The sequence below is a fragment of the Hippopotamus amphibius genome, chromosome 9 (assembly GCF_030028045.1).
Source record: "Hippopotamus amphibius kiboko isolate mHipAmp2 chromosome 9, mHipAmp2.hap2, whole genome shotgun sequence".
In the NCBI taxonomy this organism is placed as follows: Eukaryota; Metazoa; Chordata; class Mammalia; order Artiodactyla; family Hippopotamidae; genus Hippopotamus; species Hippopotamus amphibius.
In genome coordinates, this window is record NC_080194.1 from 88,586,822 (window position 1) to 88,830,614 (window position 243,793).

At 40.4% G+C, this 243,793-nt stretch overlaps 3 protein-coding genes across 3 annotated transcripts; all 3 read right to left on the minus strand.

Moving 5' to 3' along the window:
- Window positions 1–588: 588 nt before the first annotated feature.
- SC5D (sterol-C5-desaturase) lies at window positions 589–14,082 on the minus strand. The gene is made up of 5 exons (XM_057750492.1): window positions 13,944–14,082; window positions 8,358–8,575; window positions 7,485–7,617; window positions 5,773–5,873; window positions 589–5,412 (listed from the first exon to the last, which is right to left on the minus strand). The coding sequence occupies exons 2-5, from the start codon at window positions 8,565–8,567 to the stop codon at window positions 4,957–4,959; spliced, it is 900 nt and encodes a 299-aa protein (XP_057606475.1). The 5' UTR covers window positions 8,568–8,575; window positions 13,944–14,082; the 3' UTR covers window positions 589–4,956.
- Window positions 14,083–92,528: 78,446 nt separating this feature from the next.
- TECTA (tectorin alpha) lies at window positions 92,529–161,131 on the minus strand. The gene is given in 24 exon segments (XM_057748918.1): window positions 92,529–92,985; window positions 93,549–93,665; window positions 93,973–94,060; window positions 95,578–95,740; window positions 100,839–101,087; window positions 101,508–101,671; window positions 102,625–102,827; window positions 104,249–104,359; window positions 106,831–107,119; window positions 107,121–107,130; window positions 108,676–108,962; window positions 110,904–111,287; window positions 115,458–115,657; window positions 124,205–124,766; window positions 130,424–131,025; window positions 135,731–136,304; window positions 137,609–138,201; window positions 140,112–140,682; window positions 146,216–146,628; window positions 150,618–150,783; window positions 151,125–151,262; window positions 154,880–155,167; window positions 157,745–157,878; window positions 161,068–161,131. Coding segments are annotated over 24 exon segments (6,471 nt in total). The 3' UTR covers window positions 92,529–92,884.
- An 11,300-nt stretch (window positions 161,132–172,431) lies between these two features.
- On the minus strand, window positions 172,432–242,063 carry TBCEL (tubulin folding cofactor E like). The gene is made up of 8 exons (XM_057748919.1): window positions 241,883–242,063; window positions 220,746–220,895; window positions 218,935–219,074; window positions 212,779–212,960; window positions 211,214–211,470; window positions 208,045–208,171; window positions 206,221–206,337; window positions 172,432–178,181 (listed from the first exon to the last, which is right to left on the minus strand). Exons 2-8 carry the CDS (start codon window positions 220,876–220,878, stop codon window positions 177,845–177,847), a joined length of 1,293 nt encoding a protein of 430 aa, XP_057604902.1. The 5' UTR covers window positions 220,879–220,895; window positions 241,883–242,063; the 3' UTR covers window positions 172,432–177,844.
- Window positions 242,064–243,793: the final 1,730 nt, after the last annotated feature.

Here is a 243,793-nt window from a genome sequence, read left to right on the forward strand (position 1 = left end):
GAAGACATAAAATGATACAAGAAGTATGAATATTTTAAAGTTGAGTGACTGTTGCTGTCACTGTGCTATTTTGTGTTTAAGTATGATTATGTATGAGTGTATCTGAACCATGAGTTGTAAAGGAGCTTAGAAAAACCCGTCCAGTACACGTCTGCCTTTTGTGGGGATGAATCAAACACATTAAATTCTCATCAAATGTTTAAGAGACTGTGATCAATCAAATGTGGAAATGCTGATAAACGTTTAGGAGAATTTGGTCAAATGTATGAGTTTGTTGTTACAGAAATGAAAATGTTATTTCTCTTATTTTTATACAAATTTTACTGTATTTATATTTTAATAAGATCAAGTTGAGCTAAGAGATTTTAAAAAAACTGTTTTAAATGTATTTGAATAAAGTTAATATTTATAAAAGACATTGATTAAAGCAATTATTTTAAGTAGCTTTCTTTCCATATCAAAATCGTGTTTTGACAGTAAAGCTCATAGACAATATGGTTCACACAACACTTCCTTCTTGTCTTTAATAAATTCAGTTTTTATGGAAGTTAAGTTTCTTCTACTTTATCTGAAAATCTTATAGATTGGCCTTATAGTTTATAGCAATGAATTTTAAAAATTATTTAGCAACAAAAAATTTAGAGATCTTACAACTCTCATAAAGAACATTTACAGTAGATAATTGATTTTCGTTGTACTTATGATTTTTCTCTGTAGCCCGCCACTAGTTCACCGCATGTCTTTTTTTTTTTTTTTAATAGATTTATTTTATTTATTAGCTGCGTTGGGTCTTCATTGCTGCACATAGGCTTTCTCTAGTTGCTGATAGCGGGGTCTATTCATTGTAGTGGCTTCTCTCGTTGCGGAACACAGGCTCTAGGTGCATAGGTTTCAATAGTTGTGTCACATGGGCTCAATAGTTGTGGCACACAGACTTAGTTGGTCTGCGGCATGTGGAATCTTCCCAGAGCAGGGCTCAAACCCGTGTCCCCTGCATTGACAGGCGGATTCTTAACCACTGCGCCACCTAGAAAGTCCCACTTCATGTCTTTTATCCTCCAATTTCATGGTCAAAATATGTAGGCTTTCTTCTCCATGCAACTGATTTCTACTGAGGGCTTATCCTAGGTATAATGACAATAACCATTGAACCTAGGAAGAAGAGGCGTTAAGCACAATTTACATGAATAATAGGCTCTGTTAACATTTAATTGAGTGTTTCTAACTCATTTAATGTTATTAGGTAGGCAGTAGTTTCATCAATTTACAGGTGGAGAAACCAAGGTCGTACCATCTGTAAATGGCAGAGATAGGACTCAAAATTGTTTCACTCTAAAGCGCTGAGCTTCTATAATTTCTCTGAGATGAATTACAGTCCAGCTGAATTTGATATCCTCCTAGGTTTGTCCTTTCTTGGTGTAATGAACCAATAATTTTTAGGTTCTTTTTTTGTATCCACACAGATTTTGTAATAACTCCACACAGGTTCATTCAACCCCCTGGTCAGTACATGTATTACTGATTCACGTACACTCAGAATCCAGGGTACCGGGGGGTTTTGTTTCCAGTGGAAGGTACAACTCTGAGTGAGAAAAAAAGGAGTGAGTCTATCCTTGATGTGGGGACCATCTTTGATTCCTCTTTGCTTCCCCACCTTTGACTCCCTCAAGGCACTCAGCAAATGTCAGCTAATGAATAAATGAGAAATGAGTGGTTGGCTAAAAGGACAGCATTTAAGATTCTGCAGATTAAATATTTGTACCTAGTGCAGAGTTTGGCATCTAGTAGGGGTTCATTAATTATTGAAGAGAATGACATTTCAACCATTTTATTAATTCATTCTGCAAAGTATTTATCAAATCTCAACTGTGTCTTGGGCATTCTGTAAGGACACATGGTTTAATACAAGGATGAATCACGTGAGGTCTCTACTTTGTAAGAATGTGGGTGGGGTCTAGAACAAATAGGATACATGTAATAATGACAGATGATAGAAAGCAGTAAATGCTGATATGACTACCAGTTTGAAGAAGTTAGGAAGACAAAGCAAGGAAGCTCTTTTTCCCTTAAACTGGTTTCCTCAGATACCATTTTTCATGCTCTCCTTGGCAACCTCAGGGTCTCAAACTTTTCTTCTTACTGGGTTAACCCCAAATCTCTTTGTTCTGATTTGCCTCCCTATTTCCATCTTCCTCTCAGACATTATCTCTATTGAAATAATCTGCCTGCACGTATCAAAAAAATCTTTGTTCTGATTTGCCTCCCTATTTCCATCTTCCTCTCAGAAATTATCTCTATTGAAATAATCTGCCTGCACATATCAAAAACTGCCTCCACATATCAAAAACTGAACTCATAATTCTCTGCCAATCTTTGCCTTCTCGAAGATGGGAGGAGAAAAAAAAATCATGATACAGGGCAATGAGTAGGGAATTGACAGCATTCAGAGACAGGGAGACTGGGACAGAGAGAACAAAGATGACGACTCAATAATGAAAAACCCAGACTTCCATCCATTCCCATTTCTTACCATAGAGGTGGAAAATGTAATCTTGATTTTTTCTTTCTATCCTCTAATGACAAAAGGTTTTAGAGTCAAGGGGGAAAGTCTTTCACCTGATACTCCCGTGGGAAACAACTTAGATCCTCACTTCTGTGAACGCTGTCTGAACTCCTCTAATGAAAAACAGGATGATGTGGTGATTGTGTACAAAAAAAAAAAGTGGTTGGACTACTAACATAATACTGCATAATAAGATTAGAACTTAAAAAAGAGGGAGGGCAGAGACTAGTTTGATTACTACTAAGACATTTGAGGAAGCTTCCCTCGCCCCATAAATTGTATCCTTTCTTTTCTCTTAGCTACACAGTATTAAGAATCTGAAGGAAACTTGAACACTCAGATAACTAAGACATTCAGTGCATGAATAACTTGAAATATTTTTGAACTCGTTCATCCCTTCTATACCTTTATTGGGACCCTCAAAAAGAGGGAAATAAATTATATGGGAAGGGCAAAATGGCTAGCTGGTCAAGCAACTGGTTACCCTGTCCTCCCAGGCACATAGCTGCACACATTTTCTAGAATCTCTTCCAGTTAGATGGGCCATAAGACTAGGTTTTGTCCAAAGGAACACGGGTAAGGGATATATACAACTAACTCCCAGGCCGGACCCATACAAATTTTCTACGTGCACTTTCCCCTCTTCCTCTACAGGCTCCTTCAACAAAGACTCTGTAAACCAGGAGAACAGCAGAGCCCCGAGACGGAAGGAGCCTGGGTCTCAGGTGACTGTGCAAAATTGTCCACTGATCAGAAACATCCACGCTGGACTTTACATGAGAGAGAAATAAATAACCTCAGAAATGTTACACAACTGGGTTCCAGTGTCCTTACATCAAGGACTTTTAACAGTGCCTGACCAAAAAGCTCAATAAATTATAACTTTCATTATTATGGGAAACAAAGTTTACTTCTTCATTTCCTTCTTTTTCTTGGGCAGAGTGGAGCACAGGGACCATGGGGATTAGTGAAAAGCACTTAGCAGAATTTACCAGTTACAAGATACTAACTGGTATACTGGTATGTTTAAGTAAAGCAACACTGTAACAGGAACTCAAACAGAAGAAAACATTTTCTTCTGGATTCCAAGCATTAAATTATATGACTGGTCTCTTGCTAAAACACTCAAATCTATAAAAGATGTGAAATATATCAATAAGAAGAAAGTGATACTCCCTTCTCTTTCTCCCCTTGATATCAAACATTTAGAGATATTCTAAAAGTTCTGATAACCCACATCATTTCTGTGGTTTCAGGTTGACATAAAATTTGTGCAAAGAATACTTTGTGCTCTAACAATATCTGACACATTTTAATAAGTCATAATCAACTTTTATTGATTTACATAAATAGCTTAGAGAATGCCTTTGCAAACCACATTTTCCCAACATATTTATGTTACAACACATGACATTTCCTTATGAAAGTGTTAAATTTTTGCAGAGGGAGTGGGGAAAAGTGAAGAAAGAGGAGGGGAAATAAGATTTCAAAGCTAATCTTCAGTGATAGGCCTAAATATATGGCAATTGTTTCCTTTTACAGAAAATCACAGGATTGTAACTTTGAAACATATCAAAAGTGCAGTGCATCACTTTAATTAAAAAATCAGTGGTGTCAAATATATTATTTGGGCATCAAATTTCGCTTTTTAAATACATTCAATCACATAATTTTACACTTATTAATAATGGTTGAAAACAATAACCATCAAAATATTTAAATAATCCCAGATCTGGATTAAATCATGGTAGTATCAATATTTTCTAAAATTCCAATTTATTTGTTCATCAGTAAAATGTAATAGTTGATAGTGTCTCCAGAGAATAAGTTTTCTATGTGTAGGAAGATGAGAACCCTGTAACACCTGCTATTAATCAGGTCACTGAGCTGCCAGTACATTATTTCATGATTTTTTCTCACACTGCTATTTCCATGTGAACAAAGTACTACAAGAAGTCATTATCATACCAATGCTGAATACTTCATCATTCCGGAAAGAAGAAACCATCTTCATATTAGTACTCCTTTGTTATGGTGTTTAGTCTTGATGTCATTAAGCACAATGAATTTTACTTAATGAATGTGGATGAATTAAGGCCAAAGGACATAACCTAGTCACCTCAAAATTTTATCCTCTACCTTTTAAAAAATTGTTGTTGAGGCTCTACAAAGCACAGATCTGCTGGCTAGAAAGACACAACTTGTGCCTTAGACCAACGTTCAGTATTTTGAGCATGACGTTAAAATCATGGTGTTCATGGCACTGTGGTCACTCGTCAGCTGTACCCACAATGCTGATTTTTCAAATGATACTGTTCACTTGCTATACCTCCTGGCTGTCTGTATGTAGATTATTTTCCTTGATTAAAAATGTTTAATAATCGGGCAATAGTCTACTCAGTCTTTGTAAACTCTCCATTGAGTAATTTTTCATTTTTACAACCATTTCCTGCATGGCTGTTGTGCTTTTCTTCTGCCATCTTCTTTACATAATTAAGTGGTCCATTGCCTTCAAAGGAGGAGGGATTTTTGAATGAGCCGCCAATTCTATCCCACAAGGTGAAATACTGTCCATAGTTATAGTCAAAAAGCATGTGGTGGTCTGTATGATGAGCTGAGCCATTAATAAATGGCTTTAAGATCTGGGGAACACGAAAATCCCCATCGTGAATGGAAATTGTCCAGATATTGACCAAGACGTACAAACCTAAATAAACTACCTTGTGTAAGGGGAAGATAAAAGGGTATATGTGGTAAGGTAGACTCTGAAGGAAGCCGTCCAGAGGGTGAAAGGCATGACTTGCAAATGGAGTCGGAATCTTCCAGACATGATGAGGTTTGTGTAAGCGCTACAGAAGAAAAGAGGACCACATTAACACCACAGGCTTTACCCAGCGCAACAGTTGACTGAACGTTCCATGCTCATGGTGTGGGAATGACCTAACTCAAAAACAAATCCCTGTGAGTTTAGCAATTTACTTGATAAAATTCCCTCCCTGCTTTACTCCAAGACAGTAAGATTTTAATACAGCCCCTCCAGACCTATGAAGCAGGACACAAACAACATGTGCTCGGTACCTGTCATGACTGAGGCTACTTAGGTATTTAATAAGCTAGATGAAGTCCTTGAAAATAGAGACAGGATTTATACTTATACGCTGCTGAAATGTGTATTGTCTCTTTCCCTACAAATGACTCTACCTTATTACCTTATATACAATTCTATGATGAAGGCCTCTGTGAATCCAGTATATCAGCATGTCAGTGAAAAAGAGGAAGGACAGTACACTGGCAATGAGTTGAAACCAGCCTACAAGAGACAACAGGATACGGCAGAATCAAGACTTGGTTCCCAGGGGCAGAGTTTACTTATGACATGTCCATCTAAGAAGACAAAATTTGATTCTAGACCCAAACACTGTAAACTATCTGCTTTGGTTAATTCAATATATCACAACCTCCATCTCCCTTGACTCTCTAGGACCTGCTCATTTCCCTCTCAAAAACTTGAAGTGTTCCACCTAAAATATTTCTTAAACTATGAGGATATTTATGAAACAGAAAGAGTATACCCCTATGGCATCTTTAGCATTTAAATGCTGGAGAATAATGCTATTTATTTTTCCTTCATATTAATCTTCATAAAACATATCTTTACATATTACCTCCCCTGCTCAGAATTTTATTTTCCCATGAAATACCATAAGCCTAGCATTTACTCAGTAACTCAACCCCTTCTGCTCTTTCCAACCTCATCTGCTCGTGTACTAACCAGGCTGGTTCACTCAACATGCTCCCAACATCTTCAAAGTCTTACCTCTGTACCTTTACTCAAACTACCTAAAAATGCCCACTGTCCTTTTATTTTTATTCATAATTCGAACTTTCCAAGGCCGAGCCAATTCAGCACCCTGGTGTGTAATTTTTGTTCCCTCCTTTAAGTAACTAACCTCTTACTTAGAGAGCAGGGGTGCTGATGCCAGCAAGCTTGGATTCCTGTCCCAGATCCACCACTTATTTGTTAAGTGAGCTCGGCAAGTTACTAAAACTCTCTGTGCACTTAATTTACTCACTTACTAAAGGAGTATAATAACAGTACCTACCTCACAGAATTAATAGAATAAAATGGATTGATAACACATGAAAAGCTTAGAACTGAAGCTGGTACATATTAACCATAAATGTCAACTATTATTCTTATTTTCTAATACTAGATTCTAGAAATGTACCTTGATGAAATAGTTCTAGAATTTCACAAAACTTTAGTTTAGTCACTGAGGTACTGTTTATAATAGAAAAACAAGAACAGTCTAACGGTCTAAAAATTATGGATCATTTAAATAAACTGTGGATGGCTTACAATGCAATACTATAATATACTGTAAAATGTCAATGTTTGTTGACATGAAAATATGGGCATAAACATTGCTAAGAGGAAAAAAATCAGAGTCCAAACCAGTATGCATAGTAAGGGTTTCAATTTTGTAATGTAAATAACGAAGTAGCACAGGCATAGAAAAGTGGAAGGGTATACATCAAAAGAGTCTGAGTTCCCAGGCAGCAGGATGATGGATTTTTAAAAAAATCTGTGCTTTCTGATTTTTATAAATATCATGTACTACTCGAGGTTTTTTTTTTTTTTGAATGTTTGAATGCAATAAAGATAATAAGAAACAAATTCAAGGCTCTAGTTCTGATCACGCCAGTCTTCCCCTGGGCATGATTTCATCTACAACGAAGACTTTGAAGCTGATAGATGAAATTAAAGAAACGCACACCTGTGGCAAGACATGAGTGCATAAAAGTAGCACACTGAAAACAACTGAACACTTTGTAATTATTTTAAAAGAAAAAAAAAAAGAGGCAGATTTGGTTCTTTAGAGAAACCCATCTGTGCCTAACATCTACACTATGTACTCACCATGTGGAAACTCTCCTATGCCGTCATACAGTTTGCTGTAACCTCTCACCTCTAGCAGGAACAGTGAGACCGTGGGGATGCTTATCCACGGCATTGACTGGACAGAATGCATAATCTCGCGATACACTTGATTCTGAAAATGAAGTTTCCAATACTTATGAATCACAAAACTAGCATAAAGTTGTTCTGGATTGGATTTTTAAAATCTCTTTTATATGAAGGAGCTTACCTCCAAAACTTGCTTCTACTAAAATGTTAGTATGTGGGCATGAGTGTAAGAAAAACACTCCTTTTGTACCAAGCAAATGCAACAAATATTTTAAATTCTGAAACTTCTTCTCCTTCCCACAAAATCTCTATTCCAAACTTCTATTTACAGAATAATCTTTTCTTTCATAATTAACTTTCATACTCAACCGTCTCTATTTTTTTTTCCAGTCCCTGTGGTGATGGACAAATACAAATAACTGAAATAGAAAAGTGACTGTAAACAAGTATAAATCTACTGAGTTTGGATTATCTGGTAAAAAAACATAGTAAAAGCGTATTTTAGTTTGTGAAAGTCAAATACGGAAACAATTACACAAAGGTACACATTTTTTTACCCATCACTATCAGCAAAGAAATTTTTGTCTATGTGTCTAGCAAGACCAGGCTTACAGTTTAAAAAAAAAAAAAAAAAGTACAGTTTATTTATCTGTTTAAATTAAAGAAAGGAGAAAGGGGATTAGCCCTTCCAAAAATATCTAACCCATTTGGGGCTAGTTTCAGAAACTCCAAAGGTTATAACCAGTTTAACCTGAAAATCTCACAAATACATATTGTTATTTTTACTGTCACAGTAGTTAAAGAATATGTAAGAAAATCACTTACCTTTAAAAATTGTGGATGTTTCATTAATAAGTGATCATAGACAAAATAGTAACTCAGTGTTGCAAAGGAGAAATAAAGGATATAAGCACCGAGATTTGTTATAATCAGGAGACTGAGAGCTTGTCGGAAGATGTTGTCCTCTGGCCATGTGGCTGGATATATGTACGGTGTAAAAAAATGATAATCTGCAGCATTGAGTACAAGATCCATCTTAGCCCCTAAAGGATAAACATGCGCAACAATTATTTACCCATGCTGACACTTCTCAAAGCAAAAGTTTTTCAGAAAAACTATATACAAAGTTCCTGCCTTCATAAGCATATGTAGTACAAGCCTGCTGCTACCAGAATCCCCTAAATGACATCTCTAGAGCCAGAAGGGATCTTCAATGTCATCTCTAGTCCAGTCTCTTCATATTATAATGGGGACACCTAAGCTCAGTTAGAGAAACTGAGGCCCACGAAGTTTCTTCTCCAAGGTCAAGCTGATAGGTGGCATAAGTCCAGATATAACTGCATCTTAGTGTTCTCTTCCACTATGTCCTATGGCAACATGACAAATAGTAAGACGTGGCACACAGAGCACGAGGTATTCAGGCAAATGGTTTACTTCTTCAGCTACAAGTTTTAGTGGCATCCTTCTCCCAAAAGGACTTGTATTTCAGAGATTTTTGCTTCAGTGTTGAGACTCAAGAAGAATTTCCTAAAAGGTATCTATGCTGGGACCACAACCATAGAAGTCAGGGACGGTCTGTTCCTGTGACAGAAGAAAAGGCCACTCCCACTGACAAAACAAAGAGAGATGTATTCTTGGCACTGAGAACTAGGATGCATTTATTCCTCACCCCTTCAACCAGGGGCTGGCAAACTGTGGCTGACAGGCCTAACCCAGGGCCTGTTGCTGTAAAGAAGCTTTGTTGGAACACAGCCATGTCCAGATGTTTCTATACTGTCTATGGCGGTGTCTCTTTGTGAGCCATGCTGTCTCTATCGCAATGAATCAACCTCTACAAAGTCAGGGTTGAGTCACTGCAGCAGGCTCACAAAGCCCAAAATGTTTATCATCTAGATGTTCAAAGGAAAAGTTTGCCAACTCCTGCTCCAGATGCCTAAACTTTGAAAAACTTTAGTCGATTCTACATTCATGATTCTGCATATAGTTCAGCAACTTCCTGATCAGCTTTTGGGAGCTGACCATTGACTCTACCATTTATGACCCATTTCCTCACTCTGCACTGCACTGCTTGTAGTGGGAAACATGTCCAGTATTCTAAACACCTCTCACCTATAATGAAAACTTTTGAACAACAGCAATAATAACAAAAAACCAGTCTGGAAATTGCCACTGGGTTTTTAGTCTCTTAAAATCAAATCCTAGGGACTTCCCTGGTGGTCCAGTGGTTAAGAATCTGCCTTCCAATGCAGGGGATGCAGGTTCGATCCCTGGTCAGGGAACCAAGATCCCACATGCCCCATGGCAACTAAGTCATTGTGCCAAAACTAGAGAGCCCACGTGACGCCACTACTGAGCCTGTACGCCCTGGAGCCCACGTGCCGCAACTAAGACCCAACGCCACCAAATAAATAAATAAATAAATAATTAAAAAACCCCAAATTCTAGAAGCTCTTTATTTATGAGGGCATTTAGCCCCTTGTTTGTGATATGAGTTGCAAGCATTTTTCTCACATTGACAAGGAAAGACAAGTTTAATCAGCTAATGCAGATGCCAGATATTGACATACATCTTTCATCATATATTGTTAATTCACTCAAACAACAATTAAGCATCAAGCACTACACTAGGTGATGAGCATACAAAGATTAAAAAGATATAGTCTAAATCCATCTTCAAGGTAAGGCAACTATAGTAACGAATAGTTACATCAATATGACAAGTGCTATAATAAAGGTATATACATGCGAACTGTATAAAGTTAGAAAAGACAGCACAACTACCTCAGCTTACAATAGAAGGCTGTATAGTGAAGTACTTTGATTTGGGCTTTGAAGGACATTACCAGAAAAGAAAAAAAAAAAGGTTAGGGATAGCTATTTCAAGTAGAGATAACAACTGCAAAGTCATGGAAAAGTCACGGTACATTCATGGCTCAGGGGATGTGGCTGGTGGATGCTGAGCAGTGTGACAGGGGGTGAGGCAGAGGGAAAAAGTGTTGGAGGATGAACCTGGTAAAAGGAAATTGGTGTTAGACTGCTGTTGTTATTGGATCTGCTGCCCTGCTAAGGAATTTGAACTTTCCCTCATACATGACTGGGGAGATACTAAGGACTTTTGATCAGGAAAGAGGTATAATCAGACCCATATTTCATAAAAACCATTGCATTAGGAATATACTGTACTGATGAGAAGCAGGGAGACTAGTTAGGTTGCTCCTGTGGTAGACTAACCTGGAGGAAGATGACCGCCTGACCTCAGGCAATAGCTGTGAGAACAGACACATTGATCAGAGACTTAGCAAGTAAGATAACCCAGGGGACTTGATAACTGATTAGATACTGGAGTGTGAAAGAAGAAGAAATCTAGAGGGAGTCTGGCACTAGCAGATGCAAACTATTATATACAGAATGGATAAACAACAAGGTCCTACTGTACAGTACAGGGAACTATATTCAACATCCTGTAATAAACCATAATGGAAAAGAACATGAAAAAGAATATATATAACTGAATCACTCTGCTGTACACCAGAAATTAACAAAACATTATAAATCAACTATACTTCAATTAAAAAAAAAAGAAAGAAAGAAAAACAAAATCTAGGTTGACTGTGAGATTTTACCTTGCCTGAATGCATGGTGATGTTCTGATAACCAAAACGGAATATTGTGGAGCTAGCAGATTTGCGGGCAACAGGGACTGTGGGGATGCAAGGAATGATGGGTTCAGTTTGGGTCTTAAGTCTAATTGCTGTGGCTCATTTAGGCTCCTAGACAGAAGCAGTGGACTACATGCAAATATGAATCTGAAGTTCAAAAGGGAGCCTAGTAGTATTGATAGTTGAAGCTGAAGTCATAAAGAACAGACCAGTAGATCAAGTACATTAATCCAGAAACACAAACACTGAAGAAGAACCTAACAGTTGAAAAGAATATTATCACACCACTAATGGTTGGTACGAGTTGGTGGACCAGTCTTGCATGTTATCTATATTGCCAAACATCCTTAATTCCATGTAGTACTGTGTAACCAAAATAAACTCAGACATTAACCATGAATCTTCTTTATTCAACCTTTAATATCCGATGTAAGTAAAAGCTTTAGTAAGATCTCAGTCCTTAACTATTAAAAAAAAAACTCTTTAATTTTGCTTTTAACTGAACACCATGCAAGTTGTGTTGATCTGCATATTCCCTGTACATAACTGCTGTAACAGTAAACCAGCACTTGGAAGGGAGGAGAAAATGTACCTCCGTCCATCTGGAGGCAGTTGAGATACTGTGAGATGAAACCTGTTTTTAAGTGTTTTCAGAATTTTGGTTTCAATTAATTCTATTTGTGGGATGTAGTAATTAGGTATTTACAAATATATTGCTGTATTTCTGACATCTAACATAAAAAAGTTTGAAATCACTAACATTTATGATCTCAAAACTGCAATTCAATTTTGAAGTTTACATTCAAACCCACATCTGTGAAATGGAGAATGCATTTCTACATTATAGAATTGTTCTAAGATTTAGAGACGAAGTACATAGAGATGGGGCGCTTTCTGACACCTGGAAGCTTGTCAGCCAACAGGAGCTATTATTACTACTGTTACAGGAACCAAAGCTGGGTCAAAGTTACTTTAACCTAAGGCAGAAAAAGATGTCATCTGATTAAAAAAAAAAGTTGTTCATATCTAATATCAATATTTACTATATACCAGGTACTGTATCTATTAACTCATTCAACTCTTTCAAGATATACCCTAAAAATCAGGTATTAGTATTATTCTTATCTTACAGGAAAGCTAGACACAGAAAATTCCCAGCATCATCAAGCAAACAAGTGCTGGAACTGGAATCTGATCACTCCCACTGGTTGCAAAATCCATGGGCTTTAACCAAGTTCTGCTGCTTCTTCATCACTATCTCTTCAGCGCCTTAAATTTTTAAACTTTCAGTGATTCTACAAGCTCACATACTTGTGCATATAATTTTAAGGGGTTTATATTCACCAAAATCAGCTCTATAGACCCTAAGTTAAGTACTGCTAACAAACAGAAACATATTAATTTACCTTGACTGAAACAAAGAAACCTTTTCTTAAAACATAATTATCAATAAAACACAATCAGGCTTAAAATGACTTGAGTCATTCTGCTTTACTTTACAAGAACAGATAATAACAGCTAACATGTCTTGAAAACCGGGTGTTACTTAAGAAGCACTGTTTTGTATCACCTCGCTTGATTCTCACAACCCTATGAGGCAGGTACTCCTATAATCCCCCTCTTATAGGTAGGGAAAAAGAAGGCAGGAATATTTAAATAAGTTGTTAAGTAATGTAACTAACAAATAAGTAACAGCTAGGATGTCTATTCCAGAGCCTGTTCTCTTAGCTACTACACTGTAATATTTTGGTGTAAACACGCAGACAGGGAATTCTGATAATCCCGTGTTAATTATATTACACAATAAATGGGAACGCATTCTTAAATGAGCAAGAATCATGCATTTATTTTTAGGTGCTTTTCATTACAAACTAAAAAGAAAAAGAAATCAATGGTGATATAAAGACAGGTAGTTTGGATACAACAAACCTCCCAGTTTGGAAACTATCTTCTATACCACCTCCAAATTCGCTCTGCTGTTACAAAGGGATGCTAGCAGATATGATTCTTCCTATTAGGATGCTAAAGTAATAGATCATTTCCCTATTCTTCTTGTCTTCTCAAACCGTGGACTGCCGTCCCTCCATCCTAATTACAATGAAGAAACTGGGGCTTGCACAGATAATGACCAGTCCTTCAGCTTAATTCCTTCGTCGCTTAAAAGAAAAGAAAAGAAAAAAATCCCCGCAAGAACAGAGAGAAACGGTCGCAGAATGCTTTTATTAGTGTTCAGTGGACACACTCGTCCTGGATAAGACATTCGCAAGAGCCAACAGCAAACATTTCATTTTCTTCAGGCCCACCCGCGTATCTGCTTCTTCCACGTCCAGGCCTCCCTGTGCCCTGAAATACCCCCTCTGGCCGGGCACAGGCCCGTAACCTGCAGGTCTCCGGCGGCAGCCCGCCTCCAGCCAGCCCCGGCCGGCGCGCGCGCCTCGCGCCCCACACTCGCCCCGTCACAGCCCCCGTCTAGCCGGCTGTTTCCAGGACACCCGGCTCCCCGCCCGCCTCTGCTACCGGCCAGCGCAGGAGTCCTCGGGCCAAGCGTCGCGGACACCCTAAAGCGTCTGCCCCGAGCCTTACGCCTAAGAGACCGTCAACTAACGCCCGCGGGAGGCTGGACGAGGCGGCAGACGCACTCTCAACTTCCCCTCCTGGGTCCTGCCGAAGTCTCTCCACCCTCCTCTTCCTCCCCGCCTCTCGCGTCCCGCTCAGGTGTGCTCTCCTTCCTCCGCCCCTCCGTCACCCCTACCTAGAGCGGGTCCGCCGCCGGCTCCCGGTTCGGTTCCTGCGGGTCCCCGGCTGCTCCGGCTAGCGAACCGCGTCGCTCAGCCAGTGGGCAAGGTCTGCAAGGGCGTAGCCTGACCCCACGCTCGGGGCGGCCGGCGCCGCCAGCCAATCAGAGGCCGGCGGCATAAGCTGATATGACGGCAGATCGCGCGACTTGGCCGCGCGCGGCTCTCAACGGTCACGTGGGTGCCGCGCGCTCGGACACGCCCCCCCTCGCCCCCAAGGAGTGAAGGGAGGCGGGACCTGATTTAGGTACGAAGCTGGCGGGGGGTGGAGTTTCAGGTTGTATTTGTTTCTTCGTTGTTGCGCTGGCGCAGGCTTGCGTAGCTCAGAGTCCCGTAGGGAGCAGGTTTACGCTATTTATGCCTACAAACCTTGCTCTACCTTGAGGGAACTAGGTGTCTCCTTTGACGTCGGGAGCGTTTTCTACGTAAGAGAAGGAGGCTCAAATATTTTTCAGACAACTTGCTAACACGTATTTCTCAGTGCCGAGCCTGGTCTTTTTCTATAACATTGAATGGCTAGAAATTGGCTGAACCGGTTTTCGGTAGGCGCTGACATGCCAGAAACCTTTTCGTAGTACAGATAAAGCAGATCGATGCAGACTGAAAGGGAATATATCTACAGATTCCTAGAGGTTTGCTTTTCCGCGCGAGTGTGTAGTTTTTACTTTTGTAGTTGTTAGCTTTTCTAGAGATGAATTGCAGTGGTCACCCTTGTAAATAGACCTTCCTGGAAGCCTCAGAGGAGTGGTTCTCAAAGTCCAACCAGTAGTGCTCAATCAGTTTAGTTTCCTGGGAATACAAATTCTTGGGAACCAACCCCAACCTGCTAGATCAGAAATTCTGGGAGGACCCCAGGAAGCTGGGTTCAACGAACCCTGGATTGATACCAATGTTTGATACAGTTTGGGAATCACTGCTGTAGTGAATTTGACCATCAGAAGAAAATGCGACTAGTTCTTTGATTTTGCTCCCTCCAAACTGATAAATACTGGAAAGAAGGGAGATGACTACAGAAGAAAATACTGGAAAGTGGGAGATGACTAAGTTTAGGAAAGAACATTTGTTTCCTTATAGGACCATCAGAATTGCTGCAGTGTAAGCGGAGAAATTATTAGACTCTAATCATGAAAAGCTTCTATATGAGTATTGTTTTAAATATCTGTGGCTTCCCTCCTGCTTTCTTTCTTTTTTTTAAAATTAGTATATATTAGTTTCAGATGTACAATATAATGGGTTGATATTTTATATATTGTAAAATTACCTCCTTTCTAATTCACATTTCTTCACTTTTGTTTCCTTTGTTATTATTCTTATTTCATCCTTTAATTTTTGAAATTAAGATTTTACGTTCATTTCTGGGGAAAATTAAAATGTGGTTTAAAGATGTTTACCTAGTACAAAGTTTCCAAATTTGTGATTGCTGTGGGATAAAGCTTGCCTATGTGATTGGTTAGTCTACAAGTATATTTATCCCCTTTACCTGAATTAATTTCAAATTTAAAAAATAATAGACTTCTCTTGAAAGATTGGGAAATCTGACACTGAAATTTTATTAAAAGCAAACTTCAAATATATATAATACCCTGAATAGCTAAAATTTTATCATTGAATATGTATTAGTAGTCTTTTATTCTTGGAACTTAAAGGTTCCCAAGGTTTGAGATTATGCCACCTGCTCTTGGCAACCCAAAGTGGTAATAAATTAACCCCAGGAGGTCTTTTGAAAAAAATTTTAAAAAATATGTCAATAGAGCATTTTAGGATGCAGCTTTTCCATATGCTTTCTCTGTCCAGAAACAATTTCAGGATAGTTTACTTATTCATTGTTTGCAAAGTTCCATACCAGCCACCCAGTGCCAAGGAATTCAGAGATAAGCTACAATTCCTGCCTACATTCCTGGTTGGGTCAAAAACACATGAACAAAGCATTCAGTCATTTATTCAATAAATAGTTATGGAATGGCTGATAAGTGCCAGACATGGTTCTATGCACATGAGATCTATTGGTTATTGAGAGAATAAAGTCCCCGCCCTCGTGCAGCTAATATAATAGTGAGGAAACAGAGAACAAGTAATAAATAGATGGATAGATGCTATGAAGAAAACAAAACAAAAGAGTAAAGGGACCAAAATTGGTAAGGGCTGTTCTCAGCAGCGTCAGAGTCAGCTTTTTAGAGGGGAGAGCATTTGACTTGAGTGGAATTAGGAGCCTCATTCACTTGGAAGATTCTAAACTGAGATTTGGAGTCTGAATATTGATGAATTGCTGGGGCCACTGGCTCACAGACATCTATTTGCATGAAGTTAATTTTTAGGGGGAAAGGAGCATACAAAAAAAAGGTAGAGGTAAATGTCCAAAAGCAGATCATAGGGAGAGAAAGTGTTTATTTCTCAACTGGGCCGCATGGATTAGATTTTAACTTTATAGTACATTTGTCAGAAATCCCTCTGAAAATTAGATGAATGCTATGATCTCTGTCCCCATTAAAGTACACCTGTACATACAGTAGAAGAAACTCTTCCTAACTGATGTCCACTTAACTAATGTTCTTAATTCCTTTCTGATCTGCCAACTGATCCCTGGAAAATACTGAAGACTCACAGCTAGTAGCCTTCTCTTTGGTTTGCTCCTACATATCTGCTTCCATCGCTTGAGTGGAATGCTTGCCAAGGGTCGATTATGTTTATTCCCCATTTATTTATTTCTTTTCCTTGTACTTATAATTATGTAATTAAATTACATAAATTGATAAAATTTGAGTCTGCAAAGAAAAAGAATTGTTGTTTCTATGAAAATTAAGAAGAATGCTTTGGAAAGACCAGATAAGGATGAATGCACATTGAATTGGGTGTAGGTCACATGGTTATAAAAGACTAGAGAAATTTTTAAAAGATATGTGTACTTTATTGCGTATTCATTTCCTTCTCAATTTTAGAAATGTCGTCGTCACATTATCCAGGCATGTTTAAGTTTTACATGAAGTGTATTTCTCTCTCCCTCCTCTATAAAATATTTGTTGGTTTTCTGATCACACTACTACTATTTCCTTTCTGACAGGGTAACCGTTCCAGAATGGTTTGTTGCTGAAACATTTAAAAAGTATCTCCCATGTAGGGGATTGAGAGATATAAACTATTACGTATAAGATAAAGTACAAGGATGTATTGTACAACACAAGGAATATAGCCAGTATTTATAACTGTAAATGGAATATAACCTTTAAAAATTGTGCATCACAATATTGTACATCTGTAACATATAATATTGTAAATCAACTATACATCAATTAAAAAATACAGTATATGCATAGAATCACATTAATTATAAGTAACCTAAAAGTGCTGAGAAGAAATTAATACGAAAATTAACTAAATTTAGACCTTAAAAAATTATCTCCCATAAAAGGAATTCTACTGCCTCATAACTTTTAGCATCATATATACAGAGCATATATCTTCTGTGTATCTGAAATATCTCTTCATACGAGGAAGACATTTCTTTTTTCTATTTTATTTTTATTTTATTATTTTTTTGTTTTTGTTGTGTTGGGGGTTTGTTTTTGCGCTTGAGCTTTCTCTAGTTGCGGTGAGTGGGGGCTACTCTTTGTTGCGGTGAGTGGGCTTCTCATTGCAGCAGCTTCTCTTGTTGCGGAGCACGGGCTCTAGGCTCGAGGGCTTCAGTAGTTGTGGCTTGTGGGCTCAGAAGTTGCAGCATGCAGGCTCAGTAGCTGTGGCGCACGGGCTTAGACCAGGGCTCGAACCCGTGTCCCCTGCATTGGCAGATGGATTCTTAAGCACTGCACCACCAGGGAAGCCCCAGGAAGACATTTCTCTTATTTTTTTTTTTTTTCCCTCTGACTTTTCTGTTGTCAGCAGTGGAGAGGATGCCTCAGTTTCGTTTTTTTACTTAAACGTTTTTGCCTAATTACGAACTGAAACTAGAGTTACTTATTGAATAAAACTTTTCCTCAGGTGTTATCTTCTCAGGTATTTATTGTCAAAAGCATGTCTTGCGTGCCTGCTGTGCAAAGACCTTGGTACTCAATGCTCTGTGAAGTGCTACTGCAGAGTATATTGAAAGCTCTAGAATGCTTAGGATAATATGTAGCGTGGCTTCTCATATTTCTGTACTGTGGTATGCCTTATGCCCAGAGGAAGGCGTGAAGGAAGAAAAACAGCAGCAACAGTAACAGTGATATCAGCAGCAATAAGCATATGTGTAGAATTGTTTAGTAAAAAATATAGAATGATTGAGGGGTAATGAAGTCAAGTCAGTGAGGTTAAGTTTGCTGTTGGTTGTGCATGCTTAGTTTTGATAAGATTTAATCATCCTAATCTAAGAGGAAAGGAGCCATTATTCCACTGAGAGCCTCCCTATGATGCCTTTTTCCCCTAGACCTTCTAGTGTTGTGATGTCCAATATGGTAGAGGCTAGCTATGTGTGGTTAAATTTAAATAAGTTAAAAAATAAAAAATTCAGTTCCACAGTTGCACGAGGCAGATTTCGAGTGCTCACTGGCCACTTGTGGCTCGTGGCTATCGCATTGGGTCCTGTAGGTTTGGAACATTTCCATCATCATAGAAAATTCCTTTGGGCATCACTGTTTATCTTCCATGTCTCCACCTTTCTTGTGTGTGTGTGTGTGATACAGTTATAAAAACTACTGTAATGTTCTTGTTTGCTAATTCTAACCCTTGAGTCAATTTCTTTTTAATTGAGGTGCAGTTGACTTACAACATGATAGTGGTTTACATTAACACTGCTGGTGTAGTGGTAACATGCAAGATCCCCAATATTATATTAGATTCAGGTGTACAACATGACGATTCAAAATTTTTATAGATTATACTCCATTTAAAGTTACGAAATATTGGCTATATTCCCTGTGCTGTACAATATATCCTTGTAACTTCTTTTTTTTTTTTTTTAGTATTTATTTATTTGGCCGACCCGGGTCTTAGTTGTTGCATTTTGGCTCTTAGTTGCTGCATATTGGCTCTTAGTTGCTGCATTTTGGCTCTTAGTTGCTGCATGCTGTGGGATCTAGTTCCCTGACCAGGGATTGAACCCGGGCCTCCTGCATTGGGAATGCAGAGTCTTAACCACTGGACCACCAGGGAAGTCCCTTTGCAGCTTCTTTATTTTGTACATACTAGTTTGTACCTCTTAATCCCATAGCCCTATCTTGCCCCTCCCTCTTTCTTCTTCCCATTGGTAACCACTAGTTTGTTCCCTATAATGGTCTGTTTCTTTTTTGTTATATCCACTAGTTTGTATTATTTTTTAGATTCCATATTTCAGTGATAACATACAGTATTTGTCTTTTTCTGACTTATTTCACTAAGCATAATACCCTTCAGGTCCATTCATGTTGTTACAAATGGGAAATTTTTCATTTTTTTTTTTTTATGGCTGAGCAGTATTCCTCTGTGTGTGTGTGTGTGTGTGTATCTCATATCTTCTTTATCCATTCATCTGTTGATGGACACTTAAGTTGCTTCCATATCTTGGCTGTTGTAAATAATGCTGCTATGAACACTGGGATGTATGTATCTTTTCAAATTAATCTTTTTGTTTTCTTCAGATTTATACCCAGGAGTGGAATTGCTGGATGGTATGGTGGTCCTATTTTTACTTGACTGAGGAAACTTCATATTGTTTTCCAAGTGGCTGCACCAATTAACATTCCCACCAGTAGTGCACAAGGGTCCCCTTTCTCTACATCCTTGCCAGCATTTGTTATTTGTGGTCTTTTTGATGATAGCCATTCTGACAGGCGTGAGATGATATCTCACTGTGGTTTTGATTTGCATTTCTCTGATGATTAGCAATGTTAAGCATCTTTTCATGTGCCTGTTGGCCATCTGTATACCTTTTTTGGATAAATGTCTATTCAGGGTTTTCTGTCTGTTTTTTAACCAGGTTGTTTTTTGATATTGAGTTGCATGAGCTGTATGTATGTTTTGCATATTAACCATTTATTGGTTGTATCATTTGCAAATATTTTCTCCCATTCAGTAGGTTTTATTTTCATTTTATTGATGGTTTCCTTCGCTGTGCAAAGTCTTTTAAGTTTAATTAGGTCCTATTTGTTTATTTCTCCTTTTGTTTCCTTTGCCTTAGGAGACAGATCCAAAAAAATATTGCTACGATTTGTGTGTTCTAACAATGTTCTCTTCTAGGAGTTTTATGGTTTCTGGTCTTACATTAATGGATTTAATCCATTTTGAGTTTATTTTTGTATATGGTATTAGAGAATGTTCTAATTTCATTCTTTTATGTGTAGCTGTCCAGTTTTCCCAACACCACTTATTGACGAGGTTGTTTTTCTTCCATCTAATGTTCTGTCCTCCTTTGTCCACTAGTGTGTGGGTTTATTATCTGGGCTCTCTATTCTGTCCCATTGATCTATGTGTTTTTGTGCCAGTACTATACAGTTTGGATTACTGTAGCTTGGTAGTATAGTTTGGCATCAAGGAGCATGATACCTCCAGCTTTGTTCATTCTTTCTCAAGATTATTTTGGCTATTTGCGGTCTTTCATGTTTCCATACAATTTTTAAAATTATTTGTTCTAGTTCTTTGAAAAATGCCATTAGTATTTTGATAGAGATTGCATTGAATTTGTTGATTGCCTTGAGTAGTATGGTCATTTTAACAATATTAATTCTTCTAATTCATGAACCTGGTATATCTTTCCATCTGTTTGTGTTGTCTTCAATTTCTTTCATCAGTGTCTTATAGTTTTCTTTTACCTCCTTAGTGAGATTTTTTTTCTTTTTGATGTTTTATTCTCTTTGATGCGGTTTTATTCTTTTTGATGCAGTTGTAAATGGGATTGTTTCCTTAATTTTTCTTTCTTATAGTTGTTGGTGTATAGAGAGGCAACAGATTTCTGTATATTAATTTTGTATTCTGCAACTTTATTGAATCTGTTGATGAGCAGACTAGAGAAGTATTGAAAAGTCCCCAAATCTGTTAGGAATCTGCATTCAATCTGCTTTGCAAGAGTCTTTATTTGTCTCCACTTTGAACAAAATGAAACTGGAAATCCAATACAAAGCACTAGAGGTATAATTTATACAAGAAAGACTACTCAGAACTCTAGTCAGAAGAACCATACTCAAAAGAAAGGCCTTAATGACTGGAGAGTAAATATTTAGGTTAAAAATAGAATTCTTAAGGTATACATATTGATAAGAATGTAAGCTAGGCTTCATGTGACAGACACCCAAAATATTAGTTGTTTACTCCCGAGAAAAGTTTATTTTACTTTTACATAAAGGTGTAAATTAGCATAGTTATCTGTGGTAGCAAATAAATCCTCAATTTGTAGTGACAAAAAAAATTGTAATGACGGAGACACAATGGAAATTTATTTTTCACTCATGTAACAGGTCAAGTGGATGATCCTGGTCAGTGGGTAGCCCTCCTCCACATGGTGATTCAGGGATCTAGGCTTTTCCATCTGGTAGCTCTATCATTATCATAACTTTCTGTGTATTAACTAGAGAAATAGGAAAAAGGGTATGAAGCATGCATAGCCACTTTTTTAAAGACTTGGTCTAAAAACTCCATGCATCACCTCTCACATTCTGTTGGCTACAACTCAGTCACATGCCCGCATCTAACTATTAGGGAGGCTGAGAAATGTAGTCTTTATTCTAGTAGTCTATTTGTTCAGCTAAAGTCAGAGTTTCCATTACTCCGTTAGCTATCTATTGCTTTGTAACAAATTATCCCAAAACATAAGGGCATAGAACAATAAACATTCGTCTCATGGTTTCTGTGGGTTGAGAATCTGGATGCAGCCTAGGCGGAGCCTCTGGCTCTGGATCTCTCAGAGGTTCCAGTCAAGGTATCAGCCAAGGCTGCAGCCATCTCAAGGTTGTATTTGGGAAGGATCCCTTCCAACCTCACTCAGTTGACTGTCATCAACCTCAAAAGTTCTGCTTCTAAGCTCATCCACAAGGCCATTGTAAATCCTCATTACAAATTGAAGGTTTATTTGCTACCACAGATAACTATGATAATGTACACCTTTATGTAAAAGGAAAATAAAATTTTCTCGGTCCTCATTGGCTATTGCCAGAGAGATTGGTTTCTTGCCCTGTAGGTGGTGAGTGAAGTTCTTTGTTTTTCTTTCTTTAAAAAAGAAACAACAGGCTCAAGGTGGAGTCACTTGCCCTAAAACTGCAAACCAGGAAGGAGCTGCTGTTGCAGCCCTTTCCCAGGAGTGGAGTTTTAAACCAACCAGTCTGGAATATCCTGGTCTGCACTGGTGAGGTGATCTGCCTATGACTCCCTTCCTTTCCCTGAGGGAAGGTTACCTTGCCTGAAATAACCCACCCTTCTAACTTCCTTGTCCCACCTTCTTTCTGTCTATAAAAACCTTCCATTTTGTTTTGTTGTTGTTGTTGTTTGTTTTGTGTGGGTTTTTTGGTGTTTTTTTTCAGTCCAGTGTTTATTTTATGTCATAGCAGGTATATTTGAATTTCAAAAATTTAAAACATGTATTGGGTTGGCCAAAAAGTGCCTTTGTTTTTTAAATAAAAATAAAAGACACATTTTTCATTTTCACCAAGAACTTCAACTTCATAATTCCATCTTCCCAAAACTTTTTATCTTTGTTCCAGGTGCCTTTTACAATATTCCAGGGAATTGAAAATTTTTCCGTTGAGAGAATTTTGTAAAGAGCTAAATAAATGGAAATCTGAAGGTGCAGTGTCTGGTGAATATGGCAGATGAATCAGAACTTCCTAGCCAACTGTAATAGTTTTTGCCTGGTCATCAAAGAAACATGCAGTCTTACGTTATCCTAGTGGAAGATTATGCATATTCTGTTGACTAATTTTGGTTGCTTTTCATCAAGTGCTGCTTTCAGTTGGTCTAATTGGGAGCAGCACTTGTTGGAATTAATCGTTTGGTTTTCTAGAAGGAGCTCATAATAGAGGACTCCCTTCCAATTCCACCATATACACAATATCACCTCTGGATAAAGACCAGCCTTTGGTGTGGTTGGTGGTGGTTCATTTCACTTGCCCCACAATCTCATCCTTTCCACGTTATTGTACAGTATCCACATCTCATCGCCTGTCACAATTGTTTTAAAAATGGAACATTTTCATTACATTTAAGTAGAGAATCACATGCGGAAATATGGTCAAGAAGGTTTTTTCCACTTAACTTATGCGGAACCTAAACATTAAAGCGATGAACATAACCAAGATGGTGCAAATGATTTTCAGTGCTTGATTTGGATATTTTGAGTGTGTTGGCTATCTCCCACTTGGTATAACATTGATTGTTCTCAATTAATGTCTCTGATTTGATTGCTATCAACTTCAATTGGTCTGTGCAACCATGGAGCATCATGGAACATCCTCCAGCATGAAATCTCCAGCATGACACTTTGCAAAACACTTTTGACGTGTTTGATCAGTCACAGCTGATCAAACTTCTCCATATACTGCACGAATCTTTTTTTGCATTTCAGTTGCTTTTTTACCTTTCTTGAAATAATAAAGCATAATGTGCCGAAAATGTTGCTTTTTTTCTTCCACCTTCACTATTAAAATGGCTACACAGAAATTCACCAATTTTGATAAGTTTTTTTTTTAAATGCACGCTGATATGACAGCTGTCATATACAATCTAACAAACTTGTTTTGAATGAAGTTAAAGACAACTTAGTGCTACTAGAGCCATCTTACAGAAAAAACTGAATGACCCTTTTGGCCAACCCAATAAAAAGTGATTAGGGACTGCTGACTTAAAAAAAATGCACAGCATGAGAGCTGTGAGTTAAGTTTTATTTGGGGCCAAATGAGAACTATAGCCTGGGATAGCTCTGAGAAACTGCTCCAAAGAGGTAGACAGGGAAGATCAGTATATATGTGATTTTGGTGCAGGGGGAGTACATGCAGTCAAGCACACATTTTTTACAGAAGGTTGCTGTAGTCTCTTGAAGGTTACTGCTAGTCAGGAGGAGTAGACGTGACCATGAAGGATTTTAGTGCATTTCTAGATATGAGGAGATACAAGAATTGAGCTCATAAAGTCATCTCCTGAAAATATCTAACCGTCTGAAGACCTGTTGTGCCAGTTTTTCCCAGAGCACAGAGTGCCTCATTTTTGCTCTCCACCCTGAAACTTCAAGGAGTGTTGAAAGTCAGCAGCTGCAGCAACACATGATTTAATCCTTGTAGAGGTAGATGGCAAGGGCCAATTTGTAGTTGACAGGACTAACATTTATATCAACAGTTGATAAATGTCCAAGATTGTTTATTATACAGCGGGGTACAATGGTAGGGCTAATGCCAACAGGGCACTGTGGAAATTAGTCTAAAAATTATCATTATCTTTATACAAGCACAATGCTTGCTGCTGTTTTAGAATTTTGGGCTATAGTCTGCTTCTAATGCTAAGCAGTCCTTTAACATTTTTAATGTTATACAGTGTTATAGTAATTAGTTTGGCAAATGTTTCAAAATAAAGTAGAAATATATTCATAACATCACAGAGATGCACATCCAGTTTTGTTTTCAATAAGAACCATAATAGGTACAGGTCAGAATTCTTCCCTATATGAAATAATTTACACACAGGAATGCTATAATATCCCTATCTAAAATAATCACTAAATCCAATTCTTTTTCACAAATAAACAAGCAAAGGAAAAACCTTGCATTTTGTACAACTCTGAGTATCTCTCAGCTGGCCAGATGAGATGCTGCCCCAATTCATGAATTGTTTAATAAGCCAGTTAGATCTTTAAATTTACCAGGTTGAATTTTGTTTTTTTTTAACAAGGTAGTAGCTGAAGGAGCAGTATCCGTAAAGATCCCTGTGAATGACAGGGAAGGGAAGCAGTGCTGCTTCAGAAGCAGGTGATAAAATGAGGCTGTGGAGAAGGAAGAGATTTTCCTCTATCCTTCTAGGTTCTTCTGGCTGGTCTAAGAATTAAATTGACATGAGACAGATTAACAGGGGAAAACCAGACCGAAGTTTAATAACATGTACACATGGGAGAGACCCAGGAAATCTGAATAACTCAGCAAAAAGGCTGAAGTCCTCTCTTTAAATACCATCCTCAGCTGAAGACAAAACATGTTAGAGGTAGTGGTTTTAGGACTTCAGAGGGGAGGAAGGCAATTCACATGGACATGGAAAAGCAAACGTTTGGTAAACAAACACCTGCTAAGGCCATGCCACAGCAGAACATAACGATCACACCCATACATTCCCAGAAATAACTAAGGGAGACTTTGGGTGAGATCTACGGGTAAAGGAGCAAATAATCTGTGACATCTGAACTATTCGTGTTGAGGTGTTGGCATTCATAACCGTGGACTGGTGGGGCCTGAGGAAATCTGAATAGTAAATACAGAATTTGACTAAAATAGAATCAGAGCACAGAGAGAATATTGACTTACTCTGTCTAAGGAACTCAAAGCAGCTTCACAGCTCAAGCTAAGACTTTAAGGAGAAATGGGAGTCACCTGCGTCAGGTGATGGATGTGAGCAGAAGGTCAAGGGAGCAGCTGCCTCTGCAATGGGTGACAAATCAAAGCGTGTAGCATGTTGTGGGATGAGAAAATGGGACTATAATGTAGCTAAAGCTGAGCGTCGTTTTATAAACGAGACAGAAGGAGGATGGGCTGCATGAGTTCTATTTGTTGGAATTCTTTGAGGTCTGAGATGAATTTCTCCATGGAGGAATTTAATTTGCTTCTGTCAGGCTTCTGGAAAGTCTACTAATCCAAGATCACTCTAATTTAAACTCTCGTTTTGAAGTGTTTAATACTACCAAGATGACAAGCATTTGGCCTGAGAGCTGGCTTTCAGTTCTAAATTCTCATCACTGATTTCCTCCCTTTGCTGTCACCTCTGTGTGAATGTATTTATGTACTTTGGAGTCCCCTGGGGCTGGAGGTGGGGGGTAGGGGGTGGGGAGAGATATTTTCATGAAAAAGTTTAGCCAGATACCTAAGTCACCAAATAATCAGAAACAGAATGAAAATCAGCTTTCTGATGAAAGAGACTTGCATTTTATTGACCGGCATTTTTCTCTGCTGAGTAAACCATTTCCAAATTTCTTTGCTTTATACAATGTTGGGTAAAGAACACAGAATGGCTGGTCCAAATGTCAGAGAGCTGGGCTTTTTCCCCCCAAACATCTTTTATTTACTCACCACTTTGCTTGTCACCGATGGACTTTAAATGCTACAGCTAAATTTTAGTCTGCTCTCTAGTTTAATGACATAGAACTTCCGTTGCCTCCTACGTAAGAAGAGCACACTGATGCATACTGTATTCATTTCCTATGGCCACCCTAACAAAGTACCACACATTGGGGGGCTTAAAACAATAGAAATTTATTATCTGACAATTCTGGAGGCTGGACGTCCCAAATCAAGGTGCCGGCAGGGCCCTGCGCCCTCTGAAACCTTTAGGGAGGAGACTTCCGTGCCTCTTCCTAGCTTCAGATGGTGGCCATCAATCCTGGGTTGCCTTGCAGCTGCCTCAGTCCACCATCTGCTGCTGGTATTACATGGTGTTCTTTCTTGTGTCTTCTTAAGGACATCAGTCATATAGAATTAAGGGCCCACCCTGCTCCAGCGTGACCTAATTTTATCCATAGTGGACATTTATCTACAACAACCCTGTTTCCAGATAAGGTCCCATTCTGAAGTACTAGGAGTTGAGTCCGACCTTTTTCTGGAACTCAGTTCAACTCATAACACCTGTGTTCCTCAGTACACATCATGCATATCTTATATACCTCAGTTATAGCACTGATCATTGCTTAAAATAAACTGTTGGGAATTCCCTGGTGATGCGGTGGTTAAGAATCCACCTGCCAATGCAGGGGACATGGGTTCGATCCCTGGTTGGGGAAGATCCTACATGCAGTGGAGCAACTAAGTTTGTGTGCCACAACTGCTGAGTCCACGGGCATAGAGCCCATGCTCCACAAGAAGAGAAGCCACCACACTGAGAAGCCCACGCACTGCAATGAAGAATAGCCCCTGCTCATGGCAACTAGAGAAAGCCTGTGCACAGCAACAAAGACCCAATGCAGCCAATAAACAAATAAATAAATAAACAAACAAACATTTAAAAAATAAACTGTTGTTGACACATAGCATACCTTCAGATGAAAACATACAAATTACAAATGTGCATCTTGAGAAACGATCACAAAATTAACACATATGTTATCATTACCCAGATGAAAAAGAGGACATTACCAGCACCCCAGATCCCTCCTCAGGCCGCCTCCGAGTTACAGTTCTTGCTAACCAAAGGTAGTCAGCATCCTGATTTCTAACTATAGATTTGTTTTGCCTGTGTTTGAAGTTTATATGATTAGAATAATTCCATTCATACTCTTTTGTCTTTTGTGTCATTTATTTGATAGTACATTTGTGGGTTAATGCACATTGTCAGTGTAGCAATCCTTTATTTTCTTTTCTGCATCGTAGTCCATGATAAATATATTTATTTATCCATACACCATTGATAAACATTTCGGTGGTTTTCAGTTTGCGCTCTTACCAATAATTTTCTCAAGGATTTCCTTACATATATCTTTGATACATGTAAGTGTGCATTTCTGTTTTGTAACCTGTAGGAGTGAAATAGCTGGATCTTAGGTTTTACGGATGTTTTAGCTTGAGTACGTTACTATCGAGTTTTCAATGTTTGTAGCAATTTACATTTCCTCCAGAGGTATACATTTGCCCATCCTTGTGCCAATAACAACAGCATATGAAAGTTTCAGTTGTTCCAGTTTCTTTGCAGTACCCAATGCAAGTGTATTATAAACTATTCTGTGAGTATGTAATGGTAGTTTACGCAGATACTGTTTTTAATTTAAACTGCCCCATTGACTAATGTTTTCATGTTCATTGGCCATTTCAATATCTTTCATGCACACATGAGAATTTTTTTTAATTTTGTTTTTATTTGTGTGTATGTATTTATATATATATATATATTTTTTGCGCACGGGCTTAGTTGTTCCGCAGCATGTGGGATCTTCCTGGAGCAGGGATCGAACCCATGTCCTCTGCATTGGCAGGCGGATTCTTATCCACTGCGCTAGGAAGCCCTGTGTGTGTGTATATTTGTGTTTAAGGGCCTCTCCTTGTAGTTTTTTGTTGTTCCCACTGTGCAGTATGCAGGATCTTAGTTCCTTGACTAGGGATTGAACCCATGCCCCCTGCAGTGGAAACGTAGAGTCTTAACCAATGGACCGCTAGGGAAGTCCTGAATATCTACTTTGTTGATGTGTATATACTGACATTTTGCCGCTATATTTGCCTACTGAGTTATCTACATTAAAAAAATTACTTTATAGCCAATCTTTATATATCCTGGATATATAATTTTTCAATTGTATGTATTGCAGATATCTTTTCCCAAACTGTAGCTTGAATTTTGTTTGTCTTAACGACATCTTCTGATATACATCTTTTGTTCAATTTATTCTTAGGTATTTGATGATTTTTATGCCATTTCAAATGATATGATTCTCAGTTTTTTTTAACTAATTAATTTATTTTTGGCTGCATTGGATCTTCATTGCTGCACATGGGCTTTCTCTAGTTACAGTAGCGGAGGCTACTCTTGCGGTGGCTTCTCTTGCTGTGGAGCACGAGCTCTAGGCACACAGGCTTCAGTAGTTGTGACTAGCAGGCTTAGTTGCTCCGAGGCATGTGGGATCTTCCTGGACCAGGGGTCAAACCCATGTACCCTGCATTGGCAGGCGAATTCTTAACTACTGCACCACCAGGGAAGTCTCTGATTCTTAGTTTTTTTTTTCTCTTTTTTTAAAATTGAAATATAGTTGATTTACAATGCTGTGTTACTTTCTAGTGCACAGCAAAGTGATTCAGTTTGCTGAATATATATAATACATATATTCTTTTTCATATTATTTTCCGTTATGGTTTATTACAGGATATTGAATATATAGTTCCCTGTGCTATACAGTAGGACTTTGTTGTTTATCCATTCTATATATAATAGTTTGCATCTGCTAACCCCAAACTCCCAATCCAACTCTGCCCCACTCCCTCTCCCCCTTGACAACCACAAGTCTGTTCTCTACGTCTCTGCATCTGTTTCTGTTTCATAGCTATGTTCATTTGTGTCATATTTTAGATTCCACATATAAGTGATATCATATTGTACTTGTCTTTCTCTTTCTGACTTACTTCTCTTAGTGTGATAATCTCTAGGTCCATCCATGAAGCTACAAATGGCATTATTTCATTCTTTTTTATGGCTGAGTAACATTCTAGTGTGTGTGTGTGTGTGTGTGTGTGTGTGTGTGTGTATGTGTGTTTATAACATCTTCTTGATCCATTCATCTGTCGATGGACATTTAGGTTGTTTCCATGTCTTGGCTATTGTATATAGCGCTGTTATGAACGTAAGGGTGCATGTATCTTTTCGACTTAGAGTTACATGTCTGGATATATGCCTAGGAGTGGGATTGCCGGAGCATATGGCAACTCTATTTTTAGTTTTTTGAGGATGATTCTCTGTTCTAATGCAGTCAAATTATCGATCTCTCAATTATATTTGGTGTTCTTTGGATTCTATTTAAGAAATCTTTGCCTGCCCCAAAGTCACAAAGACATTCTAAATTATCTTCTGAAAACATTGTCTTAGTTTTTGCATTTCTATCTACAGTTCACCTGAAATTAATTTTTATGTGTGGTATGATGTAAGAATCAAGACTCATTCTGGCCTTCCATGGCTATCCAATTAACCCAACACCATTTACTGAAAAAAATAAGTAAATAAAGTCTATTATACGTCGCTCTGTAGTGCCATCTTTGTCAACGCTCAAAGTATCCATATATATATAAGGTGTTTCTAGAATCTGTTTAATTTCTTTTTCTAACTATTCTTGCACTAATACCAAATTGTCTTCATTCCTAAAGGTGTATGATAAGACTTGACACCCAGTAGTATAAACCCTCCAACTTTGTTCTCTTTAAAGATCATCTTTTTGCATTTTCATGTAAATTTTATTATCAGATTGTCAATTTTATTATTATTATTAATTAATTTTTTTGGCCGTGCCGTGCGGCTTGTGGGATCTTAGTTCCCTGACCAGGGATCAAACCTGGGCCACGGCAGTGAGAGCTCTGAGTCTTAACCAGTGGTCCACCAGGGAATTCCCTAGATTGTAACTTTTAACAAAAAAAATCCTCTGGCATTTCGATTGTGATTGCCTTGGGTGTGTAGATTGATATGGGGTGCCTTGATTCTTTCACAACATTGAGTCTTTCGACTCATGAACATGGTATGACCTTCCATTGTTTAAAGGTGTCCTTTAATTTCTTTCAATAATGTTAAATTTTTTTTTGTAGAAATCTTGCAGCTTTCATTAGATTCCTTCCTGGATGATTGATGACTCTGAAGCTATTAAAATTTTTTTGCTTTTTTTAAAAACTTTTTTTTAAGAGCTGTTTTAGATTTGTAGCAAAATTAAGAGAAAGATACAGTGATTCCCCTCATACACCCTGCCCCTAAGTATGCACAACCTCCTGCGTTATCAACATCCTCCGTGGGAGTGGTATATTTCTTAGAACTGATGAACCTACACATCATAATCACCCAAAGTCCATAGTTTACACTAGGGTTCACTCTTGGTGTTGTACATTCTGTGGGTTTGGACAAATGTATAATGACATGTATCCACCATTATAGTATCATACAGAGTATTTTCACTGCCACCTGTTCCAAATCCTCTGTGCTCACCTATGCATCTCTTTCCACTCTATTCCCTCCATCCCCAGCCCCTGGCAACCACTGATTTTTTTTTTTTTTTTTTACTGTCTTCATAGTATTTCCTTTGCCAGAATGTAATAGGTTAGATCCCTTCTCAGATTGACTTCTTTCACTTAATAATATGCATTTAAAGTTCCCCCATGTCTTTTTATGGCTTGATAACTCATTTGTTTTTAGTGCCGAATAATATTCCATTGTCTGTATGTACCACGGTTTATCCATTCACCTACTGAAGGATATCTTGGTTGCTTCCACATTTTGTCAGTTATAAATAAAGCTGCTATAAACATCTGTGCGCAGATTTTTGTATGAATATATTTTCAACTCCTTTGGATAAAATACCAAGGGCAAATTGTATTACTCTATTTAAAATTTTTTATTTTCTAATTGGTTATTAATGTATAGAAATACAATTTATTGTTGTATACTCATATCCATCAGTCTTGCTAAATTTGTTCATTAGTTCTAGTAGCTTTCCAGAGACCTGTTGGCTTTCCATATGTGGTCCTTGTCATATATAAATAATAATGTTCACATTTCCAATTCGCTTATTTCTTGTCTTTCCTTATTATATTGGCTGGGGCCTCTGGTATAATATTGAATAGAATTGTTAACAGTGAATAGCTATCTCTGTCTTGTTCCTGTTCTCAGAGTTAAGCTTCTAGTCTTTTGCCTCAAATCCCATGTTTGCTATAAATTTTTGTAGACACCTATGATCAGGGACATTCCTTTCTATTCCTGATTTGCTAAGATATTTTATTATGAAATAATTTTGATAATTTTATCAAATCCTTTTTTTGCATCTATTGAGATAGCCACATGATTTTTCACCTTTTTTCTGTTAATGTAGTGAATTTCCATTGACTGCATTAAAATATTAAACCAACTTTGCATTCTTGAAATAAATCTAACTGGGCCTTGATATAGTCTTTTATATCTGGCTAAGATAATCTTTGCTAATATTTGTTTAGGGTTTTTTTTTTTGTCTATGTATTTGGGTGAGATTAGCTTGTAATTTTCCTTTCTTAGAATATTTCTGACAGATTTGAGTATGAAGCTTATGCTAGCCTCATAAAATGAGTTGAAAAACGTTATTTCTTTTACTAGTCTTCAAAGAGTTTTTATAAGATTGGTATTGTTTCTTTCCCTAAATAGTTTGAAGACTTCACTAACGAGGCCATCTGTGTCTGGAAGATTTTATTGTTAACCTTTTATTTCGGAATGATTTTAGTCTTAGAAAAAATTTGCAAAAACAGTACAGATAGTTCCTGTATACCAATAGTTCTTAACTCGGGGCGATTTTGCCCCTCCAAAGGACATCTGAAAATATATGAAGACTTTTCACTGTGTCACAGCTTGGGAGAGGAGAGAAGTAGTGCTATTGGTATCTGGTGGGTAGAGGCCAGGGATGCTGCTAATTGTCCTACAATGCACAAGACTGCCCCCCATGACTAAGAATTATTCAGCCTATTACACTGGTAGTGCTGACGTTGAGAAACCTTGAATGAGGTCATTCGTCTCGGCTTTTCAGACCCATATTTCAGGTATAAGAACTAGAAAACAAGCTTGTATTAGAAAAATTGAACTGAAAATTAAATTAAATCATTTTAGTCAGATACTACGATTGGCATGTATGTATGTATGTATGTATGTATGTATATCACAGATGTTTTATTGCTTATATATGTCCCAGTTCATTCAGGAAAACACAAGCCATTCTAGGTATTTTAATAATAAGAGTTTTAGTACAGTGAATCGATGCTTATAAAACCATCAAAAGGAGAGGAGAAGTGAGAGTCAAGGGAGAACTGGTGCTGCCTTTTAGAAACACAGGAAGTAGAGAATCATGATAACAGTTGTCAGTGATCTCAGCTGCCCGTAGCACTGACTGGGTGATTTGGAGAAGTTTATCCAAAAGCCTTCGCAAACTTTGCATCTGCCTTTTGCCAATACATCTACCTTCTTGAGAGGAGAAATGATGGTTTATACTTTTCTTCCATCTTCCTAATTGCCTATAATTTGGAACCTTATTGCCAAGGAATTCTTGGCAATGTTGTTATCCTTCCAGCCCCTTAAAGAGGAAAGGATAGAAAGGGGTGGGGATAGTACTGAATTAATAGCAGACAATATGGCGCCATCCAACAATGGCTACTGAGCATTCTTACAACCCCTTCGTCCATGTTTATCTTCTGTACAAAAATAATAGCAAAGCACCCCATTTCTGCCTAATATAACACAGCTATCACTTCTTCAAAAACATTCACCCTCTCCCCCCAAAAGTGAAGGCTCAGCATTTCATGAGTCACTAGCAATATCTGGATAATAATCATTCTTTTTATAATACAATCATAATCATACTTTGATGTCATGTAACTGCAAACTGAAAATTTAGTATTCACCATTATGACATGATAGAAGAGTAGTAAAAGGGAGATAGAGAAAAAATTACATTCTGGCTATGGGAGAAACAGCATTATAGATTATTGCTGGTTGAGAGCATACAGCATATTTTGTGTGAGGGCACACCCACCCCTCATGATGTTGTCACTGAATCTGAACTGAGTTGAATCTATTCAGCTGTAATTGAATCTTCAACAGACCATTCTACTGTTCCGTACTGCCAGCTGCTTTGTGGTGATGGAGTACGTGGTAAAATAAGCAAATCCTGTGGGTATGATCACTTCTTTTACTGTAAAATGAAATCCGTTGGCAGAACCTGTGTTGCCATGAGATACCATGATGGTAAATTGTCGTCTGGAAGTTCGTGCGTGGTGTTGATAGCAGAAGAGCTTTGACCAGGGAAAGCAAACATCTATCCAGTGTAAGTATCTATTCCAGTGAAAACAGATTGTTGCCCTTCCCATGATGATTTCTAAGGAAATCAACCTGTTACCCTGTGGATAACTGTTCCCTCAAAGGAACTGTGCCATGTTAGGAACGCAGCATTTATTTCTGTTAACGGTTGGGCCTTCAGCACTGGCTTAGCTAGATAAGCCTTAGTGAGGAACACCCACTAAGTGGGTGATCCCAGCAAAAGCTCAGTGTGTGCCATCCACCCACTTTACTTGAACTTGTGGAGCAAATACTTGAATGGCTGTGGAAAGATGTTGCTAATGACCTACAGAACAGGACATCTTGATCACCTAATTATTGAAAGCTACCTCAGCAGTGAATGAGCTATGAATTCACTTTAGACTCAAATGCCCTCATACACTCTGTCCATTCTGAGAAGTTGATCCCTAGACCTCCTTGTCACCAGCTCTCCAATCTCATTCCCTTTAAGTCCCTGACAATGTAGCCAAAGCATTAGGCCCTGCCCATGAATTTAAATAGGTCTGTATAGATCTGGCCATCTCTCGTTCTGGGCAAACTGAACAACTAGATGCACTGCTCATACTAGATGAGTGCTCCCAGTGGGAACATCCCTTTTCCTCGTTGTCATTCAGGGCCAACCTGAGTGCAGCTATAATGCTACAGCTATCCATTTCTGGCTGATGGCAATTTACTGTGTCATCATCTGGTGAGAATGGGCATCCTTGTCTTGTTCCTGATCTTAGAGGAAATGCTTTCAGCTTTTGACAGTCAAAGATAATACAAGTGGGCTTGTCATATATGGCCTTTATTGTGTTGAGGTATGTTCTCTCTGTACTCACTTTGTTGAGAGATTTTATAATAAATGGACATTGAATTTTGTGAAAAGCTTTTTTTATTGAGATGATCATATGATTCTTATTCTTTGGTTTGTTGATATGGTGTTTCACATTGGCTGATTTGCAAATATTGAACCATATTGCATCCCTGGGATAAATCCCAGTTGATCATGGTGAATGACCCTTTTAATGTATTGTTGAATTTGGTTTGCTAATATTTTGTTGAGGACTTGTGCACCTATGTTCATCAGTGATATTGGCCTGAAATTTTCTTCTTTTGTGGAACTTTTGTCTGGTTTTGGTATACAGGTGATGATGGTTTATTGTGTTATGTCAATTTCTCCCTTTATGTTTGTTAATCCTTGCTGTATGTATTTACGTGTTCCTAGTGTTGGGCGCATATATATTTAAAATTGTTATATATTCTTGTTGGATTGATTCCTTTATCATTATGTAATGTCCTTCTTTGTTTCTTGTTACAGTCTTTGTTTGAAAGTCTATTTTGTCTGATATGGTATTGCTATCCCAGCTTTCTTTTAGTTTCCATTTGCGTAGATAGCTTTTTGCATCCCCCCCACTTTCAGTATGTGTTTCTCTACATCTTAAGTAAGTTTCTTATAGGCAGCATATATATACGTGTTGTTTTTGTATCCATACAGTCACTTTATGTGTTTTGATGGGAGCCATTTGGTCCATTTACATTTAAAGTAATTATTGATATGTATGTATTTATTACCATTTTGTTAACTGTTTTCTGGTTGCTTTATAGTCCTTTTTTCTTCTTTTGTTTTCTTCCTTTGTGATCGGATGACTATCTTTAGTGTTATGTTTGGATTCCTCTTTCACTTTTTGTGTGTATCTATTATATATTTTTGGTTTGTGTTTACCATGAGGTTTACATACAAGAGTTTTCTTTTAAGTTAATTATATCTTAAATTCAAATGCATTAAAAAACCCTGCATGTTTACTCTCCTCCCCCATGTTTAATGTTTTTGACTTCAGATTTTACATCTTTTTGTTTTGTGTATCTCTTAACTACTTATTGTAGATGTAGATGATTTTACTACTTTTGTCTTTTAATTTTTATTTTAACCTTTGAGAGTTAAAAGTGGCTAATCTATTACATTTAGTATATATTTGCCTTTACCAATGAGATTTTTCCTTTTGTAATTTTCATATTTCTAGTTGCGGTCTTTTCTTGTCCACTTGGAAAAGTCCCTTTAACATTTTTTGAAAGTGAATTTACTGGTGCTGGACTCTCAGCTTTTGCTTGCCTGTAAAACTCTATCTCTCCTTTATCTGAATGATAACCTTGCCAAGTATTCTTGGTTGTAGGTTTTTGCCTTTCATCACTCTAATTATATCATGTCATTCCCTTCTGACCTTCAGAATTTCTACTGAAACTTTCTACTGAAGGTCAGTTGATAGTCTTATGGGAGTTCCCTCTTATGTAACTAGTTGCTTTTCCCTTACCACTTTTAAGATTCTCCTTTGATCTTTACGTTTTGCCATTTTAATTACAGTGTGTCTTGGTACATTCCTTTTTGGGTTGATCTTGTTTGGACTCTTTGTGCTTCCTGGACCTGGTTGCTTGTTTCCTTTCCCAGGATTTGGAATTTTTCAGATTTTATCTCTTCAAATAAATTCTCTGCCTCTTTCTCGCTCTCTTTTGCTTCTGGGAGCCCCATAATGTGAGTGTTATTATGTTTGATGGTGTCATAAGTATCTCTTAAACTATTCTCATTTAGAACAATTTTTTCTTCTTTTTTCTGCTTAGCTTGGGTAATTTTGACTACTCTGTTTTACAGTTCATTGATTTATTCCCCTGTATCATCTAATCTGTTGATTCCTTCTAGTGTAATTTTTCAGCCCTTGTTCTCTTCGGCTCTGTTTGGTTCTTCTTATATTTTCTAAGTCTTTGTAAAACTTCTCACTGTGTACATCTTTTCTTCTCTTGGGTTTTTTGAGCATCTTTATGATCGTTATCTTGAACTCTTTATTGGGTAGATTGCTTATCTTCACTTTGCTTAGTTCTTCTGGGATTTTATCTGTTCATTTGTTTGTAACATAGTCCTATGTTGCCTCATTTTACCCAACTCTCCATGTTTATTTCTATGTATTACATAGGTTGGTTACATTTCCTGATCTTGGAGAAGTGGCTTTATGTAGGAGATGTGCTGTGGGGTCCAGCAGCACACTCCCCTCTGGTCCCTTGAGGTATATGCTCTAGGAGTCCCCCCTGTGTGGGCTGCGTATGCCCTTCTGTTGTGGTGGGGCCAACTACTGTGGACACACTGGTAAGTGAGGCTGGTCCCTGGCCTAGTTGGCTGCCAGGCCTTGCCTGGTTTGGAGCCTGCCAGTTGTTGGTGAGTGAGGCCAGGTCTTGGGGTGGCTGGTTGTGCAGCCTGGGGTGTCCCAGTACTGGTGCTGGCTGTCTGGTGGGCAGGTAAGCCCCTGGTGCTAAGGCTAGAGGGAGGACTCCAGAATGGCACTTGCCAGCACCAGGGTCCTCATAGTAGAGTGACCTCCCCAAAATGACTGCCACCAGCAACTGTGTCCCCACAGGGAGTCCCAGTTGCTTCCTGTTTCTCCAGGAAGTTCTCCAAGATCAGCAAGTGGGTCTGACCTAGGCATCTTTCAAATAACTGCCTCTGTACTGGGTTTCAGAGCGTATGAGTTTTTGCATGAGCCTTTTAAGAGTGGATTCTCTGTTTCTCATAGCCCTCCAGCTCGCCCACATGCAAGCCTTCAAAGCCAGGTATTCTAGGGGCTCCTCTTCCCATTGAAGGACCTCAGCTTGTCCTGGATACTCAGCTTCTGCATATACAGTCACTCCAGGTTCTACCAGTGCCCCAACACACTGCTACCCTGATGATAAGTTGAATAATCTACTGAAGATCTTGGGTGTGAGGGGCAGTTTCTCTACCCCCAGCCCCTGAACAACCCTAACTACTGTACCCAGCCCTCACTCATCAGCCACTGACCCACTCAGTGCTCCACAGCTGGTCCAGGCCTTTCTGCCCTGTTTTAAACGAATCGAATATTCTTTGGAATTCCATTTCGCCTTCTCTGGCTATTCCTATTTGAGGAATTTTTTTAGTGGTGTTTTAAAGATTATAATATACATCTTTAACTTATCATAGTTTATTTCCAAATAGTATTATACTGCTTTGTGAACAATATAAGAACAACAGCATGGATCTATTTATCCCCTCTTGCTTTGTACTCTGTCGTGTGTTTTACTTCTACATGTGCCATAGACACCACAGAACATTGTTATTGTTTTTGCTTTAAATAGCCCATAGTCTTTTAAAGCCGTCTATGTATAAATGTATGTCTATCTCTTAAACATAATGAAATTGGTCTTTATTTACCCACATGCTTTTCTTGTGTTCTTCATTCCTTCCTTCAGCTCTAAATTTCCATCTGGCATCATTTATTTCTCTTTAGCCTGAGTAACTCTTTTAGCATTTCTTGTAGTGCAGCGCTTCTGGAGATGAAATCGCTTCACTTTTATGGATCTGAAAATGTCTTTATTTTACCTTTGCTTTTGCAGGATATATTTTGCTGTATGTAGAATTCTACATTGCCTTTTTTTTTTTCTTCAAGTGCTTAAAAGTTGTCTTTTCATTGTCTTTGGCCCACCTTGTTTCCAATAAGAAGTCAGCAGTAATTCTTATTGTTGTTTCCTTGTATGTAATATATAATGGCTGCTTTTAAGATTTCCTCTTTATCTTGGTTTTCAACAGTTTGAGTCTGATGTGCCTAGGCGTGCTGTGTTCTGAGTATGTGGGTGTGTGTGTGCACGTGTGTGCTTCTCTTACTCAGAGTTTGCTAATTGAAATCTTTCAAAAATTTTGGAAAATTTTCAGCCATTATCTCTTCAGTGGTTTCTTCTGCCCCATTCTCTCTCCATTTCCTGTCATACTCTAATTATTTCATCTCTGTGTCCCATAGATCTCAGATACTTTATTATATTTCCTGTCATTTTTGCGTCTCCATTTACATAATTTCTGCTATCTTTAAGTTTATAGATCTTTTTCTTTCTTTGCGTCCAGGCTGTTTATAATCCCATCGAATAAATTCTTCACTTATATTTTTCATTTCTAGCACTTTCATGTGATCCATTTTTATCATTTTCATCTCTCTGCTGACATTCCCCATATGTTTGTGAATGTTCTCCAGCTTTTCCACTAGGTCCTTTAACACATTTTCATAGTTATTTTAAAGTCCCTGTCTCATAATTCCAATATCTGATTCATCTCCCCATCTGCTTCTTCCCTCCCATGATCATGGGTTCCATTTCCTTGCTTCTTTGTGGGTCTCATAGTTTTATTTATTCATTTTTAAAAATTTATTTATTTATTTGTTAGCTGCATTGGGTCTTTGTTGCTGTGCGTGGGCTTTTCTCTAGTTGTGAAGAGCGGGGGCTACTCTTTGTTGTGGTGCTTGGGCTTCTCATTGCAGTGGCTTCTCTTGTTGTGGAGCACAGGCTCTAGGCACGAGGGCTTCAGTAGTTGTGGCTTGCGTGCTCAGTAGTTGTGACTCATGGGCTTAGTTGCTCTGCGTATGTGGGATCTTCCCAGACCAGGGGTTGAACCCGTGTCCCTTGCATTGGCAGGCGGATTCTTAACCACTGCACCACCAGCGAAGTCCCAAGATTTCATTTTAAAGTAGCCGTAGGCTGATATTACACTAGATGCCTGGTAGAAGCAAAGCAGGTCTTCCCTGTGTAATTCATGTAAAACATTGATTTCAGTTCTGCCTGTGCCTAGGATAGTCATGACTGCTGGTCGTGAAGCACACAGCAGCTCCACATCACTCAATGCTGGCTATCCTAACTGATGTTTTTGCTGTTCATACATCCACTGGGCCCTCTCATCCTTTTACTAAGGAACAGACTCATGTGTCAGAAAATCTGCACACCGTGGTTCCTTAAGATTGAGGGTTGGCTTCACACTGATATAAGCTACCCTGCCAGTTTCATGGATGTTATCAACACTGACAAGAGTGGTGGGACTTTCCATCTGATCTGTGAACCCAAATTGTGCCTGAGGAGGCCAGGTATAATTTCTGTGAAATGAGGAAGATCTTTATGGGCACCACCCAGATGGACATCTTCTGGATTGATTTGGAGCTTGGCCAAATCAATTAGCCATTTCGTCAAGTTCTGCTAACCTGTGTACGTTGATGGAACGTGCTAACCTGAGACAGATTGATGGTATCACCAACATACACACACACACACAAAGAGAGAGAGACAAACTGCTTCTCAACATGATTCATGTGTAGGAAGCCAATGGCAATAGCTTTGCCACCAGGCTTTCCCAACATATACATCATTGAAGAAAACAGCAAACAATGGATTTCCCTGCGCCAAAGAAAGAGTACTTGCCTAATTGTTGCTGAAGACAAAGACAGAGACTGTTAGCCAAATAGAACAATGGGTGAAATGTTTTCCAGAGGAGAGAAGTGGAGAGGTCTTTGTGGCTAATGAAAGATGCATTAGCATAGAGGAAAAAACAAAAACAAAACATTATTTTTAGAGAATTTCCACCAAAGGAACATGCACTCACAATTTTAAAAAAGATTACTAAAACACATGAAGAAACAAGCCCAGATAAACAAAAGTCAGCAGAAAAGAAATATAAGAAACTGAAGTGTCAGGCTCCCAAGATTGATAATGGAATTATTAGACTACACAGCAAGAACGTCTGATCTATCTAAATATTAGCTGCTTGAATGAAAATGAGAATCTTAAAATCATATTGTTGAATGAAAAAAGAAAAGCAAGTTCCAAATCAGTAAAATGGATAAATGAATTTTAATCTATTTATACCACACGATGTCATACAGCAGTTTGAAAAATGCACTAGAGATATACATATTGAGATGGGAGAATGTCAGAAATAGAATGAGTGAGAAAAGTGTTAAAAAATACATATGAGTTCTTTTTATATAAGTTTCAAGATCTCTAAAAATTAAATATTTTATTTAGGGATACATTGTATATTATAAAACTTTTAAAAATTAGCTGGTAATTTATAACTCAGAATGCTGCTTTCATATGGATGAAAAGGAGAGGGAGAAGCTCAGAGAGGGAGCAGGATGGGTTTAAAAGATTTACTGGGTTGTGTTTTAGTTCTTAAGCCAGGAGGCTTAACATAGAGATATTTGTTTTTAGTTACATTATTTAAGTAATGAGTATAGTTTATTCATTATTTTATATGACTGAATTGTTTATTCTTTTAAAAACAAATAAATCTTGTGTTAAGATCAGTGGTCTAAATCCTTGCTGAGAAGACTTCCCTGAATAAAAAACCATTCTCTTTCTTGGAAGACAAAATATCAGATAGGTCCATCTAGTGGTGAATTAAAGAATCTCAAATACAAGGATATTCCAGCTGAATATGTAAGTCATTTACTGAAAAATAACCAATTCAGTGAACACTGGGGTGTATGCATCTTTTTTTTTTAGCCACACTGTGTGGCATGTGGGAACTTAGTTCCCCAACCAGGGATCAAACCCACACCCCTGCATTGGAGGCATGGAGTTTTAACCACTGGTCCACCAGGGAAGTCCCTCTATCTTTTCGAATCACGGTTTTCTTCAGGTATTAAAAAAAAAATAGCCTATTCAAAAACCATGTACACAAACAGAAAAAGAAATCTTTATTAATTGAGTGAAGAACTCTTTGTCTTCAGATGCATTGATTTGTCTCTGAATGGTTGAAAGATTAAAAATCAACCTTAGGTAATTTGTAAGGCTCCAGCCTCCTTTATCTGCATCATGTTTGCCCCTTGTTGGCAGGTTATCCCCCCTCACTTCAGGTGCTGCGGTGCTTTCCTCCAGACCTCCCATTATTAACTGCATCTTCCCTGCCTGCACATTGGATGAGTCCTTCCTATCCCATTCTTCATCTGAGTTCAATGCTGCTCTCACCTCTGCCTTAGAGTCATGGGGTATACTCAGGCAGCTATTCAAGATTTAGGTCCCTTTGTACGTATGAACATGTCGTTAAATGAAATTGGGCAGGGTACAGAATTGTACATAGCTTATGTTCCCATTTGTATTTTTTTAAAGGGTGTTGTCATGTATACAGAATATCTGGGAAAGGACAAACTAGAAACATAAAACTTTAGGGAGGGGGACTCTGGGGAAATTAGGTGAGAAAGAACCTTACATTTGTTTGTTTGTTTGTTTTTTTTACTGTATTTATTGATGCTGGTTTAGTTTTGTTACAATGTGCACTTCCTCATACAAATTTTAAAGAGAAAATAGTGTGTGTTCTATATACATATATATATATATATATAGATGCTATCACGCTAAGTAAGCTTCCTACAGATAAAGAGCATTGATGCTTTCTATGTTCATAAGGATGTTATGTCTTAGTAGTTAAGCACCAACCCTGTGGTGTAAAGCAACCTTAGATTGTCAGGGGAAGGGTCTTGTCTGGATTGGAAGAATCTCTCCTGCGTGTCTTTGGACATATTCATTGTCCTTAGTATTTAGCTACAACCTTTAGCTTTAAATGATTTGTCTGACAACTGACGTGTTTTTCCAGTTAGATTCAAAGAAATCAGTTTACACTTTTTATTGATGTTCAAGTCTTGGTACTTTATAAAATTGCCTGAAATCTACCAGCAATCTCAGACTGGCCCTTGACCTTTGCAGAGATCTACTTCGGACTCTAATTGGAAGAAACACTACAATTCCTTTTGTGTGGCAAAGTCCCAAATGAATGTGCAATCAAGTATAACTTTAGCAAAAGTCTAAGTGTTTTCTGAACAGATCTTTTGTAGTGGATGGAATGTCCATTTCCTCAACATTCACTCTCCCTTTCCCTTTGTGTAGCAGCAGTGAGCTTTGAGGAACTGACCTGCGCTCCATTGGTGGGCTCTGGTTAGGAAAGCAGGGATTGCTTTAAGGACCTAGCCCTACCATTGTGTGAGGGGATGTAAATTGGCCCCCAAAGACTGAAGATAAAGACTTTCCATTTGTTGGCTTAGGAAGAGGCAATTTCTCTCATCTGCTGAATGTAAATAAAGAAGTCAGCGAGCCTGACTGTAACCAGCAGCCGTCCTACAACCCAGAGGGGAACCAGATGTGGAATAATACAGACCCTGAGGTTACAGAGCAAACAGATAGAAAGAACGTGTGTTCTTAATGACACAAGTGAGTTGCTCAAATAACCAACCCTGGAGCCTGCCCCATCTTTGGGCTTTGTGTAAGTGCCAGCTGGTCAGTTTTTTATTGTTTGAGTCAAATGGGGTTGGCTGGTTTTTCTATTACTTCCAACTGAAAGCATCGTGGTACATGTTTCAATAGAACAATAAGAAAACCCCTGAATATATAAATTGCACAATATCTAGGCTAGATCTTGACTACCCTTCTCTGGATGAATTTCTTGACTATTTTAATTATAGATGTGTAAATATACTTTAGAATATGGATATTCATGAGAAGGATTGGATTTTACATTCTCACATTAGTATGGTAGAATGGTAGAGTGTCTTTATTTATTCAGGCTGCTGGTACAGAATACCATAGACTGTGTGGCTTAAGCAACAAACATTTATTTCTCGTGGTTCTGGAGCCTGGAAGTCCAAGATCCAGGTGCCAGCACGGTCAGGTTCCTGGTGAGGGCCCTCTTCCTGGTTTCCGATGACCACCTTTTTGCTGTATCCTCTCATGGCAGAGCGAGAGAGAGATCATCCGTCTCATGTTTCTTTTCATAAGGGTGCTAATCTCATTCATGAGAGCTCCATCCTCATGACCTAATTACTTCCCAAAGCCCCTACCTCCAAACATCATCACAGTGGGGGTTAGGGCTTCAACATATGAATTTGGGAAAAACAAATTTTCAGTGCACAGCATGGAGTATAACGTGAATAGTATTAAACACTAATCTATTGATTTATCTGCTACTGTTAGAGACAGAGAAAGAACCCTAGATTAACCATGAAGCAAAATAAGCACATGTTCAGGTGTTTTAGTTTATTTGGGTTGCAATAAGAAAAATACCATAAACTGGGTGGCTTATATACAACACACATTATTTCTCACAGTTCTGGAGGCTGGGAAGTCCAGGATCAAGTCTCCGGCAGATTCATTGTCTGGTGAGAGCCCACTTCCTGGTTCATAGATGGCCATCTTTTTTTTTTTTTTTTTTTTTTGCTGTATCCTCACACAGAGAAAGAGGTAAGGTATCTCTCTGGAGCCTCTTATATAAGGACACATTCCATTTATGAGGGCTTCACCCTCATGATGTACTCACCTCCCCCCAAACCCCTCCTTTTAATATTGTCACGTTAGGGTTTAACATATGAATTTGGGAGGGGGCACAAATATTCAGTCTATAGCATTAGGGCACTAGAGAAAGAGGGGCGTCACAAGGCTCTTTCAAATTTTAATAAAATCAGTCTCATATCAGGTTTCATTATATCCTGATCCTTAATTTAGAAACTAACACTGTGACTCAGAAGCTACCTATAAGTTGGTTGGCTTTTCATCTATGTATCTATCTACTCTATTGATTATAGATTATAAACTCCGAATTCAATTCCTTTCATGGTTTTAGATACATTGAAGTTTTCCATTTTTCCTTGAGTCAGTTTTAGTCAGTAACATTTGTATTCACAGGAACTTGTCTATTTTGTCTAAGTTTTCTAACTTAAGGGCAGAAAGTTGTCAACAATATTGTTTTCTTTTGAAAATCCCTACTGCACTGTCATATCCCTTTTTTTATTCCAACAATTTTTCTGTTTTTTCCCCTGACTTTTTCTTTATCAGTCATGTCAGGGATTTTATTTTTCTCTCACTTTACTAGTTTTTCTAAGCAACCATCTTGATGATGGTAAATTAAAAAAAAAAAAAGGAGAGGAAAAAAGCAAGTAAAGAAAAGGGACTATTCATTCCATATATTAGAATGCATTTTAAATTTAGCACTGATATAAAAACAGAAATTTCAAATAATCTGACAAAGTGGAAAATCTATAAATATATGAAATTACATATAAAAATTTAATATATAATGATGAGATGAATATCATAGATGAGATTAATATGTATGTATATATATTTGTGTATATGCATATAATATATATATTTTGTAAACCTCATCAATAAAGTACATGAACAGTCCAGTTACACAAAAGGAAAATCAACTAATAAATATTTTAAAATTTAGTATTGTTAACCATAGTAACAAATCTAAACAGCAATAAAATGCCATTTACATCTATAATAAGAAAAAAGAAAAAAAAGCAAGTGTAATATTTATTTAGGTGTGTCTCCAAGATAATTTTTAAGCTCAACATTTCTGAGAATTATTCTTTAATTCATTTTCGATCTCTATTTGACAAAATGCATGAAAAATCTGTAGAAATTCATAGCCTTTGTCCTAACGAAGCATATCATAAGGATTTATCTTAAAATAATTCAAAAGATAAAACTATATTCATGATGATGTTTACCACAGGGTTAATTATGAAGTTGAAATTGGGAAAAACTTAAAATGTTCAACGATAGATGCAGTGATTAGGAAAAGCATCATCTATTAACTGGATTAAACGTGGTGTGCTTCTTAAAAATTAAAAAAGTAAAGTTTGGTGTATGTGTATCACCATTTATTGAGCACTGGCTATGAAGCAGATACTTTATATATATTTATTTCCAAATCTCATAATCACTCTGCAAGTTAAGTACTTTTCATTGTCAGCTTAAAGAATCTAGGTCCCATTGCTCTGTGAGATTAAGTCACTTATTCAAGGCAGCATAGCTAGTGAGTGGTGGAGCTGGGCCTTGATCCCATGCCAGTACAGTGCCTGCCACACCCAGGGCCTGGTCAAAGGGGACAGGCCCAGCTCACAATTCCTGCTGATGGAACAGCCTTTGGTAGCACATCCTGTACTATGTGATTTTCACATCTTTACCCCAACTGTCCCTCTACCACCACCAGGGCTGGGGCCTCACCTAAGGGCAGCCAACCCGAGGTCAGGCTAGTAGCTCATGATGTGTTCTGTCACGGAATGCTCTGCTAGAGAAGAAATGAATTATCTAAATTCTCACTCTTATTTGTTTAATTTTAGAAATAGTAAGCAACTCAGGAAGTTGTTGGGAAAAGAGGCTGGGAGAATGTGAGATGAAGCAGAGGGCATTTAATACGGCTCCAAAGAGCACTGCTAACTAGGTGAGACAGAACTACACTGCTAGATCACCCACGCCAGAAAGACTGAGGTGGGTTCAACTCAAGTAGAAAAAAAAAATCAAAATATGAAGTGAAGGGAGATAGTTGTCAACCACACTAAATTCTGCAAACAGTGCCTGTATGGGCAAAATCATCCTCATTACATAATCTAGTCCCTTCATGATCTTGTCACTTCTGCAGGCTCATCTCTTAACTCCAGCTAAGCCGAACAATTCCTGTGTCTACAGGTACACTGTGCTGGTGATCAACATTACCTTTCAGCTCCAGATTCACCCTTTTGCCTGAAGGAATAAGTACATCATGCTGTCCCCTCCCTGGAAAGCACTTTCACTTGTCTAGCTTATTCCCTTGTGTCCTGTAAGACTTGGCTCAAGAGAAAGTTTCTCTAAGAAGCTTCCCATGATCTTCTTCATTAAACTGAACCCACATGGGTATGACTCCATGGAGACCCTCTTGGCTCTATAACAGCTTTATACAGAAGAAGTTAATCTCAATAATGATCAGATATGAAATGAGAGGAAACTGAAAAGAGGAGTAAGTAGCAGATGTTACAAGGACTGACCCAGGAACCAACCTAATACCAATCTCTAAATATGCTAGAGGAAAGTGCTCCCTTAAAAAAGGGAGGCATTAGCAGATGGAAACTTGTATTTGTAGGATGGATAAGGAACAAGGTCCTACTATATAGTGCAGGGAACAATATTCGCCATCCTGTGGTAAAGCATAATGAAAAAGAATATAAAAAAGAATGTATATATAACTGAATCACTTTGCTGCACAGCAGAAATTAACACAACATTGTAAATTGACCATACTTCAATTAAAAAAAGAAAAAAAACAAAGAAAAAAAAGGGAGGGAGACACTTGGGTTAGAATCATTCACATATCCTTATCTTACCTCCTGAGTTAAAGGAGATATATTTTAAGATACCTACACACATACACATATATGTATATATATACATTACATTCATATATATGTATATATAATTGAAAGTTTGAAATCAACAGACTTTTTATCCATTTGTAACTGGGGCAAAACTGATCTGGTTCTAAATTAATGAGAATCACACACTATAATAGCAATTTGTGTTACAAACTGTTCTTGAGGCAACCATCTGTACTACACAAATAAATTTGCCTCTGAAACTGCAAGACAACACTTTCCCAGAGTCCTATAGAGAATCCAGATGCAAATTTTCCTGGCTCACTGCCTTTGTGTTATCCATTTGGCCAACCAGTTTATGAGCAGATTTACATATAAAATTGTAAAAGCTGGCTCAGGCCTCGAGAGTAAGGTGGAAAGATAATAACAGCAATTTGTGTTTATGTAAGTAGAGTATTTATCCTAAATGATCAGATCACGTCAAAATATTCTCTCATTCATTTACACCCATTTATCCAAAGCAGAGAAAGAATAAATAAATATTTTAAAAGCATGACTTGCTGAGAAGTATGCCCAGCCGTCTACATTGGTTTAAACCAGACGTGGGTGTTGTGATTTGTAGGTCCTTTAGGGATTTGTTCTTTAAATTCAGAAACGTTGCTTTTTACCAATTGATTGAGATCCTATAAAGTTGTATTTCCTCATTTCCTGTGCCTAAGAGCTACAAAACCCTGAGCTCAGGACTAGAAATAAACAAAACCATAAGATTCCAACTTTGTAATCCAAGAAATGTATAGCTTAGTTATTCTCCCCCCACCCAGCCTTATTGAGATATAATTGACATATAATATTATGTAAGTTTAACATGTACGATGTGATGATTTGGTACATGTATATATTGCAAAGTGTTTACCACAATAAGGTTAGTTAGCGCATCCTTCACCTCACATAATTACCATTGTTGTTATTGGGGGAACATTTAAAATCTAACATTATCACAACTTTCACGTATACAATACGGTATTGTTAACTCTAGTTGCCACATTGTACATTAGCTCCCCCAACCTTACTCCTCTTATAATTTGAAGTTTGTACTCTTTCACCAACATCTCTTCTTCCCCCACCCCCAGCCCCTGACAACCATAGTTCTACCCTATGCTTCTATGAGTTCCGCTTTTTCAGAGTTTACTGTAAGTGAGAGCATATAGCATTTGTCTTTCTCTGTCTGGCTTATTTTACTTAACATAGTGCCCTCAAAGTCCATTTATGTTGTCAAAAATGGCAAGAGTTCCTTCTTTTTAAAGGCTGAATAAACATTCTACTGTGTATATCTATCTGCATCTATCTATACCTATATCTAGATTCATCCATTGATAGACACTTAGGCTGTTTCCATGTCTTGGCTATCATGAATAATGCTGCAGTGACACAGAATTAGTGATTTCATTTTTTTTGGATTTATACGCAGAGGTGGAATTGCTAAATTGGATGGCAGTTCTATTTTTAATTTTTTGAGGAACCTGCATACTGTTTTCCATAGTGGTTGTACCAATTTACATTTCATCAACAATGCACAAGGAAGGGTTCCCTTTTCTTCACATCCTTGCCAACACGTTCTCTTTTTAACAACAGCCATTCTAACAGGTGTGAGGTGATATCTCATTGTGGTTTTGATTTGCATTTATCTGTTGATTAGTGAGGTTGAGCATATTCTCAGGTGCCTGTTGGTCATTTGTATGTCTTATTTGGAAAAATATCTATTCAGGCCATTTGCTTATTTTTTTTAACAGAATTATATGTGAGTTTTTGTTTTATTTTGCTACTGAGTTATATGAGGTCCTTTTATATTTTAGATATTAACTTCCTGTCAGAGAGATAGTTTGCAAATATTTTCTCCTATCTCATAGGTTGCCTTTTCATTTTGTTATTTGTTTCTTTTGCTGTACAGAAGATTTTTTCTTTGATGTAGTCCCACTTATTGATTTTTTTCCTTTGTTGCTTGTGTTTTTAGTGTCATGTCAAAAAAGCCTTGCTAAGACCACTATCAAGGAGATTTTCATCTACGTTTTCTTCTAGGAATTTTATGGTTTCATATTACATTTAAGTTCTTAATCCATTTCAAGATAATTCTTGTAAGTGGTATTAGATAGGAGATCAACTTTCATTCATTTGCATGTGATTATCCAGTTTTCCCATCACCATTTAGTGAAGAGACTCTCCTTTACCCATTGAGTATTCTTGGATCCCTTGTCAAGTATTGGTTGTGTATGTTTGTGTTTATTTCTGGGCTCTCTGTTCTATTCCATTAGTCTTTGTGTCTTTTTTTATGCCTGTACCATGCAGTACACTTCCTTGAAATCAGGAAGTGTGATGTCTCCAACTTTGTTCTTTTTCAAGATTGCTTTGTCTAGTGAAGGTCTTTGTAGTTACATATGAATTTTAGGATTGTTTTTTCTATTTCTGTAAAATATACCATTTTGATGGAGTTTGCAGTCAATCATTAGATGGCTTTGGGTAGTATTAACATTTTATCAATGTCAGCTCTCCCAGTTCATGAACATGAAATATCTTTCCATTTATTTGTGTTATCTTCAATTTCTTTCATCAGTGTCTTACAGTTTTCACTTCCTTGGTTAAATTTATTCCTAAGAAGTTTATTCTTTTTGGTACTATTGTAAATGGGATTGTTTTCTTTCTTTCTTTTTCAGATAGTTATTGTTAGTGTACAGAAATGCAACTGATTTTTGTGTATTGATTTTATGTCCTGTAACTTTACTGGACTCCTTTAGTTCTAATTTTTTTTTTTTTGACTGTGCCACTCACTTGTGGGATCTTAGTTCCACAACCAGTGATGGAACTTGGGCCCCTGTAGTGACAGCGCTGAGTCCTAACAGCTGGACTGCCAGGGAATTCCCTCTACTGGTTTTCTGATGGAATCTTTAGACTCCATATATACATGATTGTGTCATCAGCAAACCAAGACAATTTTACTTCTTCTTTTCCAATTTGGATGCCTTTTATTTCTTTTTCTTGCCTAATTGCCCTGGCTAGGACTTCCAGTACTATGTTAGAAAGGAACAGTAATAGCGGACACCCTTGTTCCTGATCTTAGAGGGAAAGCTTTCTACCTTTCACTATTGAGTATGATGTTAGTGTGGGCTTGCCATATATTGCCTTTATCATGTTTAGGTTATGTTCCTTCTATACACACTTTGTTGAGAGTTTTTGTCATGAAACAATGTTGACTTCTGTCAAATGCTTTTTCTGCATCTGTTGAGATGATTATGTGATTCACATTATTAATTTGCATGTGTTGAACCATCCTTGCATCCCAGAGATAAATCTCACTTGCTCATGATGTTTGATCCTTTTAATGTGCTATTGAATTTGGTTCACTAGTATTTTGCTGAGATTTTTTGCATCTATATTTATCAGGGATATTGACCTGTGGTTTTCTTTTCTTGCAGTGATGTTATCTGGTTTTGGTATCAGAGTAATGCTGGTCTTATAAAATGAGTTTGGGAGTGTTCCCACCTCTTCAACTTTTTGGAAGAGTTTGAGAGGGATTGATATTAATTTCTCCTTAAATGTCTGGTAGAATTTATCTATGAAGCCATCTAGTCATGGGCTTTTTTTGTTGGGAGATTTTTGTTTACTGATTCACTCTCCTTACTCATTATTTGTCTGTACAGGTTTCCTGTTTTTTCCTGAGTCAGTTTTAGTAGGTCATAAGTTCTAGGAATTAATCCATTTTTTCTAGGTTTGTCTAATTTGTGGGCATATAATTCTTCATAGTTGTCTTTTATAATCCTGTTGGTTTCTATGTATTGGTTGTAATGTCCTCTCTTTCATTTATAACATTATTTATTTGAGTCCTCTTTTTTTCTTAGTAAGTCTAGTTAAAGTTTTCAATTTTATCTAACTTTTCATAAAAACAACTCAATTTTGTTGATCTTTCCTATATTTCTATTCTCTATTTCCGCTCAGATCTTTGTTATGTCCTTATTTTCTGTTAACATTGGACTCTGGGCTTAGTTTGTTCTTTTTCTAGTTCCTTGAGATGTAAATTTAGGTTGTTTATCTGAGATCTTTTTTTTTTCTTAATATAGGCATTAGTTGCTATAAACTTCCCACCCGAACAATTTTTGCTGTATCTCATATGTTTTGGTACATTGTTTCCATTTTCATTTGTTTGAAGATATTTTTTGATTCCCCTTTTGTTTTCTTCTTTGACCCATTGGTTGTTCAGGAGTGAAGAACCACATTTTTATGGATTGTCAAGTTTTTCTCTGTTTATTGATTTCTAATTTCGTACCATTGTGGTTGGAAAAGTACTTGGTGTGATTTCAATCTTTTTAAAATTGCTAAGGCTTGTTTTGTGGCCTAACATATGATCTATCCTAGAGAATGTTCCACGTGCCCTTAAGAATGTGTATTCTACTGCTTTTGGATGGAAGACTCTACATATTTCTATTAGATCCACTTGGTCTAAAATATAGTTCAAGTACAGTGTTTCCGTATTGGTTTTCTGTCTGGCTGATCTATCCTTTATTGAAAACTGGATATTTAAGTTCCCTACCATAATTATGTTGTTATTTCTCCCTTGTATCTCTTGGTATTTGCTTAATATATTTAGGAACAGGGTGCATACCTATATATTTATAGTTGTTATATCCTCTTGATACATTGACCTCTTTCTCATTTTATAATGACCTTCTTTGTCTCTTATTACATTTTTGACTTACAGTCTATTTAGTCTGATATAAGTGTAGCTACCCCTGCTCTTTTTTGGTTTCCATTTATATCAAATATCTTTTTTCATGTCTTCACTTTTACCCTGTGTGTGTCCTTAAAGTCAAAGTGAGTCTTTGGTAGGCAGCATGTAGTTGAGTCTTGCTTTTTAATCCATTCAGTCACTCTATGTACTTTGGTTGGATGATTTAAACTGTTTACATTTAAATTAATTATTGGTCAATAAGGACTTATTAATGTCATCTTGTTAATTGTTTTCTGGCTGTTTTATAGTTCTTTTGTTTCTTTTTTCATTTCTTGCTGATTTCCTTTGTGCATTGAGGATTTTTGGTAGTGATGTACTTTGATTTCCTTCTTTTTATTTCATCTTTACCTATTATAGATTTTGATTTTGTGGATACCCTTATGCTTATATGAAACTTCTTACCCTTATATGAAACTTCTTATAGGTAGGTTTAAGAGTCTATTTTAAGTGATAACAACTTAATTTCAATTGCATACAAAAACTCTGCCCTTTTATCCCCCCCACATCTTATTATTTTTATATCACAATTTACATGTTCTTATACTGTGTATCCATTAACAAATTATTGTAACTATATCTATTTTTAATACTTCTGTCCTTTTACCTTTATACTGGACTTTAATGATCAGCACCCACCATGTTACAGTATTGGAGTATTCTGAATTTGATTATATATTTTTCTAGTGTGTTTTGTATTTTCATATATATTTTCATGTTACTAATTAGCATTCTTTCATTTCAGCTTGAAGAACTCCTTTCCACATTTCTTGTAAGGCAGGTGTAGTTAGGGTGAACTCCCTCAGCTTTCGTGTGTCTAAGAGTCTTTATCTTTCCTTTATTTCTGAAGGATGACTTTGCTGGATAGTGTACTCTTGGTCAGCAGGTTTTTTTCTTTCAGAACTTTGAATGTATCATCCCACTCTTTTCTGTCCTATAAGGTTTTTGCTGAGAAAGCAGCTAATAGCTTTATGGGGATTCCTTTGTAAGTGACAAGTTTCTGTTCTCTTGCTGCTCTTCAGATTCTTTGTCTTTGATTTTAGAGTGTTATTATAATATGTCTTGGGGAAATCATTTTGTGTTGAAATTTTAGGGTGACCAGTTAGCTTCATCAACTTGGATATCAAATTCCCTCCCCAGTTTTGGGAAGTTCTCAGCCATTTTTTTTTAATACATCTTTATTGGAGTATAACTGCTTTACAATGTTGTGTTAGTTTCTGCTGTACAACAAAGTGAATCAGCTATATGTATACATATATCCCCATATCCCCTCCCTCATGAGCCTCCCTCCCATTCTCCCTATCCCACCCATCTAGGTGATGACAAAGCACCGAGCTGACCTCCCTGTGCTCTGCAGCAGCTTCCCACTAGCTATCTATTTTACATTTGATAGTGTATATATGTCAGTGCTACTCTCTCACTATGTCCCAGGCTCCCCTTCTCTCCTGTGTCCTCAAGTTTATTCTCTACGTCTGCATCTTTATTCCTGCCCTGCTATTAGGTTCATCAGTACCATTTTTCTAGATTCCATATATACATATTAGCAGATGGTATTTGTTTTTCTCTTTCTGACTTACTTCACTCTGTATGACAGACTCTAGGTCCATCCACCTCACTACAAATAACTAAATTTCTTTCCTTTTTATGGCTGAGTAATATTCCATTGTACATATGTGCCACATCTTCTTCATCCATTCATCTGTTTTAGGCTTTATATAACATCAGCCATTATTCTTTAAGTAAGCTTCCTTTCCCTTTCTCCCTCTCTTCTCCTTCTGGGACTCTACTAATGCATTGATTGTTTCTTTTAAGGATGCCCCATAGGTTCTGTAGGCTTTCTTTCATTCCTTTTAGTTTTTTTTTCTTTTTGTTTCTCTGACTGGATAATTTCAAATAATCTGTCTTTGAATTATTGATTGATTCTTCCTTCTGCCTGGTCCAGTCTGCTATTGAACTTCTGTTGAATTCTTCAGGTCAGTCATTGTATTCTTCATCTCCAAAAGCTCTGTTTGATTCTTTCTTGTGTTTTCTCTTTGTTGAACTTCTCATTTTGCTTCATATTGTTTTCCTAATTTTGTTAAATTGTTTATCTGTGTTCTCTTGCAGCTCTCTGAGTATCTTAAGGACAATTATTTTGAATTTTTTATCAGGCATTCACGTGTCTTTGTTTTTTTGAGGTTACTGGAAGTATTCTGTGTTCCTTCAGTGGTGTCATGTTTCCCTGATTTTTCATGATCTCTCTAGCCTTGCATATGAAGAAACAGTCCCTCTTAGGTTTTATGGACTGACCTTGGTAAGGAAAGACCTCTGCAGCATGCTGGAGCATGTTGTGACTCTTGTTCCACACCTGTGGGGACTTGTGATGGTCCACGTCCAGGGGTTATGATGTCTTGGGTTGCTAGGGTCTATGACATCAACAACTGCATGGTCCTAGACAAGGACTGCAAGAGTCTGCAGTGGTTGCAAGGCCTGTTAGAGTCCTCAGTGGTGCCTCCAGCTTCAGTGGCTAGGGACCAGGGCAGGCAGTGGCGGGGCCAGAGCTGGTGATGTGCAGACACTTGGCTGTGGGGGCCAGCTACAGATGCCTTGTAGTGGCAGGGGCCAGGTACAGAAAAGTACATAGTGGTGGTGGCCAGGGTCAGCAGCAAGGTTCCAGGGCCAACTGTGGGTGCATTAGCAGCTGCAGGGGCCCTGGCTATCAGCATCCACTCTGTGGCTACAGAGTCTCCTTATAGGCACAGCATAGCTGTGGAGGCCAGCAATAAGAGTTGGCCTGGGGACATGTAAGTGCATAATTGGAGGGTCTAGCTGTAGATGAGTCAAGTGGGACAGGCCAGTGTCAGGAGACAGGGCTGGATCCAGGCCTACAAGTAACTGTAGGGCCCCTGGCTATTGGCATTCACTCCTCTGTCTGCAGGATCTCCCCAAAGATGTGCACATGGCAGTGGAGGCTAGTGATGGAAGTCAGGCCAAGGGTGTGCAAGTACACAGATGGAGGGACTAGCTAGCCCCAGATGTGCACAGAGTGGGGGTGGGGTCAGCTGCCAGAGTCTAGGCTGGTATCTTGTACTCACACAGCCACAGAGGCTAGGGCTGCTGCCACTATGATCTTGGCTTTTTGGGTAAGAGGAGTTGAGGATGGATGCTCAGGTGGCTGGCATCTGTGATCAAGAAAACTTTTGGGAGGAAATCTCAGTGGTGGGCTCTGTAGGGGGTCCATGCTGGCTGTGCTGGGCATTGGTTTCAACAGAAGCTGCTGGTGTACTCTGTAGAGCAGGTCACTGGAACCACAGTCACTCCGCTGTGTGGCACATACTGATAGCCCTGCCTTTCTTACCTGTTTCTAGCTACAGAGATAGTATGTCTCAGCTTTTTCAGTTTCTGGGTGGGGTGAGACCAAAGTGAGTCCCTTGTGCAGTGCCCTGAGCAGCTGGGGAAGCTGTCACTTTCCCCACTCTCCCTCTCCCAACAAGGGGAACTCTTCAAGCTGGGGAGCTCCCTCTTGGTGCTAAGCAGGGTTCTTCTGGGGGATGGCGTGATGCAGGCAAAATGGTTCTGTTCTTCCTTCCTTTTGTGTATGGTTATTTTCAGGTGTTTTGTTCCACTGTGTTGCTGAAGTTTTGACTCTGAACTCTTTCAGAGCCGTTTTTGTTTGTGGGTAGCTGTCTAATCGTTGATCCTTGTCAGGGGATGGAGGGAGGGGTCTCCTGCTCTGTTGCAGTAGTTATGTCACTCAGCTTAATCTTTCTTAGCAGTAACTTTGCACCACTTCTAAAAATAAGACACATATTCTAGCATGCTTTTTTTTGACTTTTTTTTAAGCTCTTTATTGGAATATAATTGCTTTACATTCTTGTACCAGCTTTTGAGGTACACCAAAGTGAATCAGCTGTATTTATACATGTATCCCCTCCCTCCCGCGACTCCCTCCCACCCTCCCTGTCCTGGTCCTCTAAGGCATCACCCATCATCGAGTTAATCTCCCTTTGTTATACAGCAACTTCCCACTAGCTATGTATTTTACAGTTGGTAGTTTATATATGTCTATAGCGTGCTTTTTAAAAATATCTTATTATAGACTTAATACAGACTAATTGTAAAAAATTTGAAACTGCAGAAAAGTAAAAGAATAAAGTGAAGCCATCTGCATCTTAATAGTCAATAATAACTGCTGTTAACAAGTTGGTACATTTTTCTTTTAGTCTTTTTTAAATGCTCATATTAAAATATAACTTTTATGTAGTTCATACAGATCTTACTTTTCAAATGAAACATAATGTGAATTTTCTGAAGTGGCAAAATACTCTTCATAAACTTTAGTCTGAAGACTGCAGACATTTATTATACACAATCATTAAATATTATTTTTTACACACAGCTGATTATGGCAATTCCCCATTGCTCTCAGGTTTAAATACAAACTTGGCATGGCCTACGGGACTGTTCTTAAACTTCCTCTCGCCTTGTGCCATGTCTTTTCCCACGCTGTATGTTCTAGACGGAGGGTACACTCAGTCAATTTCCATGTATCATATTCTCTCTTACCTCCCGGACTCTGCCCATGCTGATCATTCTAAGACACTACTATTCTTTTTCCTCTCATCCCTTCTCACTACCCACTTCTCCTCCCAGTCATGTTTTCTGATTAACACCTACTAATCTCTGATGGAAGGAGTGTGTGTAGATAGAATAACAGAGAGAGGCCTCCGATTAAGTCCTTGGAGCAGAATAGAATTCATAATTAGACCCATGCTTGTATTGCCAACTGATTTTGATGCGAGAGATAAGGCAATTAAATGAAGAAAGGACAGTCTTTTCAACAAAGGTGCTGGAGCAGCACAATATTTATATAGAAAGGAAGAACTTCAACCTTTACCTCACACCATATGTAAAAATTAACTCAAAATAAATCATGGGCCAAAATGTAAACATTTAAACTACAAAACTTCTAGATAAAAACGTAGAATATAATCTTTGAGATCTTGGAGTTGGCAGATAATTCTTGGAGAGGACACAAAAGCATGAATCATAAGAGAAAAAAATTCATAAAATGAACTTCATTGAAATTAAAATCTGCTTTCTTGAACACCATTAAAAAATGAAAAAACAGCCATAAAGTGGGGTGGGGGGGTGGGGAAATTTTACAATACATGTAAGTGACCTAGGATTTATCTAGAATATAGAGAACTCTTGTATCTCAATAATGAGACAAATAGCCCATAAAAAAATACTCAAAAGATTTGAACAAACACTTTACAAAAAAATATATGCAGATGGCCCATGTGTACATGAGATGTTAAGCATCATTAGTCATCAGGGAAATGAAAATTATAACCGCAATGAGATATCACAAGACATCTATTGGAATGAATACAATAAAAAAGACTGACAATGACAAATGCTGGTGAGGTGTGGAGTAACTAGAACTCTGATGATTGGTAGTGAGAATGTAAAACGGTACAACCACTTTGGAAACAACTTGGTATTTCTCATAAATTTAAACATACACTTTATGACCCAGCAGTTTAATCCTAAGTATTTATCCAAATGAAATGAAAATATATGTCCACACGAAGACTGGTACAGGACTGTTCATAGCAATTGTTTTTGTAGAAACCCCAACTGTAAACATCCCAAATGTCTATCAACCAGCAGATGGCTTCCATACTGCTCATTAATAAAAAGGAACGAACCACTGATATATGTAATAACATAGATAAATCTCAAAAGCATGCTAAGCAAAATGTCAGAAAAAAAAGGAAAATATATGATCTTATTAATATAAAACTCTAGGAAAATTTAAAATAGTATAACAGAAAGTATATCAGTGATTGTTGAGGATTAGGATGGTTTTGGGGATTCATTGGAAGAGGTGTAAGGGTATCTTTGGGGGTGAGGGACATGTTCTATGTCTTGATTGTGGTAGTGGTGGCTACAGAGATGTGTATACTTGTCAAAATTCATCAAACTGTACACTTAAGATGTGTACTTTTTATTATTTGTAAATTATGCATCAATAAACTTGATTTTTAAAAAGCGTGTCCATTGATATTGAGAAGTTAGGTAAGTCAAGGACAGAGAAGGGAGTATTGGAAATGGCAATATTAAAAGTCATGGGTAGGGACTTCCCTGGTGGCACAGTGGTTAAGAATCCGCCTGCCGATGCCTGGGACAAGGGTTTGATCCCTAGTCCGGGAAGATTCCCACATGCTGTGGAGCAACTAAGCCCGTGCACAACAACTACTGAGCCTGCACTCTAGAGCCTGTGAGCCACCACTACTGAAGCCATGTGCCACAGCTACTAGAGCCTGCGCACCTAGAGCCTGTGCTCCACAACAGGAGAAGCCACCACACTGAGAAGCTTGCACATGGCAACAAAAGAGTAGCCCCTGCTCGCCACAACTAGAGAAAGCCCACTTGCAGCAACAGAGACCCAATGCAGCCAAAACAAACAAATAAATAAATAAAATTAAGAATTTCTATTAAAAAAAAGTGCATTTAAAAAAATAATTCGTGGATGACTTCATTAAGAATAGTTTCAGTGAAGGGTTGAAGACCAAAACCTGATTGAAGCAAGTGGAAGAGAGAATGGTGGTTTAGTCAGTGGAAATACAGCTACACATAGTTCTTTCAAGGACTTTTGCTATGAACTGAAGCCGAGGAATGGGGTGGTACTTGAGAGGCACGTAGGAGTCAACGGACTTTTTTTTTTTAAAGATTGGGATTATTAAGGCAACTGTGTGCTGATGGGAATGGTCCAGTAAAGAGAGTGAAATTGATGATGCAGGAGCAGAAGAAAGTATTGCAGGAGAAAGTTGTTGAGAAGGCAGGAGCATGTGGGATATTAAGCGCAAGGGAGATACTTACCTCTCATAGGAGCTCATGTGCATTGTCCACTGTAACAAGAGAGAGGCAGGTTAAGTGGGTACAGATGCCTGCAGATTGGTAGATTTGGTGGCGGGAGAGTGAAGGACTGCTCATCTGATGGCTGGTTTTTCTCAGTGAATTAAGAATGAATGGGGTAGGAGGTGGAGGCGTAAGGAGAGAGATTAAGTTGGGAAACACTAACGGGAGAGAGAGCGTGAATTCACTAGAAAATATAGCACGATTGGTTGAGATGACTGCCCACTGGAGATTTTTTAGGTCATTCATTCAAAGGGAAACTAGTAGGCACAGTTGTGTGGTTTCTCTAACAATGCTCAGCTTCTGGGCCATAGACACATAGAACACAGAATCTTGTTCTTAAATAAGGTTGACACTTTGCAGGTGACTATGCAGGAAAAGCTGGGCAAAGGTTTTAGAGTGGTTGCAAGGGAATGATTATATAATGGACTGTAGAATCTACATAACAAAGGAATGATGGCAAGAGGGGTGTGATGGATGGAGGAGAAGCGATCAGAGCAATAGCTTGCAGATTCTGCCAGGATCAGAGAATTTCTGGAATGGGAGTAAATGAGCTGGAAGGCCAAGAAATGGTAGTCCAGGAGTGTGAAGCTTAAAATCAAGCTTTGAGATTGGGTTCAGTTCTTTAGATGATCAGGGTTAGGGTATGACAATGGAAATGATGGCTGAGTTGGGGTGGAGGTCAGAGACCTGACAAGTCCAAGGCTTTGGATTGGTCATCTCAGGCATTTGAAATCACCAAGCATGATGACAGGAGTAGAGGTAGAAAGGAGAGCAGTGAGCCAGGACTAGAGGCATAAGGAAGTAAGAGTGAGGGACCAAGTAGGACTCAGTTGGTGACGGCCACAAGGAATGGGAACGGTTATGAAGTCTGATGGCCGGCTTGTCTTTATTCCAAACCACTAAATACTAATCCCCTCCCTGCTTTTTGGACTTTTTCTTAAATGTATTTTTCACTGAAGTATAGTTGAATTACAATGTTGTGTTAATTGCCACTGTACAGCAAAGTGACTCAGTTTTCTGTGTGTGTGTGTATTACATTCTTTAATTCCCCCTTGATATAGCTTTTGAAGGTGGGGAAAAGGAAGGAAAACAAAATAGATTTTATCTGTGTTTTTAATGTGTCAAATTTTCCTCTCTCTCTATTTTATTGATTTCATGTCCACCTTGAATCACCTAATCATGTTTTGCTGGATGAGTACAGTTTGAGAGCTCTCTGCTGATGGGATTAGAAGTGTTTGGAAGGATTTTCTTGGCAATTACCTGCTGCAAACAGCCATTTACAGCACTGTGAATGCAGTTGCTACTGAAGGGGTGAAAATAACAGCTGAACCTTATCAACTATGTTATATGTGGCCCAAAGATCCAACTATTTTTATTCGGGGTTATGGCAAGACCCTATTTACCTGCGTTGGGCAGACACTCATCCCCAGTACCCTCATTTCTCTTTGTGGTATCACTTAAATTAAAAAAAAATTATTAATAAATATATTAAAAACAATTACCTACCACGTTGAATACCTACCACGTGCCAGACACTTGTCTAGCTGTAATATTAATATTTAACAGTAATTGAATCTTATGTTCCAGGCATTTATGCTTTGACTGTATAATCTAATTTACTCTTCACAGTAGCCTGATGAAGGGTTAAGGCTAAGATAAAAAGATTATGGTTCAAAAGTTCTTGCCTAAGATCTCATAATTATTAAAACTGAATACAGATGGGGTTCAAAGGCCTGAAGTTGACTCTGAGGTTTCTGCATGAGCACTATGTTCTGTCTGCCCTACAACACCCCCTACTATGTGCAGAGATGAATGGTCCCCATGAATGGTATCTCCCAGTGGAGGGAGGTAGACCTCTCAACAAATAGGTACAAGACCCCAGTGGGTGCTAGAAGGAGGGCTCGAATTACGTAGTAAGGGGTGAGCTCAGGAGCCACATCAAAGGAAAAATTGTCAGCATTTAGCAGATTGACTAGTCGCCCGGCTACAATAACAGCCTCCTAGGTGGTGGGTGCCTGTCCCTGGGCCTTCCTCCCATACCATTCTGAATATCGCTGCTAGAGGTCCTCTTCCTAAAACACCCATGTGCTTGCTCAGTTGTTCCTGTGTCATTGTATCCAAACATTTGCGCTTAGCTTTTAATTCCCATGCCTTTTTATGAAGCTATTTTTAAGAACTCTAAGAACTCCAACAGGAGCAAACACGTGTGGGATTTCCCCAGACTCCCTCTGACTTCTCTGAGGAATTGCCCTCCTCACTGAGTCCACAGCCACCTGTCCCCCGTGGTCTCCTCCCCCCACCCCTCCCCATGTGGCAGGAAACAGATCACCAGTGCCCTTGCACATGAGAAATATGCTAAAACCCTGGATTGGGGCTTTTTGTTCAAGTTGGGTAGAGACCCCTGAAGAAATGAATCACAGCCAACAGCAGGCAGTAAGAGGGTGGGGGCACATCCTCCTGTATATGCACAAGCCAAGGAGCATTGTGTCCACGCATGGAGGGAGAGTGAGCGAGAGAATGGTAGAGCAAGCATGGTTTCTTTGTTAAGTACGTTAACATTTGGGGAATCTGGGAAGAGGCATAAAATGTATCTTCTAAGATATCAGAGAATTCTTTGAACTATCTTAAAACTTTTTATAAGTCAGAAATTATTTCAAAACAAACGTTCAGCAAGTTTTGTGATGTGTGGTTTTTGTTTTGTTTTTTTCCAGAATAAAAATGTAAAATAAAATAAAATGTTTTAAAAAATGGCATCCGGAAGGGGGCTTGTTAGCTTCAGTTTCCATGGAGCATGTCCCTCCCACTGCCCTGCACTTGACTTTGCACAGGTACATTGACAAGCCAGCCTCCCGAAGGTGTTTCAAGGGATGTGCAGTTAGAATGATCTGACTGGGGAGGAATGGGGTCTAGGGATTTTGATGTTATTTTATATCAACAAGCAGGTCATTGGAGGTTTTGAACAGTGCGGCAATATTATTTCGAAAAAGACCTCTAGGTGGAGGACAAATTGGAAGGGGAGTGACTCTAGGGAGACTTAACTAAGGACAGTGGAAAAGGAAAGGAGAAATGTGAGCTAAATTTTAACGGAAGAATTGACAAACTTGGCTACTGCTGGCGATACCATTAATGGAAATGGGGGACACTGGATGTGTTTGGCGATATATAAACATAGAGAGCTACAGAGCATTGTAGATAGTGCCAGAGAAAAAGTAGAATCATTTTATGAAAAATGACATGAATAAAATCATAGGATCGATAGATGTTTGTATAGTGGGGATGATTTCTAACAGAAACCTTGGCCTGTAAGATTTTAAATTGTACAGTTTTTTTTAAACCCTACACACAAATTGAGAAGTAGATGAATAACCTGAGAATAAACTTTGCAATGTACATATGTATATCTATTTAAGATATAGTCTCAATATCTTATAAATCCGTAGTAAAAGAAAACTCCCAATCATGAAAATGGTCAAAGACAGCCAGTTCTCAAAAGAAAGCATACATGTGGCTGAGGGAAGGAAGGAAAGAAGCAAGGAAGGGAGGGAGGGAGGGAGTTCAGACTCATTGACAATCAGATGACTCAGTTAGAAGATGTGCTCCACCCATCAAATGGCAAAGATTCAAAAATGATAGTAAGCTGGGGAGTTTGGGCAGTAATAATGTGAAGAAACAGGCAGTCATATACGTGATTGGTGGGAGTGGAAATCTTTCTGGAGGAAACACACATACTCATTGTCCAGCACCTTCCTTTCTGGGAATTAATCAAGAGTAAGTAATTCTGAGTGTTTACAGTGACTTATCTACAAGAATATTCATTAAATATGTTTAAAATAATAAATTTTAAAACAACCTAAATGTACAAATTAGGGAATTGCTTAAATAAATTACGGTAATAAAATGCTCAGTAGCCATTACAAATGTTATTATAGATGTATGTTATAAGGGTGAAGAGTTATCTCCTCATAGAAAAGAACAGAAGTCATGTATATTGTAATATCATTTTTTAAAATAAATGTATTTATTTATTTATTTGTTTATTTATTGATTATTTTATTGGCTGTGCTGGGTCTTTTTTTGCTGTGCACGGGCTTTCTTTTTAGTTGCGGTGAGTGGGGGCTACTCTTTGTTGCAGTGCGTGGGCTCCTCTTTGCCGTGGCTTCTCTTGTTGCGGAGCTCAGGCTCTAGGCGTGTGGGCTCCAGTAGTTGCAGCACGTGGGCTCAATAGTTGTGGCTCACAGGCTCTAAAGTGCAGGCTCAATAGTTGTGGCGCACGGGCTTAGTTGCTCCGTGGCATGTGGGATCTTCCTGGAGCAGGGATCAAACCCGTGTCCCTTGCATTGGCAGGCGGATTCTTAACCACTGTGCCACCTAGGAAGCCCCTGTAATATCATTCTCATCAAAAAATTCAAACATAAAAATCTGGAAATACATCTATCAAAATACTGATAGAATTGTTTTGAAGGTCAGGTGTGGATATTATTTCTTTCCTTCTTGTTTTCTTACTGTATTTTCTAGTGTTTGTACAAATAGTTTTATTACTTTTATAATCTTTTTGAACATACTTTTGTAGTTTAGAAATTTTAGATTTACAGGAAAATTGAAAACATAATACATCCCGGGACTTCCCTGGAGGTCTAAGGGTTAGGACTCTGTGCTCTCACTGCAGGGGGCACGGGTTCCATCCTTGGTCAGGGAACTAAGATCTCACATGCTGTGCAGCGCGGCAGAAAAAAAAAGAAAAAGAAAAAAAAGAAAGACGATAAATCCCTACATCCTCTGCCCCATTTCATCTGTTGTTGTTGCCTTATAAAATACAACTTTATTGAGATATAATTCACACACCATACAAGTCACCTAAGTATACAATTCAGTAGTTTTTAGTATATTCACAGAGGTGTGCCGTCATCACCAGTCCCCTTTTCCCTCAGCCTAGCCAACCAATACTCTACCTTTTGTCTCTATAGATTTGGTCATTCTGGACGTTTCATGTTGAAAGAATTATATAGTATGTAGCCTTTTGTGACTGATGATGTTTTCAAGGTTTGTCCATGTTTAAGTACTACATTCCCTCTAATTGCTGACTAGCATTCCATTGTAGGGAGATACTGTATTTATTTTTCTATTCATCAGTTGTTTCCACTTTTTGGCTATTATGAATAACACTACTACAAACATCAGTGTACAAGTTTTTGTGTGGACGTGTGTTTTCAGTTCTTTTGGATGTGTACCTAGGAGAGGAATTGCTGGGTCATATGGTAACTCTGTATTTAACGTTTTGAGGAGTTGCCAGAATGTTTTCCAAAGGAGCTACACCATTTTACATTCCTGCCGAGACCAGCTCGGTGACTCGGGGCAAATGACGGGTGCCTCAAGCTTAAAGAAACACAAAGACAGATTTAAGAGAAAGATGGGACCGGGGGACTCAAGACCTCTAGGATCAAGAGCCCCACTGATTCATCCCACGTTGCTTTTATTGAGCTCTCGGCATTCAGGAAGTAAGATGGCATAAGGTTCTCACACTCCCAGTTCCGTCCCACAATCAATGTTTTCTTTGAAGTAACCACGTTTCTTTTTGTACATCTTTTTGTACAAAGGGCCTCACAGGATTGGGGGCAGTGGTCTTTTGCAAGAACAGCAGAAGGACAGTCAGTGTGTGTGCAAGCAGCATTCTAACTTGCGCTGACCCGGCATTCCTAAGCCCGCACCCTTAGCTCCTCCACTGCTCAAGCAGGACATCCTGCACCCAGTTGCTTGGCCCACATACTTTAATGACTTTTAGCCATATTTTCTGTTACATTTTCAAGGCTTCAGAAAGACATCTGAATGTTTTCCCACACATTCCCACAGCAGTGTATAAGTTTTCCAATTTCTTCATACCCTTGGCAATACTTGTTATATTGTCTTTGTTATTCTAGCCATCTTAGTGGAGAAGTGAAATGTTATCTCATTGTGGTTTGGAGTTACGTTTTCCTGAGGACTCATGATGCTGAGCATCTTTTCAAGTCCTTATTGGTCATTCACATATCTTCTTTGGAGAAATACCTATTCAGATAATTTGCCCATTTAAAAATCAGATTATTTGGTTTTTTATTGTTGAGTTGTTAGGATTCATTATATAGTCTAGACACAAGTCCCTTATCAGATATATGATCTGCAAATACCTTCTCCTCTTTTATGGGCTGTCTTTTCACTTTCTTGATGGTGTCATCGCAGCATAAAAGCTTCTAATTTTGATTAAGTCAAATTTATCTATTTTTTGCTTTTGGTGTCGTATCTAAGAAACCATTGCCTAATCCAAAGAAATAAATATTTACCTAAGAGTTTACGCAAGAAGTGTGAATTTTAGCTTTTACATTTGGGTTTGTGGTTAATTTTGACTTAATCTTTGTGTGTAGTGTGAGGGAAGGGTCCAACTGCATTCTTTTGCATGTGGATATTTGGTTGTCCCAGCACCATTTGTTGAAACGACTGTTCTTTCCCCATTGACTTGTCTTGACCCCTGTGCCAAAAATCAATGAACTATGAATGTATGGGTTTATTTCTGGACTCTCGACTCTATTCCGTTGATCTGTATGTCTGTTTGTATGCCAGTACCACGTAGTCTTAATTACTGTTTCTTTGTATTAAGCTTTGAAATTGGAGAGTGTAAATCATCCAACTTTGTTATTTTTTTTTTCAAGATTGTTTTGGCAATTTAGGTCCCTTGTATATTCTTATGTATTTTAGGGTCAGCTTCTCAATTTCTGGAGGGGAAAAGGTAGTTGGAATTTTGATAAGGATTGCATTTTGACTCTGGATCAATTTGGAGAGTACTTCCATTTGTAGTGGGTTGAATGGTGGCCCCAGAAGGATATCTTATATCCTAAACTCTGGAACCTATGATTGTGAATTTTTCTGGAAAGTGACCCTTTAAAGATGTAATTAAGTTAGGGCTCCAAAATAAGATCATCCTGGATTTACAGTGGGCCCTAAACCCAATGACAGTTGTTCTTATAAGAGAAAGGTAGAGGGAGATTTAAGACTCAGACACATGGGGGAGAAGGCCATGTGAAGATGGAGGGATTGTGTAGCCCCACGCCAGTGAATGCCTGGAGCCACCAGAAACTGGAACAGGCAAGGAAGGGTTCAGAGGGAGCACACCTTGAATTCAGACTTCTGACCTCCACAACTGTGGGAGAGAATAAATTTCGATTGTTTTAGGCTACCCACTTTGTGGTAATTTGTTACAGCAGTTGTAGGAAACTAATACCTAATTCAAACATCATTAAATCTTCCAACCCATGAACATGGTATGTGTTTCCATGTTCTTTAATTTCTTTCAGTGATGTTTTACAATTTTCAGTGTACTTGTCTTTCACTTCTTTTGTTAAATTTATTCCTAAGGGTTTGTACTTATTGATGCTATTATAAATAGACTTTAAAAATTTTATTCTTGGGTTGTATAGAAATATGGTTGTTTCTTGTGTCTACAACTTTGTTGAACCTGATTACTAGCTCTGATATGTTTTTTGTATATGTGCATTTTTGAGGTTTTATAAATATAAAATCACGACATCTGCAGTTAGAAATACTTTTGCTTATTCCTTTCTTAGCTGGATGCCTTCCTTTTTTCTTGTCATATTGCCCTGGCTTGAACCTTCAGTACACTGTTAAAATGGAAGTGGTGAGAGCATGTACACAGCATTATGCAACTACATGGCCCTCTAGATTCCCAGGAATACATCAGGTAATTGCAAAGCACCAGATAAATATCTTATTTCTCAACTCTTTATTTTACCCCCAGGTTTTTGGCTATCCTGTTATGTTTTGAATGAACACCAGCTCCTTTTTGCTGCTTTCAGTTGTTGCCAGGCTGCTGGTTCTAACTGTGATTGTGGGCTGCTGGTTTTCAGGGTTATCATAGAGTGAGAAGGGGATGGGAATAGGGCAAGTTAAATGCCACAAGGCTCATTGTTTTTACCAACATTCAGCCTTTTTCCTTGAAGAAATGTTCCCTGATTGCTTATAGCCTTTGGTTAATTTCCAGAGTGCTGAAAAGTTGATCACAACAATTTTTGCCAGTGTTCCCATTTCTTTTATAGAGTATTTTTGGAGGTCCTTATTTTGTCATTGTCATTAATATCACCCTGATAGTCTTCTTAAGCTTAGATTTTAAAACTGAAAATATGAGGGTGAGACAAAACTTATCCACACTCCGGTTATATTAAAACTTCTGTTGGCCACACTGTCTTATCAGCGCTTTCCGTTCAAGGCTACTGTCTCACCAGTCACTGCTGTGCATGTGTGAACGTGTTACATCAGTTCATTTGTAACTGTGGTGTGAGCAAAAATGGATGCCCCACTTGTGATTTGCACGAAAGAAGAGCACCGTGCAGTGATTCATTTTTTGTGGTCTGAGGGTGTACCTGGTGCCATTATTTATCGAAGACTTTTGTGCGCAGTGTGGAGAAAGTGTTTTGTCACGAAGAAGTGTGTATGAATGGACGGAGATGCTTACTGAAGAGTTGAAGCCTAAACTTTGGATTAAACACAGAGGACTGCTATCCAAGGGCATTGTGATCTCGCATGACAATGCACGTCCGCACACTTCTGCCCACACTCTTGACACTCTGCAAAAACTTCGTTTTGAGGTGTTAAAACCACCTGTTTGGTCCCCTGAAAGCAGCCCTACGAGGACGAAGATTCACTTCTGATGAAGAAGTGAAGACGGTGGTGCATTCGTGGCTCACAGCTCAACCTAAAACATTTTTAAATTAGGGAATACAAAAGCTTGTTGACAGATGGACAAAGTATATTGAAAAGCAAGGAGATTATGTTGAAAAATGACGTATTTGTCTTTTCTAAAAGTTAATTAAAATAGATTCTACAGCCAGAGTGCAGATAATTTTTGACTCACCCTCATATATTGTCAAATGTGTTTTAAGTACTGAAAGAGGTCTGCATACAAAGTACTGAGAAAGAGTACACTGCATACAAAGAATGTTGATATACAAAGATCTTCCAATAGCCAAATATTTTATTGTGCAATAAGATGCTGAAGAAAAGGCAATGAAATTAGGATGAGTTTGATTTGCATCCTGATTCTGTACGTGATCTCTATGACGAAGTGCTGTGTGTAAATATCAGCTTGAGGAGAGGTTTATTTATGTATTGAATGAATTAAATCTAGAAATAAATAATCCATATTCCTCAAGATTTATTAATAAAACATTGGGGATGTGATTAGGCATGAAGGTAGCCTGGATGGCTATGGTAAAGAGGACTGAGGAATATTTTGCTGTGGAAATCTCAGCCCCCAGCTCCCCTAAGCATTTGAAGCCCATCTCTCATTTGTTTGTTTGTTTGTTTTTATAAATTTTATTTATTTATTTATTTATTTATTTATTTATTTATTTTATTGGCTGTGTTGGGTCTTCATTGCTGCACATGGGCTTTCTCTAGTTGGGGCGAGTGGGGGCTACTCTTCCTTGTGGTGCACGGGCTTCTCATTGAGGTGGCCTCTCTTGTTGCAGAGCACGGGCTCCAGGCGCATGGGCTTCAGTAGTCGCGGCACATGGACTCAATAGTTGTGGCTCACTGGCTCTAGAGCGCAGCCTCAATAGTTGTGGCGCACGGGCTTAATTGCTCCATGGCATGTGGGATCTTCCTGGGGCAGGGATCGAACCCGTGTCCCCTGCATTGGCAGGCGGATTCTTACCCACTGCGCCACCTAGGAAGTCCCGAACACAGTATTATTATTATTTTTTTTGGCACACGGGCTTAGTTACTCCGCGGCATGTGGTATCTTCCTGGAGCTGGGATCGAACCCGTGACCTCTGCATTGGCAGGTGGATTCTTAACCACTGAGCCACCTAGGAAGCCGTCTCACTTTTTAATTTTTGGCTTTTCTTTCTTTTCCAACAAACAACTCTACAACTCATACCACAACATCTCCCAAACATTTTTGCCTCTTTGCCAGACTACAAGCTTTCAGTCATTTCAGAATCTTAAAAAGGTGTACTAGGTCACAATATCCTCTGACTGGCAGATAATTAAAATCAGCACACCACTGCAATGTACCCTCTAAAGCAGCGGTCAATTCTCAGCCTTTTTGCTGCCATGACACGCTTGATAAATGATTCTCTTATGTGAGAAACACTCTCAAGAGCACATTCGTATTTGGACAAACATCTCCCAGATTTGGAAGTCCTGCACTGTGGTAATTTGTAATCATCAGAACAGTTAACTGACCATCTGTAGTGGTAGCTCTTTGTGATCTACTGCAGAGATAAACTTGGGCAGTGTGGCAAGGCATTCTCAGCATTCTGGCTATCATGCCACTCCTTTCTCTTTCAGAATTCATATATATATATATGTGTGTGTGTGTGTGTGTGTGTGTGTATGAGTATATACACAATACGTACATATATAGAGTAAATCTGTTAGAAATTTCAGCATTTTAACTAAAAACAATTTAACATATTGTTTCATAACATATTGGTTCATAGTCTGTGCAGCCAGATTGTGTAGGATAGAATCTGACTTCACCGTGTACAGGCTGTGTGATCCTCTGGCTAGTTACGTAACCTCTGTCCTTCAGTGTCCTCATCTATCAAGTGGATGTAATAATGCCTATGTCATAAGGCCATTGTAAGACACCTGAGATCACGTATATAAAGAACCAATTCTGCTTCTCATAGTGGACACTCTTGTTTGGAACAGATCACTATGACTCAGCTTGCACTTGATTGCTTGAAAAGATTTAGAGTTACCTAATAAAACTACTTGAGTTTAGTTGAGTAAGTTTTTCCAGCCATTCAGGACACTGTGTTAGTAATCTTGAAGTCTTTTTGGTTTCAGAGATTGAATCCATTATTACATGAAATTACATGGAGAACCCCAATGTAAGAAACAGAAACAGATGCTCTATTTGCGGTGGAGGGTGGGAGGTCTGCAGTCCCATCCATTCTGTCTGCAGTGGCACTTGTAGAGTGGTCAGGAATTTAGGGATCCAAGGAAGACAGTTTGAAAGCCTGTAATCTGTTTGGTCATGCTTTTGAAATACCAACATTCTCTATCTTGGCAACCTGTGAACATGTAAAATTAAGTCTAATGTCCAACCTAGCCTGTATGTCTTGGGCAAAATCAACATGTAGCCTAGAATGTGACCCTTTTGCATTATGCAAGGCTGTGAGCTCAATTAGCAATTTCATCAGTGTATGTGTTTAGGAAATTTTCTGCCTTGGGAGTGTAGTACACCCATTTGGAAAGTAAAACCAAATGGGTAGTGGTTTTCAAACTTTGAAAAATCTTAGTATCACCTTGAGGGCTTGTTAAACCACAGACTGCTGGGTCCCACCACCAGAGTTTCTGATTCAATAGGTCTGGGGTGGAGTCTGAAAATGTGCTTTTCTTTTTTTTTCCAAACAATTTTATTGAGATATAATTCATGTACACATATTATGAATCCATTTAAAGTGTGCAATTCAGTGTTTTTAAGTATATTCACAGAGTTGCACAACCATCACCACAATCAGTTTTAGAGTCAATTTTCGTTACCCCAAAAAGAAACCGTGTACCCATAAGCAGTCACTTCTAGTTTCCTCCCAACCCCCAGTCCTAGGCAACCACCTATTTGCTCTCTATTTCTAGAGATTTGCCTATTTGGGACATTTCATATAATGTGTGGTCTCTATTTATTTTTTGCTTTTTTTGTTTGTTTTTGAGGGTTTCTTGCTTTTCTGTTTTCTTTATGTTTTTTTGTTTTGGGGTGTTTTATTTTTCTTTTTTTGATTTTTTGTTTTTTTGGTTTTGGTTTTGTTTTGTTTTGTTTTGCCCACCATGGTCTCTTTTAAAACATTTATTTTATTAAAGTATAGTTTATATATATATATATATATATATATATATATATATATATATATAGTTTCATATTCTTTTCCATTATCGTTTATCACACACAGGGTAGTTCCCTGTGCTATACAGTAGGAGCTTGTTGTTTGTCCATTCTATATGTACCAATTTGCATCTGCTAATTTCAAAATCCCAATGCAATCCTCCCCCACTCACCTCCCCCTTGGCAACCACCCGTCTATTCTCTATGTCCCTGATTCTACTCCTGTTTCATTTGTGTCATATTTTAGATTCCACATATAAGTGATATCATATGGTATTTGTCTTTTTCTTTCTGACTTACTTCACTGAGTATGATAATCTCCAGGTCCATCCATGTTGCTGCAAATGGCATTATTTCTTTTTCCTGGCTGAGTAGTATTCCAGTATATGTATACACACACACACACACACACACACACACACACACGAGGGTGAGTCAAAAATGATCCACACTCTAATTATATGAAAACTTCTGTAAATTCTACAGCCAGAGTGTGGATCATTTTTGACTTAGCCTTGTATATAACACATCTTCTTTATCTGTTCATCTATTGATGGACATTTAGGTTGCGTCCATATCTTGGCTGCTGTCAATAGTGCTGTAATGAACATTAGGGTGCGTGTATCTTTTTGAATTATAGTTTTCTCTGGATATACGCTGCAGCAGCAGTGGGATTGTTGGATCAGAACGTCCATACTGTTCTCCACAGAGGCTGCACCAACTTACACTCCTACTAACAGTGTAGGAGGGTTCCCTTGAAAATATGCATTTCTAATAAGGTCAGGGTGATGCTGCTACTGCTGGTCTGGGACCACTTTGAAAACCACTATTATTGGAAATGAGAGTAAGTGGAGTGGTTAGTTAGTTCATAACATCAGGCGGTTATTTTTGAGGAAACAATCTGTATTAATCTGCAATCTTGTGAAATTTTGAGATTTAACAGTTATTTATTGAATTCCTGCTATGGTTAAATACTGAGAGTAAAATTGATTAACTATACTGTATCTTCTTGAGAAGGATTGTATTTTAGTGTGGGACAGACTAGTAAATGGGCAATTACAATATAATATGATCAGTACTGTAATAGAGCTAAGTACAAGGTGCTAGGGAACATCTGTGTGGGCACCTACTCCATCTTTGGGCTCAGAGAAGACATTCTCAAGAAGGTGACACCTACTCTTAAAAAAGCACACTCTCACTTAGAAGGCAACCTAAGGAATATTTGGTAGGTTTTAGGTTGTGTTTGCTGGTGGTTAACTTTTATATATAAAAATAATCCTCATTATTTGTCATGAAGTCTAAAATTCAGTTCTTTTTATATTTACTATTCCAAGAACTAAGACAAGTTTCTGGCAAGGCATGGAAGCATGATGCTTTGTACAAGCAAATGTGGAAAGGGGAATTCTTGTTTCCTATGCTTGAGCAGCAAGAATAGTAATAAGAGAAGTTCCTGTAAGTAGTTTTCATTTCTGTTCCCTTTAAAGTGTAATTGGAATGACTGGTCTATCGTGTAGGTTATAATATTTGCTGGTAAACAACTTATTGATATGTTTCTTCTGAAACACTTGATAGGAGTGATTAAAATGCATGAGACTATGTTTTCTGGAATGAACCATTCAAGCATCATTTTTCAATGGTGGGCACTGAAGTAGAAAAGTGAGAGCTTGCATAACTTAAATATACGCATAGGTATTTTATGTGGGATTTTTTTCTGTAAGAGGATTTTTTCCATACCTCATAAACATTTGCTAACATCAATAATTTAAATTGTTTTACATAACATTCATTTTGAAGAATGAGATATTGAAAAATAAAGGCCATTTCTTGATCAGTGCCTCACGGCCCTTGGTGTGTCCTTTTGTCCTTGGCTTCCTGACATCCTTTCTCAATTTTTAATTTAGATGGAAAAAAGAATGGAGGGTGGGAGATTTGGGAACTGTAGTGGAGAAGGGAATTATAATGGCCAGTGTGTACTGAGAATATATATTAAAGGACTTATTCTCAGCTCAAATATGTGTAGAAGTGGGTGTTCTCTTTCTGCTTGGCAGCAAAGCCTCTCTGACCTCCAGATGTCTACCAGGCAGTATCTATCAACAGTTCTGTAGGGAGAAAGCACTTTTGCAGAGCAAAGACAAAAGGCGTGTAGTCTAATCATTCTTCAGTGTAGATCAATGTTTTTTCATCTTTTTGATACCAAGGCCTCCTATGATAAATATGAAAATCCGCCCCCCTCCCCGCTGCCAGAAATTTTGATGTACATCCCCTCGTGAACCATTGCATCCTTTGCAAATTTCCATCAGCCGAGATGTCAATCTTTTGTGTGGTTTGTATTATAAAAGAAATAGATACTTTTGTTGTTTTCCAAATATGTAAGTATAATATAATTTTTTTTTTGGCTGCACCACACGGCATTCGAAATCTTAGTTCCCCGACTAGGCACTGAACCTGTGCCCCATGTAGTGGAAGCTTGGAGTCCTAACCACTGGACCACCAAGGAACTCCCAAGTATAATATAATTTGAAATATGCTTTTTATCTACAAACATATGGTCTTCCCTAAAAGACAGATATGTCCCCACTGGGGGATGATTTCCTGCTCTTACCACCCCTGGATGAAAATTACAGCTCCAAATGAGTGGTCTCCAATTATAGTCGGAGGGTGGATGGGAAGAAAACGTGAAAGTTGTATTTATATTAATATTTCTACCTAACAAGAGAAACAAATGAAACCTTAATAATAATTAATAAATTAGTTAATGCTTATACCACTGATACCCTCACTTGATTTGTAAGTCAGCTACCTGAGTATTCTGAGGAAAGAGGGGGACCATCACAGTGTGGACAGCTGAACAGTGGTGCTTTCATTCATTCATTCATTACCTTTCATCATATTGTGCCTTGGGCAATTTACACTAACTTTAATTGGAGTTTATGGTTTCCAAATGAACATGGCTAAAAAGACTCCTCCAAAATCATAGCTATAATAAAACACAATAATAACATTGTAAGCATAAGCACACACAATAATTATATTAAAATCAAGCATGTATAATGTGAAAACATCTACAATTTTGAGTGAGTTTTGGAGTCATGCAATATTACGTACAGCTTATAAAATTTCACTAAACTTAATACTAAATGTTGCAACACAAATTAGAAAATATTTTAAAGGAGTAACAATAAAAAATACATATCAAAAATTTTAGGATCAAGTTACAGTAGTTCTCAGAAAGAAATTTATAACCTTAAATGCTTGTTAGAAAAAAAGAATTATGCAAAGTTAATTAGCTAATTCTACATTCTTAAGGAGTTAAAAAATAGCAAAATTAGCTTAAAGAAAGAATGTAATAAAAACAAAGGCAGAAACTAATAAAATAGAACAACACATAAATACAATTAGGAAAGATGAACAAAACCAAAGGTGATTATCTGAAACACTAATTGAAAAGTCTTTGCCAAGACTGATTAAGAAAAAAATAGAAAAGCCCAAATAATCAATATGAGGAATGAAAAAAAGGGAAGGGAAGATTACTGAAGATGTTATAGACATTAAAAAGATAATAAATATGTATAATCAATTTAATGCTAATAACATTTAAAATTTAAATAGAATGGAAAAAAATCCCTAGAAAAATATAGCTGCTAAAACTCAGTTTTATAAAAATATTAATAAATATTTTATTTATTTTATAATTTATAATTAGAATAATTACTATTAAAATTTTTAGTAAAATATTTTATTAAAAATAAAACTAACTCAAAAAAATAGAGAACCACAATAGTTGGGAATTGTTAAGGGAATTGAATCAGTGGGTAAATCTTGTTCCACAAAGAAAACTCTAGGGCTACATGGGTCTTACAAAATATCAAAAGAAAAAGCAATTTCATTCTTCCAAAAACAATTGCAAAGAATTTTTAAAAAATAAGTGTTCTGGAACTAATTTTATGAATATACCATAATTTTGGTATAAAATTCCAATGAGGACAGCATAAGGAAAAAAAACAACTGTAGGCCAATATAAACTAATTATTAGCAATCCAACAATGCTCTAAAGGTTGATGTTTCACAAGCAAGTTGTATTCATCCTAGGAATGCAAGGTTGGCATAATATTAGAAAATCAATTAAGCTGTTCACCATATTCATAAGTTAAAGGAGAAAAATCATATGATCAACTCTATAGATGCTGGAAAAACATTTGAGAAAATTCGGCATCCAGCCATAGTGAAAACTATTAACAAAGTAAAAATATGAGGGAAATTTCAAAAACTTATAAAGGGCATTCACAAAAAGTTTGAAAGCAAAAATCATACTTAGTGGAGATACATGAAAGTTTTCATTTGTGATCAGGAATAAAACAAAAGCAGCTGCCATCACTTGTATTAAAGAGCATCCCTGATATCCAACACAGTAAGAAAAGAAAAAAGATATAAGAATGGCAATGAAGAAAACAAAATTATTATTTTCAGGTTATAAGCAGTATATATAGAACACCCAAAGACTCTACAGATAAATTATCACAGTTATTTAAGGAGCTTGTAGAAGTTGCTAGATAGAAACTCAATATGTAAAAGGCAATTGTGTTTCAACATATCAGCAGCAGTTAGATAATATATTCAGAAACAGATACCATTTACTTAACAACAATAACCAAATAACTAGGAATTTTTTCAAAGATATATGAAACCTCAGGAATAAAAAAAATTGCAAATTATTTAGAAAATTATTAAAAATCTAAATAAATAGAGAATTATGGGTAGGAAATCTCAGTATTATAAAGATGTCAAATGGATTTTTGGATTCAGTGCAATCCCAGTCAAAACCCCAACAGATTTTTCTGTGTGTTGTTTTATTTTGGGAAATTTATAACTTTTGTTTATGTGAATTTATATGGAAGAGCACACTATATATGCTGAATTTGTATGGAAGAGTTAAATGCCTAAGAATAGCCCAGTCATTCTTAATAGAAAGAACAAAATAGAAGGATGTGTCCTAGGTATCAAGATTTATTATAAAGCTATAAGTAATCAACATAATGTGGTTTTAGATCAGGGATAAAAAGATAGGTCAATGGATAAAATAGAGAGATCAGAAATAATCCATGCACACATTGTGAAACAATGGAGAAAGGATAATTCTACAAATAGTGCTTGGGCTATTTGTTACCAAATGGAAAGAAAAAGTATATCCCAGGCTCACACAAAAATCAATCCTAATAGGTTAAAGACTTAAATATAAAACTTGAAATTTTAAAACTTTTAGGAGAAGAACTTTATGAACTTGAGGTAAGAAGGGATTTTTTAAAACACACACACAGAGATTCCACTAACCATTGATTGATAAATCAACTATATTAAAATTAAGACTGTGTACTCCTTACAAAAACAATAGAGAAATAAAAACATCACAGATTGGAAAAGATATTTTCAACATACGTAATCATAAAGATTAGAGTCCAAAATATAAAAGAGTTCTATGAATCAATAAGAATGACAATTTATCAGAAAAAATGAGCAAAAGACATAAACAGATGGAACAGAAAAAGAGACAAAAATGACTCATAAATCCATGTAAAGATACTTAACCTTAATAGTAATCTCGAAAATTTAAATCAAAAACATGATATACTGTTTCACACTCAACAGATGGGCAAAAATAAAAAAAGCTTTACAAAACCTGGTTTGGGCAAGGCAGCAGAGCAATGGCAGCTCTCATGCATGAGATTCAGAGAACGAATGGATACAATCACTTCGGGAACCTATTGGCCTTACTTTGTAAAGTTGAACATCCTCCATGACTCAGCAAATTCACTCCTGGATCCATACCTTGAGAGACAAATATATGCATGGTAGGGCTGTCGGTAACAACAGTAAAAGAAACATGATGCAGTTCAAACGTCCTTCTATAATAGAAGAGTAAACAAATTGTGGGTTATAATAATGGAGTTATATAATGGAGTACTAAAGTCGGCCCTGCATATCCTTGGCTTCTACATTTGCAGATTCAGTCAATCATGGGTTGAAAATATTTAGGGGAAAAATATTCCAGGAAGTTCCAAAAGGCAGATCTTGAATTTGCTGCGGTTTGGCAACTATTTACACAGCATTTACATTGTATTTGCAACTACTTACATAACATTTACATTGTATTAGGTATTATATAAATAATCTAGAGGTGATTTAAAGTACACAGGAGGGGGGCTTCCCTGGTGGCACAGTGGTTGGGAATCCCCGTGCCAATGCAGGGGACACAGGTTCAATCCCTGCCCCAGCCTCGGAGCAGCTAACCCTGTGTGCCGCAACTACTGTAGCCTGGGCGCCCAGAGCCTGTGCTCAACAACGGAAGCCACTGGAATGAGAAGCCCCCTCCCGCACACCACAACAAAGAGTAGTCCCTGCTTGACACAACTAGAGAAAGCCTACGTGCAGCAACGAAGACCCAATGCATCCAATAAATAAAAAATAAATAAAATAATTTTTAAAAAGTACATGAGAGGATGTGTGTAGGTTTTATACAAATACTAAGCCATTTTATATAAGGAACTTGAGCATCTGTGGATTTTGCTATCTGAGGGGGTGTCCTAGAACAGATCCCCTGAGGAAATCAAGGACGACTGTATACAGAAGTAAAAATGAATGAACTAGAGCTACACATGTTAGCATGGATGAATCTCCAAATGATGGTATTAAGTGAAAAAAGCAAGTCAGTAAGTATATACAGTATGATCCATTTTATGTACAATCTGAGCAAAGGTAAAGGGAAGTCATATGTTGTTTGGGGTTATATACATAGGTGTTAAAATTAAGAGAAAAAGATGAATGATTTAACAGATAATGGTTACCTCGGGGAGGGTTATGTGCCTGGATTTGACTGGGCAGAAGTCATACAAGGAGCTTTCAAGTTATGTACTGGTGATATTCTATTTTGTGACTTATGTGGTTGGTACATGGGTGTACAGCTTATTATGATTGTTTATTTAGTTTTATACACTCTCTTGTATGTATAATCTATTTCACAACAAAAATTTTAATTAAACATTTACAATTCTGCAAAGTGAACATTTGGACATTCTTTGATTATTTACAAACATGTGTCTCAAAGCGTTTTAATAAATTAGAAATCACATTCATAAGCAAAAATAACATTCACACTAGAAAACCCAATTAATTTGCTGCTATGTGCCTGACTATAGAGTTCTGGCTAATTATTGAAAATTTTCAAAAATAACAAAGCTTATCCTATACTTTGCTCCTGCTAAGATATTCCTACATAATAATTATTTAAAACATCATCTTTCAAAAATATGCTTTATAATATATATAATATATTTGTAAACTAGTACTGATATCTAACTTGTACATAAGCATAAATATTATACTGGGGCATGCTCAAAAAATTTCTTACTGAGTGGGCAATCAAAATATTCAGAGACCACTGCTCAAGAAACTATGTGGCACAATGTTCATTGCAGCACTATTTACGATAGCCAGGACATGGAAGCAACCTAAATGCCCACTGACAGATGAATGGATAAAGAAGATATGGCACATATATACAATGGAATATTACTCAGCCATAAAAAGGAATGAAATTGAGTTATTTGTAGTGAGGTGGATAGACCTAGAGTCTGTCATACAGAGTGAAGTAAGCCAGAAAGAGAAAAACAAATACCGTATGCTAACGCATGTATATAGAATCTAAAAAATGGTACTGATGAACCCAGTAGCAGGGCAAGAATAAAGATGCAGATGTAGAGAACGGACTAGGACATGTGGATGGCGGGGAGAAGGGGAAGCTGGGAAGAAATGAGAGAGTAGCATTGACATACATACACTACCAAATATAAAATAGACAGTGGAAGCTGCTGCATAACACAAGGAGATCAACTCGATGACTGGTGATGACTTAGAGGGGTGGGATAGGGAGGGTGGGAGGGAGGCTGGGGAGGGAGGGGATCTGGGGATATATGTATAAATACAGCTGATTCACTTTGTCATACAGCAAAAACTGGCACAACAATGTAAAGCAATTATACTCCAATAAAGAGCTGGAAAAAAAAAAAAGAAAGAAACTGTGTGGCAGCACATCTGTAACCAAGGGTGCCTAAGAGTCACCAGAGCGCATGTTTAAAATGCTGTCTCTTGGACATACCCCCAGGATTCTGTTAAGTTAGTATGGAGAGGGCCCCAGAACATGCATTTCTAATACACCCTCCAGGCTACTCTGATACAAGTAGTTCACCTGCCACAATTTCGCTTTAAGATTAGACAGCAATCCAGCCACATCTTTAGAAAGCTTTGTCCCCAGACTGTGCAGAATGGCTTTGACTGAATTGAGCTTTGGCATGATGCCATTGAGGGGCTCTGTCAGAAGGAAATGGCCCTTTTAAATTCATGCCAGCAACTGGGATGAAGCTGTAATTGATGATATAATGTATGGAGAGGGCAGATCATAAAGCCCTGTACAGAGTGTATACTCAATAAATGGTGACTTCTTATGTTATAATTCTGTATTATGTGTGAATTCTCCTTATGAGAGCACTTAGGAGTGAGTTCTTTCTGCTCTAAGTATGGGGAATAATTATGCGCTTCTTTATAATACAGCAATTTGACAGTCTGCTTCTTAGTTCAATTTATTTTGATACTGGGTTTAAATGGCTGTCAGAGCTGACAAAAGATACCTCCCACGAATATGTAGATCCCAACAGGAAAGTGATACATTAGTTGGTCTTACTAAATGATTATACCTATTTTGCCTCTCTCACTTACCACTTACCCTAAGCAGTCTGTTTTTATACTATAGACACTCCATTGAGTGACTTTGTATTGTTTGCTAGGCAGCTTAGAACCAAATTAGTGGCTCTTCCTTAGCACCGATGTAAAATTTTATGACATGCAAAAAACCATAATTTTTCACACTATTTTATATTCTTATCCCCTCTTCTCACCAACTTATAATTAATGCTATTTTGGGGTTATTTCGGTATTCCTGTTACTGCCTTACAGAGTTGTTGGAATAGAGCAAGAGGAAGGGAAAGAAGAGAGTGTGAGTGAGTAGGAACATGGTTGAGAAGAGGAAGAAAAGTGAACCAAGGAAGGAACCAAAAAGAAGGAACCAAAGTGTCTTGGTCAGTTCAAGCTCATTCAGGGCCTGGGGCAATAATCAGAATTAGGGTTCAAGTATCCAAGTCACATTCCATTATTCCATGGATATTTCTCCACTAATTCTGTATTGGGTAAATACTAACAAATTAATAAGTTCGTTCATAAAGAATTACCTGTTATATTTGCTTACAGGCTGATCTCCCTTGCATTGTATAAGGTTTGAGATGCATCTTTTTAATTAACTGAGGGAAATTTCCAAGTGTTCAATTTGGAGAATGATAGAGGAGCAGTCCTTTTTCAATTTCTCTTGGATTCTAAGAAAATTTATTTTAATCTTTAAATTTTCATTGGTTTTTTATAGGCTAATATAATTGTTATCAGTCTAACTAATCTTAATAGGACTTTGTGAGGATCACTGTTTTGAAAAGAAGTTTCTACTTTTAAGTATGAGTTAAGAGCAATTTTTCATCTTATATTTCTACCTGCTGATAACATTTAGAAAAAATATCCAAGTGCAATAATAATGGGTCTGAAATAAATGTGTCTACATAATTTTTAATAAATGAAAGCTTCTCATTTTATTTTCATTAACGCTTCACTGTTTTTAATAGCTTTTAGTGTCTCATGCCTTTTTGGAAGTCTGCTTGCTTGATAATTTTCCCTTTTAGACAGTACTTCAGCATTCAGAAACAGAAGCAAGCTTTTGGAGAATATTCCCATAAGAGGTATCTATATGAATGCTTTTACAGTAAATGGGGTAGTATTCTTAAGATGTTAATAACTTTATTGATTTGGTGCCTCTGCAGGTCACAGTTAAAGTTAATTGGGGAAAAAAAGCCACTTGTATACTTTACAGGACAGCCAAAGGATATTAGGGAATGGTAAACAAGTAAAACAGGTTTTGAACTAATTAATGGTATACTCTCTCACTGACACTGAAAAGCAGTTTTTTTTACTACAAGAAGAAATTTATTCTTATGCCTTTTTTTTTTTGGGGGGGGGTTACACCAAGTTCAATCATCTGTTTTTATACACATATCCCCGTATTCCCTCCCTCCCTTGACTCCCCCCCAAGTCCCCCCCACTTATGCCTTTTTAATGATTCATAATGTCAATAAGGAAAGAGAAATAGTAAAAGCCAATTTAATCGGCATTCTTATAAACACAATCTTCTGCTAACTTCTCTTCTGCATGGTACGACAATAGATGACACTGAGATAATGAAGATTGGAGAAAAAACCCTACTGTATACTTATTATATACAGAGCCCCGTGCTAAGTGGCTCAGATTTGTCATTTCACTAAGTACTTTGAACAAGCATAAGGAATAAGTAGTAGTATTCCTATTTTATAGATTGTGTACGTTCTCTGAAAGATTAAATAACTTGCTCAGTATCTTCTTACACTCAACATGACTGGCCACTCCATCCTGCTTGGAATACTCTCTTTCCTTGGTATCAGTCACACTTCCTCTTGAGTTTTGCTTGGCTTTTTCTGGCTCTTCCTCAGTTTTCTTTGGTCACTTCTCCCTGTCTTCCTAACCTCTAAATTTTGATCCTGCAGATTCTCAGGCCCCTGAGAGTGGGGCCCCTTCTCTCTATCCCCCTAATTCTGTCCACCAGTTAAATGTCATCTAAATGCATAAGGTTCCTACATATGGCTCAGCACCACCCAAGACGAGTCTGACACGCTCCTGTCATGTATCTTCCTGCCTACTCGACACCTCTGCTTGGATCTCTTACAGGCATTATGTGCTCAGAACGTACCAAACTGAAAAGCTGATTTTCTCCCTGAAACTATTTCTCACTTTTTTCCATCTCAGTAAATGACATCATCATCCATCCTGTTGTACAAATCAAGAACAGTTTTGATTTCTGTCTTTCCCCTATTTTCAAATCCAAATGCACGGCTTAGTCCCATAGTTTCTTCCTTCAAATTATAGCTCCAAGTCATCTATTTCTTACCATATCCTCTGTCCCTGGGCTTTTGCCAACCACCCAGCCCTGTACAAGAGTCACTTGTTCTTCCTGCTTCCTCTCTTTCTCTTTACAAATCCATTCTCCATATAATGTTTAGAGTTATTTTTAATGTAAATTGGTAGGAATAACTAGGCAGAGCACAGAGGATTTTTAGGGCAATGAAAGCATTCTGTGTGATACTATAATGGTGGGTACCTGTCATCATTCTTTTGCCAGAACCCATAGAACGTACACCACCAGGAGGGAACCCTGATGTAAACTATGGACTCTGAATGGTGATGTGTCGATGTAGGTTCACTGATGTAACAAATGTCCCACTCGGTGTGAGATGTTGATGGTGGGGGAAGCTATGCCTGTGTGTGGGCAGGGAATATTTAGGAAATCTGTGTAGCCTCTGCTCAATTTTGCTGTGAACCAAAAACTGCCCTAAAAAATACAGTATTTCTTTAAAAGTAAATTGGATGGGGGCTTCCGAGGTTGCGCAGTGGTTAAGAATCCGCCTGTCAATGCAGGAAGATCCCACATGCAGTGGAGCAACTAAGCCCGTGTGCCACAACTGTTGAGCCTGAACTTTAGAGCCCGTGAGCCACAACTATTGAGCCCATGTGCTGCAACTACTGAAGCCCACGTGCCTAGAGCCCGTGCTCCACGACAAGAGAAGCCACGGCAATGAGGAGCCTGCGCACCACAACGAAGAGTAGCCCCCACTCACCGCAACCAAAGAAAGCCTGCGCACAGCAGAAAAGACCCAACACAGCCAATAAAATAAATAAATAAATAAATAAACAAATAAATTTATTTAAAAAAAAAAGTAAATTGGATGGTACCACTCTCTTACTTACAATCTTCTAGTGGCTTACAACTGCCCTCAACATAAAATTCAGATTTTTTTGTGGCTGACAAGGCCCCTGCCTACCTCTCTAGCCCTAGTGTGTGGCAACCCACATCAGCTCCTCCTCATTCCTGCCACTCTCAAGCCTCAGGACCTTGCCCTTTCTCTGGCCTCTGTCTGAAATCCCTCCCCTGATACCCCCTCCTTCACCCTTGCTTGGTTTCTTCTTTTCCCTCAACTCTCAGCTGAAATGATACCGCTCAGAAGGTCTACTTGACCACTGTATCTAAGTGAGTTTTCTACCCCGATTTCTCCCATAACATCCTATTTGCTTTTCTCCTAGGACTTTTCTCCACTGGCAACTAAATCTTCTTCAGTTTCCATTTACCGCCATAGACCAATATCTGGTACAAGGGAAGCAATCAATAAATATTTGAAAAATGAATGAATGAATGAAATGCATCTGGCTAGTAAGTGATGAAACTAGGACTCAAACCCAGAATCTGTCTGACTCCACAATCAGTGTTCTGAACTCTTATACGGGGAGTAAAATCAGTTCATGTTCAGTGGCATTTTAGTGTAAGATTAATTTTAGCGTAAAAATCTAGAATTATTTTAAAAGTTGACAATCCATATGATAGCCCTCCAAAGACAGTAGAGTGCTTGACCGACCTCTGTCTTAGAGATGCTGGATAACACGAAGTACGCCTGTCGTATCTGACATTTTGTTTACTAAGATGCCTGGACAAGATCCCTTGCAATAATTCTTTCAACTCTGTCAAATATTCTGGGAAATCAAATAAAATAACTTTGAGCAAGTTCCTTAACCTGTTTAGACCAGCATCTATAAAACAGGAAGATAATGATCTCATAGGAGTGTTTAGGAGGAATAAAGGAAATAGACGAAAAGCCCTCACCACAGGGTTGGTACATGGTAAGTAAATAGTAACTGTGGTTCTTTAAAAAAAAAGTCTAAATTCTCCAGCTGACTTAAAAACCTTAATCTTCAGGGTTAACTAAACAGGGTTCTCTTTTTTTTTTTTCTTTTTTGTTGCTGCGTTGGGTTTTCATTGCTGCACATGGGCTTTTTCTCTAGTTGTGGCGAGCTGGGGCTACTCTCTTACTGTGGTGGCTTCTCTTGTGGAGCACAGGCTCTAGGCATGTGTGGGCTTCAGTAGTTGCAGTATGTGGGCTCAGTAGTTGTGACACATGGGCTTAGTTGCTCCGCAGCATGTGGGATCTTCCCAGACCAGGGATCGAACCCATGTTCCCTGCATTGGCAAGAGGATTCTTAACCACTGTGCCACCAGAGAAGTCCCAGGTTTCTTTTCTTTTCTTCCTTTCTTTTTTTTTTTAACTATTTCTAAAGTCTGACATGATTTGGATAAGATGGATTGACATGCCAAGTCATCAAAGACTAATGATAGCTGGAGAAAATAGGCGGGAGAGCTACTTCTTCAGGGGGACCTGAGAAATCCACAGGCAGCTTCTAAATCTCAATAAACTGACTTCTTAATTTCCATTGAGTTTACACTTTATCACAAAGGACAGCTACAGTCCTGGTTTGAAATCAGTGCCATTCTTGGAATTTGTGTTTGGTTCATGAGCTTACATTTCCCACAAAGCACTGAAGAATGTATAAGAGGAAGAGAGCAACATATATGTTTTTTCCAAATTACTTCTAAAGAGAAGTTTGATTCTGCCTAAAAACAACAACAACAAAGTGAAACAAACACACACTGATATTTAGGAATAGGAATTGTCCTTTTCTTTTCTTTTTCTTTTTTTTTTTTTTTGCCTTAGTGGACTGTGCTTTCCAGTATTTGCCAAGTGCTCTATTTCACACAGTTTAATGAAAGTCTTGGGTCCCATTTTCCTTTGAGATCAGTTTGAGAGAACCATATTTCTTCCACAAGAAACAAATCTCAGTTTCTTTTCTGTCTCTCAGGTTTTGGATGTTATCATGACAAAACTAGACAAGTTGGCAGGGGGAGCCATGGAATTTTTTGAGAATCTGAAAACATAACAAATGGATTTGAATGGATTTTGAATAATAGATTCCTTGTCCAACTCAGGAGAAATTAAACCTTTTGCTAAATATTTAGAAAAGCTCAGAGCTAAATACTACAAATTTTAAGATCATCATAATGACAGTCTTTTCTTACAACTCACCCTGGAGTCTTACATTTACACACACACACACACACACACACACACCCCTGTAGAAGTAAATGGAACCTTAGCTGTTCTTGATGACTGGGACTTGGGCAAAAGAGAACGGCCAAAGAAATAGTTTTACAGCATCCTAGGAGGAAATTATTGGTATTTCTTATGTATCCTATGGATTTAGCTTAATATTTATTTACTTGTTGTTCAAGGTAATCAGTTTAGTGTTTTAAAATATGCATTTGTTCCGAAGATAATTGTAACAAGACACTTTGTTCTTTCCTTTACATTGCTTAGTGTCTACAAGGAATATTTTATTCAATTCAAACTTTCTTCCTCAGGGTAATCTTGTCTCTACATTTCACTTCTTGGACCTGGGTTCTGTTAGATTTTTACTCGCTGAATGACATCTGAGGGAGTCATGGTTCTCCTTCTTAGAGTATTTCCAAATATCTCAGAAAGAGAATTAAGATAATTTTCTCCAACCTTTTTTTTTCATCTTTATTGGAGCATAATTGCTTTACAATGTTGTGTTCGTTTCTGCTGTACAACAAAGTGAACCAGCTATATGTATACATATATCCCCATATCCCCTCCCTCTTGAGCTTCCCTCCCACCCTCCCTATCCCATCCCTCTAGGTCATCACAAAGCACTGAGCTGATCTCCCTGTGCTATGCAGTAGCTTCCCACTAGCCATCTATTTTACATTTGGTAGTGTGTATATGTCGATGCTACTCTCTCACTTCGTCCCAGCTTCCCCTTTCTCCCTTGTGTTCTCAAGTCCATTCTCTACATCTGTGTCTCTACTCCTGCCCTGCCACTAGATTCATCAGTACCATTTTTCTAGATTCCGTATATATGCGTTAGCATATGGTATTTGTTTTTCTCTTTCTGGCTTACTTCACTCTGTATGACAGACTCTAGGTCTATCCACCTCACTACAAATAAATCAATTTCATTCCTTTTTATGGCTGAGTGATATTGCATTGTATATATGTGCTACATCTTCTTTATCCATTCATCTGTCATGGACATTTAGGTTGCTTGCATGTCCTGGCTATTGTAAATAAAGCCACACTGAACATTGTGGTACATGTATCTTTTTGAATTATGGTTTTCTTAGGGAATGTGCCCAGTAGTGGGATTGCTTTCTCCAACCTCTTAATGAAATCTGCTTAGGAGTTTTAGTAAGGGTGAACTTTCCTTTTCTTGCCATTTTTGGAAGGGGGAATTAGTGACCTTTGATGGCATCTGGTCAGCCTGGCTCTCTCGAGGTCCCATGAGAAGCAAGGGCCAGGCCCGGTCCATCTGCCTTCTCTCTACTACCCTTACGCTGCACTTTCTTACATGTTGGAGTAAAATCCTCTTGTCCTACCTTCACAAAACTGAAAGGCTATGCCACGCTCATTTTTCCAACCGATGTACACTTACATTCTTCTGGTGAGAAGGAAAAACCCGGAATAGGATTGGAATAAATAATGCAGAAATTGGTGAAAATGCTTGCATTTTCAGTTGGTTATAAAAATACAACTGCCACAGGAGCATACGTTGCCAGCGATCAGTTCATGTTTTGAAGGCAGCATTTAAAGAACCCTCTTCTAAGATTAGACTGAAAGATGAGGCCTTGTGTTGTTTCTGTAATATCTGAGTATCTCAGAATGACATTTTTTGGTAGAAGACTTAGAAATACACCCATACATTTTACAACATTTTATTATGGAAAATTTCAAAACACCATCCAATTTTAAGTTCTGTAGTTTCAAGCTGCCAACACAGTGTGGAAAACTCTAAGGCAGAAGAAATATAAAGAGTTCATACTGATAGAGCTGTGAGGCCTCCTGGCTTCTAGGAGTCACAGGTGCCTCTTCGGGGGTCTACCAGGAAAGCTGACTTTTGATGAATTTGTATTTCTGGAGTATAATATCTGGAAATACAACAAAGTCCTCATGTGTTGTGACTGTCATAAACTGTAAGCTACTTTTCCGGAAATTAAAAGTATTTAGAGTTGTATGTGGAGACGTTGTTTCCCTAGGACTTAGGCAACCTGGGCTTTCAGGGCACTCTGCCTAAATAGTGTGCATTTAAACTGCAATCATTCACTAAATTATTCTCTATGGTCCAAGGTGGGGGGGGGGGTTTAAGATAAAGGTGGTAAGATTTCTCTCCCTCTGTTGACTTAGTTCTTGATTTCCACTTAAAGTTAACAAATGAAAGTAATTGTTTATGAAAAGGACCAAAAGGGCAAAAGGACAACTGGAAAATGTTAACACATGGGAGACATGAATAAAATCTACAGGGCCAAGCATCTCTAGACTCTGCTAATCTGGAATTAATCTTTAGAATATTTCCACTCCTGTCTTGGAGGTTCAAAGTAAGCCTTTAGAATCTGGAGCTACTTTAAAGCAAAAAAAAAAAAAAAAAAAAAATGTGATCTGTGCTATCCACAGTTCTCATTTTATGCCTTGAATATTCTGATACAACACCTAGACACTTTCACATTATATGTTCCATCATTTTCCCTTGTCGAATTAGTTTGCCAAATTGCTTTCTGATCAAGACTCTTCAAGAGAGCAGATTCCCTCCTTTGCAGGGATGCAGCTGTTTCTTAACAGCATTTTGTAGTTGTGAACTCAAAGAGTCATGGAGAGCATCATTGAAAATACACTTGTAACTCCTTGATTTGAAGATCCGCGTAGATATGTAAACTACATTCAAGGAGCAGGATGGCCGGTTGCTGTGAGGATGTTTGTGGCAGGCAGGAAAATACTAGGAGCCATGCATTTTTGTCTTTGATGAACATATAATTAACTTAATAGCATATTTCTATGTGAATAGAGTGTTTAAATCAGAAAAATTCTATGAATTCTAGATAGATCCAATGCAAAGATTTTCAAGACCTAAAGTAATTAAATATGTTTTCCTTTTCAGTAAAATCATATATTTTTGCCCAACTAAAAATAGAGTAATATCAGTGGATTTTTGTGCCCTAAACTATTCCACAAAGAAATACTAGGAGTTAGTGGGGGAAATCAAGCATGGTGTGTCATGTTTGTTTGTTCTTTTTTTAAAATATGTATTTTACTTTATTTATTTGGCTGTGCTAGGTCTTAGTTGCAGCCTGCCAGCACCCTACCTGTGGCGTTTGAACTCTTAGTTGCAGCATGCATGTGGGATCTAGTTCCCAGATCAGGGAATCGAACTTGGGTCCCCTGCATTGGGAGCATGGTCTTAACCACTGCACCACCAGGGAAGTCCTATGTGTTCTTAAAAGGCACATAAGGCTGAAAAGACTATCATTCTCATATGTCTCATTAGAAGCTGGAAATTACTAAATAAACCTACAAGCACAAGCACACATATATGAGTGGGTTTGCATTTTTCTTTAGCTGGTACTTTATGCCATTAGAACTTCAACCTAACACTTTCCCTCTGATTTCGCTGTCAAAATGCAGCATGATTTAGGATTGAATAATAGTAAATACAGGTGGGAAAGCATTCGTTTATGAAAGATGCTCCATGAGCATAAGGTGTTGTTATTTCATCTGATGAGATAATGTCTGAGTTTCAAAACTATTTCATCATCAATATTTTACGCTAATGAATAAAATAGTAGCTAAGCCAGAGGCCACAAGCAAACAGAAACACACAGCAAAATGTACAATGAACATTTTTCCTCCATTTGTTTCCTTAGCAAATGGAATTTGATTGCCAAGTTCTTCATGGAACGAGGAGTCTTTTGTGTTTTATTTCTATCTATAGACACAGAGACCTGTCCCTCTGTCACGGAGATGTTGTCTTATATGAGAGTCATATTTCAGCAAACATAATTAAACCATCACAAACAGAGTCTTCCATTAGTCAGACCAGAGTTATGGTTGGTGCTTTATATGCATAAGAAAGTATTTCACGCTCTGCTGGGGGAAAAGAAAGACCGCTAAATATTTCATGGCTTTTTCTTGATCAGATTGTTTATTTCTCAACATTTTAAAGAGATACTTAATTTTTCTCGACAGCTATTTTTGTCAACACGTTAGAGAAATAGATATTAAGGGCAAAATTTGCATGGGATGCCAAGAGCTGGTATTTTCCTGGAATGATGCTTACTGGGTGCATAAGAATAAATCTCACACTGTTCTCCAGAAATGTCCTTGGCATTTGATGTGTTCTCTAAAGCTATATTCTGGTAATGTTCTACATCTAAGGTTTCGAGGCGGGGGAGAAATCATATTTTGATTGGTGTCGTTCAATATACATTTGGGTGTCATGCAAAAATAAAAAGCAGACACTAGAGGGTGCTGTTTGATTTTCTTTTTCACTGATTTGTGCCGCAGATGCCTGTGAATCAGGGCACTGAGAAATGCCATCGTGTTCTCCTAACTAGGACCAAAATGCAATGTAATACAGGATGTAGAAATCCCCCGAGTTCAAGGAGAGAGGCTGGAAGGTTCAAAATTGGGTGGATGCTAAATTAATTCAGAATTTAGTAAAGAAGTAATTCTTTATTACTCTAAACCTGTACGATTGTCATTTTTTGAAAATTACTTAATTTCCTTGGTTGAAAGAAGTTTTATTAGGCTTAAAGCTCTCACTAAATGTGAAATGGTTCTAAAAATAGCTAGAATATTAGACAATTGAAACAATTCGTGTTCTCAAGGTTTGGCACTAGGATTTTGAATAGAGTGCATACTTATTACTGGTTAAGAAACTAATTATAGAATTCCCAATTGTCAGAAATGCCAGACTCCAAGATGTTGTTTCTTTTGATATCAAAGAAATATCAAGTTAATAAGATTCCCAATTAACTTCCCTTTTCACCTTTGCTAAGCATGTAGTTTTTGTCCTCCCCTTCCTTGAAGCAAATCTTTTTCAGTGGCAGGAGAAGGCAGTGTTCTGGAGTTCTCTAAATATATGCTATCATATGGTTTATGTTTGTATCATGTCATTTTCTAACCTAAGAATATTTTAAAAGAAACTTAAAGTTCTCATTTTATAGAGAGGAAAGTTAAGGTATTGTGATATCGAATGATTTATTTCAGGCAGAGAATTAAATTAGTAGAAGGGTCAGGTTCATCTCTCAGTTCTTCTGCCTTTCAGACAGCCAGCTAAGGGACCTGTTTATTTTTAGTTCTGTCGATGTGTTTCGCTTTAATACAGACAGGCATGATTGGCTCAAAGACTACGTGGCAGCCATCACCACGGATTTCCAGTTCTTCTCCCTCCCAGGCTCATGGGAAGTTTGCAATCCCCCTCTCTGAAAGTTAGTTCCAGCCATGTAACTTGCTTTGGCCAGTGAAGTGGGAACAGAAGTGTCGTGTGTCCCTTCTGGGGTGTGATTCTCTACACCCCCTTGCTGAGGTGAGCCCCAGAGCCTCGTGTTGAGCTGGGAGCATCAGAAGATAATGAAAGGACTTCCCTGGTGGCTCAGTGGTTAAGAATCCGCTTGCCAATGCAGGGGACACAGGTTCGATCCCTGGGCTGGGAAGATCCCACATGGCGCAGAGCAACTAAGCTCGTGCACCACAACTACTGAGCCTGTGCTCTAGAGCCCTTGAGCTGCAACTATTGAGCCCGCGTGCCACAACTACTGAAGCCCACTTGCCTAGAGCCTGTGCTCCGCACCAAGAGGAGCCACCACAATGAGAAGCCCGCTCACTGCAACAAAGAGTAGCCCCTGCTCGCCACAACGAGAGAAAGCCTGCGTGCAGCAACGAAGACCCAACACAGCCAATAAATAAATACATTAATTAATTAATTTAAAAAATATAATGAAATATAAAGAAGTAACAAGTGTTAGCGAGGATGTGGGGTAAAGGGAAACCCCTGGTTGGTGGGGATGTAAATTGGTGCCGCCACCATGCAAAACAGCATGGCCATTCCTCTGTAAACTAGAAATAGAACTACCATATCATCCAGCAATTCCACTTTTGGGAATTTATCCAAAGGAGGTGAAAACACTAACCCAAAAGGTATCTGTACCTCCATGTTCACTGCAGCATTGTTTAAATTGCTAAGATATGGAAACAACCTAAGTATCCATTGATGACTGAATGGATAAAGAAGATGCGGTATATATATATACAATGAAATATTATTTGGCCATAAAACGGAAGAAATCCTGCCATTTGCAAGGATGGACCTTGAGGGCACTATGATAAATGAAATAAGTCAGAGAGAAAGACAAACATAGTATGGTCTCACTTATATGGGGGATCTAAAAAAACAAAAAACATAGAACGGATTGGTGGTTGCTAGAGGAAGGGTGAAATGGGTGAAGAGGGTCAAAAGATACAAACTTCCAATTATAAAATAAATATGTCCTGAGGGTGTAATGTACAGAATGGTGACTAAAATTAATAATAACTGTATTGAATATTTGAAAGTTGCTAACACAGTAGATCTGAAAAGTACTCATCACAGGAAAAAAAATTGTGACTGTGTATGGTGATGGACGTTAAGTAGACTTATTGTGATGGTCATTTCCTTGTATATACATATATCAAATCATTATGTTGTACACCTGAAACTAACAATTATATATGTCAATTATCAATGTATCTCAATAAAAATGTGATTCTACACAGGAACAGAAAAATAAACCAATGGAAGAGAATCAAGAACTCACAAACAGAACCACAGAGATTGAAACTTGATATATGATAAAGGTGGTACTGCAGTCCCATGGGGAAAGGAGAAGTTGTTCAATAAATTCTGGTTGAGAGAAAAAAAAGATAATGAAGTTTCCGTCAACCTCCTTCCTGGGATGGAAGTAAGGATCAGAGTCCCCTGACATGAGCAAGAGAGAAACCTTTGTTGTTTAAGCCACTGAGATTCTGGGGTTTTCTATTATTGCTCCATACCTAGCTTATCCTGATGACAGACAAGGATGTCAACCAAGTGAGAAAACCAAAGGCCAAGAATCAAAGTGCAGCAAGAAAGGATTTAATTAAAAACCTAAAAAACAATTATAGTCTTTAATTTAGAAATTTCTAATGACTTTGATATGAAAATCATTAAAAAGAAGTTATTAAATGTGAAAACATTTCCTCCCTGTATGTCTTCAGTTAAAATTCATCTAAGGAAATCAAGTAAAAAAAAAAGAGATGTTATTGTGTTCAACTCAGAATCTGATTGTGAAAACCTAAACCTTAGATTATGGAAATGAGAATGAAGCATTAGCTCTGAATCTGCTGATCTTGAAGTGGGGGAAAATCTGGAGTTGAGATTTTCACTTGAAAAAAGAACAGGTGCATAATAGCAATTTCCATCACGGTGAGGAAGAGGTACTGTGTCTCGCCTAGAATAGATGGTTTGATTCCTTAATCCACCTCAATGTTCAGCATTTTCCCAAAGGATCCTACGATGTCCAAGCTGAAGCAGATGCATATTTTTCTCCATCAATACCGGCTGTCCTCTTGGCCGCATTGCATCTATGACTGCCAAACTAGAGCTTGTGGACCCTCCCCGGGGCTGGGAGAACAAAGTTGCTCAGTGCATACCCCACTTCTTCAGCCCAGTGACAGTGTGATGCTGGGCCTTTTATATGTAAGATAGCAGGAATCGTACCCATAACCCACGGTCAAGGACACTAGGATTTCTGCTCAGCGTTTCCCAGAGTTCCCAGAAAAAGACAAAAATGCCATGAGCTTAAATCCAAAACAACTTCAAAATAAACCTGAAGTGACACTGACTTTGTTTTTAACCTTAAAAAGAGAGGCATCCCAGGGATATGTTTACCAGGCCCTCCATTTTGTAGCTAATGATAGTAAATGTGGGTTTTGGAACCACATACAAAAGAGGATGCTGCCTGCTTCTTTTCTACACGGCACCTTACTAAACGCCCTGCTAACACTCTGTCAGTAAAAACAGCCACTTAACAAAACGCATTAAAGCTCTGGCCAGCAGGGCCTACCTGCTCCAATTGCTATGCTGTGGCTGCCTTTTTTTTTTTTTTTAAATTAGAGGATGCTATTCAGTGTGCAAAGCTTAACATCGATAAGAATGATTCCAGCCACGGAGAAATGAGAATAATTGAACACAAAGTTTATTTAAGCATAAAACACATGACAAATTATTTGGTTGATTTGTAAAAGAAAAGAGTTTTGGGTCTGAAGGGACGGATGGGGGGTTGGGGTTCCCCAGGTCTGCAAACAATATACGTAGTGGCCACACAGCCCTGGCAGGGCTAGAGGACACAAGGGCAGAGGAAGAGAAGCACAGGTGCGTCAGCGGTCAGACACTTCCAAACATCGGAGAGATTCCTTAGAGGGAGTCAATCCTTCCAATCACTGCTTCTCAATATTCAGTATCGTTCCAACAGGCCCTCTCTCTATAAAAACTATGATCCAGAAACAGCACTGGTGGGATAGATTTCTCTGGTCAGATTTCTGGGCAGACTTGTCTAACCAGAATTTTTTCCTTTACAGGTTTTTCATGTGAACTCAATGTTCCCAGTGACAACTGTTTGGAAATTTTAGGCAAGATGTATGTTTTCCGCAACTGGCTTTTAGAAGCCCGGTTGCATACTCTGAAAGAGGAGCGTGGCAATTTCTCTCTTTTCTGGAACTCTGGCCGTTTGGGGCAGGTGGCATCACTTTGAGACAGTGGACAATTTCAAATAGGTTTTGACTTAAGGGCACACACTTTTATCCTACAGGGAGTTGAAGTAAGTAAATTACAGTACTTTATATAGCAACCTTGAGTTAATTATGAGGTCGTGCCTGATGTATAGACAAAATGCCATAATGAAATCTGGGTCATGATGAGAAGCAGCGTCCAAACTTGAAGTTCAATGGAAGAATTCGAGGCTGTGAACAGAGAGGGACATAGTAAGTCCTACGAAAAAAAATATACCTGTTTGACATGGATCAGACATCTCTGTGGTAAGCAAATAAAGGAACCTACTTTCTTCATTGCCAACAACCCACTTTCCCCAAATGGCCTTGACTAAGGTAGTAAGGAAGCAAAATTAACCCAACCTTTAGAAGAGTCCTGCTAACTAAGAGGGTACCAGGGAAACCTGGTAGCTAAGGCTACCGCAGAAAACCTTGTTTGTTGGGTCATACATCCCAGTCCCAAGCACAACCCAGGTAGACTTGGGGGCCAGATTTAAAGCCAATATTTGGTTCTTAAATGGCTGGATAACTTTTTTTTTTAAATTACCTTCATCTTTTACATGAAACAGCAGGAACCCAAAGGTTTAAAAAAAAAGAAAAACCAAAATGATGCTAGAAATCTTTGGGTGTTTTCCTCATGTTTCCTTCCTAATTTCTGGAAGTCTCATAGGTCAGTTGCTGACCCAGTGGGCCTCATATTGGAATGTCTCCTTCTCAGGGTCAAGAACTTCCTGTGTCCCTGGAGGTGTGCTCACCTCTGCAGCTCTTGCCATCCTTCTGCAGGGTCCCCGTCACGCAGCTGCACAGAGGCCCATCCACCCGGCTCGTGCAGATCTGCTCACACCCACCGTTATCCTCACACCAGTCCAGCCCTGAAAGAGAGCCGCTGGACAAGTTACCTGCAGACAGTCCAGGTCTTCAACGCGTATCTAAGGGCAAGGCTTTAAAGAGAGGAGTGGAAGGAAAAAAGCCCGATACTGTGGTGAGTTTTTAATAGTCTGTGAAAAGATTTCATTATGGAAGCAGGCAGGCTTCTCAAACTGGGGTCCCCAAGCTGGTGTCCTCAAGCTCCTCGTTCACCAGATTCACATCATAGGCGAAACACACCCCAAAGTTAGTCCAAGCCTTCAAGTCCCACTGTTTTAATCATTTATAGCGTGTTTTAGGGAACATACATACTTTTTCTCCTAATAGGTCCCACTGAAATGATCTGTTCTTTAGGTTCCTTGGTATAATCCGTGGCAATCCTGGAATTTTGAGGGCAGGTCTGAAAGACAGAACACCGGAGGGAACATTTCACACAATTAAGCTGATAACTTATTCTTCACCACGTTTCCATCTCCAAAAGAGGCAGTGGCTCAGCCTGGAGCACTACTGCAGCTCAGATTAATTAGAACCAATGCATTCTTGATCACTGAGCCCACTGGGACTTGGGGCTTTATGTTGAAGAGAATTAAATATATTCTTCACATTAGAATTAGATTCAAAAGGGCTCCCTTCCCAGGAAGGAAGATCCTGTATCAGATCAGAAAATAATGCATGCAGCCGCATCTGTACGTAGCTCCAACCATAATTCACATCTCGATTCTGACAACATGGGGTGAGCAGAAAGCTGCAGTGTTAAAGGTTAGGGACCAGGGACCAGTGCAATAAAACCAGGGCTTTCTAGGTGGCACAGTGGTTAAGAATCCACCTGCCAATGCATGGGACACGAGTTCGATCCCTGCTCCAGGAAGATCCCACATGCCGCGGAGCAAATAAGCCCGTGTGCCACAACTATTGAGCCTGTGCTTTAAAGCCCGTGAGCCACAACTATTGCACCCACGTGCTGCAACTACTGAAGCCCACGCGCCTAGAGCCCGTGCTCTGCAATGAGAGAAGACACAGCAGTGAGGAGCCCTGCGCACTGCAAAGAAGAGTAGCCCCCGCTCGCCGCAACTAGAGAAAGCCCGTGTGCAGCAACAAAGACCCAACACAGCCAGTAAATAAATAAATAAATAAATAATACATTTATTTAAAAAAACACCAAAAAAACAAAACAAACCTTAGGGACATAGGCATACGTGGTGGGGATGTAAGCCTTGCATGGATCAGATGATTGGTTTGTCACCTCAACCTGCCAGCCCCTCCAGAGCCTCAGACCCAGGTGTGGATTTGGATAGTCTGTGGGATGATCCCTGTCTAAAGGGCACCTGAATAAAGTGCATCCTGAGCCCAGGAGTTTGCTTCTATGGGGGAGGGGAGCCTGGTCCCACTGTTCACTTCAGATGCACGTGGCCTGGCTCCTTAAGACTCTGGCATAGTGGTTCTTAAACGGGGCCACTCTTGCCCACCAAGGGACACTGGGCAAAGTCAGGAGGCATTTTGGGTGCTGCAAGTGGGGAGGAGGTGCTACTGGAATCCAGTGGGTAGAGACCAGGGATGCTGCTAAACGGCCTGCAGAGCACAGGGCAGCTCTACAACAGAGAATCATTTTGTCCAAAATATCTCTAGTGCTGAGGTTTGAGAAACCCTGGTCTAGCATTATGCCAACAACCGACTGACATTTCTGAGACAGAGACGAGGAGAAAATGGTCCTCATTCTACCCTGCTCTCTTATTGTTCCAGCACAGATGACTGCCACTCCTAGGCGTCTGAAGATGGTTCCAATGCAGACACCTCCAGGTGCAGTGAGTCCTAAAGCACTCTAAAGAGCCACAGACCTTGGCATTCACGATCCCTACGTGGGGAAAACTGGGCCGAAAGAAATAAAGCTAAGCATTGAATTTTCAGGCTCTCACTTACTATTTTACAGGAGTACTTTTCTGAATCGCAGAGGGATACTGCGCAGTGCAGGTGGACTTCATCGTAATCCCCAATGAACTTAAAGACGGTGACGTGGAAGCGACAGGTGAGGGAGACGCCGTTCTCCTCGATGCCAATGGTGTTGTCTTTAATGTTCTGACACCTATTCAGAAAAAAGGGACTCTGCTTCATACTTTCATGTTTCATACAAAACCACCAGGAACAGTAAAAATGCCTTTGTGTTTGAAAGTGACCTCTGGAGTGTGTGAGTTTGTCTTTTATTACGATTCCCTTACAGTTTCATAGTTTGTTGGAAAAGCATCAAATAGCACCTCAAATTAGCATCGTAACTAGAACTAAAAACAAAATGACTGTAGGGCCTGCACTCAATTTCCCTGTGCGTCAGTTTCTCATTCCTCCCCCTCGTAATGCTGTGTTTTACTGATATCAGTTTAACAAACACAAGATGAATCCTTATGTCTTCTGTACTTTCTTCAGTTAATTAGCAATTTTGGGAGATGCCCCTTTTCCAAGCCCTACTGGGAAATCTTCCCACGAGCGAAAACAGGTAGGAGCTGGAGAAGATGGACAAGCAGTTAAAGATGAGCTGAAGGATTGTTTTGATGTAGGGACCACCCCTCCCCGCTCTCTGTGGTACTGAGCCAATAGGCAAGGACACAGGTATCTGCCTCCACTAGTTAGAGTTCCCCAAATGAACCACAGTCTCTTATGCCCCAGGGTCTTTTCACGTACCATTTCCTCACCTGGAAGACTCTCTGGACTTCTTTCCCTGCTAACGAACCCTGCTGTTTCTCCAACCATTGTCTATGTCTCCCTTCCGGTATAAATATGCCCTGACCAGGCGGGAACAGGTGGCTTTGCCTGGATTTGCCAACAATACCCTGCTGAGCCCCTGGGGTGCAGGAACAAAGGGGTAATCCTCACTGTGTCTCCAACACACTGAAGCACATGCAGTAAGTATTTAAAAAGAAGATGTGGTACGTATGTACAATGGAATATTACTCAGCCATTAAAAAGAATGAAATAATGCCATTTGCAGCAACATGGATATACCCGGAGATTATCATACTAAGTGAAGTCAGACAGAGAAAGACAAATATCATATGATATCACTTATATGTGTAATCTAATAAAAATGATACAAATGAACTTATTTAAAAAGCAGAAATTGACTCACAGACTTAGAGAAAGAACTTATGGTTACTGGGTGGGGGAGGGAAGGATGGGGGGAGGGATGAGTGGGGAGTTTGAGGTTGATGTGTACATACTACTATATTTAAAATAAATAACCAACAAGGACCTACTGTAAAATATATAAACAAAAAATTAAAAAATAAAAAAGAATACTTAGATGCTGTTTAGTCAAACTCACACGAACATTTGCCTGAGAAGCAACAAAAGCTATGATATATCTTTCAGCTCTCAGAGAACGTGTGTATATACATAAAGCTGTATTTTTACTTTTGAAACAGTACGTGCAGTATTAACTCTCAGAACTGTTTTCTTTAAAATGTGGTATTAAAATTACACTAACTTTTAGACCAAAAAAAAAGCCTTTGTTGGATGAATCAGTGAGTGAATGAACAAACTGTGCTGCTGTGGCCAAGGTTGGCCCATTGCAACCAAGAAGCTCTTCCAAATGATCTTATGGAGATAAAGGTGACTCTTTTCCTTATGCTTCCTTCCCCTGGTCCCCAGGATTCAATAGCTTTGTGATAAGGAAAATAAAAAATTGACGTTATCCTTCAGCATTCCCACACCTATTCAGTTTGGTAATTAGTCTATAAGGCAATAGTTTTCTTTTTTCTTTTTTTAAGCTCTTTATTGGAATATAATTGCTTTACACTGTTGTGCCAATTTTTGAGGTACACCAAAGTGAGTCAGCTGTATTTATACATATATCCCCATATCCCCTCCCTCCCACGACTCCCTCCCACCCTCCCTATCCTGACCCTCTAAGTCATCACCCATCATCAAGTTTATCTCCTTATGTTATGCAGGAACTTCCCACGAGCTATCTATTTTACATTTGGTAGTGTATATACATTAATGCTGCTCTCTCATTTCGTCCCAGCTTCTCCTTCGCCCCTCACCCTGTGTCCTCAAGTCCTTTCTCCACATCTGCATCTTTATTCTTGCCCTGTCACTGGGTTCATCAGTACCATTTTTTTTTTAGATTCCATATATATGAGTTAGCATACGATATTTGTTTTTCTCTTGCTGGCTTACTTCGCTCTGTATGACAAGGCAATAGTTTCTTAAATGCTTTGAAACAAAAAACTTACTTGCCATACATACTTTTCCTTGTCATTGTGACTCATTTGAATGATCTAAATTAGTTCAAGGATTCTAAAATGTTCTCAGCCCTCCATGCAGTCTTCACGCAGACCTCCCCTCCTAACTAGACCCCCAACTCCCAAAGAGATGATTTGAGGTTGAAGTGCCAGAAAAACAGGGAGCAGAAGGAAGGGGCCGTGGGAAGCAGGGACTGTCTGCTGTCTGGATGCCGTCTCAGGGGGACAAACAAACCCAGCTCTAGAATCCTTTGTCCACCGTCAGAGGAAAAAGTGTCCTTTCCTGTGTCTGGGCACATGAAGAGAACAGAGAAGTGACTGACCTCCATGTGTCCCGACGTTGGCATCACTGATAGACGGCGGTGGCATCTTTGCCTGCCACATAGCTGGAGGGGAGCAGCTGACTCCTCCCCACCCCGCCAAATTCCGAGGCAGACCCATTCTGCTGCATAGTCATTCAGCACTGAGCGCCAGTTTTCCCATAAGCACACTGGGAAAAAACCAATAACCACATCCCTCCAAGAAAGGTCAAAAGGACTCGTGAATTAAAATTCTCACACATGATGAAATTACTTCACACCCAACAAAAGTTTAATTTGAAGACCTTCATCCATACCCTGGGGGAAGCTGAGATTTATGAACACGCTCACTTACCTTCCCTCTCTGGGTCAACTCTATTAAACACGATTTAAAAAATGCTAAATGCCGCAGCGTCCTTCAAAGGCAGCCTGAGCCCACCCATCCAGGTTTGCATTTGTACAGTGGCTCAGATCATAGTCCTTTTACTTTGGGAAATGACCGTGATTGGGGCAGGGTTGGGGCAGGGAGGATACGTAGAAAAATGAAGACCTGTGATGTTCGCCCAAGCATCTGGGCCTGCAAGACACCACAACAGTCACCAAGTCCTTCCCTCTGCCTCCAGGGAGGCTAAAAATTAACTCAAAAAGATAGTGCCTTCATAAGGCCTTTGCTGAAAATCCCACTCTATGCCTCAGCAACCCAGGCCACCAGCCACACCTGGCCAGGTGGGGAGCTGATGCGTCTTGGTACTTGAAAGATTTCTTCCTCTGCCCCTTGCTGGCTGGGTGGCCTTGGGGGAGCTGTGTTTAGGCTCTGAGCCTGTTCATCTACAAAATAGTGGATATTTATTGTTTGTCTGCCTAGAACCATACTCTTCTTCTTTGGGGGGACCATACCTTCCCTCCCCAACTTGAAGGCTAATTACAGTATCCATAGCACTCCCTGACCACTCCAGGGAAGGGAGCTGCCTCAGGCCCGGGACAGGGTCCAAAAAATACCACCCCCAAACCTGGCATCTGGCATGTAAGCTAAAGGAGTTTGAGAAAATAGCAGAACCAGGAAGGTCACTCTTCTCGCCTGAAACAGGTCATAAAACCCTCCTGTGAGAGATGCCCTCCCTATACCTGGAGGAAAGGAGCTCCCTTATCTCCAAAGACAAAGGGACACTGAGAAGAATCTGAACAGTCTGGCTAAGTCTGGCTATCACCCTTCTCCACGAAGGTGTCTACTCCTCGTCAAACCAGGCATAACAACACAGTGTGAATGATTTCTTCAAGTCTTCACTTCCTTGTGAAGGAAACGTGTCACGTAAAACTTTTATTAAATAAATGTGTATGCGTTTCTCTTGTTAATCTGTCTTTGTCCATTTAATTTTCAGACCCAGCCAGGAACCCTAAGAGGGCCAAGAAAATCTTTGTCCTCCCCTACACCAGGCAATTTAATGTTGCGTCTCCTCCAAACAAGGGAGAGGAATCCATCCGAGAAAGGCTAATCATACTCCTTCCCGGGGATTTGCCGAATTGGGGTTAGAAGGAATGTGCACTCCTGGCGGTTATAATGCTGAAAAAATGGCAGTGTCTAACGAGGTCAGTGAGAGAGACAGAGACAGAGAGAGACAGAGAGAGAGAGAGAGAGAGAGACAGAGACAGAGAGAGAGAGAGAGAGAGAGCAAGGGATGAAGGGAGGGAGTCTTGACAGCATCTGGCTCCTTGAACCCAATCATCCCTGAAGCCACATCTACTTATGCGATTTGGTTTTGGAACCATTACATGCCTGTTTTTGCAGAGACTAGTTTCAAATGGTCCCTACCGCTTACAATAGCACGAATTTTGATTAATAATAAAAGTCAGCTACTTTTAAGAATTATTGTACTGGTGTGATGGAAATGTTCCAAAATTAGATTATGGTGAATGTTGCACTCTTCTGTAAATTTACTAAAAATCACTGAATTTTACACTGAGAGCAAGTACCTTTTATTATATAAATTATGTATGCAATAAACCTGTTAAAAAATTATTGTTGCTTGACAAAACCAGTAAGTGTTTTTAAAAAATAAAGATAAGTATCATGATTGTTGACTGGCTCATAGTCTTTTCTTCTTTTTCATTCACTCATTCAGTAATTTTGTTGCATAACCACTATGTTTCAGGAAATATACCAGGTGCTGGGTGTATACTGGTGAGCAAAAACCTTCATTTATAGGCTATTATTCTAATTCCTTTTTAATTTTGATGGATGTGCTATTCACCAACCCTTAGTTATTCTCATTATATTCTTTCATTTGCAGATAATCCACATTCAACTCAGACTGAAATTCAAAGTAGGCAGGACAGAATGCCCTCTGATCACATTGAGAGTAAAGCATTTTGTAGTCAATGTCACATGGAACTGACGACCTACCACTCAATTGCTGTGTGACTTTAAGCACTGCTGGACCTCACTAAGCCTCAGCCTTCTGGTCTGTAAAATGGGGCTTATAATATCTACCTCATATGTTGTCCTGCGGATTAGATGGTTCTTGGGTACAAAATGCTGGCCCTGTAGGTCGTCAACAAATGTTAGTTCCCATTCTCTTCCCTAAAAAGGGACGTAGACAAATCTGATACTAAAGGCTCTGAGACCATCCTCCGAGAAGAGGCTACCCACCCTCCTTCGATGATGAAGTATCGGAGCTTGTCATTGCTGTCGCGGGAGGGGGTGGCGTAGCATTTGTTCAGCGTCAGGATCAGATGCGTGGCGTCAGCCCCAACCACAAAGACCCCTACATACAGCACATCTCGAGTCGTCAGCACCACTTCGCCCTGGCGGTAAGGATGTTTGTAGGAGGCATTTTTGTAGAGTGCCATCTTGGTGGTGAAGCTGCCTTCTTGGGTTGGAACTGTCAGGTTAATGACACTACAAGGGAAACAGTCATGAGCTGGGGACCCCCAAGCAACGTCACCTGTTCAGTTACCTACCATCTTCCAATCTGAAAATGCAGTGGGAGGGCCAAGCAGAGAGACGTAAAGTCTAACAGGGTACATGTGGCTACTAAAATTAAATTAAACACTCAATTCCTCAGCGCCCCTCTCCCCCGGCACATTTCAAGTGCTTGATGGCCACATATAGCTACTGAATTGGACAGTACAGATAGGGGACATTTCCATCTCTGTAGAAAGTTCTATTGAACGGTGCTGGTCTAAGGCATCTGGGTTCAGAAGATATGAATTATTCTTTCCTAATGCTTCAAAGACACAGGCTAGCAATGTTGATTACGCTAACCTTAACTGTCAAGGAAAAGACAGAGCAACGGGCACAGCCCATGAGATTCTCTACCTTAGCATAGGCTTCACAACAGAGTCCAAGGAGATCTTGATATCCAGCTCGTAAGCACATGAAAATTCCACATTGATCGTCCTGTCCCTGGTGATGATGTTGCCAGTATTGTTGGCACTTTCAATCCAAATGGTGTTTTTGTACATGATATGAGTGCCATTGGACTGCAGAACAAAGGGAGGTCAGAAATCATTAAATCTGGGCGTGAGTATGTGGCTTGCATTTCAAATCCACGGGTCTGCACGTGAAGAAATGGCTTCATTCCATGCATAACCCAGAGGCCAGTATAAATCAGGATGGAGCTCACCTCAGTACTTACTAGAGAAAAAAAAAAAACCACCCCAAAAAAAACAACAAAAAATGTATTACAATAGATGTCAACAGCACCCTTTAGTCTGATAACCTTGAACATCCACAGAGGGTGATTTCATGTACCACTGAATTCTAAGTACAACCAGCCTCCAGGTATCTGTGGGAACCCAAGCTGGAGACAGCATGAAATATTGCCATCCTGAGGTAATATACATCTTCTCTTTCAATTCTTAATTCAAAATTCCTCCTCCACCAAATCTTGTACCAGACATGCCCACAAGTACCAAAATGAACACATGCACGTTTCACCGTCTTGCTCCTTTCACTCCCTGATAAAAAGTGTTAATGAACACAGTTATCAAAAAACGACAGTAGGAAGGCCCAGGAGGAAGAGAAGTGAGATGCTTTGCTAACCTATGAACTGGATAACTCGACACAAAAAAGTTGTGACCTTGCTGTATTTCTGCAGCCAACTGTTAAATGATGCCTGGGACACCCTTACCCCCTGAAATACCTGGAAGAACAGAAGCATGAGAGAGGCAAAAACATGTGTCCACATGCAGGGCAAAGGGTGACAGCAGACAGTGCAAACCAGGGAATGTCACTTATCTTGCTTTCAGTTCAACCACTTAGCACCCAATGATTATTCTCCCGCTGTCCTTCATTTTGTGCACGCCTTTTGCTGTTTTCCAAGGAGAATGTTTCTAAGTTGGACCCCTGAAGTTGGCTTGAGAACAATCAAAGTGCAAACACCCGGAGCTGTCACCACCTTGGCCAGGTGCTCTTTCTGGCCCCCATTCCTCACCTGCACAATGTTTCCACAGTTCCCTTTGGTGTTGTTGATCTGAAAGGAGATAAAGTCCTCGCCCTCAATACCGGTGCACCGCCTGTCATTGATCCGCACGCCCTCCCTCTCGAAGCCGAGCTGGAAGAGTTTGCACTTAGATATGGACACTTCCATCTGGGAGGGCTTGCAGGTCACCTCTGCATCAATGATGTCGTGGGAGTCTGTGGGGAACAGTCATTGCAAAAGACGAGTCAGTGGGAGTTGGACTTGCTGCATGGCTAGGCGAGGCACCCCATTCTCCTTAGAAGAGGCTGATGGTCTTCGCACAGAGGCTTCAGCATTTCTAAAGAAGCTCTGATCAAACTGAAAGAGTATATGAACTCATTCAAAGCACTAACATGGGCACTGCTAGAGCCTTTTTTTAGGGGAACATGCAGTGCGGCATGTGGGATCTTAGTTCCCTGTTAGTTCCCCAACCAGGGATCGAACCCAGCTCCCTGTGTTGGAATTGAGTAGTCTTAACCACTGGACTGCCAGGGAAGTCCCCAGAGAGCCTTTTTTAAAAGATGAAAATGCTATACAAAGAGTCTTCAGTCTTTTCTTCTTAAACCCAGGATTTCCGCCCCACTTTGGTGGTAGCTACTGTCTGTAAGCTCCAGACCGCATCTGGCTCGCTGTGGCCTGGCTAAAGAACATGCCCCAAATGAGGGCAGCCCTGGCCAGGCCACCCCATAGCCCAACTGGTAGCCCGGCCAGCACTAGGAGCTCTTGTTTTCTGACATGGGATGCACCAGTGGACATTTGCTGTGAGTAAACACACACACACACACACACACACACACACACACACACACACACACACACACAGGCTGATAAGCACTAAAGAAACAGAGAAATGTTTTTATCTGCTTAGGTGCAGCCTTTGAAGAGTACATGTGCTCCCCTCCTGTGGAGCCTTCTGGTCAACCAGGCTTTCATTCTCTGATGATGCTAAACGTGGCATGTGCCTTCTGAGTTCCTCGGTTCAGTCAAGGGCACGGAGCTGGGAAGAAAAGCAGCTGCCCCTCAAGCCAACCAAATGGGTGTGCTCTCGGCCAGGGGACAAGGCCATTCCTACTAAAGGAGGCTGCAATTAGGTGCAGGACCTGGAGTCCTAATTGTTTGCCATTTGCTTCAATATTTCAGTTTTCTTCAGGACCCACCGAAAAGCTTTGGGCCAGATAAAGCTGGCTTTAAACACGTCTTAAAGCACCTGACACTCTCGTTCTGATTCTTTCATGTTTTTGTCAAGCCACCTTACCTCCCTGTGAGTGTAAAAGATCAATTTGGATCTCTCTGATGTTGAATGTGGCCTCACATAGAGCTGGCTGATTCTATGCATGTACAAATTTACGTGTTATCACTTATTAAAGAAAAGGATGTACCTACAAGGAAATGAACATTAGCTTACTTTGAAGAGGTCGGGTTGCTTCCTTGTTCTGCTTAAATGCTCATGAAAGCTTCGTTATTCAGGTTTCTAACCCACAGTGTGGGACGTGCAGGCTCCCACCTGGGAGCCTTCCTACACGGCTGCCAGAGTCTCCCACTGGGCCCGTCTGGGTTGGGGGGAGACTGCGGGGGGAGGGCGGCAGGTGTCACTCACTGTTTCCGTAGGGAGGGGGCTCGATGCAGCCACACAGCTCCCCTCCGTTTTCCAGCTCACAGGTTCTGTTGGGACAGTCCGCCCCCACACAGGGATCTTCAACCACTCCTGCTAAAAAGGAAAACAAACAGAAACACAACTTGATTTTCACACCAATGCACAGCGGCGTGTGGTCACACTCTGGACTTGCCATTTCGGTGGACCTGGTGATGGTCCGATGCAGATGCAAATTCGCAGACAGGCAGCCTTCCAGGAAGTAATGATGATAGCTAGCAGCTGGGCCCTGGCTATGTGCTTCGTGCTTTGGTGGCATTATCTCTTCCAACCCTCACAAACTCTGCCAGCTAAGTGTCGTAACTTGGCATCACAGCAGGAATGCACCCAAGGTCACACACAGGTGAAGGTAAGTGGGGCAGATGGAATACACAGACACGCCTAACTGCCAGGACCTCCTGAGATTACTGCACTTACTGCTCTGTACCACAGTCATGTGCAATGGTATCTTTATATTTATATAAAGAGTAGGGTCCAAGCCATTTACCTCTAGGCACCCAGCACCCAGCCACCTCATAGTAGATGCTCAACACATACTTGTCCAGAGTGAAGATTTTCAGACCGGTAAGGTTCCAGAGGGGTCCCTCAATCCAGGACTTCTTAAGTCTTTATTTGATTCACAGTCCATCTACCCCACAACTTCTACTTAATTTTATAAAAACAGACAAACCAAAATCTACATACAACTCACCAGCATTGACTTAGATTAGTGGTATTGTTCTACCAAAAAGGAGAAAACTCTACGTAAAATTCAAATGTATGTGAAGTGTCATCACCACAAGATTATAAACAATCTTTCTGTAGCAGATGAGCCCAGAGACCACCTGTGAGCTCGTCAACATCTCAGTCTGAGAACTACTAATTGAGCGCATTTTCTGTTAGACACTCTATCTAAGGACCGTCTCCCTGTCCAGGTGTAACAATCCTTGCCGTCACGGCATATGAGGGCGAGTGTTGAAGAAACGCAATGATTCAATCCTGGCAGGAGCCAAGTTAGCTTCAAGAGTTTAAAACCAAAACAAAACCTCCCAAGCTGCCCCAAACCTGCAGATGCTTCTCCTGACCTTCCACCAAGTAACTATTGTAATAGGTGGGAGGACAGGGATGGTGTCTTAATTCATCAGCCTGTCTTAATTCCTAGAAAGACGACTGAAGGAAAACCATCAGCATCAGTTAAATACACTTACTTTTTAAAGACACTTTACTAAAGGCCCTTTTACTTGCCCAGTGGGTTCAGCACCTAACACAGTGCTAAGTGCACAACAGCTTCTGTGAAGGTGCTGGCTGATTATCACAATATGAAAACCACCCAAGAGAATAAGGGAAAGAAACTGTGGAGGTTACAGCTCTCAGGAAGGAAATAACCTCACTTACAAACATGGTGGACCACTTGGCAAATACGACACGCCCAATACAGAGGGAAGTTCTGAGGTTAAAAACAAAAATTGATATTTTTAAAAGAAAATTCCAGACAATTTTTTCAAGTTCAAAACAGTTAAGGTTTTTTTTTTTCTCAAAGTATTGCTTTATTAACAGAAGAGGGTAAAACATTAACGTTATCAAACAAAACATTTCTGTTGATTGCCAACAGAGACTAGTCGTTTAAGAGTTTCTGAAATCACCAAATGCATATTTTAATTAACGACATTGTTTTTAGGTTCTGAATTAAGTGCATTCTTACTCTTGCTCAGCTTTGGTCTGCACATTTACTGATGTGCACGCTCAGTCTTGGAATGAATGGGGTCAGTTTTCATGGCAGCACCTGTATGCACACAGGATTGGTGGCATGTGTCAAGGGACACATTCTGTTGGCCACGGTGTCATACTGCATTCATGGGACAGAGTGACCATTTATGTATGGACACACATATATGGATATGACAAATATACATATATGTTTATTTGCTCCATCTATTTGATTCACATGGAAAGAAAATGAACAAAGAGAATAATGGATAACGCACATCAAAATAGTTTTCTTACTACAGAAAAGAATGCAAGAATCTTTAGATCGTTTTTTTAGCAATAATATATGTATAATCGTTTACAAATCCAACCATGGCTTCCTTGCAACCAGGCAGATACAGCCAGCTCAATTCCAACTCAACGTGCCACTCGCCACGTGCCTTCTCTTTCTGATCTAGGCTCTGACCCATGTTAAGGAAGCCTGTGTAGGGCTGAGTTTGGGCCACTGAAATCAGTCAGGGGCCCCACACTCTGTCTCACTATCTTATAATACACTAACCACACTGGTGCTTCTCCAATCCAGAGAATCTCACCTTCCCCAGCTGGTGTTCTGAATCCCGTAACTGGGCAGGGACTAGAGGGGAGGCAGGCTCCACTGGGAATGGCCCCCTGCCCACGATGGAATCTGCAGCAGCTCACGGCTCTCCACCTTCTAACCCTGGAAGCAGATCTATGGGTTGAGACGCACACCAGCCAGCCAGCCCTGGACACAGCAATGCCACCGGCAAAGCAGTGCTGTCAACTTAGAAAAAGAGTCTGCAGGAAGAAAATAATTCTCTTACAGCAATTCTCCTTCTCAATCCACTCGGTGCTAAGGATCCCGAAGGAGCGGCAGGACTCCCCGTAGGCAGCCAGGGAGCCGCACAGCTGGAGCTTCTTGTTGTTGTAGCAGCCATCCAGGTAGCAGGACTCGTAGAAGGGGAGGGGGTCGAGCAGCCCGTAGCAGGGCTGGAAGAAGCCCTTCATGTCCGTGAGCTTCAGGCAGTAGCCATCGCCCTGCATCATCTGGATGTGCACGTTGTCACACATGGCCGCGTACTGGGAGAACTGCAGCTCATTGCAGCTGGGGGTGGACGAGAGGTCTGGTCAGATGCAGGAGCAAAACCAGGCGTCCGAGACAGCCGGTGGGAGGGCAGACCACGGCTGTGCTCTCTTACCCAGAAATTAGTGCGGGGCGTCAATCCCAACACTAACAGGCTATGTGACCTTAGGAAAGTCAAGGTAATTTCTGTTGTTACGCCACTGGGATAAGTGGGTACAATAAAATGATGGACTGGTAGCCAAAGTGGCTGACAAAAGGGAGATATTGATAGAATAACCCTTAACCTTTGATATAAAGGATACAATAACTATTAACAGGTGTTGATATGATAACCAACAATGATAGTAATAGTTACCATCACTATTAATAATAATAGTAATGACAATTGGCAGAATTAAAGATTTGAATGGAAGTTCAGAAACTTCTAAAATAGTTCCTGTTTAGCTATCAGAGACCAAAAGTAAAATCACCACGAGAAAATTGGTGTCAGGCTGAAATCTTTTATAGAGGAAGAGAAAAAGGAAGAAAGGAAGGGAAAGGAAGCTCAAAAAGAATCATAATTCCTCAGAAGGAACCGAATCTTACTCATCTTTGGAAGCCCCAGAACGGCTTAAATGTGCAAAGTAGTCATTTTTCTAACGGTGGGCCCCAGAAGCGACATTTTAGAGAAAGCATCACATTAGGAATTCTGGAATCTAATCCTGGCTTTGCCACTCACAGGACCCCGTCATGTAAATCATTCCACTCTAGCCTCTGTTTCACCTAGAAAAGGAAGAGACTGGACCAGATTGTGCCCAAGGTTCCCTCCAGCTCTGGGTCCCATAATTCACAGGACAGTCTAATTTATGGTACATTTTTCAGTTTACACCTGCAGAAGGGTCAAAGAGGGTTTGGAGCTTCATTTGCACATCTGGGAATTTAGCTGATGTTTGGCATGTTAAAGCACAAGGGGAGAGAGTCATTTTACAAGCAAAGAAATGTCAGGAAAGAGAAGCATATCTATAGATCCCGAGAGGAATGAACATAACTCAGCAGCTCAGAAGGGCCCTGAATTAAACACTTTTGGAATAACTTGTTTAGCTCATTCTACTTCAGCTGGCCAGAGAGGGGCCTGATAATAACCTCGGTGACTTCTGCTTTCAAAAAGGCTTTCTTGATTCCCATCGACTGCTACCTGCACAAAATCAAGCCTCTGATAAGAGTCACAGACACAAAGTCTCAGCACTGGGGAGCAAGGGATAGCCCTCGTCTCCTGGGTTAACTCTTAATCCCACCCCCAGCAGGGATGCCCAGTTCCAGGTGGGCAGCTGGCCAAGGTTTCAGGATTCTAATCTTGGGCACACTCTTCTGTTTAGCCGAGGGCTAGATGACACAAAAATGTAGACTCTTATGGTCTAAGCCTAGTTCCTTCCTCTGCTGTTCAAGAAGTTACGGTGCCTATTTGTATAATGAAAACTCCAAAGACTTCAGCTTAGCTCTTCGTAGGAGAGGAAGGGTGATGCTGTATAAAGTGCCTTCCTCATCAACAGCTGTCATGGATGTGGGAGGACTGGGGCCACTGAGTCTAGTGACTGGAAACTCTCACCTCTTCTGCATGCCATTGGTTTTCCAACTCTGGGCCAGCACTACACTGCTCACCACTGGCTTCCCCCGCAGGGTCACGTAGTCATCGGTTAAGTCCCCATTGAAGTTGCCACAAAGGCCACACACTTTGTTCTGCAGCCTCTCACTGATGCTGATTTTTATGACGTTGAAACCATTGTAGTATATTTGGATGTCAGGGCTGGTGTCAATCACCAGGAACCCCTCACTGCTGTAGATTTTGGTTGCCAACCCGGTTATAAATGGAACATTCACTTGTGTGCCATTCACCTGTTAGGGGAGAAAGAAAAAGTATATGAGCCTCAAAGCAGGGGTTGGCAGACATTTACTGTAAAGGGCCAGAGTAAACATTTTAGGCTTTGCAGCCCATACGATCTCTATCAACTCTGTCCTCGTGGCAGGAAAGCAGCTATAGACAATAGTAACTAAATGAGTGAGGCTCTGTTCCACTAAAGCTTTATTTACAAAAACAGGCAGCAAAGAGATTTAGTTGAATTTCATATTTTGCTGACTCCCATCCTAGAATTTGAGTACTCATGCATCTAACTGTCCATCATGCCCACACTTCCCCCCAAAGAAGCAAAATAGGGAGGCAGAGAGATTTAAAAAAAAAGATGGAAAAATGTATCACAACCAATTGCTGGATTTTCGTATAAAACTTTCTCCAGCATAAACCAATTACTGAAAATGAAATCCCAGTCCTGTGCTAAGGAGGGTCTAACACGGTTAAAATGAATCTGGGGATCATTTCTGTGTTTATTGTTTTCTTGTTTATAATGTTTGAAGAGGAGGTGCCCTCCTGGAGGTCCTATAGGCACAGTATTTTCTCCATTTGTCATTTTCTTGCTTTATAACAGTCTTTTTCCTTACCCCTTAAGACAGAACATAACATGCCTTTCCTGTACTTACAAAATAAATTGTTCTTTTTTCTTCCTCAGGTTATTAGTAACTTTCATTTCTTAAAAAAAGCAGAATCCTTTAAAAAATATGATTCTTTACTATTTTGCTGGCTGGGGGTATTATATTCAGCACAATGTCAGTTTTGCTCTCAGGTGGTCCCTTTTCACTTTCTTGCTGCTGTATTCTGGGCCAGTGCAGTGGTGTCTATGTGGGCCAATTTGCAAAAGGAATTGGAGTGTCAAAAACAGTAGCAGTTTTCACTGAAGTTAAAAACCAGTATTAAAATCCAGACTTTTCCTTTTAAGCCTGGAAAATACTACCAGTCTTTTGCTTAATGCTGGATACTAAGCTATTTGATGACTCTTCAAATAAAGATACTCCCAGTGCATGATTATCTGAGCCAATGGTGAAAAGCAGATACAGTAACACCCAATCCCAAATATGTTAATATGAGTGTGCTGGCTCTCTCCCTGGCCCTCCCTAGCTGGAACTGCAACACTGGGCAGGGATGGGGGGTGGGATGAGGGGTCTTAACTCCATGGTTCTGGTCTGCCTGCTGTGAGCAGCCTGGTTTCGCTGAGAGGCTGGGGGTCACCCACCAACACTAGTTCAGAGCAGACTGTCTTCTTAAATGGAAGGATGCGAGGAATCCAAGTTGGTGAGGTGTATTAGCTATGGGGATAGGTTGGAGATTCACATTTATATTTATATACTGGTCTAAGATTCACAAACTAGGCAGCAGGCCTAGGGAAGAGCCAACCTAAGAGAAATCCACCATATCCCTCCTCTGTGTTCTTTTCCTTGGCGTGTCATTCAGGGGGCGCCCTCCCTCCTGTTTTTATTTAGGTAGATTTGTTTATAGGCAAATGCTTCTTTCTCTTACATTCTAGAAAGGATGTCAGAGATGAAAGAGTGGGTCTTGGTACAGGTGGGCAGAGCCAAGAATAATTTTAAAGCCTCTTAAAAACAAATGAGATGGTTTTTGGAAATTAATTCAGAGTTGAAAGCTGACTTATCTACCATTTTATCACCTGAAGCTCTATTAGCACCCACGCTGACCTTATAGCCTTGAGACGCTGTACATTTCCTTCAAGGCCTTTGGAACCATCAGCCAAGGACTTAAATAGGGTCCACGCTTATGCTTGTAGGATCTTTATACTTTCATTCTTTAAATTCTGGTCATCTGTATATGGGATGTATGCAGCAACAGCCTATTATCCACAAACCTCATGGAAAACCACAGTAAACAGCCCCCTAGACATGCCCTCATCCTGGAGCACGTTTCTTACAAATCAAGGACAGGCTCGTCACCTTGACGGTGTGCCGGTCGTTGATGAGAATCTGCTCTTCGTTAATGTAGAAATAGACGGGAGAGATGATGGTGAGATTGGGGGACGACCACTTGTCAAAGTTGATGATGAGCTGGAAGGAGATGTCTGGGAGCTTTTGGCAGATGGTGGAGAGCACGAAGGCGCAGTTGGCGGGAAAGCGGAGGAAGGCGCCGTCGAAGGTGCGGAAGACACCGCCGCCAGCCGCCAGGCAGTAGGAGGTCTTGGTGCTGAAGCAGCCGCGCACCCCGTTGCGCAGCGCGCACTCCTCGTCCGACTTGCACTGGCGCGGGTCGCACTGGATCAGGTTGCGCCGGAAACAGCGGCAGCGCCGCGTACAGTCGGTGTTCCAGAAGAGCTGCTTGGGCTGGAAGAGAGGCGCCGTTTGCATGAAACGCAGGCTGCTGTCACAGTCGGGGACCCCAAAGCCCAGTCCACCTGGACCCTTCCCAGACTGGGCTGGCCTATCATTAATGTGGCTGGAATTTGCAACAAGAAGCAGCAGGGAGGCTGGTTAATTCCAACGTAACATCCTTCCATGTAACTCAGATGCTAGACAATATGCAATTCAGTCTTTACTGGTTTCAGTCAAGAATTTGGGAATCTTTACAGCTGGATTGTAGAACTAATCACAGCCAACCAACCAGAATGGGCAGTGTTAGAGGAACTAAGTGAAGAGGAACAATATTTGGTAGGAAATTAATCTAACAAGTACCAGCTTCACTTCAAGGAAGAAATTTAAATTCACTCAATAATGATAAACCCCACCTTTCAATCTTAAATAGGTTAAAAGAAAGCAATAACCAACTCTTACGATGAACCATTTCAATATTTCACAATACTCACTGTTCTAAACTTTTTCCTTGTATCTAATCTTACGGTGCAGATATCTCCATTTCTATATCCTCAGGTGAGAGACTGAGATAATGGTGAGGTCCCATGAAAGGAAAGCTTTGAGATCAGGCCACCTGGGTTTCAATCCTAGCCCTGCCACCCTACACATGCCACCCTGGTGGGCACTATCAAGCTCCCAGAGTGTCAGTTTTCTCTCTCTAAATTGGAGATAATAATGTCTTCTTAGAGGACTGGGGCAGGGAGGGTGGGGGGGACTCGAGGGGGGGCGTCAAGGAAGGGAGGGAATATGGGGATATGTGTATAAAAACAGTTGATTGAACCTGGTGTACCCCCCCCCAAAAAAAAAAAATAATGTCTTGCAAGGCAGTCCTGAAGATTAAATTAAATAAGATGTGTGAAGCACATTTCCAGGCTGAGAATAGGTACTCAATAAATAATAGCTGCTGTTATCACCGGAGAATAACCACTCATCCTCTTTCAGATAGTGAGGAATTATACAAAGCAATATTAAATACCTACAACAAAGTGTGTCATCAATCGGTGGCAGCTATTATTTTTCACTCTTTCTGCAATCTGTAGACATGACTTTACATGCAGATCTCGTGCTCTTGATCTTGTACTTCTTCTAGACTAAGAATTCCAGGGAACTTTTGGAAATTGGTCATGATTGTCCAAGTGGAGTGTGGTTTCAACAAGTGGACTACTTCATGTAGTTGTGGCCACTCAGGGCATTAATTCACTTTTCTAAAACAGTGCCATCCAGAGATGATGTTTTAATGGCACAAGAAGGGCCTATGCTGCTGTCTGGTCACCGTTTTCTGCTTTAACTATAGACTTATCGAAACCCTGGATATCAAATACAGATCTCAGATCCAAGGGTAAGTAGATAGAGAGTGAGATCTTCCAGGGAACGTTTTCTCAGTCCAGTGTACTTCAAGATGCCTCTGCTGATACTTTCATCCTCAAAATGAAGTAGTTCTCAGAACCAAATTTTCCCTCCTTCCAGATCCTGTAAAATATTCTGGGTGCCAGCAGCCTCACAAATTGACTTCCTTTCTCTTATCAGATTTGCAGAATAATTGAGTGGATGGTCTGGCCGCTCTCTGATAAGAAGTCAGACATTGCATGGGTGGAAAGAGAAAAATACGTGGATATGATCAAGGGTAAATAATTCATCCCACAGGAGAACCTGATCATGAAACTGGCATCACAGTAAAGTGACTGGCCCAGTGCTGCTTTCTCAACCTTAATTAGACCTGACAACGACAGCTGGGTGATTACCCTACATGCTAATGGCTAGATGTGTTCTCTCTTTATTTCCAAAGAAATTTGTTGTATAAACAAGCCTCCAAGGTTGTTTGAATTGTGGCAACTAGATGTGGATTATTTGTTCCGTGAGTGTGCTACTTCCCAGATATACACTGTTGTCAAAATCCACTGACTTTCTGATGAAAAGCGGATAATAATGTTTATAGTGCTAATAGCTGCTGAGAGCTGCACTGTGCCTTCCTGAGAGCTCCAAGGGCTTTTATATGCATCATTTCATTAACACGCCTGGATTTTTTATTTATAAAATGCTTCTTAAGAGAATTAACAAAAACAATAGCAGCTACCAATTACTGAACTACTAGGTGCCAGTACTAAGGCACCTGGCATAGATTATTTATACAACGACCATATTGAGTTGGTATTATTAGTAATGCTTTGTAGATAAGGCAACAGGAGCTCAGAAAAATGACACAGTTTGCTCAGTGTCACATCACCAACGTTGGTTCTGCTAGGATCAAACCCAAATCTCATTCCATGATGTCACAGACACTCAGGATCTCTGTTGAGGGGTGCATGACACGCTTGATAGATGGATACATTTCAGTAAATCTCTGGACAGGGGAGCAGAGATTATAATAGTGTTTTTCAGTTTTGAGGCTGGTTATCTCTTCTCCCAGATTGTTGGAAAGCAGAATCTATTATTATTCTCTCCCACATGTTCTGCCTTTTCCTTTCAAATAATCAACATTTCTAAGAGCTAACTTCAAAACTCACCTCTACCAACATGGATGGACCTAGAGACTGTCATACAGAGTGAAGTAAGTCAGAAAGAAAAAAACAAATATCATATATTAACGCATATATGCAGAATCTAGAAAAATGGTACAGATCAACTGGTTTGCAAGGCAGAAATAGAGACACAGATGTAGAGGACAAACATATGGACACCAAGTGGGGAAAGTATGGGGGGTTGGGGTAGGATGAATTGGGAGATTGGGATTGCCATAAATACATTACTAATAAGAAAAAAAAATCAAATTGTACACTTTAAATATATGCAGTTTATTGTATGTCAATTATATCTCAATAAAAGTCCTTAAAAACAAACAAACAAACAAAACTCACCTCTACCAAGAAGGCTTCTTTGATCAATTTTACTATTTTATTCTACTTTTCCCTCTCTTTCTAATACAATATTTAAACAAATCTCCCACTGAAAATGAGACCAAAGGTAACTTCCTTATTCATTTTCTTTTTTTCTTCTCCAAGTAAAGCCAATTTAGCTGTTCTTAAACAAGAACAATGCATCTTTACAGAAAGGAGTATTATTTATTTTTTGCCTAGTTTATTTCCAGTTCAGACATTTCAATTAGATTTTTTTAATGCTGTGATTCTTCTTCATTTTAAAATTGATTAGTTCTGTAAGGTATTATTTTTCACTTGTTGATATGCTATTTTGTAATTGTCCTCTTGTTCTTTAAAGTGCATTTTTCCCCCTCTCCTGAATAGATTTTTAAGTTCCTTAAGGCAGGGAACATACTTTATCATCCCCAACAATACCACCAGCACTACGATCTTGCAAATAGCAGCTATTCCATCGATGCTGTTGTTAACTGTCTACTCGCCAGTGTAAGGTGTTGATATCGTTTAAACAGAGAATGGGCTGGAGGCAGACCCGAGGACTAAATACCCTCTCCAGGCAAGATCTTTTCTAGCTTAGCATTACAGCATATAAAGAAAGATTACCGGGTAGAAAAGTAAATGATTTCATGAGCTAATATGTTTTACTCAATGACATTGAAGAAGGGCATCTTCATCAGCTTTATGTGAAGCCCCCAAAGAGAGAGAAGCAGAGGGTAGGATGTAGGGACAGAGCATGAAGCAGCCCAGACACAACTCTCTGGGGACGGTACTAGTGACAAATGACACACGCAGAGATGGCAGCCCTCACTCCCTCTCATGGAGCTGCAATAGACAGAAGAGGGAAAGCCACACCTCCCAGCCTTGATCTCCATCTTTTCCCATTAAAATTGTCCTTAGCTGAGACAGCTACAAACATCAGATGCACCACCATCCTGTTTCAAAACAGCAGCCACATCAGAAGATTTAAACTAGGATTTACAGGAGAAGAAATTAGAAGGGGCTAGAGAAAGTCACGGAGGAGAAACACACAAATGCTAGCGAGGAGGAGTGGAAAGTGAGACCCAAACGCGTTTCCAAATCCAGTACTCCTTGGGCAAGAGCCTCACCCGAACTGTCCTTGACCTCTAGGCTCCCATCCTGCCTCCCTGCAAAAACCACACCACAATCTTTGTAATCAAGTGGGAAGATGGGTACACTGTGACCTGCCTCTTGAAGCAGGAGCGAAATCTGCTGCCTGGCAAGGAGGAACTGGCGGGCAGGGCGCCCCTACCTCGTAGTACTTGCCGTCGGAGTAGCAGCCGCAGCTGTGGGGCAGGATGCAGCTCCTGCCATTGAGCACGTAGCCTGCATCGCACTGGCAGCCCTCCACGCAGTAGTGGTTGCAGTCGCTCTTCAGGCGGATGGCGGCGCAGCGGGGCTGGCACACGCTCACGCAGCTCTCATAGTGGCTGTTGGGAGGGCAGGTGACGGCTGCAACAGGAGACAAGAGGCAAGATGGACAATCACCAGGACTGTCAACACTTTCCTCTGGGCTCACCCACTCGTGGAGATGGAGGCCTGGCAGGGAGGAAGCTTTGCCATCTTCCCTCTTTCCTGCTCTCTCTGCTTATGGAAAGCCTCTATCTGACTCATCCTTGTGGAAATAATGGACCAAAGAGCAGATGGGGGTTACGAGATTCCTCACACCATGTTTCTTCTCTCCTCAGCCTTGGTTCCCAAGGCTCCCCTCGAACCCGTTGCCTTAAACCTATCTCCTAACACACATATCAACTCCAGTGAGTCACTGGATGGCCGGGGGTGCCCCACACTCATGCCTGTTTTTAGGTCCTCACTCGTGTTAATCTCTCTTCCCCATCCCATTCTTTATCCTCTCAGCCTATCCAAATCCCCCATTCTTGAAGCCCCAGGTGGAGTCCCAACTTATTTGCAAAACTCCCTACTCTTATACCAACACCAACTCAGAACTTTTAGAACCTTTTTATAAGCCAGTAGTTTATAATCGGTAGGTCTCTGAGTTCCTTGATTTCTGAGAAGGCAAACGCACACTGTGTGTGTGCCTGTGTATATAGATTGACCCATGTCAACTATGTTCTACTGTTTTCAAATACATTTAGATGCTTTTCTGGAAGGCAGTTGGGGTCCTGGTGAATAGTGTGGGCTCTGGAGCCAGCTGTAAGGGACTGGAGCCATTACCTAATCTCTCTGGGTCTCAGCTCCTTATCTGTACAATGCAGATACTCAAGGCACCACTTCATGGCTCTCTGGGAGGGAATGAGTGAGTCTGTGTACTTAGAACAGTGCCAAGCACCTAAGTGTTGTTAGCTAATCATTAAAGACAGGTTCACTTAAAAGTTTTACAGAAACTAATAATGCCATTTGCAGCAACATGGATGGACCTAGAGATTGTCATACTGAGTGAAATAAATTAGAGAAAGACAAATATCATATGGTATTGCTTATATGTGGAATCTAAAAAAATGGTACAAATGAACTTATTTACAAAACAGAAACAGACTTAGAGAACGAACTAATGTTACCAGAGGGGTAGGGCGTATAGTGATGCTGTGGTGAACATCCCCGTACATTTATCTTTGCCCTCATGAGTAAGTGAATCAGTACAATAAATTCCTGGAATTGGAATTATCGGGTCAGAGGGTATGCGCTTTTAAGTTTTTGATAGATGCAACTGAATTGCCCTCTAAAGAGGCTGTGTCAATTTATCCTCCTGCCAGGGGTATATGAGGAGGTTTATTTTCCCACATCCTGGCTAATTGTTTATCCCCAAACTTTCTGGCCCCTGGAAATGTGAAAAGTTACATGCTATATCTGTAAGGGATCATTATCCGGAACATATAAAGAACTTCTAAAACTCAACACAAAAACAAACAACCTTACTCAAAAATGAGCAAAGGACTTGAACAGACATTTCTCCAAAGAAGATACACAAATGGCCAATAAGCACATGAAAATTGACATCACTAATCATCAGGGAAATCAAACCTCAATGTGATATCCCCTCATACCCATTGATGGCTCCTATTTAAAAAAAAAACTCAGAAAGTAACAAGTGTTGGCAAAGATGTGGAGAAATTGGAACCCTATGCACTGTTGGTAGGAACATAAAATGGTACAGGCACTGTGGAAAACAAAAAATTAAAAATAGAATTAACATACGATTGAGCAATTCCACTCCTGAGTATATACTCAAAAGATTTGAAAGAAGTATCTCAGAGAGATATTTATACACTTGCTGTCATAGCAACATTATTCACAATAGTTAAACCATGGAAGCAATCCAAGTGTCCATCAATGGATGAATGGATAAGCAAAATGTCTACATATACAATGGAATTATTCAGCCTTAAAAAGGAAGGAAATTCTGCAACATACTACAACATGGATACATCTTGAGGACATTATGCTAAGTGAAATAAACCATCCACAAAAAGCAAACACTGCATGATTTCACTTATCTTAAGTATCTAAAGTAGTTAAGTTTGCAGAGACATAAAGTAGAACAGTGGTTGCTGGGGCTGGGGTAGTGTGGGAGTGCGGTGTGGAGAACTATTGGAATATTATGGAATGGAGACATTATTTAGTAGGTACAGAGTTTCAGTTTTGCAAGATGAAAAGAGTTCTGCAGATTGATGGTGGTGATAGTTGCATAGTAAAATGAATATATTTAATGCCACTGAAGTGTATGCTTAAAAATGGTTAAGACAGTAAATTTTATATGTATTTTACCACAATAAAATTTTTTTAATGCTATATCTGCTATGTCCTTATTTTGTTTGCAATCTTTGTGAGGTTTTCTTTTCATCTGTTTGTAACCCACTTACATGTTTTTTTCTGTGAATTGCCTTTTCATGTCTTTTTGTGTTGGTTAAATTTTTTCTTACTAAATTTTCTTATTGAATTTTGTGTTGGCTGAATTCTTTTCTTATAAAATTGTAAAAGCTCTTTATAAATTAAAAATAGACTTTTGTTTGTTAAAAATATTTATCATTTGTCTTTTGAGTTTGCTTCTTCTTTTTTGGGTGTGTGTGTGTGTGTGTGTGTGTGTGTGTGTGGTTTTGACTATGTTTTTGCCATGAAGAAATTTAAAATTCTAAAGTGATCAAATTTATCAGGTTTTCCCTTATGGCTTTGGGTGTTGTGCTTAGAAAGGCCCTCTCCACTTCAAGATTACCAAAAATACTCCTTTGTTTTCTTCTAGTAGTTTTATAACTTAAATTCTTACGTTTAATTTGGTTCTGTCTGGATGTTATTTTCAATTGAGGGAATGAAGGAAGGATTTAAATATTTCCCCCCTGCTAGTTTGTCCCTTATTGAATAATACATGCCCCCTCCCCAGTGATTTGAAATGCTATATACTAATTTCTCTTTAATGTTTAAGCCAGTTTCTAGACTTTCTCATCAGTCCACTGGTTGATCTTTCTGTGCATGTGCCAGTATTGCCTTGTTTTAATTACTGAAACTCTACATTTTAATATCTGGGAAGATATACCACTGATTTAGAGATGTCCACTGTTGTTTCAAGTATGCTGGTCCTATTTCACCAACTAGACAACAAACTCATTATTTTGTACTTTTGATTCTTCCATGGCCCCCAAAACAGTGCTGAGAACATGAGAGGTTCTTAATAAATATTTGATTCTTGGAAGCAAACTTCCAAATTCCTAATTCTGATTTTCTCCACCCAAATGAATACTAAGAGCTGACAGTGATGATGGCTATATATCTGGATTTCTACTGTGGTCACGAATGTGTCTCTTGCCATGGCCAGTGGACTGATGTAGCCTTTGGCCCCAAGTGGGTAGGATGCATGGGTCCCTCTGAGGAGCAATGCAGCGATGCAATAGAACCAATAAGGGCTCTGGAATCAGACTTGCCTGGTTTGAGCCCTGGCTTTGCAACTAACTAGCAGTGTCACCTTAGGCAGGTTACTTACCCTCTCTAAACCTCTGCTTTCTCATCTGTAAAATGGGGATAATAATTAAGCAGTAGTTAAGATAAAATGAAGTGCAATTTTGCAAAGATTCTAGTGCAGTGCCTTGTACTTCAATGAAAGCTTCTGTTATTAATAGTAGGAGCAGTTGTAGTAGTAGTAATAGGAATTTTTAAAAGTTATTCAACTAGAATTTATTGAGTTTGCAAAGGAATATATAATAAAACCCCTAATTACCAGACTTTGGACCCAGGACTCGGAAATAGCCAAAGCTGCCTCTGATAAAAAGAGAAAATCATGATACTCAACCTTGGCTGACCACACACCAAGTGTCAGGCACCAGGCGGCCTGGTTTATGAGATATCATCACATTTAATTCTCACAATGGCCCACTGAGGTTGGAAGATGCCTCCCCAGACCTGATCCTGCAGAGCTGTACACACGCTGCAGTATCCAGGGACTCCCCAGCTCCCCAGGGCTTCCTGGCCTGACCAGGGTAAGAGAAGCAGCATTGCACAGCAGGAGAGCACTGTCTCTGGAGCCACTTTCCAACTTACCTGAACCACTTTCCTTGGGAAAGTCCCTTAATTACTCTGAGCTTCGGTTTCCTCCTCTAGAAAATGGGGTTATTAATGGTGCCTACTTTCCAGGGTTGCTGTAAATTTACAGGAATCAATGACTGAGGACTCATATCGCAGTTAGAATAGTGCCTGGCACATGGTCAGAGCTAAATACCTACTACGCATTTATTATTTTCCTCTCTTACCGTACCCTCACCATCTAGTGCTCTAATTTAAGTCCCCCATTAAGGGCCTGAAAGAATGACAGATTCAGCTGGGATAATTTTAAGGAGGGGTTAGTAATTAAGACAATTGGCCTTCCTTTCCCTCCTTAGCCTTACTTGTTCAACTTGGGTGAAGGAGTTTTCCAATGCATTTTTTTTTTTTTATTATTTTATTTCCAATGCATTTTTAAAGAAGGTAATTGAGTAATAAATTATCCCATTGATAGGAACAGCCAATATCATTGAAAACCAACAGCATTCTACCTTGTTACCAATAAAGTGTACATTTAACAGTCTATTCTGGTTTAACCCTTTTTCTCCTGAAAACACCATTCTCATATCCCATGTTGAAATGGATTAATTCTTAGTAGACGTGGGGGGTGAGGCAGGGGGATGTTAGTCCTGCCCTCACTTCTCGGAGGTTACCATCATGTCAGATATGGTTACAAACAACCATATTCAAGATAGCCTGTGTTCACGGATCTCTCAGACTGAATGGCTGAGTCAGGACTCTGTCTCCTGCAGGTTTTCTCTGCTTCTGAAATTCAAAATGGAAAACTAAGCTGCTTCCAACTGTGTCCGCCCCCCATATCCACCCACACGCCGTCTTTAAAGTATAAATTTTTCTCTTATTTTAGCTTATCTTTTTGCCAGTCACCACCACCACCTCTGCAGGAGCTCTTTTGGATCTTGGCCCCTGTCCTGAAATGCCAAGGTGGGGGAAGGTCTATTCCTTTTGTGGTTGGAATGGTTGGCCTGGGCCTTGCTGACAGGCAGCTGTCTAAGCAGGAATGGGGCCCATGGCCAAGAGTGAGGCAGGACAGACTGCTCGGAGTGCCTTGGATGGAGTTACCTGTGACAATGCATAGAGGAGGCAATGAAGATCTGGACAGACCTTTGAGGATGGGAGAGGAAATGTTGCTGGTGGAGGAGACAGGCAGACAAGAAAAATAACCTTCATATCTGTTATGAAGGGTCTCCCTTTCCCAACCTCCTTCCCCATCCTGTACCAGTTTCTGCCCTACGGGTCCAAGCCCTGTGGGTCCACAGAAGTAGGGGACCTTCCTCCTCAAAAGGAGCCATGAAGGCTTTCTAACTTGATTCCTTTTCTTTCCTGTGAGTGACAAAAATTGATATCCATCATTTAATTGTTTTTAGAGGAGGCTAATGCCTTCCCTGTGATTTCCCTGCCCACCGTAGCTAGAGGCAATGGATGTGGGCACGCACAACCCCCTGCCCCCTATCCCTGCCACGCCAGACAACAGAGCCGCCACCATGGTGTGGCTACAGGAAAACAGGGAATGCCCTGTAGCAGGTCTCAAGAGGCAGCAGGCAGGGTCTCCTTCCTAAAACTGTCTCCCCATCTGCACCACCTTTAGCCCCCCAGGTCCAGAGCCTAGTTTTTCTGATTTAGAGGGAGGCAAGCTCTCTGGTCCCACTGAGCTCATCCCAGTGAATTCAGAGTAGCTCTAGAGATTTATCCAGATCCTGACTTTTTATAGGAATATTTATTTTACTGAAGTCACCAGAGGCCAATTAGTCTGGACAGTCACCTCTACGGGCATTGCTCCCCTCAACCCCTCATTCAGGGACTGAGCCTGGCTGAAATGGCATCTTTGCCCTCCCCCTCCCCACTCCCCCACCCCCACACCAAATCTACATAAATCCAATTATGTGGGATGTAAACGAATTGTGTGAGCATTGAACGACAACAATGTTTCTGGTTTTTCATCCAAATCTCCCTTTTCCAGGATAAAAGGGAGTTTATTCGCTGGGACCCCTGCTGGATCACTTATTTAGAGCTCTTTGCATTCAGCATCCATTTGTAGCCTTTTTCATACAGTTAGGCCTAAAAGAAATTTGCTGCAGTTAATGAGATTGAGATGGGAAAACAGACCAAGGCAGATTGGCCAAAGACCAATGGTGGTTTCTCTTCCCTACCTTATCCTATTGTGATGTGCTAAATGCAGACAAATTATTCCAGTACATAGTGTATGGGTTGAGAGCAGGTGCTGGAGGGTCAAACCCTGCCTTTGCCAGTGAGATCTCAGGACCTTAGGCAAGTTACTTAACTGCTCTGAGTCTCAGCTTCTCCCTGACTAATCAGGTTACTGAGGAGGTAATGTTGATAAAATGTTTAGCACTGGGCTTGGCTCAGAGCAAGCCATGAATGTAACAACACCACCACTTAACATGCATGGAATGTGCTAGGCTTTCAATTACCTAATTTGATCCTCCTTGATGTTTCTGTAGCATAAAGAGTGTAGGCAGAGCATTATCAAGGGGGAAACTAAGAACCAGGGAGGAAAACGGAAATGCTTCAAGGTCACACTGACCCTTAAGGACAGAGCAAGGCTAGAATCCAGGAGCTCTAGTTCTTTTGCTTTTTTCTTTCTTTTATTTTTTCATTGAGATATAGCTGATGTGCAATATTAATTTTAATTTCAGGTGTATCCTTCCTAACACCATACACAAAAATAAACTCAAAATGGATTAAAGAGCTAAATGTAAGGCCAGACACTATAAAACTCTTAGGGGAACACATAGGCAGAACACTCTATGACATACATCAAAGCAAGATCCTTTTTGATCCACCTCCTAGAATAATGGAAATAAAATAAAAAATAAACAAATGGGACCTAATGAAACTTAAAAGCGTTTGCACAGCAAAAGAAACCATAAACAAGACAAGAAGACAGCCCTCAGAATGGGAGAAAATATTTGCCAACGAAGCAACTGACAAAGGATTAATCTCCAAAATATACAAGCAGCTCATGCAGCTCAATATCAAAAAAGCAAATAACCCAATCCACAAATGGGCAGAAGACCTAAATAGACACTTCTCCAAAGAAGACATGCAGATGGCCAACAAACACGAAAAGATGCTCAACATCACTAATTGTTAGAGAAACGCAAGTCAAAGCCACAGTGAGGTATCACCTCACACCGGTCAGAATGGCCATCATCAAAAAATCTAGAAACAATAAATGCTGGAGAGGGTGTGGAGAAAAGGGAACTCTCCTGCACTGTTGGTGGGAATGTAAGTTGGTCCAGCCACTATGGAGAACAGTATGGAGGTTCCTTCAAAAACTAAAAATGGAACTACCATATGACCCAGCAATCCCACTACTGGGCATATACCCTGAGAAAACCATAATCCAAAAAGAAGCATGTACCACAATGTTCATTGCAGCACTATTTACAATAGCCAGGACATGGAAGCAACCTAAATGTCCACTGACAGATGAATGATAAAGAAGATGCGGCACATATATACAATGGAATATTACTCAGCCATAAAAAGGAACGAAACTGAGTTATTTGTAGTGAGGTGGATGGACCTAGAGTCTGTCATACACAGCGAAGTAAGCCAGAAAGAGAAAAACAAATACTGTATGCTAACTCATATATATGGAACCTAAAAAAAATGGTACTGATGAACCCAGTGACAGGGCAAGAATAAAGATGCAGATGTAAGAACGGACTTGAGGACACAGGGTGAGGGGTGAAGGGGAAGCTGGGATGTAGTGAGAGAGTAGCACTGACATATATACACTACCAAATGTAAAACAGATGGCTAGTGGAAAGCTGCTGTATAACACAGGGAGATCAACTCGATGATGGGTGATGACTTAGAGGGCCAGGATAGGGAGGGTGGGAAGGAGTCGCAGGAGGGAGGGGAAATGGGGATATATATATATAAATACAGCTGATTCACTTTGTTGTATAGCAAAAACTGGCACAACAGTGTAAAGCAATTATATTCCAATAAAGAGCTTAAAAGAATTTCAGGTGCATCTAATTCTTTTTCCAATGCTTTTAACATTCTGCTATATTTCATCAACACAAAGACTGACACATGACATATATGAATCAAATAGAAGAACACACTAAGAGAAAGTATATAAATTTATCAGCACAGTGATGGGTCCATGAGGTTCTAGAATTAACTAAGCAACCCACTAACTCACTCTTCCCTGATTCATTCTTTGTTAGAATCTTATTGTGCCCTTGCTGAGCCCAAATGCCATGTGTGCTGATCTGTGCTTTATGTACATGATCTTCTTTCATCCTCAGAAGAATACAGGAAATAAGTGGCATTAACCCCATTTTATAGATAAGAAAACGGAGGCTCCGGGAGGTTCGGTCTCTTGTTTCAAATAACAAACTCAATTCCAAAGTGCATATGCTGAAACTGCCCCACTCAATTTTCTCTGACTTCTACTGGACCACCAGCCTGCCCACAGCAATCAAGATGCAAGAAGAGACAACAGGAAGGACTCACAGCAGGATGTGTAGTTCCTCCAGCCTGTCACTGCAATCCCCTGGGTCTGGCAGGTGCTGGCGTAGTTCTGCAGCCAGCTGCAGGCGGTCTGCACGGCGCCTCCATCAATGCAAGAGTCAAACAGGCAGTTCTTGTAGAAGAAGGCGGGGTTGACCTTGCTGTGACACTTGGTGAAGCCTGCGTTCTGGTTGGGGATCAGGCTGCAGAGCTGCTGCACTTTGGAGAAACCTTCCACTTTGGCACAGGAAGGGCAGCGGTCGCCACAGCCAACCTGGCAGAAGGTGTCCCTCTTCACCCAGCTCTGTCCAAACTCACTGACACTGGAGGCCAGCAGACCCATGGGCATCTCCAGGTCGTCGTCGGGGTTGCCGTTATAGCGGCCACACAGGCCGTAGGTGCTGTTCTGCATGCCCCGAGGCACCGTGATGGACAGGAAGGTCTTCCAATCATACACAACCTTGAGGCCAAAGTCAGTTTCCACCACCACGTGGAAGCCAAAGGAAAAGATGTTTATCTTCCCTTGTCCCAACTTCAGGGGCAGATAGAGCCGTTCATTGTTGACCTGCAACAGAAAGAGGGTCGACATTGACAAATACAGGTGGCCCAGACATCTCCCCGGTGCTCTTCTAATGATTAGCCTCTGAGAGGCAGCCCCACGGGGGGTTGGAGCAGGTTGAATGCCATCTTCGCATTTAGTGTTGTTTCTGTCACTCAACTATTATTATTAGGATTTGAACAGACTTAAATGACTATGCTTTGTACACTAATACACCTATTTATTTCAGTGCCTTCTGTTTATAGCATTATTCCCCCCAGGAGTTCAAATTGTTTTCTCCAAGGTAATGAGAGGGTAATAAGAATTCAATTAAAGTTTAGACTAAAATACCCAAACCTAGAACTCCTGTGTTTCTATTTTCAGCTCTACTGTGGATTTATCTTAGACAAGCCCCAATTTATGAACTCCTCTAGGATCTTTTTTTTCCTGAAGAATGACTTGACTCTGCTGGTCCCTCTGCATAGGATGTCATTCTTTACCCTCCAACATCCTTCTCATCCCCAAGACCCTGCTCAAATGTCGGCTCTTCTACAAGGAAAGATTTTTGAAGCCGGTGGTCAGAATGAATCATTCCCTCGTCTGGGCAACCAGAACACGTTATTCATACTTCTCTCATGTTCTCCTGCACCCCTGGCCAAGATCAAGCACGTGTACCCTGCTGTTGAAGCACACATCACATCTGCCTTTTATTACAGCTGGTTGTCTACACGTCTGTCTCAACTACAAGATTAGGAGCAACCTGAGGGCAGGGACCACACTTTATTGATCTATATGTCTACCTTCCCCTCTATCTATCCACCTTCCCCTCGCCTCGTGTGAGGCGCCCAGCACAATGCCTCACACGGAGAGGGCACTTGACACGTGTTTCCTCCCATGGATTCTAAATTCAGTAAACAAGGAAATCCCCTAACGTCAGGCTCCAGAATTGCAAGGCCCTAGCACCATTTTGATTCAGTTGAGCCAAATCCTGCGGCCCCTGGCTGGGTGAGTGCCTGGTGGAAAACAGACTCTTGTGAGGGCTAAGAGGAGCGCTGGTCTTCCTCGTGAGAGGAGGTGGCTGCCCACGGGCAGGTCTACATTTGCCCTCTGACCAGAAATACCTCCCCTCCTGACCTCTTTAATCTCTCTCCCGTCTGACACCCCTGCCTCCAGCCCCACTGCTACCACCTTAGTTCACCTCATCACCCTCCACCTTGACTCTTTTTTTAAAAAATAAATTTATTTATTTTATTGTTTATTTTTATTTAGTGGTTGCCTTGGGTCTTCGTTGCTGCGCGTGGGCTTTCTCTAGTTGCAGTGAGCGGGGGCTACTCTTCGTTCTGGTGCACGGGCTTCTCACTGCAGTGGCTTCTCTTGCTGTGGAGCACGGGTTCTAGGCCCATGGGCTTTCGTAGTTGCAGAGCACAGGCTCAGTAGTTGTGGCACACGGGCTTAGCTGCTTTGTGGCATGTGGGATCTTCCCAGACCAGGGCTCAAACCCCTGTCCCCTGCATTGGCAGGCAGATTCTTAACCACTGCACCACCAGGGAAGCCCCCACTTTGACTCTTGAATATGCCCCCAGCTGATCTCCCTGCCCTGGTCCTGCCCCTCTCCTCCATCCACTCACCACTGCCTCTCCAATATTTTATAATGCAATTGAAAGCAATTAACACTTAAAACCCTCTCCACAGGTTGAATAAAATGTGGAGTATGCTTAGCACATGGTACAGGGCTCTCCAGGAGCTGGCCCATGCGTCTCAGACCCAACCCACTCACCTCCTCTCCCGCAGTCACCCCTAGCACTTTGCTGCTCCCCAAATGGACCAAGCAGCACCATTCCACATGCCATTTCCTTTGCTGTGAGTGTGGTGCTGGGTCCCTCCGGGGCCCCCATCCTCAGCAGCTGTGACTGTGGGGCTTCACATCATGTTGACATTACCTGCGAACACGTCTGGCTCTCCCACTAGACCCTGAGTTCCCTCAGGACAGAAGCCATGTTTGACTCATGTTTCTACCTCAGGGCTTGGCACAGAACAGCCTGCCAATCAATACAAGCCTGTCAAACACAACTGAGCCAGAGTAATGCTCAAAGCTTCCCTCTTCTCTGATGGTCACGGGATGGGCAATCAGTGATAAAGACACCAGCTGTGAGCACCCTGAAAGCCTTCCCCTTGGCCTGGACCATGCAGGACTGGGCTGTGCAAAAGCCTGGGGGAGAGGGAGGAGAGAAGCCGTCTCTGCGGCGTGCGGGCTGTGGACGGCTAAGGCGTGGGCTGTGTGGTGCCCAGGAGTGGCTCCTCTCTGTCGCTCACTCCCACAACCCTGCCGGGTCCACATATAGCATATTTATTTCTAATTTCACTCCGTTCAGTGGACTTCCTCACATCCTCAGTACTGCTTAATGCAGGGAAAGGTCAGAGTCACAGAGGGAGCCATGTCCCAAGGAGTCACTTCCACATCACCTCTGTTTTTGCAGGCCCCAGCAGTGACGCGGGCCCTGTGCTGTGTTTTGCCTGGCACATCACTGCGCACTGTCATTATGACGGCTGTTATTCTTCTCTCAGGGAGAGATGGTGACTAATAATAACATCACGGGAAAAACAAATGCAAATCATTGAACAAGCAGATCCTGTAATGCATATTAATAATTCAAAATAAGTGCTAAATCTATCCCCCAGGCCCCAGAAGAAAAGAACCTTCAAGCATCCTGAACTTGGTCTTCCTGTCAGAGATTTGAAAGCTGTGTACTCTATTCCCAGCTTGGGCATCTTAGGACAACTGGTGACTTAGAAAGATGAGCTTGGAAAGAGTCTCCCTGCCCGTTTAATCAGTTCCTCCTCGATGCCCATTACTCTTTAATTACCCCCTGTTGTAGGCTGAATTGTGTCCCCCCCCCCCCAAAAAAAAGGTATATTGAAGTCTTAACCCCCGGGACCTGTGAATGTGACCTTATTTGGAAAGAGGATCTTTGCAGATGTAATCAAGTTAAGATGCAATCATGCTGAAAAAGGGTGGGCCCTCAATCCAATGCCTAGCATCCTTAAAAGGAGAGAGAGATTTGGTACCGAGGGAAGAAACCCATGAAAACATGGAGGCAGAGACTGGAGTTTTGCTGCCACAAGCCAACAGTCACCTACAACCACCAGAAGCTGGGAGAAAGCCTGGAACAGATGCTTCTGTAGGACCTCAGAGGGGAGCATGGCCCTGCTGACATCTTGATTTCGGATTCCCGGCCTCCAGAACCGTAAGAGACTAGGTTTCTGTTGTTTTAGGCCACCTAGTCTGTGATGCTTTGTGATGGCAGCCTTAAGAACTAATACACCCTTCCCTCTCCATCTCTTTGTGGGAGGAAGAAGCCAGCTGTGTGGTGTTCATGGCTCTCGACATCAGCCAGGAGTGCATCTCATGAGACACATGCCTGGAAGGTGAGCTGACCCAAAGGGAGGGAACCACCCGGTGAGAGTGGGGGCCCAGCCGCTGGGGAGGAGAGAAGGAGAGCAGGAGAAAGACCAAGCATTCATGAAGATCCAGTGTCTCTATGTGAAAATAACTGAGTCAGAAAACATGGGGTATGGTACTGATGAACTCAATGACAAGAATAAGGATGCAGATACAGAGAATGGACTGGAGAACTCGAGGTATGGGAGGGGGCGGGGGGTGAAGGGGAAGCTGAGACGAAGCGAGAGAGTAGCACAGACATATATATACTACCAACTGTAAAATAGTCAGTGGGAAGTTGTTGTATAACAAAGGGAGTCCAACTTGAGGATGGAAGATGCCTTAGAGGACTGGGGCAGGGAGGGTGGGGGGGACTCGAGGGGGGGGAGTCAAGGAAGGGAGGGAATATGGGGATATGTGTATAAAAACAGATGATTGAACCTGATGTACCCCCCCCCAAAAAAATAAAATAAAATAATTAAAAAAAAAAAAAAGAAAAGAAAACATGGGGAGCCTCAGATGTCTATATACCTAAACCTCAAGAGTATGTAACACAAGGCGGAAAATATGATTTCAGATTATATTTTAAAAGAAGAAAAGACCCCGAAAGGTAGAAAGGTGGAAGAGTGTTGAATGTCACAGAGACAAGGAAGGATATCAAAATTTATAAATCTAAGGGTAGAAACAGAGGAGGAGCAAAGGAGAAAAGGACAAAAATGATGCAGCCACGTGGACAAAATGATGGATGCGTTTGTTTTAACACAGCTGATGAAAACGGAGGAGCGGGAAGTTATTGTAATGAGCAACTTTGGCTATCCAGACATCTACTGGAAACCTCACGTGGCTAAAAGCAACGCATCTGACACATTCCTAACCTGTCCAGGTGGCAATCTAATCTCCCAAATTGCTGAAGAAGTGACCAGCAGCAGAATGAAAGTCATAGGAACCCTGGGAGAAAGGGCTTATTACGTCATCTGCTTCATTCATTTGACAAACGTTTTGAGTGTCACGGTACTCAGTATATGCATTTAACATAAAGATGGATTAGGTGTGGCTCCTGCCCTCAAGAAGCCCACAATGAGTACTGAGTGCCCTAGACAGCAACATCGTGGAAAAACACAGTATGATTAATGCCATAAATGATAGAGGAACCAACTGTTAGGAGAAACACAGAGGGAAACAATGCCGGTTTGGGTAAAATATCCAAGAAAAGGAAGAAGAATGTCCATAGTGAGACTTCCATGCTAAGAAGGCACATTATCCACCAAACGTGAAAGGGAAGATGGTTTAAGAAGCTCAGAAACTTCTCTTTGTCAGAGAAGGGGGTTAAAAGAAATCCTAAGGAAGGAAAGAAATCAGCCGAGTTGCCCAAGGAAGTCTTTAACAGCTCAGCATTTGAAAGGGCACGGATACAAGAGGAAGAGGAGCCTCCTTGGAGATAAATGACACCACAGACCTGGGAGGATAGTGTTAAAATGCTGACATCCTAAGTCAGCTCCTCCAAAATGCTAAAGCAGTGGCTTGTTAGTGTCCCAAGTTCAGCTCAGGGAGGGCTGTTGGAGTAGGGGAGGCGGCCCGTTGCTGGGGTGACGTCCCTAGGCTGGACTCGCAGTACACAGCGCATGGAACTCCTCAACCCCTACCTGCTCCTGTCTTCATGACCAAGGGAGTGAAAAGGTGGGAAAAGTAAGAAGATTGCAAGGGAACCCCCGAGTGCTCCAGATGCAGGCAAGACTCCTGAACTCCCTGGTCCCCTGGGAGCCAAAGGGAGACTGGAAGAGGCAGAAGGATGCCCGAGCAGGCAAATATTTTGATCTCAAAGAAGGGAAGGAGATGGATTAGACAACAGTACCACTTACAGACGCCTAGTCTGTGCTAGGTGCGCATTCTTGCATATAGACAGTGACTGTCCGAGGCCTCGCGGCATGCCCAAGCTGGGACTCCATCTAGGTCTGTGATGTCTCCAACACACTCTGTTACAATATGAAAGGTACCGTTCCCAGAGGTGGCTCTGTTCCTAATTTGGTGCCTGTACTTGGGCATTTTTCCCTCTGAGGGCTCCATTTCCTTATCTGTAAGATAAAGGGACAGGAACTCTCCAGGGCCCCTCTCTACTCTAACATCCTCTGCTTTTCCTTGGATTCCAGACCTGCCTGGTTCAGCTGCAGCTTGACTTGCTGACCTGGGACCCCTGTCCTCACAGCCCCACGGCTCCCCTCCTGGGGTCTGGCCTGTGACCACTCACCAGCACCGTGTGCTTGTAGGCCCTGTGAATCACGACGCTGTAGCCCAACACGGTCACGTCCACCTGCTTGACCCACAAGGCCAGCGACGGGTCCCGGTCCTCGTTCTTGGCTGTGACGATGAACTTGGGGAATGTGTCTGAGCTCAGCCTGCTTCCTGTGGTGCACAGGATGAGCGGGCAGCTGGTCTGGAAGTCAAAGGGGAAGCCGTCAAAGGTCAGGTAGTGGCCGTAGCCCGAGACAACGCAGGAGGCATCGGTGCGGGCCTGGCAGTAGTAGAGGCCGCCCTCCTCCATGCAGTACTCGTCGTCCTTGCAGGGGATGGTCTCACAGTGGACGCTGTTGTCTGTGCCATTGCAGTAGCAGAAGATCTGACAGTCCAGGTCCACCCAGAAGGTCTCATTGGTGGCAAGTTGGTGCCCCTCAAAGTTGCAGCCACACTCGCTCCGGGTGACGCACCGGCTGTCTTGCAGGGCGTAACCTTCGTCACACTGACACCCTTCGGAGCAGGTGTCCACGCAGATGGGGCCCAGGGCCAGGGTCTCACAGGTCTCCGTACACATCATGCACTCCTCAAAATGGCTGTTCTCCGGGCATTCCAGAGCTGAGGGTGGGCGAGGAGAAGAAGGGCTTGAGAAAGGGACAGAGGCGTGAGACAGAGGTTGTGTACACTCCTTAGCATGCACGAGTGCATGGGCATGCATGGGTGTGTGCGCAGTGGGTGTGCATGGGTGTGCACACGTGTATACACTGCATGGGATTCTTATTTGTCAGCACGCGAGCTCAGCGAACACCATGTGATCACCACACCGCCATCCTCCCTTGGGGTGATCCAAGGCTCAGCGAGTCCCTCATTCACACGTTCCTCTAGGGCAGTTAGCTTTCCATGTAGAAGATTCGGGGACGATGGGCCTGTTCTGAGCACCTGCGACATGTCAGGAATTGTTCTAGGCACGTTAGTATAATTTCCCCAACCACCTGGATGGTAAGGAAGCCATATTACCCCTGTCTTATAGGTGAGAAAACTGAAGTTCAGCGACTTAATCCAGCTGATAAGTACTGAAGAGAGATTCCAATCTGCATCTCCCGACTCTGACTCTCCCAAATCAAAGACTCTGGAAAGAGAGTCCTGGAAGGAACAAGTGCTTTGAGGCCACAGAGACCTGTGGGTACCATCTCTGAGCTTCAGTTTGTTATCTTATTAAATCAGGACAATACTTACCTAGGACCGCTGTTCTCAGGATTAATAACCTAATACATCAAGTCCACAGTAGAGTTTCAGTAAACACTGTGCCCTTCCTCCCTTCCCCTTCCCTCCATTACAGATAGGTTTCATGCAGGTGTTTCTACTCTACAAATTAGACTTTCCCTGTTTCTTTCATCCCTCTGCTCCTGGTGCCCTCTGACCCCGTCCGCCTCCTCACTGACCTCAGCACATGGTCGCCTGCACCTCCTTTATTCCTGCCCTTTGCCCCTCCTGCACGCCCTCACAAAGCCAAATCCTATCCATGCTCTGACTTTCCCTTCAAGTCGCGCTTCTGCCCAGAAGCCTTCCTTGATAGATAAAGTCTCTGAGTCACTAAGCACAGCACATAAAATAACAGCACACACGGCTCACTGCGGAATTCCATGTAACTTCCCATTTCTCTTTATTATTTGTTTGTCAAATTTGACATGAGCTGGGACGATTCCAGGAGCACAGAAGAAATCCATCTACAGGTCTGTGTCATCTAAAGATCCATGAATGTCCCCATCGTCTCCTAGGAGTTTAAGATCTTGCCTTTAAGGCTTTCTTTAGGTCTTATGCATATGATAACTCCTTAAGAGGGTTTTATAATCCAAGGACACAAAGGACACTGTAGAGAAATAAATTGCACAGCAATAATAGCTCTGCCCACGAGTACCAACTCAACAGTTCTGTACTATGTACTGAAAGCCAATCTTTTTTTCCCCTCTGGGCTAAAGGACTGTCCACGCTTTCGTTGACTAGTTGAAGGCTAGTTCAGCACTGGTTAAATATGTCCGTATAGAGGGATTTTCACATTTGTCTCTAAATTATGAATGTTATAACACTGACTGCAGGTTTATGGTGACAGCCAATAACATGACTTATTTAAATGGCTCTCATTTTATGACTTATTGTGTTGTCTGAATGTGTCTGAAAGTCTGGAACCTACAGACATGAAGTAATAAAACTTCCCCTGGCCCCCGAAATGCCTCTGAAATTACTTAATTGGGCAGCCTGGCTCTGCCAACGAGAGCCAGTTAAAAGTATCTGAACACAGTAGCAGTAGTTGTCTCTCTCTAGGTCCAAAGAAGATTGTGTTCCTGACTTGCAGCTGTCGCCCAGTCCAAACCCTACTCTGCAAAACCCTGACCAGGTTAACCCCTTAGGACCCAGAGACTTGATTAATCAAGTGTGCACGCCCTGGACCTCCTCGCCGGACCCACCTACACGCCCCGGGGTATTCTCAAACGTGAGCCCTGGCCCTCCACCCGAGGAAGCCAGACTCCATGTGGCTGCTTCTGTCCATGTGTCTCTCTAAAAAAGGCACCTACAAGCGCTTGGTCCAGCTCTGCAGGTCCTGATGAAGGATGGGAAGAAATGATGCATTGCACCCAGGAAAAGAGGACTTACTTCGCATGGACGATGCCACCAAACGGTGCTCCATGCAGCACAAAACAACCCAGAGACACTTCCTGCTGGGTAGGAGTTCATAGTCTAAAAGGATGGCACAGACATAGCCTGGCAACAAAATGGACTTGGTATGGGGCAGACTCTGTAATCCCGTAATGCGAATGAACTATAACTTGAAAGCTGAGTGCAGGAGGAGGGACAGAGATCATTTTACACAAGCTGGAGGTGGGGCAAAAAAGGATGTGGGATGTGGGTTAAAGAAAAGGCTTTGAGAAAACACTCTAAGGTCCCACTAGATGTAGCGGCCAGTAGAAATCGTGGCACCTCCTTCCCTCTAGGTGACTTTATGGAAAGAGCATGCTCCCAGAATTCCAGCTTCAGGATTCACAGCCTCTGCTATTAATCCCTCCCCAGTGCTGTTAAGATCACCAGGGATACTACTTTCCGTCTCTGAGATGACACTCCATGTACTCCTTTGGACTTCCGATGCTCAGAAACAGAGCATTATTTTTAAATAAATGTGTGTGTGTGTGTGTGTGTGTGTGTGTGTGTGTGTGTGTTCTTAGCTCTGTCTAAGATGTTTCTATTGAAAAGGCTTAGAGGCAAAGTAAGGATACTCCAATAGCAATGGGTAAACCTCACCCAGAACTTGGCTTCTAATAACATCCCCCACCAAAAGGAATCAGGACTTGTTGGAGTAATGGTTGATTTCAGGCTGAGGCAGGGAAGGGTTAGAGGTAATGTGGAGCATCTCGTTAATCTAGAAAGTAAGAAAATGACAGAAGCATATCAAAAGGACGTAGGAGGCAACTTGAAGAGGCTCCCACAGGCCAAATCTGCAATAATTTTAATGTCAAAATAACCAATGTACTAGGAAACCTAACTCATTGAAAAAATAGGAATCCGTATGTTCATGTTGATAAGATAGATAGATGACTGGGATAAATAAATGGATGGATGGGTGGACGGATGGATGGATAGATGATATATAGGTGACAGGCAGACAGAAGAGAAGGGAGGGCTCCTGTTTACAGTAAAATGACATCTGCTGACAGGTACACGTGGAGACAATGCTGGAGCTGTAAACTGCCAGCCTGTAACCGTCATGGGGAAGATCAATACAAGCAGAAATCATCCATGGGCACTAAATCGAGGCGGGGGATTGTGATGACAACCAGGATACTGCATGGTCTTAAAGTCTTTCCCCATAGATTGCTCACTAGTGGCTAGAGGAAAAACATAGTAACATAGAGTGGAAACATTTGACCACACCTGACCAGGGGATCAACACACCCCTCACCAATGACAGGAGCCTGGACAGAGCGTGCCCCACCTGTGACCTGATACCAGGAGGAAAAGCACATCTCCTATGCAGGAGGCTGGGTGGGGATGTACAGAAGAACCCAACCATGGGGAAACATCAAACCCAAATGGAGGGCTGTTCTATTTCAAAAGAGGGGAGGCTGTAATCTTTAAAAACAAGATCATAAGAGACAAAGAAAGCTAAGGAATTGTTCCAGATTTACAGACACCAAAGAGGCACAACAACTAAATGCCACATGTGGTCCTAGACTAGATCTGTATTGGGGGTGGAGAGCCTTAAAAGACATGACTGGGTCAACTGGCAAAATTGAAATGGATATTAAGTTATTGCATCAATGTTAAATTTCCTAAGGTCAACAATTGTACTGTGCTGTGAAAGTGTCCTGATTCTAAGGAAATACACACAAAGTATTTAGGGGCAAAGAGATGTGATGTCTGTAACTTCCTTTCAAACAGAGAGACAGTGAGAGAGAATGACAAAGCAAATGGGGCAAAATGCTAACAACAGGTTCATCTGGGTAAAAACTATATAGATATTCTTGTAACCATTCTGTAACTTTAACATTATTTCAAAATAAAAAGTCAAAAAAATTAAACAGACTTAGATAGGAAGAAATATAATGGAAGAGAGATAACCAGATGTAAAGAATGGAATCTCAGTGATGGCGCTGGTCTTGGTGAGAGCTGACCTTCGTGGGGAAGGGATGGGAGATGTGGTCCAGGTGGGGCAGTCCTGGCTCCAGGCCTGGGTTCCGCCCCCTCAGTCACTCCTCTTTCTAGCCTTCCATTTACTCCTCCCTCTAGGCTCCCCGATAACCTACGGGGTTCTATGTCTCATCTTGCCAGCATTTGTTCTAATTACTGTAAGTGCAACTGAGAAGGGTCAGATATTCTGGGGACAAACTGAAAAACCAGCCACATGGGACACATAATAATCAGGTTGGCCCTGGGGAGTGGGGCTACTGTACTCCGGGAAAGGCACCCTGACTGATCACCTTGTGCTGAAGTGAATGGGGTCCTGCTTTGCCAAGAGAGAAGGCACCCACCGAACTGTCACAAAGACTTCCAGTCCTCTGACCTGATGTGTTTTCTCTGCGAGATAAAACCAAGGGCCAGTAGCTAATTGTTCTGCAACGGAGAGGGACTGAGTCATTAGAAACAAAAATAAAGGTGAGAAATAGTCTGGTTTGGGGGAAGAGGCTTCCAGAGGACACATCAGACTAGGGGAGATGGTTGTCCTTGAGTGTGATTCCACCAGGAAGAGAAGAATATGCAGTGTCTCAGCTCTTGCCACCCCCCACCCCCCGCAACCCGGCCAGCCTCCCCCACAACGTCGCCCCCAACTCACGGCAGAAGTCGTGGGTCCTCCAGGGGCCCACCTCCACGTCAGCGTTCTTGCAGGCGCTCGCATACCGGGCCACAGAGTCACAGAGCTCCGACTCGTTGCCCCCGCTCTGGCACAGGCGGAAGAGGCAGGTGCGGTAGTAGGCTGTGACATTGACCACGCCGTGACACTCCAGGAAGGAGCTGTTGGAGGGGTCGTTGAGGATGCCGCACCTGGAGCGGCTGCGGTAAAACTTGAGCAGCTCCGAGTCGTTGTTGCAGGCCTTCAGCAGGTCCCCACACTCCCCATTGCAGATCTCCTCGAAAGTGGTCCAGCTCTCCAGGAACACTGCCAGGTTGTCGGTGCACTTGCCACTGGGGAGACAGAACTCGTCGCTGGCGTTTGCATTGAAGAAGCCACACAAGCCCCCTGTGCAGTTGAAGTAGGCGGTGGAGAGCCGGATGTACAGCAGACCCACGTCTGAGTATTGCACGGTCACGATACCCTTGGACTCGACTGTCGTGCTGTTTTTGTTTCGATAAATTTCCAGCTTCCCCGAAGGGTGGTAAAAAGGTAATTCCACTTCCTGACCATTCACCTGAAAAATCAAATCACCATCATCAATTCCAGATACACAGAGAGTGCCCACAATCTCCTGGGCTGTGAATAAAGACGTGGTTCTGCAGCATGACAGAACCTCGGAGAAATGTCGAGAAGCTGACAGTCTGTGGAAACCACACCGACATCAACTGTTTTTTTATGGGCATCTTTGTTTTTTTGTTTCCAGGCTTTTCTGATCCAACACATTTGCTGTCTATTTGTGTGTGTGTGAGACCCTAAGCTGGTTCCAAACGAAACTGAAGTGTGAGCAACAGTCATTGTAGACATGTGGCTTCCTCCTGCCCCCTAACCTCAGATGTGTGGCTTCCTCCTGCCCTCGATGTCATGTCTCCTTCCTCTCCCTTCAAATCTTACTTTTCCTACGTCTCAGCCTCTTGGAAGTATACAGTATATATCTAATCATCTAGCTATCCATCCACCTATCTACCTAGTATTATCGTAATACATTGATTTCTGCCAGTGTGTCAATGGGAATAAAAACACAGCCCTTTCAGTTTGTGGATGTATATTTTATTTACTGCATGGACTTTGTTTTCTAGATTAGATGTCATGTGATATTATTAAATGCATGTGGTACTGGGAGGAGAGCGATCTGTTCCCACCCCACCCTCCACCACCCAGCCTGCAGCCCTCACTTAGCCCTTTGGGATCCTCATGTGAAAATGAGGAGTTGCACTTGATGATTCCCAAGATTCCTTCTAGAACTAAACATCTGAGTCTGCATGCCTAATGATGGGTATATTAGACTAGGACAGAGGGGCAGGAGGCACTGTGGCAGGCACCCTTTGAGCCACATGGATTCCCATCTACAAACAGGAGATGCAGCATAGTACAAGGTAAAGAGCACAGACTCTGGAGCCAGCTGACCCAGGCTTGAATTCCACTTTATGGCTGTGTGTCCCTGGGGAAGTTACTTAACCTCTCTGTGCCTCAGTTTTCTCATCTGTAAAATGAGAATAATGATGTTACCTACTTCCTAGGATGACGTGTGATACTGCTTAGGAGAGTGCTTGGCACACAGTAAGCGCCCTGTAAGTATTTGCTACTCTGGTGGGCTAGTCCTGCTCAGCCTATCTAACTGGAGAAATTCCAGCTTCACTCCAAGTCTCCACATGATGGACTTTTATTTGGTGCTGACAGTTATAAAATGCTCCAATTTCGGAGTCACTGCCTTCCTAGAATCCGCTCACGGTCAGAGGCAGCCAGGCAAGCCCGAAGAACACGGCTCCTTCGCTTGGTAGGGACTCATCGGAAAACTCTCCAAGGCCGCAGGAGTCTTACCTTGACCTCCGAAGCCCCGATGCCTCCTATCTTGACCTCCTGGTCGGCCACCAGCATCCGGAGACCCCGCAGCCAAGCAGGCCCCGCGTCGGGCCTCTTCTTGTTGATGTCAATTTCCAAGTACTCGGGCCGCTCGGGGCAGGTCTTGAGCAGCGTGTAGGAGAACTCGGTGGGGAAGGCGTAGGCGGCGCCATCGAAGGTGTGCAGCACCTGGCTCTGACTGAGCAGGCACACGGTCTCCCGCTTGGGGAAGCAGCCCTGGTAGCCGTCCTCCACCGCGCACACCTCCCCGCCGCGGCACGTCTTGTTGAAGCAGTACACGTCGCCGCCCTCCTCGCACAGGCACTGCACCGTGCAGTTGGCCGTGGCCCAGAAGAACTCGCCCATGGCGTAGTAGTGGCCGTCGAAGTCACAGCCGCACTTGTGCAGTGGGACGCACTGGCTGGTGCTGAGGACAAAGCCTTCGTTGCACTCGCAGCCCTCGGTGCAGGGCGTGGCGCAATTCCGGGAGGCCGTCAGATCTGAGCACGTGTTCGGGCAGCTGCTGGTGCACACAGAGTAGTGGCTGAAGCTCGGGCACTGCACCGTGGACACTGACGTGGGGGAGAGGAGAGAGCGTGACAAGGTGAGTGACCCAGGGGCTAACCGGCCCACCACGCAGGGGGCCTGGAGGAAGAACGCTCCTTCTGGACCAGTTGGCCCCTAGTGGGAGGGGCAAGCCACTCCCTGTGGGGAGGGAGACTGAGGGTGTGTCTGTAGCAAGGAGCTCAACTGCTTTGGTAATAACTACTGAGCAACCGTGATAGACTGGGATCTCATTTGATCATTTCAGCTGACATAAAACTTCAAGTGACTATTCTAACTAGACACGATGATGATTCAGTAAGCTTTAGTTTGGGGTGATCTACAACCATTCTAGGTGGTTTAAGACCTTCAGCTGATGGGCATGTAAGTTGGTCTGCCTTTAACGAACAGGGCCCATTCTTAGGAGGAAATAAATCCAGTTCGCAGGAGAAGTGAAAAAATGTAACTCTCAGAGGAGGAATTTGAAAAGGTGAACTTTCAAACAAGGACCAAGGAAGACTGTGAAAATGAATTCTTGGGGATGTTAAAAATAAGAGAGAATCTCAGCTATCTGAAAAGAACCTGTATGCCCATTCCCCCAGGAGACTGTACTGGAATTAGATGCCTTCTGAAGGCCCTTCTTGCCTGGGAAACTTTCGATTCTTATTTTAAGAACATCTGAGTCTGGTTTGAGTCTGGTTGACTCCAACAGGTGAGGGCTCAGGAGCCTGGTAGACGAGTTCTCTGAATTAAATCTAATTCATCCCACTAAAATGAGAGACAGAGAGAGGAACGAGGAGGGTAGGAAAGTTGGACCACTAGAAAAAATAGCTATTACAGGCAAAAAATTTGGCAAATGGATGCTCTTGGATTACACAAGAATCAGAGAGAAGTCATATTCAGTCTCAACTTGAATCAGTATTTGGATAATCCAGGCATGATAGCAGCTGGCCAGAATTTTTTTTTTTTAAATATACTGTCTTTTGATAGTTTGATAAATTCTCTAAGAATGGATTCTGCATGGTGCAGTGCCAGTGAATCCAACCTATACTGATAGGGAAAAGTTGCCCTCTGGCCTTGAAGCTCGAAGAAACTTTTAAATCTCACCTCCATAGCACTCTCAAATGCATGGATTATAATTTTCTGTTTACTCATATGGAGAAAACCAAGGACCAGGAAAGAAACAAAACTCCAAGAAGCGATTTGGTTTTTTGTTTGCTTGTTTTTAACATTTGCATAACTAGGAAAAGTGAGAAAGATGTAAGTTGGATAGAGGGAAAACATGAGACAGCTAAATGGTTCCAAATGCTCACTCCAAAAGTGTAATTCCAAGGGGACAGCTGGATTTGGCATGCTGTCGGGGCTTCTCCTCCCCACCCAGCATTTTAGAATAAGGCCTCTTTCTGGGTCTGCTCCCTGCCCTGTCTACTGCCCCTTCTCTGACCAGCTGAAATGCTCTAGAGCAGGAGACATGGAACCTGAAGGGACTGAGAGTGGAGAAGAAAGAGTCAAGGACAAACTTGCCATGGGTTCCACCTGGGAGGCGCATTCTTTTCCCAAAAGCTGGTCTTGATTCCCCCGACCAGCCTCCGCATTTCCCCTACAGCCGCGGAGTCAGCCACCTCCAGCTGGGAACCACCCCCTCCCTGCTCAGCTCTGTCCCAGGCCACCCTTGCTAAGGGCCCTCCTCCAGCCACGCATTCCGTGTCTCCAGACCACGGATGCCCATCAGTGGTTTCTTGTTTTCTGGCCACGATATTGGTTGGGGAGAAAGGTCAAGATCCTTTTACAGTTCATTCTTTATCATTTGCGATATTTCAACCTCACCCTGACTCTCGGGCAATTCGTCTTAACAGGGAGCTCTCTGAGGAGCCCCAAAACCCTTTCCCGGCCCCCCTGCACAGGCGAGGCCTTCCGTGTGGATGGGATGCCAGCTTACCACACCCAGTCTGGATGCGCCAGTCTCCAATGGGAATGCCCAGGGCTTGGCACACGAGGGCGTAGGCCTGGATGGCCTGACACAGGAGTGTCCCGTTGTCCCTGACGCTGCACAGGTCGTACACGCAGCTGTGCACGAAGGCCGTGGGGTCCACAACAGTGCCACACTCCCACAGGGGTCCATCTGTCTTGTTGAGGAAGCCGCAGTAGTCGGGACCAAAGTAGAGGGCTTCGGTGGCCGTGTCGCACTGGGTGCAATTATCCACACAGCCCGAGTCGCACTTCCAGTCGGCGTGGTAGACCCGCCAGCTCTCTCCCAGGTCCAGGACTGACATGGCCGGCCTGCCATCGGGGCGCAGGAAGTCATCCAGAGGGTTTTTGTTGTAGTTTCCGCAGAGCCCACACGTGGCGTTGATGTAGGAGCCTGGGATGGAGATGGAGGCGTAGTGCTGGCCGTCAAACGTCACTAAGAGCCCAAAATCTGTTTCCACGGCAGTAGACATGCCACTCTGGTAGATTTTCACCGCCCCCAAGTCTAAGGTGACGGGCAAAGAAGCCACTAGGTCATTAACCTGCCAACAACAGCAATAGTAAAAAGGCAGGTGAGCAGGGGCCAGGGCAGTGGGTCCAGCTGAGGTCGGGGGGCGGGGGGCAGAGCAACTCAGTGCCCCAGAGGGAGTGGCCCCCAAACTGCTCAGGCGCCGGCGGGCTTGCCTCCCAGGAAGGCAGAGGCCCCAGAACCTTTGCGAGCAGGCTGGTGGTTGAGTTGTGATAGACGTGCATTGCTCGTGCCCCTCTAGACCCCTGCAGGATCAGGTGGTTGTCCACACTTCCTGGCTGGCTCCTGGGCCAGGTTCAAGTCTTTTCTTGAAAGACTAGTTACCTGGCGCTTATTCTCTTCTCCTCGAAATCCATTCTTTAAGTCTCAGCTTAAGTCACATACTTTCCATGACCCCCGCACTGCCCTTAGCACCCCCACCACTCCTCCCAGCCGGCAGGTTCCCTAGAAACTGTCCTCCACCATCGAGTTGTGAGGCTGTCCTGGTGTTCTTCTCTGAGCGTTTCACCCTGTCGCTTCCCGATACCAGGCCTGCGTCACATCATTGTTCAACACAACAAATTTGAACCTACTGGGTACCAAGCACTATGTTAGGTGCCGAGAAATAAAGAATAAAAAAGGTAATTGTCCCTGCCCTTCATGAGCTCTTGGTCTGCGGAGGAAGAGGGACACAAATTGATATTTATAACATACAGGTTTAAATATGCGTTCATAGGTGATGGGGTGATGCATTGGGAGATCGGTACCTGATCACTGATCCAGCCTTGGGAGGGGGGGCGGTCACATAGGCTTTTTAGGGGCAATTAAGTCTGACCTGGGTCTTTAGAGATAAACAGAAGTGGCTGAAGGAAGAGTAGGGGGCAGAGAATTCCAGGACAAGAGACTAAAGTCACATGGCTAGAAGTAGCTGCGTGAGTATGGGGACAGTCATCGGGGTGTCGCTGGACTGCAGAGGGAAGGGGTGGCTGGAGAGGAAACTAGAAATCCAGGCAGAGGCCATTCATTTAACAGATGTCAACTTAGCCCTGTCTGTGTGTCAAGCTCTGTTCTAAGAGTTGGGGATTAAGGAGTGAAATGGACAAAAAATCCCTGCCTCTTGGAACGTCTGTTTCCCTTCAGGAGACCAACAACAAACAAAATCAATAAGTAAAATATGTAACAACATCAGAAAAGTACTGTGAAGGAAAATAAAGCTGGGAATGTGAATCCAAAGTGCCAGGGAAGAGGGTTTCTAATTTTAGACAGGAGGGTCGGGGAAGACCCCCAGGGAAGGGGACATTTGAGATGAGGAGGAAGCTGGGCGGTTATCTGGGGTGAGAGCGGCTCACGCAGAGGGGACGGCCAGGCTCTAGGGTGGAGTGTGCTGGGCATTCCAGGGACACACGGGCCAGTGTGGCAGAGCCAGGAGAGGGCCATGGTCGGGGAGGTCAGAGAGAGAAGAGCGGCCGGAACAGGCAGGGCCTCGTCAGCCATTGTAGAGACTTTGGCGGTGACTCTGAGGGAAGCCGAGAGCCAAGAGGGCGCCCAGGGCAAAAGATCGACACAATCTGACTTCCGTTTTGGAAGGATCGCTCTGGCTTCTACGTTGGGAACAGATCTTGGGGGACCTTTGAAGCGTGTTTGTAAGACAAAACAAAACCCCACAAAAATAGAAACAACAACTTGGATTTCTCTTCTGTAGGAAGAGCTCCAAAAAGTTTTAAGCAGGCGAATGGCATGGTCAGACTTGCTTTTGAGAAAGTACATTCTGGCTGGTATGAAGGATGTATTGAAGCAGGTGGAGACGAGAAGCAGAGAAATCAGGCGGGCAACTGGTGCTGGAGGCCAGGGGTGAGGAGGGCGAGGCCCGACCTGCACATAGATGTGGAGGAGGGACAGCTCGTGGAGGACGCGCCACAGGACCTGGGGCTTTGTGCGCGGGGCGGGGTGGGGGGTGAGAAATGGGAGAAGAATCAAGCCGGAATTCCACGAGTAAGTGGCTTGATAAGCCTCCAACAGAGTTAGTTTTCTTCTTTTTCACACTTAATGTGCCTGGCACCTTTAGACATCACTTTTGAGGGCAGTCCTGGGTGGGCTCACCGTAAGTGCACGCCCAGGCCGCCCTGGACCTGTACTGCCTTCTGGCACACGGAAAGGTCAGGGGTCTTTACTGTCACTACTGCTGCTGCTCTCTGGGTTGTCTGGGAGGTGAGACAATAGGTTGTCCAAGCATCGCTCCCAGGGTTTACCATGGCCGATGCCACATGCAACTCTCTGTCCCTAGAGATTAGTGTGACTTATGGGGAAAGGGGACAAAAATACAGGCTTGAGACATAAGCCATCCTACGAGCACTAGAAGTAGGAAAAAACACCCCGGGGTGGATTGATTCATCCTTGTTTCCCCGATAGCAAGTTAGCCCACAAGGGTGGGAAAAGCCACACTCTAAGGAAGGTCAGCCAACAGAGCACTGGGTGATTCCTGTGTATTGTTCTGTGCTGAGATGTAGGAAGTGAAATCTTCTCCAAGGCTGTATAATGATAAATGCCAAACACCTCCCTCGCTGAATGCCCTCCTCTCCTCTCACTCAGCTCCTGCTTACACAGGACAGATGTTGTGTCTCAGAGCAGAAGCCACGGGGGGATCGTCTCTGGATGTTGCAACCGTCCACCTGCTGCATCCGATCTTGTCCCACTCACACTGCCCATGTCCCTACGCATCCATCGGCATTGCCCGGGTTTTCCCTTTTTTCTTGGCATAAGTGGTCCCTTCACCTGCCTTCTCTCTCACACGTGTCTCAGTTTCAAGCACACCTTATAGAGTCCTGTGCTTGTAACCCAGAAGGCTCGGAGTAGGAGCTCCCGGGGACTCTCACCCATCCCTGCTGTCCCAGTCCAGCTCCGGATGAGCCAGTGTCCATGAGTCTCCCTGCTTGCTGCCCTTCTGCTCTCTGCGTTCCAGGCAGGGCCCCCTTTGACCATGTCTCTCCCAGGAGTGGGTAGGGGCAAGGTTGGGAGAGAGAAATAGCATCATAGGACAGGTCTTAGAATGAGAAGACGTTTCGGTGGGAATGGCAGTGTGGAAACGAGCGTGCATTGAGTGCCTCCTGGGTGCTAGGCTTTGTACTAGCTGTCACACACGTGGCTATCCTATTTCACCCTCACAACAACCTTAGGAGGTCCTTACCATCTCCCCCTTTTGCAGGTGAGGAGATTGAGGTTCAGGGCTTGCACAACTTGCGGGTGACAGGACCGGACCCTCTACTGCTCCCTGCTGCCCCTGTCCAGTGCTGAGTAGAGGCAGCCAGGTCCAAACGACAGCCAAGAGCCCTGCCTCCTAGATGTGACGCGATGACCCCATTTTACAGATGAAGAAAGTGAAGCTCAGAGAGGCCACTCAGCTGGCAGTGGTGGATCAGGCCTTGCACAGATCTGACCTTAGAGTCTGAGCTCTTTGTCACCATAAGCTATTTGGCGTTGGCGCTCTTTTCCCTGGCGCACCCTAAACTACTCAGTTTTATCTGGGGGAGAAAGATGAAAACTGCTAAGTATTAGCTAGAAGGAGACGTTGACTATATATGGATGTTAGCTGGCTTTCTTTGGCCCCTATTAGCATATAAAATCCTAAATTGTTTATTTTGTCACTTGAGAATATTTCAAAGGGGGAAAATGCATATTCAGAATCCAGTTCCTAACCCCGGCACATGGAGAAAGGCGATCTGTTCGTAAGATCTGTTCGCAAAGCCCGGCCCAGAGCGTCTGGAAGTCGGCTGCCTCTGCCTCGCAGGCGAATCAGGCTCCTTCTGGCCTCCCACCCCCTCCTTGCCTGTCCCCACTTCCCCCTGGGTGGGGGATCTGCCATCCACGGAGCCTCCCTCCCCAGCAGAGCAGGTGTATTCAGAGACACTGGGAAGCCATTTGGCAAGAGGAAAAGGGAGCCATTGTTAGCTTGCAGTTGGAATCACATAACCTTTTCTTTCTGAAACATTTACATTCACATCCACATCTCCTGTCGCTACAGAAAATTGAGGAATCCTTGCTCTACGCTCGGACGATGGAAGAGAGCCATGCAAAATTAGCAGAGCTGCTGGGCCTGAGAGCAAGGGGCTGGTGCCCCTTCCCTTCTAAAAAAAAGTATCTGACTGTGAGGGGAAAAGAATTGTAATCAAAATGGAAAATAGGAAGAAAGCATGAAGCTTTCTTCTTCAGCTACAGATATTGTACACATCATCCCCACAAGAGAAGGAAGTAGGGGAGAGCTAGCGTGCATTTTTCTAGCTGGAAATGTTAGCACTTGTCTACAAGGACAAGTACAGTGCTCAGCGGCACAACAGAAATTTAAAAGGGAAAAAACTCCAAACTTCTGCAGCCGAATTCTTACCTTTGATTTGATTTACAGAGCTGTCTCTAGGGAGACTAACCAAATAACAAGCAAAGTGGCATTTCAGCCACAGTAATAGCCCACTTTTCTAATTATGACCCTGATATGCTGCACAGACCTAGGAAGGGCAGAGCCAGAAAAAGTGGAATTCGTTCCTCGGTCCTGCCTTTTGTTGGACACGCTGCATCAATTAAAACTATAACACGTGTGAAAACAAAGAGAGACCTCCCTGCATTGGCGTCAGCTCTGGTTTGTAATCTCTGTGATGACCTCCATGCTGGGGGATTAAGGACTGCACGGGGCTGCAGCCATCAGCCCCTTGTGGTCCTGGTTATTAGTGCTGGAATAAATACACGGTTGCCACAAGGTCCTCATTAACGTCATGCAAATTGGGGCCTCCACAAATTGAGTAATTGCTAGTGGCTTTTTGTTCTCTCTTGTCAGTGCCCCGGCCTGAAATCCAGGTGGATAGGGACAGGAATCATTTGCACACGCTAAATGAACCACAGAGATCCACGTCCTAGTGCATTCCAAGCTGGAGTGGGGGATTCTGTTAAAGGGGTGTTCGGGCAAAGCTTTCAGGGGAACGTTCCACCCCAGGCTTCACTAAAGAAGTCACCAACCCCACTTCAAGATGCCTGGACAAGCAGTGCCTATGAACACACCGATCAATTTGGATGTTTCTCTGAGAATGGAGCCACAGCTCTTGGGCAAACAGGATGGGGCTGGGGGGTGCGGTGAGGATTGTTAATCAAAGGCTGTAGTGAATTACGGGTTTGCACTCTGTTTACATTGTCTCCAGGGCACAGCCATGTGGCTACGCTTGTTTCAAGCCTGCTCCATGAGAAACTGAATTTACCTCTGTTCCCAGTTACTTCTGAGCTTGGATGTGTGTGTGTGTGTGTGTGTGTCTGTGTGTGTGTGTGTGTGTGTGTGTGTGAAGGAACTAAGAACTTAAATGTACTTTAAGATAAACAGCAGATAGACATGTCAAAGAGAATGCTTAGGTTAGCTTTTGTACAAACAAAATTTAGCCCAGTAAAGAATTTTACAAGATATTTGCAAGGCGGGAAGAGCCATGCATCTTTTTGGTACCAACAGCAAACGGCAGTAGATCTGGGAAAGTCTTCCCCAGGCTGAAGCACCTCCAGCTTCTCCATCTCCCCGTGAAGGATAGAGAGGGTCTCACCTTGACTTTTCCATAGCTTCCTTTGGGAATGAGAATCTTGTAGCCATTCACCTCCACCGAGAGTTCCTTCACCCAGGAGACGGCTGAGCCCCCCCGGTGCTCGTTCTTGGCCTCCACGCTGAAGAAGGGGAGGCTGGAAGTCTGCAAACACTGTCGGGCCAACAGGTAGGCACAGGAGCCTTGGAAGTGGAAGAGGAAGCCATCAAACGTGTGGTAGTGCGGCTCCCCGAACACCACGCACGTGCTGGTCTCCACCGGGCTGCAGTAGAAGAATTTGCCTTTGGGTTCGCACACCTCGTAGGGGCTGCAGGAGGCGTCCTGGCAGTAGATCTCGTTGTTGAAATCCAGACAGCGGCACTTGATGGTGCAGTTCAGGTCATCCCAGAGCACCTCCCCTCGCCGAAGGAACTGTCCTGGGGAATAAGGACAGTAGAACTAACATTTATTGAGCATTTACCTTCTGCACTGGGCATCGGGCTAAAGGCTTTACTTGCTTTCTACCATTTAAGCCACAAAAGAACTCAGCTAGGTATGAAGTGTCAAGCAAGGAAACTGAGGTTTAAGAGAAGTTAGGTAATGCATCCACATCACTTGGCAACTCAATGGTGAAGCTGGGAATCCAAGCCGAGTCTGTTTGAATCCAGTCTAAGCTCTTGGCATTATTGTCTCCACCGCTGGTGAGCACACTTTCTTTCAAGGAAAGACATACTGCCTCACTCCATGGGATAGACCAGGACACACTCCAGTCCTTGCCTTCCTTTCGGCAATAAGAGGAAGGGTATTACAAAAGGAGGCCCAGCCCACCCAGGTAACTAGGCAATGCTGTTGTTTCATTTGCTAACCTGTTCATTCATTCACTCATCTACACATTCAACGAACAGTTGTTGGGGGCTCAGTATGTGCCAGAAAAGACTCGGGAGTCAGAGCCATAAATTAAAATCCCAGGCTCCCTGGGAAGATTCTGGAAAGGGCTGACCTCTGGTTTCACACCTTCCTGGGCTCATAAATCCTGCAGACGCTGCTTAGGCAGAATTTACACCTACACGAGTTGTCTTCTCCTCTCACCCTAGGCCCTAAGTCTGGCACTCCTCTTTCTTTATCCCCTGGACAGAATTCTTGACAGAATGTAGGTCAGGAGGAGACTGAGGTGGGGAGGGGAACGGTTCTAAGGGATGTGTTAATATTTAAAATATATGTTTAAAATATAATGTTTAAACTTTTATTGATTTCGTAGACCTTCAGTCTTTAAAACCATTTCTCTTAATGAATAATTTCCTCCAACAAAAACCTTGAAATCTGCCAGTTCTTCATATCAACCTTCAATGGACATGGGAGCATCTCTGAACTAGGGGCTGTGATCTAGTTCTTGGTTAGGAGTCAACAGAACTGGGCAATGGTCACAGAGCTGCAATCAACTGCCAAGACTACTGACTGAACTTCCACTGTCTCAGTGTTCTAACCCATAGAATGTGGACAAGGCTATTTTCTCATCCCTGCCTCCTAGGGAACAGAGAAGCTATAAAAAGTTGGCACGGTTGATAAGGTAGAAGCATTTGTACATTGAGAATGTCTGAAAAGGAAAGGATCAAAGACACAACATTAAGAAGTGTAGTGACTTTCCTTGTGGCACAGTGGTTAAGAATCCGCCTGCCAATGCAGGGGACATGGGTTCAATCCCTGGCCCAGGAAAATCCCACACGCTGTGGAGCAACTAAGCCCGTGCGCCACAACTGCTGAGCCTGCGCTCTAGAGCCTGCAAGTCACAAATACTGAGCCCACGTGCCACAACTACTGAAGCCCACATACCTAGAGCCCGTGCTCCACAACAAGAGAAGCCTGTGCACTGCAACAAAGAGTAGCCCCCACTCACCACAACTAGAGAAAGCCCACGCACAACGAAGACTCAATGCAGCCCATAAATAAATAAATAAATTTATTAAAAAAAAGAAATGTAAACAATGTCATACACCAGGAGTAACTATAGTTTGAACTGTAGTTTGAAAAGATTTCTCAAAATTTTATAAAACTGAATACGTAACACAGAGCACAAGGCTGCCAGGGGAACCCAGGCAGAAGGCATGGCTGCCTCAGGGACAGTCCTTTCAATATCTGTCCAACAGGAACAATTAAGTCTCAACGGGCAGTTATGTTTCATACCTGTTGAGAGTAGGGCCCCCGAATGGGATAATAGATGTATTCACATTCCCACCAGGTCAGATGCATCAGTCCTGAGAACAGGCCCTTCCAACCTCAACACTCTTTGGCACTCACCCAGGCTGCATATATTGTAACAGCCTCCACTTGGTATAATTTCCAGTCTCTGCTTTTTCAGGCTTCCAATAAACGAGGGGAAAATGCCTTTGAATAGAGGAAGTTTGGACCAAAAGGTAGACTCTCTGAGATAATTTTGTTTGCAAAATGATGATATAATAAACCAGCTCTATGCAACACTTCCCCTGCTATCACCCAGGCCAAATCCCCATCTCATTAGATTGATATATGTCCAGTGGCGCATTAAAATGCACAGCAGTCTGTATAAGGAGATTGAATTTGTCCTGTATATGAAACCCAAAGCCATAACTCAGGAGGGAAAGAATGAAGTCAAAGTGAGGGCTCTGTACACGGCTGGCATCTGACCAACCCCACAGCTCTGCGAGCCAGTGTTTTCCATTATCACAGCATTTCATTCCCGGGACTCAAGGAGAGGCTGTCACCCGGCACTTAGGTAGCACGGCCACAGCCAATCGGCTCTGTGACACTTGGACAAAGGGGAGAGGCGATGGGTAGGGCCCTAGCCCAGGCCATAAAGGGGAGAGAGATAACAGGGCACCGGTTTGGTATCTTTCACAGACCTTAGATGAAGCTGTGTTTACTCTCTGTAAGGGAAGAAGCTCTGAAATCCTGGGGTGCTTTGGAGCTAGATTTTTTTCTGTCCAGATTAATACTGGCTTAGCTATAAACATGTATTTGCTATTCTGAAAATAGATGACTTTACAGAGTCTATAGAGGCAAGGATGCCCAGGCAGGCCATCTTCACAAATGACCTTTCCTCAGAGCAAAGGCAGAGGTTTGATAAGCGTGACCACAGCACAGGGGATGGGGGCAGAGGGTGTGGGAATTTCAGACCAGGTGAATATGGCTCATCTGATTATTACACAAATCAAAGCCCTTGGGGCTGCCAAGACATACAGGTCACCGGGCTGTGCTTTCAATGGAAGGAAGGCGAGAGACCTCCCGAAAACTACATCTGAACTCATAACTTTCTTAGACATCTGGAGGCATTTTACCTAGGGCCATCTTCTGTGCTTACACAGCTCCCTGCACTCGCGTCTATCATGACAGGTCTTACATTGTGTCATCACTGTTTCCATGCTGTCTTCTCTACCATGGTAGGATCATGGGGTCCAGAGCAACTTCATCTTCAGCACCTAAGAGAGTGGCTAGCACCTCTTTTGGAAAGATGCGGTGGCTGGATGGCTGAATAGATGGTAGATGGGTAGATGGGTGGGTAGGAGAGTGGGTGAGTGGATGGGTAGATAGACGGACAGACAGATGGATGGATAATTTACTAATTCTAGTTGCTATAGTCTCCACTCCTAGAAGCAGAAATACGAACAGAAATCCTGTTTTCTGAATACTTTTAGACACATAAGAAGCAGGAATCTATAAACCAGGACGTGCCTGTGAGAGTCCTGGGCTGTTTTGCACATCCAAAGAGGTTTTGATATTTCAGAGGAGGCTCCAAACTTTGGATGCCAATGTAAAGGAAACCCACTGAGGTTCACCTACAGCTTGTTCACATAGACCTAAAGCCAGCTTTGATTCTCCCTAAATTCCTGCATGTTTTGCTGCTTCTTGGAGGATTTTAGGAGAAACCACCCTAAAGACTATGATACTTCCCCCCCTTTCTTTCTAATCATACTAGGAAGTACTGATTTACTCTCGTAGAGACTTGGCGATGCTCCAAGTTCGCCCACTCCCGCAAATCTACAAAGTGCAGATGGCAGAGCAGGAGTAAAGATGAGGAGGAAAATTTAAAGGGGGAAATGGCAACAACAACAACAACAACAACAAAAATAATGTTAAACAGGAGGGCTCCCTCCTGTCCCTCTGGCGGAGAAATCATTCAAGAGTCTCGTGCACTTTGGAGTATTTCCCGATGGGGAGCTGTGTTCACACCCCAGGCGAAGACTTCAGAAACTGCAGTGAGGCCAGTGCAGCATTTCAGCTCCTGGGGTGATGAATGTGCATGCTAAAATTACCTTGATCTCCATTACCCAGCCGGGAGATGTCAAAAGAGTAAGGCATCAGCAACGAGTCCGCCCCCGTGGCTTAAAAGCCTGCCTGTCAGTCTAAACTAAAAAAACCCCAATTTGCCTCAGAGAAGAGGAAATGCCTTTACCTCTGGAGGTGCAGCCATTGGCTGGGTCAATTTCCTTCCCGTCAACTTTAAATGCCCAGCGACCTGGAACATTGACGTTTGTGGTCTCTTGGATATTCACAATATCAGGGGTTCTTGACCCCGGAAGGCTGAAGAAATTGGTGAGGTTTCCACCATTAAATCCTGCCTAGAGCACAAAAGGTGGAGCAGACTTTTGAGCACACACACCCTCACTGCCACCCCCATCTTGGTTTACTTGCCCAGCACCTTATTTTCAGCACACCTGAAATCAAGAGCCCCCTTCTCCTGGAGTCCCTGGGGCCACCATTCCAGGTGATAGAGGCCCACTAGTTCATGCCACACCTAGATCAAGGTATCAGAGATGGGCAAGAGTAGTCCCTCAGTCCACCTGCAGGATCAGACACCCTTCTCCAGGTCAAAGCAGGACTCCCCCCAGATGCTGAGAGCATAAGAAGAGAGTGCAATGCTTCAGAAACACGTAGGAGGCTGAGCCGGAGGACCGCCTACCTGCGCCATCACTCCCCCAAGACCCGTGAGGGGATCGCCGCCGCTCGCCGTCCCAGTGGTCCAGTTGATTTCGTAATAATTGAAGAGCGTGAATGTATAGGAGCCATCCGACACCAGGACGGCCTGGAAGGTGTTCACCTACAGGATGGGAAAGGGTCGGTGGTCTCAGGACTCACATCCCCCACATCCCCAGGAGCTCCTCTCCCTAATAGCAGCTCCCTTTACCCTCTCCCCTCCCCCCATTCCCCCAAGCAGCTCAGAGCTGCTCCGATGTCAGCCTTTGTGCTCTGCCTTCTCTCGGAATATGTTCTCACCTCCAGTGGGAAAAGGAAGCCATGTGGGGTCGTGCATCCAGAAGAGAGATTGCCTGAGAATAACCTAGAAGCTGACTCAGCTCCCCTCTTACATCTCTGACTGGTACCAGGAAAGTCAGAGGCCCGCTCAGCATGTGATGATACATGAGCACCTATAGATGGCAGCATGAGAATAAACTATAGGAACTAGTCAAGCCGGGGAGCGGTTGTGAGCACCTGTTCCCAGAGCGGGTGGGGTAGGGTGGGGGGAGGGGAGAGCAGAGCACGAAAATGCCAGTCGGTGTGACTCCAGCGGGGGCATGGCCCTGCTCTGGCGCTTCTTGGAACAGACTGCTAATCTTGGTGAGATGTCTCCCCCTCTTTTAAATGCAGGTTGGAAAGTGATTTTTAAAAAGCACTTTGTGGGGAGAAATTGCTCCTCTAATGGAGCATTTGTGCATCACTTTATATCTGCAAAATTCTCCATCCCCACCCGTAACTCAACCAATGATAAGATGGGCAAGTTTTTGGCCCACTCCCATCGTAGGAGCTAAGAAAACTGAGGGCTAAGGGAAATGAATTGCTGGAAATTCCACAATGACCCAGCAACAGAAAATGGGATTGGAGCCAGAGGTTAGAGCTCCCAGTCTGATCTTTTAGTGCGCCGTCATTATACGCTGCCTTACTTTTCAACTTTTTAGAACAGAGATGTTGTATAAATTCAAACAGTTTTCAGAAACAAGCTGTAGCAAACTCTGTCCTTTACTATTTCTCCTATGCTAATCCCTACCCCTTGATATGTGTTTTCAGGAAATTCAAGTAAAAATAGAGTTAAAAGGAGAGGCTGTGTCGACCTTTTCCATTCAAACCTAGCATTTTCCCAGCTGCCTGATACCATCCTGGTTAACATTCTGTCAGATGCAGAGGCAGACCCACATCCTTATCCTGTGTAATCAAACTGGGGTAGAGGATCTTGGAAGCCCCAAATCTCCCATCCTAGACAGTCCCAGGGAGGGAGAAAAAGTGCAAGTAAAGAAAAGCCCTTTTGTAAACGAGAACTTTCTCCTCAAGCTCTGTGCTTGCCACAGCTGATGGCGTTTGTGATAGATCCGCCCAGGTGTGTGCCTCCATTCTCTGGCCCTGCTCAACAAAAAGGCAAAGTGGGACACAGAGAGGATGAGCAGGCAGCTCTATGGCTGCTGTGGGGTCAGATTCAAGAGACAGGTATAAAGTCAAGGTCACACAAGGACCAAAGCTAAACCCTCCTTCAGACCAGGATGCTCCTTCAGGAGGTGAATTCCTTCTCCTGAAATGAAGTTGGACATACCTTTGGTCCAAGCAGGTCTTGAAAGCAACCCATGTCTCATCCCAGAAGTCTCCTTAAAACCAGCCAGCCATTCTATGAACGCTCTAGAAGCTGACTCGCCCTCACGCACCTCCTTTCTCATTCTCCCACCCGGCCCTCCACACACATACATATCTCTTCAACATGAGTTGTAAGACTCCCCTGGATCTGTTTCTGTAAAACCATGTTTTCAATGACTGAAAAGCCCTTTTCAAGGTATCACTGCCTAGAGGGGGCAGCTGAGGAAAGAGTTTAGGGTTCGGAGTTAGGAGACTTGGTCTGCACCCCGCTCTGCCCCATATGAGGTTCAAATCCCTTTTCTCGACACTTGAGCAAATTACTTAACCTCTCTGGGTCTGTTCCCTCACCTTTAACGTGGAGGGTGAGCTTCCTTGGGAACATTCTTGTGAGGGCTAAGTGATTTGCAAAGATAGCCTATCACAGCCCCGGGTTCATAGACAGCCTCAATAAATATAAGTTCTCCTTCCTTAAGGTAAACATGTCCGCATCCCCTTGACTTTCTATTGGGCTTCTGCTTCTAAAAGATCTCTTACGCCTAGTGTTTAGTTGATGCGTTGATACGTGTTCCTCTAAAGAAGGGGGGCCCGGGATCATGGGCGATGGAAGAGGTGGGGGGGAGATTTCGGAGACAGGGATGGATAGACAGAGGTTTCTGTGGCTCTGCAGGACTTTTATCATCTTTTTCTCCAAGGAGCTCAAAGCACTAGATGTTACCTCATTCATCCTCATTGAAAGCGTTCTCACCTAGTCGGAATTTACTCCAAAGTACAAACCAGAAAGTATCTAAATTATCTTGCCATGTTTACTGCCAATGGAAGATTTTTTTTTGAAAAAATGGTGGTCAGCATTTGATGGGTATCTCTTGTCTTTTTTTTCTCTCATTGACACTAAAATTTATCGATCGCTGGCATCCTGCATTCTAACGCTGTAAGGTATGAGGCTTAAAGACATAAAACATCACCCGAGGAGTCATTAGCAATCCATAACATGACAGAGGGAAATGTATGCTTCTTTAGAGGTTATTTCCAGCCAATGCAACCCCTGTTTAAACTTGTGTCTTTCTGTTCTGTGGGACCTCTTAGCAATAAAGGGCATCACAGTGCTCTGGTCAGGAGGTGCACAGAAGCAGGGTGCTCACTGCATAGCAGCTATGAAATGCGAGCCCAGCACTTTTCCACCTCTGTCTCTAACTCAGTAGTTTCTGTTCCACCCTTAAACAACTGACTCATCACCAAGGAAATTGGAAAACAGATGGAACTGGAAATAATCCTAAGAAAGCGGAGGGCAGATTTTTGAGTGTCTTTGCTTACTGGAAATTATACATCGAAAACGCATCTGCTCTCCAAAAAAACTCCAAAAAATTGCCAAAGTCACCCAAACAAACTGCAGGCTTTCCTGAAAACTATGTTCTGTCCCTTTATGTAGAAAGTTGATTATCTCTATAATAATACTAGTGATAATCTTTCTTATTTGACTTTTATTTGATTGTTCATTTGGGATTTCTGAGCAGATGTTGAAACTTTATTCATGAAACGCTTTAACTGCCCACTCCAATTAGCATCAAATATGAATAATTCTAGCCCTGGTCACAATTTTTAAAAAAGTCATAACATAATAAAATGAGCCTGATCATTTGGCCCCCAAACCGGCACCCTATTTTCCTTTTCCTATCAGGTTTTGTGAAAAAAGAAGAAAAAAAAAAGAAAATTAGCTGAAATTAGCATTTGTGCCTCTGGTAAGAAAAAGAGACTTTTGGGTTCCTGATGGGTCCTTAATCATATGGGGTTTCAGTGCCTCAACCATTCTCCTGCAAAATAGGAATGCCGCCGACTGCAAGAAAATTGCGGAGGGCTTCTTTTTAGACGTTTGTAATGATTCGTGACAGAGATGACACATCTGAAATACTACAGCTGACTGGACTGGTTAGGTGTGAGAGCGCCCTCTGTTTCCTGGAAAGTGGTGGCAAGTCTCCTCAGTTTAACTCAAGGAAACTGACATTCCTCAGCTCTAACAATTAGACTCCTTCACAGTAGTGAAGATGGACAAGAACTCGACGTCAGGCTATGAGGTGGAAAAGGGAAAATCTGAATGATTACAGGTGTGGTGCTGCTCCCTCCATAAAACGTGACTTCCTCCCACGTCACAATGAAAACCCAAGTGGCAGAGAAGGTTGCCATGTCTTTGAAGTACTTCCTGATGTCCTTGGTGGCTCTTTTCAAGATGACGGGGTCCGTGGTCTCTCTGTAATAGATCTCGCCCCGGATCCCATTGTGCACATCTGCCCAAAAGGGGGCAATGAAGGCCCTCCCATCCGTCAGGGGAAACGATTCGGGCGTGAACTGGCTCACCAGCACGTTGAAGGAAACAACTCCATTGTTATTGACCTACAAAAATAAAAGAGGTTTTGCACAGTGGATCTGAGGCTATGACAATTTCAGAGTTAGAAACCAAGACGACTTTTAAACTACTGAATTAGAACCCCCAAACAGCAGCTTCCATTGCTCAACGAGGAGGTTCGTTTGCTTACAGACAAACTCATTGGTTTCCTTTCACTTTCAGTTTGTAATTGGCTCTGTTTGTTACTAATAATCAGCCTCATTTTCATGGTCTCTATCCTGTCTTTATTTACACTTAGACACTACTGGATTGTGTGTGTGTGTGCACGCACACATGTTGGGCTACACAGTGGCTTATGTGGGCAGAAAAGAAGATTCAGAGTTACAGATGCAGAAAACATCGAAGCAGGAAGTTAAAATTGAGGCACTCTATATTAGACCTTGATTCCTATTCTATGACAAGAGAGGAGTGTCAGTAAAAGATAAATCAAATACTCCATCATCAAACTCAAATCTCAGGATGAAGCATATCCCACTGTGGAGGAGACATTTAAAGGATTTCTACTGATGTCAGAACCATTGTGTACCCAGAAAAAGGGCAAGGTTACAATCTACAGATGAGCCCAATTCTATTATAGCTTTTGTAGTAGCTTCTTTGTATAATCTCTGCACAAAATGGAGACATGACAACATTATATCGTATACGTAAATGACTATCTTATGGTGATTTCTTCATGATTTGTAAATGGCGTAGTAAACTTATTAAATTACTAAACCTTACTGCAAATAACAAGCCAATATGTATACTCACAAATAGGATCTGTAAACAATTTGCCTCTGCCTTGTGTCTGCAGCTCAATATGTTGGTACATGAAGCTGATTTAATACAAGGGCTTGTATGGTTCCAACAGCAGGAATGTCTGTGATGGGAATACTTGCAAGTCCTCAATACTGAAACATTCTATTTTTAGGTTCATATTAATTAGTAATATTATGGACATTAACACTGACACAGATCCCAGAGGTAAGTTATCAGTACCTGGGCCAAGGGTATGTCCACCTATTTCAGAAGCAAGTGTGTGCGGTTTCGAAAGGAAGCTGGAGACCCAGCTACAAGGACGTTGAGAGTCTACAGTCTGCAAATAACAGCGAACACCCAGAAGCTTGGACAAGACTGTATGACTCAAAGTGCTGCAAACTCAGGGAACATTTTGCCTTCAAATAAGCCTGCCCCAAATGAAGGACCCTCCTTCTGCAAAGGCAAGAATTATTCAGATTCCATGTCACATAGAACAATGGAGGAGAAAGAGAAGCTTAACTAAATGCACGTGTTCTAGCGGTTAGGAGACCAAAGCTTCCAGAATGGAAGTCCTCTCATCTCCAAAATCAGGGCAACACGTTCAAAAACTTACAATCAGCTGTTACAGACTAAGGAGGCTCTGTGGTGAGTAGAGCGTAAAAGGCATTTCAAGATGCCAGAGCAACGTGTTTTCTAGGGGAAAATGGTGTAATTAAAAACACACAGACTAGCAGAGGAAGTCAGTGATGACTCAGATGTGTTTTGATTGTACTAAGGGCAGTGGTTCTCAAACTTTTGCAGGCATCAGAATTCCCTGGAGGGCTTGTTCAAACACAGATCGCTGGGCCCCCTCTCAGATTCAGTAGGTCTGGGGTGGGTCCTCAGAAGGGACATTTCTAGCAAGTGCCCAGGTGATGCTGAAGCTTCAAGTTCAAGGACCATGGGTTACGTAGTGGAAGAGGGAACTCTTTTCTAGTGGGAGTCAGCCTTGAGCTATCAATCAAAAGTTGGGGACGATAGAGGTCCCCGATGCAGAGATGGCCAGAGATGGAGGAGCTTGGAGTTTTATTTCTTCCTCCAGGGCAGGACACAGAATAGAACAGGATGTGATATAATCTACATTTGCTTCACTCAGTTCTTTCAAGGCCAAAGATCGAGATAAGTTCAGTTGCTCAGAATCTTCTTGTCAATGTGCTGTAGTCTCACTAGCGGCAATTCCAATGATCAAAAAATAAAACATAACCCGGAGGACACAGGTGCCCAGGAGAGCTCTGACAGCATGTGATACCATTTCTTCATGCAGCTTTGACAGTGAGACCCTGTGGCATATCTCAGACCCAATGAGGGTGGCCAATTCTGCAGACAACTTTTAATATAATAGTTGATTGCCCCTCTACTCTGCTCTGACTCTGTTCCAAATTGGTAGGAAGCCTAAGAAGAGCAGACGCTTAAACTCTTCACACCCCCAGAAGGGGAAGAAAAATGCTATTGCTCCTATTGTGGTTCACTGTATCTTTTTATCTTGTCTAGTGGCAGAAATAATGTTCCTGGCATTGGGGCCTCGGCTTCGCTTCAGTGTTTAATCACCCACAAAAGCAATTTATTGCCCTGTATACTCCTCTACTATGAACATTAGCCATTAAATATACCTTTGACTTTCTTAATCATAAAACCTATCAGCTCATGACATCTCAGGACTCGTCATCTGGGCTGCCAATAAATCCTCCATTCCCAGAGCCCTGGAAGAAGGTATTTAAAATACTTTTCCTTAATGACAAACAAGCGGGGAGAGCCCTAGAGCAACAGCTGGGCTGCTTCTCACTTACGTAGACAGTGCGGTAAGGAACGCCAAAGAAGAAGATGGGGACGGCCAGCTTTATTTCAGATGAGCTTCCATCGTCTACTTTAGGGGTTTTGGTGTCGTTCTGCCAAAATGGATACATGAGCTCCCTGGTCTGAACTGTCAAGAGAGAGGGTGGTTAGGTAGACAGCAGATCCCGCTTCTGTTCGGCAAGCTGCTTCCCTCCCACCCACTAAAGCCAGCTTCTTTCAGTAAGTCTTACAAACCGCATGCGAGTCAGACGGCCTTTTCTTTTATCCTAAACCTCAGCTGGACATGGTGCATTATCTTCTGCCTCTGGAAAGGGGAGCATGGAAGTGATGGCATTTCTCCATAAGAGAAATCACTTCCTGCTTCATTTCTATGTTTCTATATATTTAGGAGACATCAGTGGTTAACATTGGCTGGAAGGTTGTGAAATCAGCCCTGCCTGGGGCTCTCAGAGCACTGAGAGGAGTCTTTAGGTCTGGCGTGGCTTAGCCGGCTCGATCCTTGATCAGAAGGCAACGTACAGAGAATGTGGCCAGTGGCTATGAAACGCCCTTCTAGATCAAGAATTCTACTATCAAGCCTTTTCCTGAAAGGAGTTCCCTTCCTCCCGCTGCACAATAGGAGAAGATACCAGATACCAGAGGAAATAAACAATAGTTGGATCTAGGACAAGAGTGGGAAGAGAGGGTTTGTAGTGACTGGCCTGTGCATGACCTTGACTGAGCTCCGGCCCCGTGAGAAGGCTGCTTGCCCAGCTCCTGTTTACAAAGACAGACACGGGAGCCTCCGGGGCCAAGGCGGTCGGGCCTTTGAGCGCTCTTGGGAGAGAAGGCTCAGGGTGCTTACTGATCCTCGTGGTCAAAGGGGCAAGTCATCACACGGCTCCCCTCCTGCAGCTGTGTCAACACCCCTCTTGGTAACCTGGCTTATTTCTCAGAAGTTTCTCATCCACACTCTTGCAAGGGGTGGCCCAGCTCAGAGAGAGAAATTAGACAGTTTCTCCAGGGTCTGTATCACTGAGGATCAGATCCAATGGCATCTATGAAATAATCTACATTTGGGGTGTAAATTTGCTTTGCCCCTGTCCTTTCTTTTCTTGGATGAAAATAGAGCAGTAGAACATCATCTTTTCTTCCAGTTTCTTAAATTGTGTGTTAGTTTGCAGTGGCAAATCCCTTTGGGGCTTCTGCTGACCGTTGGTGAGGTACCTGCTTGCTGAACTCCAGATGCAGACGACCCATCCTTGGGTCGGGGCCCCTTCTTGGGAAAGTCCCTGTTCGGTGCTGATGGAGCCGATAGGCTGAGGAGCAACTGGCCAAGGGCTGCCCTGCTCCTCTGGGAGCCTTTTAGTGAGCAGACAGCAGCTCATGTAAGAGAGTGGCAGAGTGACCAGAAAGCAGCTCAGCAGTGCCTGGCCAGGTTCCAGCTTCTCTCCTCCTGGAGCAGGGAATGAGAGGAGGTCTGTCTGGAGGACGAGCACCTGTGTTTCCCAGGGCTAACATCAGAGGGAAGCGGGGAAAACGAGCCTGGGCATTAGTGTATAAGCATCGTTCCCCAACCTGCAGAAGTCTCTGCGAAGCCAACCGAAGGGAACCTTTAGGAGGTGCCGTAGTTAGTTTCATCACAGGAGTACTCAGACCACGTGCTTTATTTAATGTCACAATCCGTAGACAAAAAGGATTCTCTAACAGTCATAATTAGATAGAAGTAACAAATTCCAAATTCCTAGAAGGAAGGAATTTTTTAAAAAAATTCTTTGTAATCCCTATCATAGTATTCTACACATTTATTAAATTTGTAGTACAAATTTATGAAATTTATTAAATATTCTACATATTTATTAAACTTGAAGGGTAATGAACTTTCTCAACTTAATAATAAAAAATCAAATTGTGTCATGGATTTATCCTTCATGGGGAACTTTTTAGGAGTGGTGCCCAAGTATGACTAAGATCTCAACTCCTTGCTGAATCGTAATCATCTGGGTGGAAAGATTCATTGGTATTGGGGGCAGCGTTGGCCAATCTGCCTAGAACACGGAGAATCCATGCTCCTCCTGGAGGAAACAGAAAACTATGGTCAGAGAGACTGTCCCTAATGTCTCTCTCTGCTCCAAAGGAAATGCAAATTTGTAAGAGTTGTTTCTTCATGAGCGATCCTGACTAGTTGATGATTTTGAAGAGGAAAGAATGCACCATCAAAATTTTTCAGTTTTAGGAACACAAATAATCATGGCACCTCATATTGCAAATATCTAGCAAATAGTTGTTGAATGAAAAAAAAAAGGTGCTTAATCAAAGGGAGTAGGTTTCAACTATAGTAGTTTCCACCTTAGAAGTCATCACTATTATAAAAATATAACTGGTTAACAGCATGGCCTATCAATAGAGTCGGAGTTAAAAAAGAAAGAATCTCCTTACTCTTGCTGATTTTAGGCTGGGGATTTCACAAGAAACAGACCTATGTTTCCGGAACTTTGTTTTTTTCACCAAGTAAGACATACTTTCTCAGAGCAGGAGTAGGCGGTTAGAGGCACTGGGACTCACGGTTGTGGGGTTTCACACTATAGCCTGCCTGCTACAACTGTTCAAATTTATCCAACCTGAGAAAAACGTTAGGGCTCCACATGCCTTATAGATCTGTTCACTCAGACTTGTAGTCATGTGTCTGCTGCACTAAACAAACAGAGCAAAGAAAGATGCTATACAATTTTGGCCGTAAAAGTTTCAAATCTATATAGTCTCTCCCACCTTTCTTGTCTGAAATTCAAACCTGTAGAAAGAAATGTCTGTGATCTCTCACCTACCCCAGGCAACACATATCACGGAGGGGACTAATTTTCTTATTTCACTTGCAGTTTTAGGTTTTTGGCCATTGTAAATGACCACTGACCCTCAAGTCACTGACAGTAATGCCATTTGAATGTCCTGATTTTGGCTTAAACAAGTGTATTTTTTAAAGTCTGCGCCACCAGTTAAATGCCTTCACTGGAATCAGTCATCAGGCCTGGGGTGCACACACACCTACCCTGTGTACTTTTAATGAAAATAATTTGCATTATCTTAAAGACCTAACATGGGGCAACCTGGTATATACAAATTGTGTTCGAAGCAAAATAAGAAAAAGTAGGAATGTAAGTGAACATCATTTAAAGTTAATGTATTTTGCCCTTGACAACAGAATTTAATTTACATTTTTTTTGTTGTAACCGTAGACACATGTACACCTGCCCTGACAATTACGGTTCCAACAAAAGCATCTCTTTATAAATTCAAGAGCATGCTAATCACGAGCTTTATGGAATTTTGTAGTACTCACCTTGGTGCCGTGCAAGTGCGAAGATGAAAGAGACCCAAATTCTAAGTAATGATGAATAATTCATCCTGGAATTTTAAAAAGAAAAAGAAAAAAAAATCCCCAGCTTGCCAGAGTAAATAGAACACCAGGTGTGTTTGGTGGCAAATCCCAAGACACATTACAACCGTCATAGAACGTTCACATAACAACATCAACAGTTCTGAGTCAGGATGAAATGCCCTGGATGCTGGCGGGGCCTCCTAAGTTCAACACTTCGTGAACAAATTAGACTCCCCCATGAGAAGCAGTTTGGAAGTGTAATGAGATCATTCAAATTGTTAGGAAATTATAAAGAATCAACAAGCACGGCAACAAGTCAAGGAAAGGCATCTACTTTCCAGCTATTAAAAAGCCCTGAAACACACGACCCCACTCTAAAAATGCCTGTTGTGTCTCTAGAACAGACATCCATCCTCTGTGAGACCAGGCTCTCCTAATTTTCACAACGGCTTTCAATCAGGATCCCATAAAAGTCAATTAAAACACAATGTGGTCCTACAGGTAGGAGGATTTATGGTTTGCCATCACCTTCTTTAAAGCATGGAGACAGTCCATCATTCTCAAGTACAGACCAGAGTCACAGGCAGTATAAGACTCTGTCCACTGACTTTCCATACGTGAAATGAATCACAAATATGTAATGCAAAAAGAACCATGCCAGGGTGGCTCCTTGGAATTACAATAAAACTAGAATCGGGTACACAAGCAAGTAATTAGCCACAGCAAATTAATTAGAGGCAGAACATCACAAAAGTGAACTTGTTTGCATTTTGTTACAATCCGTTGGACCGGCGGCTTTACCCTTGGATAGTCTGTGCTGCTGTGAAGTGCTGAGAAGCAACCTCCAAATTATACACACATTGTGTCAGAACCAAGTACATGCGTAGACCCTGAAGTTTGCTCCCAACAGCATTCTTAAAAATAAAAACCCTTCTCTTATTATTGGAAGCTGTCACAATTTTTCAGCCAAATTTCCATGGAAAATCAGTGAATCTCCTCTGTGAGTTTTATTGTAAATCTTCAGCTGTCAAGCACACACATTGAAATCTTAAGCACGTAATTAGTCAGTTTTGCTGAAAATGGGACTAAGCCTTTAGCAGAGATTACACGCAGCTTTTAGCAGAAGGAGATGTCGGGCAGGTTTAAGACCAGAGTCCTTAGGGAAAAAGTTCAGAGAGCAGGAAGGAGGATTCATTTAAATATTTGTATTTATGAAAAATGTCACTAACCTGTTCTGCAGAGACTGGAGGAATTGAGTCGGAAATATTAAGCCAAATCTTGGTAAACCAGGAAAAAATTAGGTAAAACAAGAATTCATGTCAGTTCTCCCCCACTTGCTGCCAATTATTTCTGATTCCTGAAATGATGTCTGCATCCCCTACTCTTAAAACCAAAAATTCAGTTAGTGCTGCGCTAGAGTCAGGTAAGTGTTGAGTTGCAATCAAGTTTTTTTCTATTGATTAAGGAAAAGTAAATCTAAAGATCAGTTTCAGGATTGCGTAGAGAGGTTCTTTTCCTGAAAAACTAGACCTTTTTCTCCCGCCTTAAAAAAAAAAGGTAGATTCAGATGGAAATGTCAGTTACTTGGAGCTGAAACCTTGGTCCTTTCTGATCAGAATCACTTTGCACTGAAAAACACAAAAGAAACCCCCCCTTCTACCTTTGTACCCAAAAAAAAGGCAACTGTATAATGTTACAGAATTAGCATCCACCAGCATGGGATTAAAACGCCAAACAAAGCTGCTGCCTCCAACATTTAAATGAAGTTGGTTTTCTACTAAAGTCTTTTTTTGTTTCTCTCGTTTTGAACGGTTGCCACAGATAGGCTCTACTCTGTTTTTTTCACAGGTATGCATGAAGTATTTAAAAAAACTTTCTCAAACTTTTCTAGGCTTTATTCCTGCCCTTTTCCCTCTGATACACTGCAGGGCAGTGGGTAAGGCCAGGGAACAGGTCACCAGTGTGAGGCATGATCTTTCCCAAGGGAAAAACTCTGGAAGCCTCCACGGATGCCCTGTGAGGGTCCTCGGAGGGAGGGGGTGGAGATAGACCCCTCCTAACGTAAATTTGCAGTATTTAAAAGGCATTGTGAACAAGGTAAAAACGTGTCCAGCTCGATGCAGAATGAGAAACATTGGCTAAGGCAGGAGCTAAGTTCACTATCCAAAATATTTAAAGTGAGACTTGTTATAAAAAGGAAATTATTTGAGTGTAGCAGGAAAAAAACTCTCTGTAAATCAATGAGAACTTAAAAATTGCTCCAAGTTTCTTTCTGACCAGATATTTAAACGCAAACTGTGTCAGAAGACATAATTCCAGTTTTGAGCAAGTTGTCCTAAAATGGACAAGAGGGAACGAATTTTTCAGTCTAAATTATTCAATATTTTTTCCAAAATCCTGTGGTAATTCAGTAGGTTTTACTAATTCTCCACATATATTTATTGATACTTACAGATGCCAAATGATTATTTTCCTCCAAAAGGCACATATTTATATAACAGGAAATCTGATATTTTAGTCCCTGTTCAAAATAAAATTAAACTCAAACCCAAGACTCACCTCGAAGAGCGTTCTCCTTGCCCAGTCTTTATTAAGGTTTTAGTCCAGTAGTCATCCTAAAGGTCATGAAGCAAAATAGTTGGTTCCATTTTAAAAACTGCTAGTGGCATAATAATCGCTTCGGTCTTCTTTCTTCACGGCCTCATGGAGGTTTGTATCTCAGCCTTTTGACCCATGTTAAACGCTTGATCCTTCTTGAGGCAGGCCTGCTCCTGGGATAAATGCCACCTGGGCATAACCAGATACACAGGATGGTGCGTACATGGATCAGAATGACTGAGAATCTGGGTGCGAGCAAGTACCAGGTGTGTGAGGATGGACTGGACTGGCGTATCGCTGGCTGGGCTGGGGAACAAGTCAGTGAGTGTGTGTTCTGGGTGTACACTAGGTGGTCACAGAGGGAAAAATGACAAAAATCTCTTTTTATGCCATGTCAGCAGGAGGGCTTATTTTGTTTGAAGGGGTGAAGTGAGCAAGATTTGACAAGATTTAGACCAAAAATGGTGTGGGTGTGGCTTGGGGCTAGTAACCCAAGACTATTTGTGTTTTATAACAATGTCATAGATTGATGCTGCTTTTTAGGCAAGAGGAAAGACAGCTCAAACAAAATACAGAACCAAAAAATATAATTCCCTAAAAACAAGTAGAATGAGTCTTATATGCTGATTGTTTTTGTTTCGTTTGTTTCCCTAAGTTTCTCACACCTTCTGTGAAAGAAACAGTCAGATCTGAGCTAGTTTGACACGATGCAGTGAGAAGTGTGTTTGGCCACAACTTCCAGCTGTGATCTCCTTCAGGCTCAGCTTCACTGCTGGAGCCAAGGATGACCCTGCCAGTGACTGGGCGAGGTGGTGGGACAATGGCCTTGGCACCTTCCACCCAAAGCAGGACTCCTCTAATGGGGAATTTTTGCTCTGGAGAACCTAGATGAGGTGACAAAGACCATGTCAAGTGCTCAACTGAAGCAGCTCTATTATGCCAAAGTCAGGGTGTAATTGGGAAAGATTTGTACTTGTGTGTAGAATTTTATGCATTGGGATAATGTGTGTGTGTGTGAGTGTGTGTGTGTGTGTATGTGTGTGTGTGTATTGTATATACATTGAGGTTGAAATGCCCACATTACTGGGGCAGATGGCAGAAGAAGGGATTAAAAAGCTTAGAGACATGAACACGCGGGATCAGATACCTTATGTGACTCCAGAAGACCCAAAAGATGATCATGTACCATGGAAAGGCCCAGAGCACAGACACAGATCCACCAAAGGCAGCAGGAATATGCTGGGGAGGGAATCACCAGCATCACCAAGAAGCTCAGTGGGGCTCCCCTCTGCAGGCTAGAGCTGATGGCAGGAGTGGTGGTCACAGAACTTGAATGTCGGGTTGCAGTGGGGATGACGGGCACCTGAAACAACAGAGACCAGGTAGCAGCGCTCTACTGCCTGAAGCCAAGGCGGTTGTAATCTTCCTAATAACCAAGTGGATGGGAGTTGTAGCCAAGGGGGCCTGATCCGTAGAGAGCATGGCATCCAAGGGGCGAAGTAGATGGGCAGTCAACAAGGGTACTGCTTCTATATATGATAAAAAACAGCAAGAATGGTTGAGCAAGAGCTCAAAGAGAGCTGCCCCAATGAAAAGTCTTGACCCCTTGCTCAGTTTAAGGATCTGAGTCAGTTTTCAAATCTGGAATCCATAGACTGAAAAGGTAACCAAGTCGCCAAAGAGAAGAATCCTGCAACATCATAACAAGTGTGTCCAGTAGTGATTCTCCCAGTCCTTCCCCCAAAAGACCTATGGCCATTTACTCGATTGACTATAGACTGGGGGAGGGGAACGTCTAGATATTTTCTGGGCTGTTGGACAAGGAGTTTGAGTTCACATGGATACCCAAAGACCCTGTCAGAATGAAAACAGAGAGGCCCAGGCAAAAAAAGGAATGCTGGCCAAGTCCCAGCAGGTCCACAAGGGCAGCAGACCTACCGGATATCACTTCCCAAGTCCCAATATATAATTGGGGTTGATATACCTGGCATATTGGGTCCTTGGCCTGTGTGGTAGGAGCTGTCATAGCAAGGAAGGAAACTACTGCAGTCAAGGTATTAAATACAAAGGAGTATCACATCCTGTGGTCAGGGGAAGGGGGTGAAGATTAGGGTCACTCTTAGAGGGCAGAGGTGGTGGGGTCTAGCATATATCCATTTAATTGGGCAAGATAGATGCCGAAGAATGACTGTGAGCTATTGCAAGCTCAACCAGGTAGTAGCCCCAGTTTGCATCTGCTGTACTAACATAGCATCTTTGCAGGAGCCAGTTAACATGGCTTTAGGTACATGGCATGCGGCCATTAATTTGGCAAATGCATTTTTTGCCCTATCTGAATCAGCCATGAGGATCAGAAATAGTTCATGTTCAGATGGAACAGACAGAAATATACATTTATAGTTTCGCCTCAGGGCTGAGACCGGATGCAATGTCTTCTATAGAACATCACCTTGTTGATAACATCCAGGTGACTGGACATGATGAGGAAGAAGTAGCCGGAGGCCTGGGTAAGACATATGTGCTCTGAAAGGTGGGAGATACAGTCTTCAAAGACTCAGGGCTAGTACTTCAGTAACATTTTTAGGAATCCAGTGGTCAGGGACATGCTGGGATCTCCCCTCCAAAGTAAAAAACAAATCGTGCAACCTCTCTACAGAGAAATTCTTCCCTGTTTGTAGCTTTCTTTGGGTTCTTAAAGCCACATAATCCATGTCTACAAAAACTGCTGCAGCCCACGTACCAGGTGACATGGAACTCAGCCTTGGGTTGAGAGCATGAAAGAACTTTGTAGCAGCTCCAGACTGTAATGCTAGTACCCCCTTTTTCTGCCACTTGGGTCATATGTTCAGTAGGTGCTTTGTGGTTGGAGGTGTCAGTGGCAGAAAAAGATGAAACGTGCAGTTTATTGCAAACCCCAGTGGGAGAACCAGAACACAGGCTCCTGGAGTTCTGGAGGAAGGTCATGGCATTCACAGCAAAAAATAACACACCTCCTGAGTATAAGCTCCTGGCATGCAAATGAACCCTGTGATGGAATATTTGACTAAGATATGAGTGGCCATGTGCCCAGAAATTCTCCTCCTGGGCTGAGCCCTGTTGGACACACCAAGGCATAAGGTCAGGGGGGCCCAGAAGCAACCTGCCCTAAGATGGAAATGGCATATCTGCATATCTTGGACTGGCAATGAGCTAGCTGTCAGACGAGGTAGCCCAGACTCCATGTCACCTTCCAGAGTTGCACTATTACCTCCCCATCCCCCAACCCAGATCACACATATGGCCCTATGTGAAGTGCGAGATGGGCGGTGCATATGACAAGCTAAATGAGGAGGAAAAAGCCTAAGCTTGGTGTGTGGATGGACTGGCTTGGTGTGTGTCTGCAAGCCTAAAGCATATGGTGGCTACATTACAGCCTCAAGCAGGGGTGGCCTTGAAAGACAATGATAGAGGAATATTTTCCCAATGGGTGGACTTGAGGACATTGTATCTTGTCATGTACTTTGTGCCAAAGTGGTCTGATGTTAGAACATGTGCAAACTTGTAGGCAGTGGTGAATCACATATCCAGTTGGACAAGGGCCTGGAAATAAAAAAGCGTGGAAAATCAGTGGCAAAGAGGCCTGGAGTTGAGACATGTGGATAGACAGATGGGAAGGGACACGAAGTGTGAAGATCTTTGTAGCCTATGTTAACACCCACAAGAAAGCATACACGACAGAAGAGGGACTAAACAACTGCGTAGACAAAATGACTTGGGCAGCTGATGTGAGGTGGCCATTGTCAGTGTTGGTATGATGGGCACGTATATGAAATCGGCACAGCAGCAAGGGTGGCAGTTCTGCAGGGGCCCAATAACATGAACTCCCATTCAGCAAGGCTGAGTTAGCTATCCTGGCCTCTGAATGTTCACCCTGCCAATAACAGAGACAAAAGCTAAGCCCCCAGTCTGTTGCTATTCCTTGGGGAGATCAACTGGCCACCTGGTAGCAAAATACACTGGACTGGACCACTTTCATCTTGGAAGGGCCAATGGTTCCTTCTCCCAGGACTAGACCTGGATTCTGGATATGCATATGCCTTTCTTGCCCACAGGGCCTTAGCCAGCACCACTAGTGAGGGGCTTGCAGAATGCCTGATCTACAGGCATAGAATTCCATGCAAAATAGCATCTGACTACAGAACCCACTTTACAAAAAAGGGGATGTGAATATGTGCCCAAGATTATAGTAGGAACAACTAGTTGGAGCAGTGTTCCCAGTAGGAGGAATCCTTGGGTCCAGGCACCAAGGTGTGGAAGCAGGAGTAGCCCCACTTGCCTTTACTCCCAGTGATTATTGAGGGACTTTGGCTTCCCAACCCCTCATCTCTAGATTGTGCAGAGTTCGACACCCTGGTTCCCAAGAGGGCGTGCTCTCACCAGGGGACACAGTGAGAGTCTCACTGACCTACAAGCTCTGGCTGTGATGCTGCCTGGCTACTTTGGGCTCCTTGTGGTGGAGACTAGCAGGAAAGATGAGCCACCATCCCGTTAGGAATCCCCGACCCTGATGAGCAGGAGGAGGTGGAGCTGCCATTGCATGGCAGGTTCAAGGGGTAAGATGTATGGAACTCAGGTGACCCATTATGGTGGCTCTTGATACTCCCTTGCCCAGTTGTGACTGTGATGGACAAGTGTAGCAACCCAAGTCTGAGGAGCATATGGTTATCAAGGATTCAGACTCCTCAGGAATCAAGGTTTGGGAGAAACCACTAGGTAAACCACTGAGACCAGCAGAGGTGATGGAATGGATAGTGGAAGAGGGAGATGATGGGTACCAGCCATGGCCCTGAAATCAACTGCAGTGTCGGGGGCTGTGGTTCATTCCCCTGCCCTCCCTTTTCTGAGTTTCCCCTGAGGAAGAGAAGCCCACCAGAGCCCTAGAGGAGCTGGCCCTGATCATGGATGGAGAATTGCATCTACACACGGCATGGGGTAGACTGTGGTAGATACAGACGTGCACCACTCAGATCCATCTTCAAGAAAAGAATGCTTTCCAGCCACAAGGAGCATGGTTAGCTGATTGATAGCTCCCAACTATTGGCTCCTTTGCTGTCTGCATCTGTGTTCAAGATGAGGTTACGTTCTTGTCTTCCTCCATCAATGACTGAGAAAAGCTTTGGTAAAAGGACCGAAGTGGGATGCCTCTAATGGGAAATCTTTGCTCAGAGCATTTTACTGGGCTTGCAGACTTTGTCAGGGCTACGGCATGGTGTGGTGCCCCCTTCTGCCCCATCCCTCTTCTCCCTCTTTTCTTTCACAGATGTTATTCCCCAATAAGCCTTTTGCACTCCTTCCTCCACCTTAGCATCTGCTTCCTAGCCATCTGAATCTGTGACTTTGGTGTCTTGATCCCTCTACAACGGATCATTTTGATTCACTGTATAATCTGCCATGGAGATTCTAGATATTTCTATAGTGCAGTTGTTTCTACCACTTATCCACTAATTGAATAATGTTCAACCTCCTAGATCTAGCTGCATAAGGTGATTACATCTAAGGTTATGCTTACATGCTCCCTGAAAATGGTAGTTAGCCATAGCAGAATCCTTGAAATGGACGAGGTGATGTAGAAAAGGCAATCATGCTCATGAAGACTCCTCCTAAACAGTGAAGATGTTCACAGTGAAAGGTTCTCAAGAGCACCACATCTGGAAGCTTGCTTCTCTTACTGCCTTGGAATCTTCATTCTTGGACATCTGGGTTAACTTTCACAAAATGGGTTCTCAAGCAGTCTGTTTTTCGTTCTTAAGAGCAAAATGTTTAAAAACCTGATGTTATAGTTCTAAAATTTTTCATACTTATTAGTATCATGGTAATAATCATTTAACGGCAAGCTGCAAGCGTTAGGAGTTTAAATTGTAGCACAAATGCTCTACATCCTGTCTTTTTAAAGAATTAATATTATATGCCTCTAAGGAATTTTCTTTTTGTTTTGATCTTACTCAATCTAAACACTGGACTCTTTTTTTATTTTTATTTTTATTTATTTATTTGTTTATTTTATTGGCTGTGTTGGGTCTTTTTTGCTGTGCGCAGGCTTTTCTTTTTTCTTTTGTTTTTAGTTGCAGTGAGTGGGTGCTACTCTTCGTTGTGGTGTGTGGGCTCCTCATTGCCGTGGCTTCTCTTGTTGCAGAGCACGGGCTCTAGGCGTGTGGGCTTCAGTAGTTGCAACACATGGGCTCAATAGTTGTGGCTCACGGGCTCTAAAGCGCAGGCTCAATAGTTGTGGCGCAAGGGCTTAGCTGCTCTGCGGCATGTGGGATCTTCCTGGAGCAGGGATTGAACTCGTGTCCCCTGCATTGGCAGGCAGATTCTTAACCACTGTGCCACCTAGGAAGCCCTGGACTCTTAATTATGAGAAAAATGGCATTGGCTCTTTGAAAATCACATTGAATAACATTAATGTTTATTAGCTAACTAGCAAGATTTTCTAGATCTAAGATCTCAATAATAAAAGATGTTCACCTGTGAACTTGAAACCAGGACTCAAAGATATTTTCTGAAAGTGACTCCAATATCTATCTCTAGGCAAGGAGTTTGTAAGAGCTAATTCTAAGTAGACCAACATACCCAAAAAACCCACCCAATTGGTCTTATTCTAACATCCTTGCTCACACCTTAGCAATAAAGTTGAAAAGGGACAAGGGGAGGGGGAAGACACTCTATATTCCCTATTCACCAAGTAGCACCAATTTCATTGGTCGGCAAGAAGCAGCTCTGATTAAAGCTTACTGCAGACAATAAACGGGGTTTTAGAGCTATTTGTCTACCACTTTTCAAGGGCACTCAGCTGAAACAAATGCTCCTACATTGTTAAGGATAAATAATACATATACCTTCTCCTGCAGAGGTGAAATCTCACTCACCAATGATTAAAAATTGCAGATTCCAAGGAAAGAGAGCTCATAAGACAGATGATATACACGGCTCATGCAAATCTATTATGTCTTGAATTCAAGTGCCTAGATTTGCGTGCCTAATTGGGAAGAATGCCATCTTGGTTGCACGAACCAGGAATCCAAGAGCAAGCCCAAGATCAGTAAGGTCTTTGACTTTGCAAGGATGTGACAAGTATTAAAATCAGAAGGAAAAAAAAAATGTTCTTTTATGTAACTCCAGTGGAGAACAATTTGGCAATATCTACCAAAATTATAAACACTCTGACCTTTTGATCTAGCAATCCCACTTCGGGAATGTATTCTACAGATTTATTTCAAACATGTAAAAGATCATATGCTTTTTACTGAGAGAGAGAGAGATTGGGAGAGGGAACAAAGAAAGACTCAAATGTCTATCAATGAGGTTTTAGTCAAATAAATTATAAATCACATCTATGAATGGAACACTAGATGTTACATTATAAACAAAGGGTATGTAAACTAGATGGCTAGTGGGAAGCAACGGCATAACACAGGGAGATCAGCTCAATGATTGGTGATGACCTAGAGGGCTGGGATAGGGAGGGTGGGAGGGAGGCTCAAGAGGGAGGGGATATGGGGATATATGTATACGTATAGCTGATTCACTTTGTTGTACAGTGGAAACTAGCACAACAGTGTAAAGCAATTATACTCCAATAAAGATCTGGAAACAAAACAAAGGGTAAGGTGATTTCATGTATGTTACTATAGAGAAATTTCCAAGACACATTTTAAGTGAAAAAAGGCAAGATGCATGATGGTATATAATAGACTAACTTTGCTGTATAAAAAGGGATCAATAAGAATACATATTCTCATTTGCTATTTTTTTGTGTTAACTCTGCGAAGACACACAAGAAACTAATAAAAGATGGAGTACAGGGGTTAGAGTGGAATTTTCCAGTGTAGACTTTCTTTATGTTGTTTGATTTTTGAATCATGTGAATGTTTTCTATTTAAAATGAACTACAATATAAATGGTTTTTAAAGATGTCTTTTTGTAAACAAATTGAACTATAAACCAAACAAAATTTTAACATAAAGTAATTCATAATGTCCTAGTTATATTCTCTAATAGTGGAATAAAGCTTACATCTGCCCTCAAATGTATCAAGTGGTTCAGAAAACATTTTTTCTTTCTCTTTCATCTGTATTGTTTAATGTCTGCCGCCTCTTATTCCCATTCTTATTTATTTAACACTTTAATTGTATTACTTATAGTGACTAAGAAGCATTCAAGGATGAAGAGTCTGTGAAAGACTCAGTAAACTGAAATTGCATAGTAATTTTTTTATCTAGATCTCACAGACCGTAATAGATAACCTGCCTCCTCTATTTTGTAAGCAATATTCACATTCCTCACAAGGCTTTGTCTTGAATTTTAAAGAGGAACAATAACAGTGATAGCCTCATCCTTTCCCATAGCAAAACCCGTGATACAGGCTCCATTAGATTACCTACTTTTTCTCCGCCCCCTATAAATACCAAGTTTAAGTTCACTTGAACATGGATGCCTCCTTCATAAAAGTCTGAGTCAAAACTGAGTGACCTGTCTCACCTTTGGTTGTTCTCTAAAACAAAGTGTAAAGCTCTAGAATGTTCTTAGGTTGAAAACCAAATGACCGATGTATTGCAGGCTCATTTATTCTTGTCAATAGCACCCATGACAAGTGTCTAATATAGCTCCTCCCACAGTGTCACAATTCTGGAAGTGGCAGGAGGACAAGTTCCAATTTGGATTTAGAGCCATCAGCCACATCAGTGATTTTGTTACAGAGCAAATCAATTTAGCAAATGAATATTGAGGAACATTTCATTTTAGTGTTTTAGAGAAACATAAAGACTAACAATAATGGTGTGAGTGTGGAGGGCTATGGAGGAGAACTTTAGTGGCAAGTACTATAGTACAGCTGTCAACTGCAGCCAAATTGCTTGGGTTTGAATCCTGGCTCTGCTGTCATTTATCAATGGTGTGACTTCTGGAAAGTTACTTAACCTATCTGTGCCTCCCGCGTGAGAAGATGCAGATAATTAATGGTACTGAACCATAGGGATGTCGCAAACACCAAAAGTGTTTAATGTAGGTAGAGCATCTCGACTGGGCCCTGGCTGATAATACACCAACACTAACATTGTTAGTGTTTAGAAGAGACATGAGAATGAACATCGTAAGCCTGGATCCCTGGCACTGATTCACACAACCAGCAACTCCATCTGCTTTTGTCTCATCTCCCTCTTGTTTGCCTCAACATAATCCCCTTGTTTGTTATGCCACTCTTAATATGTGTGCCTCAAAATAGAATGCAAGCAAATTGCTTGGGTGCCTAAACCACACTGAAGAAAAGCATAAGATGTTCACATGTATTATACTCGTATGTCTAGGCAAATATGTATATTTGAACATTTTAATAGATCAGTGTGTTAAAAAAAAACCCTAAACTTTTTAGTGTTATTTTCAAATATTTGAAGGAAAAGGATTCAGAAATTCATTATATTTTAAGGAGATATAATATGGTATGCTCTCCTTTTCATGTATTAACTCAATTCCTAAATCTTAGTTATATTAAAAACTTAAAACTAGATGAAATGACTCATGTTAATATCTATCATGACCTATGTGTTTTAGAAGTTATCTGGCTAAATTTGAATCCTGAAATCCTAAGTCTAAGTTGGAAACACAGATAACTTCTTTTCCAGGGAAGAGCTGGAAAGACAAATGTGACTTCAAAGGTTAACCTTCTTGTTTTATATGCATCCTAACAACTGGTGGAAATTATACCATTTTTCAGTCCAGTGGGTATTGGGTGTCCTGACATGCCTACCTTGCAAGAACTCAGAGAAGCTCTTAATAAATATTAGTTAAATAGAACTTAGCATAGAGGTTAAAACTATATTTTTTGAAATTTGAATAAGAGGTAGAAACAATCTTAAATTTAAACAGATCATGATACTTACGTACTTCTGAAGAACTGAGAAAGAATTTAATAGATTCTGTCTTCTAAATACAGTTATAAAGTATATGTAATTCTTAGACCTTAATTCTTGGTATAAGGTTCATTCATAACCTATTACCAGGAAATTACTGATAAGCAGATACGGTTCAAGTGTCCCAAACCCTAATTCTTACAGAAAGTTATTTTTCAAAGGAAAGAAACGTCACTTGAAAAAATGTCACAAATTTTTAATTCATCATAATGAGATTCTTACTCAAAAAAGGGGATGCCAAATACCTCAAAGGTGGGTTTTTATCCTTAAAAGAGCATGTTAGAAGTATAAAACTTTGCTAACAAAAAAGCAATAACATATTTCCTGTGAATCTTTGTTTTGTGGTTTTAATTTCTAACTTTGGCAAAATGCCAACTAAATTTGTTAAGCTGGTCAAACTCTTACCAGTTTAGGCCAGTTCCTGAGAGGACTCAATCACAGCACTGATGTCAACTTTTTGCTGTATAAAAGCAAACAAACAGGTACCTTGACCCCACAACTCCAGAAAAAAAGTCAGAACACAAAGAGAAAGTGGACTTGGATTTTTAATTTTTTTTAAAGATTATCTCTCTATATATATATTAATAAAAAGTGCAAAGAATAGACCTTCATGTTTAAATTATATTCTAAAATAAAATATATATTTCCATTAACTGCAGGAGACAACTGGCAAGTAAAGAGCCTGAGAGAGTCCAGTCCCTCTCCATCACTACAATGGACATATATTTGAAGGAAGCACCTATGAAAAATAGAGTGTTCACAATACACCTGGTAACACAGAGACCTTCTGGGTGTTCTTGAAAGCAGTTTGTTTGCATTTTCAATCTAACATGAAACGAGGAGAAAATAAAATTCATAAACAGAAATGACATTGCTTAGAACTATCTACTATTCTGTTTTATTTGCCCTGGGGCCCAGCACCTGCCATGGAGCAAGCCACCCTCACACATGCACAAGCTATCACCAGCATGCCTCGAATGCTGACAGTTCTCTGTGCAACAAGTCTTCCCTGTTCATAACACTGCTAATTTAGCAACACAGCTGAAACATCTGGTTAGAATTGAACTTTTTTTTTTTAAGTAAACAAACTTTTAAAACATAGCATCATAACATTCGGCTCTGTTATACAAAGCTCATGTTTTGGGCTTATTTTCCCTAAAAGGTCTTAAAGGAACATGGATTATATAATATCCTAAGATATTATACAATACCCGCTGCTTTCTTATGTATTTATGGCCATGGTGGTAATAGGTTGCAGAAACAGAAACTTTCAATAATAAAAAAAAAAGATAAATGACTCTGAACTTTTTTTTTTCCTTTAAAGTAATCTGAGATATTTCAACAATTCAAATTCAAAAATTGATTTCCACAGCAGCTACATGCCCACGTGAAAAGGATGCCTTGGTTTCGACTTGGCTTTCTTTTATTACTTCTTTCCTTTTTCACAACTGAAAAGAATTTCTGTTTTAGAAAAGATATGTTCTATACACTTGCGCCTGTAGCAACATTTCTATAATACTGGCTATGACAGAATTTTGCCTCATAAATGTCAATAATATGCTCCCACTGAATCTAGATGAAGTTAACATTAAAATACAGATAAACTATAATCAATTATGCATAACTTGCAGACTAAAAAATCCATGGTCTCTCCTCTCCTTTTTTGGCCTGTTATAAAAATAATGTTACAAGTGTCTACACAGCACCAATTTTATTTCAAAAGCAGCATCTTTACTCAGCCACCCAAATAAGTCTACACGTATACATGCTCAAACAGCTTTTCTCATTTACTTCTGTTCTGGAACGCTAAAGGACCGGTAATTGCATTAGATCTTGTCTCAATCAAAAATCATTTAGCAATTATTAAAATCATCAATTACAATGCCCTAAAAATACCCACGGCTGCTGAATTAAATGAGAAGTCCCCCTGACATGCAACTGTGTAATCGGAGAATTATGCCTGCAGCTGATGGGCATTGTGTTCTGTAACAGCAGAAGGAACAGGTCTCTGATAGTAAAAAAGCATTTCATAAAACTTTGTCATATATAAAATATCTTATTAATTGTCACCATTCCACTGATGATTAAAGCATGAGTGTTCACTCTGCTTTCTGCTGTGGGACAGCTGGGGGTCATACAACCTCAAAAAATAAGAGGGCATCTGTTTCCCGGGCTGACAAAAGCAACGGGCTCAATTACACTGCTTCTCTCTCACACTCGTCTGCACTCATGCTCACGTACACAAAGCACCCACAGTTTTAATCTTCATGACACTGTTGCCACACTTTTTTCCCACTTCCAAAAACCTGTCAGGAAAATGTGATTGCAAAATAATTATTCTTGTCTATACCCAGCCTGGATCTCCATCACTCATTTTTACGATTTTTGAAAGATAAAGTCTGCAGCAGAAGGAGAGCAGGCCTCATTCATCTTCCTCAAACCCTTTGGTTTCCACTTTTAATGTTACAGTGAATGTAGATTTGACTCAGCAGGCCTGGGTCAAAGGCTTTACAGATACTGAACCTGAAGTGCATTAAGAGAGTAAACATCTGCTACCATGGCATAGGACAATTTAAAAACTAGCGATAATAGACACAACTCTTCATCTGTGAAGAGTTTACAAGAGTCACCTAAAAATTTCATAAGAAACTAAGGAATTTGTAGGAGGAATGGAATCATGTAACAAAGGTCAAAAGGTCAAAAGCAATCCGGTAACAATTACATTCTTTGAAAAATACTTCATGTGCACATTTTCTGCCCCGGTTGCGCTAAGTTGTTCTCAAGTCTCCCCACCTGTAAACATGGTGGATCCAGAAAGACATATATTAAAGAAAAAGATTACACTGCTTAACAAATGAACAGGAGAACAAACGAAAGGATTTCAGAGCAGCTAGGACTACCTTTTAAAGCAAAATGCTTTAAATATGCTTCTGCAAAAAATATGACTTGGAGGCAAATCTGAAGTTTTCACACTTATACTTTACTCGGAGATTAGTCAGAGGTGTTCTGTAGGGGCAACTAAACTGAAATGGAAAACAAAAAGAACTGTTCACGTATGACATCACAAAATCCCAGGGAAGAACTGGGAAGCAAAGCTCCCTTTGATTAAAATTCCCCACTTCGAATGAAAAGTGCAAGAGCAAAGGCTTCAAATGATGACAGGCAGGAAAGTCACAATACTCTTTCTCCCCTACTCCCCTCACTTGGCTCCCTCACACACACTACAGAGAGCTAGTCCTTAGCTCTCCTGGCACGTACATCCATTGCACTATTGGATTCTTCATAAAGTCAGGCCTCCATTCCCAATAGTTTAAAGTAATGAAAAAGATAGATATGCAGAAAGACATTCAAAAAGCAAAGCGCAAAGAACTCTGGAATTTGACGTATTTCATGTCAGTGATGGTTGATATACTGGGGGAGGAACATGAAAATTGAGACAGTTACAAAGTGAACAGACTGCTGTGCCTGTGCTTCCAGAACAACAGCCAGTGTTCCTGGAGTTTTAACACTTCATCTACTTTTCTTCCAGACCCGAACAGAGCTATAGGTTCTAACCGAGTACCTGAGATCAGAATCAGGTTGACAAATGCTTGAAACACTTGAAATTATTTCAAAAGGGAGAAAAGAAGAAAAAAGTTACCGAAGTTGAAAAATAAGTTAATTATGGGAAGAATAAAACTATTAGGTAAACATGTGTGGACACAAGTCAAAATGAAAAACTGAACCCAAGAAGGAAAGGAGAGAGAGGGAGGGGGAAAAGAAGGAACTGGGAGAGAGATGTGTTGGCCCTTCCTGGAAAGATTCCTTGTTTCCTGATTTAAGTGCAAGATACACTTCTGAGGGGACATACTGTTCATGCCATCATCACAAGTACACCTAAGTGGTCCTGAGGACCAAGTGGTGGACAGGTCCAGTGAACACAGCACGAAGCTGGTGGCTGCCTAGTCATCTCTCATGAGAGAGGGCACAGAAACTGGAAATGTGGCCAACTCTGGTGGCGGAGCCAAAGGAATCTGTGGTAGAAAATACCAAAAACAGCCCCCTACCCATTCTAGGGGGAAATATACAAAACCCCCCTAAAACCTAAATAAAACAAAAACAGAACAAAACAAAACAAAACAAAATAAAACAACCTTCTCCCTCCTGAAGAAAACCTCATGGGAACAAATGCCCTGCGAGTCCTAAGGTGTGTGTTCTCACAAGGCTGGTGGAGGTGATTTTGTTTTGGATTCCACAAAAATTTTGTCTCCATCCCTAATGCCAAAAGAATGCAAGGCTCGAGAGCTGTACTTCATTTCCTCTGGGCCAAAGGGTGCTTCGTGGTCAAAATAGTAGAGAAGCATGTTGCTAGTGGGTAACTGCACTAGAGTTTTTAATTGTTTCTTTAGTTCTGCAACTGTTTGGTCCAGACGAATGCTCATTTCTTCCACCTGGTCGTTAAAGTGGACTTCTACTTTCGCACTGCTCTGGGGTCTCAGGTCCACTTCTGCCAAAGGCTCCAGCTTCCCATATTTTGTGATTAGTTCATGATACCTAGAAGGATAAAAAAAACAAAACAAAACGATGACAGCTTAAGCCATTCATGCATGAGCTACTGACTTCTTCAGAACTACAGGGAAACTACACTGTTATTCTCAACATCTTTCTAATATTCTAGTCTAATATTATATCTATTTACCTAACTATCTATCTCTCGGGTGACTATTGTGGAATCTGTGATCTGAAATGGTTCCTCTTTTGAGGCCACAGTTAAACCCCATCCCTGTGGATAGGGGAAGAGTGTCTCCTAAAGATGGCCAACATGCCTGCTGCTGATCATTATATAAGAATCGGCATAGAGAGGAAAGGAGAACTAGAAAAACAGACACTGCAAAGATTATAGAGAGAAGCCTAATCTCCTGTAGAACCCGTGTGCCTGGACGTCGCCATTGAGGCAGGCAGGTGTCTGAGCACGTGCTCCTTGTTAACAGATGGGAAGACGGGCGGAGGCCAGCGGTTTCTGACCCTGCAGAAGCCACAGCTTACAAACGAAAACATCTAGTTGCATGCAAGCTATTAACTCAGCTTTTTCAACGATGCTTTGTCTGAATGTTCAGCCTAGTTTAGTTGACTGTAATACGAGGAGTTTGTGGAAGAGTCAAGAATACGTTCTTGCAAAAAAGTGGTAAATGAGGGATACAAGTTCCTTGGTCAAGGCAGGAATAAACAGCCCAAGACACCAAGAGGAAAGTGAATTATAGAGGTGAGACGAGGGCCCTGGAGGGCAAGTTTCCCATGTGGAAAATCTTGTCTCCACTGCCAGCCTTGGAGGATCTAGGTTTGATTTTGTTGAGAAAGCTGAGCAGTTTCCTACAAACCAGAGAGGGGAAAAATGCTGAAAAGATCTAATATTAGCTTTACTATAACAGAGATATACTGAGGTTAATTCTGGATCAGGATGCAATGGTCGTAAGATTACTCCCCCACGTTCCCCACCCTACTTTTGGCTTTAACTCGGTTAAATCAGTGTGATGATAGGGCTGCCAGGAACACAGAAGCTGTAGTAAGACATCTGGGGTCAGGGATGGAGGTAATCATGTCCATGAAGGGGAGTACCAGGCATGGTAAGAGAGCACTGGCCTTGGAGTCAGGAAGCCTGACTTCAGGCTTGACTCCATCTTATAATTAGCGGTGAGACTTAGCAACTCACTCTGTCTTTTTGGATCTCAGATTCCTCACTAGTAAAATTGGGATAATAGGTCTTCCCTTCATACCTGATAAGACAGTCATAAGAATCATATAAAGTAGCAGATGAATAAGCACTTTGTAAATTCTAAGTTCATACACAAATAAAAAGTATTAACATTAGATTCCTGCTGTCTGGGACTTACATTATTAAAACACACGCACCCCTTAGAAAACATATGACTGACATCTACTTAGGTGGGACTTCTTGGGGAAGGTTGTGGTATGATGAAGCAGATTATAGAATCTTCTTCTCCCAGGAACTGAGCCCCAAATAGTATTTTTTTAAAGGGTAAAACATTACCAGCAGCAACTAACACAGGAAAAGAGGAAACAACGTTATTGCCATAACTTGTTAAAAGGAACCAAAAGCTCTGTACCATGTGGTTCTGTTAAGCAAGGATCCTAACTCACCCCCCAGAAGCCATTATGGAGAAAGAAGGTAAGGAAAAAAAAGTCCTGAGCGTACTGACCAATACTTCCTGATTTAGAGCAAACTGGGCTAGGGGTAAGGAGTCAGCTGGGAGGAAGGCTGAGGAAACACCTTACTGATCAGAAGTCTCTACATCCCCTGGCCAGGATGTCAGGATCTTGGCAATGGCAAACAAAACAAAATAAAAAAGTCCACACAAACAAAAATCAAAACTACCAGGACTTGAAATTTTCTAAGGTTCCAAACTGAAAAAGTGAAATATTCAAAGTCCAAAGGTATCTTTCCTTCACCCAGTCTGTAAGCATATACCTTTAAGTAAGTGAAGCTAGGTTGTGATAATTTAACAAAATCTTGGGAAAGACAATAGAACCCAGGGGTCAAATAAGCTGAACCCAATTCTACAGATATTTTCCCTTCAGGCTACAGAAAAGTAGATAGAATTGTAATACCCCACACTCTCAAACTCTGCCCAGGAGGGACAAAATGGAACAATGGCAAAAGGGTCAAGGAATGTGCTTATACTGTCTTTCAGTAAAGACATGGGCTAGACAGAGGTATCCACTTTTAAGCATAAGCAAGATGATAAGACACAAAATGGCAACTAAGCACATACCACAGCAAAAGGAATAAAAGAGAAACACGTAAGTAAAAGGCAGAGGCAGAACTCAATCTGAAAGAAAACATAACTGAATGAAAAGAAAATGCCCCACAAATACTCTAAGGTCTTTCTGATAAGTGCATAAATATAATAAAGCAGGGGCTCAAAGACAAATGATAAACAGCAGAATGAGATGAAAAGGGAGATTTCAGCATCAGTGAAAGAAATTGAGGAGCAGAATAATACATTACCTACCAAATACGTAAATTAGAAAGTATGACCCAGGAATATCATACCTCACCAAGTTTCTTCTTCAGAAATGAATTTAACAAGCAAATATTCTGAAACAAGAACTTAGGGAATAGGGCACCCATGAGTCCTTCTGAAAAAGAAAAACACTACTTGACAATGATTTTAAAGAACTAGTGTTAAGCCCTGAATCTGTTCAAATATAAAACTAAAGTTTAAAATAATAACTATATAATCTTAGACTTATTTATACTCGACACTATAGTCAACTGAATTTATCTCAAGCATAAACATATTTGTACACAAAATTATGGTCCATGTGCAGAAACTAGCCTATTTGTTACAACTGGTCAAGTCTACAAATTAAATGACCTATAAATTAGGACACTCTAAGGTCTTATAGTTTCTCAAAATCAACATGTACAGAAATAATTCATTGTTACTCCCCAACCATCTTCCCTTCTAATCTTCCTTATCTCAGCACATGGCACCAGAAACTATCTAATTAACCTCGCCAGAAACTGAACAGTCATCCTAATTCCTTCCTATTTCTCGTCTCCACTTCTCCCACTCAATCAATTGCCATGTCATATTAATTCTATTCCTAAATATTTCATGAATCCATCTGCATCTCTCTTGCCCATTTGTCTTATAAATTCAAGCCACTACCATTAATAACCTGGGTGGCTACAGCTTTCTTTGGATGCATAAGCTGGATGAGTTTCCTCAGTATTTATTCCAAACTCCTACAATGCCTTTCTATACTAGAAAGCTAAAAACTGCATTTACCACACACCTTTGCAGGTGAGATTTAACTTTCATCAATCTCATTCAACAGCCCTGGGGAGAGACATAGTGGATCTAGCAGACATGGAGTGGGAACAACTTGGGTAGAGGCTTCCTAATTACCAGATTGTGGTTCAAGCAGTGTGTTCCTGGAGTCACAGGCAGCAGCGTGCCGGTTTCCAGATCACAGCTAAGGTGGTGTGATCCAACACCAGGGACAGCAGCTTCCTGAGTCTCCCCTTATCTGATGCTAGTGGAGGTAGCAGTGCCCGGGGTGGGCTAGTTCTGGGTACCACTCTAGAGAAAATCCTAGGGAGGCAGCCCTTCCAAAGATTTTGTAAGCACCTTATTCCCCATATTAAATCCCGTTCTTAAAATAGCTAGTTTGTGGTTTCTGTTATCTATAACTGAATTTCAAATGATACTCCTTCAAATGGTTTCCCAAGACTTCAGAGTGGCCCCAATTGGCCCTTGTCTATATTATAGCCAAAGTCATTGTCATAAAACACAAATTTGACCACAACACTCCTCTACTTAAAATCACACAAGACCCATCAGAACAAAACCCTAACTCTTTAATATGATTGTGGTAGGCAAAACTTTGGTCCCTTGAAGAGCTCCATTCCCTGGTGTTATTCTCAAGAACACAGCATGTTATATGGCACAGCTGACCCTAAGATGGGGAGATTAACTGGATGAGCGTAACCTAATCATGTGAGCCCCTAAAAGCAGGGAAGCTTCTCCAGCTAGCAGTAGAAAAGGAAGTCTGAGAGATTGCAAGCATGAGGAGAACTTGACATACCACTGCTGGCTTGAAGATGAAGGGGCCACATGGAAAGCATGAGAAGCAACAGAGTTCTGCCACCATCCTGAACAAGCCTGCAAGGTGACTGTTCTCCAGAGCCTCCAATAAGGAACACAGCCCTGTTGACCCCTTGATTTTGGCCTTGTCAGGCCCTAAGTAGAGAACACAGTTAAGCCATCCTGGGTCCACACTTTTGACACATAAAAACTGTAACATAATAAGTAGATGTTGCTTTAAGCCACTAAGTTTATGGCAATTAGTTACAGTAGCAGTAGAAAACTAATACATTGATTATAAAAGGCCCTTCATGATCTGGTTCCTAAATAACTTTCCAAACTTACTTTGTGCCATCAACATTGCCACTTCCTCTACCTGCTTTCCACTTATTTAATCTTAAAAGCAATGTTTATTTAGTAATTTTCAGGTGAAGCCAGCAGAGTTTTGTATATGGATAAAAGTTTGGATATGGACTAGTATGACAAATATTCACTCTTTATGCTATAAAAATGAAGAAAACCGTATTAGAGTTGTGACTCACTGTAACTCACTACATACACTGAATATGTTCCCCTAAAAGTTATATAAGTAAAAATCATGATTTTAAGATAATATATTTACTCCTAAGTATCTTATTTTGGATTACCTTTAAGCAGGCAAAATCAGTAGATACAAGAAATCATGATTTTACAAAATGCCCAGTACATTTTAAAAACCAATTTCTTTCAGCTTAGGTATTTTGTTCATTATTCAAAAGTTCATCTAAACTATGTTTGAACTACATCTGCATACTCTGTGTTATCTGAGCTTTTCTTAGCATCAGCCCCAAAGCTATAGTCTTAAGAGGTAAATGGTTTTTTTCTTCCCAAAGCTATAATTTTAAACGGTAAATGATTTCTGATGACTAAGCAATCTTCAAAACTAATGGTCTCGATTTATATTCTACCAATCAGTACTTCTATCTGATTATTAAATTGTATTTAATACTTATAAGTCTCACTTCTGAAGTGGGCAAAATGCTACAAGTCTACCTTGTAAGATATTATTGACAAGGATGTACTGCCATAAGCAAATGCTAAAATGTAATACATATTGTACTGTGTTTGTGTTCAGAAATTCTGAATACCATTCCCCCATGACTTCCTAACGGGAAATGACCAATCACAAGAGAAACAAAATTTACTACACACAGCATAAAGGCCAGCATGACCACATGGGCAACTGAGAATGATAAATGGAAACCAAATGCTGCTGCAACCTTGTGAAGAGCACTACCCACAGGCAAACTGGCATTGTGCCTTTTTTGCTTCCTATTAAATAAAAACACCCACGGAGAGAAAAGCTTCTTTCAACTTTAAGGGCCTCTGAATAAGTAAGCAGTTAGAAATCAGGCAACTGGTAAAGTGGGGTTGAAGATGGCACTGCCAAAGGGAGGACTGCAGAACGAAGCCTTGCTTCTGGAGCTGGGCTAGGGCAGCTCCACTCCCAGTGCACGCAAGTAAGCCTTCACACATAGGCGCCCCGGTCCATGGCACACCTGCCTAATGTGGTGACAGACACACGAGCATGATGGTCAGGTCGGGAGAGGTATGCCCCTTCCTCTCATTGACCATTTTCACTCTTGATTCCCAAGTTAGCTGTGAGCAGTTCCTCAATCACAGTTCAGTCACAGGCCTATGAAGCTAGAATAAAGACTTGGCACACTACCTGAAAAAGACTGAAGGTTCCTACCATAAGTCTTAGTCTGAGGGTGAATTTATGACAAAATCTAAAACCCAAAGATAGATAGAGACAAAAGTTTAACTCGTTTTCAGCTCTAAGCCGTCTTAAAAATTATCCTAACTAAATAATATGAACATTAAATATTTTACATAATTTTTAGGAACCTGGAAGACTAAAGGATGCCAAGAACCAAAGGCTTTGAGCTGGCAGAAAGCTCCCACATTTGGACCTCATGGCTCCAAATCCATAAAAGAAGCAGCTCACGATTTCAAGGAGCATCCTAGAGAAAAATGATGGGATTGATATCTCACGCAGGTATATACACCACAATGGGATTATGAGTATCCCAGAAGCGCTCCATCTATCCCTTACAACTACCTAGAGGTGTGCTCAGAGGTGGCCTATAGTAGTCTTTAACTAACAATTCTATTACTCTATTGATTCTCAAATGCAGACCCATACTGAATCAACAGGAGTCTTTATTCTAAATAAAACTATTTTACTCCAAAATAAATCCCTAATACATACATCTCTCTCTTTAAGGAAGGCAATACATAAAACATGAAAAATCTCTTATGGTTCACCCGCTTGGATCAAATCATTAAGTATAACTAGAAGAAAAACATTCACGTAGTTTACTTTGTTTCCCAAGGCGTTACGAAGGATTCAAAATACATTTCAAACATCTGATTGCTGTTATTTAATCTCTCTTGTATGGTATGCTTTCTCTCTTTTTGATATGGTACCATATGATGGCATATCAAAGAAATCTCCCTAGCATTCTACAGCTGGGATTTTACCCTCTACTGAAAGTTTCCTCAAGGTCACCAATATCTTACTTATTAAAACACATAAACATCGCATTTCAGAGGCAGAAAGGATCGTAGAGATCATCTAGTACATATTTTATGGATATAGTAATCGAGTTTGTGAGTCTCAGGTCTAATAGTTAGTGAATGGAAGGGTGGAAGTTCTCAGACCATCATTCTTTCTCAGGTCTCAGCATATCAATGGTTTGCTGCAACAATGCATACTTTTATAGAAATCCTCTTCTCCTTTCTACATTTCAAGTGCCCCCCTTCCAGTCTCTTGCACACGTACTCCTTTTACCCTCTGCACCTGGGCAGCGCCCAGAGTGCCCCCCAGACTCTCTTCCCTTCACTCGTCGTGACCTTCCACCACAGAGCTCATCCCTTCACGCAGGTGAAGCCAGGCTCCCACTCGTCTCCCTCAGGCTTCTGTGTTTCGCCTACATCTAGAATTATTTATTCTCATCTTTCATGCATAGCAAAGCTCCTGGGACTGAACTTAGTATTTTCCATATAGGTATTCATCAAGGCTTAAGTCACAGATTTTTATTTCAACTCACTATTTCTTAAATTCAAGTGCTGTCAAAATTGCCTAGTAAATGGATAAAGACACCTAGTCATATAATAGAATACCATATGGCAGTTAAAATAATTATTTTTATCTATGTTTATCAATATGGTTAAAACCTGGATCAAAATGGCTCCATAAGTTCATATTTTAATGCATTTCTGCTCCCAATATGGAGTAAAGTGGATAAAATGTAAAAGGGTTAAACTGCAAGAAGACATACCTAGGCTCAAAAATAACAGGTATCTCCATGGACCAGAAACTGAGTAGAAATACAAAGCATACAACTGAAATCACAGGACCACTGGACTCCAAGTCCAAAGCAGGCAGTAGTAGTCAGGAGTTAAGTTCCTATTAGGCAAAGAAGCTTAAAAGTATTCCATGGGAGAGAGAGGAACTCAAGCCAGGTTCACTGCCTGAAGCAGGGGTAGGGTTAGGGTGATATGAGGCTGGACATGAAATAAGGAGGCAAAAAACAGCTTTAGATTCACTGCCTCGGGCTACCTCTTTTGAGCAATGGGTCTAGGTAAAAGAAGTAAAAAGATAGCTCTACCAACAGGAACTGACTCAAATCACCTGCTGCTTAGGTGACTAGATTTACACTAACTCTATAATCAGTGGGATAGGGTCTCCAAAATCCATTATAAGAGCTGGTTCTAGACCAGGAGTTTTGGGAGCTGGTTAGAGATAACTGCAGAAACCATCAGACAGGGAAAGGTAAGCTCAAACAGGAAGACATAACAATCCTCAGTGTGTACGGATCTAACAACAGAGCTTCAAGATAACGAAGCAAAAACTGACAGAACTGGAAGTAGATACAGACAAATCCACAATTATACTTGGAGACTTCGGCACTCCTTTCTCAGTAAGTGATAGAACAGGCAGACAGAAAATTCTCAACAATAGAAAGACCTGACCAACAGTAAAAACTTGACCTGCCATTTTTAATACACATTTCATAGCAACATCAGAATACAAATTTTTCCCTAGTGCATATGGAATTCTGACCAAGCCAGACCATATTCTAGGCCCAAACATATTCTAAAAGGTTTGAAATAATTGAAACAATACAAAGTATGTTATCTGACTATAATGAAATTAAACTAGAAATCACTAACAGAAAGATAACTGGAAAGTCCCCAAGAATTTGGAAAATATACAACACACTTGTAAATAACCCACGGGTCAAAGAGGAAGTCACAAGGAAAATTAGAAAATATTCTAAATTCAATGAAAATTAAAATATATCAAAATTATAGAATTCAGCAAAAACAGTGTTTAAAGAGAAATTTATAGAATTAAATGTTTATAAAAGGGGAAAGGTCTCAAATCAATGATCTAAGGTTCCACGTTAAGAAACTAGAAAAAGATGAGCAAATTAGACTCAAAGCAAGAAGAAGGAAGAAACTAATAAAGATATGAGCAGAAATTAGTGAAATAGAATGCAGAAAAGCAATAGGAAACCCATGAAACACAAAGCTGGTCCTTAAGGTTAGTGAATTTGATAAACCTCTAGCCAGACTGATCAAGAAAAGAAGATACCAATATCAGGACTAAATGAGGAGACATCACTACAGACTCTACAGACACTATAGGTTTTGTAATAAATGAATATTATGAACAACTTTATGCCCATAAATTCAATAACTAGGATGAGATGGATGAATCCCTTCAAAGACACAAATTACCAAAACTCATTCAAGAAGGAGCAGATAACTTGGATCAAGCTATATCTATTAAATAAATTTAATCACAGTTAAAACCTCCAGAAAAGAAAATACAAGACACAGATGGCCTCATTGATAATTTCTATAAAATATTTAAGAAAGAAATATTAATTCTACACAAATGTTTTTAGAAAAGAGAAGAGGAAAGAACACTCACAAACTCATCGTATGAGGCCAGCACTATCCTAGTAGTAAAACAAGACAAAGACATTAAAAGAAAATTACAAATCAATATCCCTCATGAACACAGACACAAAAATCTCAACAAAATAAGAGCAAGTGAAACCCACCAACATATAAGAAGATAATACATTTTTACCAAGTGAGATTTATCCTGGGAATTTAAAGCTGGTTAAACATTTTAAAAAATCAGTTAATATAATTCACTGTAATTGCACACTAAATAAAAAAACTACATGAATTTCTCAAGAGATGCTGAAAAAGAAGAGGGAAAAAAGAAAATGAAAAAAAAAGGATAAGTCATATAGATGGGAACAGAAGACATACATTATGCCTTATCATAAAAAACATGATTGCCTACAATGAATTTGCAAAAGAACTACTAGAGCTAATAAGTCTAGCAAGGTTGTAGGATACAAGGTCAGTATACAAAAACCAATTGTATTTATATACCTAGCAATGAACAATTGAAAATCGAAATAAAAAAAGTTCTATTTATAATAGGACTCAGATACATGAACTCCTTAAGTAAAAATGTAATAGAATGTGTGCAGGATTTATGTTGGAAAATATAAAACACCAATTACTTAAATAAATCAAAGGAAACTTAACTTACCCTGGTTCATGAACAAATTAATGTAGAGATATACTGGTTCATGGACAGAAAGACTCAATATTATTAAGATGTCAATTCTATCCAAATTGTTCTACCAGATTCGACACAATCGCAATCCAAATCCCAGAAGAATTTTTTTCTAGAATTCAACAAGCTTATCCTAATATTGATATGTAAAGGCAAAGGAATTGAATAGCCAAAATAACTTTGAAAAGAAACTCAAAGTTGGAGGATCCACACTATCTGGATTCCAAGACTTAATCTAAAGCTACAGTAATCAAGGCAGCATAATACTGGCAAAAGGACAGACACATAGATCAATGGAAAAGAACAGAGAATCCAGAAATAGAGAGCCTACCGATATGATTGATTGATTTTCAACAAAGATATAAACTCAGTTAAATAGAAAAAAAGATAATCTTATCAATGAATACCACTAGAACAATGACACTCATATGCCAAAATTAAAACAAAACAAAAAGTTAAACCATACCCTACACCATATACAAAAGTTAACTCAAATTAATCAATATACTTAAATGTAAAACCTAAGAGTATAAAATGTCTAGAAAACATAAGAAATCTCTGTGATCTTAAGTTGGTGAAAGACTTCTATGATATGAAGCACCAAAAGCACAATCCATAAAAGAAAAAAATTGGTAAGCTGAATGTCATCAATGCTATTTGAAAGAAACAGAAAAAATAAAATAACAAGTCAGACTGAGATAAAATATTTACAAAACACATGTCTGGTAAGGGACATATATCTAGACTATATAAAGAACATTCGAAATTCAATAATAAGAAAACAACCCAGTACAAAAATGGGCAAAGGATTTTTTTTAAGGTGTACAAGTTGATATTTTTTTTCTTATTAGTAATGTATATATGGCAATCCCAATCTCCCATTCAAACCCCCCCTCCCCCCACCACTTCCCCCATTTGGTATCCATATGTTTGTTCTCTGCAACTGTGTCTTCATTTCTGCCTTGCAAACCAGTTGATCTGTACCATTTTTCTAGATTCCACATATGTGTGTTAATATACGATATTTGTCTCTCTCTTTCTGACTTACTTCACTCTGTATGACAGTCTCTAGGTCCATCCATGTCTCTACAAATGTCCCAATTTTGTCCCTTTTTACAGCTGAGTAATATTCCATTGTATATATGTACATCTTCTTTATCCATTCATCTGTTGACGAACATTTAGGTTGCTTCCATGTCTGGCTATTGTAAATAGGGCTGCAATGAACATTGGGGTACATGTGTCTTTTTGAATTATGGTTTTCTCTGGTTATATTAGGCAAAGGATTTTAACAGATACTTCACCAAAGAAGGTATTTAGAGAGAAAATAAGCTCATGAGAAGATGCTCTATACCATTAGCCACTAGGGAAACACAAACTAAAACCACAATGAGATACCACTAGTATCTATTAGAATGGCTAAAATTAAGGACAGAAACAAGTAAACTGAAAATACCAAATGGTGGTGAGGATGTGAAGCAACAGGAACTCTCCTATGTTGCTGATGGGAAAGCAAAATGGTACAGTCACTTTGGAAAACAGCCTGACAAGTTAAACATACACTTCCCATATGACTCAGCAATTTCACTTCTAGGTATTTACCCAAGAGAAATAAGAACTCCTGTTCACACACAAATCCACAGGTGAGTGTTTATAATAGCTTTCTTAATAAATTACCAAAGAAAGGTAAACAACCAGAATGTACTTCAGCTGATAAATGTCTAAACTGTGTACTACTGAGCAGTAAAAAGGATCTCACTAGTGATACACAGAAGATAGATGAATCTCAAATGCTTTATGCTAAATAAAAGGAACCAGACCCAAAAGGCTACCCACATCTCCTTTCAGAAAAGGACAGAATTACTAGACAGAAAATCAGCAAGAATAGAGAAGATCTGAACAAAACAATCAATCAACAGTATCTAAGTGACATATAGAACACACACCCAGCAACAGCAGAATACACAATTTTTAAGCACCCATTGAACAATCACCAAGATGAGCATAAAATAAACTTTAACAAATTTAAAAGAATTGATACTACACAAAGTATGTTTTCTGACCATAATGGAACCAAAGTAGAAATCAATATCAGAAAAATAAGGGGAAAATTCCTAAACATTTAGAAATTAAACTTCTAAATAATCTATGTGGGTCAAGACTCAAATAAAAATAATAATTTTTAAAAACATAGAACTGAATGAAAATTAAAATATAACACACCAAAACATGTGGGATGCCAGCAGTGCCAAGAGTGAAGTTTACAGCACTTCAGTGTTTATCAGGAAAGCCCTCAAATTAAGATCTACATTCCTACCTCAAAAACTAGAAAAAGAAGAGCAAATTAAGCAAAAGGAAGGAAATAAGCAGAAATCAATGGCTTTTTAAAGAAAAGAAAAACAACACTGAAAACTACAAAACATTGTTGAAAGAAATTAATGAAGACATAAATAAATGGAAAGACAGTCCATGTTCATGGATTGGAATACAACATATAATTAAAATGGCTATACTACTCAAAGCAATCTAAGCATTCTATGCAATCCCTATCAAAATCCCAATAGCATTTTTTTTTTTTGCAGAAATAGGAAAAATCATCCTCAAATTCATATGGAAACTCAAAGGATCCTGATTAGCCAAAACAATTCTGAAGGAAGAATAAAATTGGAAGACTCATGTTTCCTTACTTCAAAACATATTACAAAGCTACAATAATCAAAATAGTGTGGTACTGGCATAAAGACGAATGAAATAGAATAGAGAGGGCAGCAATAAAATTCTTACATACATGGTCAAATGACCTTAAATTAAAGGTGCCAAGACCACTCAAATAGTGAAAAGACAGTTTCTTCAACCAATGGTCCTGGGAAAACTGGATATTCACATGCAAAAAAGAAAAGAAAGTGGACCCATATCTTACATCATATACAAAAATTAACTCAAAATGCGTTAAAGACCTAAATGTAAGATCCAAAACTATAGAACTCCTAGAAGAAAACATAGGGGAAAAGCATCATGACATTGGATTTGGCAATGATTTCTTAGATACTACACCAAAAACACAGACAACAAAAGCAAAAATAGACATATGGGACTACCTCAAACCTAAAACACTTCTGTATATCAAAGAACACAATGAACAGGGCTAAAAGGCAACTTACAACTAGATATCAATTACAGGAAAGAATCTGTAAAAAATGCAAACACATGGAGGCTAAACAATATGCTATTAAACAACCAAGAAATTACTAAGGAAATCAAAAAAATACCTAGAAACAAATGACAATGAAAACACGATGACCCAAAACCTATGGGATGCAGCAAAAGCAGCTCTAAGAGGGAAGTTTATAGCAAAAGGCAACTTACACAATGGAAGAAAATATTTGCAAATTACATATCTGATAAGGGGTTACTATTCAGAATATAAAGAAATCCTACAACTCAACAATAAAAAAATTGAAAAAACAGATTTAAAATTGGGCAAAGCACTTGAACAGACATTTCTCCAAAGATGACATAAAAATGACCAAAAAGCATATGAAAAGATGTTCAACATCACTAATCATCAAAGAAATACAAATCAAAATCACTGTGAGAAACCACCTCACACCTCACACCTATTAGGATGGATACTATTTTAAAAATACAAAATAACAAGTGTTGGTTGGTGGAGAAATTGTAACCCTTGTGCACTGCTGTTGTAATTGTAAACTGATCCAACCACTATGGAAAACAGTATGGCAGTTCTTCAAGACTTAAAAAGAGAATTACCATATGATTCAACAATTCCACTTCTGGGATACAAAAGAATCAAAAGCTGGGTCTTGAAGAGATATCACAGCAGCACTATTCATAATAGACAAGAGGCGGAGGCAAACCAAATGTCTACTGATGATGAATGAATAAACAAAATGTGGTACATACATACAATGGAATATTACTCAGCCTTAAAAAGGAAGGAAATCCTGTCACATGCTACAATATGGATGAACCTTGAAGATATTATGCTAAGTGAAATAAGTCAGTCACAAAAAGACTATATGATTCTTTTTATATAAGGTATCTAGAACAGTCTAATTCATAGAGACAGAAACTAGAATGATGGTTGTCAGATGGTTGTAAGAAGCTGGAGGGAGGCAGTGATGGAGAGCTGATATTTTATAAATATAGAGTTTCAGTGTTGCAAGAGAAAAAAATGTTCTGGAGATTTGTTGCACAACAATGTATTTAACACTACTGAACTGTACACTTAAAAATGGTTAGGATGGTTTTTATGTTACGTATATTTTACCACAATTGTAAAAAATGGTTAAGGTGGTAAATTATGTTATGTGTTATGTGTATTTTAGTAGAATTTAAAAGTTTTTGTTTTAAATGATAAAAAAGGGGGATTAACACCAATTTTACACAATCTTGTGCAGAAAACAGAAGAGGAGGAAAAATTTACCAACTCATTTTATGAACCCAGTGTTACTCTGATACCAAAAGCACATAAATACAGTTTTTTTAAAAAAGAATACTACATACTAATCTCTCTCATGACCTTAGACACAAAAATCCTCAACAAAATATTAGCAGATTAAATCCAACAATGTATAGAAAGAAATACACACTATGACCAAGTAGAATTTATTCTAGGTACACAAAAGTGGTTCAACACTTGAAAATCAATCAATATAGCTCCCATATCAACTAGCTAAGGAAGAAAAATCATGTAATACTTATCGACAAAGAAAAAGCACTTGAAAAAAAACTATTTTTGATAAAAACTGTCAGCATGTTAGAAATAGAGGGGAACTACTTGATACAGAACACCTACAAAAAACCTATATCTAACATTATACTTAGTGGTGAAACACTATACTTAGCTATAAAAGACTGAATGTTTTTTCCCTAAGATTGGAAGCAGAGCACTCTCATGCAACACAGATTTTGGAAGTTATACCCACTGCAATAAGGCAAGAAAAAGAAACAATCACATAGACTGGAAAGTCAGAAATAAAATTTTTCATATTTGCAAATGATATGAAATACTTAAGTGTAAATCTAACAAAAGATTTACAAGACTTATATGTTAAAAATTATAAAATACTTACGGAAGAAGTCAAAGAATGCCTAAATAAATGGAGAGACATACTGTGTTCATGCACTGGAAGAGCCACTATAGTAAATACATAAATCTTCCCTAAACTGACCTGTAAGTTTAATAAAATTCCTTTCAAAATCCCAGAAAGATTATTTGTAAACAGAGACAAGTTTAGTCTAAAATTTACATAGAAAGGCAAAGGTCCTAGAATAGCTAAAATAATCTTGAAGAACAAAGTGAGAAGAATCATTCTATGTTATATTAAAACATTATATAGCTACAGTACTTGGTATTGGTGGGAACACAGACACATAGATTAGTGGAACGGAATAGAAAACCCAGAAATACACCTACACAAATAGAATCTTTCAGTTTTTAAAAAAAGTTGAAAAAGCAATGCAGTGGAGGAAGTCACTCTTTTCAACAAATGGTGCTGGAGCAATTGGAGAACCATAGGCCAAAAAAATGAACCTCAACCACTTAGGCTGTCTTGCACAAAAATTAACTCAAAATAGATTATGGATTTAAGTGTACAATGTAAAACTATAAATCTTTGGGGAAAAAACAGGAAAATTTTCAATATTTATGGCTACGCAAAGAGTTCTTGACACTAAAAGTTCAGTACATAAAAGGAAAAACTGATCAACTGGATGTCATCAAAATTCAAAATTTTTGAGCTATAAAAGATCATGTAAAAAGAATGAAAAGACAAGCTACATGCTAACAGAAAATATTAACAAACCACATATGTAACAAAGGACTAGTATCTAGAATATATAAAGAGCTCTCAAATTCAAGATTAAAGAAACTATCCAATCAAAAAATGGACAAAAACATGAAGAGATATTTCACTGAGGAGGCTTTACAGATGGCCAATAAGCACATAAAAAGATGTTCAACATCATTAGCCATCAGGGAAATTAAAATTAAAATCATGAGATGTTATACACCTATCAGAATGGCTAACATATAAAAATAGTAAAAACACCAAATGTGGGCAAGAATGCAGAGAAATTTTATCACCCATTGATTGCCAGTGGGAATGTAAAGTGGTACAGCCATTCTAGAAAACAGTATAGTAGTTTCTTATAAAACTAAATATGAAACTAACATACTACTCAGCAATTGTATTCCTGGGCATTTATCCCAAGGGAATGAAAACTGGTATAAGAATATTCAGAGATTATCTTATTTGAATAACCCAAAACAAGAATCAATTCAGATGTCCTCCAACAGATGAATGGTTAAACAAACTGTGATACATACATACCACAGAACTTTTTAGTATTTGCTTTATTGTTTCATTACTATTCAGCAATAAAAGGCACAAACTACTGATATATGCAACAATTTGGATGAATCTACTGGGAATTATGCTAAGGGGAAAAAAAAACAGTCCCAAAAGAATACCATATGATTTCATTCATGTAAACTTTTTGATATGGTAAAATTTTGGAAAAAAAAAGATAAGATTAGTGGTTGCTACAGGACAGGAATGGAAGTTGAGGAGTGGGCAGGGAGTTGAGTGTAGTTTTAAAAGGGAACTTGAGAGGTCCTTGCGGTGAGGGAACTGTTCAGTATCTTGACAATGGTGGTGCATACACACACTTATACACGCAATGAGATGTACAGAACTAAACACACACACACACACAAATGTATGCAAGTAAAACTGGAGAAATCTGAATAAGACCAGTGGACTCTCATCAATGTTAAGATTCTGGTTGTGATACTGTACTAGAGTTCTGTAAAATTTTAGTATTGGGGAAATTGGGTAAAGCATACATGGAATCTGGCTGTATTATTTCTTACAACTGTATATGAATCTATAACTATCTCAATAAAAACTTCAACTGAAAAAAAGGCTATGTATGTATGGTATGATTCCATTTATATGACATTCTGGAAAAGTAACAAAACTAGAGGGACAGAAAACAGATCAGTGGTTGCAAAAGGTGGGAGTCAGGGGAAGGTTTGAGGAATACAAGATTTTTTTGGAGGGGGTTGATAGAACTGTTGTATATTCTAAATGTGTTGATGATTATGTATCTGTAGTGTTTGACAAAACTCAGAAATGTATACTAAAAAGGGTAGAACTATATGTAAATCATACTTCAGTAAACCTACTTTTAAACAAAGGACACTACTAAAAATAATCATTTAGCAGAACTGATCAAGGAAAAAGGAAAGAGCAGAAATAAACATTAATAGGAATGAAAAAGGAGATAAATATTGATATAGTACATTTTTAAAATCACAAATGTCTCTCATGGAATGATATTAAAGATCTATTGATAAATGAGAAAGGCAAGATATGTATTACTTTGTATCATTTATGTAGGAAAAAACATGCACTGAATAGCAAAGAGAAGTATAAGAAGAAACTAGTGTCAGTAGTTGCCCAGGGACCAACCACCTGAGTGGCTGCTAAGGATAAAAGTGGGAAGACTTGGTTTTTGGTCTACACCTTTTAAAAAATTTTTTAACCGGGTATTATGTGTAAGTATTACCTAGTCCAAATGAGAATTAAATAGAAGAAAATAATTAAACATCTACCCTCAAATAATAAGAATATTATGAATGACTATAAAATTTTAAACTTAAATGAAACAGTTAATTTCATAGAAAAATACAAAATTACCAACTCAATTCATTTTATGAAGCTAACTTAGCCTTTATATAAAACAAGAAAAAGAAGAGTAGAAAGAAAATTATAGACTAATTTTAAATATGAAAATATATGGAAACATTCCCAGATAACATTATAAAAGTAAATTCTGCAGTGCTGAAAAAGAACACAATATTTTACAACCAAGTTCAACATTCCAGGAATGCAAAGATGGTTCAATATCTGAAAATGTACCATTAAAATTCAGATTAACAAAAAAATAATAAAATAAAATTCAGATTAACAAAAGAACATGCTCACTTCAATAGAGAAAGAACATTCTACCAAAAAATCAATACTCATTCATAATAAAAGAAATTTTTAGAAAAACAGAGACTTAACTACATTAATCTGATGAAGGGCACCTATCAAAAACCTGCAGTGTGTCATATTTCATATCAAAACGCTTCACACTGAAATTTTGGAAGCAGTCTCTTTAAAGTGAGGAAAAAAGAGAAAGAAAAATGCCCTTTTTTAATGTTCATTTAAAATATTACACTGGAGGAGGTCCTATGTAAGAAACAGAAAAAGAGATATAAAAATATTTGCAGATATGACTATTGACTATTCTACATTAACTATGATTATTCTATACATTAGCAAGACTGAAGGACACATGATCAACATACAAAATTAAACAGTGTCCCTATACACAAACAACAACCAATTAGAAAGCAGTGACAGAAAAAAGATGATTTCATTTTAAATAGCAACAAAATGTATATGATGCCTAGAAATAAATTTTAAAAAGATGTGCAAGTCCATTGTTAGACAATTGCAAACACTGCTGAAGGACATAAACAATTCTCTGAATTTTAAATGGAAAGACATCCTATGTTCACAGATAAGAAGACATACCAGCATTAAGATGTCAATTCTCCCAAATTAGTCTATGAATTCAATGCAATCAGAATCCAAATTACAGCAGGATTTTTGTGGAATTTGATAAGCCAATCCTAAAATTACAGGGAAAAGGACCCATAATATCTATAGAATCAGGTTAATCTGAATCTGAAAAAGAATAATTAGGTGAGAAAACTTACCCTTATTGGGAATTCCGACTTACTGTAATTTAGCAATGTAATTGAACAATTCTGTAATAGTACAGAAATAGACAAATGCATCAATGGAATAGAACAGGACCCTGACAAAGAACCATGAATGCACATAAAAAAACTAGATATATAACAGAGCTGGCATTACAGATCAATGGTGAATACCAATTATCAATACAGAGGGAAAACAAACAGTCTTAGATCTCTATTTGAGATTAAACACAAAAATAGATTCCAGACAGATCAAAGACATAAATGTGAAAACACATTAGAAAAAAGCCCAGATTATCTTCAGTGATCTTTGGAAAGGAAATGATTTCTTAAATAAGATGGAATAAGAATAAACCATAGGGCAAAGGAATGATACATGTCATATTAAATTTTTAAAACTTCTTTTCAACAAAATACAAAGTGAAAATATCAGATTGAAAAGCTACACGAGAAGAAGCTGCAATGCATACTGACAAAGAATTATAAGACCCTACTTTATATTTTAATGGATGTATCAAATATAATGGTAGACATCAAGGATACACATCAAATTCTTGCCAGTGGCTGGTTAATTCTTGGAGGAAGGAACAGGACTAAGAAGAGAGGCAAAAAGGTACTCCAATTTTATCTGTAGTATGATTTATTTCAGTGAAAAACTAAACTTGAAGTAAAGAGTAAAATATTAAAAATCAGTTCTGAACAATGTGAATGAGTGTTTTATTATTTTCAGTTTTTTTTTTTTAATTCTAAAAAGCAAACAAAAAAGATAAAACTGGCCCCCTGCCCTGGCTAAAACAAGTTCAGACACCAAAGATAATTTCTCCCAAGACCATGATTTGGGAGGGCTGGTTCTTACTCTTTCTTTCCTTTGCAGCTATATTCAAATTCTCATATATAACTCTAATCAAGATGAGGAAGGTAGCCTATCTTCTGTTGGGCTGGGAAAGTGGAAAGAAGTCACAATCAAGCCCAAGGTAATTGGAATGACAAAAGCTGTAAGCAACAGGGAGAGCTAACATTTCAGAGGCCCTCCATGGTGCGCCAAAGAGAAAGCCCCTTTTGTTTCTCATCAGACTCGCAGCTGAATGTGAGGAGTGCTGTGTCACGGCCCTTGTCAGCGGATGATGGAGCCTGGCAGTATGGAGAACCCCAGGAGACTCATGTCCAATGTAGGAATGTTCCTTCACAACAGCAGGTCCTCTGTCTGGAAGGAATATGAGGTAACAGACACAGCACAGGAGGATTTCTCCAGCATCCAAGACAAAATAAGCCTTCATTGAGGTGGTGTCCAAATACAGGCTGCTGCCCTGCTCTCACAATAACATGAAGATACAATCAGCTCTATTTAGAAAAGCCATTAGTCTTAAGCAGGGAAAAACATACTCTCCATATTTTAAAAAGCTGGGTACCACTGATGACAATCCAGTAAGCATCTGAGGAATGCCTACGATACTTCTTGACATCATAAATAAGGATTTCCCAGGGCATGGGTTACGGACTCCTCGGGACACACACAAAGTGAGGTACTAAAGGAGAATAAAAGCAGAAAGAAAAACCTATTTCTGGCTTTGCCACTCTGTCTCTGACAACAGCATTTCCTCCTGTCAAATAATTGTTCACTGTAGCTATGCCTCTCATAACTCTTCTTTATGAAAAACAAAATTCTAAAGTCTGAAAAAAAGACACCCCATATCAATGCATTTACTTTGCCTGACTGTCCTCAAAAACAAAAAGAAACCATTGGACCCCGAAAAGACACATGATATGTTGATTTCTAAAAGAAAAGTTACATAGTTTTTCTTTCTTTTTTTTTTCCTCTTTAAAACTAAACAGAGGGGGATTGTGTATTAGTTAGGTACTAAATAAGTCATTTAAATTCAATCTCTCAGGAAATTAAGAGATAAAGCAAACACAAAATAAAGGAAAAACTGATAAATATAGGCGATGTGGACAGACATCTGATAAATGGCAAGGCAAAAATAATAAACAGGTACACTTTAATATGTACCAGATTCATAAACGTGGAGGTTTCTTTCTCTCTAAGTGGTGCCTTCATACTCCTAGAGAAATCAGGGCTATAAATACCAGAAAACATGGAGAACTTCACCAGGTGTTTTCTAAGGACTACGTCAAATTCTACAGTGAAATTCAGTCCTAACCTGAACCTCTGTAAAGAGACATCAAGGACCTCCAATACACACATCCACCTTTTCTCAAGTCTCGGTTATTAACTAGGTCCCTGGGTCTCTCTCAGCTTCTCCTTCCACATACAAGCCAAAATCTGCCCACATACCTTTCCCACTTGGAGCCTTTCAGTGATTTCCCACGGCCCACAGGAAAAGTCCTAGTCTCCTGGCATGGCATACCATGGTCTTGAATGGCCTGCCCTGCTTCCTACCTTCCTCCGCAGTGCTATCTGCCACTACTTCCCACTTAGTTTTCACTAAGTCATACTGAAACTGTTGTAGTTCAGTACACATAAAGAGTTATTTCATAACTCTGTGCCTGGACTTCCCACATGCTTCCTTCTGTCTGGAATATTCTCCCCTCACCTTCACCAAATTGACTCAGTCATTTTCTAGGAAGTCCCACTTCTTCCAGCAGAGCTAAGTACCCCTGCTTTGTGCTCCCAGAGCATAATTTGAAGATTCAGTCACTTTATTGAAGAGCTGCTATATTGTCAAGTACTGCTATAGGCATTGAGGATAAGGCAAAGTACAAAAGAGAAGTCCCTGCTTTTAAAGAACTTACAGTACAGTGCAAGGGAAACCAACAGTATATAAGAAATGTAAGTTAGGTGTTAATAAATAAGAAAAATAAGGGAAGGTTAAGAGAATGATAGGAGACAGAGGCGGGCTATTTTAGCTAGGTTGGTCAGGGAGGGAGTCTCTGATGAGGCACCAGAGAGGGAGAGCGCCGAGCAGCTAAGTTGGTGCATTCTAAACAGGGGGAAAAATGCAAAGGCTTGAGGCGGAATTGTGCTTGGTGTGTTTGAGGAACAGCAAGGTTTTTTTGTTTTTTGTTTTTTTTCCATATAATTAAGTTCTTATAAACTGGCTGTCCTGTAGAGAATAAGCTACAGGGGGCAAGGGTGGCTATCCAGAGGCCAATTGCAACAGGGAAGAACAAATCTGACTCCACATTAGATCTGTTACTTTAACTTTTGTATTCTATTGCTTTTGCTACAAGTTAAGAATGTTGCCTAAAGCTTGAAATATACAAGATAGCCCATCCTCAGCTCTGACCTTTAAAAGTACAACACTTTTCATTCACACAGAGAATAAAAAGTTGCAGAACAGAGAATAACATTTGTCTGGTTGGAGGCAAGAACGAAGGAGTCCCACACCAAGAAGTTTGCAACAACAGACTACACCCTTCTCCCCTTTTAATATAAAGGAAGCCTGCATTCTAATTCAAGTAAGATGGTTCTTTGGGAAGCTACTCCACCATCTTAGTCTGCCGGCTTTCCAAACAAAGTTGCTATTGTGGCAACAACTTGTCTCTTGATTTACTGGCCTGTTGAACAGTGAGCAGTATGAGCTTGGACTCAGTAGCACAACTGGAAGGTTACTATAATAATACAGGTAAGAGATGAGGAAGGCCTGAACTAAAATGATGCTAAGAAGTAGTAAGATTCTATATAATTTTAAAGCAGAATTAAAAATAGAAAGAACAAATGGACTAGACATGGGGTGTGGGAGAAAGAAATCAGGGATGATGCCCAACTCTTAATCCGGAGCAACTGGAAAAATGGAGAGATGGAGAAAAATGTGTAGAGCAGCAGATAATGTGGGGAGGGGAAGTGGCCGGGGAAAGGTAAAGGAGGGACCAAAAGTTCAGTTTTGGACACATTAAGTTTAAACATCCAGGTGGAGATGTCAAGTAGGTATCTGGAAATACTAGTCTGGAATGTAGGGGCAGTTCAGAGTTGAAGGTATGAATTTAGCAATTATTTGAAATCAAAAGGCATAGAAAGCCACAAGGCTGGATAAAATTACCTAGGGGATGAGTATAGAAAGGAAGAGATGCAAGGACCAAATCCTGGGGTAACTGGATTTTTAGAGGTTGGGAACATGAGGAGGCTCCAGCAGAGGAAATATATCTCTAGCTTAGCCCAGCGGCAAGCTTCTTGAGAGGAGATACTACTTTTTTTGTCGTATCTTCAGCTTCTGGCTCAATGCCTCTTAGGTCACAGTAGGTATTCAGTAAATAAATTAAACTGTCCTTTGAAACCCAGCTAGAATCTAGAGTTATTTCCTAGAAGGTTTCTTGGTAAAATATGAGAGTCCAATCATTGAAATATGACCAACCAGTGAGGACATCTTTTCAACCACCTGTGGCACAAACTGAACTGATTTTGAAATAGCACACCACTGCTACACAAGCCATGAAGAGACAAGGCACAAATGAAGGCTCTAAAAGAAAGAGTCTATTGACTGGAAAAGCAAACACTATGATGTTGAAAGGCCAAGAATCATGAAACAGAGTTTTTTCGTCTTCTATTGTTTCACAAAGTAAACAAACATGAAACATATGGGCGATTCCTCAGTTTTTGTGTGTTAGTCCATTACTACCATAAACAGCTACAGTAGAGGGGCTAAACTCCCAGCTCCACGTAACAGTAGAAGGCAATAAAAAAGGATAACTGAGCATCTGTAAGGAATTGCAACACTCTTAATAAGTATGTCTCCCTTCAATCCTCTAAACATTTTATTCTGTTCAGCATAAAAAGTTGAAGTGATTCTGGTAACTGTAGCTTATATTTTATTCTGAGATAGAAAAACAGAATATGTAAATTTCTGGATCATCTTTAAAGTCTTCTGTTGCCAAAATGACTAATCACATGGAAACAGATGTGTGTGAATAATCCAACTAACTCACAAAATAACTTTGCTACCGTAAAGGACACTGAACTGCTTTCTATCCATGCCCTCAAAAGACATTTTGGCTAACTTTTCTTACTTATGTCTAAGTTGAGCAGAGGTATTTGGTGTTTAATGACACCAGACAGGAAACTGAGAGGAGGAGAAGCTCAGGGAACCTAACAACTGGGAAAGGATGCTGCGGAAGTTAGAATTTATGGGAAAATCAAATTAAACACTGCTTTTAAAAGGCCATGGTCAAATGAAAAGAAATTTTTTTCTTCAAAATAAACGGATACCTCAATGCCACCAGGAAACTAAAGCTCAGATGTGAGTCTGTATGAAACACTGAATTATCCAGGAAGTCAGATCTTTACCTTTTACTAACTATGCACTGTGCTACTGGGGAGAAATTACACATGTAACCTGGAAGACAATTAAAGAGATAATAAGTATAGTACTAATACCCTGTTTATATATCACTCTTAACTCATAATGAATGTATTTTAATATAAATTCCTCTGTGCTTATTCACCATTTCATCTTGCATCAGCACGAATGCTATTATAGTTTTTTTTAACGTGCCTAACACAGTCCCTGGCACATCAGAATGGCTCAAAAAATATTCTGCCAGGAGACTTACAACAAAACTGCTAGGGAACATATACTGTAGTGGATATATGTCAACTTTGGCTGTCCAGCATCTGAATGCCCTTTTGATTTGAGGGAAACCCAAGATAGATGAGAAGCAGAAACCACTTCCCACTACAGAAGCTAAAGAGGAGTAAATATTCTCTTTCTCCACTCTCTGGAAGCTAGAACATGGGAAGGTGACATAAATCTGTCTAACTATAGCTGGAATTTTAAATCTTAAGATGTAATGTAAGGACACGAGGTCTGACAGAGATTATTTACAGCAGACAAAGAGTCAAGCATCCAAAGACATGGCTGCAAATGGCTGAGGACAATGAAGTCTATCAGCTTGCTGATGACTGTCCAGTGACCAGTGTAAGAAGCAGACTGCTTGTATAGTGAGGTCTACAGAAATCTTGGCTGGGCCTTGCTTCCCCTCAATCCTGCCCAAGCTTAATTCTCTAATCTTGTCAATTTTGTGCACTACATAGTATTCATTACTTTTTTACTAAATTCCTATCCTACTTAAGTTGGCTAGAGTTGATTTCTGTTGTGTGCACTAAGGGACTGGTACCAGGAAGTACATTACTAGCAATAGTACCTCAGGTAATTAAGGGCAATTTGGGGTTGGTTTCTGGGCTAGTAGAGGCCAGTGGATATCATATTAGTGTTCACAGAAGGGATTCTGCAAGTCCTGGACATGAGTGGCGAATAACTAATTATCACTTGAGTTCACATAAAATGCTCTAGGAGACTGAGAGACTGCTGCCAAGAATAAAACAACAGGAAGGGAATGAAGAATTCAAGACTGTGAGCCTCTGCTATTCTAAGGGTACAAGACAGCTTATGTAAAGGGGCTATTAAGGTCAAATTCCTACAAACTAGGCTTCCGACACAGACTGAAACCCAGGTACCTTTAAGGAAAGGACCTTTTCTCTCTTACAACGACAGAGCTGAGGTGGCTATGAAAACAGCTTTGATGCTCTAGGTTGCTGAATTAGAGGTCGGTTAAATTTGCAACTATATTGGGACTATCCTATGAAAGTTGGAGCATTGATTGGAGAGAGACAGAGAGAATAAATTGGAATGGTAGTCTAAGGGAGGATTCTGAGGACTTGGGAATATCCCGAATCCCTAATTCTCACTGAGGCCCCCCCCCCCCAACCCCAGCCGCTAGCTGGGTCCAATAGGATTGTTCCTCTGTTGCTTGAAAAGGCAGTAAGATCCCCTTGCCTGAGGGAATTATTTTGCAAGTGTAAACTAATTCCCCATTTGCCTCATCCTTCCACATATATACTCTACTGCACTACCATCGGATCACAGCACAGTCTGTGGGGTGAATTACAAAAGCATCAAATATTTACAAGACTTTGGTCATTTACATGGACAAGTATATAGGAAATAAATACAGGGGACATAGGAAATGAATGTGTTAACTAAGGAAAGGAAATCAATTCTACATCTAGCTAATTTGGGGTAGATGTATTACCAAAGGTTCTGAATTCAAAAATCTAGCCTCGGTGGCTAGCTTCAGTGGTTTAGAATCGTTTAGAGTGGCTCTAAATTTTTGTCTAGCTGACTGATTGGAAATTGGACTCAATGGTGACTATGCTAAAGGAAGTTGAGATGTCACAAATTCTTTGAACTAATATGGAAGGAGGAGTTCAAAAACTTCAGGACACAGGAATGATGGAAATTATTGTCACCCATGATCCCCTTTAACCATTTTCCATCTATGGACCCTACAAGGACCCAGAGACACTTCCTTCTCCAAGGCCTTGAAAAATGCATTAGCGAGTAGAACATTGACATCCTTGGAAAACATTCTATAGGCTAGGGATGCTGGTAGGAGACACTGAGATCAGGTTTCCCATTTCGATTTCAAGAAGGAAGGAGGAGACTAAGCAGTGGGATCTAACTACTAGTGAGTGAGAAAGGAGGCACAATTACATAAACAGGCAGCAAGGCCAGAGTGGTAATTAAAATAGCTTGACTATATAAATCTTTGGCAGTAGCTAATTGATCACAGTCTATGTAGGATTAGAATAAGTTATCTCACTTCAGGGAGCAAGAAATGTGTTTTCATTTATACAAGGAATTGTTAGGGTAGGTAAGAATAACTTGTAATATATAACTCTGGGGAAAAGGATATATCTATCTATCTATCTATCTATCTATCTATCTATCTATCTATCTATCTATAGATGTTAGTCAAAGTAGTCAAAGTGTCGGACTATAGTAGACATTCTTTTTGCTGAATTGTTCCTATTTGGGGGGAAGTCCCAAGATCAGCAAGATTTTACCTCTCATTGCAGAAGCCAAAGTGGAGAAGATAATCCTTTTCCCTACCTCTTGGGAGACAGAGTGTGGGCATATGCCTTAAACATAGCCAATCAATTGGTCAGACGCACAGCTTTTACCCTTAGGGAATGAAGTAAAGGTCAGTGAGAGATTATTTTCAGCACTTATGGGGAAATCAAAAACCCATGACACAGCTGCAAGTGTTCAGTGGTTAAGCTCAGCATTGTTGTGCCAACAGAAATACATAAAGAAGACTGTAAGCTGAAACCTTGGCTATCCTTGCCTCCCTTGGTTCCTGTCTAAACCGGGTTCTCTAGCCCCCCAGCAATTCTTTTAGCTTCTCAATAGTCTTCCAGTAAGGACCTGCCGTGATTAAAGATGATTTCTATGACATGCATTCAAGTACACTGTTACAGAGGCACAAATGCACTTTAGGATAATTAAGCCATCAGGAACAGAAACACTTTACTGCCTATGTATATACGACTTCCTGTAGCAGGCTGGAAGTTAAGTAAACTATAATGACAGACTTATGCTCAAAGCCAGAATATTTTCTTCTTCTATTAACATGTCAGATTGAATCAAATGAAAACTATAGATATCAGACCATTTTTTTTAACCTAAAAAAAATTTCATGTGGTTTAACCTAATATTTCTGGGTGGTGCTAAAAGGCAGCCGTATCTCTCCCTGCCTATTTGTTCTTAGCTAATTTTAAAAGGTTAGCTTCAAAACCTTACTTAATTTGTCTAATATTTTTTAAACACTTAGGCTTTAAAATTCTACTGATAATAGCACAAATCTTTTCACCCAGCACTGGCTGAGCCTTACAGAATGGCGACTGTAAAGTCTGTAGATAGTAAAGAAATTTTGGGAAAAAATAATGTTCAGTAAGAATTAGAAGCACAGAAATTCATAACCAGAAGGACAAAAGGAGTTTGTAACCAGAATGTGATTTGATTCACATTCAGTCCTAACTTGCATCTTGTCGGTCTGAAACTCCTCTTGTCAAATGGGATTTCATATTATTCTTAAAGTCGTTAAGAAAAGAATATAAATTTGGGGGTAACTGATTCTAGTTTCCAATACTCAGAAACCTGTTCAGGGGGTGGCGGTCTTTTTCCCTTTACATTTACCTATATTATACCTACTACATTTCCTTTTACATTTACAGAGTATTAAAGGTAGTTTCTCACCAAACAACATATATTTACTCTTCATATACTTAAAGGTACTAATTTAGACCTCAGCATTTCTCTTCCTACTCAACCATCCTAATTCCTTCAGTATTTCCTCAGGAGTCTATTCTCTAGTCCCTTTCTCATATTCTCTAAATCTCATGCACATTTCCCAAATCTTCCAAACTGCAGAACATAGTATATCTTAAAAGCAGATGCAATGTGAAAGGAGAGACGCATTTTGGGGGTAGGTGAAAATGTGCTCCTGAAGAAGATCAAAAAGGAATCGATGATATGGAATATGGAGTGGGAACTACTAGAAGAAGTCAAATACTTACCCAACCATTCTTAATACAAGTACAAGGCTAGAAGAAATACACTGTGGAAAATGAGATAAAACAGGTTTGCTTTTTGTGTTTCTTTCTTTTTTTTTTTAACCTATCACCAAAGTTCTCTAAGAGAGCCCAACAACAAATTATTAGATTTTACTCTAAAGCAATAGCTCTTGAGTTGCCTCAATACTTGCTAAAGTGTTGCTAAGCTGATGAGGGATTTTTACCTGAATGGCACTTCTTCCTGTGGAACATCCACATAGTAACGAATAAAAAATCTCTCAGAATCTTCTCGCTCACCATCGGTAACAACACTGCCATTAAGTTTGGAAACCGATGGCAATCTATAAATAAAAAGCAAGAGAGACATTTTAAGATACTAAAAATATTTAGCCTTAGAGATAAAATGATTGGTTTGAAGCCCAGTCTTATTCTCTTGAAAGGATGCATTTGATGTAGCTCTGCTTGTATACAACTACTCACATGAACAAACATGGTATAAAATAAAAGGGCCAAAAATATTTAAGTTTCATTTTTGGATGTGACACTGACCTTTTATAACCATACCTCACCTTTCCAAATAAGATTCTAGGCAGCACTGTCCGATTTAAATATAACGCAAGCCACACACATAATTTTAAATTTTCTAGTAGCCATATTTTAAAAAGTAAAAAATTAAAACAGATGAGATTAATTTTAATAGTATATTATATTTAACCCAATATATGCACGATACAATCATTTTAACCTATAATCAATACTAAAAAAATAACTAAGATACTTGATGTTCTTTTTTTCATGTAAACTGTTTGAAATCCAGTGTCTTTTTCACTTACAGCACATTTCAATTCAGACTAGCCATGACATCAAGTGCTCAAAAGTCACACATGGATGATGGTCCCATACTGGACAGCACAGGTCTACAAAGCAGTCAGTACAATTTGGTCATATAGTTCAGGAATCCATTTATCCCATTTACAAAAGAATTGTGTAAAGTACAAGGCCTTCAAGACGTACTCTTCTTAGAAGAAAAGTATGTTGAAATTTATTTCTTCAGTGGGATACTGATGTGTATGTTAACAACTGGAAAGCAGTAAAGATCTGCTAGGTATTAGTTGGTCAAAAAGATCAAAGTGTTATAGAACCACTCTTCTTTAGGGAACCTTAAAGCCTACTGTTCCCCTGCCAAAACTACTATGTATAGTACACGAGAGAACAAATCAAAGCTCCATGGCCCTTTACATCTTAGTCAAACCTTACTGCTGCTAAAGGCACATGCAAACATAAACCCTCATGGTACGTGTCAGCAGTCTGGGGAGGCAGAGGCTGAGGCACAAAAGGGAGGGCAGTCGGAGAAAGAAGGTAGCAACATGGTGCTCATGTTCAACTCAATGTAAATTGAAGAAGAAAACACAGATGCAGCTCTCTTAAGTTCTACACTAATGGAACGGTCCAATTTTCAGGTATTTACACTTTGAATCAGGTGTCCCCAACCCCCGGGGACCGGGCCGCACAGCAGGAGGTGAGCAGCGGGCAAGTGAGCAAAGCTCCATGTGCCGCTCCCCATGGCGCACATGATCACCTGACCATCCTCCCCACCCCCACACCCACCCCATGGAAAAACTGTCTTCCACACCACCGGTCCCTGGTGCCACAAAGGTTGGGGACCGCTGCTTTAAATGACTTCTGTGTTAACACAGAAAACAAGGGTAACTAGAATAGAGTTGATTTCCTATTATACCTACCTTTTCTTCATGACCCAAAACAGGATTTCAAATATTGTAAATTTTGAAAAGCATAAAAATAGAATAGATTGTGAGGGAATTTTTTCAGTGGGCTTGGCAGATCAATTATATTTCACATTTTTCTTATCATATTGCGTTCCTTTTCCTCTAGGATTTGAAGCTATAGAAGCAGCTCCTTTAAGCACAGTCTGTTCTAGAGATGGATAAACATACAGTGTGCTCCCCTCACTGCCAAATAGTGCATTATCTCTTTAATGAAACAACAATTCTCTGAGAAAAGAAAGCAGAATAATCAGTACAACAGACCTGGCTATTACCAATTTCCTTCGCTCCTCGGTGGTATATGGCTGCAGAAGAGGAATTCCTAACAACCTCACTTCTTCAAGTTTAGGGAATGAGTTTAGTTTGTCAATGTCTTCCCAGGACTGCAAACCTAATTTGAGAAATATATTGTTTAAGTAAATACAGAAAAGCACACAAATGAGAAGACAAACATAGCAAAAAAATGTATTTCTATTAACAAGTTCTGAAATGTTAAAATGATCATAAACTAGTTAGAGACGCTGAATTTTTTCTTTATCCAAAGAAAGAGTGGAATAAAACACCATAAAAACTTCCCTATAACCTCTCCTATCCCTGTGATCCCAGTGCTCAAGGGACCCCCTTTGTTCTCCGACATCTACTCATCTACTGATTCTCCACCCAAATGGCTGGTAAAAGGGGTTAGTGGTAGTTTAATAATCAGGATAGATGCCATGATTACATAATTTAAAAAGTGATGTGAGTTCCCTGGTGACGCAGTGGTTAAGAATCTGCCTGCCAATGCAGGGGACACGGGTTTGATCTCTGGTCCGGGAAGATCCCACATGCCATGGAGCAACCAAGCCCATGCGCCACAACTACTGAGGCCTGAGCTCTAGAGCCCATGAGCCAGAACTACTGAAGCTGCGTGCTCTGGGGCCCACGTGACCCAACTACTGAGGCCGTGTGTTGTAGCTACTGAAGCCTGTGTGCCTAGAGCCCATGCTTTCCAATTAGAGAAGGCACTGCAATGAGAAGCCCACGCACCTCAACAAAGAGTAGCCCCCACTCGCCACAACTAGAGAAAGCCCGCGCACAGAGAGAAAGACCCAACTCACAGAGAGAAAGAAAGCCCCGCCCCCCTCCAAAAAAAGTGATGTGATCAACTCTTTCATCAAATACAGACTCAGAGAACCTAACTGTTGATCAGAGTGGATACTGCCATACTAAATTTTTATCTAACAAGTACTATAATGGGTAAGGTCAATAGAACCAGAAACTAAATATTATCTTTCAACTGTCCTCACTGGGGACAGGGAAAACAGATTCAAAATTTAAAACAAACAAACAAAATAAAAAACAAAAAACCTGAACCCTTGGGTAGGAAAACATGCAACAAATTAAGATTGTTCAGCCCTAAAAGGAAACTCTTCTATAGCTGTGAACAAATGTATCATCCAAGTCAATACTTGGCACTGGTAGGAAAAATATTCCTGTAATAGTGAAGCTGGTCAGTTTTACAACACATTAAATCCACTGCAGGGAACAACAGCGTCCCTTCCTATTTCTATCAATCTTCGGCAAGGGTAAATGCGGAGGAGCAATTTGTGACAACCCTGGTGCATAACTATCCCAGGTCACTGTCCTCTTCCCTTCAGAATGGCATTGCCATCTAGGAGGAAGAGAAGAGTTAGCTCAAGAGATGTCAAGTTGTGAAATAAACAGCTTCCTTATGTAAATCACTTGTTTTTAAGACTTAATTCCCACCCTTAGAATCTCCATGGTGAAATAAACTGTTCATATTTTTTCACTTTTAGGTCAGAATTATTTTTACTTATGTAGTTGATTTTAAAATAGCCTGAAAGACAATGCCAAGGGAATGAGAAGAAAATCCGTACACTGGGAGAATACATTTGCTAAAGGCACACTGATAAAATATACAAAGAACTCTTACAACCTGACAACAAGAAAATGAACGATCTGATTGAAAAATGGGCAGAAAAACTGAACAGACACCTCGTCAAAGAAGATATACGGATGGCAAGTGAGCATATGAGAAGACGTTCCACATCATATGCCATTAGGAAAATGCAAATCAAAACAATAGTGAGATACCACTATATACCTATCAGAATGGCCAAAAGCCAAAACACAGAACCAAAAGCTGTCAAGGATATGGAGCAACAGGAACTCTCATCTGTTGCTGGTGCAATGCAAACATGATACAGCCACTTTGGAAGAGAGTTTGGCAGCTTCTTACAAAACGACAGATACTCTTAATATAGGATTTAGCAACTGGACTCTTCGTTATTCACCCAAATGAACTGAAACCTTACGTCCACACAAAAACCCGCACATGGAGGTTTACGGCAGCTTTATTAATTAAGCCAAAACTTGGAAGCAACCAAGATGTCCTTCAGTTTGTGACTGGATAAATAAACTGTGGTACATCTAGACAATGGAATATTATTTAGTGCTAAAAAAGAAACAAGCTGTCAAGCCATGAAAAGATATGGAGGAAATTTAAATACTTAATACTAAGTGAAAGAAGCCCATCTGAAAAGGCTACATGTTGTATGATTCCAACTATATGACATTCTGTAAGAGGCAAGGGATTAGTGGGGAGGGAGGGATGAACAGGCAGAGCACAGAAGATGGTTTGGGCAGTAAACCAGTATTATGCACAACACTACAATGGTAGATATGTGTCATTACACATTCGTCCAAATGCACAGAATGTACAACACCAAGAGCGAACCCTAACGTAAGCTATGGGCTTTGGATGATGATGTGCCAGTGCAGGTAAGTTGAAATGTATTACTTTGGTGCTGGGATGTTGATAGTGGGGGAGGCTGTGCATGTGTAGGGGCAGGGAGCCTATGGGAGTTCTGTGTACCCTCTGCTGCAATGTTGCTGTGAATATAAAGACTCTAAAAAATAAAGTTTATTAATTTTAAAAACAGGCTAAAGTATTCATTCCTGTGATATACAGAATCAGATAGCAACAAACTGGTAACCAATCACATGTAAATACTAGAAAAGAAAAGTGAGACTATAAAAGGCATAGCAGGTTGGGATTCCTTAACCTAAATCCAGACAAAACGATCTAGTTTGTAATTCTTTGTACTCTTTTAACCCTGCCTTTTATTATCCAGTTCATCAGTTTCATTTCACTCTTTTCAGAGCATGACCCCTTTACCCTTTAATATATAAAATATTAACAGCTAATATAATGCTATGCCAAATGAATATTTGATAAATATTGATATTTTATCAGAGCATTTATGACAATGAATGCCTTAAATTTAGCTAATCAATAGGCATCTGCATGTCACTCTTGAAATCCATCCTGTGAGAAGGCAGAGCTGTGACTGAAAGAAATACACTTTCACTGTATTTCATGCATAAGTTCCGATCAATTTGCATGTAGAATGAGAACAAGCCTGTCCCTCACCTGACTTGTGGAGGCTGATGGATCGCAGATTAGGGAACAGCCTAGCCAATGAATCATCAGGCTCCTCAATAGCATTCAAATGATTGTTGGCCAGGACGAGGGTATCCAGTGAAGGAAACATAACTCCTAACTTGCGTATCTCAGTCCAGTCTTGGAGGTTATTGTCTGTTATATGTAGTAGCTTAAGAGAATGACAGCAAATAGAAGGACAAGACACTGTTTCATAGTCATTAAGGCACAGGAAGAGCTCTTCCAAACTGCAGAGAAAAAAGGAAATATTTCATTGTTTAAAGCAGTTATGTTTCTACTTTGCACCTATTTTCAGTCATTCAATAAATAAGCGTCTACTACGTATGAGACTCTGCTAGGTGTTGTAGAGAAAAGTCTTTCTGAAGCTTAAAATACAGCTGGGAAGACAAAACCTAAAATACACAAAACAGCAGAGAATAATATAACCCAGTAGTAAACTAATTTTGTGCTTAACAAGTGCTAAATGAAGCAGCACTAGCTGTAAGTACAGTAATACTTCATACAGGAATAGAATTGAAATTGTGGTTGGAATAGTCAGGAAAGGATGCATGGCCTTGAAGGAGGGGTAAACTTGGGTAAATTGAGAGGAGACAGAAGAAGATTCTAGAAACAACATGAACAAGTGTTTAGAAATAGAAATAATAACTATCATTTATTGAATTCCTACCCTGTGTCAGGCCCTGTGAAGGTGCTTTATAGGCTGTACTTCTATTTCTGCAATTTTATAGACAGTTATGCCCATTTTATAGACAAGGAAACAGAGCTTAAAGAGATTACTGAGCTTATCAAAGGTCATATGGTTAGTAAGTAGAACTGAGATTTAAAAGCTCATTCCATGCCTGCTAGATGTTGCATGCAGTGAGAAAACCAATCTCATTAGAGGGAGAGTGAGAAACTAAGGTGGAATAAGTGAGTTGAGATCAGATTCTGAAGGTCCCTGACAATTTCCATATTTTAGACAGTCAAGGAGACTACAGCTTCATATATTTCTTTAAACTACTTCCTTTGACTATTTATGTGCATATACAAAGATAGACACAAACAAAACATAACAGAGCATTTCTAAACTGACAAACAAAAGCATAATTTCCTGCTTAAACTATTGAAAAGAATACTAGGTCCATTTTCCTAACATGCCAGCTAGGCACTTAATCATCTGAGTGTTAATATATTTTAGAGACACTATGATTTTTTTCCTCCCAAAGAAAAGGGCTAAGGCAAAATTCAGGAATCAGGTAATCAGAAGATTAAAATGGAGAAAGGTGGGGTTGATCTCGAAATGATAAGTGCTTCTCAGGGATATTTTCTAGCCAAAGGATGACATATCCCATGTCTTGGTGCTACTCTGAACAAGTATTCCAATGAAAATGCTACTAGATTACCCTCATACCCTCATTTAATTACTTCATTTTTCTAATCTCATTCTCCTTTCAATCTGCAGTTCTAGTATTTCTGAGATGGGAGATCAGCAGTGACTCTAAGTATTAACACAGATGGCAACACAGCTCCCCCTCCATCATGCTCTCTGGGCTTACTCTGGTAACTCCTGCAGTATCGTGTGGACTGTCTCCCAAGAAGCTTTGCTGTTGTTGAGGACGAGTTTTCGAACCCCAGAGAAGGACCCAGCACATGTTCTTTCTAAAACTGATAAATTCAGAGGGTTGGAACTCAGGTTTAGAAACTCCAACTGGGGAACATTTGACACAATTTTACTGACCTATGGGGGAAAAAAAAAAGAAAAGCATATCAGGCAGTAATCAGAGATTTAAAATAGCAATCATACTCAAGAAAATCTAAGTGAGTGGGTCTCCAGGCAAAGGGCCATTTACATTATGGAGTCCTATTTAGTGATGGTACCTGCAGAGAGGCATAAATAATTTTGACAAATCACGGCAAATAATTTAATCTATTTCTATGAAATAGTGGCATAATTGAAAATTAATGGTATAAAAGAAAGATTTTCCATGTTGCCTTTGGCAAAGTTTTTGTTTCTGCTCTGTATAATATTCTCTTTGATATCTCTATATGATATTTCGGAGAAAAGGTCATTTAGATGACATTTTAGGCTACAAGTTTCTAAAGAGCTGAGATGAGGTCATGTACAGTAATTCTCTTTGAATATCTCCTTCCTTTCATCCTCAGTACGATATTAAGACTAATTAAAGGTTTACTGAAGACCACGTGGTAACAATCCAGGTACTTAAAATTGATTACATAGTCACAATCACTTAGGAAACAGTTTTGGCTTGGTTCAAAGATGCACAAAACTTTAAAATATGTTTCCTCAAAAATAAAAAGCATCTGTAACTATATTACAAAAGAGAAAACATGATCATTAATTTAATGGTTTAACTAGCAACATGGTAGCCAGAAAAGAAAAAAAAAAAGAAAATGAGCTTTACTGATTACTGACCTTAACTATTTGCTCTGCATTGTACTAGGTTTTTTTAAAATATAACTTATTTCACTAAATTCTCAAAACAACTTGCAAGATAACTAATATTCTTTTATTTTAATAAATGAGGAAACTGAGGCTCAGAGATGTTAAATAACTTGAGAAAGATTTCAGAGTCATAAAAGCCAAATCTAGGATTTAAAAATCAGAGCCATTGTCCTTCCCAATATACTACAACTAGTAAATCATAAATATAACCAGAAAAAAATGAAGCACTAACTTAAGCAAGTATGATATAAATGCTAGAAGCCCAGTAAATGTATTAAGTATCAAACCGCCAGGTAATATGGTAACTAAAAGTTATGAGAAAAGGAGTAAACAAAATAGTTAGGACTGGTTTTAGAGTTAGAAAACCTAGGCTCAAACCAGGTTCTAACACTTCCTAGCTATGTGGTTTGACAAGTTATTTAACCTTTCCAAATCTGTTTCCTTATCTGTAAACTAGAGAAAAGAGTACCCACCTATTTTACAGTATTTCTGGTAGGATTAGATGAGATACATGTGTAAAGCACATAACTGTGACTGGTACATCTTTTAAAAACTTGTTTCCTTACCTACTGCCCAAGAGAATGTAAACTCTGTGAAAGCAGTGTTAGCACTTACCTGGTTCAATACCGCAATGTGGGCACTTATTAAAGTAACAGCATAAAACCATTTAATAAATGTAATTATGACTAAGAGGATATGTACAGTATGAATCAGTATCTCAACCCTGATTATATGTCACATCACATTTATTTAAATATGCCATATTTAAAATCATTAGTAGAATTTAAAAAGTATATTGATTCCCAGGAGCCACCATAAACTATTGAATCAGAAGCTTCATAGGTGGGACACGCTTCATGGTTGGGACCTGGATACCTGTTTCTTTTCAGAGCTCCATAGGTAATGACAAAAAGGTGTCCAGTGCCGAGGACTACGGGGAGAAAGAAAAGGGAGCCTGTACTTTACACTAGCTCTGTGTACTGTGTACTGTGTACTATACAGTTCAGGAGCTCTAAAATCAGTGAGAAGTAGATTAATTCCAAGGAGGTTTGAAGAAGAGTGCCAGAGGGAATGGTTTTCACACACACTATTTCATCCATTCTAAAACTCACCCTCTGAAGTAGTATTTATTTTCATTTTATAAATGAATAGCTGAGCTATCTTTTAGAGGAAAATACACTAGGCTTCAGTTTAAAATGTAAGGGATTCATACCAGTCAGCATATATTCTCCTGTTTGATCCCTTTTGTGACCAAACGGTACAGGCATTTGTGTGATATATGGCTAGGATTTGGAGTTTAGTGTGCGGCCACAACACAGCTGAACAGTCCACACAGGGACAAATCCTTTACTGCATTCTACCACCTGGATACCAATGATACGAAGCCCTTTCACACAGAAGATAACAACGAGCTATGCTTTACCTCTTTTAAGGGCAAAAAAAAAAAGACGAAAAGGAATTGTGCTCCACCTACAGAATGAAGAATAACTACTAATTATAGGACAACCCCAGTTAAATAAACAAAACATAAACCCTTTGCTAACCACCACCCTTCACATTTTATTTTTATAATAAAGAATAAAACATCCCCCAAAATGGATACTATAGGAGTTTTTGAGGCAATTTCTGAACGAATTCCCAAGGCTAGCACATACAAGATGTGATCTTCTTCACAGTCTGCATCTGCACTACTGTCCAGTGAGGATAAAGATTTAAAATAATGACTTACTAGCCCTAGAATATCCTAAAAAAGATAAAATTGGACTATAGTTTAATAATCTAACCAGGAAAAATAATATATGTTAGCAATAAATATTTTCTTTAAAAGGTTAAAATTAAAAAGGCTTTTGGGTAACCTTAAATTAATGATTATATTCTGGTAAATATTATAGTCATCACACAGGTAAATTTATTCATGGCAGAAAATGTCTTAATAGTAAAGGCTATTATTATTCAGTGAGTGTCTAGGGCAGTATACTGACTTCTCTTTTTTAAATTCTAAAGATAACAAAAGACTCCTCTAGCTGGAGTGAGTTCAGGATACTCACGTGCAGAAACATGGAGATGAACTTAGAGCACCTTTTAGGTCTCCACAACTCTATGATTTAATAGGGGACCCTCTACTCTGACTTTTAAAAAGGAAGAAACTAAAGTTTTAAGAAAAATGGGGAAAGGGTTGTAAGATAACAATCTGTAATTTATACTCAAGCTATTCTTTACCTCACCTGAGTGGTGAATTCCTCCCTCCTCTCAACTGCTTAGTGTAATTTCTTTTATAAAATGGTTTTGATAAGGAAAGGAGGAAAAAAGAAATACCTTGGGAAAGGTCAGACAAAAATCTACTTAGCCAAAAAATTCAAATCAAAAGCTAAAAAATACATTTTTTTTTTTAACACATAGATGCCCAGTGTTAGGACAGAGACAAATCTTTGCCTCTCCCCAAAGTATTACACATCTCACTCATACTTATATTAGTCTCTGAATATATAGCAGCTAGTAGTTTAAATTATAAAAGAAGTTACTCATAACATTAATGATCACTCAAAAACACTAAAAGAACAAACTAGATTATTCTGTTCCACATTGCTATATCAAACACTGGCTGAAATAAACTTAGCTAATGGCCAAGGGCAAATGATCTTTTGCGTAATCAAATACATGGGTTGCAATGGGTTGAAATGTAATGTCTTAAAACTGTGACCTATGAGGCATTTTGCAGCTTGGCAAAGAGTTTACTCAATCCTAAAAATCAATATTCTCTCGCTGTCTGTATTTCCCTCATCGCTCTGTGTTCTGATATATATACTAGAAGATTGGGATCAATTACAGCTAAGGCTAGGGACAAAATATAAAGGAATGATGAAAACAAAAACAAATTGGAAAATGGAAACCTGAAGCGTACCAGAAACAAACGTTCATTTGAAAACTGCCTGAAATCAGACTATAGAGCACTTACAGGGATATACGAACCGAGCACCAATAGAGTACAAATGAATGTATGACCCTCTGGCTATATCTGCCAATGTGGGCTGGAAAATATTCAGTGTAGACCTTTGTTTAAGCAGAGAAAAGTCTGAATTACCTAGTGTGAACTCTGTGCTCTGATCCATGTTGACACACATCACTCTTCTGAGGTGTTAACTACATCACTATCAAACTGTTTCTACCAGTTAGCAAAAGCTTATGTGTGTGGTCAGAGCACAGGTGAAAGCACAAAGCACAACACCTTTATGAAATTTTTACTCCCAAAGAAATAAATTTAGGGGAGTCAGCTTGTGAACATAGGAGCTGAAATGATTCAGGGTAAGAGTTGGTCTGACATGTCACTCAGGCAGGTCAAAAATCTCCCCAGAGGTTCAGCAGAAGGACTATTACGGGAATCCTGGAGAAGGAGGACCAGCAGGGTAGTTCTTTTTGCATCGTGCTGTGTGGACAGAGCATGCATCTCAATTAAGCCTCTCAAAGGACCCAGAAGGCACAGATTGCACTTTGTTGAACAGTGAGCTGTAACAGTTGTTTGGATAAGTAAATCAGTCAATCAATACATGGACAAATAGAGATTGTTTCTTGGAACAGCCAAGTAAATCTGTACATATTAACACATGACTTAGAAATCAAGTGACATGCATCTCAAAGAATTCTGGTAAACACTTTAACAAAAACATGAAACATAACTGGGAGCACAGATACCAGATTAAACAAGACTAAGAAATACATGAACATGAGAAAAGCTAAAGAAAAACAGGTTATAGGTAGATTTTTCTTAAAGAAGAAAGCTGTCTTAGAATTTGTATCACATTTAAATCTACCAAATGCCTAGATGATTAATTTTATCAGCAGTCCTGTCTTATGGATGATACAGGATTAAGTGAATCTCTTAAGAGCACAGGAAAAGTTAGAACAAGCAGGCCTGATTAAACCTTAAGATAAAATCATTTATTCATTAATGCATTTGGCAAATGTCTGAATGCCTAGAATGCCAGTGCTGATGATAAAAACAAAAACAAAACAAAAACAACAAAACAAAACAAAACAAAAACAACCCTGAATAAGCTTATGGTCTGGTAGGAAAACTGTCAAGTAAGCAAGTGATTGTGCTACGTTGCAATGAATCCTTCCATAGCACCGTGATAAGGTGTTAGGATAACCTAATTCTGCCTGAGTGAGAGTCAGGGAAAGTTTCAGAGAGGAACAGCAACTTGGGCCAAGTCTTGAAAGATACACAGGAAGCAACTGGGTAGACAGAGGAGAAAGAGAGCAGTAGATTCAGAATAAAAACAAGGAAGCTTTTCATGTCCAGATTTATCATGAGCTACAAGAAAAGCACATGGCTAAAGGTGGAGATAAAACTCCAGAAATAGCAAAGGGCTGTATGAGAGAGGGTCACACTTAGAGTTCAGACCATAGTTCGTAGGCACTGAAAAGTAGCTAAGGGACTTGAAGCAGGAGCGTTCATAATCATGTTTCATTTATTAAGAGGAGTCTGGTAGCACTGTAGAAGGTAGCTTAGAGGAAGCACAGTAAAACCAGTGGCAGGAAAACCTATTAGGACACTTTTCCAATAGTCCAAACAAGAAATAAGAGCCTAAATTAAGGCAGGAAATCAAGTAGGAGGAACTATTTTTCTCTTATTATTAAGGGTAGCTTCTATCAGGTCATATTATAATCAGGTAGGTAATGTTATACGTAACAATAAGAGAGAATGTCATAATACTTTTATTTGTGCAACTTGGTTTAGAGTTACTCTGAGGTCACAGGCATCAGTTATGTCAAATCACCAATGAGACTTAATAAAATAAGGAAAAGTTCTAAAAGACTTGGAATAAACTTCCATAACAAGAATAAATATTTTTATAATCTTAGTTTCGAGCTTCAGAAATTTTTATGTCAATTTATAGTAATAAATGTTGAGGTAGCAGCAGAGAATGAGCACAGGATGTGTAAACTCGTGAAACAGTAGAGAATTTAATGGACTGTTAGCAATCTAAACCTCTGTGGTCTTACGAACCTCTTGATGCCTGGAAAAAAGTTCCTCAGTGCTTTTCACATTAATGAAAAACAAATAAGCAATGACAAAGTTCACTGAAAAATCACCACAGAAACAGCTGAACCAGTCAGTTGTGTCTCTTGAGACATACAGACAACCTCAAGTGAGACCCAGAATTCAGCAGCAAACAGAACAACATAATCGATCACGCAGTGAGTTCCTGCTGCACTTCACCAAAATGCAGCAGTAGAAAAACTTTACCTCGTGCCAGTCTTCGAGTTTGTTGTCAGAAAGATCTAGCTCCGACACGTGAGCACAGAAGGCAGCGATTTCTTTTTCATCTCCTGCACAGGTTATTCCACAGCTGTTCAACACCAATACACTTGGCAGGTTGAGGCGGTCTGAACCACGGGGGAAACAAAACACGTCCCACGTTAGCCTAATTCTTGTCTATGTACATTCATCCACCAGGGATCAAAATCAGATTGTGTGAAATTACACAAGGACCTTGAAAATACAGGATATGCTGGGATCCAAGGGTACTGAAATCTAAGGAAAGATAGCCAAGAATGGCCCACGAGGAGATCAGAAGTAGGAGACCAGTACCACCAAAAAGTCCTGGAGGCTTTACCTCCTGGCAGCATTGTTTATCTCAACTACCAATAATAGCACAGTCACAGTGCTGTCACCTTATCATGTGACACTAGATCCATGTGATTCATGTCGGGGCTACCACTGTCTTCTTATTGGCCTCAATTCTTTCTTTTTTAAATTTAGTTCAAAAGTATCATTCTGGATAGCTCTTTTCTCTGTCTGATTTGTATTTTCACCTTCTGTTGCCTTTGAAAATTATCTCAAACCATTAGATAGCCTAACTGCTACACCACTTCCGTTCTTCAAGTTCATATCACTTAAGGAACCTTCCTCGCTTACGTGGATCCATTAAAAGCCTACATCTTTCTCCCATGCTTGTCCATCAATCAATCCCCTTTCAAATCCATGGAGAACGTGTCTCTTACGAAAATTAGACTTTTGAAAATATATAATTATGATGAGAGAAAAAGTGTCAGAGCCTTAAAACCATTCAATGAATTCAGTCAAACTATTGCTTGTTCAAAAATATGTCAATAAAATCACTCTTCCTATCTCTAATAAAAAGGATAAATATGAGAATTCAACCACTCTTTTCCTATTTGGTATAAAGCAAAGGCTCACAAAAGTGTATTTTATTAATGGAAACCCCAAATAATATGAACTTTCAACTTAGTACTTTTCGTAGAATCAATTTTCTCAGAATGAAGTGGATCCTAAAAAAATAAACAAGTAGGAAGTCTACTTCTTTCTGCTGTTCCAGTTTATACAGAGTGATAAGATAGTTTTATTGAGAAATAACAAACATTCAGTAACCTTCAGACACAGGAACTAAAACACTGTTCAACATTAATCGCCCATAATTACAAAGAACTACTTCCAAGAACAGTTAACTACAACATCAAGTTAAATAGCAAACCAAAAACACACCTTGCATGTTTCTAGTTGTAGACATTGGCTCACATAATAATCCTCCTCCTAGAATGTCTTTATCTCCTCTCTAACCAACTTCCGCATTCTTGAAGGGTTAGTTCATATCTCACAGCTTTGAACCCTTTCCTGATCATATTAATTAACTCTCTAAATTTCTTTCCCAATCACTGTGCCATTCATTTGACTCAACATAAACTACCTTGTGTTATTATATATCTTTGTAAATATATTGTAATCCAATAAGCAGTAAGGTCACTGAGGGCACAAGGCCAGGCTTGTACTATCTGCATCCTCCAAGTTCATGGAAATGTTATCACTCACTCAAATACTGCTCTTGCCCCATGAGTGCAACTAAAATGCTTTTTGGCCAATCTGCAGGAAAATAAATCCTTTCAGGTTTTCCAAAAAACTGAAATCATAGCAAGAGAGAAAGACTATTCAATTCATAATTCTAAATAAAGGGAATCATTTGCAAATAAGGCCATATTCTGGTTTAATATCCTAAGTAAGCTCCAGTAAATAAAAGTTTTAGGTCCTATCTTTCTTACCTTTCATAGGAGAGCCCTGAGGGGTGGCTGGGACATGGACTCCCATCCCAGGACCACGGCGGTAAGGGAAGTTTTCAGGACTGTATTTTTCACATAATACTTGCATAAAACTCCTCCCACTAGGTTGATCCATCTTCCTTCCCTAGAATTCTACAAGAAACCAAGCAATCATCAAAATTTATTTATTTACTCATGTAAGAAATATTTATTGAGGATTGATTATTTATAAGATACTAAGCTAGGCATTGCAACACACAAGACATGGTCACTGCCCCTAAGAACTTATATTGTGGTGAGATCTCATAATTGGAATGGCAGCAATATAGTTCAGCATATGATACCTGCAATACAGATTAAAAGTGCTACAAGATTTAGACAAGAAGGCCATCAACCAAGGGTAACAGGAAGACTTTTGGTGCACAGGGTTCACATGGTAGTAGGAAAAAGGACCAAAAAGAAAGGTATAGATTAAACATCAGACTAAAGAGTTTGGACGAATCCTTTGACATTTGTTCCTTAAAATCTTCTCTTTTTCTTCCATAGTAAAAGAATTTGTAACTGTATACATAGCTACTTCTAGTTGATGGGATAAAAATAAAGAATTCTATGGCGGCTTCTGGGAATAAGCCTTACCAGAGTGTGCCCTTTGCCCTCCTTTTCTGTCTCTTCCTCAATTCTATTGCCTAGAAAACAGATACCACCTTACACTGTGAGCCCAAGGGACACACCCTTAAGAAGGTGAAGCAAACAGCTCAAAGGGACCTAAGTTACCGAGGATTTCATGGAACTGAGCTGCTGATTGCATACCTCTGGAAATTTCAGTGAAAGAAAAATAACCTTCTGTTTCATCTGAGCCACTGTTCTCATGTTTTCAGTTACTTAAAAATGGGCCTAATCCTAACTAAGACAGAATGTCATTTCTTTTGGTTTTGAGTTTGGGTCAAGTCTAATCCCAGCTAAGGGTCCAAACATATAGCAACGCTAGCAACCTCTCAGTACTCATGCATAGGTCGAAACAGGTCATATTAAACAACATGCTAACTTCTGGCAGCCTGCTAACCCATTATCTTGAGGAACTGGCCTTTGATCTGTATTAAATATAAATCAAAATATAGGCAACTAATTGTACTCTGTAGTTCCAACTATTATATATCAAGCTTTTTACTAAAATAATCAGAAAAAGGAAGGAGGTTAAAGAGTACTCAAAAAAGAAGGACTATTATTAAACAGGTAGAGCAAAGAGAATGCACGACTGTAAATATGAGTAACCACAAGAGATCTAATAGCAGAGAGCATCAGCAGTATCCATACAGCAACCTCAGAGGAGATCCTATATGATACATTAAGAGGCTGAACTTTATTTCATAGGAAACAGGAAGAAACTATAAGGTTTTAAGAAATGCAATGCAGCAATTAAATTTTTGGGAAAACTCACCCTGGCAATTAAGTAGCTGATTAATATGAGGGAAACAAGATTGATGACAGGGAGAAGACTTAGATGCTGCAAAAATACAGGGGAGAGATGATGTGGGCCTGAAGTGATACAGTGGTAGTACAAACAGATTCAAGATCAACCTAGAAAGCAAGCTTTTCAGGAGTTATAGGGACTGAGGGGAAGGCAGAGTCAAGGCTGACCCCCAGGTTTCTAGTACAGGTCACTAGGTGACTAGTGACACCACTAAGTAAAAAGAAAATACGGGGAGATCTAGTTTTAAGGAGGAAAATGATGAATTCTATTCTATGCATGTTCAGTCTGAGGCATCTGTTTCAGGGAAATAGTCTGAAGTTGGGTGAGAAATGTGAGCTAGAGGTGAAGATTTGGACCTCATCAGGAAATATCATGAATAAGAACAGTAGGGCACTAGAAGTCTCTGGGACACTGATAGTTAAGATATAGGCAGAGGAAGCAAAGTCATGAAGGAAAAGAAAAAGGGACAATCTGAGAGTAGAATATATAGGCAACATTTTGAGGAGTTTTGATGAGAAAGGGAAGAAGAAGATGGGCTGATAAAGTAGGCAGGAACGGGAGAGAGTACGGGATTGGGAGCAATTGCCAAGATTTTTCCTCCTAAAATAGGAGAGACTTGAACATGGTTATAGATTACAGAGAAGCAGCAAGTAGAGCTGAGGAATCTGAGAATGACTACTGGTACCTGGTCCTAGGAAAACCCAGCAGGAATGAGTATTAAAAAACTTCTAGAAAGCTGTTTGGTACTAGCTAGATAATACTCCAAACTGTTTACCATTGGTGGTGATATATTTACATCACTATGCTGCACTGGTTAACTTTTGCTGATACAGTTTAATTATACTGAATGTTAGGTATTTTTCTCATGTGACTGTCCTAACCCCACAATTACATTATGAAGGGGAGCAGTGCTACGCAATTCTACTTTTTCAGCATTGCTTCACAGCCTCTGGCGCAGTACACTACACACAGTAAGGGCTCAATAAATGTTGCTGAGTATAAAAATCATGAGCCTCCAGTAGGCTGGGCAGAAAGAGCGGAGGGTTCAGGATCAGGAGTAGGTTTAAGTCCCACACGGTTCTACCACTTAATCGTTTTGTGCCATTAGGCAAGACACTGTATTTCTTTGGGACTCAAATGTCTTATTCTGTAAAATAAGATATTACTATCTATAATGCTTGGAGTTCAGGGTTACTGTGCAGCTCTATAATGTACAAGTGCACTATTGAGATTACAGGGCTCTTGTAAAGCTCTAAAACACACAAATGTTATTAATTATAAAAGGAATTTGTAGTAGGGTAGAAAGCATATAAACCTAGAAAACTTAGGCTCTGCCATTTACTAGCTGGGTAAAACAAAAGCTAGTTATATAACCTCCCTCTACTTTAATTTTCCCACTATGGATGAGCTAAAATTTTCCTCTCGGGTTTGTAGTAAGAATTTGAAAAGGGCGTGAATATAAAAATGGCCTTTAAACTTGGCCCATTTTCTAGATCACGACCAGGACCATGTCTGTTGTACTTTGTGAAATCAATTCGCAAATGCCAGAACACAGAGTAGACACTCACTGAGCGCATGTCCAAAAGTTTTATCTGTACAATTTATCAAAGTTTAGACTATGGCATACATTTCATAACAATTATATCGCGAGTCACCTTGACAATATAGGGCTGCCCTCTGTCAGGGTTGACATGTGGGAGCTTAAGAACAGAGCCTGCTTTAGTACAAGAGAGTTCGCTCATTCCATCCACACAGAGTGGTAAGTATGTGCTGCTGTCCTCTATCCCAGCACTGCGTCAGAAGTGAACTGTGTGCATTCACCTAGGCCTCCAGGAACCTTCAGGTGGAAAGGTTCTTCTTCAATGTAAACCCATCACCAATAGCAGACAACACAGAGCAGGTGCTCTGCCACTAGTGACAGGCACCACAGTTCTTATCAAAGACCTGTCTCAAGCAGAATGCCAACAGAATTTTCAGAAATGTTTAACAAAAAGTCAGAGAAGTTACATTGCTATCTTCCACACAACTGGCAGTTCAAAAGAATAAAAAGTGTGTGGGAGGGTGCTGAACTGTCAGTGTCAAAATAATAGCCACTGTGTTTCAATAGCATCTTTTAACTGGAAGCTTCAAAATCACTTAAATTCAAACCTCTTCAAATCAAGGGCAATAATCTTATACATAATTTAAACATAGACAAGCTGAGTGTGGCATTAAAGAAACCTCAGCTTAAACCGGACAGGCCTACAGGCAGGGAGGGCCCTCACCCCTGCCATGTAACATTAATTATTCCAAACAGGAAGAGATGCCGGCCTACAACTCTGACAGAAAGGTGTTGCCTACTTTAGTATCCAGCAGGAAGAAGAAAATTCTCTGCTCAATGACAGCTCAACCAATCAGAGACTGTGGCAGCCCAACCAGCTTCCTCGACTCTTTGGTTATATATAACACCGTGGCATCATTTTCCCTATAAAAGCAAGTTCCCCTTCCTTGTCCTCTGGATTTGCCTATGGTCTGCCATAGTTTGCATATCTCAAATTGCAAATCCTCTGGCTATTCCCAAGTAAACTGGCTTTTGCTGGTTAAATAACCAGCTATTATATTGTTAAAATTGAAATGAGGGATGATGAGGTGAGATACATATGCAAGTTAAAATAAGTGCTAGTAAGCAAGGAATCATGGGAACCTAAAGTTCCCATGGGAACCTGGGGCCTAAAATCATGGCCCCATGCTTTAACTATTCTTCCAAATAGTCTGTTTTGTTTTGATTTTTCTTTTTCTTTTTTCTAAAGACTTAAAAGCAATGCCAGGTGCCTTCGCTGATCATTTTCCAGGATACTCTACTGGAACAGCCTTCCAGGAATGCAGGTAGTGTACACAGTAATACATGGGTTTTGCATTAGAGCACTAAGATTGCAAAATGGATCAGTGACATCAATCTACTCAGAATCTGATGGGGCAGCTGGAGGAGGAACAGTAGGTGGGAAAGGAAAACTGAAAACCAAACAGATTGAAAAATGAGGAAATATGGGATGGAAAACGATCTTTAACTGGAGTCTTTTAAAAGGTTTTTTTTTTTTTTTGGAGGTGGAGGGGTAATCTATGACTTTCTGGAGAGAACCAGTGTCAAATAATATCTGACTACCTTCCACAGTTGGCAGAGTTCTAATACATTTATAACGGTGTTCTGAATTGGTGCTTAAAGCCAGGGAGCCAGGAATCTGGGGTGATGTTGCTTGGCTCCATTACCAAGTCATGGAGTGTGCCTGTGAAAATCTCAACTCCTTTACGCCTCAAATCCTGACTATAATATGCTCTTATAAAAAAGTTGGTGAAAGTGCAAGTTGGAGGATAAGGTGCTCAGTAAACTTTTGCCAAATAGATTAATAACAGAACAGAACACCCAGTCACCTATGTAACCTTAATTGCTATCAATCTGTACTCTCTGTTCCCAAGGTCAGGTCAAAATTAGTAAGAAACTCAACACAATTGGAAACAGAAAATAGGCCATGTCTGACCACTAAGAGTAGAAGATATGCAAGATATAGCCTTATGCTGGTATGCAAGATCAATATTTTACTTCACCAAAAAATTTTATGGTGAAGTACTACACTTCATAAAGGGTGAATACTACCAGCCTCACTCACAACTTCCAAAAAATATAAATACTACCCCACAGAGTCCCAAAACATACATTTTAAATCTTACAAAAAGTAGGTTCATCTGCCTATATATGCACAGACTATCTCCAGAAGGATAAAATAGAAATTAGTAAAATTAATACCCGTGGTTGACTCTAAAGAGAGGAAATAAGGAATAAGGTGAAAAAAAGAATTGCTTTTCACTGTTCACCCACTTGAATCACCTGAACTCACCAGATGTATGCATCACCCTTTTTTTCCGTACATTATCTTTCCAAAATACAAAACATTTTTAAGTGATATATCTGGGAATGACCTAATGATTTGTCAAAGTGTTTTTAAGTCATTATTATCAACTGTCTGTGAAAAAAAACGCCAAACTCAACCATGTGGAATATATAATATTAATAATAATTTTTAAAGGAATTGGGAAGTGAGGAAGAAAAGAGAAATAAAATGGATGGTCAAACGGAAATACTTTTGTAAAACAGCACTGGTAAAGAAAAAGAAAGCAGAGCCTCAGAACTAAGCTACAATCAAAATGAGAGGCAGGTTTGAGAAGAAGGGGGGAAAATGACTCATGGTATTCTCATAGTGCTTGCCGTGGCTCTAACAAGGGCACAGCAAAAGCTCCACTATGCAGTGTACAGGGGGTGGGAAGAACACCCTCAGGTCTGCAGTGTCATGTCCTTTGCTAGCCAAGTTAAATGTGTTAATAAAAGTTACCCAGATATTTCATCTGAATTACCCAAATGGTATCCAAACTATTGTGACCCTGGAACCACAAGGGCTCCAGGAGGCAGAGGTCACGAAGCCATAGCCTAAGGATGCTGGGGAGTTTCAGGCCTCCCAGCTGCCGCCTGCTGTGGAGACAAGAGTCAGGCTTCCTACAGCAAGATTCAAATTACTGGAATAATAAATAGCTGGGAACTGATTTAGTTCTAAAAAATAAATCGCAATAATTCAAAACATGCGTTAATGTAGGATAAGACTAAACACCCAGGAAGAGTTTTCTTTTTTCTTTTTTTAAGAGTTTTCATAGCATAAAAATAATAAAGAAGGAAACATTCCCAAGTAGCTTAAAATTATTTTCAGCCATTTGACATGGACCCATTCATATACAACTGACCAACCTTATCTATTCATCAGAGAAGGACAGAAAAAAGCCACACTTTAAAAGCTACCTGCCAATATTCTGTTACCAAATACATGAAAATAAAACTTAGGTTAAACATTTTGGCCAAAGGCTCCACAATTTCACCTTTGGGTTCCTGTGGTCAGATGACATTTTGTTCCAGGCATTTTTCTCTTCTCAGAAGAATAAGAATTTATTTACCACTTGTTTATTAAAAAAGGAGACAACAAATATATCTAGTTTTCTCTACCTCTTTTTTGTGCCTTATCAAGTGGTTCCCATTAGGCTTATGTGCCCATTCATTTAGTCATAAAATGGGTGCCCTCAACAAAGCTCACAGTCTCATGCAGTTCCACTCAACAAACATGAACCAGACCTGAATCGGTGCCAAGCACTGCGCTCAGTGCTAAAGAGAACGAGGATGAGTGAGACCCAGACTCTGCCCTAGGGAAGTACAGGGAGCTGACGCACACTTGAAATAAGCCACCCAGAAACAGTGAATTCAAACACAAGAAGCGACTAACTTTTGGAAGTATGGTCTAGGAAGCTGGCGGTGAGCCCCGAGCCATTTTGAAAGACGACAAAGATTAGGTTCACAGGGTGGAGAAGGGCATTCCAGGCCCAGGAAACAACAGGCAATAAACCACCGGCACAAGGACATTAGCTGGTGTTGCTACAACATAAAATACGCCTGGTGAGCAGGGGAGGCGGGAGATTCGACCAAGAGGTGGACAGTGGTCAGCCGTGCCTGACCTTGCTCAGGTCTGACTTTATTCTATAGAGATAAAAGTAAGAAAGGTTTTGATAGATTGCTGTGAATATTGTGCAAGGATGCGGGTTACTACTGTTCTTTATGTAGAATACTGAGAGGTCAAAAATGAGAGTTTTAAAAACCCTAAAGGACTGGGCAAGTAGGAGTTTGTTCATCTTAGGAAGTACTTTCAGAACAGACAAGGGGGTAGAAATCATAGTTTAGGAAGTTCAGGAAATAAATAAGTAAAGACAGAAAGTATAGACCATGCCTCTGAGAAGCTTAGATAAAAACAGAAGAGATGAGACAGATGATGAAGAAAAACCAAGTGTTCAGAGAGAGAGAGATAGAGTGCGCGCGCATGTGTGCTCTTGTTCTTTTTTTAAAAGAACAAAAGAGGAATTTATATGCAGAGTTTGGGGGGGGGGGGTCAGGGCATGCAGCAGGTCAAAAAAACAAAAAACAAAACAAAGCTAAGGAAGAAAAGATAGCATCAAAGAATCTCTTATGATTACTAGCTTTCTCACTTTTTGGAAGGTTTTTTTTTTTTTTTTTTAAGCCCATTTAACTTTTACTTTGTGGACTCCTAACCGTATCCGCAGAAAGCTTCCTTTTTTGAAAGATTCCCCACTACATCCACACCCTGCCAGATTCTTGGACATTTTAGGTAGGTGGGGCTTTAGTTTGCTGTTTTGTTTCCTAAATCTTTCTGATCCTCAGCAAAAGCGTACCCCAATAAAACACAATTACTCTGGGAAAGTATATGTGTATTTTACATATTTTTACCTCCAGGAAAGATAAAATGAATGAACAAATAAAGGAATGGATAAAGTACATGTGGTGTATATATGCAGTGGAATACTACTCAGCCATAAAAAAAGAACAAAATAATGCCATTTGCAACAACATGGATGCAACCAGAGATTATCATACTAAGTGAAGTGAGTCAGACAGAGAAAGACAGATACCATATGATATTGCTTACATATGAAATCTAAAATATGGCACAAATGAACCTATCTATAAAACAGAAACAGACTCACAGACACAGAGAACTGACTTATGGTTGCGGAGGAGGGGAGGTGTGTGGTGGGACTGACTGGGAGTTTGGGGTTAGTAGATGCAAACTATTACATTTACAATGGATAAACAATACGGTCCTACTGTATAGTACAGGGAACTATATCCAATCTCCTGGGATAAACCATAATAAAATATTTTACTATGGTTTATTCTAATAAACCACATTTTAATATATTTTAAAAAATAATATATGTGTATAACTGAGTCACTTTGTTATACAGCAGAAGTTAGCACAACACTGTAAATCAACTATACTTCAATAAAAAAATTAAATTAAAAAAATAAAGGAAAAAGGATCTACTGATAAGCTTTTTTCTAAATAACTGCTTTAAAAATACTAGTGATACACATTCTGAATTTTTGAAGATTATCAATTGAAAATAAGTGAAAAACCTGATACACATTCTGAATTTTTGAAGATTATCAATTGAAAATAAGCGAAAAACCTGTAACTCCACGTAGATGTAGTTTCACTTTTCATTAACTAAGCTAAGCATGTAAATAAGTGTTACCAAAAAGCTTTTCTTATCTGAAGCATATTTAGAGCCACAGCCATACCAGGAAGCTTTGGTTGATAGATTTAGAAAGTAGATTAAAAGCCTGTGGATGCACCTTATGGTGTATACTTTTTCAGACCATTTTTCCATGCTATGTAGATACATGCTTTTCACACAAAGATTAAATTACGTTTAGATATATAGCTCTGCAACCTGCCCTTTCACTAAATAGCTCATGAAAAACTTTCTGTATTCATTTTTAAGGTCTGTAGAATAGTCTATCAACAAGCTTTTGCAGCTGAACTCATGAATGACTGCTATCTCTCTCATAAAAACACATTAAAGACACTGTCCAAGTCAACATACTTGGGCTACACAGTCTCAATTCCATATGGCACTTCTACTCACTTATCATATAGTACATATACCTGCAGTTCCATCTCAGTCACCTCCTTAAGCATTATATAATATACCTAAGTGAATGCCTTCTTGGGATGAAAAGTAAGGAAGATAAACTAACTCTAACAACCTTTCAGAACTCTTCTGTAGAATTAAAGTTTACCAACTCACAAATTGGCTCTGAGCATGCCAAGTGCAAAACTTGAGCAGTAGCTGATAAGTCCATTATCAGAACACACCACGCCACCATGATTTCACACCCTATTACGAACCACCCTATTTCTCAAAGTCTCCTTCTCAACTGTATACTAAACTACATCCAAGAGTAATAATGTGGCACATCAACTTCTCTTGGTAGAAGATTCTTTTTAAAAATCCGACACTGCCAAATGAAATGTGAATTCAGACTCCTGGTCAGTCCTATCAGTAGGGCACTGCTACCCTCTTCACTTATCACAGCACTATGCTTCTCCTTAAAAGTGCCACAGGTATTAAAATATCTAACCCAAATTCTTCATTTCATTAGTGGCACCAAAGATATCTTAAACTGTGACTCTGTGTTATCAGTGAGTGCGGCCCCAGAGCTGTCTGTATTTTCTACTAAAGAACTGCACTGCACACAAGGCATATTTGATGTTGGACAAAAGACAGTTTTCTCACCTGCAATTGCAAGTTAGCAAATAGGACTGATTCTCACGCTGGTATCCTATTCTATCTAGTGCTTGAAATTTCCGATCCAAGAATTTTATTATTTTGATAAGAAAGTATGTGAGAGGAAAAAAAAAGAGAAAATACTGTTATGGAGACGTAAGTACCTCTTTGTGTGAAAATATTTATAAGAATTTCTCTCTTAATTCCCATAGCTTCTAACTGTCCAGAAATATTGGCTTACACCAATTGTCTATATCCCCACTCTGAGGGTGAGTCAAAAATTATCCATACTCTGGCTGCAGAATTTATAGAAGTTTTAATGCAACTGGAGTGCGGATAATTTTTGAGACACCCTTGCGTAAATTAGGCATTTTAGGATACAGAAAAGCACTTTCCACCAACTTTCAGCAATCACGAGAACAACATAAAAAGTTTAACATTCACCACACCCCTTACTTCAATCAACTCCAAGGAGAGTCCACCCTCATCCCCCTTCCTAACTCCTTCACAAACAAATCTGCATCCATCCCTACCTTTCTATGCGGCCCAGATTCGATTTGGGAAAATCTCAAGGCTTTATGTTGCACTTACTCAAAATTCAGGAGTAGAAACAATTACTCTTGAATCGATGCTCCCCAAAAGCCGAGTATCCCCAAACTGAGATTAACAATCATTTTAAAGCCTGGTAATTTTCCACAACCACCTTCTTAAACAGACAAACTGACGCTTATCTCTATTTACAGGACACGACACTGAGGTGACTTGCTCAGGTTTCTGTGGCCCAACCAGAATGCTGAGTCATACTTTCTGCAACCCTAATCTGTTGATACATGCTGCCTTCACTAAAAAAAAAAAAAAAAAAAAAAATCATGTCAACAGTGTATGGCCTCATGCTCAAATCATAGAAATACAGCTTATTAAAATAGATGAAAATCATTACAGCCAAAATACCTCTTGTAACTACATCAAAGTAGCTGAACCACAAAACTAAGCCACAGTACTGATAGGTCTAGTCACCAATGGGGGAAAAAATATTCTCAACTTTCCTTTCCCACCAAAAAGCAGTAAGTATTAGCTTCTTGAATGGACTGGTTTTCATCAGAAGAAAACTGTAGATGCATGCTATCTTTTAGCTGTAAATACACAAGTTTGAGGTCACTACTCAGCTGTTTACAGAAGATTACCCCATAATCTCTACCTGTGAGCATCTACACAGGCTATCAAGTTAAAGCAAGGCCTCATTAGGAACGGACTACTAGTTCATCACTCTGCAGCCTTCTAGAATTTAATTCATGCCAATTAATGATTCAGGCAGTAAAATGTCTGACATTTATAACGTCATTCCTCCTTAATTAGAGGGTCTCCCCTTCTCCTCTCTACCTGTCTGAATTTTATGCCTCCTTCAAGGCCCTACTCAGAATATACTTTGGAGATGAAGCCTTTTCAGATACCTCCTGCCAAACTGATCTGTTTCCTTTGAGCTGAGCTCATGGTGTCTATTGCCTAAAAAATCCAGTGGGCAATTAATCAATCACATATTGGCATGGATTTTCATTTTTGTCCCATTATTAACACAAGTATAGTGTTGTGATTTTCATTTGTTTGTTTTATGTCCTTAGACTATATAGCTCTTGAGGGTAAGGACCATATCACAATGCTTCTTTCTATCTATCATGGACTGGAACTTTGCACATAATTAGCACTCAATAAATATGCTAATCAATGAGTTTTCTAATCACTTCTGATTGTGCATATCAAATGTATTTTACAAAACATGAAAAGCAGGTGTATTAATAAACTCAGATCAGAGTAGTTACGAACAAAGATGCTTCAGAGCTACCAATGAATTACTAATTATGTCTACCTCTCCCTGGGGATTCCAAAAATAAGAGATCACATGATAGAGCAATGAATCAGTAAAAGAGCCAGAAATACTTGCTTCCAAGCACAAGCTAATTCTTCTGTAAAAACTACAGCCACAGTAGATTTAATACTGAATATACAATTTTGATATCTATACTATACTATACATCTCATATGTAAGAGCTAATAATATATGCCTTACTTCAGATCAATAGGCACAGTTTAGTAACTAAAGATAGGTGCATTGCTGAGGAGAATGTAAAATGGTGTCGCTGCTGTAGAAAACAGTATGACAGTTCCTCAAAAAATTAAACATGGATTTACCATCTGATCCAGTAATCCCACTTCTGGGTATATACCAAAAGAATTGAAAGCAGAGACTTGAATAGATATTTGTACACCAATATTCATAGCAGCATTATTCACAATATCCCAAGGATGGAAACAATCCAAACATCTACAGGCAGATGAACAGATAAGCAAAATGTAGTAGTATGTACATACAATGGACTATTACTCAGCTTTGAAAAAGAAGGCAATTCTGACACACACTACAACATGGATGAACCCTGAAGACGTGATGCTAAGTGAAATAAGCCAAACACAAAAGGACAAATACTATATGATTCCACTTAAATGTAGCATCTAGAGTAGTCACATTCACAGAGACTGAAAGTGGAATGATGGCTGCCAGGGGCTTGGGAGAGTGGGGAATGGGAAGTTCTGATTACTGGGTACAGAGTTTCAGTTTGGGGACAAACAAGTTCTGGAGACGGACAGTGGTAATGGTTGTACAACAATGTGAATGTACTTAATGCCACTGATCTGTACACTTTAAAACTGGTTAAAATGGTGCATGTTATATATACTTTACCACAATAAAAAAACTTCAAAAAATTATGGAATAAATAAAATATGTTATACTAAAAAAGGAAAAAAGACGAATATAGGTCAAGTCCAAAATGTCTAGTACTTTCTCTCTTGGCACACTTTTCAAATTAATGCCAACAACTCACTTAAGGATCTTAAACAGTGAGGGATAAATTAGCCAAGTCTCAGTAAGTACATTTTGTAGAAGATAATGATTTATAATGTATACAATCTTATCTTTTTCTTGGATTCCTTTACTGATGTTCATGTGGGAAAATGTCACTAATGGATGAGGGATTAATAAATATTTAAACTACAATCTCCTAAGGGACTTGCCTTTATAAAAAGTTTGCCTTAAGTTACTAATAGTACCTATGAGAAAATATGATCCTCATATAAGTCACAATAATATTGGTTTAATAATCTAGACTTGTTTCCAACATTTTAAGAGTCATGATTCTTCCTAAAATTCTCTATTCATTTACCTCTAACTAAATAACATCATGTCATAAATATAATAATAAAAACATTCTCAAAAGTGAACTGTCTTGAAATAGAGACACAGATGCAGAGAACAAACATGGACACCAAGTGGGGAAAGCAGGGAGGGTTGGGGGGGGATGAATTGGGAGATTAGGATACCACATTGTACACTCTAAATATATGCAGTTTATTGTATGTTAACTGTACCTCAATAAAAGTTCTTAAAAAAGAAAAAAGTGAACTGTCTTCATTGAGATAATGGCATCTTTCAACCAGAACTTAGTACCTGAGAGATTCATTGCATTAAATGAATATTTTAAAATAAGATGTTATAAATATATGTGTACGCATAATGGGGAAGGAAAAGTGCTAAAGTTCCTGAAAAACTGTCTCCCCAGACTTCATAATACAGTTGAGTCTCATTATTAGCAAATTCTTTATTTGCAAATTCACCCAAATTAATTTGTAACCCCAAAATCAATACTTGCAGCATTTTTGGTCATTTGCAGATACTTGCAGAGCAAGAAAAAATTTGAGTCACCCGACAGACAGACATTTACGTTTCCAGCTGAGACAGAACAAGGTGTCACTCTGCCTCCTTGTTTCAGCTCTCATGCTGTAAACAAGGGTCCTTTTCACGATCTATTTAGTGCCAGGTTTCTCATATTTTTGTGTTTTTTTGTTGATTTTACTATAGAAAAATGCCCCTCAGTGCAATGCTGTGTCCCTAAGGACAAGAAGGTTGAGATGTGCCTTATGGAGAAAATACGTGTTAGATAAAATTTATTCTATCTAACTATGGTGCTGTTCACTATGAATCCAAAGTTAATGAATCAACAATATATAATGAATAAGGTGTCTTTAAACAGAAACACATATAAAATAAAGTTAGGCATTGATCACTTGACGAAAATGTGCACAAAGACTGGCAGGACCCTAACCCTACATTTCCCCTGGGAGCAATGGTTCCATATTCACTAATTTGGTGTTCATGGCAACTTTATATAAGTACCATGAATAACAAGAATCAACTGTACTTTGTAAAGAAAACTCTGGAGGAAAAAAATTAGATCAACAGAATTGAAAAGAGAGCCCAGAAACAGGCCTATGTAAATGTGGCTGCAAGCAGCAATAGACATCAGTAGGAAAAGATTAAAGCACACAAGAATTGTCCCAAGACAAGTGAATATAAATCTGGGGAAAATGAAAAGGAATCCTCACCTCACAACACGGAAAAATTGAATCCAGCTAAAATGTGGAAAGCAAACTTTATTCCTATGAGAAGAAAACAGTTATTTTTTTTAAATAGGAAAAGAGCTCTAAGGTCTTGATTTAGGAAACTATTTCATAAGCAAAATGCAAAAAGAACTCATAAAGGAAAAGTAAAATGAAAAACTTTTGATCATCAAAAGACATTAAACACAGGAAGACAAGCCAGAAACTGGAAAAAGATACTTGCAACACATGTTACTAATATGGAGAACTCCTAAAACCAGTAAGAAAAAGGCAAACAACCCAATAGAAAAATGGACAAAAGACATGAACAAGTATTTAGCAGAAGATAAAATTCGAAAGACTAATAAATATATGTAAAAGATGTCTAAGTTCAATAATATTCAGAAACAAATTAAAATCTCAATGAACTACCATTTCATATAAATTAGCAAAACTTAAAAATTCTGACCACACCAAGTGTTGGAGAAAATGTTGAAGAATAGGAACACTTCCATTGCTAGTGAGTATAAATACCTTGGAAAACCATTCAACATTGTCTAGTGAAGCTGAAGATGCACATTTCCTGTGACCCAGCAATTCTCCTTCTCAGTGTAAACTACAGGAACTTGTAATGTGCACCATGAGAAAAGTACAAGAATGTCCACAACAAGGGTAGTGTTTGAAATTACAAAAATCTTGGCGAAAAAAATGCCCTTACATCCAAGAACAGGCAATTGGATCCGCTGTACTATATTCATAAAATGAAATGTTTACACAGCAACAACAAATGATATTTGATCATTTTCTATGACTGCTTCCTTATCAACACGAATGACTTAAAAACATTGTTAAATGGATAAAATAATCACAAGAATATATACAATACAATCCCACTTAAAATTTAAAAAAATAGAAAATTTATCATCGTATTGTTTAGGGTTGTGTACGTAGGTGGTAATTGTAAAGAAAAGTCAGAGAATAATAAACACAAAATTCAGAACTGTGTATCCTTGGAGGGTGAGGGTGTGTAATCAGGGGAGAGGCACACAGGGGGCAAAAACAGAATTCTTAATTCCCTCCTCAAACCTGCTCCTCCCCCACCAAGTCCCCATCTCCAGAGTTCTATTTGATTTTTCTCTTCCTCTCACATTCCCATAATTAACCAACCTCTAAAACACCCCAATTCTCCCCAGTTCTCTCCATTTCCTCTACTCTAGTCTGGGTTAAGCCTCCATCCACATCTCGCTAGGACTGTCGCAATAGCTTCCTCCCAGGTCCCTCATGACTGTATAATTCATTCTCCAAGATCATGCAAGTGATCTTTTCAAAATCTAAGTCAGATCATGTCCTTTAAACTCTCCAAAGTCTTCCCTTCACACTCAGAATAAAATCTAATCTTTATCATAGTCTTCAGGGCTTCATTTTATCTGTTCTGTGCTTCTCTAATCTTACTTCCTCCCACCCTTTTCCAAGCCCACTAGGTTTCAGCCAGCATGGCTTTCTACTTCTCAAACCTGCCAATCTGATTTTCCCTCTTAAGGCTTTTACAGGAATGCCCTTTTCCTGGCTCTTGGCTTAGCTGGCACTTAAACCTCAAGTAAACTTAAGCACAAATATTACCTTCTCAACGAAGCTGCCTCTGACCACCCCATTAAAAATGGCACCACTGCCACCAGCAATCACTTATCACTTCACCCTCTTTCATTCTTGACAGCACTTACCACATCTGTTAGTTTAGTGATAAACTCCACCAGAACCAAAGTTCAACAAAAGCAGGGATCTGTCAGTCCAGTTCAGTGTGGTACAGAGCAGTGTTGGGCTCATGGCAACAAATGTTTGTTGGGTGAATAAAAAAGTGAATTTTACTTTGAATAAACATGAAGTAGTATTTCCTGACAGTGACATGAAAGTCACAAACACCGATGAGAGGTATTAAAGATGGAAGGAAATTTTGAAAATCACTGGAAAAGCATTACTCTAAGAAGAATTTTAGTTGAATCCTTTTCTAAACAGTACTAGTAATAGATCACATTCCAAAGGACCATTAGTGAATGATTAATGAAAGTTTCATAGAGCCACAGTCCTGAGTTTTGGAGGTGTGTCATCTGTTTAACTCTCCTAATTCAACCTGAGTTCAAATATGAATCTGCACTGAAATTTGAGCAAGTTATATACCTCTCTATGCCTGCCCTCTCATTTGTAAAATGCAACTATTACTAGCTATTTCATAGTCACTGTGAAGTTTAAATGAAAAAAAGTTTTTAAAGCATCTAGTTGTGCCTGGCCTAGTAAGTGGACAATAAATTGTAGTTATTATTATGATAACTGAGTAGGAAAGTCCAGACAAATGGGAGAGCTTGAGTCAAATAATTCCCAGGCATCTTCTGCTTCCAGCAGAGGTAGAATAATTATATACAATATACTGGGAACATATGCCAGGACTAAGTTCTTTTCCCTCCAAAAAGAAAACAATGTACACAAAGGTAATACATAAGTATGGACACAGCACTTTGAGAACACCAAGAGTGACTCTTTTCAAGGAGGCCAGCCACACATAAACCTGAGAGGTCACAGGAATTCCTAGATGAAAAATAAGAGGGAAAGGCACAAATGAGCACAAGTGAGAAATGCACTGTGGCCGGTGTGGAGCGTGAGGGAGAAGGGCTGGAAGATGAAGATGGGCCTGCAGGACCAGATGCCAAGAGGCTAAGGTCGTCTGTTTAAAAGTTTGCGCTTTATCTTTCAGGGAGATGAAGGGGGAAAAAAATCTAACATGCTATTTTGGTACCAATCATTCTAAAGAAGGCAAAACACATTTTCATGACTTTAAACCTAATACCATACAGGTCCACTGACAGTTATGTTTAAAATGGAAAATAAATTTTAAACCTAAATTCTGGAAAACATGAGCAATTTGCTTAACAGTGACGGACAGAGACTCTATTCTCAAGTTTCACTTTTATGACCCTTGTTCTCATGATCATAACAATGGTAGATAATATCTATTGAGTTCACTGTTCACCCTGTACTCTGTTGTTTTATATGTTGTCATGCAATTCTCACAACACCTTTGTAAGAGGTACTACTATTAACCCTACTTTACCCATTGGAAAACTAAAGCAAAGAGAGGCTAGTCACATGGCTAGTGAGTGAAAGAAGATTCAAATCTAGGCTGCCTGATTCCAAAGCCCTAAAACTAAATCAATCTGCTGAACTGATACTGCCCCATTCATCACATCATTTGCTAAAAAACTGTATGTGTACCTACCGTAATTTAAAGCATCATGCTAAGTCAGCAATTTTCAGATTTTACATTACATTAGAATCACCTGGGCAGATTCCTAGATTCTGATTCAGTAAGTCTAGGGTGGAATTTCCAGAGATCTGCAATTTTAACCATAAGTTCAATCAATTCTGATTCACTCTGTCCATGAACTATACTCTGATAAACCCTGTGCCAGGTGTCCTAGGGATGTGAGGATATTTGAGCCTCCTGTCTCCATGAGTTTACAATCTAAAAGGGATAGAAACAAGATACACAAATAGTAAATACAAAGCGATACTGGAAAAGTAGTATAAACAAAACAGGCAAAAAAGACTTCAAGGAAGAGGGATCATCTGTAATGAAATGAAGATGAGTAGGATTTCATGAAGAAAGGGAACACGTTTCCCGCAGACTTTCAGGAATAATGTTACATACAAAGGAAGGTACAACGCATAGACAGCTTGGCAGGAACAGAGGATCTGCACTGAGGAATGGAAAAATAATGTCAGTAAAAAGTAAAGGCTGTAGAACACCCTCAATGTCAACCTAAACACTATGGCCTTTATTCAGTGCTGGCACTGGGAAACTGCTAATGGTTTTTGAGGAGGGAAATGATAAATTACAGCAATATTCTTTGGAAGAATACTCTGATGAAGCTATGCAAGATCAAGTAGATCAAGACCAACCACAGGAATAGTTAGGCTGTTAGCGCTGCAATCTCAAAGTAAAAGCTAAAACACAGTAGGGGAAAAGAGGGAAAAGGGAAGAATGGTACCTCTTAACAATGAATTGCATGTAGGGCTAAGGCAACAACCACAGCTAAATGATTTCTTCACCTCTTAAGTCCAAATTGTATTACTAGCAGTTTCATGTTACTTTTTACAACTGTTTCTTATACAGCCAACGAGGCCCAAAATATAGAATTCACTTATTTAAAACACAGCCTATGACTAAGATGTCAGTAAACAGGTCTCTGAGCAGCCAAAATGCATGTCACATAGTTCATACACTTAAAAAAAAAGTGTTTCTCTCTATATAATATATTATATTTAATATATATTATATATAAATGAAAGAACATTATTCAGAGCTATATCTCATTTTACACAAAGTTCTAACAAAGGTAAGCATCTACTTGCCAAACCCACAGCAGTTTGGAAGCAAATATTAGAAGGGGAAAAGAGCCTGTTACAGGTGGAAATAAGAGTCTGAGGGTCAAGAGAAGAAATGAAAACTATAAAAAAGCACACACAATCACTCAGGGTAAATTCTCCACAACGGTTTATTGACAGGTACACAGGATTCCCAGAAAAACAAAATTAATGAGTATCTTCCTTAATGGTCCAAAAACCTACCACAAAAAGAAAACTTTTAAACATTCTTTAAAGCTAAATATTTTAAAACAAATATTTACCTCATTAAAAGGTAATTTTTAAAGGATGGCTGATATACGTCAGCATAATCCCTCTCATCAGTAACCAAGACACAGTCAATAAACAGTTAAAGGTAAGAAAGATATATTTTATAACACACAAAGTTTGAAGATAATATTTTTGCAAGGCATCTAATCAAGAATGTGGCCCCACTGGTAAACTTTAATTTGGGCAATTTTTCCTGATGGCTGTGCCTTTGAATTCCATGTTCCAAATAATATGACGGCATCCTCAACAAAAATTAACACTATTAAACTGGTCTTAAATACATACCCTATAAATGTACCTACTGAAATCAGGCAACATCATTTGACACTCAACGCCCTGTAACAATAGGCTGTGTGACAACTTTTAAAAGGACTTTAAACATGGCAACACATGAAGGCCTTTCACTTTGTTCACTACCACTCATTAACATTTATTATAATACTATTCATACAAGGACCTCACCTATTTCACAAACACACAAAAAGGTCATTTTTCATGGGGGGAATTAAGATGTTAACTGACTCATAGTTATACTTAAGTTTATGATTAAGTTACTAAAACCATGAACCTACACCTTTAATCATGTAGAAAAAGTATACCATACATTAATCATTGGAGAAAGGTGAGTATGAGTTTCAGCTTGAGATTTTTTTAAATAGCAGAAAAGCAAATTAGCGTATAACACTGTAAGATTAAGATAAAATTACCGTAAAGATGTTGCAGGGATGAATCAACTATGTGGAACTAGGCCTCTCATGTTTCTCAGACCCAGCAAAGGACAGAGAAAATTAAAGCACACGCTTATTTCAAAATTTTCATCAAATGATCAGGCAACATTAAGATATCAAAGATAAAGATTATGGTACAATTTGCTACACCTTATAAATATGTAAACAAATGAAGCAGTCAATTGCACCAGGTGGGCTCCACTCTCCCTCCCCACCTCCCCATTCACCTCCTTATAAACATGCTTGTTCTCTAGAAACTTACATGAAGACACTAATTGAAGCCAAAGAATTGTGCCTTCGCTAGTGTTTGTCAAACTGCAACTTGTGACCCATATATCAATTAAGTGGATTTAGTCAGCATTTTTTAATGAAAAAGAATGAAATATAATAGAAATTATCAGTATGCATCATTAGCAATGACGGTAAATACTGCTTTGTGAAACTTTTCCTTCCTATGTGGGTAGGTACTAGAGCATGATGTAAAATGCACTTCTCACGTGGAGCATGACATTTTTTAAAGGTTTGGAGCACGATTTTTTTAAAAGTTTGAAAGCTCCTACCCTAGAGATTTAGGTCAAATGCCTCAGGACCCGAAGGCTGAATGTTTTCATTAGTCCTCAGCACCTACACATAATCTCTTAGCTCAAGATGGACTTCTGGAAACCAATCTGGGAGCTCAGGGCAGCAGAAAAAGAATGGGGACAGGCCTCAACGAAGCCCGTATCTGGACCGGAAAGAACTGCTAACTTCCCCAAACAACAGCCCTAGGCAGTGCCTACAAGCTTCTGGTAGCTTAGCAACCTTCAGAACAGAGCTCCTCCTTCCCCCACTCACTATAAACAGTTCTACTCTTCCAACCAACTTTCCTGAACTACAACTTCTAGAATCACTGTGCCCCAAGAGAAGACAGTATTAAATCTCCTTCTCGCTTCACCAATTCCCATCATGTCTTCCTAGAGGAGGACCTTGAATTCTGTACTCCCCATTCTCAGCAGAGAATGAAGGTCCTCACAGCTCCTTACCCTCCCCCTTTCCCAGATCCCCGGACGGGTTACCCTCCTCCCAGGCCCCATCTTAGTCCAATCGCCTCATCGTCAGTTAGTTGTCTTGGGGGCAAAACGATTCTCCCAAAGGCCCTTATTAAACTACCGCATCCTTTTACCAGCCCCTGGAAGGAGCAGGCCTAGAGTCCCAGAGCCTGGGAATGCCCATCCGCTCTTTGCCCCATCAAACCTCCCTAGGGACACGTCCTATTTTTTATTTATTTATTTTGATTCAGTGGTTCAGAGGCAAGTTTCCTATTTCTCCAGCAGTCCCAGACTCATCTTCATCTCTTACCAGCCAGGGGGCATCTCATCCCTCACGCTCTCGGGGCACAGTGAGAAGCCCAGATTCTCCCAGGAACTCGGACAGGCTCCCCCAGACGCCCTCCTCCAACCCGAGCCCCGACTCCCTCTCCCAGCCCAAGCCCACCCCGCGCCGCCCCAGCCCAGGCCCGGCCCCATCCTCCCTCCGGCCCAGGCAGGTGTCCCATCCTCCCCTTCGCCCAGGCAGGCCTCGTCCCGCTCCGACTTCTTCCCGCTGTTTCCTCGCACGGCACCCCGGCTCCGGAGGGGAGCCCCTCGGGCCTCCAGAACCTGGCGGAGCCGGCAGGCCCGGGCTCCACTCACCCCTCAGCCCGGGAGGCGGGGGAGCTGCTGCGGCGGCTCCTCGGGCTGCGCCTCTCCTCCCCCCTCCCGGCCGCCGCCGTGGCCGCCGCTCAGCCTCCGGCCTGCTCCCTGCCGGCCCCGGACCGGCTCCGCTTCACCTCGTCCCAGACTCCGGCCGCCGGAGCCCAGCGTCCTGCATTGACCCGGAAGCAGCTTTCCCGGCCCAACAACACGTGACCCCGTCGCACGTGTCGCGTCCGCTGCGTGAATGGGAGGGGGCGCCGGAGGAGCGGGTCCTCCCCAACCAAGCCTAGGTTGCCATGGCGACGGGGATGTCTGTGCAGGCCTGGTCGTCTCTAGAAACACCCCTCATCTGCTCTCTCTCTTGCCCATCATGAGGGGACACCCTGGGTGCAAAGGAGGAGTACAAATTGTCACATCAGAGTGGAATAGGGGCAGGTCAGAGCAGAGCCGGGCCTCTGCGAGGGTGCTGTCTTACAGAAAGGAGCATAAAGCTGAACTTTTACACACTTACCTAGGATTTTGTCCTGATTCTGTCACTAGTTTGCAGTGTGACCCTGATCATTTCACTTCCTGTCTCTGTCTTCAGTGCCCTCACTAGCGAGCTCAAGGCTGTAATCTAATACAATCCCAAAATGCTTTTGGTTAAGGATGTGGTAGCACCCTGGCCTTTATTCTGCGTCCTCTTCACAAGGCCCGTGGCATCCTGAGCTTTTGGTGCTCCAACACCAGTGTAATAATAGCATCTTCCGCTTACTGACCCCCTTCCAGATACCAGGCACTGCACCTATGCTACTTCTAATTTTTACAGCCTTCTCAAAGTAGGTATTTTATAGAATTAAAAACTGAAGTTCACAGAGGTTAAGTGGTCCAAGACCATTAGTAAAAATGACCAGGTCTTCAGGTCAATCTGACACGAAGGTCAAATCCATGCACTTCCCATTATGCCATACTATTGCTCCAGCTCCTTATAGGTTATATAGGACTGTTGGGCTAGGATTGCTTATGTACTTCTTTGACCATGTCTTTTGCAGGAATGTACATGAAATAGGGACGGTGCTGGCTGATCCTGAAGAGAATTCAGCCTTGTATGGATATTTTAGCTGAAGAGCTAGGAGGTGAAAGGTCTACGTGCATAAGGTGTGTGTGCTTTCCTGGGGTGTCATGGAGCAGGTGAGGGGTTGTGATGTACATGCACATGATTTACTGGTTTGTAGAGTGGGGAAGACAATTCTTTACAAGGGGCTCAGTGGCAGTTCCTGGGGACTGACTTATTTTGTTTTGTCTTGACTTGTCCCATAGGTAGGAGAGGAAAAAAAAAAAAAAGCCTGAAAGTGTTGATTAAAGAAAATGTTCTGAGCAAAGCAGTGTGGCTTAGGTTGCTGAGTTGGGGGCCTTGCTCCTACTTCTGCAGAGAACAGAGAATCTTTCTGGCATCTTAGGATGAATGGCTTTGGAAGCATCGGGATTGTTGGCATGACCAAAATCTAAAGCAGCCTCAGTGGCAAGGACCATGAGAAGAGCTGAGTGAACTATGCACAGAGGGGGAAGAATGAGGTAGATACTGCATGGTAACTTTACTGATAGACTTACTTATGAGCTCGGTACCCTTGGGGACACCCAGAAATACTAAGGAAGTTAGATGTCCTGTGAGCAACTAGCAAAAAAATTATAGCACATACTGTGTTTAACACAGTATTTGTTAAATACTGTGTACAATGTATATAAATACTAGAGTGAGTCAAACATTCCTGCACTCTGGCTGTAAGACTCACCCTCATACATATATGAGTACAGTTTATGATTGGGGGTGATTAGTTACAGTCATCCCTCCATACCCCTGGGGTTCCACATCCACGATTCAGCCAATCGCAGATAGAGAATATTCAGAAAAAAGAAAATTCCAGAAAG

Coding starts and splice junctions, on each gene's coding strand:
- TBCEL (XM_057748919.1), bottom strand. CDS start 220,878: ATGGATCAACCTAGTGGGAGGAGTTTTATGCAAGTATTATGTGAAAAA. Junction 211,471..212,778: donor ATACTGCAGGAGTTACCAGA/GTAAGCCCAGAG, acceptor TTTTCTCTGCAG/TTTGGAAGAGCTCTTCCTGT. Junction 208,172..211,213: donor CATCAGCCTCCACAAGTCAG/GTGAGGGACAGG, acceptor TTCTCAAATTAG/GTTTGCAGTCCTGGGAAGAC.
- SC5D (XM_057750492.1), bottom strand. CDS start 8,567: ATGGATCTTGTACTCAATGCTGCAGATTATCATTTTTTTACACCGTAC. Junction 5,874..7,484: donor CATAGGAGAGTTTCCACATG/GTGAGTACATAG, acceptor TGTCTCTTGTAG/GCTGGTTTCAACTCATTGCC. Junction 5,413..5,772: donor ATCATAGAATTGTATATAAG/GTAATAAGGTAG, acceptor TTTCTTCTGTAG/CGCTTACACAAACCTCATCA.